The 241,306-nt window shown below is 28.3% G+C and overlaps 16 protein-coding genes across 31 annotated transcripts; 9 read left to right on the top strand and 7 right to left on the bottom strand.

The window, feature by feature from the left end:
- Positions 1 to 1,746: 1,746 nt before the first annotated feature.
- On the top strand, positions 1,747 to 28,037 carry LOC100868384 (uncharacterized). Of its 8 annotated transcripts, none has more exons than XM_086914724.1 (6): positions 1,747 to 3,797; positions 21,843 to 21,938; positions 22,160 to 22,249; positions 26,619 to 26,897; positions 27,348 to 27,700; positions 27,896 to 28,037. In XM_086914724.1, exons 2-6 carry the CDS (start codon positions 21,885 to 21,887, stop codon positions 27,921 to 27,923), a joined length of 804 nt encoding a protein of 267 aa, XP_086770850.1. In that variant the 5' UTR covers positions 1,747 to 3,797; positions 21,843 to 21,884; the 3' UTR covers positions 27,924 to 28,037. The 8 variants fall into 8 exon arrangements, with proteins under 8 accessions (XP_086770850.1, XP_086770847.1, XP_086770848.1 ...); XM_086914721.1 differs by having other exon boundaries at positions 21,818 to 21,938; XM_086914722.1 differs by lacking the exon at positions 1,747 to 3,797 and adding an exon at positions 17,514 to 19,250 and having other exon boundaries at positions 21,818 to 21,938.
- Positions 28,038 to 28,066: 29 nt separating this feature from the next.
- LOC105736577 (facilitated trehalose transporter Tret1-like) lies at positions 28,067 to 36,153 on the bottom strand. The gene is made up of 2 exons (XM_031919059.2): positions 36,021 to 36,153; positions 28,067 to 31,313 (listed from the first exon to the last, which is right to left on the bottom strand). The coding sequence occupies exons 1-2, from the start codon at positions 36,151 to 36,153 to the stop codon at positions 29,896 to 29,898; spliced, it is 1,551 nt and encodes a 516-aa protein (XP_031774919.2). The 3' UTR covers positions 28,067 to 29,895.
- A 13,566-nt stretch (positions 36,154 to 49,719) lies between these two features.
- LOC100868259 (protein gooseberry) lies at positions 49,720 to 66,261 on the top strand. Its single transcript, XM_086914543.1, has 6 exons — positions 49,720 to 49,858; positions 54,171 to 54,484; positions 55,074 to 55,203; positions 59,388 to 59,559; positions 59,746 to 60,030; positions 63,816 to 66,261. Exons 1-6 carry the CDS (start codon positions 49,720 to 49,722, stop codon positions 64,075 to 64,077), a joined length of 1,302 nt encoding a protein of 433 aa, XP_086770669.1. The 3' UTR covers positions 64,078 to 66,261.
- A 23,194-nt stretch (positions 66,262 to 89,455) lies between these two features.
- LOC100863825 (protein gooseberry-neuro) lies at positions 89,456 to 113,764 on the top strand. The gene is made up of 6 exons (XM_086914660.1): positions 89,456 to 89,507; positions 93,993 to 94,306; positions 98,646 to 98,757; positions 112,251 to 112,447; positions 112,688 to 113,108; positions 113,532 to 113,764. Exons 1-6 carry the CDS (start codon positions 89,456 to 89,458, stop codon positions 113,762 to 113,764), a joined length of 1,329 nt encoding a protein of 442 aa, XP_086770786.1.
- Positions 113,765 to 119,011: 5,247 nt separating this feature from the next.
- On the bottom strand, positions 119,012 to 138,046 carry Nplp1 (Neuropeptide-like precursor 1). 2 transcript variants are annotated; one of them, XM_012491862.3, is made up of 5 exons: positions 137,873 to 138,046; positions 123,637 to 124,100; positions 122,598 to 123,379; positions 121,603 to 121,765; positions 119,012 to 119,466 (listed from the first exon to the last, which is right to left on the bottom strand). In XM_012491862.3, the coding sequence occupies exons 1-5, from the start codon at positions 138,044 to 138,046 to the stop codon at positions 119,256 to 119,258; spliced, it is 1,794 nt and encodes a 597-aa protein (XP_012347316.2). In that variant the 3' UTR covers positions 119,012 to 119,255. The 2 variants fall into 2 exon arrangements, with proteins under 2 accessions (XP_012347316.2, XP_086770762.1); XM_086914636.1 differs by lacking the exon at positions 121,603 to 121,765 and having other exon boundaries at positions 119,259 to 119,466; positions 137,873 to 137,985.
- Positions 138,047 to 141,819: 3,773 nt separating this feature from the next.
- LOC100863587 (uncharacterized) lies at positions 141,820 to 158,231 on the bottom strand. 2 transcript variants are annotated; one of them, XM_086914633.1, is made up of 16 exons: positions 157,408 to 158,231; positions 157,004 to 157,324; positions 156,556 to 156,759; positions 156,003 to 156,294; positions 155,591 to 155,949; positions 154,933 to 155,512; positions 154,656 to 154,858; positions 154,355 to 154,498; positions 154,088 to 154,253; positions 153,759 to 153,966; positions 153,472 to 153,695; positions 152,999 to 153,400; positions 150,106 to 152,850; positions 148,477 to 149,945; positions 147,692 to 147,992; positions 141,820 to 145,605 (listed from the first exon to the last, which is right to left on the bottom strand). In XM_086914633.1, the coding sequence occupies exons 2-16, from the start codon at positions 157,099 to 157,101 to the stop codon at positions 144,892 to 144,894; spliced, it is 8,109 nt and encodes a 2,702-aa protein (XP_086770759.1). In that variant the 5' UTR covers positions 157,102 to 157,324; positions 157,408 to 158,231; the 3' UTR covers positions 141,820 to 144,891. The 2 variants fall into 2 exon arrangements, with proteins under 2 accessions (XP_086770759.1, XP_086770760.1); XM_086914634.1 differs by having other exon boundaries at positions 155,591 to 155,937.
- Positions 158,232 to 159,550: 1,319 nt separating this feature from the next.
- WDR79 (Telomerase Cajal body protein 1 homolog) lies at positions 159,551 to 162,146 on the bottom strand. The gene is made up of 5 exons (XM_003697398.4): positions 161,475 to 162,146; positions 160,576 to 161,390; positions 160,261 to 160,493; positions 159,917 to 160,150; positions 159,551 to 159,845 (listed from the first exon to the last, which is right to left on the bottom strand). Exons 1-5 carry the CDS (start codon positions 161,520 to 161,522, stop codon positions 159,637 to 159,639), a joined length of 1,539 nt encoding a protein of 512 aa, XP_003697446.3. The 5' UTR covers positions 161,523 to 162,146; the 3' UTR covers positions 159,551 to 159,636.
- Positions 162,147 to 168,537: 6,391 nt separating this feature from the next.
- wech (tripartite motif containing 71 protein wech) lies at positions 168,538 to 181,495 on the top strand. 2 transcript variants are annotated; one of them, XM_086914657.1, is made up of 8 exons: positions 168,538 to 168,663; positions 175,715 to 175,877; positions 175,957 to 176,241; positions 176,479 to 176,796; positions 176,961 to 177,251; positions 178,436 to 178,477; positions 178,829 to 179,380; positions 179,890 to 181,495. In XM_086914657.1, exons 2-8 carry the CDS (start codon positions 175,782 to 175,784, stop codon positions 180,469 to 180,471), a joined length of 2,166 nt encoding a protein of 721 aa, XP_086770783.1. In that variant the 5' UTR covers positions 168,538 to 168,663; positions 175,715 to 175,781; the 3' UTR covers positions 180,472 to 181,495. The 2 variants fall into 2 exon arrangements, with proteins under 2 accessions (XP_086770783.1, XP_086770784.1); XM_086914658.1 differs by lacking the exon at positions 178,436 to 178,477.
- Positions 181,496 to 186,341: 4,846 nt separating this feature from the next.
- Positions 186,342 to 196,443, top strand: LOC100863467 (uncharacterized). The gene is made up of 19 exons (XM_086914542.1): positions 186,342 to 186,456; positions 188,597 to 188,706; positions 188,895 to 189,063; positions 189,178 to 189,293; positions 189,629 to 189,760; positions 189,947 to 190,181; positions 190,471 to 190,628; positions 190,783 to 190,910; positions 190,998 to 191,152; positions 191,267 to 191,391; positions 191,454 to 191,631; positions 191,806 to 192,210; positions 192,431 to 192,661; positions 193,133 to 193,363; positions 193,623 to 193,782; positions 193,936 to 194,076; positions 194,153 to 194,298; positions 194,492 to 194,689; positions 196,226 to 196,443. The coding sequence occupies exons 1-19, from the start codon at positions 186,342 to 186,344 to the stop codon at positions 196,441 to 196,443; spliced, it is 3,351 nt and encodes a 1,116-aa protein (XP_086770668.1).
- Positions 196,444 to 196,668: 225 nt separating this feature from the next.
- On the top strand, positions 196,669 to 198,697 carry LOC147656543 (uncharacterized). The gene is made up of 3 exons (XM_086914544.1): positions 196,669 to 197,034; positions 197,794 to 197,953; positions 198,128 to 198,697. Exons 1-3 carry the CDS (start codon positions 196,704 to 196,706, stop codon positions 198,444 to 198,446), a joined length of 810 nt encoding a protein of 269 aa, XP_086770670.1. The 5' UTR covers positions 196,669 to 196,703; the 3' UTR covers positions 198,447 to 198,697.
- A 611-nt stretch (positions 198,698 to 199,308) lies between these two features.
- On the top strand, positions 199,309 to 209,583 carry LOC100863351 (uncharacterized). Of its 3 annotated transcripts, none has more exons than XM_003697439.4 (6): positions 199,309 to 200,813; positions 203,108 to 203,249; positions 203,669 to 203,824; positions 205,507 to 205,767; positions 206,273 to 206,442; positions 208,638 to 209,583. In XM_003697439.4, the coding sequence occupies exons 1-6, from the start codon at positions 200,589 to 200,591 to the stop codon at positions 208,848 to 208,850; spliced, it is 1,167 nt and encodes a 388-aa protein (XP_003697487.1). In that variant the 5' UTR covers positions 199,309 to 200,588; the 3' UTR covers positions 208,851 to 209,583. The 3 variants fall into 3 exon arrangements, with proteins under 3 accessions (XP_003697487.1, XP_086770758.1, XP_086770757.1); XM_086914632.1 differs by having other exon boundaries at positions 199,317 to 200,813; positions 203,158 to 203,249; XM_086914631.1 differs by having other exon boundaries at positions 200,767 to 200,813; positions 203,113 to 203,249.
- Positions 207,684 to 219,659, bottom strand: Dpp10 (Dipeptidyl peptidase 10). Of its 2 annotated transcripts, none has more exons than XM_003697395.4 (16): positions 219,339 to 219,659; positions 216,951 to 217,112; positions 215,302 to 215,454; positions 214,972 to 215,099; positions 214,631 to 214,842; positions 214,388 to 214,551; positions 214,064 to 214,167; positions 212,553 to 212,673; positions 212,241 to 212,476; positions 211,828 to 212,123; positions 211,577 to 211,746; positions 211,305 to 211,447; positions 211,012 to 211,206; positions 210,778 to 210,938; positions 210,488 to 210,699; positions 207,684 to 210,303 (listed from the first exon to the last, which is right to left on the bottom strand). In XM_003697395.4, exons 1-16 carry the CDS (start codon positions 219,369 to 219,371, stop codon positions 210,148 to 210,150), a joined length of 2,646 nt encoding a protein of 881 aa, XP_003697443.1. In that variant the 5' UTR covers positions 219,372 to 219,659; the 3' UTR covers positions 207,684 to 210,147. The 2 variants fall into 2 exon arrangements, with proteins under 2 accessions (XP_003697443.1, XP_012347302.1); XM_012491848.3 differs by having other exon boundaries at positions 216,951 to 217,109.
- Positions 219,660 to 222,236: 2,577 nt separating this feature from the next.
- ZC3H3 (zinc finger CCCH domain-containing protein 3) lies at positions 222,237 to 226,904 on the top strand. 2 transcript variants are annotated; one of them, XM_086914627.1, is made up of 7 exons: positions 222,237 to 222,486; positions 223,138 to 223,975; positions 224,058 to 224,146; positions 224,476 to 224,614; positions 224,870 to 225,028; positions 225,096 to 225,291; positions 226,205 to 226,904. In XM_086914627.1, the coding sequence occupies exons 1-7, from the start codon at positions 222,435 to 222,437 to the stop codon at positions 226,652 to 226,654; spliced, it is 1,923 nt and encodes a 640-aa protein (XP_086770753.1). In that variant the 5' UTR covers positions 222,237 to 222,434; the 3' UTR covers positions 226,655 to 226,904. The 2 variants fall into 2 exon arrangements, with proteins under 2 accessions (XP_086770753.1, XP_031774936.1); XM_031919076.2 differs by having other exon boundaries at positions 222,239 to 222,486; positions 226,190 to 226,904.
- On the bottom strand, positions 226,859 to 229,358 carry LOC100863235 (LETM1 domain-containing protein 1). The gene is made up of 3 exons (XM_086914628.1): positions 227,870 to 229,358; positions 227,561 to 227,710; positions 226,859 to 227,437 (listed from the first exon to the last, which is right to left on the bottom strand). The coding sequence occupies exons 1-3, from the start codon at positions 228,584 to 228,586 to the stop codon at positions 227,258 to 227,260; spliced, it is 1,047 nt and encodes a 348-aa protein (XP_086770754.1). The 5' UTR covers positions 228,587 to 229,358; the 3' UTR covers positions 226,859 to 227,257.
- Positions 229,359 to 229,437: 79 nt separating this feature from the next.
- Positions 229,438 to 234,078, bottom strand: oxt (Xylosyltransferase oxt). Its single transcript, XM_003697394.4, has 8 exons — positions 233,865 to 234,078; positions 233,385 to 233,784; positions 232,835 to 233,304; positions 232,544 to 232,686; positions 232,284 to 232,450; positions 231,823 to 232,204; positions 230,797 to 231,746; positions 229,438 to 230,719 (listed from the first exon to the last, which is right to left on the bottom strand). Exons 2-8 carry the CDS (start codon positions 233,553 to 233,555, stop codon positions 230,270 to 230,272), a joined length of 2,733 nt encoding a protein of 910 aa, XP_003697442.1. The 5' UTR covers positions 233,556 to 233,784; positions 233,865 to 234,078; the 3' UTR covers positions 229,438 to 230,269.
- A 100-nt stretch (positions 234,079 to 234,178) lies between these two features.
- Positions 234,179 to 240,230, top strand: Naa60 (N-alpha-acetyltransferase 60). 2 transcript variants are annotated; one of them, XM_086914629.1, is made up of 3 exons: positions 234,179 to 234,423; positions 235,264 to 235,744; positions 237,900 to 240,230. In XM_086914629.1, exons 2-3 carry the CDS (start codon positions 235,498 to 235,500, stop codon positions 238,475 to 238,477), a joined length of 825 nt encoding a protein of 274 aa, XP_086770755.1. In that variant the 5' UTR covers positions 234,179 to 234,423; positions 235,264 to 235,497; the 3' UTR covers positions 238,478 to 240,230. The 2 variants fall into 2 exon arrangements, with proteins under 2 accessions (XP_086770755.1, XP_003697441.1); XM_003697393.4 differs by lacking the exon at positions 234,179 to 234,423 and having other exon boundaries at positions 234,835 to 235,744.
- The last annotated feature ends 1,076 nt before the right edge of the window (positions 240,231 to 241,306 follow it).

Genomic DNA, 241,306 nt, shown 5'->3' with positions numbered 1-241,306 from the left:
AATTAAATATTTTTTAGGAAATTTTTAATTTTTCACAAACTTCCATATAAATTAACATTAATAAATTGTTCTTGAATTCAAGCATGAAATATTTTTAATTCTTTATTTCTAATAGTGCAATTAACATAGTTATTGTATTACCATACAATAATAATAAGGAAAAATTGGAAACGATTATTTCTTTCATAATAATCAATCAAAAAATATGAATTTATAAACAATATTAGAATTCAATTTTCTCTTATTAAAGCAATTTTGTGGCATTCCTCTTTTCATTCCATATCTTCATATCTTTATGTTCAAAATAAACTTGGGTCTTCAATCCCAGTTCGATCACCCCATATTCATTTACGTAAACATTCGCAGGGTTCTTATGACACCCTTCCAGAACATTACTCCTGGGTAATATTACACTATAGCCGGGAACAAGAGTGTTCCAAAGAAGCCGGACGTTGGGTTCGAATCGCAATGGACTTCCCACATACTTTCACGCCGCGTACTCGCTCATAAACCGTCTCTCGTTTTCTCGGGCGGGCCGTTGAATATTGTCACGCACCATATTCCCATGTATGCGGCGCAACCTCTCTGGTGGAGAGCGGCGCGTGCATACGGCACGCGTGCTCCCTGGAAATCGACGGTAAACCGGATGTTCCATCAACTCCTATTAAAGCTATGTAGTTTTATACTCGTTCCCGCGTAAATCGTTCAGTGGAAATCCTGGCAAATCCGTAAATATGATTTCCGATCGTTTCGATCTTTTTTTTTTTCTTTTCCTCTTCTTATCTAATAATCTTTTGAATAATTTAATTTAATTTTTATATTAAGTTTTAAAAAGGAATAATTTTATTATTTCTTATTTTAAAATGCTATTATAACCGTGATTTAATAATATATTTTGATAAAATTTTATCCATTAAGTAATTGCAAATATATTTTAAAATTCATATGTATCTGTAGTATTATATATTATAGAATTGATTGGTTAATATTCATCTAAATTCATTTATTAATCAAAAACGTAAAAAGTTTATTTTTCGATTTTCTTTTGTCTGTTAAATAATAATCCAATAATATTTGTAATAATATAATAAATATAAAATCAAATATTATTTTAATTTCAACATGATTATTCTATTTCATAATTATTCTTATTATTTTTTGCTTGAAATGTATAAAGTGCTCGAATAATTTTAAATGGTATCGTATAATAACAACCCTATACGATTCCATAAAATTTCACAAAGTTGTTTGGGAAATTAAACGCATCCCTACAACCCCGTGCATGCGGTCACACGTTGCCATGAAAGTTGGAAGATTCCTACGGTTTTTCGGTTCCCACGAGCGGGGTGCGTCAGGTGGTTAGCGTGGGGTGCGTGTATCCTCCTTCTTTCTTTACCCCTCGAAATAGATGTAAACCTCATCGTGAAACCCCTGGCGCCGTTCCTCTACTATTTTCAACACGCAGCATCTACGTGTACGTATCCTACATGCTATGATTTACGAACAAGATTACACTCGTTGACCCAATGCAACCCATCACGATATTGGGGGTTGGAGGAATTTGGAGAAGCTTTGATTTTGGAATAAGATAACTCAGAAATTATTATAGTTATAGTGAAAATTTTTATTTAACAATCTTATTAACATTTATCTGAAATTAGTGAATTAAAATTATTTTATTTTAAAAAATTAAAATATGTTATTAATTATTCTAATTAATAACTCTTATTCTAGTTAATAATTCTAGTTAAGAATGCAAAGTAATTGCAAAAGAGTGTGAAACAAAATTTTAAATGACTTTTAATGATAGTAGTGAATATTTTACGTCTTCTTTCGATATTATATATCATTCTGCAAATATAAATCAAAGTTGCCATGAATTAATTATTTAATATTATTATTTTAATAGTTTCTGTATATAACTGGGCAGAGAATTGAGAATTATTTTTATCAACTCGATGTGATTTAAAAAGATACACAGGATGAAAGATTATAATATGATTTAAAGTGGTTCGAGACTATAAATCGATTATGGGGAACGAATTTCTTAGGGCGTGAATTATTTCATTGGAACCAGTCTTCTTGGTCGATATATTAGATACTACTTCATTTTAAAGATTAATTGTAATGAATTATTTATATCTGGTATAAATTGATGGTTTTAACTGGTGTACTGTTACAAATGATAGTTTGAGAAATAATATAATTCATTATTTTGAATAATATATGAGTTGGATTTACAAATCAATCTTAAATTGATGAAGATAATATAATACTTAATAAAAATAAATAAATTAGAATATTTTATTTGAATAAAGATAAAAAATGGATTTTAATTTAATTTTTCTAATAATATATACGAAAATAAATTTAATTGGAAATAAATTAATAAATTTAATAATTATTGTTGATTAAAATGTATTAAACAGTACACCATAGGAGTTCTATTAATTGTGAAAGAGGTTTTATTTCGTCTGTACATTTCGGTTATTCGCAGACACGTTTTTGCCCAAAGAATCGTGTAGCTCCATCGTGGGGGAGCATTCCCACCAGACAACAATTAACATCCAAAGGAACATTTCGACTGAAGTCGTTGTCGGTTCATTCTGCACGCCTTTTTTTTTTCCCCTCCCTCTTTCCTATGACGTCTTTTGACCTACTTTTTCAATCATTAAAAAGATTTAATATTTCAATATGACCATATTATCTTTTAAAGCAGACTAAACAAACATTTTAAAATATTTTTATCAACATGCTTCCATTTTCATTTCATTTCATTATAATTTTTAGTACATGATTTTTCCCCATGCATTCTATTTCCTCTTGCCATGATTAATTCATCATTGCAATATGATGCAATAAATATACATGTATGTATAAAATTGACATTGATTTTTTCTTATGATATATACAATTTTTCACAAAACATACCGAATGTGTGATTTATACATCCAAAGGAAAGAAAAAATAAAACAAGAATTCATAATATGGAATAAAATAAAAAAAAAAAAAAAATAAAGAAACCAGATACCTAACGTTCGATGCAATCAACACTTCCCTCGCAATGCTTAAACATTCCAATACAATCTCCAAACCACTAATTCCGACCAAATGCCACAAATTCCCACTCTCGCTGACAAGAGGAAAAAAAGGAAACAGACGAAGCAATCCTAGCCACGCCATCACCACGTTTCACCCCCGTCGATCAAACCATTCGTTCCCGAAACAGTCTTTCCTTTCTCCACACACGCACACACAAAAAAAAAGAAGATGTGAAAAAAAAGGAATCCGTGATAAAGTTTCCCAAGAGGCCAATGACAACGACACCCAACCCCCTTAAGTAGCCTCGATTCGGTTAAGATTCGACATCGGAGGAAGAGGGGGAGAAAAAAAAGCAGAAGAAGAAGAAGGCCATGGCGAGATATACAGAGAGGAGGAGTATAAAAAAAGAGAGAGAGAGAGAGAGAGAAAGAAGAAAATAGGGGATAAGGTCGGAGGCACGAGATCCTTCCCACGTCGACGAAACGTGCTGAAAGCGTGCTGCTCGCGTGGCCGTTAGAGCGGCACGGTTGGGGAGGAAAGGAGAGGCCATTGGTGCATCGAGCCGGAATCTTTCTCACGGGCGAGGAGGACGTCAGGTGCAGGACCTCCTTCAGGAAGTACAACGGTTCCTTACAAGGATTCGCGACTTCTGCCTTCCCACGCTCCTCCAGTTGTAACGGCCAGATTCGACTCTTCTCCACCACCCTAACCACTGCACCGTAAAGCCTCTTGGCCATGGTAGGGGCATGTAAGAGGTAAGTGTGTTTTTTCGTTCTTGATCTTTGTCATTTTTACTCGTCGTTAATTGGTTAACACGCTGCAAATTGCGGCATGTATTTTATTGCTAACTGTAGTTGCTGCAATTAGGGACAGTTATTTTTGTATCTTTTTCTCTTTTTCCTTTTTTTTTTTTTTATGCTGAATTTAACGTTTTTTTTTTTTTTTTTTTCGTTTATTTCATTCACTTAGCGCAGATATTTTAAGCTAAATAATGACAAAATTTTCATTTCAAATATTCGAAATGGAAAAAGAAAATTTTTTCATGAAAAATTAAATTTAATTGTTATTGCATTTAATGGCTTTTCTTGTTTATTTATTATTTAAAATATATTTTGATGAAAGGAACGCAATTACATATTTTATAGAGATTCTTTGAAGGATTTAGAGACATAGTTCAACCGTAATTATTTGTAGATAGTTCTATCAATTTTATATCTTATGTATTATTATAAATGAGGCAATTGAAAGCTTATTATCATGAGAGTTAAGAGGTTAATTATAAATTTATTTCATTAATCGATGCATCTATAAATAATCGCAACAAGAAGATAGTCATTATTTAAAAAATTTTTATTTCTGCATGAAAATTTTCTTTATAATAGTATTTTCTTCACGTTTTTTCTCGTCTTTTTTTGTTTTCTTCCCCTTTTTTAAAGCGAGGTTGGTTCATCAAAGTATCGTCGATACAATCGACCAAGCGGGGAGAGAAATTAGTATCCTCCTGTTGATGTTTTTCGAGCCAATTTCGCGTACAACCGCCTTGATGGCGGCGCGAACGGTTATTAATGCGCAAAGTCGCTGATTTCGTGGTGAATTTATACGTTTTGGGAAATTATATTCGGATACGAAGCGGCGAGAAACGTTCAATGACAATGTGGAAGGTTTTATTTCGAAAATAAAGTGCACCTTTCTTTATAATTTGCTTCATTACCATGTAATTTATGTCCCATTTAAACTACTTTCTTAAATTACAAGGAGATTGCACGTGGTTTACATTGTGCGTCATTTTAATGAGAAGGATTCGATTTATAATTTTTGTTTTAAAGTGTCAGAACATGTTTTCGCGTACTTTATATTTTTAACTTTAATAGCCTCATAAATATATATTCGATTTTATTAATACTTGCAACTTTAGCAGATAATGTTATAAACATTTATATAGGTTTAATCTATTGAACAGTTATTTATGAAGAATTTTTAATGAACAAAAAGTAATTGTTCATTTATCTTTTTGAAATATTTTAAAAGATTTTTATAAATAATTAATGTTCCTTGAATTTTTCATCAATTGGAATTTTATTTTGTAAAATTTATCGTGTAATCGATTATTCTTGAAATATTTAATATCTTTTTAATTGATAAAAATTGTTCTTATTACTGTTACTTATTTTATTTTATATTTATATTATATGATATATTATATATTATATCAAATATAACTTCATTCAAATGATTTATTCGATGTAAAATTTTTCTCTTTAATTTATTTGTAAAATAATAAATAATTCACATTTTCACGTATACATCGTAAACAAGATATCTAAATAATTCTTTCGTGTATAAAGTAACGGTATCCGAATATTAATGTGAATAACTGTATTTAATAAGTGATCGAACTTCTCAATTATCTTAATAACAGTTTTTAAAATCGCTTTAAACTATATTCAAGTTGACATAACGAAGCTTGAGCATTATTAAAATAAGGCATTTGAGAAATAATCATTAAAATAATATATAAATAATTGTCCTATATAGATCACGTGAACTTATACTTTCCGATGAACTATTTAAAGCAACAAGGAAATTCAAAGGAATTTCAAAAGAAAAATATAGTTAATAAGTTTAATAAATTTATAACGAAATAAAAGTTAATTAATTCAAATAGTCGTAGATAAGTCGTAGATAATCTTATATATAACCTCTTGTGTCAAATTATTTTTTATTTGAATAAATTATCATCTTCTCTATCATCTATATAACTCCAACATTCACAACTTCATTTTTGTCTATTCTGACTCTGTATCACGTCACTCAATACCTACTCAACTCTTCGCAATATGTATGCTCTCGACATCTCGCGTATACGTCAAGCATGGCACACACATGCGCCTAGAGAGAACCTAGCGAACGATGAAAGAAATAGCATAATAGGTCCTCGTGTCCCCCGATATCGAAATAGCGCCAACAATAAGGTCTGCAGCATAATGGAGGGGCAACAGTTGCATCGCGATTCCTTCGTCATGGGAAAAATCTCGTGGTACGTCCGAATTCGAGCACCTGGATTTTCCTCAAATGAAAGGGCCACGCGACTTCGGGCACGCAGATCACGCCTTGAAGAGTCAAGTGGCTGCTCGTTACCGGATCGTGGGAATTTGCCAAGAGCTGGATCTGAAATTCGACTCACGGAGCCACCATGCGGATTTTCAGATTCGTCCCACTTGTTATCCACGCGACCGCCACGCTCGCTGCCGACCGTTTCTGTAACTTACATCCGTTAGCCCTGCATCGAAGGAGTAAACAGATGTGTCCATTAACCGTTTTACAAACCGCAAACCTGAAAATTGAAGAAGGTTGTACGTGCAACGGATAGATATTAGAATCGGACGAGGATATTCGGTAGGTGGAACGTGGGCCAGCGTTTTAAATGGGTGAGAAAGGAGGAGGCGGTCGGTCGTCAATTTTGAGGTTAAGGAAAATGGGGATTGGTAAAAAGCGATTGGGAAAGTTCTGTTGTCTTTTCCATTTTTGCAGAAAAGGAATGAACTGTTGAATGAACTGTTATTATAGATTTTTATAACTTTAAAATATGTGGAATTTATCTTTTTCTTTGATAGAAAATAAGTTTTGATGATATATCTTGTCAATAAAATAAAGTTAAATAGATTCGAAACTTGATGATTATCATTATCAGAAATTCATTTAAAAGTTAAAAGTTCCATATAGACACGTTATATAGGACTTTTTGCAAAATGGCAGATTGTGCAGTGGAGTAATCAAAAGGAGATATCTGGAATGCCGGCACGTACTACCACGTGTCAGCCACGCTTCACGCGAGAGAAACAAGTTTGCTGTGTAATCCACGTGGCGTTTCTGCAGCTCGTACGCTTACTATGTCTCGTTTTCTCGCTTGTGACGTTATCGTTTATTTTCTTCCAACTCGTGATTAATTTTATAATTTTATAAAATAATTAAGAAGCTCAAAGGAAATTTAATATAAACGAAAAATCTTCATCGTATTCTTTGTTATAAATAACACGATGCACTTCCCAAAGCACATATATACATCAGAAAATATTTTTCAACTTAAGTCCTCGGCTTAATCTACATTAAACGTACTTAAACCACCATCGAATTCATCCGTGCTCTTCCATTACACGCGACATACGGAACCTAGCCCATCACCAGTTCATTCACCACGATTCGATCAAACGTCTTCAGATTTATCGAAGAACGAAAGATTCGAGGAAAATCTATATGCGATTCAGGTTTCGTCTACAACTGCTCGTGAAGTACGTGTCTAAAAGCGTCGATTCTTGGAATTTCTTCAAGCAACTACGATGATTAGGAGAGAAATTGATTTATCAATCTACCACTCTTATTCACATCGATGTTTCTACGTCGTCGAAGGAAATAATTGAGGAAGAGATCATGAGAAATCCTAAAAGCTTTGATTCGCATTGGAAGATTTTTTTCTTCTGGAAAAAAATGGAAAATCAATTCAAATCGCTTTTTAATTCGCCTGCTCAATCAAAATTCAACATTTTCCAAATCTCCATTTCTTCCAATATAACTTATATTCATACCAAATTGCTCGAGTCAAACTTGCTGTTCAAACACGTTCAAAAAATTCAAATTTCCGATCTAAGAACGATCTGCATCTCATCCTCGTCCCTCCGCACGCGACCGTCAGCATCCATCTCCTCGCGCGTTGACGCGTGGATATATAAGCGGCGGAGGCTAGGGATCCAGAGTTGCCCTCGTGGGAACGAAGCGGCCGTCCGCGGTGAAGCGTTTCAGGAAGCTCTCTCCTGTTCCGCTCCCGCGGTCACCAGGGCGTCCTTAACAGCTCCTCTTCTCGCTCGAGTCGCCTCGACGACGCCCACGCTCCAATCGGCTTCCTGATCGGCCGACACGGGGAAAATGGGATCTGTCCTCCTCCTTCTCCTCCTCTTCTCGTGTGTGTTGCTAATGGCACTGCGCCTGGACGGTTTCGTACACGACGCACGTTAATTAGCCCGTTGATCGTATCGGCCGCGCTTGCATGCGTCGTATCGAGTTTGAATTGTGGAGAGACATTTTATGGTAGGAGGAATTAGTGGTAAGTGTTGAGAGGATTGAGCAAATTTTATTCGAGATTGAAATGAGTATTTGAAACGTCGTTAATGCCGAGTTAACTACAGGATTGGACGTTTTATGGTGTGCAGGGGAAATTAGTTGTCAGATATATATATATATATATATATATATATATTGGGTGTATGTGTATGTACAATTTGTAAGAGGAATTAGCAGTACAATGTTGAGAAGAAAAATTTTATTTGAAATCAAAATAGAAATGAGTATTTAAAATACTAGTAGTTGCTGGTTAATTGTCGTAGGATTAAATATTTTATAGTAGAAGGAGCAGAAATTTATAGTACAACTTTAGAGACTGTATAGGATCGAATAACTTTGAAATTGAAATAAGAAATAATGGTTTGAGATACAGTAATATTCGGTTAGCTGGCGTAGGATCTAGACCTGAACGCATCAGTTATCCGGGAAGAAAGATGTCTGAGAATTATCGGCGAGATTCTCTTTTTTTCTCGATTTCGCTTGGTTCATCGCTCGTGGAAAAGAAAAAAAAACATTTGCAGAGATGAAGTAATCCATCCAGTAGTTTATTTTTTACCACAGTTACTGTATTATGTATTACATAAAAAAAAAATCTTTAACCTACAATTTTATTTTACAAGAAAACTTTCTTCAATTATTTCATGTTATATATCACGAGATGAAGAAATTTAGTTTCATGAAATAAGTATATTATAATAAATCCAATATTTTTAATACGATATTCAATATATCATTTTAAATCACAACAGATGATTTACACGAAAATCTTTAAAAAGAAGAAGAAATCTTTAATTTCTCAATTTTATTTCGAAAAAAAAAAATAGATTAAAATACAATTAAATCAAGATACAATTTCAAGATAAATCTTTCCTTATCTCTTTTTTTTTATCGAAATATAGCGCGTATATCGCATGCCAAGATGATATCTCAAATAATCAATTTCAATGTAATTTATGTAAATGACAGTCAAGTTTGATGAAAAATTGCTACATTGTATCAACGATATATTCGACAACGATGATTTATATCGACATGGCTCATAACACATTTTTCAGGATATGCAAAATATAAGAATCCAGGAACCAATGAAACGATGCGTGTATAACCATCGTATGTAATCCAAGGTGTGTAAAACTACACGAGAGTATCTTGTTATAATTACCGCGAATACCGATGAACCGTTTAAAATGGTATAATTAAAGATAATCACAAGGTAGTAGCATACTCGTTACGAGGCGAATCGAAAAATTTGTAATTAAAAACGCGACCCTATAATCGGGAAGTTGTAAAGGACGTCTATATTTTCTTTCCCTTATATCATTGAACTGAAATTAAAAAACTGTACAATATTTAAGTAGAAGTATTAAGCTAGAAAATAGAATCGAATCTTTTTTGAGGAAAAGAAAAGTTAATCAAATTTGACAAATAATTTTATCGTGAATATACATCGTAAAAAGTTTTTATTTATTCTTATATTAAGTGCAATTACAGAAATTAAATTGAAATATATATATATATATAAAATATTTATTGAAAAAAATTCGACAATCTACAATACAATTTTGTGTATAAGCATTTATGAATAATTAAACTTCTACTATATTATGCTTAAAAAACTAACACAGGATTCAAGGAATGAGAAGTTTGATGGTACATTGCAGTGCTTATTTTTCATCATATCATTTATCTTGGACCAAAGATCAAAAAAATTTCAAGAAGTCTTCTGGTCGTGGTAGTTTTTCTTTTGGATCTTTATTACTAAATAATCTAAAACATTACTTCGATAGTAGACATACTACACGAAACTGTTCTACTTTTCTCACTCAAGTATCTTAAAAACAACGGTAAGAAATATTAAAAGAATGAAATAGAGACAGAAGTTTTTTCCAACAATGTTTTATATACGTTTAAAAAATTTCTACCTTTTAGACTACATTTTAACTGATATTGCAAAGAGATACACTAATTTAGCAGTATCTAAATCGATTTCATTAGAGTTGACTCTGGAACAGATGAAACTTAAGTTGTATATCAGGCATCAATTGAGATAACAAAAATTCAATTTCCAATCGATCACGTTACACAAACTTTTTCATTTTCAGCTACCTGTTATAATAGATAAAATTTCATAATTCAACCTTTGATCCATCTGATAAGATACAAGTTTCATTCACAACCACAACAACTATCCATTTATCCATAATATCTAAACACAAAAGTGAAAGTTTCTATTATTTCCTTTTCTAGCTTCAAATTCAATCAATTAGTCAAGTTGCAAACGAATAATAAGCTAAAAGCAAATAAAGTATGCATCTCATACGATCCAATTTAACCTTACAATTATACGCGCTCGCAATATTATCCATCTATCCGCATCAAACGTTAATCGTGACAACAACAACCACTCCCATCGCTCAATCGGCGCATTTACGCTCGTGTGCACCGTGACGAAGAAGAAGAAGAAGAAGAAGAAGAAGAAGAGGAGAAGGAGGAAGATGCAACGAGGAGAGGGATCGACATTCGCGCGAAGCCAACTTACGGAGCCTCGAATGTGTACCGGATGCATGGCGTATCGCCAGAAGTTGATGTATGATTCTTTAGCGACGCGCACCTGCCCGTTCGTGCTCTCTGTACATTGACGGAAATCATGGTTGCCTCTTACCATGCCCGAGGATCATCATTCGGCGAGGCATTACGAAGAAAGACGGAGGAGGAGCGGGGAGTGAAATTTATTTCGGCCTCTCGTAACCAGTGGACGTCGTCATCGAGCAATAGATCTTTGTTAAGAAGCGTAACGATCACGGGAGAAAGTCACGAAATTAACCGTGACCGGTAATCACTGAAATTACCCTCCGTTTTTTTCTTTTCCTCTTTCTTTTTCTTTTTCTTTTTTTTTTTTTTTATTATCTCTTTCGTCCGTTTTGACAGCCTCCATTACCAATGTTCGATTTTTATCGTTCGTTTGATGTAAATTAACGGTTTCGAATTCGCCTTGCTCGCTGGTCGTTCACCCGGTTAATCCTTGGATAGAATAGTGAGAACACTTTTGGAGGATAAAGACACTTTTGCAAAAATATAAGTATAAATATAAGTGTTAATGCGCGAAAATGGTTGATCGAGGCTTGGTTATTAAGGAATTAAAGTTTGCATTAGATAGAAATATTTTTATTATCTATTATTTTAGGTACGTTTATAACTCGATAAATAAATTTCAAATATATTTCATATACTGTATAATTTCAATGAAAATATAGAAATAGATATGCAAATTATTTGTTACGATTTTTGGAGATTATTTTCAATTATGAATCAATGGATCGATCGTTTTTTAAATTTATGATTTTTTAATGATCACTTACATTGATTTTAATACAATTGCATTGCCGTATTCTGCAAGCAAATAAAATTTTTTCGGTCCATGGTCGCATTGAAGTCTTTCAAGTTTGACGTGTCTCTTGCACGCTTAAAAATTTACCTTCATTCAAAATTTTCATTCAACAGAAGCATTCGAAAGAAATTTATAATTATTTTTTTATACAGAAACGAAAATAAGTACTGTTGCCGAGGTAATCAAGGATCATTAACTCGAAAGCAATATCATTAACGATTCCCAACAGCGAAAATGTCAATTACTTTTTAATTTCCTTTGCCTTATACAATCACGAAGGGGGCCGAATTTGAAACAAGATTGGAAAATCGCTGCGTAGCCGACAAATTAATCGATTTCAATACAATAGGTTCACGGAGGCGTGATTTTTCGAAAACCGTGTAACAAGTGGCCACCTGTAACCGACTTTCCGCCACGGAATTCCCACGGCAATGGGGGAACGCATGTGGGCCCCCATTCACTACGATTCGTACGATAAACGTTCATGCATATTTATGACGCAACAATGAAATTCGATTTGGCCAGGGGCACATGGCTTACGTATCCTTTTTTCCCCTCTCTCTCTTCCTCGTACGTACACGTTTTTCATTCATGAATCGCCCCTTGTGCGTATAGTGACCCCTCCTCCTTGCATCCCCCTGTCAATTGATCGAGCAACCATCCCTCGATCCATGATAATTTTATTCCTCGTGAATGAAACCGAGGGGTCGGGTAACCAGGAAGAAGTCAAACGCGGAAGGGAAGGAACATTAAACGTCTCTCTCTTCCCTTCTCTCTCGCGGATAACGACGTGATGTTAGTTGGAACGGTTCGATTCTTTTTTCTTTCTTTTTTTTTTTTTTTTTTCAACGAGTGTAACTGACAACCGTAATTATTTAAGAGGGGGAAAATAACAGTTCTTTTTTTCTCTTCTTCTTCCTTAATTTTTTCCTCTTTCTTCCTTTCTCTCTCTCTCTGAAATATATGTGTGCGGTAAAAATGGGAATCGAATACGATTATTTTGATTGATTAGATCTTTTTATGGATTAGAGAATTTTTAATTTCAAGGAGGAAGGAATTATTGAGAAAGAGGGCATTTTTTATAGGTGGATATTGAACGTTCTGGTTTTCATAAGATTTCATTTTATTCGATTAACGTTTTAATGCGATATTTTTTTTATGTTGTAAGTTTGATATTTGTTTAAATGGAATCTAGATTTTGTGAATCTAAATATTACAGATGTTTCGTATTTTTACTTTTAGAAATGAATTTAAATTAGCAATAATTTAAATTATACCATCGCTATATAATATTTAGTCTTTTATTTTTTATGATAAAAATAATTCAATTAAATTGAGAATCGTAATTGATATTAATGATAACTCGTGACTTCAAGTTTTTACTTCCCATTTTTCATAAAAATTCCAATCGAAATTTACATTTGGTTAAATAAAAAAAAGTTCGAGATCCGATTTTTAAAACACCCTGTACATACGCGTCAAAGTATTCCTTTTTCGACAGATGCGCGTAATTACGTTTTTACAACAATGACACACATCGAACGTCCTTTCCAAGTGCACCTTCTGGTTCAGTCCCTGGTCGAATGAATGACAAACGTCGAACAAGAGCACGACGAGCGAAAATTCCTTCATTCATCGAAGCTGAAAAGGACATTCAATTGCACGCCTCGGTCCGTGACCAGGTCGTCTTTTTCGCGACTTGCCGGACCGGAAATTGAAATTTCGCGTGAGAATATGCGCTCCTTTCCTGTCTCTCTCGCAATTCGGGATGGTCGTTCAAGGAAGTGTTTCGAATTCATGATCGCTTAAATCTTCAAAGAGTTGGTACCGTTTACTTGATAATGCGTGGTTAACCAACGCAATAACAATGTGCAGAATGGAATCTTGAAGTGAAGATGAATCGCGAGGATGTGTGTGTGTGTGTGTGTGTGTGTATGCATGTGAAATGAAAGGTTCGTGGCAAAAAAACGATCAAGTCAATTTTTATTTGGTTATTCACTTTTTTTTTTTTTTTAATTATTATTCTGAATTTATAAGAATTATCAAAATATGTTTTAAAATATAAATATAATTTTCAAACGTAATATAATAGAATAAAAGAATATTCTAGTCATAGTTTTTTATTCTATTCTATTACAGGAAATAATTAATACATTTCTAGTATTTTTTCCTGAACTTTTTCAAGTTTAAATTTATTGAAGGAAATCTATTAATTGTACCAACAATTTTATTATAAATCTTAATATTTAATTCGTGTTCTATAGCAATTTTTTTTTCTTTAACTTGTACCAATTTAATATTTTTTTAACTCTAAATTTCTGAGTGATACAAATTTCATGATAAATAACATATATTTCATAGTTAATATAAGTTTTTATGATATTGCACTTGTTAGAGAAAATGAGATAATTTACATATAATAAAAATAAATGTTCATTAGAAATATATCAAAATCTAAAATAGAAAGATTTTTTTTAATAAAATTTAAGCAAGTTTTTGTATTTTTTATATAACCAATTGTAACTCTGTAAAATTCTCCTGTTTTTGAGATTTTCGTGTCTCATTTGCTGAAGAGATCTTGGTCAAACAGAGTCATTATATCGTGGACAATTTCGTTCCATCCTCTAATGACTTCCTTCGCCATTTTGAAAACGAGGACAAAATAAAGGCCGGAAGAATGAAATAAAATGTAAAAAAAACAGGTAGAACATAATAATGATAAGGTGTAAGTACATAATTTAAAAGACGAAAAAAATAATTACAGACTAAGCAAAAGTAAGGAGACCATGACTCATATTTTTTCTTTGGACACATTTAATATGATGAATGTTATGTCGTCGAAAATTTTGGAAAAATATTCGGAAAGGAAGAATAAAAATATCAAATTGTTAAATTATATAACAATTTAATTATATAACAATAAATAAAATAAAAATTCAATAAAACAAATTTTTTTTTTGTCACATATAACAACTAATAGAAACATCGATTATGCAAACGAATTTAAATTATAACGTTTATTCCTGTAATAAATTTTCTTTAGAAAAATTTCGCAAATCAATGATAATTTTGATTATGTAATCATAATAAATATATCCAATAGAAAGAAAATCCATGTTGTCCAAATATCGAAGAACGTATTTATACAATGTTGCACGAGTTGCATTTTGCACCGCAAAAAACAAGCAATATCTGTGCCAATATCGAGTCACTTATCTACGATCGAATCCATAATTAAGTTATAAAATGCCAGCTGAATATAAATATGAATCTCTACGTCGAATTGAATTTCGTTAAAATGTTATCGTCACATCTTTATGTTATTTCACGGTACACGTTTACACCAGAGAGTTTATACAAATATTTATTGCGTGCATTTTTATATACCGATAAATAAGATATGATCTGAAAACTTCAACGATTTGCATATGCATTTGGAAATTTCACCGAGTGTTTATACACTGTTGCATAAAAACATTAAGATATTTGTTATCTGTGAACTTTTCGATATTTCACAAGTTTTATTATGAATGTACAAGAAAATAACACGGCACAAGAAACTGGAAATGGAAAAAATACTTGAGGCTCTTGGCTTACACAAAAGATAATAAGAATCTTTATATTCTGGATATAAGTATAAATTATGGTACATGGTTTATTTTAATTCCATATAAGAAAGTTACTGTATGTGAGGTCTCTAGGATTGAACGTAGACTGAAAAAGAAAAAAAAAAAAATGGAAAAATTGATACGTATGTATACTTATGTTCTACTTGTCCTTGTTTGATGATTTATGAGCTATAATGAATTTTGCGTTTTGCGTTATCTGATTATTTTTTTTTAATGATAAATAACAAAATGACCACTTTGCATTTCAAGGAAAAATTATATATCTACCTCTTGTGAAATTAGAATACCAGAAATGTATTCTTATTAATCTGATAAACATTGATTACCCAGAGGGTAATGGGTATAGAATTTTCATCAATAAATGATCAAAAAAAGAAGGTAAACTTGAAAGAAATTTACAACCAGTGTCGATGTAAAAAATTATACATACACAAGAAATACCAAGAAATTATGGAAATAGTTTAGTAATACGGGTCAAGTAAACGTACTACTTGTTAAAAAATTTCACTTTATTCGAAAACTGTAACGATGACTTGCCGTCAACAAAAAAAAAAAAAAAAAAGAAGAGAAAACAAATATATTCATATTTCCATCCGAAATTTACCATGAAAATCCTCGTTAAGTAAACAAAATTATTTTTCAATATATAATAACTATAACTATACCCTCCTTCTCCAAACTCTTTCCCTGATCTCCAAAAATGAGCAAATGAGCATTCTTCAAAACTTTAGGGAAAATAAGATAAAATTAACGAATAATTTCCTGTCGATAAACCCATCAATCTGTCCCAAAAATGCGGGCCTGAATGGAAAAGCAACGAATGCGGAGCGCTAAATCGCCGCCACCGCCGCCGCCGCCTCCTAGGAGGACGCGTGCTTACCGTGGTAAGCACGCGCTTCCTCACACGCGAGCGATCGAAAGAAGAAAGGAGGAGGGAGAGGAATCGGTTCGCTCGCTCTAGAAGGAGGCATGATCGTGGACATAGAACGAGATGGAGGGGAGAGGAGGGCCCCTGTCGGAGGCTACCGTGAGAACGAGGCAAGGCCTCATGTCCCAGACGGACCCATCGACCGGCACGGGGTCGGACAGAGAGGGAGGCATGCGCACGCGAGGGCAGGAGCGAGACAGAGGGAGGAGGAGAGACAACGACAGGTCGGGCCTCGGCCACAGGGCACCCGTTCGGGGCCCGTGCTCACGACAGAGACAACGACAGGCGCGAGCCTCACACGCGACTCGCACACGTCCAGGGCCCGAGCCGCGAGCGCAAACCGCGCTTTTTTCTTTCCGTTCTTTTTTCTTTTTTTTTCTTTTTTTTTTCTTTTATTCTCTCTCTCTCTCTTTCTTTCTTTTTCGTTTTCCTCTTTTTTTGCAGGACTAGCCTGGCCTCTCTTTCTCGGGCACACGCGACCTCGCCGTGTCTGTTCTCCCTTTCCGCTTCTCTCCTCTTCTTCTCGGTGGAATGATTGATGCCACTTCTTGTGGAACGCCGCGACTCAGGCCGGGGATTAATTGCTATCGCGAGACTGCTCTCTGAGGGGCCTTCGAATTCTTTTCGCGGATTTTAATAGTGCTTTTTCTTTTTTTTTTTTTTTTTTTTTTTGTTTTTCTTTCTCGATGTTGAGTTCAAAAGAGTTTGGAAAAAGTGAGATAGGTTTAATATATTCGAAGTGAATGGAGTAAGAAAAATATCGATGTGCAGTAACAGAATCTTATTTGTCTGAAGTTTAATTTTTAACTTGTTCGAAATGTTTAAGAAAAAGGCTTCGAAAATTTCGTTTTGAACTTGTTTTTTGGAAAAAAGAAAAGATAAGATTAAGAATACTTGGACTGAAGGTGGAGCAAGATGAGAAAGAAAAGAAAATTTATTAATTTTAACTATAAATTGAATATCAGATATAGAATATAGAATAGAATCAGATCTATTCTCGTGCTTCTTTTCGCGCTATGACTTTCGTCTGTCGAACAATAGCAACCCATTTTGCAATTTAAGAAGAACGTTTATTCGTGCTTCAAGATGATTTGCCTACCATGCGTACGTATCTCTCGAGGTAGAAAAGGGCATCCGGATTCGCGTATTATAATGTCTTGCACGAGGTCTTGGCCCCGCAATCAGCTGCAATAAAACATTAAAAAAAAGAAAAAAAAAAAAGAAAAGAAGAAAAGGAAAGATAAAGGAAACCTGGCTACCTCTTTTTACGTGCACGCAAGACTTCGCTCGTAAAATCGTTCCAGAGTTCAGGGAGAAAGAAAACGAGCACCGATTTTTGCTTTTGCGCCCATCCGTAGCCAGAGAGTGAACTTTCGAAAGATTCCGAAAGACCAACTCGAATAATGGTCGTATAGAAAATCTTACCAAGTTTTATTTTTTTTCTTGAATAGAACACGGACTTCTTGTAAGCGAAATCTATACATTATTGAAATACTAGTTGCAGAGAAATCCGTTCTAAAGTTTCACTGATATTTTGGTCCTTTTAACTTCATTCACGATGAAAATGATCCCTTGATCTCTCAATATTGACGTTTTAAGATCTAAACAATCGTAATTTATCGAATTGCACATTAATGGCTTCAGCATAAAGAGATATTTATGATCTTGAAGTAACCTTGAACTTAGAAACAACAACTTGAAAAATTAAAGGAATCGAAAGGAGAAATAAATAAAAAATTAGTAAATATTGCTTACTACAATAGTAATATTACTTTTACACGCGTGTCGTTTCATTCATAATTTTCTACATGGAAATTAACCATCGAAAGTATACATACCTACCGCTCGACTAGAGAACAAAGTAATAAATTAAACGTTTCGTGCGTATAACAACGTTAAATACAAATTTATTACCGATTCTTCAGATTTATATTTCTACAAGAATGTAATTGGAAAGCATCGAGTTAATTGAATTAATGCGATACCGGCAACATTTATTTGCACACGTGCCTCTCCGACCGTGCTTCAGCAATGACGTTGACGCCTTCTGAGCGATTACGAAACGCAAAGGTTTGCACATAACTCCTGTCACAGCGGGGAACAAAATTGACTGTGTAATTTCCATTGGAATTAAAATTCTTTTCTCAGGACATGCACGCAATTTTGTAAGTTATTAAACTGTTCTTTAAACCGATCTCGATATTTAACCGATCCGGTGGATAACTTTTCAATTGAAATGAAAATCTTGATGAATTGGAATGGGGGAAAAATTGTTTTTGGGAATAGAAAGTATCGCTATTTAAACGAAGGATAAATTCTAGATTCGAATGGATATATCCATTAAATATTTGATCATATAGTGAAATTGATAAATAATTGTTAAGAATCGTTATTTGAAATTCCGCGTATTTCACCTCTGAAAGTGAAACTCTATCTTATCAAAGAGACGGGATGGGGTTTCAGATCGATTTATCATAATATAATAATTTTCAAGAATTTAATTCAATTTAACTATAATAAAAATTCGTCACATTTCTAACTTCAAACTACAATATGCAATACAATCTTTGCATTCACTTTCCACAAAGATGTCTCGCCAATATATCTCAACATATATCCAAACTACGAACACATTCTAAAATTTCTTCGTAGAGAAGAGTATTAGTAAGAATCGAAGGAATACGAAAAATATACAAACAGAAATTAAATATTTCCAGGTATTTTCAGCCAGATTTTCTGTATCGATCGAAACAAAACAGCCTCGATCTTCCGTCCGGTCTCACAGTTCTCGCGTGACTTTTCGCGGTACACAACCGAATACCAGGAAGGAAAACAATAATTAATGATGTCACCGGTCGTCAAAAGCCCCGTGCTGTATCGTGGGCGCAGTTATCGCTGCCGTTTATCGTTCGTGCCACCACGCAGACCGTTATCAAAGCGTTCGAAGCGTGCGAATGTTTGCGACCCGTGTCCGATCTTTGATGGCCACGATGCCGTCAATGGAGGCCGCGGTAGTGAGAGAACGTGATCATGTCAGTCACACTCATAAATGGACGTTACGCGTTCGTATTCTATTGATAAGCGCACGTTCGCCGATTAAACGGCGTATACAAAAGAGAGCTTGGCTTACAATTTCGATTTGGCTTACGTAAGTGATTTTAACCCTTCTATTGTGTTTTCCTTATTTTTTTTTTTGTTTTGTTTTTTCTTTTCTTTTCTTTTCTTTTTCTCTCTCTTTTCTGCCAATTACTCATTCGATTGATTAATTTGTGTCAATTTTATTGCGAAGTCGATGTTAATACGTATTTTTAAAAATTATGATTGTTTCTTTCGATGGTGGGATAGTTTTTATAGTTTTCTTAAGTGGAGAGGAATATTTATTTCGTGAAAAAAAATAAAAATTATGTCATGTTATAAATCAGCAAGAATTATTATAATTTTCTTTTCGAAATCATTCATTTCTAGTAAATTAAATCGTTCAGAGGGAATAATCTTTTACGAGACGAATAATTGGAATAAAAGATTATGCTTGTATTCCATTATATTTTGTTTGATAGAAAAATTTCCAATTTTACCAGACTTTCTAAAAATTTAGAAAAAAAAAATAATTGTATAGTTGTTTATTACAACAGTTACGTGCAAAATGAATATATACACGTAAATTTAAAAAAAAAAAATCCAACTCTGTTTTCTGTAATGGCTCCTGTTCTTGTTTTTAACTTTTAACTTTAATTCTATATGTGTGATTGTACAAAATTTTTTCCTTTCCTCTCGTTAAATTGTGAAAATTTTTTCAAATGCTAATTGCGACGCTTTCATCCCCATAACACGGATCCCATTCACTTTTAAATTACTTTTGTTAATACGAAACCTTTCTTATTACTGGATACATATTCGCTCGCATGCATAATGCAAAAGATTGGGTAAAAAAGATTTCAGAATTATATACGTGCTTATTTATACTGATTATCTTTCTCCAGATGTAATTTCACTATATTATTATAACGAGATTTCTAAAATATTATTACACTCCCCTAATGGGAAAATTCTTAAAACGAAAGAATATTTTAATCCTATCCTCTTTTTTTATTCATTTGATATTATTGTTATCTGTTTATTTATATTTCCAATTTACACTTTAATTAACTAAACTTTTCTTAATGAATTTCCCACGAGAAAGACGAAAATAAAAATACATAGATATAAAAATACAATTATCATGAAATTATCGAATTATGCTTATATATATATGCAAAGTTTATTTCTCGTTTAACTCGTTTAAAGTTTATTTCTCGATAAATATATCCTCGATTTGACTGACGAATTAAATATTCTCTATTTATTTATCAGATCAAATTCTTTAGGATTAAACATTTTTTAATTTATAAACTATATAAAAAAAAAAAGGATAAGTCTGTATTCAATTTGTGTCTACATTGAATACATAAAGGGGATGAAAAATTCTAAAACTCTATAATCATTATTTTACCATTACCATCATTAAATATTCGAACGATCGAAGAAACAAAGATTAAAATCCCTATAAAAATAGGGATACTGAGAAGAATCTTAAGCCTTAAAGAATACATGATGAATATATTTAATTAATAAAAATAATTCAATAAAAACCATCTTCGTAAAATTATTACTATTATAAAAATCCTACAGTAATCATCTTAACTTTTCCATTACCTCCACTGAATATTCAAACGAATGAAGAACAAATAACAAAAAAAAAAAAAAAAAACCAAATGGATAAATGGATAAATACCGCATAAAAGTGCGAAGCAAGAGTCGACCTAATAATCAACGATTAAGCCCCGCAAACATCAACGACGATGATCGAATCGGGATCCAAACAAGTTCCAACGAGCGTCGGGACGCCCGTCACGCTTCAAGGTGTAGGTATAACACAATCAAAGCATTTAGACCGACCTTCTGGCTTGAGAAGAGTAGCTTCTGCAGAGGGTTCCAAGTTGGTGAGGGTAGCGGTTACTTGAATGGCGGCGGCGAGTCAGTTTGTCTAGAGACTGCACGCGGTGCGTTAGGTTCTTCTAGGTGTCGGTGAATCTCACTCTGTATTTGTCACAGATATTCGCTCTCACGTTTTTCCTATACGTTCGCGTGTATGGAAAGTGTCGAATGGGGTTTCCGTGATTCGTCCAAGTTTAATACGACGTTTGTACGTGTACAGCCGACGTTTGACGATGTATGCTTCGGTCGTCGGTTTGTGAGGATTGTGGTTCTGAAAGTGGATCGACAATCGAGGGTAAGCGGTTCGATCGTTGAGATATGTATCGATGAAATTTGGATAAATTTGAAGGATTAGTCTTTGTTTTTTGAAGAAGTTTATGCATAACGTTGAGTACGAGAAATAAATAAATGTTTTTTTTTTATATTGATGAATTTTATTGGTGAATTTAATGATTTGATTATAAGGTGTATTATGGTTTAATATAATCTTCCTTTTTTAAAAGTTCATTTGAAAGTTGTTGTTACAATGAATGATACATTTTATTTGTATACTTATAATTTCTGAAAAGACGAAAATATTTTTGTTGTGTTTTGTTATTACAATTTATATGTATTTTGATAGATTAATATGTGTACAGATTGTGATATGTTAAAAAAAAGAAAATGAATACTTCATTTTTCAATTTATAATTATAAAGCCTTTCTTTTTAGATGTTTTGATTTCAATATTTATATTTCAAGATATATCAACTTCTTTGATAATCAGATGTGGATGTTTATCGAATCTTGAAGAGATATAGCTCGTGCAATGATGTCATACGAATTTCCTCATCCAGTTTCAAAGACGTACCGGTATAAAAAAGTAAGTGAAATAGAGAGAAACAGATTGAAAAATATCTAATTTATATCGTGTAATATAATTACATATTTTATATAAGTAAAATTTTTCTTTTTTCATTTTATATAAAAATTTATGAAATTTTCTTTATAAAAATAGTTTGATAATCCATATCTTTTCATCCATTTGTTTATACAATTTATCTTGTAAAACTTCATATGAGTTTGTTATTTTATTTACAACAGATAACGAAGCCATTGTTGGAAAGAAAACGACGTGCGCGCATAAATAAATGTCTCGACGAGTTGAAAAATCTTATGATAGATGCGTTAGAGGTACGTATTTGTTATTATATTATTATATTTTTCATGAATTATTACACAGTTCATGCAAAATATTTCCCTTTTAATATCTAGATTTTTATTCCAATTAATAAGAATTATCCTCTTTCTACATTTATTTTTGATGAATTATATCGTTAATTTCATTTCAAATAATTTTTACTTTAAATTATGAGATCATTCGATTGACAAATTGTTGTTGAATTTCTTCAACTTCAACGATTAGATTAGATTAATAATTAATTGCTACGATGAAATCGAAATAATAAATTTCTGAAATATTTTACAATTACATTTATTGTTCCATATTTTTATTAAAATAAAATCGAGCATGCATCCAGTAAATAAGAAATGTATCTTTTCGAAACGTTCTATTTATATCACTTTGGATCATATTTTGAATATATGGGAATATCGTATTTTTATAAGAAAAACTTTCTCTGAATATTAACCTGAATATTCTATATATATTAACGAGCTATAGAGAAAAGAAACACAATAAATCATCTTTTGACCATTTATTGCCATCGAAACTTTTAAACGTATACCTGATATTTATACCTTTACAGAAATTTCCTTTCGAAGAACTTGAAAAACACCCTATAATATATTCCCAGAATTAATCACGTAGAAGCATGAAATGTCACTAGTAAATCCATAATTTAAATGATAATGATTGAAAACCTAATCGAAACTTTTGCACGCCCCTATCTTATTTTCGCAATACGCAAAGTTTGGAAAAAAAAAAAAAAATCCCATGAAACCGTGAACGAAGAAAAATAATACAGATAAGGTGGCAATACTATAAATGTCACCAGATCCGTGATTTCATCGACGGCTCTGTACGGCGATACATTGGTCGAACGAGCACGTGCTATGCTTTTTTCCCTCCATCGAGAAACCTTTGGAAGGAAGCCACGGTTTCTTGCTCGACTTACCGGCCGCGATACCACGTTTCCCCTCTGTAATTTCACGAGTGGCTCGCAGCAGGAAATGCATTCTCGGTCCGCAGCTACGCGTGCAATCGATTTAGTGCTTAAATATTCCTAGACCGTGGGAAACTCGCTCGCTCGCTATATAGTGACAAGAGAACACGCGACCCAAGCCGGTAATTATGAAAGCCGGTATTTAACGCTTCGACCATGCTCATTACGTTTAATACATGGCGTTAATTGCGATGTCTTTTGACCGAGCAGTTAGCATGGGGGGATCTGACGTCGCTCGATAAGGATTAAAGATAAATTCTCGTATACCTTTGTATACCGCTACTTTGAGATAAACAGCGTGTGAATTGATTAATGAGATTTCCTCCTCTTTTGTCTTTGTTTTGCGGTAAGAAAAAGTTTGAAATTTTTATTCAACCGAGATTTCGTGATTCATTTTCTGATTATTAAAATTGCCTTTTCTAAAGAAGTTATTCGTATGTATGTATAATTTTTAGTTGTGTAAATAATATATAAGTTATTATAATAATTATTGCAAGAAAAAGAGAAAAATTTATTGACAATAGAGAATCGTGGTGGTTGATAGGAATTGATTTGAAGAAGGGAGTTGTTTGAAGAAGAAATTTAATTAATTATAAGTCAGTGTTTCATTTTTAATTTTTTTACTTTATTGTTATGACGTATAATAGTGACGATAAAAGAGAGTTCATAAATTTTTAAGAAAGTCGGATAGAAAAGTATTTGTAACGAACGTGGGTCGGAAAATATTTTCAAAGTTATAAATAATTTTTTATTTCCGTTAAAGAGTGCAAAATACAAAAATTAGAGATAAATACCGCAATTTACTGCAATCCACGCGAGTTTTCTAACGAATCAACATTTCTGTACTTCAACAGAAAATTTATACAAAGATAAAAACCCATTTTACGAAGTGGTAATACCGGTGCAGCAACTTTGCTTGAGTAAGTAAAAGATTGCAATTTCGCAATCGTGCGAAGCTGTTATCGAAATAGTATGAAGACACACATTTTTCAACATTGCTAACTCGATTACATTTTTATCGCGAATGGAATATTGCATTTGCTTTAACGTCGAACAGAATCATGCATGGAATGGCGCATATGATCACGCGAAGATTCAGTGATTTAATGGTAGCTAATTATATGGTCGAGATTTATGTGATAGAGGTATATGTAATATGGTTTCTATGTTAGATGATTATTTTTTGAATTGGAAAAAATATTTATTGCAGCTTTTGTAATTAATTTTTATTATTTCTCAACGGATTCACGAATTAATGTTGCTCTTAATTTAAGGAAATGCTTTATTTTGATGTTTCCTTCCATTTTGAATTTTATTTTGGAAACTCAGAGAGGAGAAAAATCGTAAATTGAAACCTTGTCGTGAGTAATCAAGAATTTTATTGGAGCACAGATTAATTTCATCGAATGCAATTATTCTATATAAGATTTCTAAATAAGATATTTAATTTTATATCGTTTTTTGCAATAAAGAAGTTCGATGTACGATAATGTTGAATTCCAGAAAATAAGAAAAAAATCAACTCAGGTAATATTAAATATAGGTTTTTGGTTTTGCGCCATCTATGAAGAGATCGAGCAACTTTCAAGAAGTTTCTATCTTCTTTATCGTCATATGATAAAGTCACGATATTTCTTGAAAAATTAAGTACCATTTTTTGCTTACCAAAAAACAATTTTATATAAATATTTTGTTTTATCATACGTTCATTCGAAATTAGGGACTCGAATGTTTTAAATGTGATGGGATTAAAATAGCTTTATTCAAATAATTAATGTTGGAAGGTCCATCAGATTCCTTACTGACCATTCCATGGAATCATGAAGCGTAAACTCTTCACGCTTACAGATTATTTACGTACGCCTTTGAAATTCAAATTCGTCTCGGTTCTTCTGTCGGAATGATCGCGTTAAACAAATACATATCTGTTTTTACATTCGATCGTGAGATAGCTTCTCATTTTGATCATGTTTTCGCTAGTCTATCAGAAACTCTTTCGAGCGGTAAAAGTATGGGAAACAGGATATAGAGCACAAGAGTAAATTCATCGAAGCGTTTGAAAAAAATTTTTCTCGTATCTTTGAAACATAATTCGAAATGTTTTATCGTATGCTTCAAAAATGAGGAAAACCAATTAATCAAATTACAATATCGATTAAAAATTTTTCAAAAAAAAATTTGTCAACGTAATAAAATTTTTTTTCTTCAAATTTTTAGATTTTATGAAACATATTTGTGATTTCATACTTTGACCTATTTACGGTCAAAATACTCACTCACATTTCTCTGTGTTAATATCAGTAATTTCGATGAAATTAATATTTCGATATTGTGAAGTTACTTGACTTAATTTGAATATTTAAATTGCATCCAATTTACCACTTCCTTTTAAATACTTATTTTATTTTATTTTTATTTTTTTTTTTTTTTTGCACCGTATCATCAGTGTGTCATTCAAAAAATTGTATATATACACGTCAAAATTTATGAATCGTTCTACATAGGAAACAAGCAACTGTTTGATAATATCAGTATTTTTAGTTAATTTTCATTGGATGATGATAGCAGTTCGCAACGCTGAATGAAAGATTCATGGAAAGGACAGGTGTATCGGATCGTAATAAATGAGAAAGCAAAAATTGTTGCTTCGATTTCATTCATGATACTATTTTTTTCTGTCGTATTAATCCAATATATCAATAATATATTTAGGGAAGGAAGATCGTTTATACCTGCACCTGTAATTATGACTTACACTTATTTCGAAATCGGTAGCAATTTTAAAATGTTTACCATCCCAAATTATGCTTTAAAAATTTTAAAAACAAATTATATCCGGTCCTCATTTTACACAGTATTTTTTTGCACGATTTAATTTTATACAGTTTTTTTTTTTTTTTTTTTTTTTTTTACAAATTCCTGTTTACACATTTGTTTTTACATCTTACACGATACATTTTACGCATATTTTCTTTATTTCAAGAAACTCATGCTAATTATATTCGCAGAAAACTGTTTCGCGATATTTTTGCTAAAAATATAACAATATTTTTCTTACAATGTTTACAACAATTAATTTATGATTTGATCGTATATTTTTTAAGTAACCAAATACCAACCAACCTGTTTCGATTAACACTCGATATACTTAATTATTGTACAAATATTTAGAAATCAATTAATTTCTACTAAATCACATTACTCTTCGTGTTACACGAATTATTCATACCGCTTCTATTATCCTTCCTATATTACGCGAAGAATTAAATCTTTCAAAAAACGAACGTTTAGCCCGGATGTTGTTCCCCAATTCACGAGAAACACATCTCTCTGCCTTACTTCGAATTATCGAACGATGAGAAATTGATTGGTCGCAGACGGAAGGGGAGGACATAAGCAAGCTGGAGAAAGCGGACATTCTGGAGTTGACCGTGCGCCATTTACAAAGGCTGCAGAGCTCACGATCCTCCACCGGGTTGCTGGACACCGCGACGAAGAACGACGAGGTCTCGGCCGAAAATCGGTGGTTATCCGGTTTCGGCCATTGCGCAGCTGAGGCGTACAGATTTCTCTCGGCTGTTCCAGGTGAAGGCGCGGAAAGGTTAGCGAGGCATCTCGCAGCTGGCCTTCAAAAGAGCCGGCAAACGAACTCGACGGTAATTATCTCATCATCATCATCGATCGATCGATCGAAGAGACGAAAGTTATCCTATATTCCGGATACGATTATCCGCGCTTTTTACCCGAGATTGACGTGTGGCGCCCTCTGCACTTGCTTCACTTTCCGTCCTTGGAATTGAACGATGATGAATCGTCACTTTTTGTCTCGTGAAAATTTTTCTTAATCCTTCCTTTTATCAAGATCTTATCTCATCGTTTTCTTTTTTTTTTTTTTTTACTTTAACCAGATCGTGTATTTAATTATCCAGAAATATTGGAATGTTTCTATTTTTTAAAAATAGCTTCGATTTTCTTCCGCAAGATGGTTCTTTAATCTCATACAAAGAATCGATGCCTTTTTAGATAGATGTAGATACAAATTATTTCGCACGTGGAATAAAAGGAAATCGTCAAGTTGATTTGTTCAATGTATTGTTTCCACGCAGCTGAAAACAAACGTGCTGACCCAAACTTTGGCAAGTTTGGATCTTACTGCTGATTTACTGGCCTCGTCGATTCCCATCGATAACGTTCAAGTAGCATCTTCCAATCAAAATGCGGCCACTTATCGTGGAAGAATTTCTGATTCCGCAATTACGTTTAACATTCAATCCGGATGTAACAGCGGGACGACCTTAGAAAATGGGGAAAAGTTAGAAAGAGGTTGCATTTCCGAAATGGCGAAAGACTCGAAGGAGGGGCAAACAGCGGAGAAAGTTAAAACTGAGATCAAAGTTGAGGACGAAGAGGAAATCGATGTGGAACGCGTTGATGAAGTTGATCCTATGTGGCGGCCTTGGTAATTTTTAAAATTCTATTCTTAAACGTTTTATTATGGAGTGGAATATTTCAAAGTAATCCATTTTTGTTTCAAAAATTTTTCTGAAAAATTTTATTGTTGAATCTGTTCGAAAAGAATTTTATTCTTGCTTTTTTGAACTCTTTTTATGGCTATATATTAAAGAAGAGATGTATTTGTGATTCTATAACGAAGCAGAGACAAGTTTTGTGGACAAGTGTAACAAATAATTTAGCTTGATTACGAAGGATATGAAAAATATTTTTGCTCATAAAAGATTAAATGGTCAAAATGTATTATTATTGTAAAGAAAAGAGAAAGAAATTAAGTCTGAAAATAAGAATATTCAATATTCCTCAATTATCCTTTATTATTCCTTTATTATTTATTAAGTATATACTATGTGTATAAATAAATGATAGTACATTGATTCGAAGAATTGTATTTTATTACATAATGGTTGGTTTAAATTTACTATTTTTTATGTTTGTTATTTACATTTATAAACCAATTTTAATTTCTATTATTTCTAATATTAATATATTTTAATTGTTATATTTATAAATCGTAATTTTTCCTATTGTATAACCGATCTCATTATTTATAATGTAATTTTCAATGCACATAATGGTGATTTAAAAATGGAAGAATTTATTTTATTATTATTAAAGATTTTTTTTATAATATATATTATTACATTAAAATTACATTATGTGTAAAGAAAATTTATAACACTTTAATTTATATCACTGTAAAATATTATAAACTTTATAACAATACATATGTCAAACGAAAGTTTTACCTTAAAGAAATATTTAATTACGAAAAGAAAAAAAGGAATGCAAAAACAAAAAAGAGATATTGTTAATTTCATTAATTTATAATACGAAAAATATTCATTTTTTTTCTTTTCAAATTTAATTTTATATAAGATATGTATATTTTAAGAAACATCTACTTGTTTTAGATAAGAATAATTACTAATCATGCGCATTGTGATGCCTAGATAAATATAATTTTTAATTATCTTCATAGGATTTTTTCAATTACAAGAAAATTTAACACAAAAATGTTTATAAAATACATAGATTTATTAAAAAATAGTTATTATAAATGTATTATATATAAAAAAGGGTTAATACATCTATATTTCTATTTCCAGTCTTTTTTAATATCATATATAATATTATCCCTTGTTTTTAATTATTCAACAATTTCAACTGTAAATATATATCAATAAGTGATTTATAGTAATATTGCATTTTGTAAAAAAATGTATATTAATAAATAAGTATTTTGGTAGCTTTTATTTAATTAATATTATATAAGATATATACATGCAAAAGATGTGTCCATGTGTTTTTAATTCTAATTCTCATAACTTTAATAAAGACAGTAAAATGAAATTTTCCTATGAATATCGTGATAAAATTAATATCTCAATTCGTTCTTGAGATATTAAATTTAAAAAAAAATATATATGAAACGTAAGCAATAATGGATGTATATTGCAACTTTGTGCTTTTTTATCTAGTTATTACTAATAAATGCTGATCAATTTATTGTAAAAAATTGACAATATTTATTATATTCATTTTTTTATATTTTTCGATTGCTAACGTTACAATTTAACATTAACAAGCAACGAATTTTTAATGAAAAAAAATATTTTTAAAAATATAGTATGTTAGTATATATAAATACAAAATTTACATTTTCTTGTTCCATGTCAGAAGAAGAGTCACTTTGAAGTCACCTTACTATTTTATTTTATTTTACTATTGTATTTTCTACAATTTTCAATTTATAAAAAAGTTATTTTATAAAAAAGTCGAAAAACTTACAATCATTAAAATTAAAATTTGACTTTAAACAAAACGAATGAAATACAAATAGTAAAAATTTGGTGAAAATAATATAAAACGTTAAAATGTTAAAAATGATCTAAAATAAATAAATCTGATATAGTACATGCGATATCACACATCCATTATCTTATAACTATAACTTTCCATTATTTCAATTCTACTAATTATTATAATTTAAATTGTCCTTCAAACTGACAAGATATAATCACAATTATTATTACACTTTATCACAGATGCAAAATTTTTAATATTCATAATGAAAAGAAAAATTTTGTAACGCAATTCATCCCCTCATCTATGTCAAAAATATATCTTACTCGATTAATCTTACAGTATATTAAGTCCTAAAATATAGATGAAGTCCTCTCTTAAGATCTCTTGCATCAAACGGTTCGTTTTACCTCTCGACTCAGGCATTAAAAAATCAATACACTTGAACAAAAAAATGCACGTCAATCCGAAATAATAATATACCGAGTCGAGTCCGACATTATCGCTAAACCTTAGATATATTTTCGACTGGCCGAAATAAAGGATATCGTCGTAAATCATAACGACGATATAAGCTACGTCTTTCAATTCCGGGCTAAATATTTCGTCGATAATCACGTTAGGTATCATCCCTAGCCCTAATTGAAACGTTATCTGGTACAAAATTGCGAACACTATTATCAGGTTATTGACGCTCACACTGTTGTTAATTCTGTTAACGAACGTAAGATCGAGGGCCCAGATAATTAACACGCACATGCACAGGATCGTAGATTTCATCACACGCCATCGTCTTCTCGCGTTTCTCAACGTGATGCCGAAGTAGAAGGCGAATACAAGCGAGGTGGTCAGAATCAAGATCATCGCTATATTCGCGTCGATCATATTTTTCTCGTATATTATCAGAAAATATTCCATAATGCAGAAATACCCGTTAGAGTGTTGCAACGTGATCAACAGGAACGCAATGTACAGGGCGTATATGTTGTTCGGGAGTAGCACGAGCGACAACTTTTTCAACCAACGTTTTCTATTTCCGTTCGTAATACTTCGTAATTCATCGTTCGAAATTCGACCGCTCTTGAACCTGTATTTTCGTCCGTTGCTCGAATGCGCTCGTATAAGCAACACCAATTCCTTTTTCGCTTCGTCGAGGTTAGGTGTATTCTTGAAAAATGACATCGCCTGGCAAGCTTCGGTCACATAACCTTTCCTCACCAAGAAGAGAGGACTCTCGGGGAAAATTGCCAGCAACGGGATGAACGATATCGACGCGTACAGAAGAATCTTCACGAGCGTTGTTTCACACACGAAAGATCCCACGGTGAAGCTCATCAGCCATCCGAAAAGCACGCTCGTCACCGACAACGTGGTCAACGCTTCTCTCACACTGCCGTCCGCCATTTCCAATATGTACATAGGGTACACCATGTTGGATATACCTACACCTGTGCCGAGGATTATTCGGGCGCCGTACATTGTTGGCAACGTTGCCGCGCTCAATACGAGGAACCAGCCTGAGACGAAAAATTGGCAGGATAACAAAAGGCAATTTTTAGGACCGATGACGTGGACCAAATTGTAAGTTAACAGTCGGCCGATTATAGAACCGATTCCCTTCAAACAGACGATCCACGATATTTCTTCGTTCGTCATTGGGAATGGCAAGTTGTTGTAGGTGCCGTTTTTTAATCGTGGCAGAAAAACCGTTGTCCATCCTTGAACCGTGCCGGTGATCACCATGATAAGGGTTGCTGAAATAGAAGATATGTTTTAGCAAATCGTCGTGTATAACTTGTACGTATTATGCAATTAATATAATTTAATCGTTTGCTATTGAAGGAAAAAAATCATGTACCGTAATATAGGATAAATAGAAATATATAATTAATAATTAAGCAATTAATTATATTTTTTAATAAATTAGAAAAAGAATTGAATGTTGTAAGATTAAGTTATTTATAGAGAAAAAAATTATTTAGTGACAAATATATTTCAATGTTCATTTTTAGTACGACATAAAATACCAACCGGAAATACATGCTATCCACTGGTTCCATTCTCTTTTGTTAAATCTCGATTCGTTTCCCGTAGAGTTTCGCGCGAATAGTTTGCACTGTAAAATAAATGTTTATTATAATATTACTGAGAGAAATGAAGATATATTTGTATTTTCGAAAAAAGAAGGAAATTAACAAATTATTCTTCTTTTCTTCTTTCTTTTTTCTAACTCTTATAATTTAATCGCTATTAATAAGTATTCAATTCAAGAATACTTATAAAATTTTTGAAATTTAATTAATCAAATATCAGAATAATCGATCATGTCTGTTACTATTAATTCAATATCACTGTGAAATATTTTATATTTATTTAAAAAAAATTATTATTATATTGATATTTTATTTATAATTACTTATTTTTAAATAAAATATTTACCATTTTTTGAAAAACGATAGACATGTTTGCAAAAATAAGTTAATTTTTCACTTCACACAATAATATATTAAAGTTTTCAAAATTTTTAAATCACTTTCACAAAAAATTTTCGAAACTTTTAAAAAATTTGTGTCATCATTCTTCGAATGATATATAAACTGAAACGATAAACTTATATGTTTACAAGATGTAACTTATAAGATATAATCGATGATAATATGACGAGTGTTCGAAAAGAACTGAACCGTCAAGATTTTTTCAAGAGATACAAATACTTGTAGGAATTATGCACGCTAATTTTGATTGGTTTTTAGGGAAAATGGGAAATGGAAAACCAGCCAATCACCAATGTACTAATAAGTTATGCAGGAAATAGATGTCCTTGTTTGGACGCAAGGGTCTATGCGCGCTCAGATTTTTCCGCTGGGTCTGATCCTTGACCGGGAGGACCGTTATGTTTTGTTACTAATGACCACTTAGAATTACCGTGTTTATGACACCGTTAGCTATTGAAACACCATAAAATAATCTTTAGCTATTGAAATCACCATAAAATAAAATCTAAAACACGGTTCCGAATACTAAAAGTGATTGTTTCGAACGTTAATATTTCCCTTTAGAAGTAGCTTTATATGCGCGAAAATAACGGCTTTGTAAATCGTTTTGGAAAATTCTTCTGTGTGAGTTAATATGATGAGCAATTTGTGATTACAATTATTATAATTTTAATTTTATTATAATTTTATTGAAATAGTACGCGTAGTAATTTTTTTTTTTTTTTTTTTTCCGTCTTTACGGGTTTTGACACTTTTAATTTAGCACAAAGTAGGACTTCTATTTCGTATCATAGTTATTCTCGATTACTATTACCGGTAATCGCTAATCATTTGTGGCCATTCTATAAGCATTCTTCTCGTAAAATAGCAGTTAAAATATTTTAATACAGCTATAAGTGGAAAATTAATACTGTAGAATAGCAAATCTGATTTTTGTTTGTAAAAGTATCAATTATTTCATTTAATATTATAATAAATCGTTAGATGTTAATAAAATTAATAATATTTAAATTTGAAAATCACTAAAATTATTAATCGTTGCGTTGAAAAAAATATCTTTTTTTCGGTAAAGAAAACGTATGCTTCTTTCTGTGAATTTCGTTTCTTGCAATTTTTTATACGCATAAAGGGATAAGTCATCATTTTCTAGTAAGCTCATAAAGCGATAAATATATTTTTAGAATTTAATCATTTATTATTATTATATAACATTTATCCTAATCAATATTTATATTAAAAAATTTATTTGTTTATTTATTTACTTATTTTTTTTTTTTTTATACATATTAACATTATTGAATTTAGAAGAATCATAAATGAAGGTAATTATTTGGTAAGAATTTATGATAGGTTTTTTTTATAGATAAAAAAGTTTGTTGACAAACAATAATTGGTGACCGTCTTGGATCTTTACAGTTATTACATGTATTTTTAATAAAACATAGTTAAAACATTGATTTAAAATGATTTAAAATCAATGATACATTGAAAATGATCAAAACGTATCAAGTTTTGACAAATACGACAAAAAAAAATTTTCCGGTGAATTTTCAACACTTCGTCCGAAAATCGACATTATATAATTTCAAAATTCTAATATATATTTATTATTTAATTAATTTATTCTCTTATTATTTCACTAATTCAATTATTTATATCAATTATTTATTTATTTATGATATATAAAAAAAGGAATAATAAGATCGATTAGATATCAAAGATATCGTAGAACAAGCAGAGACGTAGACAAGGAGAGTAAATAGTGGAAGGAAGACAGAGATAGAATAAAAATTATGGAATCAGCGCCATCTCCAGAGTGCCGCAAACGAAACACATGTAAACAAGGAAAGCAAATAGTGAGAAAAGGATAGAGATAGGATTAAGAATTAACCGTCAGTGCCATCTTTTGCATGTCGAGAACACTTTTTTAAAGAATCATCTTTCTGAAACAGTCAAGAGATGGCGCTAATCTTCAATTCTTACTTTACTTTATCCTATTTGAAGAAATATTTTTGATACTCAAGAGATGGCGCTAATAGTCAATTTTTACCCTATTTCTATCCTTTTCCTATTGTTTGCTCTCTCTGTTTGTGTGTTTCATGCGGCACTCTAGAGATGGCACTAATGTCACAATTTTTAATCTATCTTTGTCCTTCTCTTATTATATGCTGTCTCTATTTATATTCGCTATATTGCTAGAACTTTATATTGATATTATAAACGAAATTATTGTTAAAATATATATTATAAATGCATATAATTTATATATTGTACAAAGTTCAGATAAAAGTATAGTAAAAAAGGAAGGATTTTTTACTTGATTTTTTATTCTCATCTTTAATATTTTCAGCAATGTTTGAAGTCATTCATATCTCTTTATTTTACTCAATTTCGACAAATTCTATTCTCTTCTTTCACGCATCGAATTAGTAGATGTAATATTTATCGCTAATAGAAAAAAATATCATAATATCATAATATTATTTCAAATTAGAGTGTAGAAATGATTTATTAGAATTAGATTTATTTGAAATATCATTCGTTTCAGGAATGATATGTATATTTTGCATTTCCACACATAATTTATAAATTAGAATAAAAAAAATTAATTCCAAGACTTAGAATTTTTCTTCCATATTTTTATTCCATAACTCATCTATGATAATATTTTATTTAATATTTTATTCCTAAATTAATATTACATATTATAATTTTAAAAAATTATTTACGTTTAATATGTGTATACGTGTGATAATTATAAAATTAATATATTACAAAAAGAAGTATTTAGTGAATATTTATAGATAGTTGAATATTTTTTTTTATTAAAAATTATTGTCTTTTTATTTTATAATATTTATCAATAAATAAATTCTCATGAATTTTTATTAAAATTATAAAACATAAAATTTTATTTCATTCTTTTGAAAATTAATCAAAATAATTACTATCATTCGTTTCTCTTTGACTTAAAATTGTAAAATCAAAGATTCTACATTAAGAGGAGTGCAAGTCAACTTTTATTAACTTTTTTATGAAATTATTATTTCAATTCAATATTAAGTACAAAACTGTATATACTTTCATGCGAAAATATATATCTAATTTACAATTGCATTTAAAAAAAGTCACTAATATTAGATATTAATTAACAAATTATCGAAGACGCTAATATTGTTTTTAAAAATCAAATATCGATAACAATCGATGTGTGTCTTTTACATTGATTTCCATCGAAAATGACCGTAAAATTTTCTTTTCCTGTCGGTCTTAGCAATTTCGTGATTCGTTTCACACACCGATCTTTGACTTTCTACTTTTTTTACCCTCGATATTTTTTCGGACATAAAAAAGAATAAACTATATTACAATTTCCGGTCTTATATTGTGTTACACGTTCATAACATAATTTTATTGTAGGAAAATTCTATTCGGTAGTTAGGTTTAAAATGATTAATAGAGAGCATCGATCGTATGAAAATATTACATTGCATTTAATAAAATAAATAATAATACTTGGATTCAATTAATCAGCGTCTATCCGATAAACATAATGATATGCTTTTTGTGTAGCCATTATAGATAAATTTAAAACATATTTGGAGTATTACATATTTGAAACATTTATAATAATCCAAATTCTCGTATGTAAATAAAATTAATAATAAGAAATTAATGAAATATTGTACTTACGTATTATAATTTCTGTTTCTTTTTAAATCTTCATACACCTCAGTATTATTAAATCGAATTGATTAATTAACTCAAATACTCATTAAAGACAATAAAACAAGTTTTTCGATTTTAGTAGACAAAAAAATCGAACTGCAATGTTAAAATTCACGGGAAAAGAAAAGTACAGCAATTTAGAAGCAATTCGTTCGCGACGATGAATGGAGCAACCGGTGGAGTGTAAACAGGAAAGGTCATCTTCCAGTTTCCTTTCTTTTTATCGTTGACATTTACACCTCGAAGTCGGTATACGGCTCCACTCGAATCGTAGCCGCGACAATAGAAGCGGCGTAGGAGCAAAAGCTTTTGCTGTGACCGCATCACCATCTTTCCGTGGGCATTGCTGGGCCCACAAAAGCGCCGCCATCTTGATTTACTGGCGGCAATTGTCAATAGGCTCGATTGTCGAGAAACGGCGACGTATTCTCGCTGAAAGGTCTCGATAGATTGACCTGAAAAATGCTTCTTCGCTGTTGCTACTTCACTCTTTTTCACCTGCGTGTGGTCCAGCATCCAGAAATACAGTCCGTAAACTGCTTCGCTTACTCTTATCGAACATCATATCTAATAAAATAAACTACCTATCGAGAGTATTAAACCCGAACGATTGAATAGTTTTCAGATTTTCGTCGTTTTTTATAAATCATTTCTTAGGACGAATTAAAAATCACTTCAATTTCAAAACTCGTCTCGAAACGATTCTTCAATTCTTCCAAGCATCGAGCGTTAAGACGAGATACAATACATCGTTTTCCTTCCATCCTTTGCGTATAAAATTAACTAAATTCGTTCGATCCCTAACCTCAAACCCGCCTCGAAACGAAAAATTTCTATCGAAGGCGAAATTTGAAAACGGTTGAAATCTCATCCGGGTGAAGATGCAAAGCGTTGAATAACAGCGTCGCGGTGTGATAGATGGGTCGCATGCCGATCGTTCTTGTTGGGCCCCCATTAAAGAAGCGTGCGGGCCTCCAAGTCCAAGTGTTGGCTCGCTTTTACAACCACGCGAGGTCCAGCGTGGAAAGCGCGAGAGTGCGAGCGAGGAACGGGCTCGAGGAGTGGAAAGAGCGAAGCTCTCCTAAGAGGAGAGAGGCTCGGAGAGAGAGCTTGTGGCCCGCAGTTAATTGCCAGCATTTAATGAGCGCTCTTTGACGCGCCGCGCGAACCGCCGCTGTAACACTCGTAATGGCCGGTGCTTTTCTGACGACTGCCCTCCACGACTCTTCTCCTTTTCTCTCCACCGTGTGGACGACGATGTACCAGTTCTCGAGCTGCCAATGTGCGTTTCTCTCTGCCTTCTACTAACCGTACGCGGTTTGCGTGGCCGGTAAATGAAAATGGCCGCGTATTATCGAGTGCCACGCTCGTGCACGTCGGGTTGCATAGGCGGATGGATGCACCGACGAAAACCACTTAAACGATTGAGATATTAGCTGGCCACGGTGTGCGAGGGAAGAGGATGGAACGAGGATCGCGGAACAAGTCGTGTTTCAACGTGTTCCAACCGGCTCGGATGATAGTTTTGTTGAATCTTTTGCTCTGTCTTTGTATATCGTTCTCTTGATCGTGGTTGAGCGGTTGATATTCATCACACGAGTGAATATATTGATTGGAAACGAAGGATGCATTTTTGACGGGGAACTTCGTTTGCATGAATTTGCCAGGAAATGAATATTAAATTCGTAGAATAGAAATTTATCGGGAATTCGTATATCTAAACGTTCTATTGTATTCTTTACGTAGGATTACATATTAAAGAATACATATGTAGATGTGTTTGTAAATGGTAAAATAATAATTTTTAACGATATAACAGGTAAAATTGGATATAACTTTAATTTTATCTATAGGTAAATGAAAATTTTCTAATTTTATTGAACGATTGATATAATGTAAATTACGAAATGTACGCCCATTGTATTAAATTCTAAAGATTTATTTAAAAACACTTACGCGATTTTTCATACAAAGTGGAAAAAATATTAAGAAAAATATTAAATTATTAATAAAATAAATACACAAACTTTATTATTACTCCTTTAAAGATTTCTAAGTAACTATTACGCAATTTAAGAAAAATATTTAAATGTTAACACGATAATTTCCACCATATCGAAGAAAAACGATACGGATTGATATTTTAACATCTGTTGCTAGTTTGTCGTCGGTATTGTTGCATCTCCCTTGAGAACGAAGTTTTTCATTGAAATATCTCGAGGAATACGTCAGAGATTGTGCTGCTCTCGTGGAAATATTCTCTGAGGACGAAGATCCACCTAATTGTTATCCATTCACCCCTTTTCTCGTGGCTGGGCGCGGCTCGTTCATCCCTTTCTTCTCGCATCGAGTGAAAAGAAACAAAACAGACACTATTACTCATGCATTGACGTATTTTGACAAGTCTCTCGGTGTCGCATAGTAGAGACAGTTTACCCTCCTACTGGCGTGGCCATAGTTCGGAACAATTTGCTCGCGAGAACCTGATGGGCGTGATCTCGACGACGATTAATTTTACGAAGAGCGAAATTTTTTTGAAAAATTTTCGTTTCTGTTAGACCGTGCGTAGTATCGTGTGCCTTTGAAAAGAATTTCGTTTTTTAAAAAGTTTTTCTTAGAAATTTAATTTAATTGATTACTAATCTGGAAATTAGCTCTTTTAACTTACATGTCTACACTTGTCTTGGATATAAATTTTAATCGTTATAACAAATTTTTTACGAAGAACGATAATGAAATTAAAATTTATCTGTGATGCATCGTGGTGTAAATAATGTTTTAAATTTAAGGATATGGTTTCGTAATGGGCATGCTTATTAAATATCATATTACAAATATTTGTAATATATTAATTCTTTACCTGGATTCGCAAAATATAGATCTTGGACATTTTCACGGAAATTTTTAATGAATCATTCCCGATAGACCAATTGATCATACCTGAAAGTCTCGAGACTGTCTTTGAAAATCGCTCTTGGGACCAAAGTTCGAATTGAAAGATCTACGTCCATTGGTGATGGAAGTTGCTCCTGAGACTTCCATTCTGATTTTCGACTAAATTGTGCTTTTGTCTCGATATTCCGTTGGAAGAAGAATTCCAGGATCTTTTATAATAATGTTGTTTAGCTTCGTCGAAAATTCGAATCTTATTTATTATAAAATTATATAATGTTACAATTAATATTATCATTCATTATTAGAAGAAAATTAAAAAAGAAATTTTGAATTTATTTGTAAAGTATTTTATCTAGAAGCTATTCTAAAATTAATAAAGAATACAAATTAATATTCATAATATCGATAATGAAAAATTGCATTTATAATAATAGAAATTATTTCATTATAAAATTCCATATTCCCCTAATAAAAGTCCATTAACAAATAGATTAAAAACAGATAGATACATTTCCTAAAATTCACAGGAAAAATATAAGAATTATTCATTGCCTGTTAGTAACAACGAAAGAAACATGATTGATTTCGTATTTCCTTCTCCCTTTAAAAAATAAATAAACAGCAATTAAATAACTCAAAGTCAAAAATAACAATTTTTAAACACAGCCCATTTCGATCGAGTTCAAACTCTCATTGCATTCTACTTACTCCCGAAGAAAAAAATTGATTCTCATTCCAACCCTCCTCTTGCCAATTTCGAAGGGGTAAAAGAACGAAAAGGTGATACGATATCGAACCAATTAATCCACTGGAGACTGGATTACACCACTGGATTTCACTTTAATCAGGTTGAACGAAGGGCCAGCGTACAGGCATTTTACGTGAAATTTATGTAGACCCCCCCGAAGAAGAAGGGGGAACGAAGCACCACACGAATCGGACACGCTGTTGCACACTGCTGCTCGTCATTAGAGGGATAATGCATATCTTAATGATTACGAAACGAAACACTGACACGATGCCTGGTATACGTAAGCGCGCCGGTGAATGGCGACTGGCCCCAGGTCTGGGGCCCATCCACAATCTTGTAACCGTCCCACGCTCCTGCAATCAGCTACCCATAAACTACAATCACGACACGTGCTATCCTTACTGGTGGATCCTTACTGTGCTCCCTGGTAAACAGGCGATAGACTGTGAAGGATTAAATCTTAAAGGGAGATGGATCTCGGAAAGCGTAGCATAGAGCGATTAACCTGGCGGTGGTTGCATGTTGCACTGTCGTTTAGGTAATTAACAGGGATTTCGATGGGTTTCGAGATGTTATGGTTATGCATGTAATTTTATTCGTGGGGCTGGTGATAATCTTTTCCATGCGATTTTCGATTTTATTTTTCTTCTTTTCTTCTGGAAATCGATTGTAGATTTCAAATTTGAAATTTATGCTAATCTATGTTGGTAAAGTTATCTTGGTCAAAGTTAAGTATTTTAGGATTCGTACATAGGTAAATTATTTTTTCTGATTCTTTTCGGGATAATATGTAACTCTTATAATTTTCGTGATATATTATAAATTATTATAATATATTGGATGATTGATGACGATCCTCTGTGAGATAATTTGTAATTAACATATGTTATTTTGTACCTTTATCCGATATATGATCAATTAGTAATAGAATTAGTAATAGAATGAATAAGTTTTATTCGAGCAAATTATTAATTAAACTGAAATTAAAATTAGATTAAAATTTTCCAAATTAATAGTTTTCCATTTTCTAATAATAAAATATTCTTTTCCGTTAAAAATACCTTCGAATTATTGTTCTTTTCATCTAAACAAGATTCGAAATTTTTAAATGCAATCGAAATATATATCGTGTTTGAGTTTCTATTTCCAGGAAAATGTAAAGAAATATATCGATAAAATTTTTGATCAATTCCCAATTTTATTTCCAATATCGATCAACGCTTTTAAATATGTCGAAATAAAATTCAGATTAATCGTTAATCGAGCAAAATTCCAATTGTAATCCAACACTTTCCTTGTTCGTATTTGTATTGTGTCAAATATTGAAATCTTATAAATACAACAAATCCGAACGTTAATTCTACTTGGATCGATGCAATAACAATATCTATAGTTCATAATTCGTCGCGTCGCGATTATTAATGCGTTATTAACTGCGTAAATATTAATGAAGAATTCAGAGAAAATCAAGTTGTAAATGGCGATGCAAGGGGGTCCGCGTATTAACATGGTTGTAAGGCCCATTGTGCGTTGGATTATGACGCTCCTCCAGATGATTCCACCTTTGCTTTTCGGCTAATCTCCAAGGTGATTACACGCGAATCAGAGAAGATTCCTTTGCCACAGCGGGGAATCATCTCGAAATGTCTAATGCCTCTAAGAAAGGATGAAGATGATTGATCATTGACGAATTAAAACGTGTCACGTGATCTTTTCAAATTTGTATCGTAACCCTTTTGTTGCTGCGCAAAAGCGTTCGAAGAGATAACTGAAAGAAGTTGGTCGTAAGTTGATTTTTCGCTGCAATAAAAAAAAGAATATGATAAATTGTAGGTATTACGTTTATTGATCGTGGAAAAAAAACGATGATAAGATTATAAAAAGAGTCTGTCTTTTTGCAAAATAGAAATTTTAATCGACTCCAAACTTCTTATATATTATCATCATCGCGTTCCTATTTGATTTCGATTATTAAGATTGTCTTTTGCCATCTTTTCGAACAATTTATCGATTGTTGTATAATATTGAAAGTGTTTTTACAAAATTCGTTTTTTTTTTTTAAATGTATCATTGGATACTTTGTTTTCTTCTTTAACAAACAACTTATCCTCTTTCTTTCTACATTTCGTTGATATATTTGCTTATGGAAACATTTACGTTGGCCGATAAAGACCGATAAATTTGGAAAAGTAGAATCGAATCGAAATAAACTAATAGTGAAAAATAAATCTTACAAAGGAAAAGAGAGATTAATGAGATGTCTGTATTAAAAGATAGATATTTTTGATATTTATGTACATAAGAATCTACCTACGTATGATCGTACCCATAATAATAACGTACAGATTAATAACGTACAAATTATAACGTAGAAGAAGATTTCATAAATAATGAATAAACCCACGTTTTTAAAAATATGTGGGTATATAGGCTCAATATATTATTTTGAAATTGTATTGTAAATTATGACAAACTTTCATATATCTTTCGTATAATGTTGAATAGATTATTCTCAAATCAATAATATTGTTTAAATATTATAGGTATGAGGTATGATTCCTCGTTACATTTTGCAATTTAGTTCAATGCTACGTTTGTTTTAATTAAAAATTTAAATATAATTAATACGTGTACAAAAATCTAATCAAAATTAATTTTTATTATTTATAGGAAATTTAAATTATCTTTTTATTGCATAATATTAATATACGAAGATAAAAGTTATAAAAACTTTGCGAAGCAAATTTTTTTTAAAAATAAATAAAATAAATGGGGTGCAAGATTTAGTAGATTTAATAAGGTACTGTTTGAACTTCGGTTGTTTGAACGAAAAATTAAAAATAACGAGAATAATCAATAGGCTCCTATTATATGTGAAATTAACTTGTTGTATGAATTGTTTGTCTTCCGACGGGTTTATATAAATGGAGTTCTATTGTACTTCACTTTGGATATTTCATATCTTTTTGCATACCATGACCATATTCTATAGATAGATTTTGTATTTACGTACTTATACGAACTAGATGCAAGATATTCAATTTTGGAATTTTAATCGTTAAAAAATTTGTATCTTTCATTCTCTACGATATTCGACAAATAATAATTATTCGTCATTTAATCATTAAACAATAATCTTCGGGAAGTGTTTAACTTGGGCATTAAAATAAAATAACATTTTCAAGCATCGATATTTGATTTAAACATCGTATAAAATGATAGACACTTTCAAATCTGTTATTACCATTTGTTTAAAAATATTCTATATTTTAATTCAATATTTTCTCCCAAACTGCTTCAAATTCGAGTCCTACCCTTCTCTTTCTTTTCCCACGTCGTTCGCATCACATTACATTTATTCCTTTATTTTACGGATTTTTCCGTACATTTAAATTTTCCGCAAACATCCGCAATCTACACGTTCATACGCGATCCAATGCATATCGATGCCCGCCTAACATGCGCCCATGCGCCACGCCGTTAAAACGCACAACGACCTCCCTAAACGTCGTCAAACATTTCGTTTAGCTACCGATCTTTCCTCCACCGGCCGGTCAGGCATCGAAAAGGAGGTTGAAGACTCGTGGAGACCAGGCCTGCGCTCGCGTACGAAAGGAGAAGGTCGGGCGGAGTCATGCAAGAGACCACCTCCACCTTCAGAGGGTCACCTTCGAGGTGACCAATGCACCGCTCGACTAGAGCCATCAAGGTGCTTTTGGACCCAGATGTTCCCTCCTCGAGAGGGCCCATGCACGAAGGCGGAGCCTTCTTCGCCCTCGGTCTGTTATACACCTTTCTTTTCCTTTCTTTTTCACTCTCTCAGCCTCCTTTGCCTCCGTTCGAATCGGCACCCGAACAGTTCGAGCCGAGACCCCGAAGCAAACAGGTCTCTCCACGATCGTTCCATCTTGCATCCGGGATAAGATCCGTTTCCGTTTCGTCCATAACAGGGTATTGACAAGTTTCGTGAACACGGTTGTTATATAATTCGTTGCAGGGGGCCAATCTCGAGCTCGTTTCCCCCGCGCATTATCTTGTCGATAAGTTGATTCGTGTGAAGTGGTTCGAGGGAAGAGGATAGATCCTGGTTGCATTTTTTTTTTTTTTTTTTTTTTTTTTTTTTTTTTTAAATATCGGCTTTTCTTAACCACGATTGACGTTTTGTGGTGGCTTGGTGATTGTCCCGGAGAAACCGATTAGCTAGATGGCAGTCAGCACTTTGAACATGGCACCTTATTTCACTGGATACCCTTTTCAAGGTAGGTTGGTTCTGCGTCCAGTGAGATGAATCGATTAATCATGTTTTCTTTTTTTTTTTCTCTCTAAATTTTCGATTTTTAAAATCAATGAGATTTTTTTTTGAGGTCGAATGATTAGTATTGATGGAGTTGATTGGTCAATACTTTGTAACTGATAACGATTTTTACTTGTTTCATAAATTTCTCAACGTTATTGGTTAATATTAATAAATATTATCCGAATATCTTTATGTTTATATCAAATTTTAATAAAATTTCTTTGATATAGAGATTGGAAAAACAACTGGTTCAGAATAGACACCTATATTAGATTTTATTTTTGTTAAAAATTTTATTTTAGAATCAACGATGAATGACATTTTGATTCTGGTTGATTTATCTTTGATTCATCACTGTCTGATATTCAAATCTTTGTTCAGTACATTGTATTTCGTGTCTAACATAAAAGATGTTACGTGTTATTATAAATAAATAAATATCAGTTTTGTTTATCGACTTGAAAGAAATAAATTTTTATGATTACTGTTCTTAATGTCTGTTTCGTGGTATTTTAAGCAATGTTGTTTCTAATGGAATATACCGTCGGATGAACGCCTACGATTGAAGGCTGTCCGACGCAACGTCAGTAGAAAGGCTTTTTACTCGCTAGACACCTATTAACGAATAAATATTTGTTATTTAATTTTATAAAATTCTATTTACTTAACACATGTACAGGAAGAATTAATTTATACATTTCTGTTTTGTTTTTCTTTTATTTTGGAGAAGTTTATTTTTTTTTCCTTAAAATTTATTATCGAAATTATTAATAATATTGATATTCAACATAAATTTATCGTTCAATAATAGAAAATTTATTAACAATATTTCTTAATATATTTTTTTGGAACGATAAGATTGTTCATTAACTTGCAAAAAGTTTCATAATTATAATTATTAAATATTTATAAAAATTACATATAATTTTTTGCATTATACTTTATTTAATGATTATATATATTATAGAAAATATTTATTATATCATATACTCATTTATTCTTGTTATAATAGTTATATTAAGTTGTCTATTTAAATAGATATTATTTTTTTCGAAAAACAAACAAAATAATAAAATAGCGAAGTCTGTGAATCATTAAATATTTATGAAGTGAAGGTAAATTATTGCATTTGATATAAAAACCATGATAATGTATACAAAATCAGAGGTGCGAAAATCGGATGAGAGATCCGTCGCTCATCATTTTATTCATCTTCATTTATCATTTTCAACGTATAATATTTTGTATCGTTCGATGATAAAAAATTATATTTATGCGATAATGTAATAGCAATAACACAAAGAATATCAAAAATACTTAATCGCATGATGTATTTTGTGTAACATCTAAATTTTATATTTATTTCGTAGAATTTATTTTCTATAAATACCATAATTTGACTGATGTAATTTGAAAATAAATAAATAATTCACTATTTTAAAAATATTAAAATAATATTATTAATATATATTAATTATAAAAAATTCTTTCTTACTAATATTTTAAGATTGATTTTTCAACTATATAATATTATACCTATATAATATTAAAGTATAAATTATTAAAATTATAATAAAAATAGAAATGACAAAAAAAAATAACATAAATAATTAAAAATTAGTCAAAGACACAAATTATAGTGATAAAATTAATAAATCATAAAAGGTATTGATATGATGAATTGAAGGGTATGAATATTTATGAAGTTTTAATAAAAGAATAATTAAATCATTATTCATTTTTGAATTTTAATAGATGATAAATAATTTTTTATCTACTTATCTCCATCACGTGAGATTTTTTTTATATTTAGTTATATGCATCCATTCAAATTACATAACGTAGTAATGTATATTCATTATTTATAAGTATTCAAATTAATTCTTAAATAATTTGAATATATAAATCTAATAAGAATATATAAATCTAAAATGTAAAAAGCGATTTTATTTCACTTTTGTCACTTTCATATACAAATATTAGATTAAAATTTATTTTTTTGTAAACGTAAATAGAAATTTGTTTTACTTATCGAGCACTGTATGTTGTTTCTTTACATATTTTTTTCATATTAGTTAAATACCTATATTTTATGTATTCATATTGTACCTATATACAAAAATTCACGATTCAATAAAAACTATACTTCTCTTCTTTAACAATCCTTTAATCTATTTAAAAATGTCTATTAAATATTTAATAATTTATTAAATATTTAATTTTTAATAATTTTTAAAACAATTCATATTACTAAAATTGAAATAAATCGAGTTAATTCAAAAGATAGTCTTAAATAACTATTTATTTGACGAACAAGAATAAATCATTGCACAAACAATGATCAACAATATTATCATTTATATTTTGCGAACATATCGACGTCAGTCTTCTTTTCAAAGAGCAGACAGAATTTTTACAGCCGATGTTAATAGCTTTACGATGCGCTTTGAGTGAATTATCCTCTCGCGCCCGTTTTGTCTTTTTTTCCCTTCCACGCTTTAAGTGATCTTTTTCGAACGCATTTCATCTTCGAGTTACGCAAAACGTTTAATTTGAGTCCGCGAAAGCGTGAATTAATTCGGGCCAGAGTTTCGGCTATTATTTTCCATCGGAAGCGATCAAAGGTTTCGAATAAACGCGCGTGAAGTAGGCGCATGCGCGTTCATCACTTCGATCTCCATTACGAGTTCAATCGTTGTTATTATTATTATGGAAATCGTAAAAGATATTGTTGTTGTTATTTTATTATTATTTTGAATATAGTTCAAACTACAACAAAAAAAATCGTTTAGAGGTAATGATACTTCTTTTTTTTAAGTTTTATCCTTTCTTGATGCAACAAATATTTGAGATTTTATTCCAATTGGCTCTGAGTTAATAAAATATTTTCAAAAACTGTTTGTTATTTGAATTTACAAAAATATTTTTGCATTGATGTAAATATCTACAGTGTAAGTTATTATATATAATTTTAAGTATTGGATGGAAAAATTATAACACGAACAAATATATATATATGTATCTTAAAATCGAAATTAAAATTGATTATTGGGTTAAATTCCACGTAGAATGGCAAACTATTTTTTTTACCATATTAAATGAAAATAATCTTTTTAAATGAAAAAATTGCAAATTAATAATCTCTGATTGATTTTCAAATTTTTGTAATTGCTATAATAGCTGTGAATATCATAGAAAGAAAACTGCATTATTCGTTTCGACAGAGAATGTAGTTATTGAAAGATGTAAATGGTTCCATTTAGCAAATCATGCAGACTTCATTTGAAATATAATGTTGAGTAACTTAATTTAAAAGCAATTCAATGTGATAAATTTCAGCAATTTACGTATCCTGAAGAATAAAATACTGATTATTTACATTCTATTAATAATATATTCTTTGATATATAAGTATGATTTTGATCAAATAATTATTCTAGAAAAAATATAACAATTTTCGAAATATATATATTTTAAATAGATAGATATGTTTATGTTTTAATGATAAAAAATTTAACAATACTCATTAATTTTAGAATTATAAATGAAAAATCTATATCTACGATGAAAACAGTTTTTTTTATCCATATAATCTAATAGGAGAAATAACTTTGATTTCAATAAAAAATATAATAATCTATTTTTATTGATTGTTTTTGTCTATCTAATAATTAAAATGAAATGTTTTATATGTAAAAAATTCAAATCTAATGATTTGAATTATAATTGTAAATGTATATCTACAGTATAAACTCGACAAGTTCAAATTTAAAAATTAGAACGTGACTTATCAAGTTTTTCTCCAGTAGTTATATTTATATTTAATGCCGAATACCTTTCGCAAATTATGTTCGTTTTTTACAAGTTTATCGAGCAATCAGAAACTGAACCTTTAATTAAAAGAAATATCTGAAATATATTACTTTATTTTTTCTTGCAACATACTTTTCATTACTTCCAGCATAATGATACAGAATGAAATATCGAACGCAATAAATCTTTATCTTGCATACCAAGCCTTATACGTGCTCAGAGACATTCTTCAACGCATAACTCACACTTTCTCCAGATCTTATGCAGACTGATTACACTTTTTTTTTTTTCTTTTATTTGATTCATCTTTATGCACAAAATATACAATACTAAAATTTATATATTAGAATTACTTATAAAAAATGAAAAATATTATTTGTATCATTTATTAAATATCTATATTAAATTCTCTTGTAACAAATGATATAATATGTCATGTATATTATGTTATTTAGATTCGAAGTTATATTTTTATCCCTTATTTACCTTATCAATTTTAATATTTTTCAAATGATAATTTTAAATTATTTACGCTATTACGCTATTAAATGATTTAATCAATTTTTAACAAAAATCCAAGACAAGGTATCTCTCGAATTAAATTATCCACAAAGTGACACTATCCTCGATTTAAATTTCGAAAATATCACATTTCTTTAAACGATATCTTACTCCCAACAGAGACTTTCGACAAATTATTACAAATTATCACAATGAAGAATCATAGTCTCGAAAAAAATATCAGAGCATACCTGTATACTTTTGTAAATTATTCACAAAATTATGCTTAATCTTGTAGATCACTCGCATCCCTTTAAATAAGATCCTCGACGGACACCTCTATCCAAAAAATTCGTCTTACCGGATTGTAGCCGCGCGAAGGCCACCTTCGAGGGGTTAAACATCGCGTTTGGGTCCGTTTCCTCGAGACCGGGGCTCTACGTCGTGCCCATGAACGAAAGAAGCGCAGCACCGCTGCCTCGCCAGGCCACGCTCGTGGGCGTCGGAACGTGAAAGAGTTAAAGTACGTAGCCGGAGCCGTGGGTACCTAATGTCTGATATCGGATAGGCCCCGGGCGACGGCACGTTGATTGAAGCCTTTGCAACTCGGAACTCACACCGAACGTTAAGTACATGCATCCCTCTTGGTTACATGCGGATACTCCCACTCAGGTACCAGCGGCCACCTCTTCCTCCTCTCGTGCCGGTATGGAACGTTTCCCCTTTTCATCGAGGCCGACATTACCGATCGGGACACGTCCCTCGTAACCGCGGACCCGATTGTTTGCGCAATTCCTCATTTATCATTCGGTTACGAACGCTATTCGAAACGAACTCGAATTGGTCATTGATTCTCCCGATCGCGAGAGCAGCACACGGTTAACGAGCGGTTTGTTTTGCCATCGAGCAAATGAAAAATCGGCTCGTATCGGCATGCGGTTATAGATTTTTTTTTTTAGGTTAGGTTAAGTGGTTCGTTAGGTTGGTCTTTTTTTTTTTTTTTTTTTTTTTTTGAAGATATAGTTTGATGCGTTCAAAGGGATATTCGTGTAATTTTGATTCGCGCGAGTGAAGGAAATAATGATAATGGTTATTTCTACACAATTAATTATCTTTAAAAATAATTATTTAAACACTAAATTTTCTCCTTCGTTGAATCTTTTGAATATCAAATGAGAGAAGTGAGAAGAAATAATATCGATAAGATTATCATTAATGATCAGGAAACGTTAATAAAGACTCATCTCTTCTCTTAAGCAAAAAAAAAAAAAAAAAAAAAAATCTCTTTCTAATCTTACAACTCTCTTCTAACTTTTAAGCACTCGTTAAAACACATATTAGAAGATCCTATCCTTCTTTTAAGGAAGGCATTACTTAACATTTAACTACATATTAATACATATTAGAAGCTCTCAGAACATAAAAGATTATTATTCTCTATCAAAGAAAAGACATCTTGCATAAAATAGATATAACCTTAAAACGCGTGTATGACAGTGTAATGAATTTGCAAAATAAGTAATACAGGGATAATATAGGGGTAGTAAAATGTCGTTACGATATCACGTAACATGTCGAAGATAAAATTTTATGGCACAATGACGCGTAATAACGTCGAAAAAAAAAAAAAAAGAAAAAAAGAAAGGAAGAGAGGAAAAAAAAAAGGATCTTCGTTATTGATGACAGAAGGTGACGGTAGTTTTTTCTCGAGGCTCGAGTTTGATAAATTAAAGCACTTGATCGCGGCTATTCCTAGTCAAATAGGTGTTGTCCAACAAATACCAGCACATCATTGTCCAACGCAAACGGTGCCCGAAGGTAAATTTTAATCATGCGAGTTGCGTCGAGCGAATTCAAATCGGGGAAGCCCCTATCGCTTCATATCGGCACGATCATGGATATTAGCGTGATCGCCCACAATCAATTACCTGTTATCAATAATTCATGCTGGAAATTATTTTCTCGATCATTCCGCACTCGATCGGCCCTCTTTTATCTTTTCTACAGGGTGGTCTTACCTCCGCGACGAGATATAAAGTTTTCAAGCATGTTAATGAGTCGAAAGTTTTTTTTTTTTTTTATTCTTTTGAATCGCTTTGAAGGAAGTAATGTCATCGTTCCGGGATTTAGAAATAAAACACGTGGAGTTAGCTAGGTCTCTTAATTATATCAATTAGGATGTAAATGAAAATAGTTTTTGAGCGTATTGGATAAGAACAATTTGGAAAGAAGATTTATGGTTTGAATTAATTTTTAATTGTAAAGATTGGACTTCTCTTTTTTTTTTGCGATTAGATTTAAGAAAGAATCGAAGTTGCTGTGATTTTATGTAACGATATAAAAGAGGAGGAATTATCGAGTCATTCGTAGGAAAGGAAATTGAATTAAATTTTTTTTCATAGTTCAAAAAATTGTTACTTTCGTTACTTGGAGTTAAACAACTTGAAATTTATTTGATACAAGTCATAAATCATAAATCTGGAAATAGGAAATAAAATCAGTTGTCAAAAAAAGTATTTTAAAATTACGTTCGAATAATTTTTATAGAAAAAAAAAAATCCAGTAATACTTTGGAAATTAATTATATATTGGTGCAATATTGGATCTTAATGGATTAAAATTGATTGTTTCGAGAAAGAAAAAAATACATTAAAACAAATTCCAAACTGAATAATTAAACATCGTACAATTAATATAAATAATATTTTCATTATAGTAATTCTATTCTGGTATTTGAAAATAATAATTTTAAAGAAAATGAAGATCACGAAGATAAAATGATCGTTTAAGAATGCCTAGAATAATTCGCGAGGGTTTTGCTGGGATTCTGTAATGAACGTTCATCGATATTCACCACGAGAAGGAATGAAAACAGAACTAAAAGACTTGTTCACGCGGTTGATTGTCGAACATTCAGATCCGTGACTCGTGTTAAAGTCCATTAAAGCGTAAATAAAATCATACGAGTTACGAAAGGTTCGTACAATGCTTAGTTATGAAACAAACGAGAATTTTACGTCCATCTTGTTCCCATTATATGTATTTAAATTCAGAGAAGAATCAATCACAAAGTTTATTACATATGGGAATAGGAGTCGTAAAGGTACTTTTATCAGTATTATTGCATTTGAGATTAGGGGTTATATTAGATTAGATTTATTTTATTTTAAGTTGGATCAAGTTTTTATCAAATTAATAAAATTCTTTAAAAGAGATACCGCGCCAATTTTTAATCAAAAATAATCCTTGGATCAAAGTTTCTTGATCCAACTACATTCGTGCAAAACATTATCAGAAAATTGTGCAAAAATATTAATCGTGTATAAACACAAAGTTCAACTCATCTATCATCAACCAATTAATCCATCTTAATCTATCCCCATCCAACTATTCATACTACTAATACCAAATATAATACCAAAAATGAATCAAGAAACATAAGGATCGATCAACACTTTTCCATCGTCACAAATTAAAATTACCAAAATCGTATCAATTTTCCATCAAAAATAATTTTCGAATCGAAAATTTTTCAAATTGCATTAATCAAGCATCGCCAGAAATTTAAAATTAAAAATTCTCTTCGGCACAAACACGAATTTCAACACATCCATCCCACAATTCTACATCTTCATCCCACACACCAAGCCAGATCACCGATTACAAGTTAATCCATCGATTCACGATATACAATATCCACTACGTTTCGTAACAGAGGTCACGGAGGTTGGTTATGCAGAAAATTTCACGTATTGTCGCACGAGTAGGGCCCAAAGGGAAGGAGAGACCCAACCCGTGACCAGGGCTTCGAGCCCGTTTTGGGCCTGAGCTCACGACTCGACGAAGAGGAGAAGCGAGCGAGGAGAAGAGAAAGAGAGGGAGAGAGATCGAGTCGGCGGCGGCGGTCGGCGCCTTTTGATCTTGCCTGTAATCCCGTCGGGCCCCGCGGCCTGACTGACGTCATGAGAGGTGTCCGAGGGCCGGTACGTACGCGACGATACCGCCTAAGTGTGCGGTGTGTGCGTTGCACGCGCTTGTGGATATGTCCTTACGGGCCATACGGGGCCCGAAGGGGTGGGGGATGTAAATCTCGCGGAGTTGATGAATGACGAAACGGGACTACTTTGGCGGCACCACGAAACGGCCGATGGAGGCGCTGGTGGGGTGCTGCCTTTTTGAATTATGCCGTGGTAATTAGCAGAAGTTTTTCGTAGCAGGTGTTACCGATGGTGGACCTCGGTGTAACGACAGGCCCATTACTACGATGATTATCAATTTTTAGCGAGTCGTTAGCCTCGCTCTCTCCACGATTGCCTATTTCTTTTTTTCTTTTTCCACCATTGGAAGAGAGTTCTTTTCTTTTTTTTTTTTTTCTTTTCAGATCGATATTGGTAGATATTGATCCATTACGTCTTCTATTGGTTGTTACGCTGTGATACTTTTGCGTGTTACATGGAATACGTGTCTTCGTTTGATAATTAAGTTAAAATTGGCAAAATTTTTGCCTTATTGGATTATTTATAGTTTGTAGAATAATCTTAAGGTTTGTTCGCTGTACTATTATTGAATTCCAAAAATTGCATAATGTATTCGTCGTATGCATCTCCAAATCATACTTTTGATCGAATTGACTTAATTTTAACTTTTACAAAATACCATTTGTTAATTTTGTGCAATAAAAAACATTATTTGCTGAAAGTTGAAGTTAAATTATTTCGAATTACTAATAAAGAAAATTTAATAAAATCAATTCTGTAAATTAATATTTGCAGTATCTTGAAAAGAAACTTAGGAAAATAGTGATTAGGAAAAAAAGAATTTTGCCAGCACATTTCGTTCCACCCTAGTAACCATGCTATTGTAGGTTTCGAATCGTTAAGTTAATCACTTGCAATATCCATCTTTTCTTATCACAGGATTGGAGAGACGGATAGCGGATAAAATATCCACGGACACGGACATAGAGTTCAACGTTTCGTCTAGGATTACTCTAAGAAATAAGACGTTATAGACGGGAAGACTTACGAGAACTCTTGCACCCCCTCGAGCAATGCGTTTGAAACAATGGTTCTTTATCGCATCCAATTACCGGAGCGCGTCGTAAACTTTATATCGCGATGTAGTAAGTCGTGGCCATTTGCTTGTTGCGGCGACAGTCGTTTTTCGTTTTAATGCAAATTTACGGTGAATATACAAATTGACGAGGACCATGAGGGAAATTAATTAACACATGTTACAGAAACGTACGCCGGATGATTTTCGCATGGCGCTACTTGTACGAGCTCTTTCCATACTCTAATTAATCGGTTCTCATTTTAATTTTCGCTTCTTGAAATGAAATATCGAATTATTAGAACATTAAATTTAATTAATCTCGAATTTTAATTATTATTTTCTTTATTTTCTTTCACACGAGCAAAAAGAATTTTCGCATAAAGTTTTGATTGTGTAAAAACGAAGGAAATTAGCACATCATTTTATTGAATAAGCATTCACTTTTAACGTGCCTCCATTCCATATCAAAATATTTGTTTCTTATTGATTTTTGGAAGTTCGATAAATTTTTCGTTCTTTTCTCTAGATGGAAATAAATTTTTCGTTCTTTTCTTGTAATACTTAAGAGAAGAGGTGCAATAATTTACACGGATAGGTAGGCATGGAGACATTATACGGACATCTTAAACATGTCGTATCACAAATCAGAATATTTCAAATTAGGAGAGACTATCCTATTGACTGTATACTGAAAACGTGTAGCAATATAATTAATAATAATTATACAACACAAAAATAATTACCTATTTGTAAGACATCTTTAAGTCTCTTAACGATGAAGAAAGAAACTCGAAGAAACTTAAGAAACTCGTAACGATGTCTTAATTAAAAATCCTTAAAGTTAAATTATTTTAAATGCTTTTCAACAATCTCCAGAAATCTTGCACGAGACAAATTCCACCGTTCAATTATGCGTTATTAAATAATTTTAACTTAGAATTTAAAAATTTAAGAAAATTTGATCCTGTGTGTATCTAATCCGCACATTAATTCACACAGTTTCCTTTGAAAGTCATAATCGTGGTTAATACACCTTCCATCCACGGATTCTACATTATCTTCCTTCTTGTTCCAGGACAAGGTCGTGTGAATCAACTTGGAGGGGTTTTCATCAATGGGCGTCCACTGCCGAATCACATTCGCTTAAAAATCGTAGAAATGGCGGCAGCCGGGGTTAGACCGTGCGTGATCTCCAGACAATTGAGAGTCTCGCATGGGTGTGTGTCGAAGATCTTGAATCGTTATCAAGAAACAGGATCGATAAGGCCGGGTGTGATAGGTGGTAGCAAACCACGAGTTGCCACGCCGGAAGTCGAGGCGAGAATCGAGGATATGAAGAGACAAAATCCCGGGATATTCAGCTGGGAGATTCGAGAGAAATTGATAAAGGTCTGTTGATAATGTCTGTATGATAGATAGATTGCAAATGTTTGTGCAAATTGATTAAAAATTTGTACGATCGAAGAGAAACGAATTTGCCTTATTTTTTAGATTATTAGATTTTGCGTAAACATCTGCATTGTCTAATAATATAATATGAAACTTTTGGACAGGAGAAATCATAAATAATAACTAATGACATGTAAATATATTGAGCTAGATTAAGCAACTACAAGATAAATCACTTGTGATAAATCAAAAATTAGCATTAATCATATAGATAATATTAGAAGCTAGAAATTTTCAGAAAGGTTTCACTTTTGCTCATACATTGAATTCAATAATATATTGAAGATATATATATATATATATACGTTTCTCATAAAAAATATTTTGAATATACCAAAAAAAAAGAAAAAGGAATAAGAATTTTAAAACAATACAACTAACAAACCTTCAATTTTCCTATAGTTAAATAATATTGAATTGTAAATTATAAATTTTAAAGTGTAAAAATTGAAGATTCAGTGAAAAATAAGAAAATAAAGTTCGATCAATTTTCATTAGTATACTAACTGGTCCAACGTGGTTCTGCCAGCAGGATGGTATCTGTGACAAGGCGTCAGCACCGTCAGTTTCCAGTATCTCGAGGCTTCTTCGTGGTCCTACGAATCAGACCCGTCCCGGGGATGATCCTCGACGAAATCATTCCATCGACGGAATACTCGGTGAGTCTTCCCCTATCGTCTTTTTCTAAAATTATTTTCACACAATTTTATACCATATACAATTTATACTAAGTACAAATTCGTATCGATATTTTTAATTTTTCAACTCAATCCCGAGCTCCATAGAAGAAAAAGATCGATAGATAAAGAAAACTTAACCTTGGCAGGAATCGGAATAGAGATGTTCACGATCGATACCTCGTGTAAAGCTCGTGGTTTTTAGCGCCGCGTAAACCGGTAGATCGACGGTAAATGAAACGTTCGAAGCGATAAGCGTGATTACAGTGCGCGTCTGTATCAATCGAGTTAATGCGACCGCAACGATAAATGACACGCACGGGTATACTTATTGGTAATATTTTCGATTGGTTGAAAAAAAGTAACGCGATTCGTTGTGACTTTTTCCGATGATTAGTGATATACTTCACAGGAGAATGAATTGCGCGACGAAAGCCCCGAAGCTCACGACTTGAATGACTTGAACATCTGAACAATTTTGCGTGTTAAAAAATAATTCGTGCGAACGAATGATATAAAGTATAGTGGCAGAGGGAGAATAACGATCGTATAAATTTTATCGAAACGAAAAATAGCGAAAAACCAAAACTTTGCCCATCCTCTCTATCGCCGGATGGAATCACCGTGATGAATATCATTGGATAAAACTATTCATCGCGAAACTTTTGCTCGTTCGAAGTTTGAATAGTTTCGTGGGAAAGGAGAGGGGAGAGGGAGGCAGGAAGAGATTATTAACAGGAATATAGGTCCGGCCGGCGGACGTAAAGGGAGTTCGTTCCTTTTTTATTTATTGGCGCGGTGAACCTCACGAAGAAATATTAGGCGTCCCGTGGCGCGTAGATGTGTCGAGTTTATTACCTTGTCGGGAAGATTTAGTTTTGATTAGATGTACGCCTGGAATTGCAACCCCGACGCAAGAACCCTTGGATGGCCCCTACCTGTTGATCGGTTCGCGCCATCGCGTAACAAACGAACAAATCTTCATTTTCGCCCCTCAGATTACGTTGTAGAACAAGTAGTCTCGAGTTCGGAATGGAATCTGGAATAAGGTGTCTTCTAAGTGAAATGTTGCATGATTTAGCGAAGTTTGTATTCTCACGATCATATTTTCCTTGGAATAAAATTACAGAGGGGTAATGGGCCGGCTACAATTGCGCTTCCTTTCTTAAGGGATAAATCTTGGTTGGTGTATTCCTCATCAGGCGAATCAATTCTTCTCTCACCGTTCCGCGAAACGGATAATCCACGCCTCCTGGAAATTAATTTGTCCGTGCTAATGATAATTGTGATATTTTCCTTTCAATTCGAATGGTTGATAATGGAATCGATGCAGTTCCTTTTCTTTTTCTTTTTTGATAAAGATAATCGTGTTTGAAACTCGAAAAAAATTCAAAAAGTAATTATGATGTTTCGATTAAACTACCCGAGTAAACTAATAAGTTGTATGTTTTATCGTTTACACTTGGCAAAAACAATCATATCTTTTTTCTCGTTGAAATAAAGATTTATCGATTCAATAATCATTATTAGCAATTATTAGTTATTTCTTTTCCTTAATTAAATCGAATTAACAATATTACGAATAATAATCATTCCTGTTATCAAATGTTATTAAAAATGTATATAATATCTGCCCCTCTCCCAAGTTTCCACGATTCAAATGCCATTATCTTTTAAACGGAATCGTATATGCAAACGCTCGACCCGAGCACTTTTTTTTAACCCGTCGTCCTCGTTAGAAACGAAACGAAACGAACAGTTGATACAAAACGAAAAGGTAAAAAAAAAAAAAAAGAAGAAGAAGAAGGTGGCGAGCGCGCAAAAAACCGCGCCAGAAGAAGAAAAGGTAAAAAGGTAGAAGGTCGGGCGGGAGAGCGGAAGGAGAGGACACGAGGTGGAAGAACGCGTACACACGCGGCGTGTGGTCTCTCGTGCTCCGTATCCGGCTGCCTCTAATCTTACAAACCGCCAACACCGTGCCAAGCCTGCCGTTTTCTTTCGAGGAACAACGGGGTTCGGCCTCTATTGATTTAGACGTTCCGCTGATCTTGGTAGTCGGGCGAAACTGTCAGGGATAATGATAATAACTGTCCATCCCGACCAGTAATTGTTTACATGGTTTTTTGGACGATTCACCCTTTGCGGTTCTCCTGGCTGTGCACATTGTCGACAATCTGTTGTAGATCTCGTAACGATATTTGTTTCGATGGCCGAATTTTGGAACGTGGAGATTCTTTTTCCGTGTGTTTAACAGAAATGAATCCAAAGTAAAGGATAATCGTGGAATTTATAAATTCAATTTTGATCGATCAAACAAATTTGTAATTATGGATTTTGAAAATAAATAATAGATTATTAATTTCTAACCATACGTATCGTGATGAATAATTCTATATCGCGATAAAGGAACATTTTAAAAAATGAATATAATTCGATCATGTTGTTCATATGACGAGAATTTGAATCGGCAAATTCGCAATTAGGTAAAAGAATAGAGAAAAAATGACAGATTGGGTAAACAACGAAGCGCGAACAATCAAGACGTTTTCTGTTATTTGTTGAACGAAACCGCGATATAGGCGAGCGTTGACTGGTCGTGGAAAGCGTGAAGGCTTCGAGAAATGGTTAGATGTTCTGCTCAAACCGTCACGAGAATTTACGGCCGCGGCGAGGTCTTTAATCTCGAAGAAACCGCCGTGCACTTCGCGGCGTTCAACTTCATGAATTCGAGCTGACGTTCGCGCAGGTGCTATTGATTTAGACGTTCGTTCCCGTCGATCGATCGACTTAATTCAGAAATCGACGCATAAATTGCCGATGCGGAGTTCAAAAGGAAAAGCAAAAACGTAAATGATTATTACGCAAAAATGCGCGTATAACTAAAATCAACGATAAATTCGTTCTAAATTCATAATTTAAAGAAATTTGGATTTCGAGTATTTTTATTTTTAAGAAAGAATTATTTTATTAATTTACACATTAATTGACATTTTCTAATCGAGATATTAAATTAATGTCAACTCTTTAAGATAAATACACGCACAGAATATAAATTAAAATAATCAACTCTTCTATTTTTCAAATTTCATTTTTATCATATATTCAATTGACCTTTATATTCAGAATATAATAATAAAAATTCCAAATCTATTTTCATCCAAAACTATATATTCACACACATATATATAACGAAAAAGAAATTATTTCAAGTAAACTAAAGTATTTATAATTCCTTAAACTTTTCTTCCCTTTCTACCAATCACGTATGGCAAAAAGAATATTTATCCCTAAGTTTTCTAACCTGACCTAACCTCCAAACCAAGGAGCACAGAGGGGCGAAGAAATTAACGTGAGAGCAGGCGCGTTCGCAATTACGTTGTCGTAAAACTCAAACTCGATTGGATGGACGAAAGAAGAAGAGATTTCCGGTACGGTGCTCGCGAGCGCTCAAGAGCGAAGAGACAAGGCAACGGATCCCCCGTTGCTGGACGTTGGACAGGCTTTCGTTTAGCTCGGGTGGGACGGGACATGTCAAAGAACTTAATTTCTTCGCGGCGGACCCTAATTTCTCCGGTGTTTTAGTTTAGTATAGGTTCGGCTGGCACGGCTGTAATCAGGAGGGCCTTAATGGCGGGTTGCAGAGTCCGGCGTGTGAACTGTGGGCGTGTACGACTCGCTTCCTATCTTCGGTATCTGACGTGCAGCACGTGCTGGGACTGGGAGACCGTCTTGCCGCTATTAAGAAGCGTGCTCCGCAACATCTATCCACGATATCTCTTCGACCTTACCTTGCTTGTCGATTCCCCTCGCCGATAAGAGACGGAACCGATGCTGGAATTTCCAATTCCTTCTTTCGCGCGGACGAAGGAAACGGTTTCTAATAATTAATTTCGCTTCGAGATCCATGAGATTTGTTTATTACGAAAGATGCAAGGTTAAGCATCTGTCGAGCGCGCTCATTTGAGAAGTTTTCCTTTTTTTCCACGATCAGTCAATCGTTTAAAGTATTCTCAGGTATTGAGGGTTTATTTTGAACAACAATCTTTTCAAGTTTTTACTCTTGGGTAGAAAGTTTCGTTTTATTCTCGATCTGGATTTTTTTGTGCAAATTTTTTTTCGTACACAGGCGTTTTAATATATATTCGTTGTGTATATTGTTTTTACAGGTGGAAGTAGTGGTGACGATTCGGATACAGAGAGCGAACCGGGAATCGCTTTGAAGAGGAAGCAACGTAGAAGCAGGACTACGTTCACCGGTGAACAATTGGAACAACTCGAAGCAGCTTTTCATCGAACGCAATATCCCGATGTGTACACCAGGGAAGAATTGGCTCAAAAGTAATTATATTTTTTGCATTTTAAAGTGTAATATTCAAACGTTTAATTAAAAAAAAAAAAAAAAAAGGGAGGAGGGAAGAGAGAGAAAAGATAAGAACGCAATATTTATATTTGTCTAATTTGTTTCTTTTATTATAATTTAATAAAGTAATTAATCTAGAATTTTCGATCTTATTGTTATTCCAGAACAAATTTGACCGAGGCACGTGTTCAAGTGTGGTTCAGCAACAGGCGAGCCAGGCTTCGCAAACAATTGAACAGTCAACAATTAAACGCTTTCAATACAATGAGCTTGCAATCCTTTCAAACACAGCACTACGGTAGCAGTGCTGAAAGTTATCAGAGCTATGGACAAGCATCGGTGGCTGCGGCCGCAGCAACCACGGCTGGCTATCCTCAGCATTACAACTATAGCGAGAATTACTACGCTGCTCAGCAACAGTGGCCAAGACCGACTGCCGAGAATTATGGGTGAGTTAATATTTATCAAAGATTTTTATCAAAGATCAAAACGAGGCTGAAATCCTGCCAACTTGAATTCTCATTGAATCAATCATTTATGCAATCATTCATCCTGTGATTTAGTATAGTTCGGTCGAAATAATTTCTATATTCAATCAAAATAATCACGCGATTTTTTAGATGGAATGAATCTTAATTTTTTTTTTTTTAAATTAAACGAAACATACGAATTAAAAATTTTTGAATAATCATCGATGACAGGATACAATTTATATATTGTTAAATCTTTCAATTTCAAAAACACCGATTTTTTAACTCGCGAATAACTTCAATGAGAGATTTCGTGAAATTTCGTGTCATTGCTGATTCTCATTTTGCAAAACTTAAAAGCTAAAGAAGAAGAAGGACCCCCCACGAGGTCCACTATCGAAGCAAAGTACACGTTGTCGGGGTAGAGATACATTATCCCGGACGTTTAAAACTGGCGGAGGGGAAAGCGTAGCAGAAAAAAGGAAAGAAATCCGGGAGAAAGAGCGGAGCAGCTTGTGCTCACGGGGTGTTTCGAACAATTAATTCAGCCATTGTGGCGTAATAACAGGTTGGCGAAATGCTCGCCTGCTGCAGCGTGCTGTTACACGCCGAGTGCAGAGGCCAATTCGCTGCAACGCAGACCGCAAACGACGAAAGTCTTAGGAGAAGTAGTGAGAAATTGAAAGTGGAATCTGGGAAGTAGAGAGAAACGAGAGAGGAAAATTGAACTGAGCGATTGCTTTTCAAATTTTTTTTTCTTTTTTTTTTTTTTTGAGTCATTTTAGAGAATCGACAAATTATCTTTTCACATATCGTGATTTAAGTGCATTTTTCTAAAAGAATTAATAAAAAATTTCGAAATCTTTACGAGCATGTGTAGTAATTTATTACGATAGAAACCTTAAGAAAAATTTCCACTGAATATTTATATATATATATATATATAAATTTTCCATTAGATTTTAAGTTAAAATTATCATCATTTAATTTTTATTAAATTAATTTAAAATGAATTGAAACAAATATCAAAATATTATAGTTAATCACTGAATATATATTACCATCCATTTTTTTTCTCTTTATTTTACTTTTCATTAAAGAAATACATATTGTCATATTAATTTTTATAATATATTCGTTATACATAACAACAATTTTCATTGTTCCCCATTTGATCACGAAACGTATTGAAGAAATATCTCTGCAAAAAAATTTCATTTCATTCGAACTATGCGAATATTTCAAGTCTTCTCATCGAATCCCGAAAGAGATGTATCCTGTTCTCCAGAAAAAGCAGGAAAAAGCAGCGAGGATAAAGAGAAAGCTTGAAAAGATGGAACAGGTGAGACGAAAGAGTAAAAAAGAAGAAAGAAAGGAGAAAGAGAGAGAGAGAGCCGTTTGGTCGGCATGGTGAGGCAGTCGAGACCCCACCAACACGTTTTCTGTGTGGTCCTCAATTATGTTGCTTCTTCGGCCCCCGTAATGAAACGCTACCGGCTAATAATCCAACGCGGGTCTTGATCTTCGCCGATGATCCAGCTTTAACCGGGGAGGAGACTTCGTGGCCTTCTCTTTCACCCCGGAAGCGGAATATGACCTCGACCGCCACGATTTTCGGTTGCAACAAATTCTTTCATTACCACGAACGTTTCTCATCCATTTTATCGGCTCCTCTTGATACTTGCACAAGCATGAAAATCTCATTGGACGAGATTGCGCCACGCGATTCGACTCGGACGATATTGCCATCGTTTGAATTTCGCGGCAAGGCGCGGCGCGCTTAACGCGCATGCGTTTTATGGATTCCGCTCGCGTTCTTACTCGCGCAATAATCATCGGCGGGTTTTTTTTTTTTTTTTTTTTTTTTTTACGATAAATTTGGTCGTTGTTGTGTTGCGTCGTGTCGCTGGGATTGAAGGTATAAGTGGGAAATTTTGGTGGTTAATTTACCGATTGGAAAAAGATTGGAAGAGATTTTTATGCGACAATGATGTGGGATGAAATTTCTGGCGAAATTTAAAGGAAATTGGGATGTTTAAAGAGGGAAAGAACGGCCAGGCATGAAATGAATATTAATCGTGTAAGAGGTTTCGGGAAGATTCGGGGAAAAAAAGGAAAAGGAAATGATATGGTCCCTGGTCATCGAATTAGGACCACTTAAAATTTTCGAGATTTCTTATTTTTTATTTATTTATTTTTTTTTTTTAAGGAAAGGTATAAGTGAGTTTCGATAGCGAAGTTATTGATTTGGTAAGATGTTATTAATAATTGAAGTTTCGCTCTTTTATTTAATTTTGTCTGAATAAATTCTGTACAATTTGTAACACGAATTACTCACATTTCTATGATAATTTACACATACCAGAATTTACAATTTGTCAGAGTTATTAATGAGATAAACTTATTACATTGTAATTAATTATTAAGGATCGATTAAATTCAAAGATAAGATAATCACAGATAAACAGTTCCACGTTTATCGTAACACGAATAAATCAATTTGTAAAAATAATCCATTTTTCAAATAAATTTATTTTTTACTTCACTTCTTCAGATATTTATCATTTTTGTTTCACACATTTCGAAAGAGGAATATTCGAGATAATTATTGCTTTCTGATAACCAACTCTGATTCAACTATTATAAATATTCCATATTCCTCCTCAAGATCCAAAAACCTCCCCACCTCGAAGAAACCTCCCTTAATTTCACCGATCGCCGATTATAAATTATTCATTCCCGCTAAGCCTCGTCGGAATTCATTAACACTTCCATAGAAATAAACGTGATTTGTGGGATGATGGTTGGCCAAGGGGAAAATAGATTCGTAGACCGGGGCACGGGGACAGTCGATAAATCCTCCAGCTTCCGCCACACCAAGAAGGAAGGTTTCGAAGAAGGAATTAAGGGAGGACGAGAGAAAGAAAAAAAGTAAAATGGAGAGGGGGTGCACGAGGATAAGGGAGGATGAGGGAAAAGAGAGAGAGAGAAAGAGAGAAAGAGGAGAGGAATTAAATGGTTCCAACATCGGCACGCTTTAGGGGTCCTTAACCGGTGCTGCTGTGCCGAAACGGTCAAAAGGGCCGCTACTCCGTTTTGAAATCGGTTGTTGGCAGCCTCGACACGCCCTAAACGATTCGTACTCCGCGTATACGTGTGCGAGCGTGAAGCTTGTGCCCGCTCGGTATCGGTTTGCAAACGAGCAGCAAGGTTTGATTGCACTGCGAAACGAGGGAGAAGTGGCCGCGGCGGTTACTTTGAAACGTCGCGAGAAACGAAAAGAGAATTTCATCCTGAGGTTATGCGCGGCCAGAACTGCACCGCGTTTTTAATACTTTGATACGGTTGCCCCATGGAACGTGGCCTCGCCTCGTTGTTTTACATTCGGTGTAAAACGCGCTGCTTTCCGCATCGGTGATCTCTCGGTGAACGCCTCGTCTTGGATCCAAACTGATTCGAGATAGTCATCACGGTTCTTTTGATTACGACGATGTATTACAAGGAAAAAGAATCGAAGATGAAACGAAATTAATATAATTAAGGAAGATTTGTTGTTATATTATTAATCGATTATAAAAATATTTTTATTATATTTTTATTTAAACGTAATATTTAAAGTTGATCGATTTTAGCAACTTTTATGTTTCTTCCTTTTTTTCGTAACGGAACCTCGAATAGAATTGGAATTAACTCTACCTCTCTTTCCACCCGTTGAACAAATCCAAGGAAACGTCCATTGCATACCTCCTCTTTTTTTGTTGCAGATTGTTCAACGCATCTCACTACGGTAGCAGCAATCTGGCTTCTAATTTAACTTCCAGCAACTTGAATTTGGGCAGTCTGAGCGGCAGCGTGAGCCCCACGGCGTCGAATATGAGCGCGTGTATGGTTCAGGGCGCGTCCTCGGGGGTTCCTACCCCTGCAGCGATAAACCATCACGTGACGCCTCACAGCCCCAGCGAGGCGAAGAGTGGTTATCCCTATTTGGGCGGTATAGAGTCCCAAGTCTGTGGCAGAGTTCACTGAACCGTGGAGTTCACAGTTGAAAAGATGGCGGAGAGGGAAAGGCGAGAGCGATGTTTAATCTAGCTTAAAGTGTTTTTCAACCTTTTTCGAGTTGCGATATTCTTTTGTCAATATTTATGAGCAATTTGTGACTCTTTTCTCTTATGGTATAAGGTAAGGATAAAAATTTGAAAAATTAACAAAGATTTCGATTAATGTCAATGAAATGACTAACAGCATTATATTGTCTTTGGGTTAACAAAAAATTTATATAGCGAGGGGATGATGAGCTTGACACTTTCTGCGGAATATGACAATGCAAATAATTATATATTCATATGAAGAAGCGCTAAAAATTATTAATTAATTAAGAATCAGAACGGTGATTTTTTTCTGAAAGACAGGTTGGTTGGGAACCAACCTGATATTTACAATTCTTTTTTTATTTATAATTCTACGAAGATTATGATCGTGATCGGATATTTGTAGGATGGATCGCGATATTTATGAGATACTCTCGTTCGAGTATTATTAAAAAAAAAAAATATTAATAGAGATATTTTAGAGAAGTAATTTTTAAAATCAAAATCTTATTTTGAAGAATAAAAAGAGAAAGAGATTGAAAAGACATTATCCACGAGTTTTCTATTGCAGAAACGATGGGCAAATAAAGTACACGGTACTTTATTCAATACTGACATTTATAAATGAAGAAATATGATTTCATCAGATCTCATAAGATCTCACGAGTATTGCAATCCTTTTAAAATTGAAGCAACAAAACATCATGGAAAAAGATATAATAAGTAATGCTTCTTTAGTAAGAAATGACGATATAAAAATTTATCTATTAACGTAGAGTGATATAAATATTATATTTATAAATTGTTTCTGGAGAAATTGAAAAGCTCCTTTTTTTGAAATTTTTTAAGTTATAATTTTAAAGCTGCCATGAGATGCAAATACGTGTATATAGCATGAATATTTCATTGTATATCTATTGTAAGTTTTTATCGTTTCTTTTATTTTTTTTTTTTCTTGTAGAGATGAAGTATATGTATAATTTCTGTTAATTATATTTTAAGGTATCTTAATTTCTTTTAGATCCTTAAAGTTATTGTTTTCTTCGGAAGAAGAATTTTAAAACGTTAATTTTTGGAGGCTTGTATTTATTCATTAATACTCGAATATTACGGATGATAAAAAGTCATTCATATTATTTTTTGGCATTACAAATACTTAAAAAGATTATGCCTTAATATTACATTTTCAAATATATTAACAATTGTGCTTTAAATTGTTTTTTTTTTTTTTTTTTTTGCGAAATCATTGAATCATTATAGTTGTTTAACGAAGAAGTTGGTTATTAAGAAGTCATAAAATTTGTTGATAATTATTATTGTTGTTGAATAAGGTTCACGTATATTCACTATTCTGTACAGTTTAAATCATATTTCATTAATTAACATGTGCATATTTAAGTATCTCTATTATATGATTAATAAATCTATGCCACTAAATGACACTAACAATTATCCTAAAGAGTTATTAACATTTATGTAACCATATTGCTGTCCACGGATTTGAAGAAAGGGGGGGGGGGGGGAGAAAAAATAAAAAGGAAAATTCCTAATGGAAGGAACTTACATTTAAGTCACTTTCCACGCGTTAAGCTATCATTATAAGAAAAATTAAATTATCATACAAATTTTGTTTGACATTTGACAGCATTGATACGAACTATTACCGAACTATTACTTAAATAGTTGTAAATAAACTGCTTATAAAGAATCGAAAAGATTTTCGAAGCTGAGACGATGAGAGAAATTGCGTATATTATGCAATAAAATATTGTTATAATTCCATACATTTCTAAATTTTGTATTTTTAGATTTTATTTTGTATAGTTAGAAATTGTGGTAATTGGTAATTAATCGAGTCACTACGAGGTGCCTTAAAATTGCCTTCTCTCTCTAAAAAAAATTAAGGATGGTCGAAAACTGATTAAATTTGTTTTTTGGTCAAATATCTATCGAAAATTATTATTATTGAAACGACTTTATTACGATTGGATGATTTAATTGGCCAGTTAATTGCGGTTATTATGTACAAAGACGACTTTATTCGATGCACATAATATTCTTGTACTCATTAATTATAATTGCCAATATATAATTCATTGTTGCAGAATAAAAGAACATTTAAAAGGAATTGTTGATTCATTATTTTATTACTTTCACTTTGTCGATACTATTATCCTTATCCTGATTCCTGTAATATTCAATTCTCTAATTACATCCATAATTATTTCAAACTTACGACAAAGAATTTCCATCTATAAAATAAAAATGACTTTTAAATACTTTAAAATAATTTCCAAATTGTAAGTTGTAACCTCATTTTTAATATTTTCCTCTTCTGCAGTGATTCACTTCTAAAAAACAAAGTATTCATAAATATATTTATCTTAATCTATCGCATTTTTACGTAATTGTGAAAAAGGAGAAAGAAGAATCTTTCCAATCCCTACAAAAGTGCATAGAGAAATACAAAAATTTCAAATTTCAAATTTGAATAGCATATCCCTACCAATAAATGTAATAACACAGAAAAAAATGTGGTGTCCTATGTTAACAATTTTTGAGTTATCATTGTCGTTGCAGCAAATTCATTCAAACCAAAAACTTCGAATAAGCAAAATGTTCTATTCTTCTTAACTTCACTCACGATCGCGTGGGCGCAGCCATTAAATTACATTTAATAAAACCGACCTGCCCCGATTGGTCCCGATTCGGTCGTCCAATTGTTGATCAACTCTCGGCTGATACCAGAGACACTAGCTTTCGGCAATGGAATACTTCTCCCCGCAGAAGGAGAGCCGACAATCGAGACTTCCAGCGACAACGAGCAATCAGCCTGCCGTATATCTGTTGCTCCTGTCGCCACGCATTTGTGGCCCATTGTGCAGTCGAAGTAGGTGGTCGGCCTTCCCGCTTTTTGCCTCGTTTGTACAAAGGTAACGTGGCAGAACTATTCGCCCGATTCTTCTTAACTTTCGACCTGGAACGACACGCTTGCGGATCTGTTAATTTTATCGATACGTTTGTCTCTTGGCACCCAATTTTTTTCTATATGACGTCTTTTCGCAGCTATATAAATATATCTTAATTGTTCGAATGCACAAGATACGAATGCAAGAATGTTGGTATTGTAAATTGTACAAGACAAATGAAATTTCTCTTATGCGTTGGAATATTTTATAAAAATTTCGGCCAGAAGTATTTGAAATATAATAAAGATATTTGAGAATTAATAAATCACGTTATAAGAAATTTCCATTTTTGAATTCTCACGCTCGACTTAAAACGAGCCCTCGCCGACGAAGAGAATTTTCCCCCGCCCTTGACCTACCGCATTACACCCGAGATACTAAAGAACTTTGGAGCAACAGATTGGCCAACGGAACATCGGCCACGATTGCCAATGGGGGTGAGAACGCAGAGACACAAAGGGACCGCCGGCTAAGCAACCCTATGGCACACCCAAAGGGGATGGAGTATAGGGCGGGGACCATTCAATAGCGAATCACGATTCGAATGAAAAGCTGTATGTGGGGTCTGAGAAAGCTCAAACTCTAACTCATAAACGTATACGATTCTGTCTACAAGTTTTAATATTTTTAATAAAATTTGTATATTGGTTTATCAATTGATTCTTGGAGAACAATTTTTAGTTTTAAAATAATTGATATTATTTTTTTGTTTTGTTCTATATCGCAATACGTGTATATTTTTATGTATTTAATTCGATTAATTTCGTTGAAAATTGCGAACAAAATTATTAAATTACATCGTTTGATATTTTTCTACGATAATTCAGGAATATTTTCTCGGCATTTTTTATAAAAAGCGTTATTTATTTCCCATGCAGTGAGTTTTTTTGTCGCAGTAACCAAGACAGATGTACCGGTAACGGCAGAGCTGATAGGTGTGACGACCTCCCAGGTTTTAAGCCGCACCCTCACGACGGAAAACTAGGGGCGGTGTCATCGCCAATCCTCTACGATCGCATGCGTTCTACTATTTCGCTTCATCTATCGTGGCGATATTTTTATATTCACGCTTTTAAAAATTCTGAAAAAAAAAAAAAATCTAAGATTACTTATTAAATCTTTTATCTAATATTTAAACTGACCATTGATCATCCTTGATAAAAATTATTACATAACAAAGAAATTTTTTTCTTTTATCGAAAAATGAATCTCTCTCTTCTTCTTCCATTCCAATTTCATCGAAATCGTAACAAAGCAAAGTATCGTTCACAATCTCGTGAACGAACTTTTCTATTATTAATTTCATCAAAAAAAAAAAAATAAATAAATAAAATAAAATAAAACAAACTCTTCCACTCCATCTCCTCCATGCATCTAGGTATCTATTATCCACCATCGATATCGCGAGCGTGGTCGAGCGTTAGGAAGCGGTGTCCCCTGCACGAAGAAGGAGGGGAAAAAAGGTCCGTGCACAAATCATCGTCGGCTTAAGGAGACGTGGAAGCGGGCATAAAACGGGCGCAGCGAAAAACACACAAAACCAGTTCACGCGGACACCATGGCTGCTCCCCTTAATAGCAGCCGCGGCTCCCCCATCCATTGGATCCTCCAATAGGGTGAGCCGCGATACTTCGAACAATGGCACGCTCGAATAGATTAATCAAACTTAACTGAGCCAATGAAAGCCGTGCAAATCTCGCGTGGGGGATGCATAGTTCGCAGTGATGCTGGCGCTCGCCCGTTACAACTCGGAAGAGAAGAGAGAGAGAGAGAAAAAGTTGGTGAATATTTCGAGCATTGGGACCATGGAGGCCATGGGGAGAGAGAGAGAGGGAGAGAGAGAGGCTATGGGAACGCGTGGTGTTGCGAATTTAACGACGTTTAACGATGTCGCATCGGCCATTCGATCATTGGATGTCTAGGATCCTGACAGGGGATGTTTCTTTGGGGAGGGAAAGGATGAAAGAATGAAGGTACACGTTTAACATTTGTTGTTTAGGATAGCTGGCTGTGAAAGTATGGTTTTCTCTAGTTTTGTTGTTACGTGACTCGATATTCTTGATATTCCTTGCGAATCATTAAAAATTTAATCCTGGTCAAAAGGAACATTTATATAAAGTAATAATTATAAATTTAGAAATTTTTTAATGTTCCTGAACGTAAAATATTCAGCGTTTAATATCGACTATTTGTCAAATTTTTTTTAATATCAAAATAATCTTTGCGCTATTCAGATTTATACAATAAATGTAATAAAGAAAATTTCATAGAAATATTACCGCGAGTGAAATTCAACTTGCTCCTTGCAATTATCAAAATTACTTCTAAATTAGTATTACTTTGATATTCGATAATTTATTTAATATACACATTTTAAAATCCTTTGGCATAGATGGATACTTCTTTAATATAGTATAAACAACTTATTTCTTGTTTAATAACAGGTTCCTACGAGAGCAAACTTCTACTAAGAACGAACTCAAACGAACTAAATACTCCGAGCATCTCTTTCTCCCATCGCCCCCCCCGAAGAATAACGCCGAACACCTTCCGTGTCGAAGCAACACTCGACTTCACACACGACCATCCCTTGCACAATTCACGCGTTACACGGGCGTGGAACGTGCCAAACATTCTCAAACCTTCGGCTTATCAACGGTGAACACCGCTCGCGGCCCCCGTCGTTTTCCTCGCACGTTTCAAACGGACGAGGCGGCGGAGCGAGGGAGAGAAGGGAGAAAAAAGGGATTTTTCGGGTGGCGTTGTAACCAGGGTCCTGATGAATGAACCGACCCGCACGGCAGCTGGCCACGCCGCGCTGATTAGACGCGCATCACGCCGCGTTTGTGGATCTTTTGCCAGCGGATCCGCGCATGTAGGTATCCAGCCAGGACCCCCGTAGACCGATCGCTGTTGTTCCGCCTGTTCCTGGACAACCGATCAACCGATCATCGATTTTTCCGGGAATTCGTTCGATTCCTCCTGTTCAGACACTTTTGTCGCGTTTTGTTCTCTTGTGCTTTTTCAACGGTATGCATAGGATAGTTTTCGTCGCTGGGATTGATTAATAAAGTTAAGAGAGTTAAATAGTTTGATAGTTTCGTTTCCTTCTTGATCTCGTCGTTTGTTGAGATTCGTTGAGATTTTTATTATCTATTGATCTGACAGGAACGAAAAGTAATAATGATTTGATTTTGGAATAAGGTAATTCTATTAAATTTACAGTAAAAATTTAATAATGTTCCAGATCATTTCGAAGAAAAATTAAGTAGGAATATCATCCGTGTATCTATCTTATGGATTAATTTGTTTTCGTGAAATGTGATGTGAAAGATGAAATGATAGCATGAATAATCTAATATGCATTCGAATTATCTAACTTTTAATGATAATTATTCAACACAAGTATTTAATCTTTGCATCGTACAGGTACAATATCATTTTTCTGTATCATTTTTAAAATAATAATATGCGTGTAACGATATTGCCCATGGATAAAATGATGGTTCACCATCGTAATTTAATTTCGCGTGAAGATTCGATCGGAGCCACGTAATTGGCCTAATCAAATTCTTCACTGGCGATAATAGAGAGAAAGTGTACGGTCATAAGTAAGCATGTCATCACGCGTTACGAAGTTTAGTTCTGCCCAAAACACTTTTCGGCTCCCTCGTCTTTCCGTGAGAACACGTCGGCCATTTTGCTCGTTTGCCGAAACGAAGCCAAGATTTTCGATTCTTCTGTGATAATTCGACGATTCAATTTATCGTTTAATATGATTCTTTCCTTCTTGTATTCAAATTTTTTTGCTAATTTTGTTATTAATTTAATATTACAAATATGAATATGATATAATATTAGATCAATTCATTTTTGAAGACGAGAAAATTTTTCGAAATTAATTTTACTTTTCTTTTTTTAATCTTTATAACTTTTTTCGATAATATTAGTTTAAAATATTTTTTATATCGCTCTCAAATTTTTGAAATTGATATAGATTTTACGATGATTATTTTTTTATAAAAAAAAAATATTCCATGCCAAGATGAAGAAAAGAAAGGAAACGGTGTTTAAAAGAGTCTTAGTTCACGGTTAAATTTAAACTTGATGCCGCGCAAAATTGTAATATCCTGAATGGGATTTACTGGGAGCCATGAAAAGTTTTATTTGTAACAGATTGGAAACATAATCACGAAACATAATTAAAAAGTGCGATTATGTTCGCCAAAGGATTCACATTATCGAACAATATCCATTAACACTTATGTACTAACTTTATTAGGTACTCACATCCATGAATTTGCAAAATAAAACATTTTTTTATCGTACGCAGTTATGAGAAATTATCAAATTATTAAAATTATCTTTATTTAAAATGAAACTTACTGGCTTGGCGAAGTGATAATTACATTTCATTTTTATCATCTTGTTATTTATAAATTTAAATTATAATAATGATTAAATTAGAAATTAATAGAAATCAATGTAAGATAAGAATAATATCTAACAATGATCGATACTAATCATTGCGGAATGAGTCTGATTAAAAAGCGAACGAAAATATTTATTGCAATTTTTTTCTATTAACAAATATCTTTCAAGTAAATTATAAATAAAGAAAAAATAAAATATTGGACGATCAAATATATAAAATACTTATTATATTATGTATTCTATCCTCAATCCAATCAATTGATATTCAGCTATATGTGTTGAAAACAATATAAAATATATTTCGAATAAGTAACTTACATGCGAATGTATTATTTTACACGAAAAATTTTCAATCCATTTGTAACTTTATCTATTTCCAATTATCAAAAAATCAATTTCACATTACAGATCCTACAAAATTTCTTCCATTTTAACTGAAAGATTATGCTTTCAGATTATCAGAGAAAGAATTAACATGCAAAGATACAGTTGCAACAGTGAAGAAACGTCGAACAGCTTGAAAGCATCATTTTCACGGTGAGTCTTTAAAAGTCACCTGTCCAAGTTTTGCAAACTTTTTCCAGTGGATGCGCAAATCCACTTAAGCCAGATTTCCGAGCGCGCGATCGCCTCGAGGGCGCGCAATGTGAAATCCTCTGGAAAATATTGTCGCATCCGTGGATTTGCCTCCGGCGGTGCGGATTTCCTACGACGGAAGGTCGAAGGAACGGACCGTAAAAATCGAAGGATCGGGCAGGAAAAGTCGTGTAAGCATGTGAAAACATCGAGTGGGCGGGACCCGAGCTTAAGGGGGCCAGTGGGCCAGCGCCCTCAGGATTTTACAACCCTTTTTGAAAGAGAATCCCTCTGTCGCGTCCACGCTTCTTCCGCTGGAGATTCGCAGAGATTATCCGCGATTCCTGTCAAAATTGTGTGCACTCGGGTGACAGAGGTCAAGGCTATCTTACAAAGATAATATCGGTCTCTTTCGGGTTTGCTTTCGGGCCTCTGGATATAGATGAGGATGTTTGAAAGGAGCTGGTTTGAAGGGTAGATTGAGAAGTGGATTGGAAAATGATGATGTATCAATTAAGGAATAAAGAGGATATTTTTGTCTAGTTTGTATATTTGTTATGTGTATTTTGATTGGAATTGTTTGGGGAAAGTTGATTTAAGGTAGATTGAGATCAGATTGAGAAACATCGAGGGAAAAGATGTATATCAATTAATAAGGTATAATTATTTTTTACAGTCATACAATTTTTATAATTATTTTTTAGATATATTATAGAACTCGTTACATAAATTTTTCATTTGTGTAATAGATATGATTTACTTTACTATTAATCATAGATATGATTTATTTTATTATTGAATAAATTAGTTATTATTTTATCGTCTATCCGGAAGAGCAGACTAATAGAATTTAAGAAGTTAAAAATAATAAATCACTTTATAATTAGTATGGTAAATTCAATTGATTTGAGATGTTTTACTGATACATAGTAATAATTTATCTTTCCTCTTCTTGGAATATAAATCCTAATACACAGAATATAACATTTAAAACACCATAAAGAGAATTTATGCTCAACTCTGTACCATGTCTCTCATTAAATATTCTATTGTAACTTTCTCACTCGAATTTGAAATTCTGCCAAAGCGTTTAACATTTCTTTAACCATGGAGCTTCTTTAAGCATGGCCTTAAGCGTAAATGTAAAAGATTCTAAATGGTAAAGACGATCTGGCCTGTCAAGGACATTGACGCCACGAAAAGAATCTGGCTCCTCTAAAACGCTACCATGTTCTACTCAGTGGAATTTGCAATTATTTTGACAGATCAACATTAATAAGTTCTTGAACTTTAAAAATACGTGTCAATGATAACGTATTCTTTGATTTTCTTTAATTTATCTTCAGTTTAGCAACTTTAGTTTTCGTTTTCAAATTTTTTCATATATGTAGATATTGAAGCAAATACTCTTTTCGTTTAAAATTCTTAAATTTAATATTCTCTGAATTTAATTGTTTAAAGTTTAAAGTTCTTCTCTCTTTTCTCCTTTTTAAACCTTGTACGTCTTCATATGATAAATAGGTATTGATAGATTCTCTTTTCGAAGAAAATTATTTTTTCTTCATATGATAATACAAAAACTCAATGTTCTTTATTTTACATCCCAAGACTATATTCTTTTAAATGAAAATATAAATATTTCGAAATTGTATCTTTAATTAATTTGAAGTTACAAATGCAATAATTATAAGCTTATATATAATAGGCAGAAAAATATTATAATAGTCCTATTATTTCATATTTTCAGCAGAATAATAATAATTAGAAAATTTAAATGAAAAATCCTAGCCAATATTCTAAAGAGTCTATAAACAATTCCAATCAAAGAATACTGACGGAGATTTAATATCACAACATCAATCGTTTTCATTACAAACCGACCTACACGCTACTTGAAAAAATCGACTCCTCGACAAAATTGCTCAGTCTCGATCCAAAGCGTCGAACAACGCGTGAAAACGTAACAATCTGTAACGAAACCATGAAAATCTGTCGACAATCCTCGAAGCAACGCTAGCTCCAGGATCTCCAAGGATCCACCACCAGGCTGGTAACACGGTGCAAAGTATAATTTGACCGTGCGGTGCGGGGTTGAGAAACGATTCTGTCGAGTCACGGTCGACTCTTTTCAACCCCTGATGCGAAACCCGGGGTGGTGGAATTCGACAAACGCCAGGATAGATAGACGGATCGTGTGTGCACGGGGACAGGAAAGGAGGCTGCATGGTTGGATACGCGAGGAAAAAATGCGTGGAAGGGTCCGTGGATAAAACGTGGACACGGTTACATCGGTCGTTTGTTGCTTTAGTTAAGCTAGTTAAGACGGGCCGCCGAGATTAGTCTCGTTTGGTTAACGCGATGATATAGACGTGGACACGGGGATTCGACGTTCCTCGTTTCTGTTAGCCAGCCAAATCAATCGGTTTGATTCGCTTGTTTTTACTCCTTTTTTTACGGATCGAACGATACCTCGGCGAGGAGGTACCGTTTATTGACTACGATTTCTCGATCTAAAGCCGTGGAAAAAAAATTCCTCGATGGAAGAAATCGAGTGAGTTTATCACCAACACGATGCAATTTTGTTTAACTTTCTATTTCATTAATGTAACGTGAGAGATTTCCTTTTCGATTACATTTATAATTAATGTAATTATAAAAATCTATAAAAGTAGCTATATTGAGCGAATCATATTAATAATAAAGTCATTTAGCTACTTTTATAACTCAATATTCGAATATTCCCTTCCATTAATTAAAAAACTCAGAAAGAATTAACTTCAGACACATCTTATAACATAACAGCCTACCAATTTCCATTTAATATCCGCCCTCCTCGACTCCAGAATCCCGTTCAAAGCATCATTAACCTATTCACAGTACGCAGCCCTCGATATACACTGCAGCATCCAACAGAGAAAAATCTCGAGATCGGTTTTGACCGAGGGCGGATATTTCTTTCGAGGCGGGAAGGGGTGTCCGTTTACACGGAAAATCAAAGGCGACATCCGAGCTGTGGCGAGAGAGTCGGGCGAAAAAAAGACGTTTGCGGAACAGCGGGCAGATTATACGAGCGACCCGTGGCTACGGCTTAACCACGAAGAAGAGATCATCGAGGAGAGATGGCCAACAGGACCCCCCAGTAAGATAATGCGTTCTCTCGCCTCGAGACTTAGCCTCGTCTTAGCTATTGGATAAGCCGCGAAGCTGACACTAACCCCGTTAAGCGTTAGCTCCGTGGCTGCTGACTTTTTAAATCGTTGTTTATTTGCCATCTAAGCCGCTCTCACATCTTCGATGAACAGGAGGTTGAGAGAAAAATAAGGGTTGCTTCGGAGGATTCGTGGTGATTTCGTTTTGGTTGTTGGGCAGGTTGTTTGTGAGCGGTGGATTTAAAAACAAGTGAATTTATGTATTTTTGATATCGTGGAAATTTTAAGGGATAGCGAAAGAGTAAATTTTTGTGAATATAGTTGAATCTTGTGTTAAAGTATATAATATAAATTCATTTTTTTTTTTTTTTGGAAATTTCGATTTCGATGTTTGTAGCGTTACGTTGCTTTTAGACTTCAGACGGACTATCGAATTGTAAATCCTGTTTCTAAAGTTGTAAATACATTGAAATAAAGTGGTTTTTCGTCGCTGCTGTCACTGGTTTAATAAATAACAAAGTACTGTATTTCCATTTCTTTAACTGACGTAGAATATTGGAAATAAACTTTTCTTTGAAATAGTAGTTACATAAAGAAGTAATATTTTAAATTACACATTTTAAAGAATAAATAATGCCTACTTTATTTCATATAAAGAGTATAATATTATTATCAGTATAAATGGATTAAGTTTGAAAGAAATTTAAAAAAAAATATATATATATATATATGTATAGTTAGTTAATAAAATATTTATTGTTATTTATCTAATTTTATGTGTCGTAACACTTGTTCTAAATCTAAATAATCCTCTGTTATCGTATTGAAAATCGTCGTCCTTCATTGAGTGTTATTTTAGGATGAATTTATATTTTCGTAGTACGTATTCAGTATGCTTATAGAGAAAACAACCAACCCTCGCAAAGGAAGTTATTTCTACTACAGGTGATTTATGTACAGGTGTTTCAAACATCTTAATAACATTAAGAAAGGAAATTTTTTACATTATAATTTTCAAAATTCATTTCACTATTTAAAGAAATATTATTTAACTTACCATTATACGTAAATGCATCGCCTTTATGAAAAATCCGTCTCCAAATCGAAACATTTGGATCGAATCCGGATTAAAAATTATTTACTTCAACAAAAACAGGATTATTTCAATTGTAATTTAAAGAAAAAATATACAATCTTCAATTATCATTCGAAAATTAATTTCAACAATTATCCTCATCACCATCTATCTAACATTCAAAAAAGTTACAATCCCTGAAGCGATCAATCCTCCTCCCAATCCACTTGCACAGATCCATCGAACTCCCCTGGGTCCCCTCGACACAAATTTTTCCATCTCCGACTTCCTCTCTTCGATAAAAACGTCCTCGATCATCCATTCCGGCTCCTCGACTCGGCGCAGAACTCCCAGAAGACGCCGCACTCTTCTAGAATATAGAAGTTCGGGAGCGTTCCCCGATTTTCTCGGTTCTATGAATTCGTAACGGGCATCTTGGACAGCTGGTAGGTGATGGAGAAGAGAAATCACGATGCAGTCGTGGTCTCAGGCGGCCACGGCGAGGCCTGGAAGGTGCACGAGGACAGGAGGACACGGCGAATAATAGGTAAATGGGAGGAAGTCGCGAGCAAGCGACACCGGGCCGAATCCAATCCGCGTTCACGTAGCAAGCGGACTGTGACGAAACACAGCAGACCTCGCCTCGGCATCGAACGATCCTTTTTAGCTTTTTCCACGGTCCGCAATCAAAGAACAAGCGACTTGGCTCGTGTACATAAAGGATCCGTAGCTTGGTACCTAACCGCTTCCTTCGTAGGGAAAAAATATGGGAGGCACGAGCTTCGTGGCGAACGATTTTTTTTTTTTTATTCTATTTTTCTTTCTTTTTTTTTTTTTTTTTCCTCCCTCCCTTTTCTTCGGGAAAGTCAAACCGACAGGATTTATTTAATCCGGCGTGAGTTAATGCGGATGGCGTTGGCGTTTCGATCGAATGAGAGAATGGGAATGTATGATCCGGGTTGCGGTGGATCCAATAAATATTAGGTGGGTAAAAATTGTGACGATACTATTGTGAAAATATATATTATATCTCTATCTGTATGGAAATTAATATTAATTTCATCAAAAAGTATTTGCATCATTATAAAGTTCAGTTTTATAATTTTTTAAATATTCAAATTAAAAAAAAAGAAAAGAAACTCTAATCATTCCATAAAGAAATCCTTTAAACTTTTTCAGTTATCCAATTTTTACTATACACATGAAGAGTTACCAAGGTTCGAGTATACAAACATAAAGATACATGAGTGATCTCGAAGGTGTTAAGAGCGCCATCTTAAAAAGTCACCGCATCGAAAGTTCGCCTGTTTCCAGCTAACGCTTCGAAGGTTAGACGATATCCATTCATGTCTCAGTTCGCACAACTCATCTCTAACGCGTTTCTTCCCGGGACATTAAAGTCACGAACGAACATGGGACGGAACAGAACGGCTAAAGAGGAGAGAGACTCTCGTCTGGATCGCTTTAGCCCTCACCAAAGAGCATCTCGAACGAGATGAAGCAGAGTCGAACGAGATGAACGAGAAGAGAGAGAGAGAGAGAGAGAGAGAGAGAGAGAAGAGCACGACAAAGACAAGAACGATGAGGATGAAGAGGACGAAGAAGAAGAGGAAGGGAGGAAAAGGAGGAAGATGGTAGAAGAAAGTTCTCGACGAGCCCGAGGCCTCGCAATTTTTCAGTGGGATTTATTAGAGCATCATTCTAAGGCTTTACGACCCACCTGGCCCAGAGCCGGGTCGTCCCCTTCCACCTTGCCACTTCCATCGTCCTCCATCTTCCTCGACAACTTCTCGTTTCGCGTTCTCACCAGGCCGATCGAGCGAGATGGAAGAGAGGGAATGGTCCACGTTGAGGAGGGCAGCACCAGCTAATTATTTTATTCTCACGCCGGACCGTCAGAGTGCGCGTGCCTTTCATTAGACTTCCTACGGCCATTCGACGCATACCCTCCTCACAGCCAACGATCGTTTAGTGGATTACTTCGTTTCGGTGCATACGACACCCTTTCGATTGCCTTTCGGACCCGGCTCGATTTCTAGCGAGGAGATCCTTTTGGGCCTTGCCGCTGCCCCTCTCTCGCCAACTCTTCCTCTCTCTCCCTCCCTCCCTCCCCTCACGTGATCGATCGGCCTCTTTTGCTCTCTTCAGATGCTTGATTGTGTTTATTCGTACAAATTGTTATGACTAGACTGGGAATGTTTATGCAAATTCGAATTATATTATGACTAATATAATTAGAGATATGAAATTTAAGTAGAGAATTTAATTCCTTTTTCTTTTTCCATGTTATGCGAATTCTGTAAGAATTTGTGCGTTTGAATTTTTTTTTTTGGAATGGATGTATAATATATTTGTATAATATGATATTATGACCAAAGAGATCGTTTTTTTACACGTCAGAATAATATTATTGGTGATATTTTATTATTATTTGTAATCGCGAATTAAGATTAATCAATTCTTGAAAGAAGTTTAATAGACACGAAACCAGATTCATTACGATGATTAATCCACGTTAATTTTTTCCTTTATTCGTTGTATAAAATTTTTAAATTATTTAGATATTGCGAATTTTAGAAAATTCAGAAGGATCGACAATCTTGATCATCTTATTTAAAGTTATACAATTATAAGAAAGACAAAGTTTATCAATATTATTAATTAGTAGTTCAAAAAAATTAAAATTCTTATATTTCAAAATTGTTTGCGACACGTAAATATCTTGTATATAACCAAAAAGAAATTTGAAATAATTATTATACTAATTTGATCGTTTGTTTCGATCGAAATTTTTTTAACTTGAAAATATTTTATTCGAGCTTTCACTACAATATTGCGCAATCTTCAACCGCAATGTCTATACTGAAGTTCATTTGTCGAGGGAGTAGAAAGAACCGCAAATTGAGTACCAGACGGAAGAAGAAGAAAAATGAAAAGCGTACTACGGTGGTCAAAACGTGTGCAGAACTTCACCACAGCTCAAACATATCGTCATACCAGCGTTTTACATTTATCGTTAGTAAATCTTTGCATGTAATGTTAAATTCTCTTACTTTTCTTTTAAAGAGTGAATAATTCTGTGGTTATCGCTTAATAGCTACCACGCAATTATTACTTAAACTATAAATTATTTTGATTACTAGCTTCTCCTCTTGTACGTTTTATTATTAGATAAGCTTTATGAAATTGTATAAATAATTTCCAATATTTTATAGAATCAAAATTTTAATGAAATCAATTTTTATATATATATATATATATCTATTTGCTCGTAAATTAGTTTCGAAAATGTAATTATGATATCAAAATGAATTCAATTATATATCTCTTATAGTAAGTAATAATCGAATTATAAGAATTAGAAAGGTGCATCTCGTTGAATTTTTACAACAAATTCAGAGAAAAATTATAGAGAGATTACGGACAATCTTGCGGACAATAAATGTATAAAAACAATATTTGATTTACGATACGAGTTCTCTTTAAAAAAAAAAAAAAAAAAAATGCTTTCGAAGAGATTTAAATCTGATTCTATTTTTACTTAAATTTCATCATGTTGGTCAAATTCAATGTAACAAATAATAAAATACACATCTACTCTTTCTCTTAGACAATCAAAATACGTATTATACTTTTCGTAAAAAACAAAATGAGACGTGCTACTTTTCTAGACACATGCCATTGCAACGTAAGCATTTCAAAATAAGAAGAAAATGAAAAATGTCCAAACTCTTTTTAAGACCAATCAACGGCTTTTCCATTAAAAACGACTCGAAGATAGACTTTTCACGGTTAGACGACGTTAAATTGTCATTCCAGTGTTACCAACTACGAAATTCCCCGTTCAATTGGCGGACAACGTATGCGCGTGCGCGTGCAGCGACCAAAGCGGGAGGTGCAAAAGGTTGTAAAAAGAGTTAGAAAAGGAAACGGTAATCCAGCATATCGGCGTACACGCGTGGCTATAAAGGTACCTCGGTAATGGACTCCAGCCGGCCGACAAAGGGTTTTATTTAAATAACTCGCGGCAGGCGAAACGGCCCATTCGAAAATCCGGGGACGCGCCAAGCGATATTGCACCCTCTTATTATTGCTATGTCGTCAGGAGCGTGTCGTGATCGTTCGACGAAGTTGCGTTAATTTGAATATCGACGGAAGCTTTTTGTGCATGAACAAAAGATCTTCCATGCCATAAGTTTTTCTCCGCTAGGTTTTGTCGTCAAAAGTTTAGTTAAAATTTTTTTCAAGTAGTAATATTTATCGTGTTATTCTTCTATAACGATAATTTTTTGATTATCAATCTCGTTTCTAAAATTCTCCCGTGCGAACGACAACAACCGATTTTTAATAATCAACCGGATTGCAAACGCGATTGTAAACTAATAAAATGTAATAATTTTATAATATTAATAAAACGTTACAAATATCATTGTAAAATGTAATAACATAATAATAATAATAATATTATATTTACGAATCGAATAGAAAAACATTAGTTGTAAAATAATGAAAAAATTAATAAGATTAATAAGCAGTTATAAAAATAAATGGTGGGTATAGGTGGGATATTCGTTACTGATGAAATATATTCTCTAATTTAACGCTTAATTTTATTCATGATTTCATAACTTTTTTTTTCGATAACTGTTAAGTACAATTAAAGAGATGTCCATATATTTATGATAAGAAATATTATGGGACTAACAGTTCTAACGCTTATGGATTATGTATGTACATGTATGTACCTACTTTCTAGTACCATTTATTTAGTACAACTTATTTTAAAATACTGTCATAAATTAAACATTCATAGAACCCAGATAAAACTTGTACGCGCTCATATATTACTCACATCTTTCTTCACAAGTTTCCTGATCTGTGCTTACAACACGCGATATCTGCACTCGGTTAATCGTAATGTTAATGCTATAACCCCAATCAGAACGGACTTTACGATCAATAACGATCTTTATATATATATATATATAAGCACGATCCTTCGATTCTGAAAATAACCTTTAACAACGTTATCGAACGTTGGACGTTATTTGTCAACGCATGGAAATAATCGTATAGCTTACCCCTTTAGCGATCAGAGAAGATGTAGAAACGAGAGTGGTTTACGCGACACCTTTTGCAATAATATAAGCGGACATGCGACCGTGGTGGTGAAGGTCGAAACGGTGTTCAAAGTGACTCGTTCCTCTCGCGGTAGCCATGTCCTGAACGTAAATTCGCGGTACTCAATACGTACTGGAGCTCCGTGGAATAAGATATGTGACGACCCTTGGCATCATACGCATTCTCTATTTGCAAGATGGATTCTTCGCTCCTTTCTTCAGGACGAAACCACCCGCGAAACCACCGAGCTGTTTCACGATTAATATCTGCTTACCTTTCCCTTTTGCGATAGAAATATGGGTTATATGTCATATAGGAAAGCGGTTTGATGTTGAATCCGGGAATTCGTACTGTGTTGGAAAGATGAAGGATGGACTTTTGGGTTTCTTCGAAACGTGTCTTTATACTCTGTGATATGTATTTAGCTCAATGTAAATTTTGGAGTTTAAGACTTTTTGCTATTTTTATTAATATTCCGTCATGCAAAAATAAATACGTATATTTAGAATTTAACTAGAGACTTTGAAAGATTGGATTAATATTTAAAGATTATTCGTTACTTTGTTAAATAAATTAAATAATTTCCTATCGTTATTTGAACCATCGATGAAAGCCTTGAGAGGATTAATTTCGGATCTTTGAATCATCCTATCGAAAAATATTTCATAAAATTGTGATTTTAAACATAGAACAAATAACAAAATCTAGATCATTCAATTCTAAACACTCTACCTGGATCTTTTACTACGAAAATTTAACTAAGGATGGAGAAACAATTCATCGCCTACTATTTTTTTTTTTTCTTTAAATTTTTCATATAGTTCAAAGCTATAAAAATCGAGGATGAAATAGAAGAAAGATCCACGTGTGAGGGCCCATTATCGATGCATTCATAGTCGTGAACTATGCAACGTGAAAATGTTGCAGAAGCAAGATGTGCTAGCGACCATAATTCGGATCGTTATACGCAAAGCGAGGTGAAGGCGAGCCTTATGGGCCTGGTGGAGAAGCTTATGGGGCCTTATGGGCCATACGCCCCGCGTACGAGGTCAGAGGGTCCTCTGTTCCAATTTTGTGCCCAATAAGACTAATTCCTTCAAAGGTGCCGGCGCGTCTGGTATACGGCCACCTTGCTAGCGAGAACTTATCGACTAATTTTATGTAAATTATGTGACGTCACGGATTACAGCTTACGACCGTTTCTCCTCTAAAAAACGCCCTTTCGGAATCGGGGATGGTACGATGCGTATACGAGTTTCGTTCCTGGGAATGTCGTGCAAGTCTTTACGCGTGTAATTTTGTTGTTGATGTATTTTTTACATATGCGAGATATTTTTGCCAAAGGAGATGTCAATTAATAAGTGTGTGATAGGAATCATATTGGACGAATCTTTCTTACAATAAAAATCAGAATGTTTTATTATTCTATTTCATTAATAGTATAAGATAGACTCACTTCTCTTGTTAATATATTTCTCTTCTCGTAATTAAATAGAAATGCATTCTTCATAGAGTAAATGATAAAGCAAATGTAATAATTTTGTTTTTAGAGATTAGTAAAATATTAAAAATCTATAATGTAAAATATCGAATATTTATACAATACTTTTCTTTTTTTCAAATTTATAATAACTATGTATTTTATTTATCTATCTCTTTCTCTATTTTTATTTTCCAATATAGATTATCCAAAAAATAAATAGCTTTATTTATAAAAGTACATTGCAGAGATGAAAAGATAATAAAATAATAATAAACTTTTTGAAAAATCTAACACAAAAATTTGCGAAAATTTTAATATTATAAAAATTTTCACCACCTTTTTTATTCCTTACATCCTTTTACATCCGAGTACGCATAAAACTTAAGGATTCCCCTATTTATATTCCTGCCACTGCACGCAATGAACATTCTTTCAAAATACTTCAATCTATCCTCGAATCTCATTCCGATCGTTATCCTGTTCCATACCAAAGATCTTCAAAACATTCTCCCTATGAATCTTCCAACCTCCGTATTCGAGTCGTGAATACCCGTTCGTGGTTACGCGTTTTTAGAAAGACAAGGTAGCAATAATTTACGAGAGCACGGGCACAATGCGTGAAGCACAGCAAACAGAGGATTTTGCATAATTTCCGGCCGCGTACCCGCGTTCGAGAAACATTGAGAAACAGCTCTTTCTCCAGCGTCGGGTAAATACCGGGTGGTCGACTTCTGACGGTGTCCCAGTTCCAAAGTTATGCAAAGAGGACTCATTCATCCGGTCAATAAGGTAATCAGGAAGATATTTCGGCCATTTGGTAGTCTAACGAGGAGCGACCACGGTCTTAAGAAAGAGCTGCGGTCGGAGACTGAAGATGGAACGCTATTCACACTGACAACCCCCTCGTTCGGTTTTCAATTAGGAAACAAGTCCACGCTTTCTCTGTTCATCTAGGATAACGCTTAGAGTTGACAAGATAGCGCTATTTTTTTTTCTCTTCTTTCTCTCTCTTTTTCTTTCTTTCTTTCTTTTTTTTTCTTTTTTTTTTTTTTGACAGAGAATTATGCGGTGAAGTGGATTCTACAAACGTGGAATAGGTAGAAGCGGGTTGGTGTCCTGTTCCGCTCTAAACGTGAGCACGATCAAAGATCGTGAGTAAAGCTACAGACAGAATCAAAGAGGTTTCAATTTTCGGTTTTCGAGAAAATTGTGTAATAAATGTGAAATAAAATCTTTTGGTTTTTTTCAAACTTTTATTCGATGACATTTTCATCCATTAAAATGGAATAAAGTAACTATAAATAGTTGTTAAATGTTTATCTATATAAACGACGAATAAATTTCTCAATAAATTTGATTGATCGATTGAAATGAATGATAAATAAAAAAAAAGGATGGTTTAAAAATAACAAACGAATAATAAAGATTGCAGTTTCTTACGAATAAATTATAATATACTTTTAGAAAAGAATATTGCGAATATTTTAATATCAAATTTCATCGTTCTAATCGACAAAGATATTTCAAAAGGGAAAACAATCTCTTATTAAAAAAAAAAAAGGAGAGAGAGAGAGAGAAAAGAGAGGAAGGAAAATAATATTTTAAAAGTAGCACGTTTACATTATTGGCCCATTAGCTGCTCCTAAAATTGACCAAAACAAAATCTCATTAGCTTATTAAACCGACCATATATACAAGCTTATCTCGTCGAAACCTCGGATCCAAGGCGTTAATCACCGTGTAAGCCCCGCGAAACAAGAAGCATCGTTCCCTAAATGATGCGTCGGCCAATTTTTCACGTGATTCCTCTTCGCGTGATAATCGTTCGTTGAATCAGCTTTTTTCTCGTCATCATTTTGACTTGAAACTTTGGTAAAAAAAAAAAAAAAAAAAAAAGTAAAAAAGGAAAAAAAAGAAAAAGAGAAAAATAGTGAAAAAAGGAAAAAGGAAGGACTGAGACGAGAGAGAGAAAAAAAAGAAAGGAAGGCATCGTGGAAGGGTCGAACCGCTAAGTAGACCCTCTGTAAGGCCGCACGAATTTCTATTAAAAGCGGCAATTAGTCTAAGTCTCGATAAATCTTGATGAGTGATACGCCGACATCAGTCTGCTTGTCAAAGACGCCTGTGGCGAGGGCCACACCGATTTCCAACACCACATTGTTTCCACGGCCGTGCTCGGAGGACGAAAATAGGAGATACGAAGGGATTTCTTCGAGTTCTGTCGAGTCGCGCAACGAAACACGGGGAGAAAGAAGGTGGGTTGGTCGTTGTTATGTTAAAACCAGGTGAGAAACGTGGTAACGCGCCATTAGAATTTTTAATAAGACCATTTAGCGGCTCCCGCTTCGAAATGCCGGCGATTATCATCGACGAGGATGCTTAGAAAATTGTGCATGTTGTGGAAATAACGAAGCGGATCCATTTATAATGTATTTATAATAAGTTTCGGGAAAATTAAAAAAGAAAAAAAAAAAAGACTTTTGTGACGATGAGAAGAAAATATTAATTGAAATTGAATGTAGATATGTTTTTATACAATTGGTTGTTGTTGAGAAGATAGATCTTCTTTGCTTTTTTTGAAGAGATGGAATCTTGAATTTAAAATTGTCAAAAATTGTAAAGAATGATACCTTTTATCAAGATTAAACGGTAAAACGTACAATTTACTGATTTTTTTTATCGCTTTATCAATCAGAATATCACTTTCTAGTAAGAGAAGGATCTATATTTTTATTTGCATGAAACGAGTCAAAATGTGCTTGTTTTCCATCGATATCTAGAATTTTTAATTAGATATCTATATTACTCTTTTAAAATAATCTCGTCACAATACCTATTTTAAATATTACATTTCTATTATTTTTCTTTTTTTATATATATTCTATATTACTATATTATCTTTTATTTTTTTGTTATTATATTATTATAAATTACATTTTTATAATTGTATTAAAGATCCAATAATACCTATAATATATTTGATAATTCATTGCAGAAGTCCATACCGAAGTAGCATACCGAATTATCAGAATTCTCCTTGCGTTAATAACTATATAAGTATATAATTATATGTTAAAGAAAAAAAATATAAAAAAACAAAGATTATAATGAGAAATAAACTTCAGATGATTAGATTAGAGTCAAAAGCGCCTCATGAAAAGAGTTATTATGCTTATTATGAAATCTTAAATACAAGTCGAAGGCTGTACAAGGTTGTAACGACCTTAAGGTTGGTCATTAGAAAGTAATATTTTCAGTGGAGTTAATGGACTTTGTTAATCATCATTAAATTCACGTAGAAAAACTATTAATTTGGTAAAAATATTTATTCAAATAGGATTACCAAATAACTCAGAAATTTGTTTGTTTTATTACAAACTTGTCATTGTTATGTCATTCTTAATTACCTACTTATCATTGCGAATCATAAAATTTGACTAATAATATACAATAAGGTAGATGATACTCAGTTTGAATTACCCTTATCTAGTTCTATCCTTACCTATACTTCATTTCAATTTCTATTCTATATTTTTTCCGACGAACACGATTAACGATATTTATTATATACGCAAAACGTTGAATAGAAATTTAAATACGATCGATCGATTAAAATATCGAGATATACTATATCCAATCTTTTTTCAAAGTAAAATTCATTCTACATTCACGCATAATTTCCATAACCCTCTACTAATATTAATAATACTTTCCCCTCCTCTTTCCAATTGAACAAAACAAAAGTTCCTCCACCTCTGCAACGGATGGTCAGCATCCATCACCCACGATACATCCATCAAAAAGAAGATAAAAATCAGGATCATCCATCGAGAACGCAGGGAACGAGCCGTTTCTCCAGTCATTTGACACCTGCACGCCGTTTAACACGAAAAATCTGCCCCCATTGTGAAATTATCCAAACCGGAGACGGTGCGTCGGATCCGTGGAAGAGGTGTTGCGAACTCTTGTTAGTTCCGTACAGTCGTCTATGCACCGTAGACAAAACGATGTTTCCGCGTCGGGGGTGGATTCGCATTGTCTAGGAACCGGTAAATTCGGCGTGAACTGCGGTCGAGTGCCGGTAGTCCTGGAAGGACCTCTTATTCGCGGCAGGAGGAGAAAGTTCCCAGATCCAGGGCGGCCAAGGTCGCAGGGGCGAAAGAGTGGAGGACCAGGCTACACGCTATAACGCGGAAGAAATTGATTAGCCGATTTCGTTGGATCGATAGGATCCGTTTTTCTTGTATTGCCCCCCTATTGTCGCGGATGACAAGCTCGCTTGCCCCTCGTTGGCTCGGTTGCTTCCTCGTTCACGCTCATTTTCAACGAATCTGTCCAGTCATTTCTGCTCCTTCTTCTGTCTCATCCTTGTTTCTTCTATTTTTCTTCTTCTTCTTCTTCTTCTTTATATATCGTTTTGATTATTATTTTGAAAGAGTTTTGATTGAATTTTTGGAATTTTATTTCATTGAGCAAGCGTTTCCAAAATGGATTTTATTCGAATTTTGATGAAAAAAGGAATTCGAATCTCGGAAGTTTTATTCTTGAATAAATTTCAAATTTTGATCCTGTTCGGTTGGCCGGCGAAAAACTTATTCCAGTTGCTCGAAAACTGGGGAATATTTACTGCCGCCACTGTCTGGAAGTAAAATCATAATGAACGCATGATGGACCGGTATAAATTTTTACGAAGGCCTTTCCACCAGAGAACGGCCGCTGCTCTGCCTGTAAATCTTTCTGCACGGTAGCGAAACAGACAGGCAGCGGGAGGTCCTGCGGAATAAGGGAACGCGCGTAATATCCTCGTCTTTAAGAGCAACTTGAAGGACACTTCTCAACGTGGATGCTGTATGTCGGTCTGTTGGCTCGACGGTGAATTTACGACCTTTATGCAACCTGATGATTTGTAATAATTAGTTTATGGAAATGAATAATGCGCAATTCATTTGTGAATGCATTTGTGTATTGCAAAAACTTCGATATTTTCTGTATCTTTGGAAATGGAATAAAGTTATAGCTTCTTTGATGACGTTAATGAAATTAAGAGTAACATCGTCTGAAGATTCACAAATCTATTTTTAGAATTGTTGAGAAAGAGAAATAGAGTTTCTCAAGAAGAAGATTAGAGTAACGCGAAATTAAATTAGATTAGATAATTTTAGCACGAAAGGCAAGTTTAGCACAAAGGGACAAAATGAATATTTTGGTGGACAATTAAAAAATTATGTTCCATGCGTCATTTCATCATTGATATACTCAAGAAACAATAGACTATTATTTGTTTTAGAACAGGCATTAAAATGTTTAAGGCATCAAGATGGGAAATAATACAAAAAAAAAAAGATTAGGAACCTCTTTATCCAAGAGGTTACACATCAAAAACAGAGTATTAATAAATAAAAATTTTCTATATATTAACAAAATTCTTCAAAATCAAATCCAATCATACTATAAACATATTCGTATATTAAATTCTATTGTTTCGATCACTATTTCTTCCTCTTACAGGTTTCATAATCATCACCAATCAAACATCCCTGTATCCCAAAACACTCCCAGATCTCCATTCGATCAAAAAATCTTGCAAAGCCACATCCAAACGCGCCACAAATACCAAAAACCAAAATTACCAAAAATCATCATCGAATTTCATTACTCATCAACCACCACGTTTTACTTTTATTTCCATTCCCTCGTACACCAAACGGACATCCCTTTACCCTAAAACCAGACTCCCAGACCTCTGTTCAATCGCAAAAACGAAAAGCCCGCCGATCGAACACCCAGTGAACGTCGAACCAAGTCCCGGTGGGCGTGTCCCCAATGTGCAACGCCCACCGTGAAGCGTCGACTTGCCAATGAAGGAGGAAGGGCGTGGCCGGCCGATAGGACCCCACTGGGAGCCCCCGTCAGTCCCAACGAGTCGATAGTCCCCCTTTTTCCGCGGGGGGGAAACAGAAAGAGAAAGAGAGAGCCACCCATTGCTCTCTGGGAGGCAGTTGAAGGGACACGAGGGGACCGGTGGCCCCACAACTGACACGTTATTGCAGCGGTACCTCTTGTAACGAAAGCCACGCGTGCAGCCTGCTTGTTCCTTTTCTTCCTTACTCGTCGAGGATCACCCCCTTTGACTGAGCCAGTTTTTCCATCCATTTTCCACCCTCCCCCTTTCCACCCCAAGCAACACGGTCCGGCGCTAGTGTCGAGCGTCGTTCCCTTTCATCTTGACGCGCGCGTGCCCTGCCCCCATCGCGAGCGGCCGATGTGCCCCGTCTGTCCTCCTCCTCGTCCTCCACCTCCGCCGTTTCGTCCAAGCAGTCGTTTTGCCTCGGGCCAACAACGGTGACGGCCCTCGTGCTTCTGCCTGTCTGGTAGTACGCACGGTTTCGCGGTTAGTGAAAACGGATAGTTTGTGTTTCGTCTCGCGGGTGAGGATCGAAGTGACAAAGAAGTAAGGAAGATAAGTCGACAACGCTGGAGTGTAGAGGATTGTTCGACACGAGGGAAAGATGGACGTTACCAGCGGAATGAGGCCCATTTTCGGTGGATACCCGTTTCAAGGTTGGTACTGTTGATGATTGTCAAATTTGCTTCAGATTTTCAGATTGTTTAAATTGTTTTCAGATTTAAATTGTTTTAATTGTTTGAGAAAAAACATTCGGTTTAAAGTTTCTCTTTAGTTTTTCAAATGTTCATAGATCATTTTGTAAAATTGATTAAATATCCTATGATATATAAATTATGATGATTATCGATTAACTGTAGTAGATTATTTTGTTGTAATTAAAATACAAATAGAATAATCGATTTGACTCGATGATTCTGTATCTGATTCTGTATAAAGAACTGGTTTTTCTTAATGGTTTTTTATTATTAAAATTTTTTATTATTAAAATATATATAAGTAAGATTCACTTCGGTTATTGTTTTAGAAGAATAAAGTTGTGAAAGCTCCGGAAAAATACAGGATCTAGAAGATATTCTCTCTCTGGTGACGGATGCTTCTTTAAATAAATAAAAGAGATAAGAAATATTTTTTGTTATGTTAATTATAAGTTAAAAAATAGAAAAAAAAAAAAGAAAAAAAAAATTTTTGAATAACTTAATCCTAATTAAGAATACAGATTGTCACAGAATAATTTCATATGTAAAAATGAATCAACAGAGAAATAACATTTTTTCATATAAAACTTCGTTTTTTAGAAAATCAAATTTTGTTAATTTTTAATACAAATAAATTATTGGTAAATTGTTATTTATATGAAAATAGGAAAAAATGTAAAATAAAATTTTCCCATAGAAAAAATCATCGAACATAGATAATTATCTTATAATTTCCAATTTTAATTAAAATTTTATTCTACATTCCTCATTTGTATATCATCGAAAATTAGCCAAATTGAATATTGAGATTTACTTAAAAAATTTTCAAATTTTATTTACTGCAAAACCTCAAAACGAAGAAATTTTATTCCTTTCTTTAATTCACCTTGCACGAGAAATCATCTTGAAACATCCTGTACAAAGATGATTTACAAAAAGCATAAAATCGGCTTTCAAAGAGTCAATAAAACCTAATTAGTTTGCTTCCGATTATTAGATAACTAGATAGATATTTATCTAGTTATATTATATATCCAATAAGGAAAAATCTTACCCATAAACATCTTCCTTAATCATTTCTTGCATGGTTTTCAGAGAAAATATTCGTTCCTTAATATAAACATACGCAATCAGGAAAAAATGGGAATACCTGTTTCAACGATGAAAAAAGTGAAAGGAATTTATGTGACATTTGCATGACACGTGCAACAATATAAAGAGTTGCTCCAGTCATGCGTAACTTCTTTTATTCAATCAGACAGAATGCCCACTATAGGTATAAGATACTGATCATTATGCATCGTAATTTTGATAAATTCATTTCCTTGCTCGTTGCACACGGTGCAAGAGCAAGAGTTCGCAAAGTTAATGTACCCACAGTGATTACTTTACCCTCGTCACTTGATAAATATTCAATATTCGATCTCTCTGAATGTTAATTAGCATTTCTATTATATCATTAGAAGAACTCTTCGTGTGGTAGAATTTTAATTAATTGTTTCGTTAGGATTCTTTACTCGTGGATACCGTACAATACAGATGTCAAAAATGTTGTTAAATATGCTGTTTACGTTTGGAAAAATATTTAGTTGTTTCTGTATTTAGAGAGTGATGAAATCTAATAGTTGTTGTCTTGAGTAGTAGTAATTGACGGAAATAAATTATAAATATAGAAATTATTCTTCATAGTAGTTTGTAAAAAAAAAAAAAAAAAAATTACAAAATCTATCTATCTATCTTAGCATCCACTGTTAAAATATCTTATTTAATAATGCGATGCTTGTGAAAATATGAATTTCTTAATTCTTTTGCGACTAAATTTTTTTAGACTGTGTGCAAAAAATTCCCTTTTCAATTATTATTAGTAATGAAAAGATATGTTTTTTGCAATATGTTCGAAAAACAACTTTTTACGTCAATTATTGATAATAGAACCCCTTTTTTTGTGTGTAATATAAAAAAAAGAGTTTAACTTCTAAATTTATCTACCTAATATTCTGAATATCTGAAGATTTTAAATACCTATCTGTATGTAAAGTCTAAGAATAGCGTTTATAAGATTATGCAATTATGTTAAAGAATTTTTTTCATTTTCTATCAATTCTTTCTTAAATTTTAAACCCATATATTTCAAGTAGCTGCAAATCCAACAAAACTATCGATAAAACTTATTATATAAATTTATCGTTGTTATCAATTTGAAAAAATATATCGAAATTGATAAGATTGATATTCTAAACCAGAATTTCTCTATTATCTAATTCAAATTATCCATCAGGATTCAAAATTGCTACCACCTAGGCATCATTTATTCCTCCAATGAACCACATAGCCAACAATCTCGCGATTGACATGCAAGTCCTTTGCTCTAGGAACTGTCCGATTTCCCAACACGGCACAGGCTTCGTAGCAACAATATTTTAGCAGCAGGCTTTTTCACCGCTCGTACGTATGCGAATAGAGTAAACTCGCCAGCGTCGGGTATTAGAAACCCATCATTTGCGCAATCCGTTGCACAACCCTACTAACTTTCATCCTGTGACATAAGAGACACATACTTCCCTATCTTTCAGTTTTTCTCGCATTGCATTTATTGTTACGATATAAAGATTAGTGGAAAATATTATCTTCAAATAAAACATTAAATACCTTCCTATTTTTGATCATCATTTGATAATTAATAATACGTCTGACATTTCGTAATATCATCGACAAATCTAAAGTTTTACATCGCTTTTTTTCTGCTTCGTCCTTCTTAGCCTAAATATATAATTATCGATAAGTACTGCTCTCTCGTTAAAGCGCTTCAAGCTTTTTTAAACACTTGAATGCACAATTGATTCGTTTATTTTAATAAATAAACTATAACGTGAATATGGCTAACGAAAATTCCAAAATAAAAATTTCGAGATTCAATTCATATCTCCTTATCGATTCCTCGTCTCTTTCTCAATCCATTTAGATCCATCCTCTGCTCAACGTAATTGAATATTATTTTACCCCAGAGGAAATCTACGCACGATCTCTATGAGGAATCGGAACGGATTAATTTGTATGTCTATTAATCTTCTCGGCAATAGGATCTCCAGCTATTAGACTCGTTCATCAAACTTTTGTCATTGACGGTTTATGATCGAGCCTTCACTTTTCAATTAATTTTCTCTTTTCATAAGAAAAACTGCTCGATAATGAAATTGAATCTGTGATAAAAACAGAACTTTGAATAATCGATTCGAATGATATTTAGTTACAGATCGATAGCATTCGAATCTCGCTTCCTTATTTTTTTTTTCTTCTCTTTTCTAAGATAAATGAGTGTTCTAAAAAAAGACACTTTGAAATCTTACTTAACTCTTTCGAAACAGATTTTTCTTTTGGAAACGAATAGATGTGTGTGATGATTTTTGTTCGATATCAATACACATTTTTATGAATATGATTATGAACCGAAAGAAACGAAGTTTAAATAAAGATTTACTTTATTCTGCAGATATTTTAATGCATATTATAGTTTTTGTATCTTTTGTAGATTTTTGTATAATCATTTTTTTCAAAGCAAGATAAATCTCATTTCGAATAGAATATCTAGTATATCTCGATAAATCTGTTTCTGTACTATCAAGAAAATTGTAACAAATTTAAAATCTGTATATAAATATCTAATAATGTTACAAATGCATAGATTATAATGTCTTATTAGTCTCAAAAAAAGTTAAGATGTGCTTAATTACTACATACGTAAAGCAAAATTGATTAATTTGATTTGGCATAATACATATTATAATTTAAACCAGGAAATTGTTTGATTAAAAATGATTTTAAACGATTGAAGTTTAATCTGTATGAAAATAATCCTGTTATTTCAGAAAAGTTATTATCCCGCTATTAATGAAAAGTAATTGAAAAAAAAAAATGATTTCATAATAAGAGCCATCTACCATACTATTACCTCGTAATCATCTAATAATGAATTATTAAACATTGAGGGGAAGTAACTTGCACTTATAAATAATACATACAAATTCTATGATATTTTTAAAATAATATCTTATAGCAATTATATTGCATTTAAACATATCAATATCATCAGTATCTTTCGAAAGCAAGAAGCAAACACGTTCCAATGTAAATTTTCCCAAAGATCGATGGATCGTTACAATATTATTGACGCGAAACTTATAATCATATTTCTGTTTTCCAAACGATATATAAATACCTCAAATACTACACAAGAAGTAATAGAAAATGAAACGATACTTTTATTTTGCAAAAATAAAAAAAAAAATAATAAAAATAAAAAATCGAAGTAACCGACGATCGAATGATCGATTATCTACTGTGATATCGAAGCTTGAAACTATGATCCGTATCCCTGTATCCCTGATTGAGACGTTCACGTTCCACGAATCGAATGCATAAAGACTGATGAAATGTTCTCGACAGGACAGGGACGTATGAATCAATTGGGAGGCGTTTTCATCAACGGCCGACCTCTTCCGAATCACATACGGCTGAAAATCGTCGAAATGGCAGCGGCTGGTGTTCGTCCTTGCGTGATCTCGCGGCAGCTTCGCGTTTCTCACGGATGCGTTTCGAAAATTTTGAATCGGTATCAGGAGACCGGTTCCATAAGACCGGGAGTGATTGGTGGTAGCAAGCCGAGGGTAGCAACCCCTGAGATCGAGGCGAGGATAGAGGAGATGAAGAGGGACAATCCCGGAATTTTCTCGTGGGAAATAAGGGAAAAACTGGTGAAGGTAAGAAACTGATGATTTTTCTTGAATTCTTACATAGAATATATAATTTAATATAAGGGAATTAATAGATAGGTACATTTTTAAAATCGATTAACTATTTATCTATCTATATTGATTTCATTTTATTTTAAAGATCATACTAAATATTTTAGGAGTATTTTGCAAAACATCATAATCGTTTAGATATCTCACTAGAGAGATGTAAGATCTTAATATGCCATTATCAGATCGAAATTTATGTCGTAATTCAATCACGAAATTTGATGAAATTGAAAATTGCAACGATTAAAGGAAAAACTTGATTCAACCTCGAAAAATGTCGATATTTTTAGAGCGTGCTCTGTATGTTTTACAAATAAATAAATGCATAAGCATCCAAAACTTATCAATTTTCCACTGCAGAGAAAAACATCATCGTTCAATATCTTGCATTCAATTGCAATCTAACATTGATACTTGAATTTTAAACAAAAATAAAATATTCACTCCAATTCCTTTGAATATTTTACATCTTCTTCCTTGTATCTCATAAGTGTTTTTAATCTACTTATCAAATTCAAAAAATTTTCGTAACATTCTCTCCAACCAGATGAATGAATAAATTTCGAGGGCGCGGTTTTCCACTTGGAGGAAAACATGGAAAGGCGTCGTCGCCCTCTCGATCGGGGGTGGACGTTTCCGCAGGGTCCCCATATCTCTCGAAAGATCGCGAGTGAGTGGGGCTTTTTAATCTTGTGCACGAGGCGTGCACAAGGTGGGCAGGGGTGTACGTGAGCGCCCCGAGGCGACTCGCGTGTCCTTTAATACGTTACTGGCCGCCGCCTACACCCACGCCTCATTGGCGTAACGCTCCCTCGTTCGTGCCGCGATTTTCGAGTATGCAAAACGACTTTTCCAAGAATAGCTTTCTTCCGTGTACGGCCGTTTTATCTCGACACCTTGAAAAATCGTAAGCATCGGCCGGGAACAACCATGGATACGGCTGAAACTCTCGCTCAGGATAATAATTTTCTGAGGATGGATGCTCGATAGGCGATTAGAAAAATCGTGATAATGGAAAGGCGTGAACGAGATGCACGAGCTGTTAATCATTTCTTCCCAAAGGGGAGACAGTGGAGACAGTAATGATCGTGTTGTAATTGGAATTGTTTAAAAGAATTATTTCCTACTTGAAGAATTAAAATTGAGAATTTCTAATTGAACTTTTCTGATTGTTAAAAACCTTTATTTTATTTTTAGAAGTAGATTTTACTAATTTTCTATCGAACGGATTTTATTTTGTCATCAATTTTAATCCGTTTTATAAATCCAATCTAATTTCTTTCAATCAAGATATTTGGATATAATAGCTGCTACGAAACAAATTTTGATATATCTCTTCCACGACGAAGGATCATCATGGATTTCATCTCTTTAAAATCATGATTAATCAGATTTAAGGATAAAAATATTGGAAAAAAGTGAAAAGTCTTATTTACAATGTAGATTACATATTTGATAGAAAGATTCTATGATACTTGGCACCAACATAAAACTTTTGATAAAGTAAAAATAAAAGGCGCATATCCTGCACCAATGGGCAACCTTGTCTTCCTTTCATCGCCTCTCATTCTCCCATTATTTACATACGAAATAAAGCAACAAAATTCGTTCATAGTTCAATCTAACCAATTAATCATACGCGCATCTCGTGAAACCCTATAAATTCTCGAAATTAAAATTTCATATTTTGACTCCGCACCATCCCCACCCTCTTCAAATTTCGCATCATCGATCGGCCACCGATCGGTCCCAACAAAATCAACAGGGACCCAATAAAACGAATAGAATCGATAAAACCGATCCACGATGGAACCGATCCACGTGGTACAACCCCAAAGCCGATCCTCGATAAAGAGATAAATCCTTGGAGCTGGAAGAGGAGAGGAACGGTCCATCTCGAGGCGCGGGAAAGACAAAGAGGGGCGTAGAAGGGCACAAGAGGCCGCGCGTGGAGGCAAGCGGAGAGGCGGAGGACGAAAGAGGAAAAACGGTTTCGTGAACGCGTACGCCGTTGCAGAGAGAGTCGTGGAAGCAAGGCGGTCGTGGCCGGCATTAATACGGCATTTAATGTTGGAAGGGGGCGTTCCTGGGCCCGTAGGACCCGGGGCGGCATCCATCCTCCTCTATCCACCGCACCAGCGCCGTTCTCCTCGCGTTAACCGACAGAGAGGTCCGTCTTTCTCGCTGCTGTCATCGCCCTGGACCCAAAGCCTCGACCGCCACCAACGGGCACAAGGATCGTTATTGTTTCTGAGATCGCCGATCCGAAAGATAGCCATCGACACCGACGACCCCCTTTTTTTTCCACCACTCTTCCACCCCCTCTCAGTCAGTGTACCCCTAGTTGGTCCACTTTTATCTCTCGTCAGGCGTGCCTTCCTTTTTTTTTTTTTTTTCTTTTTCCTTCTGATCCTCGTCGAACGCGTAGAGACACGATTCTTTCGTCTCCGCCCTGGGGGATATTCTACATTTTATTTCTTTTTTTGTTTTTTTTGATTCTTTTGATTTTTCTGATTCATGATAAGTAGCCATCTTACCACCACCGATTTTCTCGATTTTCTCTCGAGAAGTCTCTTTTATCCGGATAAAATTTTAAAATTTATTCGATGATCGTTCGAAGAACGATTGTTCGATGAGATAAGGGGAGAGGGATAAGAGAAGATATAGAGATTGGAGATTTTCACAGATTTTCAGGATGATTTATGTGAAAATAATGGATTGTGAAATTTATCTCATTGGTAAAGAAATGAAGATATTTTTTTTTTTAATTAACAATTGATTAGATTAGATTGTTAACTATAAGTTAAAGCGATTTTTTGGATTTCTTCATTTGCTATTATTAATCGGTTCTATATTTAATTGGTTTCTATTTTATTGTATGTATATTCTTGATTTATTGACGTTTATATAGACCAGTAGCGATGCAATTAGAATATTAATTTGTTTTTACGAATTTTTTTATCTCATTTAATTTTCTCGGTGCTCGTAAAACTTCTATTAGATCTGATTGGATTCCAGTATTGAGTATAATATCGTGGGTTTGTGTTGAGCAATTGACAAAAAAAAAATACTTTTATTTTGTAAATAATTGTACAGTTTCAAGAAATATTATATTAATATTCTTGGAAAGATTTCAAATTCTGAAATCTCGAAACGCAGATATGTAATTATAAATATACATAATTTACAAGAATATTTTAAATTATTTGAGATTAAAATATAAATAATAATTATGAAAAACGAAGAATAAACATATAGAAAATTCCTCATTCGTAATATTTCCCTATTAATTTAAAGTCTATTGTAGTTAACATTCAATGTTTGTTTATAATTTCAAGTAATTGTAAAAATCTTTTACAATTTTTAATTTATTTATTTGTTGTTAATATTTTTTTTGAAAAATTTTTCGATAAAATTCAATACAACTTCAATATTAAAATTTTATCTACATAACTTATCTAAAAATTTTTAAATTTCACAAACGTACCTATGTTCCAAACCTAAATATAATCTTTGCTTCTAAAAATCAACGATTTCTTCATTCAGTGTTAAGCAAAACAACTGCACCCAATAATAGAAAATGCTAATAAAAGGAATTTGTCCAGAAACGAATTCGAGACGCGTATACAATTTCCAAACTATTCATGTTGTCAACTTTTTCGGGCAAATCTATTCAGTTTCTCGCACGCAAAAAAAAAAAAAAAAAAAAAAAAAGGGAAAAAAAGAAATAAATAAAAAGACTTCGCGATCTACCTAACCGTACTATCGAAGAATTCAAGCGTAGTAAATACTTGTGCGCATAACGGTGCACAACACGATGTATAATAAGGCTGAATCTCAGCAGCGCAAAATGTATATTTTACTTTGAAAATGATCGCGCGAAATTGTAGTGCAGTAGGGTGCATTTGCAAATCGCAAATGCCAGGCAAAGTGCAACCTACGATGCGCCGGCAGCGAACTCGTGTTGTCTCCACATATGTTTTTTTTCTTCTCTATTTAAAAGAGATTTAATAGTTTAAAAAAATAACATCTGTTTAAAGGCAAAAGCAGAAAGATTAATGTCAATTATTAATTATTTTATATACTTTTCTAATATCGCTTTTTTAATTTTTCTAATTAATTAATAGCAAGAAAATTTGAACAACGTAGAAAAGTGAAAGATGCATCCTTTGGCTTCTTAAAAATTTATTTTTGACCAGATGTATTTGATCCAACTAAATTTCAATAAACATTAATCCAAAAAATGAGTTTTGAAAGAAAGTTACTTTCTTTTTACATGAATATTTCGTTTGAACAGGAAGGTTTCACGGATCCTCCAAGTGTTAGCTCCATCAGCAGATTACTTCGCGGTGGACGACCTGGTGACGATGGAAAAAAAGATTACACCATCGATGGAATATTAGGCGGGGGTGAGTACAGAATGACAATTTTACGTATTAATATCGAACCACGATTATTCGACAATTAATATCTTCATCAATACAACGAGGAAACTTTTTTTTAATGTTTCTCGACAAATTTAGGATTTATTTTTTAAAACTATCGATTATTGATTTAAATTAATCTTATGTTATAATACAAAAAATAAAAACCCTAACATGGCCTCAAAAATTCGCAACCTCACATATGAACAACTTCCAAACCTCTTAATTCCAAAAATTAGTATCACCATTTTTTATTCTACACTTCAACAATCTGTATAAAAAAGAAACAAAAAACAGTCATCAAAAATTTTAACATCCCTTTCCAAAAGTTTTCAAATTAACTTTTGGAAACGTCTTACTATAACAATAAACGAAAATTTTCTCATCCAACGAAAAATCTTAAAAATTCCACGACGTTTCAAAACATATAACCCAAACGTCATCTTCTCTTCTTCATCTCTTCGACGACGTCGCACGACGTCGCGCGTCATCGAGGCGTTAATTATTCATTCCCACGGGGGTGAAAAACGCGAATGAATAGAAATGAAGGCCAAGAAGCGATCACGAATTGTGGGAAAAGAAAAAGAAAGGCGATATCGCGAGCGAAAAAAGAAAGAAAAGGAAGAGACCCATCGTCGGGGAGGCAAGAGCTTTTAACCTCTCGTATCTGAGAACGAAGTTTGACGTACGCGAGCGTGTGTACGGGACTTTAAGATCCTACGTCGTCGGTTAGGCGAACGTTAGTCCGAATGAGCCGGGAAGCCTTCAGGATTTAATCTTCGGTGGGCGTGAGCAGGATTAGCCAGGTTGCCCACACGTCCGACAAACGGATTACAGGAGTGTCAATATCTTACGGGGCACGCATTATCCCTCTTCTCCTTCTTCTTCTTCGTCTTTTCCTTCTTGTCTTGTTGTTCTCGTTTCCTTAGTCTTCTGGTTTGCCTTTTTCTCATTTCATTCCGCGGGCAGCGTGGATCCTTTTTAGTGACTTCCTTCTTGAATTCTTGCGAAGAATTTATTTATTTTTTTTCTTTCTTTCTTTTGGCGAAATGGAGCAGAGAGTGTTCGATGAATGAGATAATAAGATGATGAGGAATGGACAAGTGAAATATCTGAAGAATTATAATTAGATTTTGGACAATTTTATTATTCAAGTTTATTTATATAGTATCTCGAGAAGAAATTTATGTTATACGTTTGAATTTAAATTAATTGAAAATTATCTAATTTCAAATTACCATGTCCAATTCCGAGGAAAAAATAACAATAGGATAAAATGGCGTTCTCTAAAAGTTAAATTATATAACATCGTGGAGCTATTGATGCTTTTATATGCTGTCATAAAAAATAACCTACATCAAAGAGATTATATAACATCATTTATAAAAAAAATAAGAAATTATCCAAACAAATATTTCCCAATACAATGATAAGGAAAATTCCTTTCTGGATCAGGTATCAAAAAACCAGTCTACATTAAAAAAAAAGCTAATATCAATTGTTAAAGATATTAATGTTATTAAACGATCCAATATCGAATGTTAGATAGATTGAATCTATCATTACTGGGAAGATCAATTGCCAATCATCAAGAAGACTTAGAAACTATCTACTCTAATATTTCCTCAACGATCAACAAAAAATTCTTCATTTTCAAAAAAAGAAATATCTATCACCAACAAACCTGATACACATTCAATATTCGATCGATAAAAATTTCAAGAGTGTCGAAAAAAATCACTATTAATCCTGAAAATCATTGAAATTCATCCAAACAATCCACCATTCCCCATCGATAAAAATTCCTCAACCAACCATCGAACAGCACAATCCCGATTGCTAAGCGACAACGAGTCACTGCCCGTTGACACGAGGCGGGAATTTGTTTTCGTGAGTGATACAGGTAGACAAGGAGGAATTAGCGGTACAGGTGTTCCGAAGTCTTAAAAAGTCTGACCGTTCTGGCGCGTTGCCGCGGTCAAGAAGGGGAGAAGAGAGAGAGAGAGAGAGAGAGAGAGAGAGAGAGAGAGAGAGAGAGAGAGAATTCGACGAGGAGGGGATGAGGGTCTCATAAATAAAAATAGTCTGCGCGAGGGAGGAAACGGGAAGAGGATGAGAGAAACGAAAGGCGGTCAACGAAACCGACTGAGATGGAAATATATTGGTGAGACGCGCGTTTATTTTTAGAGAGGAGGAGGGAGAGAGGGGAAGTGGGCCCAAGAGGGAGGGAGTGGGAGGAGGACGGATAGATCCTTCGATCGTGGATCTTGGGGAATGTGAGGAAAGAGGCGAGGAGGCAAAGGGACCGTGGGCCCTGCAAGGGTCCCGCGGAGATCAAACGGGCCGCCTGCCACACGTCGACAGTGGTGCTCATTTATGGACCCCCCCATTGCATCGTGACACGTTGCATGAGGTCTATTGATGAGTAACTTCAAGGTTTCTTTTTTTTTTTTTTTTTTTTTTTAGTTTTGACGCGAAATGGAAAGACAATGGAATTTTTATCGTCGAATTATCTATTGTGTGGGTGTGAAAGAGGTATTTGGGGAAGGGTGAATATGTGGATTAAAATTAGATGATGGATAAATGGAAAAGTTTTATAGATTTTTTGCGTTATCTATTATGGATGATAATAAACTTGTTGATATGGTAGGTGATGAGTTTAAATAGAAAGTAATTTTACATAATGACTCACGAATGTCTTCAAAGTAGTGAGTTTTCCTATATTTTATGCCAACATGAAAATGTATGTGCTATTCCATCGTGATAATGGTAAGACTCGTAATCCTGGCATTAAGGAATTCGAATGAGATTGTCAGCATAGTATTATTGTTGGAAGCAGGAGAACATCTAAGAATGTAGATTAAATTTTGTACGATAAATTAAATTATACGTTAAATTATATCAATTGAAAGATGGTTGTTGAAAAATAACAGATTTAAAATTTTAATTATCATTGTAAGAAATTATAATTGATCGTAGGTATTTTGAAAAAAATTTGATCGAATATATTCAGATTTATTATTTCTTCATAAGTTTTTAAAATATCAACGTGAGCGAAATGATGCACAGATAATGCTTATCGATTATCTAAATGACACGAATATTTTACAAAACTGTTACAATTAATGCCAAAGTATGATAATTAGATGCAAAAATCGAGATAGCAACAGACGAATATTAATAAAATGCGAAACAGGACAGGTGTAAAGTCGAGGGCTGTTCTTAAAGTATTCCCCAAGTGTTGCCGCCCGTTTTAAAACTGAACCCCTCAATTAGAGATATCCATCGGCATAGACCGTGCTCAAGCATTCATCGACCCCGCATAACGATCGTCGTTAATGCTTAATATCTTTTAATTAAAAGTTAATCCATCAAACATTTTTCACCATGGATCGAGATCTTACAAGAGCACAAGCTTGTAATTATCATAATAATCACTGGGGTTGGAACAATAATTACACGTCCGATATACATCATCTGATTTTAAATAAATATTTGACGAGAATAATTGAATTTATTCAATTTACAGTTTCACAAAGTTTTAATGCAGATGTTAAGTTTGTTTTCTAATATAAGTTTATGAAAAAATTGTGTCTAACAAATTTGGAATAATAAATGAAATTTGGAATAATATTGAAATTTTTTTAAAATATTATTTTTAATCTTTTTAATCTTTAAAAGCTACTATAAGTAAAAACTTCAAGCACTTAGAAGCAAATGTTGTTTTAAGGTGATTTCCTCTGATGATAGCTTTTAAGAAACATGTATCGACAAACTATGGCCCAAGGGTCAACGGGTAAAACCCGTTGCTTTTATATGGTTCACGAGTTGAAAATATTTTTAAAATCTCAAGAAAAATATGCTTATTATTATTCAAATTAAGTGAAATAGGATCATATACCAACCTTAATAAGTTTTCTATTATAGAAAATATTTATATACAATATATAAATATAAGTATCGTCAAAGCAAAAGTAATACAGACAATTAAATTTTTTAATTTATGAAATTTAAGGATAATCTTCTACGTCATTTTTATTTTAACAATCGATCCTCCATCTAAATCTATCTATCACAAATAATTTTGAGCTTCGAATGAAGGAATTACAATTGATCCTTAATTTTTCTTTTTTCCCAATTAATTTCATTTAAACCATCATACAAGAAATCTCAACACAGCATGCTTGACAGGAAGAAAGAAATTTTACTCTCTTTAATTAAAAATTTAATACTTTCCCTCCACAATGAATTCCTTCGATTAGATTATCATCTAAAACTTACTATCTCTACGTCGTAGCAAAGAAACTTAATTTTTCTCAAATTAAAAATTTAATCACCTACAACCACTCTGTCTCAAGATCGAATAAGTATCTCATTCTGCAGAACAGAAAGGACAACGAACGAACGAATTTCAACGGTGGACGTTGAAGAAATACGAGAGAACGATCGTGATAGGGAGCACCTCTGAGCGGATATACTCGTACAGCTCGGCCACGAAGGTGTCGGTCGAGTATAGGTGTCGGCAAGCGAGCAGGAATGACACGTAGCCTGTGGCTTTCTCATTCCTTCTCATTCCTTTGGCCGAGGCCGCCGACGAGGGATTAGCCTAATGGGTCCTGGCCAACGTCTCCTTCTCTCTCTCTCCTTCCCATCTTTCTGTTTCTCTCTTTCTCTTTCTTATTTCGTATGTGTTATATATCCATATATATATCCATTCTGATCCTTTACACCAGCTCCGACCTCCTACGTAATCGGAACCAGCCGACACGACGAGCAACGCCGCTAAGTGATTCACAATCAGGTTTATTGATTGTATCGATGATCGACGCGCCGCTGAGAATCCAAGACATTGATTTAACCGATTTCTATGCTCTTTTACCCGCATATTTAGTGACCACTTGATCTCAATTCGTAGTTCTAGGTTGTTATTTTCTGTGAACATGCTTTTATGTGAAAATATATCTCGAGTGGAAACTATTACATGAATTAAAATAGTAAAATTTTTCCATCTCTTAGTAATCATAGTCGTATCATCGAGTGATATCTGAGTTATCAAAATTTCACACACGTGAACTATTAAATAGGCAATTTAAATTCGCCATTTCTCACAATGTAGATGTAGAAAACCAAAAACACACAATGTTTTTTCGCTTAACGTGTTCATTCTATTCATCCACGAAACGCAATATCGCCTTCCACCCAAATGATAAACACCTTAAACACGATTCTTATTCTTCAATACGATCAAATTCATATTCGCCTTCACGCATGGATTAAAACACGATCGAATAATAGGACGTGACGTGGACGCAGTACAAACGAACAATACGCACTAAACAAACGTATATCTAAATAACGCAAAAATATGAAACGAGCGTCGACGATTCGTTCCACGGTGATCGGAACGAAGTTGATCGAAATGATCATCGAGACGGTTGCACGATTAGCGCAATGAGGCGTCCGGATTGAAAAAGAATGGGAGAAAATGAGAAGGAGGAGTCGAGCGTGTCAAGAAGGAGCAATGTCAAAGAAAAGGAGCAACCTGTCAGACACGATATCAAGCCGTGCATCTAATACGTTACGCTGTTGCACTCCTTGTCACGTGAGCACAAGTAATCCTTTTGATATCGAGAATACACTGGCCCGATCCGTGTAATGGTTCACGTTTGATTGTAATCTGTGAAAACATTAATGCAGCAGGCCGAGATTGAGCCAACCGGATGAAAAGTAGTCGAGATTACGTCAAGGTGTGACACTTGTGTGAGAATTTATGGATTTAATGAAATCTACTTGGCTCGGGTAGAGAGAAACGTCAAATTATAAACGGGTGATCTGTTTGGAAATTTTTGAACAATGTGATTTTTCGTTTCCTTTTGAAATTAAAAAGTGTAAATTATTGAAAATAAGAGTTTCGGTGTGAAAGGTAAAAATTAAATTAAATTTTGAAGAACGTGATCTATATACTTTTGTATTTATTGTATGAGTTTTGTATCTTTTAAAAACTTGATTATTAATATTTATGTAATTTTGAACTATGTAGCATTGAATTAATCTAATATTATTGTCATTTTATCAAATTTACGGATCAGAAGTATAGATACATCAGATATCTACTACTAATAACCAAGTTTTGCCTTAAAATTTCACAATAAACGTTGTTCAGGTATTGCACCACCAGTGAAAGAAAATGATAGTGATAAATCATTACGGTACATAAACCTCGTGCGCCGCTATCTTTGATTAGGAGGCACACTTTCTAGGAATTGGCAATTTGCAAACTGCATAATAATTCGCAAGGATCAATAATTTAGCAAGTTAATGTACTGTAATAACTTACGAATTATTAATTCTATGAGGTATAATGACAAAGGAGAAAATAAAGAATATTTGGTTAAAGCACATTAGATTTAGTACTCTATTATGCCGAAGTATAAAAGTTTTCGTGACATCACAGATTGCACACGAGGCAACATCGGCGAAGTCGAATGACAGTATGAAATGAAGTTTGACAGTTACACTCATCTTCCTTTCCATACTTCTTCTTCTGTCGTCCATTCTGTGTTCAATGTCTTCACTTAACTCGACTTATCCTTTGTTTCGCATTTTCACAGTTCGCTAACTAAACTTCTCTTTCATTAAAACGCCATTTAATTAAAATTTTCAATTCTCTTTGCTTGCTAATATGCTAATAATATGATGAAATTATTGAAACTTTTGAGATATTGATAAAAAACTTGGATGAGCATAAATATAAGTCTCTTAAGTCTGTAATAATAATAACCAGATAATCGGATGATTCTTTCGCTATGAAATGGTTTGATATTTATTTTTTCTGTTCGTAGAAAACAGAATCGTAAATTATTCGTAATATTAAAATCATTATTACGTTTTAATGATTTAACAAATTAATTTTGTGTTTATTAATTAAATACATCTTAATTTGAAATTAATACGTGGGCTTCTTATTTGTAGTAGATATGTTTTAATATTAAAAGAAAAAAAATTTATTCAATCTATTAATTGGCTGTAAAGTTTCTAAAGAGGTGAAAATTTTTATAAATCATTTTTTATTTTTTCAATTGCTGACCAATTATTAAACTGGCACGACTATTTTGATATATCTATATATAATACAAAAGTTCTTCGTTTATTTAAAATCAAATATATAATCGCTATAAAAAAAAATTTATCGTATTATACATATAATAATAATTCGTATATTCAAAATATTTTGAATATTTGATACCGAACGTCAATTATAATTTTTAAGACCTTTCAGAAAAATCTCTGAATTTTTATATAATTTCACAATTTAAGGAATATTAAAAGATACGTTAAAGAAAAAAAAATGAGACAACGTTCGTTTCGTTATATTTTTTTCCTTTTTTTTCTTGGCAAAAGACGGAAACGACCCTGCATAATCCTAAGATCTGAGCTTAAAATTCCTTCCCGTGCGATTTCCACCGTGGACAGACCACCGTGCTCGCAGTTAATGATCCTTGGGCGGTGACTCCTTTACATTTCCGAAGAGTATCTTACGTGCTCTGATTTGTACTTGAAAAAGTAGGAAGCGGTCGGCCAGGTCGATACACGAGAAGAATCATCGTTCGTGTTGACAATTTGGTCCCCATCGACCTCTTCTTTCTTCCTTTGCAAGAACGTTGACAAGATAAATTATAGCGTTCCATGCGATTGTACTGCCATTTAGTATGATTTCGATGCAATTTTAACTCAAAAATATTATTTTTCGTCATTTTTGCAAATATTACTCGAGGTAAAGTGAGATAATTATTTACACACTTTTATTTTATATCAATGATTTCATGATATGAAAATCTTTGAGCGAAGAAAGAATTGATTTATTACGAAATCAATTTTTGCAATTCCTAGGATTCTTTAAATTTTGTGATTTGATAATTTCTCATCCGATACTTATAATTGAATAAATATTAGAAAAATAAGAATAAACGATTTCAAATACCCATGATAAGAAATAGAAAAAGCAAAGATACTTCTGGCCAGAACTGAAAATCCAAAAACTCAACAAACAACCCCCATTTAAAATTTAACCGAGGAGTAATCATCGCGTTCACTGTTAAACAATCATATGTAGAAGGCTGCCATGACAGCCCCTGTTTCCCTCCTCGGCCCCGCAAGAAGGAGAGAGCCGTTGACAGGAAAATAAAATGCGCTCTCGGATGTCAACCGCTTCGCGGCTCATTGTTGGCATTTCGAAGACATTTGTTACCATTTAGGGGACCTCACACACGATACTAAGACCCCCTAGGACCTCACCAAGAGAGAAAGGTGGGATAGGGAGGGACCGGCTAGATTTATAACCTACGAAGGTGCGGCACCTTTTCCACCATTCAGGCCGCGATTCGACACGCGGAAAGCAAAAGGGAGGCGCAGGAAAGCGGCCACTCTCTCCCCTACGACACAACAGGATGCAGAACAGGAACCAGCCTTGTTTGCCCACGATACGTTTTTCCGGGGTGGAAACGATCGAATCCCCCACTCGTCGATTCTGACCGTGGAGGATTCTCACCGTGATTCGTAGTTTACATTCGAGCAAAATTATTATATTTGGGTATTATGATTAAACGTTACACGTTTATTCTTCTTTAGATGCTTCGATTTTAAAAAGAGATCGATTGGGTGGAAATTTTATTCGTTTTATTTCGAGGTAGGTTGGTGAGTAGTCGTAATAGATACACGTAGGTAAGAGTGTATTATTTAAGAAACGACGTTAAAAGGGGATTTCATTCTTGAAAATCAGTAGGTATATTTATTAAATAAAGAGAAACGAAACAAGATTCATTTGATTCTATATTTTAACTTGTTGAGAACAACTAGCAAGTATTAATTCTATTCAACAGAGGATTTTAATAGGTACCTATAATATTTATAATTTCAGATACAATATATGAAATGCATGTGAGCATATGAAGTATTATAGGAAATTATACGACTACTTACTGTTTGTTTTCAATAAATCTTTGCGAATGCTATAAGTTATTTTTACCTCATTCGATCGAAACAATTTTAACTTTTATCATGTACAAATTGAGTAATTAAATTCGTATCTTGAATTTTTTTTAAAAAAATAAAAAATAATAATATCTCATTTGTACAAAATCAACAAACGAAATGACGAAAAATTATTTTATAAGTAATATACATATATATACAAGTAATATATTAAGCGAGAATCCATCCTTATCGTCTGGAACAGAGAAGAGAGAGCGAGGATTAAAGACGAAACAAAATTATCGAAGAGAATCTATGCACAGAGGATCTACGTCTAGGTATCTATTACATTTACAACTGTTCCAAGAGTTCGTATGCACCGACGAGGTTCGTTACATATACAGAGCCTCGTTCATATGTAAACGTACAGAACTTTGCTCAGCGGGGATGCTGACCAGCACATTTCAGGATGACGTTGCTTCGAAAGAGATATTTGCTCTCGACACCGCGGGCCCTCTCTAATTGATTACACGCATCTTTTCACGCGTTCTATTCAACCAATCGCCTCTCTTTTCATCTCGATATTGATTGTGCCTATCAACGAGTAAACCCGACCGACAGCCAATGATCGCCCTCTATGAACCGGGTAATTCACCGGTCAAGGCATTTGTCCTGCGTCAACCAACGTCGTACATCAGCTTCTGATCATGCAACATCGAATATTCCGTTTCTGTTTGCCTTGAAAAGGAAAGAAAAATATACATACACGTATATTGATGAGATATACGTAGATTAATTGAGATAAATTTTACGATACGCGGGAGAAATGTGCGTTGAACGATGAAGGCTCGCGAAGGGGATTGAAAATGGATTTTTAGATTTTGATTGGTATTTTTTTTTTTTTTTTGGGATCGTTGTATTAAATCGTTGATTAAAACGGAATTAAAAAAGAAATACGATTTTTAATAATCAGATATTCATAATGTCGCTGTGAAGAAAACGGTGATAAGTATTTTATTTAATTATTTACATTATTCATGCTTAGAAATTCATGTTAATTACTAAATAGATATAGCATTTCCATATAAATAAACTTATATTTATATTGCTGAATCGCATTTGAATAATTTTTTGATTATTCTATTATTATCCGTTGTATCTCTTTTATCTTATTATACGAAACATATATAGAAGATTTTATTGTATTTGTAATATATTATTATTTCTTTAAGTCAATCTTTATTGAATTATATTATCATTTCGAAAATTACATTATCGTTTAAAAATATTATTATACTTTAACGAGACAATAGAAGAAAATTTTTATACGCGTGTTATTTATTTAATACAATCAAGAAAGAAATTTGAATATTTAATAAAAGGATGAGACAGTCAACGTCAAAAATCACAATTCATCGATACATTAACATCACAATTAGAATATTAAAAGATTGGAAATTGCCCTTCTTTTTTTGGTTCCGGTTCCACCTGAAACAAAATTTAAAAATAGTTAGCAAAGAGTCAAATGCATTTTCGTCTGATTTTCAGGAAATCTTTACGCTTCGATGTTCGCTTTAGTGAAGAAAAGAAGAAACGAAACGAAATTAAAATTTCCAATATCTTTAATATTTAATCAAAATAATTTACATTTTAATTGTGATTGAATCGTAACGATATAAAATGATATGAATGGAACAAACAAATTTTATTTTTCTGAAGAACAAGTTCACCAATCCAAGCACCATACATTAATAATAATTATTATTATTACCATATACACCAATCTCTTCATTAATACAAAAGATTCGAATTTTCTGATCGCGTTTTCTATCCCAACAAACGAACGATATAAATCGATACCTTCTCTTCTAGAAACAAAAACTTTTTTTAACAAAAATTTGAACAACATCGAGAATAGATCGTGAGACGATACGTAATGGCGTTCGACAAGTCTAAGAAGGAAATGCGTGTTCCTCGATTCGATCCTCGAAGGCTACCGGTCGAGTGACGAAAAAAAAAAAAAAAAAGGAAAAAAAAAAAATGTTCTCGCGTTGAACACGAATGACAAGAGGATGACCACGGTGATCCCTTTGGCGGCACCTTTGCCGTACCGTACGCATTTCTCCTATGACAAACGGAAGAATGGAAGAATGCCTCGGAGACAAGTTGCATTTACAATAAAGCCGACGGACACCCGGTTTAAATTCCTGTCACCTCGTCGCGGGTGAACCGCGGACCAGACTTGGACAGGCCACGAAAAATGCTCGTCGATATTTCACGTCGACCCATTAAAGAGCTACCACCACCGATCATCGAAGCCGTGCCACGTCTCGTGCATCACGATGACACCTGGTCAATGACTAGGGACGATAAAAATTACCTTATGAGTTGCTCTCGAAATTTTATAGTGACTTCGTTTCATTCAAATTCTTCGTTGCAGATTCTTCGATAAATTGTTTAAATTAACAAATGTGGAAAGTTTACTCGCTTTTATTCAACGAAGAAATAAACGTTGACAATTGATTTTAATGGGTCGATTTCAAAAAGGTTTTTATTGTAAAAATTGAGAAACGTATCTAATAATCGTCTGATTAATGTCTGAAATAAATTTACAATGTAACTATATATGAAATGAAAAGTTGTTGCGAATCAGAGATTTTAAAACTTGTTGAGGTATCCGAGAGAAGAGGGGATCGAGTTTTGACAAATGTGATGCGGCTCCTAGAAAGTGGAGGCACTTCAAAAGGCCGCCGCTGGGAATACGACAAGCAAATTGCACACTTCTGTCGCATCCTTGGACACAAGTTTCTTTGGCACAAAGTGAAAAACCGCAGGAAAAGAGGGGTATTGTTCATTGCGTGGCAAACGATTCGAGGCAGGTTCTACTGTCGAAAAGGCAAAACATGACTCCGTTCTTGCCATTCTTACAAAAAAAAAAAAAGAAGAATTCCCTCTTTTCTCGATGACACAATGTCGGATACCTTTGTGGTTTTTCCGCGTTTTCATATAAAGATTTATCGGGATAAAGCAAAAGAAGAACATATATCTGATAGAGTTCACGATAAAAATTGTAAATTATAGTAGTAACCTGTGTAATAAAATATTGTCAATTTAATATAAAATATAATATGAAATTAATCTTGCAATTATCAATCATGCGTTTGACAAAATTTGTTTGACTTATCTTTTGTTCTTTTGTAAAAATTTCAAAAAAAAAAAAAACTCGTTTAATCCAAAGAAAATCGTACAAGCTTTATACACGTAAGAATTATATATTTTTTAACGCAATTTGTAACGAAAATGAGGATCATTTATGATACAACTTCTTAAAATATTTTAAAATACAATAACGTTATATTATTATAAAAATGTAACTTTCGATTGTATCAATAAAGTCCGGCTGGAATAAACAACTTATTCAAAAAAATAATCTTACGTTATACATATTTTTCTTAGAAACCACAAAGCCAGCCGGTCCTCGTTAACCATCAATTTCTAATCGCGTAAAAAGTTTCTTTTCTCGAAATTCGCCATCCCCGAAACATCTTCCTTCGAACCAAACAAGAGAGAAAAAAACATTTGTAACAAATGTCCCTCCCCCGTTCAACAACAATTTTTATATCCTCTTATGCCCGCTCATTGTTGTTACATCGCGATTCGCCAAATCATCCCGTTCGTGTTTACTCGTGCGTTTACATCCCGTGCGATCCACGTTGTAAAAGACACAACAATATAACAAACAAGGCTCACAAGGAAATAAGCCAATAAGGGATGACCATCTCGAAATGATCGCTGGAGGAACAGTTTGCCCCTAAGTCGAGTCTCTCCCTCTCCATTGTCCACCGTCGATTGTCCATCATTATCGTCCAATCGAGCGTCCACAAGACGCTATTGTGCCCCGATTTCTGTCAAGAGGTTCGTTCGAACACGTTCGACGAATCCATCGTCGGGACGGAATCGTGGAAATGCAGGCGTTTCATCCATGATCGGATGGTGGCTCGCGTGCTCTTTTCGCCGGCGAGAACAGGGGAAAATGGAAGAAGTCTGTTATGACAGGGAGCTGTTGCTTGCCTCCATTCGATGGAGATTACCATGACTGTTTGCCTACCTGCGGATTTGTCTCGTCGAGCGGAATTAAATGGTTGTGAGAGCTGTGTCCAGTGTTTTGGTGGAAGGAATCAGTCGAAGCGATCGATTTATGAAGAAGATCGAATCTTGTGGAGATCTTGTGGGGAGAGACAGATTTGTTTTTGATAATTCTTTTCATTGACGTACGAAAAAAAGTAAAAAGAAAATACATATTTCTTCGTAATCAAAAAGAATTTTGATAAATTTCAAGAAATCTTCGCTATATAATTCCTTAAATTAACCAGTTATATAAGTTTAGTATTAAAATTCGAGGCAAAAATAAATTAATCATCCGTTTCATCAATTGTCCGACGTTGAAAGTGGAACAAATCGATACAACGCGAGGCGGATATAATGATAATAAATTCCATGATCCACAGGCCGGTGTGGCGATGAGTCCGATACTGAAAGCGAACCAGGTATTCCTTTAAAGCGAAAACAACGCAGAAGCAGGACAACGTTCACCGGGGAACAACTGGAACAATTGGAGACAGCGTTTCAACGTGCTCAGTATCCGGACGTCTACGCCAGGGAGGAATTGGCCCAGAGGACAGGTCTCACGGAAGCAAGGATCCAAGTAAGTTTTCTCCCTTAATCCTTTATCTCTATTTAATGACAATCATAGAGTTTTGACTCCTTTTTTCCTTTTCACCCTGCATAATATCGAAGAGGACTATTGCATTGTACTAAAATTATTAACTGCTCGTTAACTGCAAACAATCAAATGATTAATCAAATGACGAACTCATCTCAAAAAGGCTACGACAATGATTAAACAATTAGCCAACTCATCGATCAAAACCTTTCGTCGTTCCAGGTATGGTTCAGTAATCGCAGAGCACGATTGCGAAAACACGCTGGGAGCATAGCTCACTCAGTGGCAAGCCTACCTCTAACTCCCTGCCAATACGCCAGTCACGAGCTCGCTCAATTACCTCAGGTACCTCAAATACCGTCTGGAATAGCGCAAATACCGACCACGTTGCACCACAGCCCGACCACGTTGCAACAAACGAGCGGCGGTGTCCACCAAGTGCCGGGAAGCAACGCGCAGATGTCGGCCACCACCTCTGCCGCCCAAGTGCCTTCCACGATCAGCAGTGCTCTTCAAGGGCACGCGGTGTCAATCTCTGGCCACCTGAGCTCGTTACAGGGACACGCGATGCAGCTTGGACAGGTACCAACGATCCAACCTCCTGCCGCTCACGGGGCACCCACCACCCTTTCTCACAATCCAGGTGAGTTACGTTTTGTTATGAAAGAACTGGGTTAATTAATTATTTGAAAAAGTCAAATCCGACACGTTTGAATGGATTGTAAATTTGGTTATGAGAATTCTTTTCTTGTCTCTTCACTGTGTTAAGAAATTTATTCCAGGCATCATTTAAAATGTTATATAAACCAACAGTTTTGTATGAACAAAAACTTTTATCTTTTGCCTCGACCCTTCAAATGTAACGATCCTTACAGATACACCATTTTTAGAATAAGATTACAGAAGAATTTATCGAATGCAAACTTGATGAATACGCGTTTATCATTCATCATCTTTCGCTTCGAATCGAAAATATCGACATGACACCATCATCTCTGGATCTTAGTTTTCTCGTTTTCGAAATGCGTTAATGTTAAACGTTGGGCCGAATTCGACCCAATTACAGGGAACACCGATTGGTCCAGGGCGCAGCTCGGTTGGGGCCAGTTCAATCACTTCCAAGGTGAATACACGTCGAGTCATTCGAGTCATCAGCATTCCTCGCACGCGAGTCATGCTGGTACACCGTCTTCTGGTACCGGGAATTCTGCATCGGCGGCGGAATGGTACGATCAGGGCTACGATTATTCCCAACACGCTCAGCTCAACTATCATCGAAGCGTGGGCGGCATATTTTAACGGGGCGATGATTGCACGGGGCATTAGTAAAAGTCAGTCAGGGTATCGATCGATCGCCGTTTCATTCGTTATGAATTCACTTACGGTTCCACCATCCTTGCTCGCCATCCTCGATCTTTCAGTAGGTTAGGCAGGTTCCAATTCTTTCGACTCGGCCAATTAATATCGTCTTTCGATCCGTCTTCTTTTTCTTCGAATAGAGGAAGAGTAGAGTGTGATCGTGGTAACTGGAATGGTGACAAGTGGATCGTGGATGTTTATGCAAATGTGAATTTTTATTCATATATATATATAAAATATATAAAATACGGAATTGGAAAGAAGAAAGAATCAGTTTTTTTTTTTTTATCAACGAAATGTTCCGTAGAATTTTTTTTTCTTTCTTTTTTTTTTTTCCACCATATTTTAATATTTTCCATAAATGCATAAACTTTCGTAGTCTTCGATGGATGTAATTTTCGTGAATTTTTTTAATCGGTGAATCAGTCTAAGGAAAGTACCTAATTCTTGAACGATGGCTACAAGGAGCAATTTTTATTTGCGCAATTATTTTCCGTGGAAAATATTCGATGTGAGGATAATTAAATTTTTTAATGTAAATAATTATAAAATTCGATGCAATACGATTCGAATAACGTCGCATTTTTTAATGTTTTAATGTTTTAGAATCAAAGAGTAATGTATAGGATGTTTATTTATTAAATTATTAATTGTTTTATTCAAGAAATATTGAACGTGGAATTATATTTTTTATATTTTTAGTAATAGATTCGTTGGAGATAAATTTTGGTTGAGAAAATATGAAATGAATGTAGAAACTCTAGAAATTCTCCTCATTGCTCATTAATTAGGTAAAGGAGAAGATTTATGGATCACACGAGTTTTGCCTATTGTAATTATCTATTTTTGTAAATAAATCAATGTACATAAATATATTTTTATATTTTTAATATTATAAATAACATTGATCGATTGTAAGGAATATTTTTTATGAGTAGATATACAAAGAAAATATTTTATTAATTTTTATTGATCTTATTCTTCTCTAAAAACTCACCTCACTCCATTTTATTCCCTTATAAAATTTTCATAAAGAATTTTCTTCAAGAAAGAAGATGAAGTAAGGTGGATTATTTAACAATTATAAATAAGGTAAGTTTTCGTTAAAATATTATATAAATATTGATTTACAGAAAGAATATATTGTTTCTTCATAAATAAAAGAATTTTACAATGAAAAAAAAATTTTATCTGTGCTAAATAAATCTCTGTGATTAATATTCTTGCATAAATTATACTGTATATATGTCTTCATAAAATAAATCCATTTTGTAGAACTCCCTTTACAAAATAAAAGAAAGAAAAAGAAAGAGAGGAAATGTAACTTTATCTTGCTCTATTCTATTATTACATTATCTTTAATCTCCTATTCAGATAGGTCGTGAATCACATGTACGGTAGAAATGGATCATATCGTTTTTCACATGGCATATAATTTAACAATGATTAAATACGGAAGTGACACAATACGAGAATAAGATATAATTTAATAAAAATGATATATATTATTTATTAGATACATTCGCGAATATATAATAAGATAAGTTAATCTTTAAGTTTAATATATAATATAAATATATATAAAATATAATAAGATTATTTAAATATACACTATATCTTTTTTATCAAGAAAGATTTGAAATACTGTGCATTAAATATTAAGCAAATATAGAATATTAAAAGAAAAAAAAAAAATATTAAATAGTTTGATATTAATAAATTATCTAAAACTTCCAATATTTGAAGAATATTTTTTTATTTAAATTCTATAATATAGGTTTTATTAAGATTTTTAATCGATAGATTATTCAAATAAGATAATGAAGTTGATTAAATATCGGTAACATCTCTTAAACTCATCAATTCTGTATAGTATAGTATAGACAAGGAGGGCAAATAATAGAAAAAGGACAGAGATAGGATAAAAATTCGGGAATCAGCGCCATCTTCAGAGTGCCGCAAATGAAACACATATAAACAAAGAGAGAAAATAGTAAGAAAAGGATAGAGATAGAGTAGAAATAGACTGCTGCTGCCATCTCTTAGATGCCAAAGGTACGATAAAGTAGAGTAAGAATTAAGGACTACCGCCATCTCTTGAATATTCCTAGAAACAATTCTTCGAAAAGTTTCGCCGGTTTAACGAGAGATGGCGTTGATTGTCAATTCTTATTATTTCTATTCTTTTCTACTATTTTCTCTCCTTGTTTATACGTGTTTCATTTGCGGCACTCTGAAGATGGCGCTGATTCCAGAATTTTTACCCTATCTCTATCCTTCTCTCACTATTTGCTCTCTTTGTCTATACTTGTTCTTGGCGCGAAACAACAGACGAGGTACAAAATATCAATTGAATAAACTTTTATCGTTCTTCTTTCAAAACTACACTATGTTTTAATCTTTAATGTAACAAATAAAGATATATTTTCGGTTTAAAAATAATTTAGGCAATGATTCTTATAACAAAATATTTATTTTAATTTTTATTTGTAATTTTATATGAAAATTAATTTATATGTAAAATATATATAATAACATTAACATATATATAATAACATAATATCAATTAAAATATTCTTCTTTTTTTTTTTTTAATTCTGAACTATTTCTTTATTTAATTTTAAAAGATTTAGAAATTTAGTGAATTTAATAATATAATATTCTTATATTATTTAGTCTTTCTTACTATAATCGACTCATATAATTGAATCATATAAATATTATTCTCGTAATTAATACCATTTATTGTTAATTTATATTAACTAATAACTAATGAATATTTGTGTAAAATAATTAAACTTTAATTTTAATCATTATCAAAGGTACAATCGTTTTCTACATCGAACCGATAATTTCACATGAAAAATGCATTGGACATTAATGTATGACATATAAAAATATAAAAACATATATAAAATCTCGTACGTAATCCCACTATGCAACGTATAGAAAAAAAATACGTATAAAAAAATATATCTATCTATGTTTACCAATTAAGTTAAGAAAAGAAATCTTAGAAAACCTTCCATTCAATTACAGGAATGTGGAAGAGAATAAAAACCACCATTGAATCGATGATATGACAAACAAGATATTTATTTCATCGTTTATTATTATCGCTTTATTGTCGTCTCGTTTACTCGTTATTGTCTAGACAAAAACATCAATATATCCTCATAAAATCGAAGGCGATCGAACAGACAGTGTACACGCCATCCGTATCATAATGACAAATCGATGATTATCGATCGATTCATAATTATTCGCAATTATTCTTCCCGATCGTTTGTTATTACATTTAATATTACACTTATTACACAATGATCTATCGATAAGTACTGAAACATGTATCATGGACAAAAGAAAGCTGGATTTTTGCGTTTATTACTATCGGAGCCTGCAAGCCCTGAGCACTAAGATTTTACACCAACTACTGCTATACGTCGAAGATCGCTTCACGGCTTCCTCCATCTTGTTTCATCCTTAGAATCGCGGCTATAGAAATATCGAGTGAAAACTTGTCGAAAAATTTTTTTTCATCTTGGGGAACAATCTCGTTCTAATCGAAAGATGAATCCTTAAACTCGAATACAGAAGAAATGATTCAGACTATTTGATTGTTAACGTTGCTTACAATAGAATAATTACATTTACATTTAGAATAAATAGTATATTTGCGTGTTACAGTAGCAAGCATATAAATAGGGAAAATTCTTATACAAAGTTTTTTTTTTGTTTTGAGATATAGCAATATATGTAATTTTAAATTGTGTTAATTAAAATAAATAAATAGAAATTAAAATTTTTAACTTATTTCTCTTTGAAAGATATAAAATTGTTTATATTTTGGATTTTGTATCGTATTATATTTCCATTTTATAATATTAATGAATTGAATTTAAAAATAAGTATTTCCCTGCTTCTATTCTCGCCACTGTATGTTTGAAGAAAAGAATACAATGTAATTAAAAGTAATCAGATAAACAGATACAAAGTTTCAAAATTAATTTAAAAGATTGTTGGAACATTAGTTAGGATTTAAAAGTTTTCTGCATTTAAATTTAAAACACGTGTTAGAATATAAAATAGATATATGAATATATCAGATGTTTGATATTATTAATATAGAATTGTTAGAATTATTATTCTTAATATTATTGTCGCTGATTATTGTCTAATTACATTAATTATGGAGGAAAGTAATTTCTAAAAATGTCTCTTAACATTAATAGAAATCGCTTCAAATTATAAAAATATTTTAATTAAATTTGAAAAATTATAATGTCAAAGTTAAAAAATTTGAGATTGAATAAATATTGTTCGAGCAGCGTACAATTTTGTCCAAAATTTATAATAATCATATTTTGTAATCACATTTTATTTTGTCAATTCAAATGAAAATAAATTAATTTTGTAAAATTGGATTGTAAATGATATTCGTTAAACCAAAAAGAAATTAAATTAATAATAAATTGATATAAATTATAAAATACTAAAATAATTATCGATTTCTAATCTTAAAATTTCATAAAAAATTGAACGTCGCTCAGAATTCGCATTGACTGTTATTTTCCTTAAACATACATTTACAATATTAGGATAGTAAGCACTGAATTAAATACAGTATATGTATAAAGTCGTTAAAATGTATATATATAAAATAGTACGAGTCAAATTGTACATCGATAGAAAGCGTAAATAATTCACCATATAAAATTTTCAGTTAGTGATAAAAATTTAGTAGCATAGATCCGTGAAAATTAACGATAGAATAGTCAATATATTAAATCGAACATTAATAACTGCTAAAATACGAAAATATCATACATTAATTGGAAAATCCATTACATATAACAATTTTTATAAATCTTTCTAAATAGTAAGAAAGAGTTAAGAAAGAGTTTCATAATTTAACCCTTGATTAATTAAGTCATATATATATATTACAAATACCAACCATATATCATTTTTTCAGTTAAATCTCATTTATCTTTTTTTTTAAATTTGTATTCTAATATTATTTAAATAAAAATTATTATTAATAGTAATTCTTATAATAATATATTTTAAATTAAAATATTCTGAAAATTAAATAATTTAATTAATTAAAATTCTAACGAATCATTTAAGAAAAATCCAAAAATACCAATTAAAAATTCGTTTAAAAAAGAGCAATGATAGGCCTCATATAATTCACTAAAATTGTTTTATCCACTACAGATAATATCGAATCAAGAAAAAATAACTTCATATCAGTTATAGATAAATATCAAAAATTCCTAAGTAAATCCCTAAAAAAATCCTTTTAAATTCAAATTTTAAAAACAAAATATTATAAATGCTATTTAATTTCAAAGATACATGAGTTAAAGTTATTAATAAAATGATTATTTTATCGATATTTATCATGTAGCGGATAATTTAAAACGATTTATAACGATTTGGATCGCAATGAGCTAGGAAGTTTTTGATGAAAATAATTATTATCTGTAGCCGGTAATAGAAGAAACCTTTTGAAGCCGTGTCGACAATCCCCGTGCAAGGCTTGAATGTAGCGTGTCCTTGGATTGAGATTAGGCCTTAACGACCTTGTCGACGAGTTGGAGGAGTAGTTGGGCGAGGGCCCATCTGCGGGATTCTCCCTAAAATGTATCATTTAAATTTTTGTCAGATAACGAAATAAAATTTCATCTAATTACATTGCAAATTACTAGTCTATTTAGCACATAGAATTTATATATATGTGTGTATATTGTTTTTTCTACATAGAATCATTATTTTTACGCTTAAACACTGATATCGCTAAGAAAAAAACAAACACTATAATTGTATTCGCAGCTTGTATAGTATAATTGGTCACCGCATAAAAAATTGTACAGATATAAGCGCATAAAGGCATTTATGTTATTTTTTGGTAGAAATGAAGATTCGATGATTTTGAGAATATAGCACATATCTAATATTCAACATTTAATACTACTTAACATTAAAGACAGCACAATGTTTTAGCAATGTTAAAATTTTCAATTATAAAAATAGAAGAGATATTAAATAAAGTGTAACATAGAGAAAATTTTAAATAGATTTTTCTATATAATAATTATAATAAGAACATTTTAAGAACATTTTTTTTTACGAAATTCAAATAAAATATAATACGAATACGAATTCTTTATTTAATAAATAAAACATTGTCTGCCATAGATTAAAAGATAGAAAACAGGGTAATCTATAATATTCAATTTTTCTGGAACAAAAACAAATTTCGACATGACAAATACAAAATTACTTACACTTCACCATTTGAGAAAATGAGAATCTAAAACGATTACAAATAATAAATCAGATATTTTCTTTAACAAATTTGAATAAAAAATTATAAAAATACTTCATGAGAGAAATTATAATTTCTTTCATCTTTCTTCAAAATCGATATTTATCATAGAATGACAAATTAGTATTATGAAAGAAAAGTTAACTATAACAATTTCCCAATTAGATAACCCTGTAAAATGAATCAACGCACAGACACAATAATCTAACAATGAACAGCTCTAGAAGTATAATCTATCTATTAGCTATCGATTGTTCGCGTTAGAATATCTATATTTATACAGGGTGTCCTATAAACTGAAAAATAAATTAAATTCTCATTTGAATAATAATATCCTACATTTTCAAGCTCAAGCATAGAATGTAATTAAATCAAAAAAATATATATATATAGTATTGTTTAAAAAAAACATTAATAATCTTAAAAAACCTTTACAAAAATAATTTTGAAAAATCATTTTACTATAAATATTATAAAATACCATAAATTACATCTAAGCATAATTAAAAATTTTCCAATTATATGCATATGTAATACTCTTTTTCAAAATTCAAGCCTAGAAATTTTGTTCCTTATAATTTTTTTTTTATCATAAATTGCGAGACACCCTGTATATTCCAGCCAGTCAATAAATAAAACATCTATCACATCAATGCTCTAAATCGATGACAGTATTAGATCAACTCCATAACATCGAGAAGTAAGAACACCACATCGAAACACCTACTAGTTTACAATTACTAACTACCGTGAATTGTCCACGTAGAAATAGAAGAAATAAAAGTGGAATATGACATTGATGAAAGTTTGACGTTTTAAATGATGCTTCGACTATGAAAATCTCCCTCTCCGATTGTTCGAATATATTTTCGATGAATCGACAATACTGTTTCCTTTTTTCTTTTTTTTTTTTTTCTACATTTTTAGCATGATGAAAGAGTGACGAACGATATACAAAAAGAAAAAAGAAAGAAAGAGAGGCACAAAGAGAAATATCGTTAGATTAGACGGAAAGTTTTTGCATTTTCTATATAATACTACTATAACGTTTCGTATTGCTATATTTAATTTATTAATAGCTATTCACAACAATTTAATTATTTAATATTAAATATATGTAGCATCGTCTCAAGAAATATACAATATATTGTCTAATGCAACAAAATTTTATTTTATTGAAAAAGAAAATTTAATTAAGAAATTATTCATTTAAAAAATTAACTATGAATTAGAGAAATATATATAATTATCAATGAAAAATTCACGCCATTTTATATGATATACTTCACTCAATGACGAGCCATAAGCATCAAAAAGTTAAATTCGTATAAAACGTATTGAAAAATTATTTATTACACGTATACAAATATATCAATAACAAAAACAGCAACAACTTTCCGTTCAATCGAGCATAGAATGACAGGTGAGAACCTAATGCTCTGACCTGTCAACCAAATACCGAGGTGACCGCGAAAATCTGGCGGTCCTCAAAGATGGAAGCCAACCAAGGCGTGCCAGGGCCCCGATGTGCCTTTTATTCGCTTGAAACGTTTCCGGGTAGCCGAACTGGTCTACCTCCGGCTGCATCTCTGGTGCAGAACCTGTTCCTGACATTCACAGATATACCGCTCGATTTACGCTCGATCTCTGACTTTCGTGTTCAATTACTAGGGCGGTTGACATGTCCATTCCCGCCGACATGAAATACACAAACTCGAACGAGGTCTACTTTTATCGGATCTCGGGTATCGAGGGTGCTTACGAAAGGGTATAGCGTGCCGTATCGCTGTCATTCGGTTGAAAAGTTAATTAATCTCGCCTCGCGTTTCAAGCATGGAAGAGTACCGTTTTGAAAGGCGAAAAGGGATATTTCACGGCTTGGATCTACGTGTGTTTTGCAGTTCTTTGGATTTGCTTTCGAATGTAATCACGTTTACGAAGAACGTTTCGGAAGAACGGAATAGTTTCTAAAGTTCTGTCTCGAACGATTTTTGAATCGTTCTTTTTTTTGAATTATCGCGTGCTTTAATTGTGATATAAATACTAATACATTTTAACTAACAATTGTCAATGTCTTTGAAGAAAAGAAGTATTTATACCATTGCATCTTTCGTTACATTTTATAAAATATAATAAAACACTTATTATTTAAGTATAAATTAATGATTACTCATGTCTTAATTGAAACTTGGAAATTTGTAGATTTCTAATTTAAAATTAGAAATATTACGCTATATGAATTAAAATAATTATATCATTTGAACATCCCTTAAACAAGATTTTGAAAATTTACTTGTAAACATATATATCTATCGTCAATATACTTCAAATAAACTTCTTTCTTCGTTTCTTTGTCATACTACTCTCCCCAAAAAATATCTCTCCAAACTTCCAAACTAACTAACTAATCCCACAAACAAACGAATCAAAGTTACTCACCCATGAACCTCTTCTCAGCATTAGGATACTGTCCACCAAGCGCCTTCATCATCTCTTCGTAATCGAACACATTCGCGTTCTGCATCACAGGAAGCGGATACTCATCGGAGAAAGCAATCTCCCTCTTGGGTCTCCTAATATTCGACTCGACTTTCAACGAATCGTTCACCTTCTCCTCACTCTCGTAATCGTTCTCCTGGCTCTGTCGCAAGTTGCCAAGCGCCTGAAGATCCAACAGATCGTTTCTCGCATTCGTGCCATCGTCGTACGATCTACCTTGGCGGGAAAGTGCTCTGAGGATCACGCTCCCGGGCAGAAAGATTCCTCTCTTTAACGACACAGGCCAAGCCGAATTCTTGGCCAAAGAGGAGACGCTTCTTTGCTCGCGGACAGGAAGATCGCCCGTTCTGGCCAAAGAGGAGACGCTCCTTTGACCACGGATAGGAAGATCGCCTGTTCTCGCCAAGGAGGCGACGTATCGTTTCCCATAAGGCAGCCCATACTCTCTTGCCACGGATCCCACATTCCTTTTTCCACCGTTTTGAGGAAGAGTGTACGTTCTTGCCAAGGACGCGACGTTCCTTTTCCCAGGGAACGACACGCGATTTTCTCTGCCCTGATCGTAATCACGGATCAGGGATGCGATGTTGCGTCTACCAGGTGGTAGCGCGAAATCGCGGGCCAGGGTGCCGACGTTTCGCTTCTCCATCGAGAAATCTCTTAAGACTTGCTCGTCTGATCGGCCGTTGGATGGGAGGTAATCGCGGAGAATTGAATGATCGCTGTTGAAAGGGAGATCGAAGAACTTAGAAAAGGAGAATTTAATTAAGGCGAAAGGAAGATTTTTTAAAAGTATAAAAAGTCTTTTAAATTGATAAAAATAAGATTTGTTCGTTCTTTTAAATTATTAAGATTATTACAAAAAAGTAAATAAGATTTTGAATAAAATGAAACGGATCATTATTCCATTTCGTTAAGATTTAAATTAAAAACCGGAGTAAGAATAATTAATAATATTAATAATATCTTCGTTTCATACCTGGAAATTACTGCCCTCTTTTCCTCGTCATCCTCATTTTCTGCCATTCGATCATGAAGACTAATCGGCAAATCATCGTTCTTGGCCAACGTCGCGATGCTTCTTTTCTGATATTCAAACGGAAACTCCTTCGCATCCATCTCGTCGGTGTCGTCAATCAAACGTCCCAGAAGATCCGGCACCTTCTGCGTTCTTCCGTTGAGAATTGCGCTGAGGTCACCACGTACGACAGGATCCTTTAACAATTGCAAATAAACACGACCAGGAACACAGATCTCGGTGTCGTCGCCCTCCTCGGTCAAAGCCCTCAGATGCGCCATGTCGTTACGACTTTTGGTATCTTGAGTCACCCTTGCCGTTCTAGAGTAGGCGGCCAAGCTCGAGCTCACTTCCGGATGACGTAAGAGGGCCAAGAAGGCTGCTTTTGGCATGCATTGAGTACTGTCTTCGTCTTGACAAGTTACCTGCAACACAATGTAATTTCTTAGGTAAGTGTTGATTGAATTTATTGGAAGGAGAGTGTTTTTATTATATTGATCTTCTTTTGTTTTTCTGATTCACAATTCGTCTAAATTGGTAAATTTATTCTTTTATTTTATTAAGTTTAATAAAGTTTAAAAATTTATTAAAATTATAACCAAATAAGAAAAAAATATACATGATGTTTTATTTATCATCACCTAAATATATTGGAAGAATTTTTCGTAAAGCATTTAAATTCCTATTCTCAATTCTTGGAAATCGATATTTTTAATAGTGAGTATTAGCTTTAATTGGAAAACCATCTTCGATTTTAATTATATCATTTACATTTATACCGGTTCTAAATAGTTGTAATTGTTTCAATACCAATTCGATTCCAAAGTATCGTTTTTTAAACAAATATCATAAAGTGTTAAAGGAATATCACACTTAAATACTTTATTTTAAAGAACTGAAGAATTTTTTTAATAATTAAATATTTTTCAATTAAAAAATTATGTTTGAATTTTCTTATACAGAAATGATAATATAAAAAATTATAGAATAAAAAATTTCATAAAAAGTCAAAGTAACGAAAAAGTAAATTATATTTAAATTTTTTCAAAATATTTTAATACGACTCGTCGACTGAACCGAAAATTAATAATTATTTTAGATGATATTGGAAGTTCATTGTAAGACTGCATAATAAGATACATAATCGATCACTGAAAACTTATTTTACGCTTCGTGTCACATGATTTACCTTGAAAAATATCGTATAATTTCTTATTGGATAACGGATATGCACCATGCATAAAAATTAGGAAAGAAAATTTCATGTTTTATACACTACCGTTCAAAACTTTGAGATTACTTAAGTAAGTAAGAAGAACTGAAACTTCTTAATTAAAAAAATACAAGCAGATATGTTTCAGCCTTCAAAAGGGTTAGATAATATACTGTAATTTTTAATTGATATTAACTTAAAAAATTCCAAAATTCAAAATGTATTGTTTGTATTTTTTAAATAAATTAGAAACTAATAAAATCACTTAAACTTCTCTTAATTTTATATATTTTACATTATATTTAAATTTGAAAAAAATCCTTAACAAATTAAGAAATGATCGATTTAACAACATATTTTAGTTTTTCATAATTTAAAAAATAATGATATTGCAAATAAATATTTCTTATTTAGTTAATTTCAATATTTAATAATTATTCATTTGTGCACATACATTTTTCTTTTTCCTTATAAAAATTAAAAATAACTATCTTTTTCTAATTTTATAAATTTAACTTAAATTGTATAAATCATTCAACTAAATTTTTTACGAAGAAAATATTTTGGTAGTTACAAAATAAATTAATCAGAAACCAATTTGTACACAGTGAAAATACATTGGCGTGTTAAATGTCATATTTCGAGGTTTAATTCAAAATATTTCCGGGGAAGAGACGAGAAATTGAAGAGAAATTTTTCACGATTCAAATTCACGGCCAAAACAGGGAAATTAATCGGCGCGTAATAGTGAAATGGTTGACAGCTGTTTCGTAATTAAACGTATCATTGAAAATTAATTTGGTTTATTCACGATAGAGAAATATTTGAACAAAAATTTTATCGTAAATTATTACGCTGCTGTGATATTAATGATATATCTATGTAATTAGCTTTGATTAATCGTTGTTATATAAGCATAAAATTTAGGACAAATGAATAATTACAGAGGAGTGTTGAAAAATGAATGTAAAAATTCAAATATTTTATATAAATAATAATAAAAAATTATCAACGAAAGAAACATTTTAATAACACAAAAACAGCATAAAATAATATAAGAAAAATAAAATTTTATATTTTTTAACATATCAAAGAATTAATACGTATATGATATTTGTTATGTAACAATTAGACTGCAAATGTTTATGCACTTATACAAAATTTGAATATAGATATAGAAATCTATACAATACACATGACATGCAAAAAAAAATACCAAATGTAAAATTTAATTTTACAAAAAGATTAATGTGATGATAATATATTTACTTAAAAAAATTTTTATTATGAAGTGTATAATAAAATATATTTAATTAGAAAACCAAGAGGTGAAATAAACGCTACGCAGCTTTATATTCTTTTGTGGGTGCGAACATTTTATGATGCTTGGACAAATATCGAGAACGTTAATTGCGTATCGTAAAACTGAACAACAGTTGCGTGCAGATGACTTGCTCAATAAATTATATTAACTTTATTATACGTGAACCCACAACAAAATACGAAAATTTATCGAAATTATGAGATATCGACAAAAAGATGATAATTCATATCACATTTAATTTGGAATAAATTAACACGTTTGTCATTTTTTTATTGATAAAAAATACCATGCATTATGTAAATAACTTTAACAACTCAAAAATTTCGAATCGAAAATTTAGAATAGAAATTCTCGAATACATTTTGAAACGAAGAATTTCAAGATTTCTAAAAATTTCTTCGTAGATTATAGAGATTATAGTAATATTTCTTCAATATAATTTGATTGATAATGTGTTAAGATTGAATAATAAACAAAAAATTAAATCATTTGAAAGTTTATAAATATTTTACAAAGCTTGATAAATAATGCATATCATCGAGTTCAATGCATAGTAACGTAAACGCAGTATATATACGCATGTCACATGATACTATTGAAATGTTGATTTCCTATACGTGACATTTAACATAATTAACTTGAACAGAGTATTGTATTGGTCGCATTTCATAATCAATTTTCATTGGTAAACATGAATTTCGATGCGAGATAACAGATTCATAGATCGTAGATCATTCGAGTTAAAAATTAAATTTTAGATTTTTAAATTCGATTCGAATTAATATATAAAATGATTCAAGTTAAGATTTTATAGATAAGATACAATCTTTAACACATCATTAATACTCTATCATTATTCTATAAGATTTAATTTTTTTGTTGTTATTGTATTTTGTTTTTGTTAAAGACAAATAAAATATTTTTGAATATTTTTTTTTGAAATCTTAAAAAAAATTTAATAGTAAATAAACAATGAGCAAAATATTTTACATAAGCTAAAATAGTTGTTTTTACAAAGTAAAAAATGATTGTATGATTATATTTGGTCAAAAATATAATACAAATATACAAATTATATTATAGATAGTTTTACATTTTCTTTATTTTTTTTTAATATTTTTTATCTATAATTTTTCGTATTATAATTAAAATATTCTTTATACGAATAGAAACAAGAAATATTATATTTTTGTCTTGTTGAAAAAGTTTCCATTAAAATGGGAAAGAAACGAAGAATTTAAAATATTTTTCTGAAAGCAGAAAGCAATTTACATTTTTGTTAATTGTAAAATATTACGTGCATATCATATGCATATCATTTCAATAATTTTAACAGAGATCATTGCTTAGAATATTGTCATCGATAATCAAGGGCTTGTCTCATTAAACCATCCCCAACTCACCCTCTTTTCTTCGTACAGGTTTAACAACGTTGCCCTTGGCCACGTAGATTAAATTGCATTCCTAAAGCGAAATTAGAAGCTAAACGAATATTTCAACGAATTATCTAATCAAGCCACCGTGTAATAAGCTAAGCTCACTTATTCACCTTGTCACTTCATTTTAAGAATAAATAATTGTCTCTATAGACATATTATTCTGCTAATTGAAAGTAACTTCGTTTAATCAAATTTAATTATTTTGATTAAAAATTGTATAAGTTGTAATATTTTTTAATTTTATATTCATTATTATAAATATATATTCATATGATGAATATATATTCATAATAATGAATATAAAATTAATTGAATTATAGAGAAACTAAACTGATCAACTTGTCTGATTATTTGATTTCTTATTTGAAAAGTTTTGATATTAATTTTTATTTCATAATTGATCAACTAAATGACTTACTTATTGTATTTTAGTAATAATTATAATATTATTCTAAAATAATTTTTTCTTAATTTGATATTATATTAATTTGATAATTTGATATATTAATTAAAAAATGAAGATAATTCTTGACTTATAATAAATTCTATATGAAACTCGTCTAATAACTCAAAGCTTTAGTAAGAAATTAAAATTCTTAGGTTTCTTAAAAAAGAATAATTAAAATTATTTCAAGACTTCAATTTGTAAGTATTCTTTTTATAAAATGTTGTGAATATACTTGTTCGATCGAACTTTATCAACCCTCTGCAATGTTAAATGTAAAATAAAAACAATTGAGAACAACATATTATATATAAAAATTAATTTCCAATTAATTTTTTTTCTTATTTTTTATTCTTAAAAAATAAAATATTCCATTTTTATAAAAATTATATACAATCTGTGATCATTCTATGTACAAGTAATCATATATTAATTTCTGAGAAATAAATTTTATGTAAAAATTATTGTTTGTAAAAATTTATTAGTTAAATTGCATAAAAAATTATATAAAATACTCCATAAAAAATCAATTTCAATAATATTACTAATGATCTCGTGTAATTAAAAATTAAAATTAAAAAATTCTGTAATATCTAAATATATTAAATTTTCTATTAGTATATACACACATATAAGAATTTAACTATTATTAAAATGTTAAATATTAAATTTTCCATTTTTCATTTCATAATTTTAATATAAGTTTAATTGTGAAAATATAAACAAAAATTTAATTATTAAGAAAAATAAATATTTATTTTCTTTCTCCATATGTTATATTGCCAATGTAATAAAAAAAATATCAAAAAAAAAACTCATATCCTGTACATACTTGTATATCACAAATATACTTCATACTCATCTTCTCAAAATCTTCTCAAAATGAATAAGATTCTTTACAAGCCTAATATCACGTGTATTTAAAGACGAAAGGAATGTCAATTCATCAAGAGAGATGAGATTCCATACCACGTTCTTTGAATACCAAAATCCTAAAGACGGATGATTTCGTTCCTTTTGATGCTCGTCAGAACCAAGTTGTAATTTCGTGGTTTACCTTGGAGTTACTTCTCTCATCGAGTTTCTTGTTTCGTTATAAATCAAAAACCATCTCAGATGGAAGCTCGAAGAAAATTAATGGAGCGGAAATATCCCTCTCGAAGGAAACAACCAATTTCATCAATCGAATCTTGATATTTCTATTTTTTCTCTTTTTTTTTTTTACTTTTTTCGTAAAAAAATTAAATTCTATTTCACTTCATGTTTATAATTTTTTTACGTATAAAAAAATGATTATATCGAAATATAAGTAATGACAACAAAAAAAAGTAATACATTTATAAATGATACGACCCACGAATAAAGTTGATGAATGCAACAATCAAAAATTCTTATTATATTTAAAATTAGTATTATAAATATTTATTTATCTAAGTTTATTATATTTTTTTTTTAACAAAATAATTCATAAATTTTATCATACAATTTTATAATACATTTAAGTTTTATTGATTAATTATTTTTAAACAATTTTTTTCTTCGTTAAATAATAATGATAAACTATAATAAATAAATAATATATGTAATATTATATAACTGAAATTAATTATCTAATCAACTTTAAAATATAATTTATTTCAAAACAATCGTAAAACATTAAATTATATTATAATCTCCAAGTATATCGTATTATAAGTTCATCCATTCGTAAAATTGATTCAGGATTCGATAAAGACTTCCTCGATATGAAATTTCCACGATTCTACTATACAATATATTGACAAAGGAAATCGCCTAGACAAAGTGTAACGACAAGTGACAAAGCGTTTTCCAATTTGCCGGAACAAGTTTCGATAGCAGTCACTCGAGAGATACAGAGTTTCCACACATTTCGCATTCTACCAACGTATTTTATTTCCTTCGTATACAATTACCCACATTCTCTCGCCTGTAATCTCCTCCTATTTTATAGCCCTTCTTGTACATTGTATAGCGTGGTCCCTTTAAGAAATGATTCGAAAAATACAAATTGATTTAATGCCCTTCTAAATCTGCAACCGGCGCGCATCGATATTTTAGATATAAGATCGACAAAATGAGATTACATCAATATAAAAAAAAAATATCAATATATCGTTAATAAAAAAAAGAAAATTATTTAAGAGTCAATTGATTAATTAACTCAAATTCAATTTCTGTTAGAAAACGAGTATGAATTTCTCTATGTTTGTATATAGCCTTGTATCCTTGGTATTTTCACAGAATATTATCTTATTCAGAATATCTATTGGGGTATAAAGATTCAAAACGTAGGTCACTGATAATTACACGAGGACATGTGTTACCGTTCATTAAGCAATTTTGTCGATATTTTGATCATTAGTACATATGTAGTGGAATTGGTGTAAATGACAAGAATAAATCACGATATATATATAAATTGTAAGCTATGAGTCACATCAAGAAGCAATTAATATATTCTATGACTATGATTAATGTATCTTAAAAATAATTTTAATGTTTAATTAATCCTTTTGTTATAACTTGTAAAAAAATTTTATTTCAGATATATTTAATAACTTAGATACATACAGTATCTACAGAAGAAGAAGAAAAGGAAGATGCAATGCTTTGTGAAAAAGATTAAAATCAAACTATAGTTAAAAAATTTATTATATTACACATCTATTATAATTAATAATTAATTAATTTTTTAAAAAAAATTTCAATCGATGATTAAATATCAAAGAAGCAAAACAAAGCATTAATTATTTTTTTTCAATCTTTTTTTAATTTTCAATCTTTAACTACGAAACAAAGAATAAAAAAATCCATGAAAAATCGCCCAAATCCAATCTTCTGCAATTTTCTCACTAATTTTATTACAAACTAATCCACTACGATCCATTTGTTCTCAAATAATTTTCAAAATCTTTTAACCGTAAATATTAAATGTGATGGAATTAAGCTCAATATATATTTATAAATCCAAATCAAATTCATTATTAGAGATTATTTTATAAATTCGAATAGATATTCAATATCAAAATGATTCAAACTTTTTATATATATTAATCAAATTAAAAGAAAATTTAAAAAATCCGCTTTTAAATTTCTTTTGTATAAAAAAATTTAAAAATTTATAAAAATTATAAATAAATTGCAAATTTTTATGCAAATACATATTATATATATTTTTTACATATTTTATATAAACGATATAATGCTATAAGTATCTAAAACTTTAAGAAATAATTTCAAAATAAATAAAAGAAACCAAAATAAACCAAGATATTTTTCACATTATTTTTAATTATTATCAATTAAAAAATCAACTAAAATACTTCTGAACATGAATAATTATCACGTAATTTATTTCTAAATTTGATTAAAAGCACATTAAAATTAGAAAAACTTTGAACCGTTATAACTCTAAAGATAATAACTTTTGAATAACCAATGAACAACCACTGGAAGCGCGAAATCTTACCCTTTAAAACGTTTTTTCATTTATCCGAATATGACTTCCGGTTCCCGAGATATTTCCATTTAAAGAAAAGAGTAATTTTTTAAATTTACTTTAAACCCGATTAAACTCTATTAAAATCCGGAAAACTTTAAATGGCTATAACTCCAAAAATAATGATTTCCGGTCATCGAATGAACGATCATTAGAAGCGCGGAACCTTGCCCTTTAAAACATTTTTTCATTTATTCCGATACGACATCCGGTTCCCGAGATATCGTCGTGTAAAGAAAAAGATAATTTTTAATCGTTCGCTATCTCCATCCTTGTTACTTATACGAAGTTCTCACTCGCACCTCCTTTAACTGATCTATCGCAAATTCCAGACAAGTGGCAGACACGAAAGAACATAGTACGCGATTCCAAGAAGAGCGTAATACGCATTTCCAAGAAAAAATATAGGTCACTGACTGGCGGACCCATTCATAATCTTCGTAACCATATTAAGTATTATGGAAACTTTGAATCCTTATATCTCGGCAACCAATTGAGATATCGGAATAAATCAAAAAGAGACTTCAACGATATGGTTTCCTCTATTTTCTGAGCGTGTTTTAATAAAATTTTTCCATTTGTAAATCTTTAAAAATAATATTTAATTTACAATATATTTTCATTAAAAAGTATAAAAATATAATATTACTAGCAATTCATTTATAAAACACTTAAATCTATCAATATTCTAACCCATTTCCGATATATTTGATTCCTATTATTATCATATTGTTTCCATACGAATCATATATTTCTTTATATCTATTTATCGCGTGTAAACTGTCAGTAATTTTTCCAAAAGGAGAAAAAGGAACAAAAAAGAGAAGAAAAAGAGAATCGGTTGAAAGGAAGGGATTGATATAGCAAGGATGTGCAGACTTTCAATGGTTGCTCGTTCGTGCGAAAATTTCGCGTACGAAAAGCTCGACGAGTCAGTCTCAAATATAATCTGGGGAAAGACGTGACCTTTGGTTATCATTTGATTTCCGGAAGGATGACACGAATCTACGACGAGAATCTGGACAGCTAAAAACGTTTTGAACGATTGAGAACATCGGGTGGGTTGCTTTGCAGAAAATATTTCTGCTCATTGGAAATTGTAAATCGTTCCTCGAATTGTTCGAGGAATATACATATATTTCGTGATTTTAACGAAATGATTAGTTGTAAATGATTTTGAATTAACGGTAACAGACTTTGCGTGGGTGGAATCAAATCGAGTGATTATTCGAAAATTCTTTTACTCTTTTTGTGAATGTAATATAAATTATTTTAGTTTAAAAAAATTGAAGATCCTTGCAAAAAATATGCGTTTATTTTTGATACTTTTTTATGTATATATATTATGCGAAGAAAAAGAAAGTTTGCATTTTAGTTTGAATTAAAAATTTCATTAAAAAAATAATTTCTAATTAATTTCAATCATTCATAACTTTATAATTTGGTTAAATGAAAATAATTTTTTTTAATTTTGATATAAAAAAATTTTTTAATTTTGATGATAAATAAGATAAATTAAAAAAACTTCGTATAAAAAATTATAATTTTAATTTTAATCTGAAAATTATACAAATACAAATTATATATTATAATTAATATTTTAACATTTTAATTATTTAAAAATTAAAAAATTAACAGAAATTATTATAATTTTGAGCAACTATTGAAAAAATTATAAAATAATTATAAAAATCATAAAGTATTAATTTAATTAATTACTAAATAAGTATTAAGTAATAAGAATGAATTTTTTAATATGATTATATTATTTTGTTAGTTTTTATTAATTTCTTTGACAAACTCTTTAATATTATTTTTAAAAAAATATCGTTTTAATAAATAAGAAAATTTACATATTAATTGAAATAAAAATTATATTTAATTCAATATAACAAAGTATTAAAATATCTTTTCATTCTCAATCATCTCTACTAATTAAATTTTTCTAAATAACATTATATAATATAAATTAATCTCTATTTATATTCTTGCCAATAATTCAACATGTGATTAAGTAGTCATTATATTCAAATATCAAAGAACATACCGTGTATATTACAAGTGTGTTCAAATATGTATTTGACTTTCTTAAATCATGTTCTCATCGTGCTCTCTCGAAACGGAAATTACTGATCAACGATAAAAGCGATAATGTTTCAAAGAAGGTCCTCATTGCAGATCATACTTGAATTCGCACTTTGATAAACTTTGCACGCTTTACTATTTCTTGAGAGAGTTTTGAATTGTGTATTGTTAAATGTCAATCAAATACAATACAAATGTCAATCTCTAATGAGTATGTATGAACTTGAATTTTCAAAATGTTTATTGATATATAAGTAATAGATATTACATTGTCATTGTAAAAATTGAACAAATAACTTTTGTAAATTTTCCTAATTTTATCTAACGTTGATATAATATTGTCAACTATATATAAAAATATAAAAAATATACTTATCTCAACAAACGATTCATTAATAATGATCGAATAATTCATGAATGTGTTGCCTCGATTTATTTTCAAATAGTATTCGAAAATGAAATATAAATGAAGTTTGGCACGTGTCATCCACAGATCGCAGTGAATAAAAGAGACAATACGGAATCATCCTTGAGAACTAATTAAATTTTCTGCAAGGATATCGCGTTTCCTTGATGGAAATTATCCCGTAAAACAATCGAAGCAGTGAAATCACTTTCAGAAATATCCATTTGCATTATCCTTGTTAATTGTCTAATAAATATGCATTATAGAAATTTTTTCTTTCAATTTACTCTACAACATACAAGAAAGAAAGAATGTGAATAGGAAATTTTCGATACGTGAAAAGTTTTAACAAGTTTTAAAAGAAGAAAAGATTGAATCTTTGATATTTCCATTCCGAGAAGAAATGTAACTTGGATTTATTGAATTTATCGACACACATAAAATATAAATATAAAATTTTATATTTATTAAATAATATTAAAATAAAAAATTACGAATAAAATATTGAAAATTTGTTTAATAATTTTTTGTTTTATTATAAAAATATTTTAATTTTTATCATATCTTTTTATCATATATCATATATCATGCTATTGATATAGGCATTCTTTTATGTATTTAATCCTCATTTATCATACAAGAATGCAATTATAAAATTTATTTTAGTTAAAAATTATTATTTTGAAATAGAAAACAATTTTATTAATATTTTAAATTAACGTGATTCACGAAAATAATCTTTTCTGTAATATGATTAATATAAATAATAATAAATATGAGTAATACGAACTTTCAAAAACAATTTTCAAAAAAAGTTCACGAATAAAAGAAAAATACTAATAAACAATATTGTAATGGATGCCGATGACATTATGAAACTTTCTGATGAACCGGTGGGAGTAAACCGTGTTCTGGATAAATTTATAGTGTGAAATTAAAAAACTTATAGCATTTGAAAAGTTGTCGCGATCTTGGTGAAGTTTTGCGACAACAAATAAAACTTAACAATGAATGGAAGTAGGAACTGTTGGTATAAAGAATAATAACGCTAACGTCTTATCAACCACCCTCAGAAAATCGATTGGTTCTTATTTCTTTATTTTGTGATGGCATAAAAAAATATATTTTTTTATGTAATTTCTTCTTAAAGCAAAGATTAAATATTTTTAATAGAATCAAAATATTTGTTTTTTTTTCAAAATAAACTAAATAATTATCATTATTTTTCTCAGTTTTTTAAAACTTAACAAAGTTATTTGTTCCCTCTGATTAAAATTATTCGTATATAAATGAAGGATATTTTTTGATTGTTTGATTTATTTGATTAGATTATAAATATTTTTTTATGAATTATTTTACTCAAGATATTATAAATTTATAAATCAATTTAATTTAGGTATTAATTAAAATAAAATTTTTAAATATTTTTAGTACAAAATACTAAATAAATGAATCATATAAATTGTTAAAAATTTATTTCTTCCATATTAAAAATTTAAATATTCTTAAGTTTAAAAATTTCTAATGTAAATTCTTTAAAAAAAAATAAATTACGATTATAATAATATTTTGATTAATTTTATGTCAGATTACAGTTTCATTTATATGAATAATAATATAAAATAATTAGTTAATAAAAAAACAACGCAGAACTATATATAATAAAAAAATATTTGAATTAAAAAAATAAATAATGAAAAAATACTTTGATTCATTTTTTTTTTTACCAATATAGTAGCATGTGTTTCATTATATCCAAAATATAGATAGATACACTATTCAAACAAAACAATAATATATATATATATATATATATATATGAATAAGCTTTCACAATAACTGATATCCATGTCCTTCATGATTGATCGTTTCAATTATCTGATTTTTATTGTATGCTAGTCATATATCAATAGCTATAATTTACGCCCCAAAGCAGAGAATAATTATTCTTATCGTAATTACAAAAATGTCAACTTTTCGAATGAAACGATATTTTTTCTGTTTTTTTTCGTTCCTTTCAAGTAAAAAATTCTTTCAATTAAATTAATTATTAAGATTGATCTTTTTTTCAAACAATATTTTTATGTTTATTTTAAATATTTCTTAATGAAAATTTTATCGGTTTTAGATTATTACTATTGAAATATATAATTTATATTATGATTCTTAAAATGTGTTTTTTAAGTTATTACTCTGTGCTTGAAGAAAATATTTCGAATTAAATTCTTTGACGAGCAAACATTCTAATCTCTAAAGAAAATCATTATTAAATATTCTATTAACGTATGTGTAATGTAAATTATATTCGTTTTCATCATACATATGTACATATGTACAAAGTATTAATATATTCGTGAAATATTTTCAGAAAGACGATTTTAAAGAACAAACAAATACAAAAATTGATTATACAAATATTATATCTATACAAAAATATTAATTGAAATTCAATTTAATTTTAATAATTTTCTAATAATAAAATCTAGAACTGAACTTATAGTGATTGAAAAAAATATTTTAAAAGAAAAATACAAAAGTTTAAATTCTAAACTAAATACAATCTAAATTTATATTCAATTTTAAATATTTATTAGGATATTGATAATTAAATATCTTAATTTATTATCAAATTGTAGTATTAAATATTATCAAGATACAATTATTTTTATTTAAATAATAATCTAATTTAAAGAATAAATATTTATTTATAATAAATTAAAAATAAAAAATTTTTAAATTAATCTTTTCAAAAAAATTTATTTATTATAAATAAATCATCAATTTTCAATTGTGAAATTTGATTATTGCTAGAACGTACGGTTGTATCGATGTATCTCGAATTTCAAACTCTAATCCATTTGATCAGAGAATTCCCTTTGTTTCGAAACTCGAGTTTGAAATTTTAAGGGCGTTAATTACCGAATGATCAAATTTTAATGATCAAATTCTTTAAAATTTTTAATAAGCACCGTTTCAGAAAGTACGACTATCAATATTAATATTCTTGGATCAGTTATTAAAAACAAATAATAAAATACATACATATTTATACAATGTAATTAGTCAATTAAAGAGCAAATAAAATTTTATAAAAGAATTTTATTATATCAATCGAAAAAATTGTTATAATTTAAAAGAAAAAATAGTTTACAATAATACTTTGTATATTCAATTTTTTGAATTTTATAATTATAGTAGAATTTAAATATTTTATTATTAGAAAAATATAAAATTATTAAAAATAAAAAATTTAATATTTTTAGAAATATTAATAAAATGGATAAAAAAAGTTATGTTTATATTTTATGAATGACAAAAAGAAGTTACATAAATATAAATTAACGAATATCTTATCAAATATAAAAAACGATAAAATTCTTTTATATAATCCCTTCATAGAATATTTCTTTTTATAAATAAAAATTGTATAAAATTTATGTATTCCTATAACGAATGTTGATTGAAAATTAATGAATATTAATTAAATGTCGCTCTGCTAACTTACATTTTAAAATAAAATTCAAAAATCTATTCTATTCATCCGATTTTAACATGATCTATCGAAGAAACTACCAACCCGTCCTATTCGCAACAAAAGTTCTCGCAACAGGAAGACTATCTTAAAATCTACCATTCAAACTTTCCTCACTCCTAAACACATATGAGAAGGGAAATTGCCGCGAAACAGGGTCGGTCGTAGCACGAAACGATTGAATGAAACGCGGCAAGGTGAAAAGAGTCGTAAACTGAGAGAAAACTACTCACCAGAGGTAATCGTATCTCGTTGACTACTGCGACGTAGAGCAAAAGGGTGATGAGATGATTTCCAGTCAGGCCCATTTCGCAAACTAAGTCACTAATGTCCTCCCAATACGGTTCTCCAAATCTGAGTACCGGCTGTGTACGCGTAAGCTTCCTTATATAGGCCATTTCAACCATGCGCAGGCGTTCCAACCCCCATAGAGCACACCTACACCAAATGGTACAAGCTGTACATACACCATCGATGAGGGTTCCTGTTGGTGATAACCACGCAATATGCGGGGAACCCATGCTGCAGAACTCGTCTTCCTCCGATGGACCACTTTGAAAAAGAAGAACAGAGAGAGAGAAAGAAAGAGAGAGGGACAAAAAGGAAGAAGGGCAATAGAGTGACCGAGGTAGATGAAGAGGAAGAGAGACAGGCCATTTTTTAAGCAGGACTCGGTTAATATACCCGTGGATTATTGCGTGTCCATTGGGGAAAACTGGATGACTCGGTTGCTCGTTTTTTATTGGCACTTTTAACTTCCCTTTCTCGTTTCTTTTTTTTTTTTATTTCTGTTTATTTTTATTCCCGCCTCTTTTTTTCTTTTTTGTCCTCCCTCGGAGAAAGATAGCTCATTGATTCTCCCTCCAGTTGAAGAAGCAGAGACATTGTGGGGAGTCGCATTGTCACCGACACTTGATAATTGAATCGAGGACAAAGACCTTCTGTGCGACTTTATTTGAGGCAGCGCGTTGGGGATATATACCACACCGGTGAGGTGTTACCGAGAGACGTGTGCATGCGAATGCTGTCGCGGTAACTTTTCGCGGTTTTATTTTTGAGCTGGATCGAGATTGAAAGTGGCTAAAATTAGCTTGTAATGCTTATTCCAGGGGAAAATGGGAATGGATGGCGAAGGAAAAGGAATTGATTGCGTAATAAGGGAAAATATGAGAAATTAAAATTATGTGATTATTTTGTAACAATGAAGAATACCTATCTATGTTTTTCCGACTTCTATTCTTCTATATTTTGCATACAGATGAGTTCCAAACAAATTTGACATTTTTCATTTTACATTTCCATTTACATTGCATTTTCTATCCATTTTGCATTGACATTTAATATTTTTGAAGTGCTGCAAAGATTCTGAAATTTTAAAATTTTGTTTTTGTTATACTATTAATTATAATTTCTTGTTGCTTATTTTTATATTATAATTTTATTGTATATTATTATATAATATAGATATGGAAAAATAAATAATTTTCAATGATCTAAATTTTATTTAAAAAATTATCATACATCATATAATATGAAACATTATTTCCCAAAAACAATATATTTACTATAAATTTCTGTAAAAATCAGCAAATTAATAAAAATATTAATTTTTATAAGAAATTCGAATTTTAATAATCTAAAGACCATTATAGAAGATAATATTCGTTCACTACAAATAATATACATAAAATACATAAAATAATAGTAATATTTTAATCTTATACTTTATTTCATTCTTCTGCATAATTAGCAAGAATGAAATACAATTTTTTAAGAAAGTTTTGTACTTGTTAAGAATTTTAAAGTACATAATAATAGATTAGAATTATTTGAATGAAAATGTGTAAAAATGTATAAAAATGTAAACAAAATTTTTAATAAAATTTTTTTCAGATATTCATTAATATGTTTATCTTCAGAATAGTATTTTATTAAATATTTAAATATTTTATCATAATATTCTACATATGTATATTTAATTTTAATATTGTATCAATTCATAAAAGCCTAAATTTCGCATCAAAAAATTTTAAAATTTTCTTATTAATATAATTCTTATTAAATACAAAATAATAAGATAAATTAAAATATATAGCACAATATAAAAATATACATTCTGAAAAATTTAGATTAAAAAATCAGAAATAATATTGTTAGAAAAAAAATGAAAAATCATTAAAAAAAGCAATCGTGCTACATCGATGTTGACCTCGGCAAAACTATACGGATCGATGCAGTATCCAAATGTAGTGCCATACTTTTAAAAATAGTTTGAAAATGCTTTTCCTCAAACTTTGAAATTTCACATTTCATGCGAAAAAGATATCTCTTTTTTTTTTTCGTATATTCTTAACTATTTATTCATTTAATAATATTTGAGTGTAAAAAATTGAAAATTGTTTTTTATAAAACAAGTTTTAAAGTATATTCTATTTGTAAAACGATACTGTCTTTTGGAGTATAATACATTACATAATTAAACTTATTGCTTTTCTTATCGTTTAATGATCGTTTGATGAAATAATGACTTAATAATAAAAAATATGCTCGATACAATGGTAATATATTAAAAATACCGAGGTTATCGTGGTCACTTATTCGATATTGGAAATTGAATTTTAAAAATGTCGATAATTTTATGAAAAACGTAATTTTAATTTAAAAAAAATGTGAATATTTTAATAATTAAATATACTAAATTTTCTTAACGAATTCTGTTCTTAGAGTAAATTTTTAATTCTTAGTTAAAAGTTTATATTCGCTATATGTATAAAAATTTTTTTAATCATATTTATTAAATTTATTATTTATTAATAATAAGTTAATTAATTATAATTAATCAAAATTGATATTTATAATAATAATAATATCTATATTTTTATATAAATTAAAATTAAATTTTTTTTTAATAATTTTTAAAATTTACTTTCTTTTTCTCAATCATTTTTGCAAATACAAAATTTAAAAAATTATGTTTCTATATTATAATTTATATTAAAAATTAAATACTTAACTTGATATGTTTAGAAATATGTTAAAATAATCTCTGATATACTATATTGAATGAAATACAATAAATACAATGAAATAAATATCATTAATAATATTCTATGTTTAAATTTTATATTTTTTTGACAAAATTATAATAATACCATTTAAAAATCTAAAGATAGTAGAAAAATTTAAATTGCTAAAATCGTAAAGAAATAATTAACTAAGAAAAAAATATTAAATTATAAATACAATTTATTATACATTTGATTAGACAATTTTTATAATAAATATCAAAATTTTTATTTTTTTTTTCTATTAATTTATTGAAAAATAGAATGTGAATAATAAATACAGAAGTCTTTAGATTTCGTGTATCGATTACACGTGCTGTAAAAACCGGAATATGGTGCGCATCCCTGACGTCGAAAAGCGGGCATCGTATTTTGATACAAGTTTCTTTGGGAATATACAATTTCAAATATAATTGAAAGCATCTCTGATTTCGATCCAATAAGCGTAATATCTCAAATAAGACGAATATGCAATTATTTTTATACGAAAATAAATGAATAACTATATCAAATATAAAAATTCTGCTAAACAAAAATTTGACAAATTATTAGTTCAAAATTAATCAAAATATCTATAAATATAATTTTATATATATATGTATGTATATACATTAATATTAAGAAATAATATTATATATATTATATACATATATTATATTAATACATAGAAAGTAAAATATAATTTCTTCACTATTTATTAAATATTTATATTTATTAAATTATAATTTAAATAATTTGTTTAATAAAACAAAAATAATAAATCTGGAATTCACTATTTAAGAAGTATAATAATTCTAATATATTAATATCTAATATCTAATAATATCTAATATCTAATAATAATAATATATTAATTCTAATAATAATAATATTAATAATAATATTAAATCTAATAATAATAATTTATTAATCTAAATTATTGGTGATTCATCAATTAGTAAAAAAAGTATTATTTGAATTTTTTAAGTGAACTTAATTTTTTCAAACTATTTAATATATTTTTATATTATATAATAAAATATAAAATAAAATAGAATGAAAATAAATTGAAAACTATTTATAAACTATCTATAACTAGAAAAGATTTTAAAAGAAGAGTTAAAATACGCAAAAAATGACTATAAAACTTATTTATTGTATCTTATCAATTTTGTATAAAATATTGATTTATCATTACAGGTCACACAATGGATACGTGTACAAGCTATTGCATAATTTCTTATTACTACGCGTATTATGTTATTTAAGACCCAAGAAAACCTATATACTGTTGTTTAACTAAAATTATTTATATACGTATATGTATATGCATATGTATCTATATGTTAATGAATTAGCAAACGTGTATTCATTATCTCCTTTGAATCAGATTAAATAGAAAAGTACAATTTACGAATAATTTAAATTTAAGATTCACACGAATAAATACGTAGACAGATACTCTTATCACAAATAAGATTTTTAAGATTTTTAAGATTTCTAATCAATATTGTATCAAACAATTTAAAAACAACAAAATTATTAAGTAAATCAAAATTCTTTAGAAAAATAAATGAAGTAAATTTTAACTGAAAAGACCTATATTTCCAAAATATACACAATATTTGACTAATATCTAATTTTTTTTTATATTTTCGTTTAAAAAATTCAAAAGGTTCAAAGAAATTAATTTTAAAACTTAAGTAATAAAAATGAAGAAATATTATTCTTCGTATTAAAAAAACATACTATGCAGAAAGGAGAAAGCTGTTTAAACATTTACTTACAATTAGACAATTAATTTGTAACATATATGGAAAAATGGCGATTAATCATGAACACATAATTTGCTACATTCGCTAATGGAAATTATTATCATTATAGTATTATTATTGTGTTATTGTTATAATTATTATTATTATTATATTTTGTTCTTCATGAAATGAAATTAAATTTGAAACTTCGATAGTCAAAAATGCACAGATATTTGTTCGTTCGAGGCACTCGTACATTTCACATCGATCGTAATATTCATGTATAACGATTGACATGTAGTCACCATATCTCGAGAACATTGTAAAAATGCTTACTTCTAATATTTAAAGCTTATCGTTTCTTATAATTAATAATAAATGTTCCACTTACAATAACCATTTACTATTGTATATTTAATATTCTTTTTTTTTTATTTATTTTTCTTTTTATATATATAATTTTTCTTATATTCTTATAGCGATATGATGAATATTAAATATCATATGTACAAAACTTTTTTTTCAAATTATATAACATCCCAACATTAAAATTTAATCAATGAATAATAAGTACTTGTTCATTATTCAATAGTAAACAAACAAAGTTTCGATAAAAAAGATTTTAAGAAATAAATTTATCATATTCATACAATGAACCGAGTAGAAATAATTGGCAATCAATAATAATATAAAAATGATAATTTTCTTGTTTACATATTACATAATGTTGAGGTGTTATACATATGTATACACAAACTAAATGTCCTAACAAATAATATAATATTTAATGAAAAAACTGGCCCTTATTATAACCAGTGGAAATTTTGATACAATTAATGATGAGAGACATTATAAAATTCAATATATAAAATAATTTTAATATTTATCAATAATAATTCAAGAAATGAATTTAGTATACTTTACAAACAAGGTTTCAATAGAAAGTATAAACTTATTTGACTCTCTATTCATTTTTGAAAATATATTTTAAGGTTTAAATTATTTTAAGGTTTTTCATTTTCAATATAAATGATTGCAAGATATTACTTACAAGATACATTTCTTTACGCAAAAAAATTTTTTTAAATATATAATCTATAAAGTATCAGTTTATGCAAAATACATTATAGTTTGCATAAGAAATTTTTTACATTAAAGTAAAAATTAGTAAACATTAAATTGTAAGTTTTCTTTTTTTAACTTCGTTTTAGCCTTTTTTCCTTTTTATTTAATTCAAAACAAAAGATAGAGCAAGAGTTCTGTAAGAAATAAAAATTTAATTCTGAAAATTATATCTCAATTGAAAAACAATTATCAAATGACAATCATTTATATCCGATCCTCGACTATGATATCTATTCTGAACAAATTAATAATATAGTAATCGATATATAGCAAATGATTATTGATATTTTTTAATAATTATTAATATACATGTGTAATATTTACAATATTGTATGCTAAATGTTATATATATAGTATATTTAAAAAAATTTATATTTGCAGAAATAATATTTTAATTTTTCAATTAATATTAATATATAATAAAATATTTTTTATTTCAAAATGCCAAAAATAAACTAATGATATGATGATTAGTTAAAATAAAAAATATTTTTAATCCATCGGCGAAAGTGTATATATTCTGAGTCATAATAAATTATTTTAATGTATTGAATACAATTTTTTTACTAAGAATTTTTATTCAATAGAATTACTAATTATTAATTCAATTATAAACGTTAAATTGTTTACAATATATCCGTCAAAGGATAAAAGAAAAAACAAATAAAATATTTGTTACACATGTATATATATTTATATGTGTAATTAAGTGCTTTTCTATATAAGTGAACTAATTACATAATTAAGAATAACTATTTTATTTCAGTGGTAAAATTGTAGTCAAAAATCATTAATAAAAAGTGATTGGGACTATTATATATTATATCATTGGATGGAAAATTTTTCAATAATATTTTATAAAATAAAAGTAAGAATGATAGCAAATATAAACATATCTTATATCTTTATATGAAATAAATCATATGCAAATTGATATAAATGAAACTAGATATTTTTTTTGTATAATAAATTTTACATGAGAATATAATAAATAATGAACACAGTTAATTAAGTCGAACATTGACAAAATTCGACATAATTTTAATTAGAATTTAAAAATGTTAAATTATAATGAAAAAAAATAATCGTTTTTTTAATAAATATTTTCTACATTTTAGTATTTGTTAACAAATGTCATATTACTTGTCATTATATTGTAATATAATATCACTAAAAGATTTCTTCATGAAACTTAGTTTAAGAAGAAAAAATAATATATAATACATTTTAATGTCGAGGATCATATTATTGAGAATCAATTTACGTTTATAAACAATATTAATGATAAAAATTATTATACAGAAGGATCTGTAAATGTAAATGTGATCTTTAATCATTTTCCTGCTTTACCATTAATTTAACATTCATAGATTCATAAAATGCTTGAAGAAGATCTTGCTGACTGAGTTTTAAGCTAATTGCTTTGAAAATCTTTAATAAATCCTCTTTAGATTTACATTGATTAATATATTCGACTGCAAATTGGGAAGACCAAAGTTTGTTGAAAACATTTTGAGTAACAACAGAGGACTGAGATTCCAAAGCTTGTATTATATCAGTTGGACTATTATTTTGTAAAGCTATGTCTAAAACGACACGCGACGGTATTAATTCATCATTTGCTACTGTATGGCTAATGATTACATCCATTGGCATTCTTTTCAACATTGCATCTAAACTAGATAACTCTGTCATGGGTTTTCTTATTCCTTCTTGCTCTTCTTCTTTTAATTTTTTGGATAACATTTCAGCAAATTCTGAAGATGTACATTTTTGACAAACAGCGTCCTTAACTTCATTAAAATCAAGAATATCCATACAATCACTAGTCTTTATCTTTTTTTTGTAAGCATTTAATACTTTTACGAAAAATTGTTTGTCAGTACTGAAAATATCAGGAAGTCGAAGTAAAACTTTGTTTATTCCACAAGCGCGACATGCTGCTTTCAATGTTATTTCATTACAATTCTTTCTATTTTCAGCGCCAAGTATTTTGATAGTTTCAGTTTCCAATTCTACCTGCGATACATGTCTCATTTTATCCTGTAAAAAAAACAAAAATTTTATATTTTTATTTAATATAATCTATTAATTCTCGAACTGAACTCTCCACTCAAAACAAATCGAAATGATCAAGTCGAACATTGATCAATATTGATATTTTTTAATTTTTACAGTCAGAATTCTAATAAATAAATAAATTTAAAAAATAATTCTAACTTTTGTATCCTATTTTAAATATCTATTAAGAAATAAATGATATTTTAAAACGTTTATTATTAATCAAAAGAACTGTTAAAATATTTAATGATGAACTTTTATAATAAAGTTAATATATAACAAAATTATAAAAAAGAACTAATTTAAAAATTAAATTCAGGAAATAACTTTTATTTATAAAAGTTAATAATTTTCTTTAATTATTTATATCTTGCAAAAAAAATATAAAAATATGTGAGAATATCGATATTTATGTGTATTTATTTAAATTTTTTCAATTTTATTAAAAAAATAAAAATGAGAAATTAAAATCAATTTTTACTTTAATAATTAACAACAAATAACTTACAATTTATTAATATTCCAATGGCACTTAATTCTTGTTCATTGAATTAACTCAACACTCTAACTCATTAATTTCGAGAGTTTATCCCGATCGATGAGAATTAATATCGAAATATGTTTACTATTCCATTTTATCGCCAAGTATCTTAATTATTTTTTAATATAAAGTAAAGATACAAGACATTAAAAAAGCACTGATACAAATAAAAAAAATTTATATATAGTTGTTGCACAACATAAAAAAAAATATAAATTCAGAAATATAAATTTAATAAAACATTAGTTTTTTGTATCTAAAAACTACTGTTTTGAAGATATTACATTAATTTTATAAATTTTGGATTAGATATATAATTCCAAGATAAAAAAATAGACAAATAAATAAATAAATATCTTTTATGTTTAAAATTTTATATGTTAGAGAGAACTTTTTTTATATCATCTACCAATATTCTATAATATATTTGAAAATAATCTGATTTCAATTTCTATCTTAACTTTTTTATTATAATATTATAATATAATATAATATTATAATATTATAATATTATTTTATTATATATCTTTTTAGAATGAATAATGCATATATTTTTATGATATTATAAAATAAGCATGATATAAAACTTATATAAGTTATATACGCGAACAAACTGTCAATCTATAACATTTATAGAACATGTTATTAAATATATTATTATTAAAAAGAAATTTCATTCACCATTATTCCAATATTTATATTAATTTTTTATTATATTAATACAAAACTGAAAAAATTAAATATATGTACAAACTAATACACAGGTATTTTTTATACGTAAGATATTAACCTATTATCAAATATTTCTACAAATTTTTTATTTTTTCTATATTTACTTTTTTCTATATACTTTTTTCTATATTTTCTATCATTCTTGTCCTATAATATATATATATTTTTTGTATTTTTCTCAAATATCAAAATAGAAAATTATTATATAAATTTGTCATGCATTTTCATGAATAAACATCGAAAATAAAAATGTCTTCATTTGCAATTCCACACATTATTTCAAAATTCATATAATAAATCAATCAAATCTTTATGATAATTTTTTTGAAACCACTATTTTTCCTAATTTGCTGTGTTATCAAATGTAAGTTATGTTATTATTTTTAATCTAAATGATGAAATTATAATATAATTAGTAAAAAATCCAGATGTCTATAACTTATAATGCACTCATAATCTATTTTTTTCATTTTATATTAAATGTTAATATTAAATCTTAATATTAAATATTAATTAAAATATATTATAAAAATTTAAAAATTAATTATGACATATTTCTATTATTAGATAAAGATAAAAATTATAAATTATAAATTAATAAGTAATAATATAATTTGAAAATAAAAAAATTTATTATAAATTTACAGAAAAGAAATATAAAATTTATGTTCTATATTCTGTAATAATTTTATAGTTCATGTGATAAAAAATAAAAAACAAATTTAAATGTAAATCTACATTAGCAGCAATTAAAATTTGAAATATAAATATGTTAAAATGAAATTTTAAAATTACCTTATATTGGATAAGAAGTTTATCTGGAGTGCATCTTCTTGCTGCACTTTCTAGCACTAAGTTAACATCTATTTCATCTAATAAATCTTCCAAAGCCATTTGTGCTGCGACCGATTTTGTTGCTTTATTCACTCCTGTCTTAGATAGATAAATAGAATCACTACTAGTACAAGTTCCAACAGTTTTTGTTGTTTGTATAGATGATATTGCACTTCTAACAAAAGGAGTAGAATTTCCAATAATATTTTCTGATGTAGAAGCAGTAATTATTTTAGGTGACATTGGTACATTTATAATTTGTCTAAAAAAAATAGAATATTATTATACAATATATAAATATTAAATAATATTATTTGTATTTTATATAAATTCTATCTCCACAGAAATATTTCTATGTAAATAAATTTATTTTTACAATTTAATAAATTTATGATATAAATATAAATACATTCTATCAAAAAATAGATTATAGATATTTATTCATTATAAGCTCATTGCTTTAAATCTATTCATGATGAAAAACAAAGAAGGACTGAAAAGTATAAATTCAATATAGTATTTTAGTAGTAGTAACTAAGTCCTTGTGACTTTCAAATATATTTATAACAAAAAATTAAATATATAGCAAATAAAAAATATTGATATTAAAAAAAAATAAATATAAAAATAAAAATAAATAATATAATACAAAATATATTTTGAATAAAAATAATATTAAATTTAAATATAATAATAATATTTTAATATTAAAGTCAAAAAATAAAAGATAATTATTATCAACATACATTATATCTGATGACGTTATATCTGATGATTTTGATACAGTTGTTTCTATGTTCTTGTCGGTTATAACAACGTCACAAATTTTACTAGAACTTGGTTGATTTAATGTTACATTATGATTTACTTTATTATGTATATCATCAATATTTGTTGTAATGTCTTGTAATACTTGTTCTTGAGATACTTTCAGTGTAGATGAAAGTACATTAATATTTACAGAACGTGATATTTCATTGTTTAAAACGTTATCTACATTTTCCATTGTATTATTTAATTCTTTTGAAACATATTTTTTTTCAAAGCATTTTAATACACTTTTTACAAATTCAAGTTTTGAATTACCTTTAACTGGTATTCTATTTATTTCACGTTCAGATAATTGTGCAAGATCACCAATAGATTGAATATTTCTATTTATAAAATATGTAGATAAATGTTGCACCCAAAGAGGATTAGTCAAATGTTCAATGATAGATGTTATAGGTTCCTTACACGATATTAATGTAGGATATATAGGTTGAATTGAATCTAATAATTCTGGATGTGAAATTTCTACATTAAATTCATTTGTACATTGACTATCTTGACTCAAAGGTAAACTACCAAATACTGAATCAGTGACTGGTAAAGTATCTTGTTCATGTAAATTTTCTGTTGATTGTGTACTAGTTCTTATTAATTTTCCACAGAAGATTTCATCTAAATTTGCAGAAGAATTCAATTCAGTAAGATTTGATGCATCTGCTGTATCTTCTAAATTTTCAGAATTTATACATTTTTCTGATGAATGTTCTATTATAGAATCATTTCCAATATTGAATTTAAGCAGATCTAATGTATTATTTTTAATAGATGTATTTTGTATAGCACTTGTATCAATATTAATAGAAGTCTCTGTACTAGTTTCTTTTGCATCTACTCCAAATATATCTGTTTGTGTTGCTGAATCATTATTTTCTAAATTAATACTATTTTTTGATCTTTCTAAAATTTTATCTTCTTTATTTTGATCTATTTTATTCATAGATGTTGATTCTATATGTTGAGTAATTTCAAATTCAACATTTAAATTGTTAATTTTAATATTATTATCTTTATTAACTACTATAGGAACGGTATTTATTGATTCATTTTCTGCAGAATCACATGATGTTTGTACATCACTATCTATTGTGACATTCTCTGAATATTCTAATTCTTCAGCTATTTTTGTTAATAATTCATTTTCTCTTTCACATTGTAAGTCAACTTCAGATACACTTGTCATATCAATTTCTTCACTTTTTTCTAATTTATCTGAATCAACTGATGTTAATTTTTGTTTAATTTGTTTTAATCTTAATGACGAATCCTTACGTGCTAATAATCCACGTGACGTAAATTTATTAATTTTATGAGGTGAATCAGTAGATGTAATCTCATATCCCATTTCTTTCGAAACCGGAGGATCCGCAAAACTTACTCTCTTTCTCTATAATAAAATATAATATATTTTACAATTAACATGTTTGAAGTTAAATTATATTAAAAATTATTTAAATATATAAAAATTAAATATTATAAAAAATATATGAAATAAAGCAATTATTTTACATTTTATCAAACTATTTTAAAATATTTTTAAAAATTACCTTATTAGGAGTTATATCTGAATCAGGTTCTGGAAAATATTGTCGTTGACGTTTTAATATACTTGCACTTGGACTTGCATTTAATGAAGGTGGATTTGCATTTGACCATTCCAAAATTGGTAATTCATCTGCTTCAAGTACAGTTTCTTCTCCTATTTTATCAGTTTGTGTATCATTTTGTACAAGTGCATTATCTATTGATTTGTCTGTTTTTGAGAAAATTTTTTCTCCATCATTTTTCAAATTAGAAAATAATTTTATTGGAGGTGAAGGACAATAATCTGTTGATCTCATATTACTAAAAATTTTTTCTTGTCTGCTACTACATAATGCTGTTATTTTATCAGCCTCTTTCAATACAGATCCTTGTTCTTTCTTTCCAAGCAATATATCATTATCTGTATCTTTGGATTTTATTTTTTTACTTACTAGTTCATCATCTAAATTTATAACACAGGATTCGCTTTCCATTCTAGCTTGTTTTGTTACTAATCCTATCATATGAGCAGCACGTCCTTGTGTTGAATAAGATGAATAGGATTTAAATTTTGCCTGACGTTTCATAGTACTTTTAGGTGAGGAAAACTCGAGTAAAGATTTAGAGACTAATCCGTCATTTATTTTTTGCACATCAACTATAGTATCTTTTTCATTATCACATAAATTATTTTCAATAACAAAAGAAGAAATCTTTGGTTCAATCATATTAATTTCATTGGTTTCTTCAAATTCCTTAATATTATCTTTAGGAACTTCAGTATTGTCATTATCACAATTATTTGAAATAATTTCAGATACTTCTTTATCTTCAATTGTAACTTCATGACATTTCACTGAAGAAGAAATATCTTCAATTCTATTTATTTTTATGAAATATTGCTTTTCATCATATTTTTTCTCTAATTCAGGTAATTCTTGTGAATTCTCTATTATATCTTCCATATCATCATGAATTTGACTTTTTCCTTCAATAGATTCATGATCTTGATTCATAGTTTGTATATTACTATCTGATTTAATATCATCTATATTATTATGGTTATGATTATTATTACTATGATTATTATGATTATTATTGTTGTTGTTATTATTATTGTTGTTGTTATTATTATTATTAACTATTTCAACATTAATTTTAATAGATTTTTTTGTATCAAGTAAATCATATTTATTATCTATATTTTTTGAAATAATTTCTGTCTGTACAATTTCTTTCTGTTTTTTTTCATCTATTTCTTTATCTTCTTTTAATTCATTCTTACTATCCTGTGAATTTTTTTTTATATCTTCAATTTTATTGATTTCAAGTTTTACTTTTAACAATTTATTTCTGCCTAATTTTGATAATCCTTGTGAATCTTCTATTACATCTTCTATATCATCCTGAGTGTTACTTTTACTTTCATTGAATTTAACATCATCATTAGATTCAATAGATTTTTCGATATCAAATGAATCGCATTTATTATCCGTTGTATTTTTGGAAATAACTTCTACATATTTAATTTCTTCTTTTTTCTTTTCTTCCGCTTTTTTTTGCTCTTCCGATTCATTTTTTTTATCCTTTTTTATTAAATATTTTTCATCAGATCTTTTTCTTCCTGGTCTGGCCTTAACTTTTAATTCTTTGTCATTAAGTTTTTGAGCTTTCCTCATGTCACTTACTTTTATGTCTCCAGTCTTTAATTTAGCACCTTTGCTTTCTACTGAATATTTTTTAGCAACGAATTCTTTATTATTATCTTCGTGGCTCTTAGATCGACGACTAGTTGATAAAGGACTGTCAAATACCATATTTATACGTAAACGAGATATCTCATTCCTGGTACGTTGACTCAAATTCGCTTCATCTATCGAAATTTTATCATTTTCTGAAGATTTACAGCTATCAACATCACTAGTCGTATCCATCAATTTCTTCCGTTGACGCAGATTAGTTCCTTCATTTTCGTTATCCAATTTACGTTTAATACCTTTTCTATCCTCTTTGGTCGATTTATTTTCCATGTTTTCCGAAGCTTTTTGTTTATTGGTTGTTTCAGACTTGCTTTGAATTATTTTTGTCCTTAACGTTCTTTGCAAAACTTCAGTTGTACTTGAATATTGTTCTGGTTGATTACTAACAATTTCTTCCGATCTTGGCAAAGTAGATTTTACAGTAATATTGAAACGATTGCGCCGCTTACTATTATCTAATACAGACGGAGATAGTCTTTGGTCATCTTTATTTTTTAACAATTCTTCTTGGATATTAGTATCTAAGTTTTTCGATACAAAATCTGCTGAAGTTTTTGCTTCTGCATTGTCATAAGCATTTTCTACTACTGCCGGTTTTTCTATAAGTAAAATTTCATTATTGTCTACAGTAACTTTTGTCTTTTGTACAGATTCTAATGTTATATTTCGTTCAACATTATCCATTGATTTTGTATCAGTTTCAATAAATGATTTATTAATTGTTTCTAATTCTTGTATTTCAATTTTGTTTTCTTTATTTGCATCGTCATCCAAGATATTTTTTATTGATATATTATCTTTTTTATTATGTTCCTTTTCTGTTTCTTCAAAAATTTTATTTTTTTTATCAAACCATTCTTGCAAATTTTGAGTATCTTGTGAAGAAGATTGCGATAAATCATTATATAATGCTGGTATATCTTCTCTTCTACGTTTTAAAGACTCTTTTTGATGTTCCGTTAAACGATTAACATCAAATTTTAAATCTGTTTTAATAAAGACATAATCCTACAATTGAAAAATATTAAATATTAAATTAGTTATAGATATATAGTTATAAAATATATTTATAATCAAATTGCCTTATATGCTATAAAGAACTATGCGGATAGGGAAAATGTATGTATAAAAAATATAAAATTATATATATGTATACCTGTGAATCAGAATCAATTGATATTTTCTTTTCTGTATTTTTATCCATATTTTTATCTGATTCTTTAACTATCAACTTTGGACTATTAGATCCTTTTAAAAAACTACCAACTATTTTTACTTGGTTTAATTTCTCAATTTGAGCATGTTCCTTTTTTGTAATTTCTAGTATATTTAATACTTCTTTTCCTGTTTCTTTTTCTATCTCTTCCAACAATAATTTAATGCTATCACTGAATACATCTTTTGATTCAAAGAGAGATGCAGTTTGAATTTGAATATCAACATTTGAATGATTTAAAGCTTGAATAATAAGTTTTTTATAAGATGAAAAAAGATCATAATTTATCACTTTACCAAGTTCTTTAAAAATGCTAATTATACTTTCCCATGTATTTGCTATCTATAAGTGAAATATTTAAAATTAATTATGTTTTTGTTATGCAATTAAAATAATATAAAAAGAATACATACTTCTTTGTTTAACATTTCTAATTCAGACTGAAGTATAAGTTCAATTACAGATTTACAAACTTGCAAATATGGTGTTATTTTTTCTGGATTATGTCCATAAATAGTAATAATTGTAGCTGACATTGCTTTAAGAGCAAGTTCACATTCTTTAGCTTCTTTTTCAGATAAAAAATATAATACAAGATCCACAATAAGATGTATAACAGATGGAATTTCTGTATTCACTGAAAATTAAAAATTATCTTACATATTTATTATAATTATTTCTTTGATTAATATTGACATACCCAGTAATAACTTATAGTTGATAGTGCTTAATAAAATATCCAAACAGTGTATAGTAAGATAAGGAGATTCTTTGTTTTTTGTTATAGAATGTTGCATAATACTTGCAATATTTAATAAAATTTCGTTAGATTTTACAGTTGTTATAAGGTCTGTTCGCATTTCAAAATGTTTATATAAATATTTCCAAGCTTTTGCCAATTCTTGAATCTGTTATAAAGATAATAAAAATTAAAATAAAGATATATTTATTATTATTCAAATTTATCATAATTAAAAGATCTATCGTAATATTTAAGAATTGGAAATTATTTAACATAATAAAACTAACTTGTTTTTGATCTTGTAAATGTATATATATAAATGGAAATACTACAATAGATTGAACAGTCTTTAAATTATGTTCTGTAGTATTTCCTTCATTAATTTCTTGAATATCACTCATATATTTTCCTAACACATCTCCTAACATAAGCCATAATTCAAAAATGATAGATCTGAAAAATATAATAAAATTATAATAAAATTAAAAAAAATATAGAATAAAATTAATTTTATAATTGATATTAATTATTATTTTAAACTATTTTAAACTTACTCATTTTTATTTGCTATATTTAATAGTGCATGTAATTTTTCATACATTTCTTTTAAGCAATTAAATGCATGTGAATAATAGATATTTTTCTTTTGAGATTTAATACATTGCCAGAAAAGACATTTTAATGCATTATAATGATCCCTTAAAAAAAATTTTATATTAAGAAAATAAAAAAATTAATTATAAACAAAATAAAATTAAGTTTTTAACAATCTAGATTTATATAACATTTTTTTCTTATTTAAGATCACAGTATATTAGTAATTAAAATCTGAAATATTTTTATATGAATACTTACTTTTTAGCTTCATTTAAAATTGGAATTTGTATAAGTTTAAATACCAACTTTGATAATGTATCATCTTGAAAATTAAAATCTGTACTTAAATCAGCAATTTCAAATAAAATTGTATCAAGAATTAAATTTCTAATCATTGGTTTATTTTTAACATAATTTGTTAATTCTGTAATAACTAGTGTTATATCCTTGTACATAATAGACTGTAAAATAATATTGTTTATCATTTATATATATTAAATAGTGAAGTATTCTTTCAAATAATATTTAAATTAACCTTATCTTCCAATTTTGATTCGCGTATATAATTGACTAAACTTTTCCATAATATTTTACCAACTTGATATCTGTTTTTCATTTCTTCATCTGTAAGTTGACTAAAAACAAGTAGAACTTCTCCTACACTATGAATTATACTTTTATAACATTCTTGAAAAATAGCATCAGATATAGGATATGGAAGTCTTTCTTCCAATACTGGAGCAGTATGATTTTCTTGCTTTGAAACAAGAAATTGATATAAAGCATCTACTGCAACAACTTTTGTTTTAAAGAATCTTTTTCCTGGAGAAGCTACTATGTCAAATTTCGAAGATAATAATGGTGTATCTCCAAGAGGTCCAAAACAAAAGTTTAGGAATTGTGTAATTACAGGATTAACAAATTTAGAAATATCTTTATAAAGTTTAATGATCACATGCCACCAGACCTCCAATTTTGTCAATGCTATTAATTCAGTCTTACTATTTTTAGCATTTAATGGAATACATAACAACTTTATTCTTCTAGCACTAGCAAGTTCATGTGGGTCTAAGGCAAAATTGTCCACCAATAATTTCCATGAAAGGAATGCTTGCCTGAAAAAGTATAAAATATTTTATTATTTTTCATTTTTTTTGTATAGTATCACTTTTTATATAATCATTTATACATACCTGCGTATAATTGTATCAGTAGATTTAAATGCCTTTTCTTCTACACTTAATAAATTATTTATTAAACCAGCACCACGGTGAAGATCCACACCAAGGAACTGGATGCTAACATTCCACTGTGTAGCCCAATCTAATTCACATGCAGATACTAAAAGTAACATACGTTTGCAGTATGTAGACTGTATTGCTTCTATATATCGAGTCCATGCAGATGCTAGTTTGGTACGAACATGTGGTAATATATTTGCAGTTAGAGCTTGTTGTAAAAGTTTTAAAGCAGGACCTCGTTGTCGTTTATGTCCCATATAAGCTAATACCATTACTTTATCTATTAATATTGCATTAAACTGTAAAAATATCTAATTTAATATTTTTAAATTTTTATATTATTACAAATATTATTTTAATATACCCTTTGAACTTTAATATCTGATGTTACTGCAGCCATTTTATATAATCTTCTTAAAAAAGTTATGCAATAATTAACTGTTTCTTCTTCTAATCTTTGGTCATCTGAAAATTTACTTTCAGCATCTATTAATGCTTGAAGATTATCTACACATGCAGTTGGTGCAATCCATGGCATTGTATTTGTTTGTACTGCACACATACAATTATTAAAAAAATTTACAGCATGTGGATCATGTACAAATGTTGATATAGCATTTTCTTCAACTACTTCTAATAATTTTAGAATTTTTAATCTGAAATTACAATAAAAGTATTAATAAAATATGAAAAATATTATAGAAATAATAATGAAAAGTTATTTTAACATTAACAAATAATCTTAAAATAATATATACCTAAATATAATAAACATATTTTAATAAATATTTTAATATCTTCTAATATCTTATAATTTATTTTGATTTTATTTATGAATGAAAAATTAATTTATAAAAAAATTATATCTAATCAATATCAATAATATTGTAATATTTAAATATTTTATATAAACAAACCTATGTTTTCGACTTATCTGTGATATAGCTTCAAATAGATTCAAAGTATGATCTTTAAACTCTTGGATAACTACATTTAATGTTTCATATGCTTCATTTTGAATGTCATTATTTCCATTTGCAAATGCATCTACAATTAGTTTACATAATTCTTTATATTGTTCTTCTTTAATAACTTGTGTAGATTCTAATTTTTTGCTGTTACTAAAAAAACATAATTATTATAAAATTTAAGTAAAATTTTTTCTTATAAAAAAATCAATAATATATTTATCATTAAAGAATAATATTAATGTAATTAAAAAATATTTTGAAAAGTATCCATAATTTAATATAGAAACATCTAGTTTTTATTAAATAATTTATGTACATATATACATATACATACACACACATATATATATATATATATATATCGATTTATAAGCAAAAATATCAACAATAGTACCTGCGAATATAGGTTAAAGCTTCACGTTTTTCCTTGATATTGCTATTTTCCCGCAACATTTTCAGCATTCGCGGGAAAGATTGCATATTAGAAGCCATTCTGCAAGTCTTTGTATTGCAAAGAATTACATCAATAAAATCTCGTTCATCACATCACAAATGTGTCTACAAAGAAAATTTCTGCGAAAATCTTGAATTTACAATAAGGTCTTCAACAACCTTACTATTAATATTTTACATGAACATTAAAATGGAATCGTTTACTGATTCCTTTTGGGAATTGTCTTTTACAGACGTTTTAATATCTTTAAAAATTATCCTCCTACAAACAGCCGAGAAAACAGGTTGTAGTAACAATAATTAAGTATTAGCACGCATTAATACATAGCAAATATTCGTACACACCTTCTACTTTAATTCTTTCTTCATTTCACTGTTTACTTTTACCTTTCTCCTACCTTCTTTTCCCTCTCTCCTTTCTATTGCCGCCAAGATATCACAACGCAAGCAACAAAAGTGAGTTTGTTTTAAAAAGAGATACATACAACTGGAAGTATAATCATATAACAGTTTAACGTTTTACATTCCCGGCGAGTTTGCAAAGTACATATATAACTTCAGATACCGTTTTCAATGAATTTATAAAATTATTAATTAAATAATTATATTAATTATAAAAATAAAAATATTTATTTTCTCATATTTAGTTTATCACATAATTTAATTATAGATATACTTCATTTGTTACATGATATAATTCGAAAAATGTATATTAATATAAACTGTTTATCTTTTAAAACATATACTTCTATTATATATTATTTCAATGCTGAATTGAAGTTTACTACTTGATTGTGACTATACTGTGACTAATGATGTACATTTTAATATATAAAATGAAGAATAAACTATGTATTTATTTATTTGAATTTGTTTAGAAATATAATTTTTTATTCATATAAATGATATTATTAAATAGTTTTTTAAAAATTTAGTTAATTTTTTAAAAATTTAGTTACATTAACTTAGTAAAGATAAATTATGAAATAAAAAATTATTTAAAATTTAATTAACATCGTATTTATAAAAAATACTTTTAGAGTATTAATTTATATTTTTTATCAAAAATGTATTATTATAAAAATAAAAAAGTTTTCTAGTGTATATGTATATTTAAATTATTGTTATTATGTTTATTTTTATATTTTTTCAATATAAATTAATTTTAAAAGTTATACCAAGATATTTTTATTGTAAGTATTTTTCTTCTATGATAGATTTTTCATTTAGATGAATTATATATTATTGTATTAATTAAAAATATTTTTTAAATAATTATAATTATTTATTATTATAATATATATATAAATTAAAAATATTTTTAAAATATTACAAAAAATTTGATTGTTAATAAATTATCTATTAATTAATCTAATAATAATTATGAAATTATAAAACGCGGGAATATCTTTTTGATATGTACTTTATATTACGTATATGTATTATAAATATACATAATTATCCATAATATATTAATAATATCGATAAATTAAGATTAATTAAATTAAATGTCAATAAAAAATTTGAAATAATAAAATTAAATTTAAATATTTATATATATATATATATAAATAAAATATTTATAAAATAATATTATACATTCCAAATTTAATTTATTCTTTAAATAATCAAGAATTATATTGAGTTTATAATAATATTTTAATCATTAATAATATTTTAAATATTTTTTAATCATTTTTTTAATGTGATTAATAATAGATTATTTATAAATATATATTGTTATTTAAAATTTTAATAAATTTCTTATTTTTGTATTAAATTAAATAAATAATATATTAATCTATTCATAAAATAAAAAAACTTATATTATAAAAAAATATAAAATATATAAGATGTAAAAAAATATCATTTTTATTAGAAATATATTTTATATATTAATCATGTTATTGACTTTTTTATTTTTATATAATTCATTAATATATCAAAATGTGTTATATCAAAATATTTATATTATATATATTAAGAAATATGTAAAATATCTTTAAATAATTGATTTTAGAAAAAAATATGCAAAATTTCGAATTTATTTTTCGAAATATAATTAATTTAATTTTGTTTGATTGATATAAATATTACGATATTACTACCATAATATCTAATTTTATATAAGTGAATTTTTCAATGAAATATTTAAAGAGAATATAATAATATTTATACTGTATTAAATGTATAAAGTAAAAAATAAAAAGACATTTTTATAATAATATCTTAATATATAATGATAATATCTTAATATACAATAAATTAAATATAAAAATTTAAAAGTTTTTCATTTTATATATAAAATAAGTCCATTCTTTTTAAAAAAACTTCTGTTTAAAAGAACTTTTATTTCATACAAAATTAAATGACAAACATATAAAATAGATATTTTTGCATATTAAATTTTATTTTGATGTCTATAATCAAAACTTATTTCAAAAGAGCCTTTTAATATTATATATGTATATTGAATTATAAAAAATGATTATTAAAATTATTAATTTATTTATAAATTTCTCTTATAAAATAATAATTAGATTTTTATTTACAATAATTTATTATATGATTCAATTAAAAAAATGACCATAATCGAACACTATTATCTCTATTTTGTATTGTACTATCATATATTCTTTGGCCTGTACTAGTAGCAACTAATGGTAAATTTTTATGTAAATTAATTCCATTTATACAATCACAAGATAATTTTATTTTATATCTTGCATTAAGATTTTCACAATCTGATAATTCCCAAACTATAAGATCTCCATTTGTACTACCTAAACAATTAAAAATAATAAGTAATCATATTTTCAACAATATAGTATATTTAATAATTATTTATACATACCTGAGACTATTTCCTTTCCATTAGATTTAATATCAAATTGAATTCTTTGATTTGTGTCAGACTGACGTCCTTCAAGAGAATAGAGCACAATACCAGGATTACGAAGATCCCAGCATAAAAATTCATTACTACGTCTAACTACTGAAAATAATTTTGTTCCACATGGACTAAATTCAATTTGAGTTACACCATTTCCTGTCTTAAAAGTACATAATGGACCATCTTTATATAAACCTGATAAAATAAACACAATTATTAATATTTTAATATTATCATTATTTTCATAGTTATATATTATTTATTATATATTATTATTTATATTATATTATTTATTATGTACTTACCAATATACTTAGAATAAGTACCAAAAGCAACTAATCTTGGCATAATTGGATTTTCTCGAATACAAGAAACTAATCCTATTACATTTGGAAAATCTTTTTTAAATTGAATAGTATTTATTTGACGACCTGGTTGTTCTACATCAAAAATTCTTAAGGTATTTTTAAAGCCAGCCCATATTTCCTTGGCAGAATCAATAAATTGAATACTAAGTGCAGCTTCTACTTCATCAACTCTATAATAAAATAGAATATAATAATTTATAATATTATAACATACATAATTTAATGTTATTAATATATATTTATATTACTAACTGATTATAAGCACGATATGTTGCTCGTAATTCACCATTAAATGCATCCCATAAGTGTATAGGACTTTCTCTACTTGTACTTAAAAAACAACAAGTTGCAGGTTCCCATGAATTCATAAAAGGATACCAACAAGTATCATATATAAGTCCTCCTTCTTTTACTGTTAATGCTGCTGAAAATTTTTTGGATAACAAATTTAAAGGAAATTTCTCAGAATAAAATTCTCTAGGAAGCTCATAAATTCGAATTCTAAAATCTTCAGAAGGTACTAATAAACATGTTCCATCCGGAGACCACTGACAACCTTTTGTAAAATTTTCACGTGATTCTGTTGACTGATATTCCTCAGTTGCTTCGCATAATAATCTTGGAGAATTATTCCAATTACAATAAAATTGAATTGAGTGTGTCATTTCTTTATCTTTCATCACTTTACTTTCATGTTCTATATTGATTGATTTTACATTGTTTTGAATTTCTGATATTTTTTTTTGTATAGATTCATTTTCTTGTACTATATTTAATAAATTTTCATTGTTTTGTATTTCTAATATTTTTTCTTTTACAGATTCATTTTCCTGTATTACATCTAATAAATTTTCATTATTTTGTACTTCAGTTATTTTTTTTTTTACAACTTTATCTTCATTCATTATGTCTAACAAGTTTTCATTGTAATTCTCATTCACTTCTGATGTCTTTTGTATATTTTCTTTTATTTCATCTGATATAATTTTATCCTTTTCAGAATCCTGTGAAACTTTTATATTTACATCTTGTAAATTTAATGATTCTTCTACTGTCAATGATTCTGTCTAAAATATAATATCATTTTATAATTTTTTTATATAAAAATGAAAATTTATTAATAAATATTAAATATGAGCTTTAAAATTTACCATTTTTAAAATAAATTCTCCAGTTGTTTCCATAATTTTAAAATTCATTCCATGAATAATAATATAGAATATATTTTAGAATATTAATTTTATATTCTTATCTATATATTTTTTAAATATTTATATTTTTTTAAATATATTAAATTGCATAAAATATATTAAAATTATTATTTTATATGTAATTTGTCCAATTATTTATTATTTATCATAAATAATAAATTTACCATAAATTTATCATAAATTTACGTATTTACAAAATATTTTTTTAAAAAATAATATCATTTTAATAACAATAACAATTAAACATTAATGAAAAATTTAAACAAATATTAAGATTCTATTCTAATTCTCTAGTATACTTTATAGTATTATATTATATTATTAAAAACAATATTATTTTTTATATAAAAAAAATAACACATAAGTTAAAAAAAAATATATAATAACATTAAAATTAATTGTTTTTTTATATATCATATATGTTATAATATATATAAAAGTAAATTATTTAATAAATTATTATTATATTATGATTGTAATTAATATAATTAATAATTATTTAATAAATTTTCAATAAACTATTTTAATATACTTTATTTTATTATCATTATTCAATATGTTTTTCATCAAAAACTTGATTTAACTAATCAGAAGATATAAACAATATTCCATATAGGGATATTTTATTTTCACTAACAACTAGTTATGTACTAGATTATTTGAGACAAATCACTAGAAACAAATCTAATCACGTGATAGAAATTATAATAGAACTAATTTTAACTATAGTTCGAATAGTTTAATTATTATTTAATTTTAACTATAATATAAAGTAAATTAATAGATAATGAATTAGTAATATCAAGATTAATTTTTAAAAAATTAAGTATTACTTTTAATTTATTACTATTTTTTAATATTTTTGAATGAAAATAAATAATAATGAAATATAATATTTAAATGATTTATGGTATTTTTGAAAAAAATATGTTTGGAATCATATTTTATTTTTATTTAAAAAAATTTTACAGATTAATTTTGAGCATATCTTTTGTTGAATTTTCAGGAAAATTCTTTTTAGCTACAAAGAGATAAGTATAAAAAGGGAACAAAGATGTACAGATATAAAGAAAGTTTAAATGAAGAATGTCTTAAGAAAAACTCACAACATTCAATTCAAATCATAAAACTAAATAACTTCATAGCATATAATATGTTGCTTAAATCATAGTAAAATCTTTTCAAATAAAATTACATAATTAGATAAATTGATTAGATAATTCTTCATTTAATATTTTTTTTTTAAATAATTTTTTAATACATAATTTAATTTTTTTTGTTTTAATTTTTATATTATAATTATTACATCAATTGTACAAATATATATAAATATATATATATTTATTTATTTATTTAAAATGATTAATTCAGAATGATAAATCGATTGCTATAAATATGTAAATATAATATAATATGTAAATTTTTATTCTTTCTGCATATATTTTTGATAAAAAAAAGATGACATTTTAGTTTTGTTATATTTTTATTTAGATGAAATAATCTTATTAATATTAATAATCTTATTAAAATTGAAATAGAATTTAATAATGTAAATTTTATTAATTAATAATAAATAAAAATATTTATTAATATAATTTTATTTCAAATTCATAATTGAAATTCAATGTATAATTCAAATGTTATTATTTATTATATATACAATTCAACATTTATATTAATATTTATTATTGAAATGTCATAAAATCATAATATTTCTAATTATAAAAATCTTTTTCTTGAAGTTCGACATATTGCATTTACGAAAATAAGAATTTCTAGTCCTACGCCATAGATGCATCCAGCATTAAATACAATAGGTTCCACATCTGCATCTAGTGAAAGTCTTGTTTTTGTAAAAATTCTACCAAAGGTCTTTTTTCTTTAAATAAAATGTTTTTGTATCTATTAATAATAAATTCGCGAGAAATTCGTAAAACTATTTTCTTCTTCTATTAATAGAAAAAAAATTTATTTTATATTAAATATTTATAATTTTTCATTTTTTTTTTTAATTATAATTTAATCATAGTATAATATAATTTAATCATAGTAAAAAATAATTCTTAAATATACAATATATATATAACATATATTATCATATAAAATTCCTTTTTTTTATTTTCATCATATAATGAAATATAACAATTGATATTTTTCTTTTTTTAGTTTTATTATTAATTTATTTAATATTAAATATAAATTAAATCTTTAATTAATATTCAAAATTATTTTTAAATTTTTAAATAATATTATTCAATATCTTTTTTAGAAAAAAATTCGTAATGATTGATTATGAATATTTATGAAAAATATTCATGAAAAAGAAAGAATGATATTTATTTTTTTGTAATATTTAAAAAAAAATTTTGAAATAGTTGTTGGAAACGATATACAGTAAGTAACTAACGTTTCTTAACGGATGAGTTCAGAACTGTTTACGAATATCAGCAAACTCTCTTTGTACCTGTCCCCACCACTTACCGAATTACCATCCACTGTGCCCTTTTTCTTTGTATTGCCAGGCTGACAGTAGATAACCATTAAACAAGCCATCGAGAGAAACTATTCCTTTCCTAGCTGTTACAATGGCGTACACTTATTCCTTAAAATAATTTTTACATAAAATTACTTTTAAACTTATTTTTAAAAAGAAAAATAAATTATTATAAATTTTATATTGTAAATTGTAATAAAATGATAAATTTTTAATTTTGTATTTATATATATATTTTTAATAATATATTTATTTTCAAAATAGTGTTAATTGTACAACATAATAGTTTTAATTGTAATAATAAATATAAATATAAATAGATATATAACAAAATTTATTATATTTAATTTTTATTTATAAAAATTTGTTTAATTTGTATCTTATTTTTTTTAACTTTTATATTTTGCTATATAATTTTATACACTATAGAATTTACAATCTTTTTTATATTCAATTTATAATTTACAATTTATAATTGAATTTCTTTTCATAAAAACAAATATCTTTATTGCAAGATATTAAATATCTCTTTCTTATAGAAAAGTTGTAACTGATTCTAGTTTTTTCAACCATGATATTTAATTAATTCAATTTTTGAAAATGTTATCAAATAGACTTGAAATAATAAATTTGAGAGGAAGAAAAATAATAAAATATTTACATAAATGAAAATAATGAGTTTAACGTAAACTATTGCATTTACGCGCTTGAGTTGCGCACGCGCGTTCTATATTGCGTATAGGAAATACATAGAGAGAGAATGGGGAGGAAAATCGAGAAGAGTGGCAGGAACGTCGATGAACGAACCACCCCCGCACAGTGTGGTCTCTTTTGGCGCGTGGGTGCTTCCAAGGTCATCGGAAGAGCGAAACTGCTACGACGCCTTCGTCGCGACGCCCGCGCATAAAGCGTGGGTGGAGAATATACATATATGTGTATACTTAGCTACCGCTACATGCCGTTTCAATTCACCGAATTACTCCATTCACGAGAACTTTTCGATTTTTCTCGCCTTCAAATTTCATAATGCATTAAATGTCATTGTACGTTTCGTCAACTGAAATTTTTTGAATTTTTCTCGTAAAAAAATCGAAGTATTGAATTTTGTTATGGCTGATCATTAGCAAAAAATTATATTTTTCATTGTATCGAGGTTTAGAATGATATCTATTGATGGAAAGTTCAGTATTTAAAGAAAAATTTGTAATATTGAATTTTATTATGATTCATTTATTGATAAAGAAGTTCACTATATATATATATGTATATGTTGAAATTTATATGGAGATTTTCATTTTTACTTTTTTAATCAATAAATACAATATTTTACGACAATTTTTTAGATAATCTACATTTATAACTTATAACTTATTATTAAGTTATATTATATAGATAATATATATATTTATTATAACTTTGTTATACATATATTATGCATTTTTCAAAATTAAACATTATTTATATATACGATTAGAAATGAACAATATTATTATAGTGTATGTGTGTTTATTCATGTTTAAAGAAATATAATTTATTTCTAATAATATTGAAATATAATAATTTATTAGAAATTAATTATGCTTTATTATATACTTATAATTTGAATCAACCGCGATTCGTTTAAATATATGAACTAATACAATAAGTTTTATATTCTTTTGTTGTGAAATTAAATGTTTGTGAATACATATATTTGTCAAAAAAAATGAGCCAATCCATTTTTCTCTAGCCCGCCCACATTTACACCTACACCCATACTGTACTTACATACATACACCCACGTATTGTTCTGCATCCTTTACTAAAAAATTTGGATCAAATCTTCTTTTGATGCTTGAGATTAATCGAAGAATTATAAAAAAATGAATAAGATTATGGATTATTATGAGAATTAATTAAAATTATTCAATAATTTCTATCTTATAAGGATAATTAATCTGAATAATTATTCTTTATATTTAAAATCAATAATTATAAAATGAATTATAAAATAAATCAATAAATATATAATTTTTCAACTATACAATATATTTTCCTTACTATTGTTAAAGAGAAAAAATTTATAGCAAAAACTTATAATCATTCTTTTTTTTATATAATATTTATTTAATTTAAAATATTTTCATATATTCCATAATATATTAATTAATCTTTAACTATTTTGTAATTATTATTTACATTTATAAGTGTGAGTGTCCTTTGCAACAAGAGACTATAATACGCATCCATTAATGATATTATGCGATGACGACATCCAAGACGTCATCGGTTATTCTACGATATAATATGAATTATATTATATTTAAAAAAAAATAAGGAAGTTTATAAAAATTTAAAATTGATAAATGATACAAAAAATTTTTAATTAGTAAAATTTTAAGTAGTAAATTTTTTTTAATTAAGCCGCTAAATTTTAACGTTCTATTACTTTTTTCTATATCCTAAGCTTTTAAAAATTTAAAAAAAAATTTAAAACTACTTAATAACATTTCAATTATTGAAAATAATGATATTCGTAACTTTGCTTATATTTAAATGGATTTAAAAATGTTATAGATAATTAAAACTAAATAAGATAATATGAATTTAATGTTTTCTACAATTTGATTCAAAAAATATTCTCTTTTAATTCTTCAGAAATTATTTATTATGCAATGACAAATTTTAAGAAATATCATGTTTCATTTACAAGACAACTTTAATATATTTCACATTCCTTGAATCCTGGTTCGACCCAGATCCTATAAATGATACATCCTGTACAGCTTGATCATATCAAAGGAGGGGAGAAAGGAGGGGAGTGTGTGATAAAGCTCAAGGAAGGGAGGGGGCAGGATGTTCTCGATCGTTAAAGCGCCACAGCGCCCCGCCACGTGATCTTCACGCCCAAAGTACTCATTCATAAATCTGAGGCTGCACTAATTCTTCATACGTCAAACAATATATGTACTTATTGTTAATGGCAAGTTTTTAAAAAGCAAAACACGATCAATGAGTAAGTCGATCGTGGCAATAACCTTTTGAAATATTTCTCCACTCATATCACTTTCATATCTATTTTCATTTATTTTTTCATACATTAATACATGTGATGTACAAATTTGAAATCATAAAAGAGTTTTTTTATTTTGAATTAAGATATTATATTAGATAAATGAATTACGATATTTATTATTTTTTTAAATTAATTTAAATTAATTAGAATTATTTTAAATCAATTATAAATTTATTGTGTATGTATTATTAAGCATTATTAATGATAGTTTGTAAATAGTTTTTGTATTGATTATTTGGCTTATTATTATTTTATTTAAATAAATTAATAATTGACATGAGTATTAAAAAAAAATTACTAAATTCAAAATTTATTTATTTGTTTGAACAAGAATAAAATATCAATATTTATTAATTTTTACCTATTATTAATTTGATACTTAACAAGTTCTACAAATATTTTTATTATATATGAACAATGAGAATTATTTTTTTGATTTTTTTAATTTTTCATGAAAAAATTTGTAAATTTAATTATTTAAATTTAATTATTGGTATCTTTATTATACTAGTAATTTATCATTCTGTTAATTTGACATCACTGGACAAATCAAATTAAGAAAATGAAAACATATCGTAAACATTTCATTCATCATTCATTCATTTACTAAATAAATAAAATTTTACGTCTTATAAATAACTATATTAAATAATAGATTGAATTAAATTTTTGATTTCATATTTTCTGATTTATTAATTTAAATATGAATCTTTATATGAATCTGATTTGTAGTACTTTTTTAAAAATATATAATTATAATTATAATTATAATTTTTTTATTATCCTCATTGATCTATATATATATCGAAAATCAATTTACAAAATAATAATCAATTTTTCAACCTTTATAGCAGAATAACTTTTAAATTTCTTTTTTATTATTTAATTTCAAAAACATTTAAAAGATAAAAATATTCAATCTAATATAATATAATATATAACAAAGAAATTATTTTCACCAACCAAATCTTTTTCTCTTAGAATCAATCTTCTCGTAAAAGATAGACTAAGATTTGTATTCCAATAAGAAATTATTTATTATTTACTATCAAATTATTACCTTTATTTTTATCCCAAACATCATTTATACGAGATGTCATTCAAGTATAATCTAAATCTTTGATTCTGTAGTCATCTATCAATCATAGATGAATTATTAATGACAATCATTCTCCATCATTTAATCAGAACAATGATTATCTCAAGATCATCGTGAACGATCGTAGTGACACCTGTTTCTCCGTAGAACGGGGAACCTGATTTGTCTGATCAACCCTACCTTGGCTGAAGGTCGTCGTTGGAGGGATATAAATAAAAGTAGAGTGACTGTGTAGCTGGACTCCTCTCGCATTGAGCGGTGGGTTCCATTCATGATTTCGCGGCGCACGCGCCCTTACACCCCTTAACATGGAAAACTCTGCCCACTATGTAGCTACTGGATTACGGTAGCTGCATGCACACGTACGCTGTGAAGAAAGGTGGCCTACGATCTATCCTCGTTCCTGGAATGCCGGCACGGGGATAAGTTTCATCCCTCGTAAGAGAAAACGCATCAGGGAATAACGGATCTACCAATGTATGTACGTATAATACACGAGTGTGATCGTTATTATAAACCATATGAATAAGTGATCATGCTTTGGTGATAGTGCTCCTAACTTTTCCTTCATATCTCGTTCATACACGAGTACATATATCATTCTCGCGTTAGAATCATCCATAGGGAGGAAACTGGATTTTATTCTTCCTCGTTGTTTGCTCATTCATTTATTCCGCACCTGGTGAATAACACGTTCGACTGGATCTCAATCCTCATTGCATATGGATACATATTGTTGCGCGCTAGTACTTCCGCGTAGTCACGTTGACACCGGAAGGAACCACGACGCCGATCTATTTCTAATTCTAAATGAAATCAATTTACAAATTTTCACAATGTTATTCATCTCGTGGAATTATTAAAATTTGCTTTATCGTAATCAGTGAGTTACCCTATATCATATCTACCTCTACATATTATTCAATATAGAAATTTCGATAAAAATAATTATCACCATAATGATAATTATTCATTCTGTGAACTCGACACATTGTGAATTGTCCTAAAAGTTGCCTGTGTCCACGAATTGTTCAATGCAGAGACGTTCGGGTGAAATCGGGTGAAAGTAGAAAGAAGGGGTGGTAGGGAGAAAGTGTAGGTAGAATGGAGGAAAACTCTTGTGTATCGGTCGTATTCGAACGTGGAAAGTATAGTGCGCGGGGGTGTGAATCACCAATTCGAATCTGGGGGGTAAAAATGCATTCCCTCGATTGGTCGAGGAAAGCTCGCTTGCCTGGCGAAACCCAGCGGCCGGGGGCTGAGCGGGGCGGCAGAGGATGCGATGGAGAGGGGCAAAGGGTGCTTGGGGATTCGAGTTTGAAACGGGATTCAGTTGGATGGTTAAATTTCAAGGGATCAGTAGTTTGACGCGTTCTAAGCAATTTCGTTTACCATCTTGGAGAGCACGTGTGTAGTAGCACGTCCAACTATAATATCTTTAGTGCTTCTACACATCTAATCGAATTCCGATACGTGAATTTGATTGGTATGTAACGAGTGGACAATTTTTCAAAAAATTAATTTATTTTGTCTACGTAACACGTGCTCTCCATTTTTTTTTTTCCCTTTTTGTAAATTCGATACCAGAATCAATTGGTGCTTTCCTGATCAAGTTAACGGCACATCTTGTAGAAAGTTTCATCGTATCAAAGGTATTTATATTTTATATCATATATATATATTTTTCTATTATTATTATATTATAATTTTCTTTCTTTTTCGTTTTGTTTTTATATATATATATTTTTTGGATCATTAAATGAGATAAAATGAATACGATATACACTCTATAGCTGAAAATAAATGAGAAAGCGTACGATCGCAATGAAACGAAAGTGAAAACGATCTCATCGATTTCTTGATTCCCGGTCAGTTTAAACGTATTGTTATAAATATTATGATAGCTAAAATAGAACGACAAAGGACGATAATTAGGCAGATCGTGGGTCGCTTGTCACTCGAAACCATGTATTCGTTTACATTCTTGTATATTTGTGTCGTAAAGTGTTCTTTTCGGACGACATTGAAATTCGAACGAGAGGGAAAGTATCTACGACGGCGTTGCCCGACGAAATTTGGAAAGTTTGTTTATTTCGTCGGTTCATCAAGTACGCCACTCGATTTATGTAGATATTTTCTTTCTAATATTTAACCGTTAATTTTTTTTTTTTTTTGATCGAATATTTCAATTTTATATATATCCAATTTATTTATTTTAAAGTACCTAAACATAATCTATAAATGACTTTCTATAATATTATTTGAAGAAAAGTCGAAGATAAATTGAATTTTTAAAATTATTAAAATTTATTAAATTTTTATTTTTTAGATAAAATAAAATTATATGTTTAAGTATAAACATCAAAATTTTATACAATAAAAAATTCTTGAAAATTTGGTAAATTTTGAAATTGTATAAAATTTTTATTTTAATTGTGTATATATACTCGTACAATATTTCATAAATGCGCATGTCCATAAGTTTTTCTTTATTTAAATATTAAATTTCTTTTTTACTGAATTTTTCGATATATTCGTATTTTATTTTTTATTTTAATTTTTAATGTATATTGAGAATAATATTTTTTATTTAAATAAAAATTTATAAATTGGATTATGTTTAATATATACTTGCTTAAACAAAACCCGAAAATACGGAATTTATGTAGATAAATCTTATCTATATCTATAGTTACTTTTTGCTATATTCTAAGCATTTCTAGAATTTCTATACGATGCGTATAGAAAATTGTAATAAAATAAAAAATAGGAATATAAGTTTAAAATTAAAATTAAAAGTTAAAATTTCACAAAAACAAATTTTTTATATTTTTATATTTTCATTATTAATTATTAAAAATAAATAATACATGTTCATAAGATGGTTTTATTAACAAATAATAAAATTATATTTAGAATTAAAATTGAAAGAAAAAAGTTAATGGCACGAAATAAGAAAAATAAAATATTTTCATAGATATATTTTCCATAAAATAAACACCCTATACATATATTTTTAATAGCCCAAATAGAAAATATTTTGGTAATCTTGTTTCTATTTTCTTTTCTTTATATTGTTTCAAATATCAGTTTAAAATTCAAATCTTACATAAACAAATTTTTCAAATTCTTGGTATAGCGACAAGCAGCTGCTTATCTGCTTTTCCTCAGGATTTTTCTAGACGTTAGACATTATTGGTAGATGACAGATACTTCACTTTCTCTTTCTTTTTGACCCTCGGAAAGAATAGCAGGTCTAACCTTGGTCGCCATGGCGATTTCAAGGATAGCACCCTCTAACTGCTGCAGGCCAGCTGCTGGAAAAACGGAAAAAGGAAAAGTTTGCAGGCCAATGTGTAGCATTTTTGTTCGAAACTGCCTGTAAAGACAGACGCCTCTATCCCATTGTAGGAAACCCAACCGTGATTCTTACTATACTATAGTTACAGTGAACAAGATCCAACCGACATTTGGACGTTGATAAATTTGTGCAGGCTTAGGGTAAATGATTTTACTTTTAATATTATAAATGTTATAACATCATTATTATTTTAAAATAATTTCTTTCTATATTATTTTAATATATTAATTTTTATTTTCATTATTATGTGTATATTTATTTATTATATATTAATTTTTTATAAATATTATTTATTATTTTTACCTTCATATTTTGAATCTCTAATTAAAATTTAAAGTGTAATGAAAAAATTTAACGAAGATATTTGTTTATTCGATATTATTTACAACAGTTCATATTAGTTACAATAGTTTAATGATAGATTCGATTTCAGTATAACTATTTAATTATACAAACATTAGAACATATATAGGTCATATAATATTTTCATTTATTAATAAAAAAAATTTAAATTTAAATTTCTGTATTTAACATTTAGTTTTCATAATATTATATAAATATAAATAATTGAAATTAAAATTTTGTTATTGGATATTGTTATTGGAAGAAAAAAATTTATTTACATAAGAACTTCGTGTATTTAAAATATCTTTCAAATTTAAATATATAAATATTTCATTACAGTTAATAAAAATAATAGTTTCGAATTATTAATTTCAAGAAACTTACATTATTTTTAATATTGCATCAAAATTTCAAATTAATCGTATTATAGTTTAAAAAAAATATCATTTATATATAATATTCAATAATATCATTTATCTTAAATTTATTTTTTTCTATCATTAATGTATTATTTTTATATCTAGTTCATTACTAATTTCTTGTTTTTTATATTTAGATATATATTTTTAAATTTTTGTTCATATAGTATTAGCTAATGTAATAATTAAATATATATTTATATACTGATGTTGATATAACATGTGATTATTTTTAAACTATGCAATTCTTCTCTATTTCTTTCTATTTTTTGAAATTTTTTTATTTTATCTAAAAATATTTTTATTTATGTTATACATGTTATTTTTTTAATTATAATTATAATTATAATTTTTTAATTTTAATTATAATTTATTGATGAGATAAAATAATGATAATCTAAAGATTAATCAATTTAAAACTTTGAAAATTGAATTTCCAAAAATATTTTTTTAATTCATTAACGAGATAAAAATAATTTTTTCTCTTATTCTCTACTTAATTTTAAATATTTATTAATATATTCAGAATAAAAAATTTTTTTATTTTTTTAACCAAACTTTTTATATATACCAAAATAATTTTTATTTATTTTTTGCAATATTCTTTTATTTTTTTTAATGTAAAATAATAAAGATATTTGCATATTAATAACCTTTTCAAATTATTATACATTTTATTGTTTATTCAAATTTTATATAAATTATTGAGTAAGTTATTAATAAATCATTAATATTTAAAAGTGATTGATCTTTTTTCTGCGAAACATTTAATAATTAATAATTTAATTAAAATGAAAAATGAATGAAATGCAATAAAAATTTATTCTGATATTCAACTAAAATATTGATAAAATTTTAATAAATCTAATTTTTTACATATATGATATGTAAATATATTTAATATATAAATACACACGTGCATATATATCTATCCCATTTGCATAGTAATTTACATTTTTGATTAATTAAGTTATTATTATAATTTCAAAATCAAATTATACATTAAAACAAAATATTGACTTTTATATCAAATATTTAATTTTGTTCCAATTGTAGAATAAATATAAATTTTAAATAATTAAAAAGAAAAATCTATCGATGCATTTACATTATGTGAAAAATTTAAAAATATAATTTAAAATAAATATGTATAAATGTACGCAATATGTATTAATAAGTTTTTAAATTATAATTATAATAATAAATGCACATTATATCTAACATATTTTCCAAAATATACTTTGATTATACTTTGATTAAATAATATAATATTATATTATATATATATTTGATGAAAAAATAATGTAACAATTAATGAATCTTATAGGTATATAATAAGAAAACAGATATACAATTGAAAACTAATTAATAAAGTTCTATCAAGCGGTGAAGTTTCATTCACACAGTCAGTATTGAGTTCGTTATATGAGATTTCACATTTATGAAGGCAACACGAGTCATTTCCCTTCCAGATTAATATCGGATTTGAAATGCACGTTAAATTAAAAAACTGGAAACACTCATGTATGTTAAATTCTTAAACGATATTATTACATCTCATTAAAGATTTCTTCTCACTATATAAATTTAAAATAAAAATTAAATAAATTTTTAAATGCAATTTAAATGAATTATATTTTTTATTTTTTATTATAAATTATTTTTTATTATAAATTTTTTTTATTATAAATTACTCTTTATTATAATTATTTCTTTCTAATAATCTTTATTATAAATTAATATTTTAGAATTTAATTATTAGTTTTATGATAATAAAAGTAATTCTTTTACAATATTTTAATAATTATTTATGTTGAATTAAGTTATATATAAAAAAATAGTATATGTTTCAAGAAATTTTAATACTAATTTTTAAAACTGAAACAAGAGTAAATTATATATTTTAATTTTCTTTTAAGTTCGCGGTCTATCCTTGAGTAGGTAAACTATGGGACACGCAAAAATTGTGTAAAATTTCTTTTTTATATCACTTGCTTCACTTCAACGACAATAAAATATTGACTATATATAATCATATATAGAATTATTTTTATATACTTTCCTAAAAGATCGATAAAAATTGCAAGGTTATAAATTTTTATTGAAACAAAATTCTTTCTCTCCTATAGAAGTCTCGATATTCAAGCAACTATTACTCGAACGGATGAAGAATGTTACGATTAGAAGCAGATTGAAACATTCATTTAGAAATATAGTACATGATACGTGTGTATACTTACATCGAATTTCCTACTGTTATTGATTTCTGCGAGGTCCCACCAATGGAAGCGGGACCCCATTTCTCGATCCCTGAACTGAAAAGGGTATCACAGTTCTTCCCTGTTCACGACTTGTATGATGACCTTGAACCAGCTGTGCAGGGGTGTTCCGTCTTTGAAACTGGAACAAGGGGACATCCGTACGATTCAAAATACTTTTCCGTTGACTCTCTTATGAATGGTTTTGATTTAAGTTCGTAATTTATAACATTGTAACGTGTTTAATATTTTTTCTTATACTTATTTATAATTTATAGATTTTATGATTTTTAAAAAATTGAAATTTATATATAATAGCTATATTGTATAATTTTAAGAGGAAAATATTTATAGAAATATTTATAATTTTTATAGGAACAATGTGAAAATCATTGTATGTAATTTGTATATTATTAATGTTAGGATTTTGTAGATTTATTTTTATGATCTTATTGATTTTTTTGAATTATTTGGTGAGTGAGTATAGAAATATATATGTATATGTAAGACAGAGTTCGGTTACCTTTGGGGGATGTATTGAGGGTAACGTACTTTCATAATAGTGATATGAAAGTTTCTTGAAGTAGGATAAAAATGATTAATTATTAGATAGTAATATAATAAATTATAAAATTATGGTTATCAATTTGATAAAAAGTAAATAATAAAAAATAATTTTTTCATAATAAGTTACAAAATTTCTATCTAATTTTTCGTGTTATATAATTTTCAAAAATTGCAAAGTAAACATTTCAGAGAAAAATGAAATAATATAAATTAAAAATTATTTTAAATCATTTAAAATTGATATAATATCAATTATATTAAATTTTTTTTATTGCAAATTAATTTAATAAAATTATACCATAAATAACTATTAATTTATAACTAATAATTTTGTACTCATTCATTTTGTAAAATAAAATAATAAAATAGTGAAAAGTCAATTTATTTTATAGAATAATAATTTTTACGATTTAATATGATTTAATTTTTTTATAAAGCTTTATATCTTTAAAAATAATAAATATTCTTAGTATTATGAATTTTGTAATTAGAATTCTATCTAAAATAGATAGCTAAATTTGAAGAAAATAGAGTTAAATTAAGTAAACTTTATCATATTGATAATTTAAATTTTTGTTTTAGGTGAAAGTATCACAACGAGACATCTCAACATCGAATTTCTGTACGGCTTTTAATTACACACTTTACAATGAATAATAGCCAAAATTATAATCAGGGAATGAATTTCTTTGGAAATTATGCTACGCCAGAAAGGGAACAAGATGCGAACGCAGATCAACAACAGGTACAAATCTTATTTATACTTTATTATTTTTTAAATAATAAGATTTATTAAATTTACATTATAATTTAATTTATTTTAGGCGAACAATCAATATCAGTCGTTCGCTAAATCTGGTTATTCTAATGCAAGTTCACCAGACACTTCCTCCGGAAGCAGTAGTAACTCTCAATGTTGCAGTCAATCTCCAGAAAATTTTAACGTAGACTCATTAATTAATACACTATTACAAGTTGTAAACAGTGATACTTTTAATGTACCAAATTCTTGTAACGCCATTCAATTGTCGCAAAATGGAATGCCAACTAACAATAGATGTAGTGATTGTACTGACACACTTTGTAATTCATGTTCTAATCGAATTTTGGTGAGTATATTTTTATTTATTAATATTTTTATTAATATGTAAAAAATCTGAATAAAACTAACACTTATTTTTAAAATGGTTTAAAATTTTTTTCTGATACTATTTAATTTTTAACTATTTTAAAATAATCCACAATTATTGTTAAATTATATCATTGATCATTAAAAGATATTCAAATTAAATTTATTGTAATTGAATTGTAATTAATTGAATTCAACAATCTTTTTTTTTTAATAGAATCCTCCGGAATTAAATCAAGAAAATGAATATAATTATAATAATACACCGGAAATATCGAGTCCAATAATGAATGTACCAAGTATGATTCCTCCAAGATTACCATTTTACTGCGATCTTCATCGTGATGGCCAAAAATTTTATTGCCAAACTTGTAGCAAACCTTTTTGCGTTGATTGTGAATTTCATTTCCATCATGTACATGTCACTATAAATTTGATGGATGCTATAGAAGGTGCTGGAATTCAAGCGAATCAAGTATTAAAAGAAGCTAGACTTGGAATAACAATACTCAGGGAAGAGTTAGATGCTATTCAAGTAAGTTCCTATTAATTATTATTTTCGTAATATTATTGCTTTGAAAATTTATTTATGATACACGTTATAAAAAAAGATTAGAATGTTTGAGAAATGTTTATTGAATATTACAAAATAATTTCTATATTTGTATCTATAAATTTTGAAATTTTTTACTTTTACAGATAGCTGCAGAAATATTGGAACAAAAAGCAAGACAGGCAGCTGCAGATGTGATGCTATGTGTCAGAAGAGTAGCTTCTGCGTTAGAGGCGAGAGAAAAAGAATTGTTAGGTAGAATTGAAAAAGCTAAACTTATCAAATTTAGCGCGCTAAAAGCAAGAGACGAGGGTATTAGGATTGGAATATCTCGATTGACAAGGGCTGCTGATAAACTTACCGAAGCAATGGAATCGAAAATTTTGGCCAGTAATCCATTGAATTTATTCCTCACTAAAGATATGGCTTCAGCAGAGGTATTTATTAATCAAATCAAATATATTAGTTAATGGTTAATCGATATTCCTATATAAAATAATTTTTCCAATAACAAACATTTTATCAACAACATTTTTTCAATATTGTTCATCAGACTATTTTTGAAAAGAAATGAATTAGTAAAAACCATTAACTTTTTCACTACTAATATTTTATCGATGATTTAAAATTGGTATTCATTAATGTCAATTATAACAATTAAATTAGTGCATATGAAATGTCGTTTTCTCACATCTTGAAATTAATATATGCATATCATGTTTTTTTTGCTCGATTTTTAGGAATATGGAATTTTTTTCTTATTAATTATTAAGACATTATATATATTATAATGGTGATCATTTCTGATTGCTGCTTATCTTTTCAGAACAAGTTGGAATGTTACACAATATGATTCATGATATATTATTTTAGATTCGTAATTAATTATACAATAAATTGATAAATACTTTTTATATTATAATAATTATTTTATATATACGTATGATTAATTACGATTATCTTTACACTCTTAAAAGAAAATTCTTTTCTAATTTTAATAAAATCTTGTGTGTATATATAAGCATATTATGAGAAAAATCTCTTGATGAAATTGAATCTTTATTTTTTCATGCATTTTTTGAATGTAATTTGAAAATATTTTTTTCTTCACAGGATGATAGAGCTTGAACACGGGATTGAAACTTGAATATTTTATCTAAAATTTTACTTTATTCTGCATTATTATCTATTATATACATACTAATCTTTTATATATCCATAAAATTCAATTTCATTCAAAGAGAAAAGTTTCCTTGAAAAGAAAAGAATTTTCATTGATATCAATAACACAACTGCTAATTGAATTCGTGTAAGATATATTTTTCTGATTGATTGATTGTATGTATATTATATTATTTTGCAATCATTTGGGGAAAAAAATAAACAAAACAGATGAATGAATTAATTCAAAAAGATAAATAAAAATAGAAGGAAATAATAGATAATAGAAGTAGTAAAAATTAGAAGAAATTTGTGAAGAATTCTTCTTCAATTTTAAAAATAGTATAGATAATAAATGAAATTATGTATATGTTATTTTAAGTAATCTAAATTTCTAAGTTTCAAATTTTATTTGATAAAGACGACATTTTATTTGTTCTTACATAACTTGTGCTTTTAGAATTTCCATATGGCTGTTGTAGCTGTAGTGAAAGAGTTAGAGGTTAGTACATATTTAGTATAGACAATATATATTAATTAATAGATTATTCTTTTTTAGTTTTTCTATTATAAATTTTCTAAATAATGTAAGATTCTATTTTATTTATTTTATTCAAGTTTATTTAAATTTAAAACTAAATATTTTTTAATTACAGATTAAACTATTATTTAATAGATTAATTAATGAATTTTTTAAATAGTAATACTTAATATTACTAATATTATAAATTTCGTAAATGTAACATAAATTTTGTTTTACTATTCTTTACATTCTTTGATTTAATTCTTAACAATATACATACAGTATTTTATAATTATTTACGGTATACTAATTCATCTTCATCAAATACAGATATTTCGTATTCACCAAAGTCAACAATCGCTACCCTCGCAAGAAGAAAATTGGATCTCGTTCAATGGTTTAGAGGGTACTATAATGAATGCTATCGCAAATCTTGGCGCTGTAGCAGTAAATAATCCAGGCCCCATAGGAGATCGGCGCCCTGTAAGAGGCCGTGGAAATTCGCCTCAATTGTTCCTTAGACAAATAGCCAGCGCTCCAGTACCTAGAGGGAGACCAATTCCTTCGAATAGTTATCCAGTCGTAGTCAGGATGGATCGCAATTCCCAATCGTCCGTGACTCCGCTGAGAATAATTGGGAATGACGGCGATGCCCAAGATAATCTGTGCCGCCCCTGGGGCATTGCGTGTGATAGAGAGGGGCATATTATTGTTGCGGATAGATCGAACAATCGAATACAGATCTATTTCCAAGATGGTTCCTTCTTAAGAAGATTCGGTACACATGGTACCGCACCAGGACAATTTGATCGTCCTGCCGGCGTAGCGGTTGATGCCCGGCGTCGAATAGTCGTGGCAGACAAGGATAACCATCGTATACAGGTAATTGATGAATCACAGCAATAATAATTGTTCAATCCGCAATTATTCTCTTATTTTTTTTCTTTTAAAACTTGACTATCATTATTATAAGTTAGACAAACTTATAAATATATTCGTATCAAAATGTTTTAATTATATTTATGTTTTATTGTTATTTAATACTTTTTTAGTAATTTTTTTAATCATGTTTTTAAAAAAAAATATTTTGTCCGTTTGATTTAAGTACTATTACTTATTATTTTCCAATATGAAAATTGTAACTTATTAATGAAAAAAAAAATCAATTCAGCAACATTAAAGAAATCTCTATTAATTTATATTGGTTTCTTATTTATTGCTACCTCAGTTTCCATCTTGTCAAAACCTTGCCTTCCATCTAGACAACATCTGCTTCTTAATCTTTTTAGATCAAAATTAATTTAAATTTATTTTATTAAATTCTTGTTACCTTCAAAATTTACCTTTCTTGTTATCTTCGAAATTTACACCATTTCCTCGTTACTTTCCAGGTGTTGACGATGGAAGGCCTATTTCTTTTATGTTTCGGCGAAAAAGGCTGTCGTGCCGGCCAATTCAATTATCCTTGGGATGTGGCGGCGAACTCCGAATGCCAGATAGTCGTATCTGACACAAGAAACCATCGCGTCCAATTATTCAGTCCCGAAGGTGTTTTTCTTCGTAAATACGGCTACGAATCCGCCCCGAACATGTGGAAACACTTCGACTCGCCACGCGGAGTGGCGTTCAATCCTGATGGCAACGTCGTCACCACGGATTTTAATAATCATAGACTAGTGATAATTGATTCCGACTTCGTGCATGCTCGGGTATTAGAATGCGAAAGTCCAGGTGCTCCGAAACAGTTCCTAAGACCGCAAGGTCTGGTGATCGATGACGAAGGCAATATAATTGTAGCCGATTCTAGAAACCATCGTATACAAATATTTGATTCGACTGGAACGTTACAATGGCGATTCGGTAATTATGGTAAAGATGACAATGAAATGGACAGACCATCCGGAATAGCTTTATGCCCAGATGGTAGGATCGTTATCGTTGATTTCGGCAATAATCGAGTTCTTCTTATTTAAAATGATCTGTTCATTGGTTGTGGTTGAATGAGTGAGATGACGGAATGATTGGGAGAAAGATTTTATACAAACGTTGAAAAATGTAAAAAAAAAAAAAAAAAAGAAAAAAAAATTTATCCTATATGACAGTAATTGCAAGAAGCGACGTTAATGTTTTTCTCGATTTTAGATGTATAAGCGTATGACGCTTAAAACCCTCGAACAAGTGTTAGATGCAATATTTTCCTACTAATATGTATATAAATATGGAAATCCGTATAAGTTCCTTTCGAAACTTCGGGTTTTCTCTTGAGTGCCAAGAAATCAAGTACAAAGAGGAAAAAAAAAAAAAGAAAAAGAAAGATGTCCTTTTTCGTTTTGAAATCATATCCTTATGAATGTTTCACATTAGCAGAGAAATATTATTTTCATATTATTTGTACGCAATTATTCGTTGTCTATAATTCGTGGTTTGAATGATAAGAAGAGAAAACAGAAAAGTGATGAGTGATGAAGGAAAACGAGAAAGGATTTTTAAGGGTATTTGTTTATCAGTATTCGAATTGTATTTATCACTATTTTTTAAGATTGAGAGGATTATTGGGAAAGATTATAGAATGTAATTTTCCAATGATTCATAAATTATAATCTATCATATGTTATTTTTATTAGTAAAACGACGAAACATGTTTTCTAAATTATTTTTCTGAACAACGATTGCAAATAAAAATGCAAAACGATATTAAAAATATTAACGAATAAATAAATTTATCTACTTCAGTATTCGATCGAAATACTCACTAGGATCGAAAATTCGAGAATAATGCAATAAAAGTGAGAGAAAATTATATTATATATAAAGAAAAATAGTTACTATTTTTTAAAAAAATATGACTATTATCTCTGTTATATCAAACATCTTTGCAGGATAAGATGTCCTCGTAAGATATCTGATGTAACGAAGAAGATATTTCTTTTAAACAGTTAATTTTTGTTTTTTTTTTTTTTTATTATACTTTATTTGAAAAAAAATTTTTTAATATTTCGGAACAGTTAATTATTTTATATGAATCTTTTTTTATATATTAATTATTTTTACAGTCTTACTTTTTTTATATTTTGATTATAATTTTTTTTTATATATATATATATATAAAAATATATGAAAAAAATATCTTGATCGTTGTGTGATTAAACGACATTCTATTACAAAGTAACAGTATACAATACTATTGTGACCAGAGTCGTAAAAATGTTTAACTATTTATATAAATTAACAATATTGTCTCCTGTTATTTAATACATATGGAGACTAAAATGCAATTTTGAATTAAGAGGTACCTACGTGTGCATGATCGTTGCGGTTAAAGAGTTTGTTTTTATGAGTGTATGTAATCAAAAAGAAATGCGAATGACACGAATAAATTGTAAGTGTATCCAGATAAATGCTACAAACCAAAAAAGAGATAACAATTAATACAAAATAACGCAAAAAGAAAAAAATGGAAAGTATTACGTAAAAGTGAGTGAGATCGTATTTTAACGATACAACACATTATCAAACAAATTCAAAATCACATTGTAATCATATTTTTAACATATCATACTTCGAAAACATTCTTTCAATTTTACATTACTATATTTCTGGTGCAAGCATGCGTAATTGAACAAAACTTATTGCCATTATTATTACGTCCATGATAATTATCAATATTATTAACTTCAATATTATTTTTATCATTTCTTTTTTTGTATTAACGATTATGACTAGTATGAACATTGTTATTATTGTCACTGTAATAATAAACTTAGTCATATTTGTTAATACAAAAATTTCATCGATATCAACATTTATAAAAAAAAGAAAACAATACAAAACTTCATCTAACATTTACAATACATAAAATATGAGTTTTACACAATAATATAAAAATCTAATATGTGTTTTCAAGAAAAAAATTACTGTCGCATTCGATTTTAGTTTAATATTAATAGAACTGAAATAAGATATTAGTTACATTTGTACAATATAAGACTGAGCTAAGACTGATTTAACACAATAACAGATTTTGTTCCTCGTTTATTTTTATACCACGACTGAGTTGAATGATTTGTATTTGAATGCCTATTTTAATATTATGTTCACAAGTATAATTGAAAAATTTTATATATTCAGTAATAATTTTATTGGCTTAACATTTATGTAATATGCAAAATTTTTTATTGTTTGACATATTTATTTTCTTTCTTTTAATAAAGTGATATATTAAAAAAAAATATATTTATTAGTTTAATATAATACTTTACACTTTGATAATCAATCAATCAATCAATCAATCAATCAATCAATCAATCAATCACAATATTATAATAAATTGTTTTAAGAACTAGGTAGAAACATCTTCAAAAAATATAATTAAAAACTTAAAAAAAAGGTAGTAAATTTCTTAAAAGAAAACTATTTTGGCTATTATTATGCTAAACATAATAACAACAAATAATAAGTCAGTAAGTTTTAAAACTTGTTGAAGAAGTTTCTACATTTGAGAAGTGATTTATCGAAAAAGTTTTTACAGAAAGTAATTTCATCATATTGCAATGTATAGCATTATGACATGTGGCAATAATGTTAATCGTGTCATAAAACGATTTTATTAATAAAATATGCTTGTATGACACATTTTTATCGTAAAGCTATGTCTATAGACAAAGATTAAGTTAAGTTTTGAACATGTACCTCCCACTCAATTATCATATAAAATATGAATCAAACAGTAGTAAATCATATATGTATTTTTGATTAAATATTTCTCAAAAGAATTTAGCTTATTGTATAAGAGCAGAGCAGATATTTAATAGCTTATATAAAACAGAGCAGACATCAAATGTTTGCATTTCAAAAGCTCGTATAAATTTATTTATTTTTGTGCAAGATATTGAATTGATGCAAAGATTTTGTTATAATTTTTTATATTGCAACTGATTAATGCTATAATGAATTCAATATTGTATGTACTTATATTATCTATTATTCCTATAAATTATATTATGTATAAAATTATATTAGATAAACAGAAAATATAATTTATTATATATACATTATATATATATAAAAACATATTGCAGATACATGTATTAAATCAAAAGTTAAAAGTACAACAAAACTCATATACAAGATAATTTAGAATACTATGTTATATCCAGGAAATAAGAAATGCTGTCATAAAAATGAATTGATTCTTGTTATTTTTTAATGTCTTTGACTTTTTACATTGCTGTCGAAACTTTCAATGTAAATGTTGTCAGCTCTTATGCGATAAGATGAAGTTAACGTGTTTGCGAAGCAAATGCATTTGAGAAATATTATTATATAAACATATTTAAGGAATGAATAATCAAACAAGATAAATTTATTATGAATCAAATTGATCAAAATTTTTTTTATAAAATATATAACAATATATATGTATCATGTGTAAGAAATTTCTCTAAGAAATGTTTCTAAGAGAATAAAAAATGTTTCTAAATAATTTATTTTCACTTTTTATTATATATAATTTAAAAAAAAAGCAAAAAAGTTTTTTGAATAAGTAAATAGTTATTACTTAAAAAGAAACAATACTAACAAAGGTTCCTAATTTATAAAAAATTTCTTATATATATAATATATACACATATATCTTATAATTTTCAAAAAAATCTTAATGATTATTGATGATAAATTTATCTTGTTTTCTTAATTTTGATTATTCATTTTCATTGACTATATGTTATACGTAATTAAATATTATGTATAAATTTTTATTTTCTTTTTAGCATAGCTTTTATGGCTTACAAACTAAAATATATTAATTCTACTATAATTGTAATTTTTCTTCAATATATAGATTATTGTCTTTATATTTATTTATATTACAAATTTGAAATTGAGTAAAATTAAATGAGAAATTTGATTTAATCAAAATATATTCGTACATTATATTTAATTGTTTCTAATATATTAATATATCCAAGAAATGGATTCAAACTTGATACATTTTAATTCATAAATTATGATTATATTGTAATACATAGGAAATTATGCTAGAAAAGAAAATGATTTGATTGAGAGTAGGAAGGTTTGTTAAAAATTATTCTTTTAACAATTAATCTTTCTACCATAGAAATATAATATGCGATCTTAGCTATTTCAAAAATGTATACGTTTTGCATAATATGTATATAAATATTTTTTCTTATATGTCTTATATCTAATATAATGCTAATATTTTATTTCATATTAATAAAAATTGTTTTGTTCTATATAAGTAAGAGAAACAGTTTTGCTATCTGAATGGTATAGCAAAAGTATCTATAATATGGTACAAAGTATTGTTTGAAAACTCTGATAAATATCAATGGAATCAAAGACGCACGTGTGAAACATGTGATTTAAATATTAAGTGAAATATTTTTTTCGAAGTTTTGTAAAGTATTCGTAAACATAAATTTCAAATAGATTAGATTTCTTCATGGACGTGTTAATACGTGATTGTAATCGTATTATTTTACAAAAAATATTATTAAATTTTTGAATTTTAATGAGACTTGTTAAAATTATTTTCTCTCCAATTCAATTATTCAATTACACATTAATATTTTTAAACAATATTTTTTTAAATCTTTCCTAAACATTAATCTAATAATTTTTCTTTATTCAAGATTATTTACGAAATATAAGATATTCGTACGTAAGATATAATTTTAAAGTATGTTTCTAAATTTTTTTAAAGAATATCTGTTTAAATTTTATTAAATTACTGTTAAATTACTAATTTCTTTAAATTACGTTTCTTTTTAATCAAATTTTAGAAATCAGTAATATTCACATGTGTGTTTTGAAATTTCTTCTATCACTACATGTAAATTATATATGTAAACACAATATTCAATTGTTTGTATACTGTTACAATAACCGCAAAAATTAAAAATAAGAAATGTCAATTTAAAAATCTTAGAAATATAAAAAATATATATAAAAATACATCATAGTAAAAAGGTTAAGAATTAAAAAAATAAATTAAATTAAAATAAATTAATTTAATAAATTATATTTAAATAAATAGTAATAAATTAAAAATAATAATAAAAAGTTAAGAATTAAAAATTAAGAAAGTCAATACTTAAAAAAAGTCGATCGATAAAATATATTTAATAAAATAATTTATCATATTGTTTTATCTTCGATGTATAACCTTTTATTTATATTTTATTTTATAGTTTTAACTAAAAATCAAAAAAGTAAGTACAAACATGATACTTTTAATGATCGTAAATATATCTTTATCTTTTATATTTTTCCTTATTATTATTTCTGTATACAAGTAATATCTTTATTTAAAGATTTTCAAAAAGACTGAAAAAAATTATCAATAAATTGCGTGTTATAATTGTAATCGCTAAATTGTACTATATGAATTTTTTTATAACTATTAAATATTGTGAATACATTAAATAGTATAAATGAATTGATATATTTGTTAATTTTCCCTTATAGCACGTAATGCGACTCTAACCGATTTGATGAAATGTAAATTAACACAAAAGGGAATGGAATATAGAGGTTCAATAGCTAAAACCGCTGGTGATATTCGGTGTCAATCTTGGTTTATACAAGATCCGGTACACGAGGTGATTTGATTTATTTTTTAATTTCCTAACTTTGTTCGAATTTTTATTATATATAATTATATTATATATAATTAAAAATAATTATCTTGCATTATTCTTCCTTTTGAGCTCTTCACTTTTGTTAGATTTTATATATATATATATATATTTTTTTTTTAATAAAAAAATGTCAGGTTAGCAAAGATATAACTGATAATGATTTTCCCGAAAAATCAATGAAAATGGCGAAAAATTACTGTAGAAATCCAACGGGAGATAATAGAGGTCCATGGTGTTATACCTTAGAACCTACGCTTATAGACGACGAATGCGATGTGCCTCTTTGTAATTTTGGAGGTAATATACCTAAGTCATAAATTCTCTTTTGTTCTGTCAACACTTGAAAATTTTCGTTGCCCATTTTATCTTGAGAGTCTACGAAAACGAAAGACTAATTTTAAGTCGAAGTATAAAGCAATAATACTATTTGTTACATTAAATTACTGATCAAAAAATTTCTTAGTTACAATTGTTCATTGAATATATTTGAACAATATCTTAAAAGAAAATTCATCTAATCCGAGAATTTTTATTTGAATGAAAGTTTATATGTATATAGAGCAAAATTATGTTTAAAAAAAAAAAAAAAACGAAAAACGCAGAAATACACAAAAAATCGAAAGGAAAGAAGAACTTTAGATTTAAATTTTTAATTTCGGATATTAATAAAAATATAAAAATATTTTAGTACTATACATAAAAACCGATATAAACAGATAGATTTTTTAATATATTGAATACTATCGAAATATCATTAATACAACAATCTTCAGTATCGTAACCGTTGTCAAACGAATATCATTCTCAAGAGATTAAATATATTTGATTTAAGTTAATAACAATGAAAACTACTCAAAGATCTATTATACAAATGTTTTTTATTCTATCCTACTAATATAATTATCCTACTATAATATTATATTTTCTTATTTTATATTATATTTTAATATTATTTTTAAATATATTTTTACATTACGTAGCATTTATGTTATTAAAAAAAGAATTGAGATAGTTTGAAAAATAAACATAAAACGAGTAAATAAAATATAATTTGATGTAACATTACAATAAATTAAAAAAAATTCATTTGTATAATATCTTATTCTGCATTGTAATTCTTCTATTATTTCTTTTTTTCAAATATATAATATAATAATCATGAAAAAGGACGGGCATTTTACCATTTAAAAATTTTTTTAACCAAACAATCATATCTATTATTGTAATTCCATTGAGAGAATAAAAAAAACATATAAAATTTAATAAATATTACCTTATATAAATGATGTATTATTGTGATAATAGACGTAATCAATCTTGTGTAACTGTAATGTAGACAGCTGGAAACAATTCAACTGAATGTTAACAAATTTTAAAAAAAAAATTTAATCCAATATACATTATTATACATTATTTAAGACAAACTTTGTGTTTTATAGACGATATAAACGATCTCTTTGCCACGATACAAGTGCGGTTTCCTATTTTATAGTTGTTGTTTATCGATGGCATCAGACATGCGCGGATATTGATCTCGCATAAATTTGAATTCGCGGCGGTTAATTCTTATTTTCGATAATAAATATAATAATAATAAACAACCTTGATTCCCGCGATATTCTAACCGACCAAAACATAAGTTTAAACTTCGTTTACCTTTGTACGAATTCGATGCATTCACAAGGTATAAAGGGCAGGTAACTACTGAAGGCAGTAACTACTGAGAACATAGCTGAAAATGGAAAGATTTTATTCTTACAATGTGATTGTTGGAAATAGTCTATACTTCAGGACGAACTATAAGACAGTCTATGATTTTCAGTATTCCTCGACGTACAATGTACTCAAATAAATGAAACAACTTCAAAGCGGTATATCTTGGTAAGATGATAAATTAAATTTGATTTTATGAAGAAGAGTATATATATATTATATATTGCAGTTAATAAAAATTGAAAAAAATTATTTTCTTTGATTATTTTCCGTAAATATAGCAAAAACTCATACTTTTTATTCGTTTATTTTTTAACTTAGGTCATTTTTGTGCCTACATTCAGATTTATATGAAAATACATAAGAAATTATTTTATTCTTAAATATCAAAATTTTGTTACGACGTGTTTCGTAGCACTTTTTACATAAAAAAGTTAAATTTATAAAAAAAAAAAAAATAAAAATTTTTTTCTGTATATAAATATTAGCATGTTGTATCAATTTAGAGAAACAATGAAAATTATAAGGTGTCTATAATTTCATTATGGAAAGTAAAGATTTTAAATGAAATGAACCAGACTAGTAATTTTGCTAATTTTCGAAACAATATTATTTTTAATATTATTAGTGTAATTTTAGTTTTAAATCGTATTTTTTTTAAACGTTTCATTTTATATCTAATAAAAGGTTTTTCTTATATATGTATTTATTTATAAACGAACAGAATGTAGACAATCAGGACCAGGAGCTGATTATGGAGGAACCAAAGAAGTCACTAGATCAAGAAGTAAATGTAAAACATGGCATAAACGACTTCAACTTAAAACTGGAGAAGTAAGAGAATTATTAATTTTTTTAATCTGATGAGCATTGAAATTTGGAATTTTGACAAAAATAAAAATTTTTTTCTCGTGAAACATTTTAAAAATTAAATAATAAAATGTTATTTTTAAAAATAATAGCATATACATATAAATATACATATTTAAAAAGATTTTTAACAATTTAATTTTACATTGTAGGTTGTAAAATTCAAAGAAAACAAGTTTCCTGACAGATCAGTTAAAAAGGCTGAAAATTTTTGTAGAAATCCCACAGGGGATGTTGGAGGGCCATGGTGTTACGTTGATGAAGAAAACTTTGAATACGTTGTGAAAGAGTATTGTGATATTTCATTTTGCGATGATAAAGGTTTGATTTTACATTTATTTTATCGTTATCATATTCAATAATCAATTTGAATAAGAATTTTTTGATAAAAATAAAAAAAAATACATTTATTAATAAAAATTCATTGTATATTAGATTGTTTGGCATTTACGAAGAATTCATCTATATATACTATATTGGCAAAATTACACGCACCTAGCGGTAATATTACATTCTGGATTAAATTATGGAATCCTGATGATGAAAAAATAGTATGTACTATGTCAAAATTTTATTTGACATGTTCAGTGTAACACGAACGAACGTATCATAGGGATTTTCTAATTTATGGCGTACAGTCATGAATTTTCTTACAAAAAATCAAACGTATCATTCGATAAATACTGTCATGAGTGTGCATAGCCATCTTGGATTTCTTTTTAAGAAAAAGAAAATAAAGCAAAAGTAAAAGATAAGATAAATATAAAGAAATATCAAAATTTTACGTACTTTGTACAGATAAAAAGTATTATAAAGCTATTTTAAGATATTTTTACTTAAATCCTTAAGATTGTTAAGATTTAACTGGATAAAATAATATTTACAGGCAGAAGCTGCACTAATTTTTACTCTTTTACCAGTACCAACTTCTTCGGAAATCATAGCTGAAGAATGGACTGCAGGAGTTGAAATAATGTTTTCAAATTCTGGCAGTCGTCAAACGTTTCCAAAATATGATGTTAGTAATAATTTTTTAATATTTTTTCGATCGTTTAACTACATGAATGTGTAATTAATATTTTATATTATTATTGATCAGATTTTCAATATTTCTCCAGATAAAAATGAAAATAATTTTTTAAATAATTTAATAAAATAATAATTGAACATATAGCAGTATTTTATTAGGATGTGTTTATATTAGGAAGATGAAATTTTCGAAAGTAGCCCGGAAATATTAATCGGAACAAGATGGACGGGAATATGGATAACGTGGGGAGGTGGTTTTATTTCCGCCGGTATCGAAGGAAAATCGAAACCCATAATTATGCAGGAATATAAGAAAAAACATGGAATTACAAGTTTACATCTAGATACGTTTCTATATTATGGTGTTCGAGGAACGAACGTTTTATGGAATACACCATTTTGTCAAAAACGTATGTTTTCAATATTTTTTAAATTGTTCAATCGATAATTTAAATTTAAAATCTTTTTAAAGTTAAAGATATTAAAAAAAAGATTTCTTTTTATGGAATTTATTTATTTTTTTCAAAATATATAAAATATAAAATAAAAAAAATTATTTAAATGTTATCAAATTAATAAGAAATATAAAAAAATACTAAACGTATAATTAAAAATAACTATAACTAAAAATATATATAATAAATTGATTTAAATATACTTTTTTAAATGAAATTTAATGCGAATGCATATAAATTCCAGATTGCGATTTATATATAACTTTTGGAATTGATTTTTCAAAAATTTGGGCTATGCAAAAACATAACGATACAATTGACGTTCGATTTTTTGCTCGTGCAAGCGAAAATATTCAAATACGTTTATACGAAACACCTATATTGGAATATCCTTATGTACACGTAAGTATCTTTTAACATTTATACTTTATCTTTTTATTTAAATTATCGTCAATTGAATAATTTTATTAAATGAATAAAAAAATATATTAATAATAATTTATTAAGATTTAAAATAAATGGAATAAGTTTACTTTTATATTAAATATATTACTAGATAACGTTAGGCAAAGAAATCTCAACACTTACGTATCAAGCAACGGAGGAAACTTCGAAACTTTATCTAAAAGAGATCACAACCTCAGATGTACTCGATTTTTGGTCATGGAGAGAGTTTACCATCAGGTTTTGTCAAATTGTCGAATTTTGCATATGTTAAATTTCATTTTATTTTTATATTACTATTCTTATAATGAAGCTTTTTTTCTATAGTATTTTTGGAACGCACTTTCATTTATATTCGCATAAACATAGAGGTGCTATCGAATTAATGTACATGAACGAAAATTTTTTTGCCCATTTGAGATGGTTCAGTATCGGAAGCGAAAATACTATTGCACAATGGACGCTATTTTGTTCGCCGGAAGGTAATATTTTCTTGCTTAAATTTTATGATTATTTTAAAATATAAATTAATAATAATATATATATATATAAAGTATGTTTGATATATAAAAAAGATTATAATTATATTTAAATAGAATCAGATGTTGTAGAAGATCCTTGGCCACCAAATTGTCTTTCTGAGTTAAGAGATTACGATTACAAAGGTACACAGTGGACAAGCATTAATGAAATTCCATGTGTTCCATGGATATCAAAAGACGTAAGAAATATAAAGAAGAAGTTGCTTTGAATGTTGCTCTGACATGTTTTATTTTTAATAAGATTCCATCAGAAATTAAGGATGATAAAAAATTCATCGATGGATCGGTTTTGAAGGCTCTTAATAAATGTAGAAATCCCACTCGTGATCCCAAAGGTCCTTATTGTTACGCGTACACCCCTTGGGAAAGCGAAACCATCACGAAACGACATTGTAAGATACGAAAGTGCAGATCGATAGGTAATTAATATTTTGTTATATTACAAACATATAAAAATTTATCATTTTTGTGACATGATTCTAAAAATTTCCATAAAAATGAAATATTGCAAAATGCGTGATAAAACAATAAAATTATAATTATAGAAAATAATAAAATTGTATGTTGCGTTAACTATGCTTCCTAATTTTCAGAATGTCGAATGGCAGGAACCGCGAACGATTACATGGGAAAACTTATAAAAACACGTTCAGGACGTGCTTGTATCTCCTGGCCAATCCCCCCACCGAAGCCTGAAGAGAGTAGGGCCCGTACTATCAGATCTGCCATCCAGGATCCTGAAGAATTAAGATCATACTATCGCTTAATACAGCGCTCTCCGCAGCCGCCAAAACGTCCAGGACTTCCTTTTAGTCCTAAACTCGTTGCAATTGCCGGCCACGAGATCTTCAATGACAGCCGTTATCCGGATGGAAGTGCATTGAACGCTAGCAATTATTGCAGAAATCCATCGCGCAATATAGGTGGCACTTGGTGTTACACCGCTGATCCTTCCGTACCACGGGATCTTTGCAATGTTAGAGACTGTGATAAACCAGGTAAATATTGGATCATTGATAATGGAAAAAGAATTAAGAGAAAAGTTTATTTTTATTGGTTACATTTATCTGTTTACTCAGATCGGTATAACGATTGGTTGCTTCAAAAGTTCTTTTTTGTTTTCTTGCTGTATAGATTTTATTTATCTATTTAGAATTTTCATAGAATAGAGTGATAGACTTAACGATGATTATTACTAACAATAATTATTATTTACAGAAGAGTTTATAGTTCTTGTTAGAGAAGATAGCTTGGGTAGACGTTTATTTATTTTACCCGAATATCGTTCCGAAGGTTTACATTTTTCTCTGAAAGTTTGGGAACCCGATGATCGAGATACCGTTTCCATTATCTTTCTAGCCGAAGATGGACTTAAGTCGCGTTTTATTCTGAAAATAGGAACATTGGATAATGAAAAAGTGCTACTCTATTATCAATCAGAAACATCACGTAACATATATATATATATACATATATATAAATTAGAATCTTTTATATTCGGATTTATGATATCATATTTTTTTTATTTTTTTAATAAATGAACTTCTTCTTAACCGTTTCTTGAAAACACATGGAAATGAAAAAACAAAAAAGAAAGAAAAGATAGATTAATTCATTCTAATCTTTAAATATGCAAATATAATTATATTCAATATAAATACTATAATTAATTACATATAAAAAGAATTATAATTCGAAAAAATCGATATTCTTTCAAGTTAATTTATCCTTTTGAACATGAAATCAGATAAGAAGAAATTCATGTAATTGAAGAAACGAATGCAATTAATTCGATCGACTATCTAAATTGTTTAATTAAAAATGGTTATTCCGTAAATAATATTCGCCTTTTCTATGCTTTTTTAATTTTTTTCTTTTCTTTTTATTATTTTATTCTAAGCAAAATCTATTTAATTACAGATATTGCCTTAGTAAAAAAAAAAACTTTGCCCCATTTACTTTACACGGGAAAATGGAGCAGCTTTGTAATTCAAGTACCACGAGGGAAATTTTTACTATTCTACGAAGATGATCCTACACCTATATTTGAATGGATTAATCCTAATCCCTCTATTGCTTTTTTACCTATGTATTATTATTATGGTACCGAAGTGGGGAACGCTGTTGGTTTCGCTTTCGATCGTGATCTGAGTAAATATGACTCATCCAATTATTATTTTTAATTATCATAATTATTTCCATCTTTATTATTTTATTTTATGAAATGAAGATCTTTCTCAAAGATAGAAATTTTACACGGAAGAACAACTTTTTACATTCAATTTTTGCTTTAACTCGTTAACGATGTTTTTAACTTTAGTAGCCAGATTTATCTTAGAGTTTATTAAATTAGTGTTATTGTATCTCGTATACAATTTGTGTCACGTTTAAAATATTTATAAAATAATAGATTGTCATATAGAAAACACGAAAACTGATCGATACACGAGAATTTTATCGTTATCAACATGGATAGAAAAAGAAGTAATAATTCCTGACCATATAACTTTTCAAATGCGTGGAGAAGGTGGAGTTCTTATACCTTTATATCAGATGCCTGTAATTCCAGGGTAAATTGGCTTTTTGTAAGTTACATGAAAAGATCTAATTTATGTTGTTCAAATTTAACAAACGATGTTAAATTTTCATGATCTGTTTTTTCTTGTTATCACAATATGACAAAACATCTTTCAATACTAATTAAATAATTTGACTTTTAATAGATACTACGTGCTTAAAATTAATAATCCAGAACGTTGGATATGGTTTACGAAAACTACGTTTCCTAATGTGACAGTTTATCATAAACAAAGAGCACAAGTAGCTTTATTTACAAAAAATACATGGACCAATATTACAATAAAGTAAAGGATCAAAGAATTAATAGAATGATCTAATAAATTAATAGTTTTGTGATTCATTAATGAAAAATATTCATAGATGGACTGAATATATCATAGATATTTATTCTAATTCAACAAATGTGTTTCATTATCAACATAAAGATCCTCTTATATTTTATTTCTTTTCTGTCGGAGTTGAACCGCCACATTGGGTCACTTGGACTGCCAATTGTATGCCAATAGGTAAGAATAATTGCATTTTTTTAACTATTAAATAATTATCTATTGAGAATTTTATTTGTTATAAGAGTTTATTTATTTGAAATTAATTATTTATTGTATTCACCGTTATATAAGATAAAAAAAGTTTAAAACTATTGAAGAACATATACAAATTATAGGAAAATAAATTAATAAAGATAAACTTGTTAAAAAGATATAGATGGACCACCAATTGATGGAGGTTGGTCAGAATGGGGACCATGGGCATGCAGCGTAAGTTGCAATGGTGGTACAGGAGTACGAAAACGACGTTGTGACTCTCCAAAACCTAATTTTAGGGGTGAACCATGTGTGGGGCCAAGTAAAATGATTGGACGTTGTAATGAAATAATTTGTGGTGATATAACCGAAGGTATGTTTATATTACATTTTTATTTTATTCGAAAATCATAAAGATGATCGCATGATGCTTGACAATAATTGAATGGAAATAATTCTAATTATTTAAAAATCCTAATTATTAAAAAACTTGAAAATTAATAAACTTGATGAGTTAACGATTAGTGAAAACGATAAAACGTTTTTATTATAAAGTTAGAATCCTTTTTTTGCATTTTCTAGCTTCTGTTTTATATACGGGAAATTTAAATCAAAGTAATCTTTACAAAAAATTATAATTTTGTTTCTAAAATAATCTTTATACATTTCCATGATTTTTCTTTCGATCATTTTAAATACGTAATAAAAATCAATATTTTAAGCAATTTTTTTTACATGTAATGTGATCGATTTTAATTTTCAAGATATTTATAAAAAATTTAACTTTTGAATATTATTACATTAAATTTTGTCTAATACATATATATAAAAAGTATATAAACACTTATGATATATAAAAATATGATTGAATAAATTCTGTAACGATTTTTAATCAATTAATTAATTGATTAAATATTAGTATCGCCTTTTTACATATAGACGTATAGACAAAGAGAGCAAGTAGTGAGAAAAGGACAGAGATAAATTAAAAATTGTGACATCAGCGCCATCTTCAGAGTGCCGCAAATGAAACACAAATAAATAAGGAGAGCAAATAATTGAAAAAGGATAGAGATAGGTAGAATTGACAATTAGCGCCATCTCTTAGATATCAGCAACACTTCTTTGAAAAGTAGATAAAGAAGGATAAGAATTAATTACTAGCACCATCTTGAATACCGAAGTAGGATAAAACAGAGTGAGAATTGAGAACTAGCGCCATCTCTTCGCTATTCCTAAAAACTTTTCTTGAAAAAGTGTTGTTAATATTCGAGAGATGGCGCTGAAAGTCAATTCTACCTATCTCTATCCTTTTTCAATTATTTGCTCTCCTTATTTATTTGTGTTTCATTTGCGGCACTCTGAAGATGGCGCTGATGTCACAACTTTTAATTTATCTCTGTCCTTTTCTCACTATTTGCTCTCTTTGTTTATACTTGTTCTTGGCGCATGATCAGAGACAAAATACGAAATATCAATTAAACACTATTTCATCATTTCTTTTTCAAAATTATAATATGTCTTGTGTTTTAATCTTTAATATAAAAAATATTAATGTTATATTCTTGGCTTTATAATATATCTTTGAAATAATGAATTCGCAAAACATAAAGGATAGAAAGAAATTTTAAAGCATTCTATAAAAAAATAACACAATTTATATATTTTTTTTTCTATATTATACTTTTATTATAGAATATGCGATGCTATTAATCTCTAACTATATTTTACAATAGTTATAATCAATTGATATTATAATTGATGTCGCAATAAACTTTTTTCGTTTATTTTTGAAATATAAAATATTTATTAAAGTAAATATAAAAAATATATAACTTAAAATTAATATTACATCTATAAAAGAATCTATAATGACTTATGTTTTATTTTATTATTTTATTATATACAGATACAATAAATTCAATAAATCGAAGAATTCGAAGGAATTACACATCTCTTACGGTAAAAGAACACCATGCAATCACACTTAAATCCGACGAGGATATTGTTAAATCTATCATTACAGAATCTCCTCGTTCTGAATTACAATGGTCATTAAATGGTATCTTTATAGAAATAGAACCCGATAGATTGGAATTGAAAGATTTTAACATTGGTAAAAATTAATTTGTTCTCGCTTATTGACATATTGTTATAATTCTTTAAATAACTTAGCGTATATTTTCAATTAATTATATTCATTGAAGAGATATATAAATTTCAAATTTGTTGTTATACTTATTTTTCATATTTATTATATATTTAGAAAATTATTAATAGTTATATATATTTATTTAAATATAATATTCAGGAATAATTGATAGATATAATAATATATTTATTTAGAGATAAAAGAAGCTGTTTTAAACGATTCTGGCGTTTATGCAATGACACTGCGTCGAGTTAATGGGAGATATTCGATCATCAAAGTTATAACTTTAGCGGTGATTCCAGAGAAAGAAAATTTAAAAGTGAGGGAAACTCTGGGCACTACCATACAATGTCATTGTGCCGTCTTAGGACATATTTATTCAGAGCTTCAAGTGATCTGGCTAGTACGTAATAAAACGTATAAAGATTATGGTATTACACTTCCCATTGCCGCCGATATCGAACAGCTTACAAAAATTAATAAAACATATAATGGAATGTGGCAATGCGTTGTGAAACAAAATGATTTGAACTTTGAGTGGATAACAAATATGATTTACATTAAAGGTAATTAATTATTACACCATAATTCTATAAAAAATAGTATCATAATAATATTAAAATTAAATATTTTTAATTTTTATTTTATTGCGCGATATATTTCCTATATCATCTTGAGAAAAATTAGAAGTTAAAGTTCCTTCTTCAAGCGAGATGGCACTCTCTTAGCTCTTTATTTAACCCTATGCAGATAAAAGAACATTACATAAAAAATGTATTTCGGCTAAAATTATTATACATAAGATCATATACATTTTTAATATATGCATAATTTATTAAACGGGTCTTGGTAGAAACTTGCAAGAACCGGAAAAACCGGTAATAGTGTGAGTAACATTATATTCGAGACCTTCTAAGGATGTTATTATTTAAAGATTTTCTCTAAATGAATTTCGCACGGTTATTTGCACGTATTCACAATTTTTTACAGAAATGATTTAAAATTTTTTAAACTTAAAATCATGCTGAAATAAAAAATTTTTCTAAAATTTATCTGCTTATGATAATATAGTGAACTACCTTTTTAGTAGATAGTATTAAATATAATAATAAATTTAAGTTTAAAGTTAAGTTTAAAATATATTTATATACATATATACATTTATTATTATATATTAGTACTATATAATTATATGTAAAAATATTATTGCATATAATGTAATAATATATGTTATTTATTATTGTTATACCAATCTTTATTTTTAAAATTATTAAATTTTATATTCTTTTATTTAATTAATTTAACACTATATATATTATTATAAGTTCTAGGACCACCAAATTGGCGTACGTACTTAATGGAAGATCAAGCAACACGTTTCTTTTTTGGTTGGCTACCAAGCGAAGATTATGTTGTTGCCTTTGTAGTGATTCTTTTCTTATTTTTAGTTGGTATTATAATTTTAGGATCTTATTTCTATATAAGGTATATATATATATATATTAAAAACAATAGTTCCATTTATTTAATATACCTTTTTAATATATTATCATTTCATTGATATAATATAATATCTTTAATATGATAATTTAATGATTGAAAATCATCTTTTTAGAATAAATAAATATAATATATAAATATAATTTATCTTTGAATTAGGATTCGAGAAAGTGGAAGAAGGATAATTGATTTAACCGACGTAGTCAGAAGTCCAAGACCCTCGCGATATGAACCATTAAAATTTAAAATTCCTACAGTAATCGTAGAAGAAATAGAAACTCCCGAAGAACTAGAAACTCCCGAAGAAGAACCGACTACCGAAGATCAAGTGACTACCGAAGATCAAGTGACTACTGAAGATCAAGTGACTACCGAAGATCAAACTACTACCGAAGTAACTACTGAAGATCAAACAACTACCGAAGCAACTACAGATCAAGAGCAAACAATAATTACAAGAGCAAATAACCGAAGATAGATCAAAATATTAAGCAATCACTTCTTGAAAATAGAATACAGTGTTTATTATATATAATTGAATTATCATTAGTTATCATATAATTATATATAATTATAATATAATCAATTCAAATTTTACCAATTTTAATTCATTATTCACGAATTAAAATTAACAATATCATCTATATCATTGCACATACATGAGTGCACAACTTTTTCAACTCTGTAAAAAAAAAATATCAATAATAAAAGAGAAACAGTCGCATTAAATATTGAATAACCGGTTTAATTGAGAAAATTGCTTGAGAAAGTAAAAATTTTTGAAACTTATCAAGCTTTCAACGCATAAGTATTAATCGAACGTTTCTCACAACACGATCTTTAAAAGGCCTTAATTGGCGAAAAACCAGATAATGACAAAGAAGTGGGGAGAAGAGGAGGTGGAGAAATATACGAAACTGGGCCCCTGATCGATTTCGTAACTTTATTTCTCGGTGTAGCAGCGTTCGATCGTAACGAATGAATAAGAGGAGAGGTTTTTCAGGTGACGGGTAGAGCGAATGGCGAACGAGAAGAAGAGGAAGGGCGAGAGAAAGAGATCAGAGTGGCGGCTAGCGACGAAGCAAAGTGGACGAAGACGAGCCCGAAGAACGAGGAAGAAGGAAAGAAGTTGGACGGAAAGAAGAATGAGTAAGAGGTAAGAGGAGTAAGAGGTTGAAGCGAGATGGAACGGTGTGGAATCAGGGAGGCAGGCCTCGGTTGGTTGGCAGAAGATCGCCAAGGTGCAGGCCCGAGGAAACGCGACGAAAGAAAGAAATAAGAGAGTCCAGAAGGCTGTTAGGTGGAAGAAATGGCGAGGAGCAGGAGAGCGGCGGATAAAAGGATATGGTAGGGCGTGGAAGCGGGAAGATGGTAGGGAAGTAGAAGAGGATGGACACGAATGGCCGACCAGTGAGAAGAAGAAGGAAAGGGCACAGGGAGCGACAGGTGCCCAATCGCCCACGTGGGTTCTCTCTTTACGGTGCTGCAGCGACGGTAGAAGGGTGAAGAAGACGACGATGACGACGACGAGGACGACGAGCCGGCTTCCTTGTAATGGTGAAGAAGCCGATACTCGTTCTATACACCAAGTGCACTCGCCACAGGATGAACATAGTGGGGCAAAGAGATCCATTGGCGTATACTGTTTGGCTACTTTGTTTCATCGACACGTTTCTTATTTATTCTGCTTCTTTGCGCGAGGAACGAACAGTCGAAACTTGGCCTTCCTTTTGAGAAAACGAAAGGAAAGGAGGGGAAATATAATCGATGTTAAAAATTGGGAGGGGAAGTGTCGTTAAACGATCCTAGAAGAACAGATCGGTAGAGGGAAGGGATTATTAATGAGAACAGAATGCGAAAGAGAGATCTACGCCACTGAAAAAGTCTGCAGCGGGCCATGTACTGTGAGTGGGAAAAGAGGTAAAGAAGGGGAAGGGCTACCCATTCGGTAGCAAATGCTGGTAACCCGTCGCAAGGTCAAGATCAGTCGGTTAATCCTATCCAGTCAGCCGAGGCCCTTGCACCTTGGAGGACGAACGACCCTCACGCTCGCAACTGAAATTTTCACTTTGCGATCATCGCGAGCGGAACTTGATTTGCTCTAATTTTCGAATTTGCTCGATTCTCACCTGAAGGGAATATACATATCGATAAATCGTGTTCCTCATCTAGATCTAAGACGAGAGCGGACACGAAAACAACGTTCGATCGGGAACACAGGGACAGTTTCGAGTGCGCTCTTTATAAGTGTGTCTTTTAATTGCACCAAAAAAATATTCAAGTGTATTTTTTTTTTTTTCGTGGTGGCGTCTTAACGAACATAATTAAGATCGTTGTTATTCTTGTTTCTTTTGTAAACCGATTCAGAAAATTGTTTTTACTACCCTTTGGTAGTCACTCTCGCCAGTTCTCATTTCTTTGGCTGAAGACCAAGTTTTTGGTAAAGATTGTTGAAGAAAAAATTAAAAAAACATCGACGTTTGGCCATTATCAATTAATAAACGTTTGGTAGAAAAGAATCGAGGATTTTGTCGTGTGGCCTGTTCAGAAAAGTGTTTACAACGGTGGAGACAACGATAGCTGTGATATCCCCAAAGCATCCCTTTACGGGGCCTCTGTTATGGAAACCTGCGTTCTGATACCCAAAGAATTTTCATTGGCACTTGCGAACGATCGATCAAACTATAAAGGCCTCTTCAAGAATGATTCAGGAAGTTTAGTTACGGACGTAAGAATATCCGTATGGTCCAACGTGCTTATTCCGGCGGGGACGTTGATCTACCCCTTTCAGGGATCCATCCGATTCGACAAAATCGACCTTTACTCCCTTTTAGATGACAATGATGTAAGTAATGGTTTTATTTTGGATCTTCGTCTAACTTTTACAATTTTTCCATTAATTTTTTCTTCGGAATATATTGATATCTTGAATATTCTTTTAGTTTTAAAAAAACACATTATTCGTTCAACATTATTCGTAACATTTTGTAATTTTATTTTTAATTAATATATAATATTTCAATAATTTTTAATTAAATTGAGATTTGTAACTTCAGGATTGAAAACATGTAAATTCCAATTTTATTTAATTTTAGTTGTAGAAAATATACTGTATCGATTTACAACTTATTTTAACGCTTGAACTGTTTCATAACAAGTTTCGTACATTTTTGATATTATCAATAAACATTTTTGATAAAATAACCGATTAAGGATCAAGTTAAGACGTTTAATTTACAATTTTTTTCCATTCAATCAACATTATTGAAATTTGTACCTTAATATTGTAATTATGAACGGAAATTACTGAGAGCATACAGGTGTATGTGATAAAATTAACTTATTAAGGGTCAACGTTGCGTTAAAGTAACGTTTCATTCGTGATTTTTTTTTTGAATCAATTTACATTATTAAGCATTATTTTTTTAGCATTTTTTTTTATAAGAGGGAACTTTAAAAGATTTACTTATGCCCTTTCATGAATTTAGTATTTAATTTTATTTTATATAACAATGACATTATTATATTAAGAAATAAAAATCAATTTCTTATTTTCATCATATAAAATACAAAATATAATTCAAAATTTTAAAATATTTAATTAAATATTATTATTAAATTTATTATTAAATAAAACATTTTTATATTGATTATATGTATAATCGTCAATTATTAGCGGTATCAATTAAGTATTACGGGAGTGAATAAGATGTGGGATTGAATGAAATATATTATATAATTACATAATTACATAATTACATAAATTAATTTAAAAGAATGACATTATTACAACATATATTGAAAATTTTATTTTTCCTTCTTAATACATTAAATTGAAAATTTATGAGATTTGTACTAATATTTTATTTTCTTATTTAAATCATTTTGTTATATGATAATTTTATTGTTAACAATTATGAGTTTTGAATATATTTGAATCTTAAATATATATCTTTATTATAAATTCTATAACAAATGAAATTTTAAAAGAAATTAATTTATTATAATTCACTATATATCATGCATAAGTACATAACATATATAACTTTTTTATAAACAGAAGCATAAATATCGATTATAAATAAAAAAAATCTAAATCAAATTGTTTTAATTAAGTTTTAAATGCTCTAAAACACAGATATTCATTTTATAACGTTAAGTAACACGTGAGAAAATGCATTTACTATATATTTACTACAAATTATATCAATGTTCAATTACATATTTAAATTACAAGGTATTAATCTTTTGGCATCTAATATTAGAAATATAGAAAGTAAATAGGAATAATGTATTCTTATTTGGATATTATAATTTCCATTAACATTTATGTAAAATTTGTCCAATTATTTTAATATATCTACTATTAAGTAAATCGTTGTATTTTAATAATAATGTAATTTCTTTATTGACTTTAATATTAAAGTATTATGCATTCTATATGTAAATATTTTATACATGAATAATTATTATAATTAAAATAATAGAATGCAAATAAATGAAGGAATATAGATATAATCATATTTCTATTTCAATAAGAGTTAATATTAATCTTACAAAATGCATCTTTATGGTTTTAGTAATGACAAAAGTAAAAAGTGAGTAGAAGATGAATAAAAAGAGAAGAATGATTCATAAATGATTATATCAAATATAAAAATGCGAAATGCATAAATGAACATGAATATTATATATAATATAAATAGTATACATAAACATGAATTATATTCAAAAACTAATATTCATATTTATAACTAATTTATTTTTATTCATTTAATTAATTAATTAATTAGAAAAATACTAAAATTCACTTTATTAATATAATTTTTAAATAGGAAATTATCACATATTTATTCGATAGTAAATATTTTTATAAATTATTAATGTAATTATAATTCTAATTTAAAATGTATATTCTTAAACCATATATATTACTAATTTATTTTTTCTTTTATTTTTATTTCGATTATAATAGTACTATTAAAAATGTTCATAACTTCGTCTTTACATTTAATATAAAAAAAATCAAATATCATGTAGAATATTTTATGCAGACAGTTACAGTTACAGTTACAATAGTTCTAATGGTTATTTTCACAAGTTTTAAAACAAGTTTTTCATAACTGCGATTTATTTCAGATCAGACGCGAATATGGCTGCTACGATGAAGTCTTCTTTTCAAATTACAGCCTTAACAAGCGTCAGTGCAATTGGATAAGATTCCTTCGTATCGTTCAGTCTTATGACGAACAAGTAAACTTAATTGGTACCAAAGTGAAAGGTAAGCTAATACATGTTAAAAAAAAATGGAATAAGTTATGAGAATTAAAATATTGCAGCAAATGATAGTGTACATCCGTTTCAGTCCTGATAAATATTTTTCATACAAATTATTAGCTTCGTAACTTTATTATTTTAAAATGATTCGTCTTAACTTAGTTAATTTTTAATATTTTACATTATTATCACGAATGACAATTTTTCTTTTGAATAAATTTACTACGTTAATTATAATTAAAAATATAATTGTAAAATTTCATTATAATATTAATATCTCTTGATTAAATATTTTATATGCAAAACAATAATTATATTTTATCAAATATTTAATACTAAAATCTAATTTATTTTGTTTCCCTTTATTTTTTATTAATGTAAATTAATAACACTTCTTACCTTTTTTCTGTTCATGCGGTGCAGGAGATCCGATCTTTGAAGTAATAAAAGATGTTCAACCGGATACAGAATTAGTAGCTTGGTTTCTTCCTACAGCAGAACAAGATTTCGTCTTTATACCACACGACATGTGTTCGAGGTCTGCTTTGTACAGATGCACGATTGACTCCATTTTAGATGGTGAGTTGTTTAATATTACCTTAAATAATTATTACGAAAATCGATATAAAATTTTATAAGCGAATAAAATCTTAAACATATACAAAGTTATGCGTAACTGAAAGTTTTTGGCTTAAAGATATCTCGAAGATAATTAGCATTTATTAATTATTTAATTCATATCTTTTTCTTTCTTCTTTAATTTTTATTCCTGCTTTAATATTTTTTTATAAATTTGATACGTTTTACGACATTGCCGAATATTTTAACTGAAACATTCAAGAAAAGTGTTAACTCTAAATAATTAAATTTTTTAAAAATCCAGTCGAAGAAAATTAACATGCATAAGTTGTATACTACAGAATTAAAAGACAACCATATAAAACATCTTCGTGCTACTTAGATTATTGCTTCGATTAAAGACTTTCATCTTGAAGCAAATTACACTAATTGACCTTCTATCTTGAATTTCCCAATGATATAAGTTAGAAAATTCGATCAGCAGTGAACCTATTAAGAAACATTAATTTGCATAACACGTAAAATTGCTTCAATTTATCACTTAAAAAAAAAAAACAAAAAAAAAAACTTATTCGAAAGAGCGTCGAGTCACGTTTCGCGTGTTCAAGAAAAATAAAAAAAAAAAAAAAAAAAAAAACCGTAAAAAGCCGTAGCGGATGGCAAAGCTGCGGAACCGTGCCGATTGAAATCTTGGCCGGGTGCAATCGCGTTAATCGGCGCAATCGCGAGCCAATCGAAAAAGAAAGGAAAGAAAGTTGGCTAACAAATCTGAAATGCAAATATAAGCCGGTATTTTTGTCGGCTGGATCACAAGGTGCTCGTTCGTTCGCTCATGATTCAAATGCGCAGACCCCCGCGCTTACCGGGGGATATAAAAGACAGTACAATGCCGGCGAACCTTCAATTCCGAAGAGGAGGGCTCGCCGACCGAAGAAGAGAATCGCAGAGGATAAAATGGGGGACCGTGTGGGGGATGGTTACAGCCGCGATATTTGCTAGAAGATCTGGCCTTGAAAGAAACCGAGAAAATGGATAATATTATATCGGATAAGATATCGGGTTGGTGGTATACAATGGCGGATAAAGGAAGGTTTAACATTGTCATTTGTATATACGAATGTTCATACGTTTAGTAGAATTTCTAGAATCCGTATTAATAGGAAGACATAAATCAAATGTCAAATATAAGAAATTTAAAATATTATATATGATGTTTCGAAAAAAAGGTAATAAATTAAAATATAAACGGAAAAAGAATAATATTTCTTATAAATTTATTATACGTTAAAAGATTATGTATCTTTTGTAATATTAAGGATAAGATAAAAATCGATATTTTTGAAAAAACAAATTATTAAAAATATAATTTTGTTTTTATATTTATAAAGAATATAAAGTATTTATTCAGTATAAAAAATAAAACAAATTATTTTTTATAGAAATCAATATATTTATATGGAGAATTTTTTAAAATAGATTTTAAATGTTGAAAAAAATACGGACTATCTTTTTAAATTCTTCGTCTCTTACAATTAGAAATAAAACTGATCGACTCGATTTTCTGAAAAATTCTTCATTTTAATATACTTTTCAGAAATTAAATGATGGAGTTGATCAGTTTTGCATGGCTGGTATAATAAAATTTTAAAAATAATATTTAATAACCAGATTTTGTGTTTAAGAATCCCCATTAGACTTATCCATGGCATTGCTCTCTCATCATTCGTCGTCAACTATCTCGCATCCCTATTACGAGGTGGATGAATATGAATCAACATCCGAGGAATCCTCGTCATCGACGTTGTCCTTGACAGGAGATCATTTAGATTGCAGTATTTTAACGACAATTAAAAGAGGAGAGAGGGTTCTTTTGCCATGTGAAGTTTGTGGAAAGTCTTTCGACCGACCTTCTCTTCTGAAACGTCATATGAGAACGCACACAGGTGAGTAAAATATAATCATTTTCAACACTTGCTATTAAAATTCGTTTTTTGCCTTACAATTTCCTTAAAAAAAAAAAAGAAAAGATAATGAAAATTTTGGTAAGCCCTAATTTTAATATTTAAAACTTTAATCTTTAATTGCTATTAAGTATTAAGAAACATAAGTTTGTCTTTATCAAATATATGATTCTAAATAATTCAATAACTTTTAATCAAATTATTTATTATAAAAGTAAATGAAGATTTATATTTTATTTTAAAAAAATTAATTGATTTTGCAATAGCTGGATCTTATTTTGTTTCTTAGCTTTTGCAATATATATATAAATATAATAATATCTAATCTATCAAAATATTTCTCCTACACATACCTATCAGATTAGAAAGAGATTTAATTGATGAATTTAAACAAGTGAACTTTTAAGAAATTTTAAAATATTTCGCACAATTAATTTAAACAGTTGACCATTAGTTCAAGTAATTTAATCTTATTGTTAAATTGAAGGAGAGAAACCGCATGTTTGTATGGTGTGCAACAAGGGTTTCTCAACATCGAGCTCGCTGAATACGCACAAACGAATCCATAGCGGTGAAAAACCTCATCAGTGTCTTGTTTGTGGTAAGAAGTTTACAGCCTCCTCCAATCTCTATTATCATCGTATGACTCATATCAAGGTAAGTTCCAAATAATTCTTTAAAAATGTCTTTTTTACTAATTACCTGAAGAATTCGTTAAAATATTAATGTTGATTGTAAGTGAAATCAAAATGAATTTATCGATCTAATATGATCTTGAAATTATCTTAAACTTACTTAGATACATTGATTTGATCGAACACAGGCAAATTAATTTCTTAAATCTATTTTGACATAAAGTGATATATTGATCCATTTCGTTACCTTTTCTAATATAATAAATTTCTTCTTAAATAGAGTAAAATAGAGTAAAATACGAAATACACATATACTTATATATACTATATTTTTTTCTCCTGTGAAAATAATTTTCTTTTTCAAAAATAGATGATTCTCTTCTTTTAAAATTAATTACTCCTATTTACAATTAATATTTTAATTGTTGAAGAAACTTTCGTATTAAACTATCAATGAATTACTAAACTCTATCATCTGATCACGGAAATATTAACATGTGAAACACTTAACTTAAAATTTATAGAATATAGAAAAGAAGAAAAAGAAAAAAAGGCAAATCGAGAATCGATGCATATCGAATCTCTCGAAGAAGTTTATCTTTATTTTATCCTCGGTTATCCCAGTCGGGTGTAAGATCTGGTAGCGATCGGGAAAATGCAGGAAACCGGTACGCGGAGCGGTAACGCGAGGCGCGAGTGGTAAAAGATCGGTCGAAGTTTTTATTTATCAGAGCGGAAACCCCCATATGAGTTTCTCTAATCCAGCGAAGTAATGATATCTCGGGAGCCATATAGGTTGCTCTTGCCATCAGCTACTGTAATTGGTCCATTACTCGCTACTGCTTGGAATGCAATCCAATTAGGGAGACGGAGAATATACCCAGAGGCAGCAGACTCTTCTGGTTCTCTCTTCGATCTTATGTTAACATCGCTTTCCAACTCTATCTCCCGTCTACCTTTTGCCCACAGTTACTTACACTATCTTCTCTGACATCTTTCTCCTTCGTCTTCCTACTGTCTTCCATTCGCGTCCCTCTTCCATTCTATTCATTCTCGTGTGCCCGCTACAACTTTTACGCTCATCACATTTACCCTTGCTCGCCACCTTTTCATCGTGTTTTCGCGAGACCATGACGCGTTCTTTTATTCCCGTTCGACGAGCCGATCGAACCGGGATAACGAACGTATCGACGATAATTTTGGTGTTCGAATTTTTTTTTTTATTACATGGTATTAGGGGATATAGGTAGAAATAGAATAATCTGATGTCGTGAATTCCTTTATTCTTTCAAAGTTAACAGTTTTTAATTTCAATTTAATACAATAATGAACAGCAATTACTTTTGTATATAAATTTTTCTGCAATCATTGCCGTTTATTATATTTCTATCTATCTATTACAATTATTATTTCATTATTTTTATATCTGTATATAACATTTCGTAAATTTTTACATATTTTCTGTAAGTTGATGAAATAAAAATAACTTTAGAATTTTATTTTTTATTTAATTGTAATTGTAATTTGTACTATAGAAGAAAGTTTCTAATTTTTGTGCTAATATTAAAAATAAATATATTAGTTCGTTTATGAATCCTTTCTTCGAGATATTTTGTAATATCGACAGATATACTTTTTTTTTAAGATTTAAATATAAATATTATTACCAACGAACGCTTGCAAGTGATGAATAAATAGTACATTAATAGTGAAAAATTGGTATGGTACTTTTCTTAGATTTATACTTATATATATAATAAATATAATGGACTGCAATGTTTTTTAATTTTGAAAGCGTATTTTTATATAATAGAAATATTTTTTTTAACAGATTATTTATAATTATTATGCGTAAAATTAACAAAGATTTCAAAAGATAAAATTTTTAAATTTACATCTGAAAAACAATGCAATTTCATTTTATTCACTATTATTTGGATATCAAATTGTTTGCTACTAACAACAGATATTTAATATTAGCATTTACTTAGGCAGTAATTATTGAATATAATAACTTTTTAAAAATAAAATATTTATAATTATACTATATAATAGCCATAACGACAATTGCTTTTAATATGTTAAAAATTATAGTTAAATGAAATAAAAGTTTATTAAAATTTTGAAATTACATCGTTTTATAAAACGTTTTAAAAAATAATGATTTGTTTCAATTTAAAATTCGTAATAAAGAATGCTTTCACTCTTATGTTTCAGGAAAAACCACACAAATGTTCACAATGCTCCAAATCTTTCCCAACACCTGGAGATCTTAAGAGTCATATGTACGTGCATAATGGACTATGGCCATTTAGATGCCATATTTGTAGCCGTGGTTTCAGTAAACCAACCAATCTTAAAAACCACATGTTACTACATCTTGGCAGATGTTCGAACAAGAAGATTGTCAAATCCATTTCAGACTACTGACCAATCGATAATGTCTCCTTAATAATTTAGAAAATCTATCGAGAAATCTAAATTTCGAAAAAATTTACAAAAAATAGAAATTAAAATTAAATCTCCCTATTTATATTGCTGTTTGAAGAAACTCATGTAGAGTTTGACACGCAGTACAATTTGACAATTACACTTTAATCTTGTTATTAACTCTTCAATTGCTCATTACATTCAGGTAAAATAGTATGTACGTATTGTTATTATGCCATATGATTCATGTCCGTTAACTTTATACCTTATTTAGTTCAATTAATTGAATGTTATTTTTATAAAATTTCTTTATTGCTCCTCGAAGTTAATTAATACTGTTTACAAAGTGTTATGTTAATTATTGTAGCGAATGAATCGTTATAAGATAGATCTATGTAGGTATGTAAGAGAAATTACATGAATTTTGAGTGAAATGTTTCTTCTTATAATATAAGAGATTCGAGAAATATACATTGAGGAATAATCTTAAATGCGTCGTTTTGTGTTTCTTGTACGCATATTATTAATTAGGAAGATCTAAATGAAAGTAGGAAAAAGTTACCCTTGTATTGAATGTTTACGGGTTCATGAATTTTCATCGTTCGATTTCGTTTTATATCGATTTGATGAAAAGAAATAATTATTTTTCTTACTTGTCCCGATTATATTTGTTTTGCAATTATGGTAAATGATTCTGTACATCTTTAATAAATTATGTAACGTTTAAAATAAATTTTATCTTTTTGGATTTTATTATAACAGAAGAAAAATCAATATCTAAATGAATAAAATTAGTTTTTCTTTTCACTTATCTTTGGTTCATATTTCATTCCTATTTTTTGTATTACAATTTTATACGAATTTTATATACATTATTAATTATTTGTATTGCAGAAGAGATATAAATAATTTAAATGAAAACTTTATGAATGTATAAAGAAAAATATAATTTTTTAAAACATAAATCATAGTAATCATAATTTTTAATTTTAATTATATCTAGAAAAAATATCAAATATCCCTATTTTATAAAAAAAATCATAACATTTCTAAAATAAAAAATTATATTTATATATTTAATATATTAATATTCTTTTTAACAATGCTAGAATCTATCACTTTCATTCATTTAGATTTGATTTCCAATTTGAAACATACCATTTTCTTATAATATTTAGTCGATATACAAAATAATGCGAAAATATTTTTCTCCTAAGATATCAATAAACGGAACACAATTTGGAGATTCAGGTATAACTTTTATATATGGAATTTCTTCGCAAGTGGATCATTTTCATTATTTACAATTACAAACTACAGATCCACCATTGATAAGACCAGCTTTTGTATCAGTGGATACTTGTTTTTGGAAACAATCATCCAAAAATTGAGCCATTGATAAGTAAAGATGACCTTTAACTCCTGCTAATGAATGACTCACATCTGGATACACCTAAAAGTGAATGATAATTTATATATTCATCTTAATAATAGATATACATCTATTGTAATACATTTCTGCTGAATATATTTTCGTGATGATATGTAAATTGTTTAATTGTGTATGATATGTTAAAATTGTTTAATAAATTACTACAATTATAAATTAATCGTTAATTAATTTATAAATTAATTACCTGTTGTCGAAAAAGAATGCCTTTTTTCGCAAGATGACGCGCAAGTGCCATGGATTGTTGAAATTGGACGTTATCATCTGCAGTGCCATGCACTAAATAAAACATTTTATTTCGTAAATGTTCCACTTTATCGTATACATCTGATTCAGCGTATCCTTTATAATTTGATATAACATCTGGTAAACCCATGTATCTTTCAGCATATGCAGAATCTGTTTCAAAATTAAAATAATTTAATTTTAATAAAATTGTGAAAATTCAAAATAAAATGAAATTGGACTATATTGTACCGTGAAGTTTCCATGAAACAACAGGAGCTACACTTATACCACATTCAAAAACATTTTGCTCAGGATGCGCCAGCGCAAGAGCAGCTACGAAACCTCCATAACTCCAACCCCAAACAGCGACTCGTTGCTTATCCACGAAATGTAACGAATCTCGTAAATATCTAGAAATTTTTAATAATTTTTAGACAATAAATATTAAAAATATTTCTTTACAGTAGAATTTATTATACTCACTCAGTCACTTCAAGTTGATCAGCAACTTCCACAGAGCCAAGTCTGTAATAAACTTCGTGAAGAAATTTATAGCCTTGACCTCCACTACCTCTGCCATCAATTTGTGCAACAATCATATTTTTTCTACTAGCCAAATAAGTATTCCAATCAATCTTGAACATTTCTGTTACTAATTGTGAACCTGGCGCACCATATCTAAAAATACAAATTTCGAAAGTTGTATTTTTTAAATAATACTAATATTGTATCTATAATAAATATTCTATAATAATTATATTTAAAAATATACTTACACTTGTACGATTAAGGGATATCGTGTGATTTCATCTTCTCTTAATCCAGGCGGTAAATATAATTTTACTTGTGCATTATATCCACCACTTATTTGAACAGGAAATGTTTTGACTTGAGGAAGTGCAAGTTTGGCAATTCGCTCCTAAAATAAATCTTTAATTTTATATATACTATTTTTTATACTATAACTTTTAATATTTTATACTATAAAATGTATAATTCAAATGTAAAATTTTATTTTAAATATAACATAAAAACTATTATAACTTACACGTAATAATGTATTATTCTGTAAGACATAGATAAGATGTGGCATTGGAAAATTAGTTTTATATAAAGTAACAGTGGGTATACCAGGTCCATAACATTCCAAAACGAAATAATCAGTACCAATCGGTGGAAAAATCGCATTATGATATTGACAAGGTTGATCAGTAAATTCTGAAAATGAAAGAAATATATGTAAATATCATTGCAATTATGTTAAACAATAACTAATTTTTCTGTAAAAACTGCACTTACTTGGTGCAGTGTATGCTTTTGATTTCTGTTTCTTTGTAACATTTTCTTTTGGTTGTCCCTCAACTTTTATATTTTCTGTTTGTGTTTCATAATGATCACGTATGTAATTATTGTCAGACGAGGAACTATAATGACTAGATGAAGCTGTTCTATGTTCCTTTCGATATCCATCTGATGTTTCCGTGCAAGTAACACAAAAAGCAGGATGTAAAGATGAACCCACATGTGGTAACAATGAACTCACATAATAAAGATGTCTTTGTCCTGGTTGCATAGGTGGAATACCTATAAAATATCTATGTAAAAAAATTAGATTAGATTCCAAGAAAAATATTAAAATATTAAATAATTAATTACACATTTAATCTTATTAAAAAATTAATATTTAATAGATAATAAAATTTGTTACTCACATAGTATTATTAGGTTCATCCCATGCTACTATTTGTGCAACTTCAAATTTTCCATGAGTGAGTGGAACAACTAATTTTCGAGCAACATTCACCCAAACAATATGTTTGTAATAACCAGCTGGACCATCTTTAACTGGGCTTATAGCAATGTAACTACTGCCATTTGCTGAAAAAATAGGTGATTCTGGAGGAGTATCTACCCAGCCACGATCTTCAGCTACTATTCTTTGAATTTCCTACGTAAAATGGTAAAAATTACTTCATATAAATAAAATAATAATTTAAAGAATAATTGAAACAATTGAAATATACCTGACAATGCCATAATGGACTTTTGCAATTAGTCACAACAGAAAGATTTTGTGCACGTGTCAACCATGTTATACAAACTTCTGTTGAAGAAACCCACGAGGCCGTTGTAAAGTAATGTTCTCTGTTAATGAATATAAATAACGATAATGTTTATAGCTAATATTATATGTAACAATATAATAATTAATTTATTTTATATTGAATACTTTTAATTGAAGCAATTTTTATGATATTCAGTAGCAATTAAATCTATAAGAATGCAACTTAATGCTATTACTACTAATAGCAGATTATATCTATGCATAATTATTTTATCTAATAAAATAATGAATTATTTAATCTTAATTATTTTAATGATAAGAAAAAATATATAAAATTATTAATGATTATTTTAATGGCCTAAAATTCCTGTTAATTAATTATTTTTTTAATTATAAAAAAAGCTATGTTGTATTTTTAAAAATAACAAAAAAAAAGAAAGCAAATAAAAGAAAATAAATATCTATAATGCATACTAAAATAATTCGTAAATTAAAATCGCTAAAATTGTTTATGCTAAAATATGAAATAAAATATTTTCTACATTATATTGTTGGAATTAAAATGAGATGATTTCTAAAATTACGTTTTTAAAACCTTTTTAAATTATTAAATATATTAGATGCATAAAATATTTAATATTTGTAAATATTTTATGATAAATGTATAAAAAATTCGTGAATGTGAAAAATAATAAATAACTTTATATTATATATTTTACATATTTACATATTTATATACATATTTTACATATTTAATGAAATTATGATTTGTTAAAAAAAAATTTTAATTTCACTTCAAAGTTTATTTAAAATTAAGCTGCGTGAGTTTAATTTTAATATTCTTTAATTTTAAAAATATTTTCAAGTTTGAAAGAAGCTGAAAGAAATTAATATTAATATCAAATCGATATTTTTCAAAATAACACAACATTTATCATCAATATTATAAATTAAAATTCGCATTTCAAAAAAAATGATCATGAAATTTACTATTTATGAATATTAAATTATTTGTATAAAAATTACGAATTATATTATAAATTATAATATATATTATAAATATTAAAAAAAATTATTTAATAAATACAAGAATTAAATATATTTATACAAAAACTAATATATTACACATATTATTAAAACTTATTTTTAAATTATACAATATTCTTAAAAACCAGCTCATTTTAAACTAAGAAGCTACTCCTTGTGTATATCTTAAAGTATCTTGCTGAAAAATGATATGCTTTCTCTTTTGAAGTACCTTGAGAGTGTCACCATAGAAACATCTAAATGTTTCTTGTAAAAAACAACAAAGTGCAATCTCTATTCAAGATATTTTCAGTTTTGTTCATTCTTAATTTTTTTTTTTTTTTTTTTTTTTGTTAAGACGAATAATTATACCTAATGAGGAAAAATTAATAAGAGAAAATTTGTTCAAGCACTCCATACTCCAAACTTTATAAATAAACTCACACATGCTCGATGATAGGTGGCGGTTTCACTACCTTCGTATGAATATTCTTTGGATCTGCCAAGTCTGCTACATACAGTCTCACTACAGGATTTGGTGTTCCTGGCTATAAAATGAAAATATTATATAATTTTAAATCTATTAATTTTAATACATCATTATAAAAAAAAATATTTAAAATATCATTTGCATATATAAAATGTTAAACATAGAACATAGAATGTTAAACATAGAAATTTTCGACGAATTGATTATTATTGTTATTTGAGTTATAAATATTTTAAAATTATTCAAGATAAATAATAATTAAAAAATATAATTATTACCTTAGGATATCGTAAGGATCGTATATCAGGATACAATGCTTTATTCCCTTCCCCAAACCAAGATATGTGCATTTCCTCAACGAGAGAATCATTGAAAGAAGCATATAACATCATGTGGCCATCTGATGACATCCAAATAGCTTCTGCACGGTGCAAAATTTCTTCTACAAAATTTATAGAAATTTATATATAAAAATTTCGTAAAATATTTGTCAAGAATGTAAATTATTTTAATTATTTTACCTTCATATAGCCAATCCGGCAAACCATTTGATAAAATACCAGGTATTGCTGTATCAGTAACGCGATATCCTGTATTACTTTTAGGACTTGTTATATAATAAATATCATAATCTTGAACCATAACCAGACCATGATCTCGTGGAGTCCATTGTGCCAACAAAAGATAAGGATGAATTTCTTTTTCAGGATGTGGAGTCAATGCTATAGTTTCTCTGTAACAATAAAATAATTTTAATAATAAGTCTAATGGTAAATCTAATAATAATTAATTAATTTTTTTAGTGAAAATACAAAATTATTGTATTAAATTAAAATAATGATTAAAATTGTATTTCACTAACCGTGTTTTTACATCATAAATTGTATATTGTGCTAAATACGAGTATCGGAAGAGTTTCTTCACATTATGCGCAAGGAGCAAATAATTACGATCCGGTGACAATGAGAACTTGGCAGGATTCAGTGTCCTCTGTATGCAAAATACCTCTTAATGTTCTGTTTTGCTAAAAAGCCTAAGTGTAAGTATATAAATATTCTCTAATAAATATAATTTTCTATACCTTTACATAAAAAATTTATACATACCTGTACTTAAAAAATATATATATATTTGTTTATATTATATTATCTACATTATATTAAAAATATTTAAATAATGAACTTGAACTTACAAAAGTTTCATTAGACATTAGACTGTAGGAAGTGATGTTTTTGGAAGAAACGTGCAATAGCGAAATTCCACCCCACATATCTCGATAGCAAATGTGCTGCCTGCTTACCCATGATCCATTGAAGAAAAGGGGTGTTAATTCTCCAGAAAGTACCTGTAAAATAGATATTTATTTTATTAAAGTATTTTTTAAATTTTATTTAGTTTATTTAGTTTATATTTAATTATTGCTATAATAATAATTACAAAGATATTAATTATTTAAGAAAAAATTGATAAATTTAATAACAATGATAGAAATTAAGAAATATTAAGAAATAAAAGAAATTATTAAATCATAGATGATGATATCTGAAAATCAAAAGTAAAGAAAATAGAGTATTAATAAAGATGTCTGAAATTCTAATTTCAAACAATTAAAATATTATATTTATAAATAAAGAAATTAATAAAATATTAAATGAATAATTATATATATACATATAAAATTATAAATAGTATAAACATAATTAAGTGAAGGTTTCAATATAAACAATATAAACATATGAAAACATGAAAAAATATATTTAATATTATTTATTTATAAATTATATATTATAATAATAAATATTATGAATTTTGATAAAGGAAATATTTTTATGATTCGCAACAGAAATATGAGCAAAAATATGAAATAAAATAGTTATCTATTTAGTTATCATTGGAGGAAATGAGTATAACTATAGGTCAAGAGATCTTCAGATTTTTCTTAGTCAGAAAAGTCTATGATCAAATTGATCGCGACAAATGAAGAGTGAACAACAGATGAAAGAAGCACTCATAAAAGCGAGCAGTACATATTTCGACAGAACATAATAAGATATTATAAAAAGAATTGAAAAGCTTCTTATATGACCTTGGATTAGCTAAGTAGGCATAAATAATAAAATTTGTATTTCATTCAATATTAGAATCTTGAATATGGTAATTTCAATTGTTCTCGTTTTCTTTCTTTCTTATTATTCTAGTAATCCTCAATCTTTTGATATAATAATTCTTTTTTTAAATTATATAATATTTATAAAATTAATAAATTAAAAGTTATAAAATTATTATAAATAAATAAATATTATATGAAATTTGATATTTGCATTATAAATACTTGTTAAGAAATTATGAACTAGTCATCCTTGAATTTTAATTAACTATGATGAAAATATTAAATAAATAAAATATTTGATTTTAATTTTATTATTAATATAATTTTATTATTTATAATATATTATAATATATTTATTTTTCAACACATATAAAATAATAATAATAGAACTTTTTATCTTTTAAATATAAAATATATTTATCATAGAATTATATAGATAGAGATACTAAAAAAAACATAAATCAAATGATTAATATCATACAGCAAAAATTTATTTATCTGAATTTCATATATTGAAATAAAATTCATTAATTATTAAAATTCATTCATTGTTTGATTAAATGAATTTTATTTGATTTAATTTTTTTCATTTAAAAAATTAGATTAAAAATTATAGATAGTGAAGGGAATGAATTCCAGATATTTGTTGCCCGAGAAATTAAATGGAGAATTTAATAGAATATAGTAAATAATATAATAGAGATATTATAAAAATAAATTGTATCGTTTACCTCAGAAAGTCTTATTCTAGCACCTCGTACTCTAGGACCCTCATCTGGTGGTGTTAATAACGCAACTGATGTCACAATTAAAGTTAGAACAGCAACGATCACAAGCAGAGCTATCAATATCCCACGCCAATTCCTTTGATTTGGATTCGCTGACATTAGCTCCTATCACAAAGGTACTTACTAACGCCACAGTCAAATAATTATATTTATATAGATATATAAATTTTATAATTATTTCTATTTTATATCTTATTCTTTATCTTATTTTATTTTTTAATATTTCTTTAATTTTTACTCTTATTTAATTTATTTTTTGTTTGATTAAATTCTTTTTAGTATTCCAATAAATGCAAAATTATAATAATTGCAAAAAGAATTAGAAATTTAACAAAAATATTATTATAAATATTTTATGTATATGATAATCATATTTTATAAATTATTATTAAAATATTTTTTTTATATTTTTTATTATCGAAATATTAAAAATTAAAAATTATTTATAATTATTTTAATAAAAAGTAATCTTAAACGTCTTAAAATTTTAAAATTTTTAAAAATTTTCTTATAATGTATTGTTTTATTCTAGAATATTTTTTTTAGAAATTCGAATTATTGATCTTATTGATTTTATATTTTATTATAGATACATTATGTATATTTCTTAAATAGAAGTAATATTATAAAATAAAAAATAAAAAAATTTCTAGCATATATAATATATAATAAAATATTAATATACGATATACAAGTTTTATGTTTGTTATAACAAATTATAACAATATTATATTTGTATAATATAATATTATATTTGTATATGTAAGAACATCATACATGAAAAATTATTTTATATATTATTTTACAAAAAATTAAAATCTAAAATTATAAAAGTTCTAAATAATCTTTATAATATTGTTAAACATGATACAATAAATTTCAAATATAGCTATTAAAAAAAGTTAGTAATTATTGAATAAAATTCATTGATTAATATAATTAATTTTAGATTATGTGTATCAGTAGGTCAATGTTAATCTACTTTCTGACTTTATTATTATAAATTAATTTATATAAAAAGATAGGATAAAATAATATAAAATGAATATTGTTAAATTATTAAATTAACAAAAAAATGTAATAAGATAAGTAATAACAAATAAAATGTAATGAAGCATATTAAATTCAATATTACATCAATAGTATAATATTACATCAATATTTTTTTAAAACAAATTAACAAGAAATCGTTTTTATTATTTGTCTCCTTTATAATAAATCATATTAATGTTATATTATTTACTTTACTATCGCTTTTCATCAGTATATATTACTTTCGCATTTTTCATAAATATTTTTTTAATGAAATTATAATATTTTTAAATATAAATATTATGTTAGAAATATTTCAAACAATATATTAAATATTTAATTGTTACAAGAATGTTTTTTTTTCTAAAACATAAATATAAATAATATTAAATAAAAGTAAATATATTAAATATTAAAAAAAAATTTTAAGTATTAAATTAAATCTTTTTTATTTCAATTGGCCATTAATAAAATGTTACATGTTATATATATTTGTTATAATATTTATTTATATCATTCATGTGATAATAAATAAATATTTCATTATCAAATACATAATTTATTAAAATAAATATTATAAGTTCATATAAATAGATAATAGATTATGGAATTATTTTTTTCAATTATTTTTTTATACGAATAAATATGAAATATAATTGAAATATAATAATTTTAATTTTAATATTTCATACTTTTTTATTATATTCGAAATATAAATAATATTTTTTTTATAATTCTCTATTTAAATAATAAAATAAAAATATATATTTAAAAAATATTTTTTATTTATAATGAATTGCAAATATAATTGAATTGTAATTTTATACAAAAACATTTCAAAATTACGATCAATAAATTCTTGCTCTAATTTTCATTATGCAGTTATTAAAATGTAATTTTTTTTTATAAGAAGCACAGAATTTATTCTTAATTTAATTTTGAAATACGTTTAATAATAATAAGAAAAAATGTGAGTATATATATATATATATATATATATATATATATATATATACACACACACATATGCATAAAAAACTTCACATATATTAAATTAACATTAAAAAATTATCATTTAAGATTTTAATATTTATTTTTCATATCGTATATTTTATGTTATAATTACTCACTTATTTTATATTATTAAACTTTATATTGTTATCACATGTTTCATTTCGGCAATTAAATTTATACAAGCAAAATTTATCAACATCAAAAAGATATTCCATTTTTTCTCAAAACAAAGAAAATAAAATTGAAAATATAACAGGAAATGCAAGAGAATCGATTATTAATTACCTCGTCGTCGTAGATATTATCGTGATCTGCCATCGGTGAAAGAAAATGATGTCTCGATCCTTCTGTTGAATTAGAAAGACAAACAACAGAAGATCGTGCTAAAGTTTATCCCGTCCAAAACTATGACAAATGTTGTAGTCTCTTGTGCAACGTGATACATATGCACGCACTGACATATATGTAAAAAAAAGAAAAACACAAAGCAAGAAACCAGAGAAAATGAAGAATGAAGATAAATACAATATCTACGTAATAATACTGTGACACACTGTAATTCCTTGAGTTCCACCTTGCACTGTGCAAAATTTTCGGTACTGATAGATATGGAGATTGTCTCCGTTGATGCTGGAAGAACGAAGCCTGCGCGATATTGATGTTGCGCGCTTCTATCTTTTTTTTTTTTTTAGTTCTCTATTTTAAATTAATTTCAGTGTGAATGAAATCAAACTTTTGGCATTAATAATTATCCATTTTAATGAAAATATTACATTCAAGCATATTCAATTAAAAGATTTCGTAAAAAATTCATTTTTATATGTATTTCAATATGTTTATTTTTAAGAATGAAATCTTATTAAATATCTGAGAATATATTTTATGATAATTAATATAATATTGTGATTATAATAATATCATAATTAATTAATATGTTAATTTAATTTTAATTATTACCAAATATGATTATAATCTGAATTCTAATAAATTCTTTTTTCATTTATATTTTTAACAAACATTTTAAAATCTTAAATTAAAAATTTTTATTTAAAAATTGATTAGATAACTTATTAATTATGATATTAAATATATAATATATTTATTTTTAAATTTATATATAATATATATTTATTTTTATATTTATATATAAGCATTAATAATTTTGAATTATAAGTAATAATAAATATTTATAATAAACATAATAAACATATAAATATAAAAACATATTTTTATTTCAAGTTTCATATCCGGAAAATTTTTTCAATAATAAATTAAAAACAAATCTTTTACGACTGTATACGAATACATACTTAATATTAGCAAAAATTAAGTAATTAAAAATTATATAATTTATAAATAGCATATATCTCATAATAGTTTAAAATTGCTATAATTAAAAAATTATTAAAATTATTTTGTATACAAATTTAATTTATTAATTTCAAGATATATATATATAACATTTTATATACATACAATATATTTTATATATTAATCTTATTAAGAGAAGGTTTTGAGTAATTCCATGATAATTTCATCATTATTTATTATAATAAATAATAACTTATTACAATATACAAATATATTTATAAAGAAATATTAAAATTTTTATTATTGTAAATAATTTTTATTTAAATTTATTAAATACATTTAACAATAATAATATAGTAATTTGTTAAATATTTTTAAAATATAAAAGTTTGCAGGAATATATATATATATATATAATTACCATTTTTAATATTTTGTTATAATTTTATATTTTCAATATTATATTGTATAAACATTAATTATATAAATTCTTACGAATATTAATAATAAATTTTATTTCATGAAAAATACACATAACAATTATAAAATTTAATTAAATATATGCATAATTTAAAAAATATTAATTGAAAAATATAAAACAAGTTACTAATAATTTCTAAAGCGAATAAAATGAAATTTCATGTAAATTTTTACGAAAATGTAATTAAAATCTCTCTGTACAAAAAACAAGATTAAGTACAATTAAGTACATCACTACTAACCTCTACACACGTAAAATAATCTTTAGTTCTTTCTTCATAAAAAGTATATCTCTTTGAGTACGACAAATGGATATATGTATATAAGTTTAAAGATAAGTTACAGAGCTTTTATATATGACCCAGTATATTCATGGATACAAATCAATATCGTTTGCGTTTGCGTATAAGTTGAAGAAAGCATTATAAAAAAGCGCGAATTATTTAAACTGAAATCATTTGAATTTATTATATTCTTTAATTCTATAATAATAATTTTTAAAAATCAATAATAATTGAAAGATATACATTATACATTATACAAATATATACATTATATAAAATTATAATTAAGATTTGAAGAATGTTTAATTTAAAGTAATTAATTTAAATTAATAAAATCCATATTTAATTGCATTATTATATATTTTTCCATATATACAATGCATTTTTTGTAAAATAATAACAAAATATTTATTTTCATTATTTTATTTTAATATACTAAATCATTAATACTAACTCAAATTTTCCTTTCTTAGTCATTGTTATTCATATAATATTAATAATTAAATAAAATTGTAAATATAAGTACTTAATTATAGTTTTTAAAATAAATAGATATACAAATAATAGTTTATGATAATATTTCGAATATAATATAATTCTATTAGATTAACAAACTTTATTAAATAGTGCAATATATCTATAAATCTTTATTTTCCACCATTTTACTTTGTGATCAGTATTATAGTATAAAAAAAAAATTAAAATATTAATAGTGAATAATTTAAATTGTACATTATATATATATTATACAAATTAAAATTTAAATTATTTTTATTTAAATTAAAAATAATAAAAAAAAAGTAAAAATTGAGAATTTTTAGTTAAAAATTTCTAAATATATAACATTTTTCATATTTTTTATTTATACATTTAACTGTTATATATTTATATCTTTTTACAATTTTAATATCTTTCTATAAATATTCTTTATTAAATCTTTAAAATTCATCTAACCTAATATATATATATAATTCATATTTAAATTTACAGTATATATTATAAAGATTATTGTTATATTATTCTCAGAAAAACTAAAACTATAAATTAAAATATCCCGCTGTTTAATTCTAATAGAAAATAGTTCTTATATTGTTCACAAGTAGTGCTAGTGTTTTTTAAGTAATTTTTCATAAAGCGACATCTGTTTTTAAATAGTTTATTTCCGTGCTATAACAAAACGAATGTCAACGTATTGTGATTTATAAAATATAGTGTTTTATGAAATAATTTTCTTCATTGTGCGAAGTTATTTTTTTTGATTCCTCTTTCTTCATTTATTAAAAAACAGATAACCAAAAAATATTTTATGCTACTAAATATGGATGAAAGTTTAATCAAGGAAATACACTATTTAACGCGTAAGTTTATAATTTTGTGCAATTATTTTAGTATTAAACATATATTTTAACATATTTAAAATATTATAATTAGATATATATATATATATATAAATTAAAAAAAAAAAAACAAAATCATATTCTATTCTTAATCTAAATATTATTTCAATAATTATATTGTTTCTGTATAAATAAATATTAGAATAAAACATTAAAGAATGAAAATAATAAAAAATAATATTTTAAGGTTATTTTTATGATAATAAGTTACGATGTATATTTATAATTTTTTATTTTTTATGTCAATTAATATTCTTACTCCATTTGTTTTTCATTTTTATAACATTTTTTTTAATATTTATAGTATATTTTTCTATTATTAATCCTTTTTATTTTAGCTGCATCGTTAAATAATTATGTTTAATTCTGATCATTTTATTTTTAATTATATATTTTTAATTATAAAATAAAAAGATTATAAAGATTAGAAAAATTAAAAATTTTATATAGAAAATATCTTATAAAATAATATCTTATCAATTTTGATTGCAATAGTATATACATATACATATACATATTTATGAATAATAATTTATAATCTATGATTACTATATTATATAAATTTAATAATGATATATTTAATAATCTCAATTATTTTTATATTTATTTTAGGTTTAATAGAAAATCATAAGAAAAAATCATCAGATAAATTAAATGTGGAAAAATCTGTTACAAATCAGAATTTAAGTTTTACAAAATCTGAGAAATATATAAATTTATTTCATAAGTCTCAATTACCTAAAACATCTAATAATTCGTGCAATGCATTAACAAGTACTAATGTATATATTAATCCAAATTTTAAACCTCAAAGTTCTTCAATTTATATTAATCCAAAATTACATATAAAATCTTTGGTACATGTTAATCCAAAAATGATGAAGAGTGTTATTAATTCTAATGAAAGTGTGCAAAATAATATTGTAAATATAACAAGTACAAATTCCATACAAAAATCAGTTCATGTTAATCCAAAATTAATGAAGAAATTGTCTTCCTCTGTACAATCTAAACCAATAGAACAAAAACAAATAATGATACAAAATATTACTTATCCTGTTTGTTCAAGATTAAAACTTGTTAAAAGTACAAATTCTCCAAAGGTTAATCATAATCAAAAAAAATTAAATAATTCTAATATTGTAGTTTTATCTCAAAGAAAACTTGTTCGTATAAGGCGAGGATCAAGAAAATCTTTTAGTACTCCACAAATTGAACTTTGTAAGATTAAAAAATCTTCAAATTCAATAATAAAAAATATTAAACCTACATCACAAAAAATTATGAAAACAAAAATAATAAATACTTTACAACAGTCAATTAAAAAAAATACTAATTTCATAAAATTACCAGTTATGAAACCTAAAATGAACAAATACAGAATAGATCGAACTGTATCAAAAAGAACAAGTACCAGAGAACAAGCAACTCTTAGTCCAAAAAAAATTGTGTATGTATTTATAATAACATATTTTTGAAATTTTAGATAGGTTTATGATTATATATTAAAAATTAATTTAAATATTCTATAGCAATAATAAAATGGAACTAATTACAATTGGAGGAATTGTTTATAAATCTTCTAAAAATCACTTAGTACGTAACAGTTATGGAGTAAAAAGTAAGTTATAATATAAAACACATCAAATATGAATAATAATATTTTTCATCTTATATTTTTTGTTTTATAATTATTGAAAATATGAAAATGTTTTTAGCAAAATATTATATTTTATTGAAATAGAAATATAATTATATATAAAAAAAATAAAAAATATATATATAAACATATTTTATTTTTTTATGTAATATATTTTATTTTTATGTTATTTAATTATTATCATTTATATGTAAAATAAATATTTAGATACTACAGATAGATAGTTCTAGTATTAATTCTAATTTCAGAAAAACAATTAATAAATTTCAAAATTTCAAAATTTATTACAGCCACTAATGGAAAAAAATTATGTAAAGTAAGATCTATAAAAGAAACATCAGGAAATTCAAGTACAAAAACAATAAATACAACGAATGGAATTAAATTATCTAATTCATCACAAAAAATAAATTATAGGAATACTATAAGGTATGTAATTATATATATTATATTATATTATATTATATTATATAGTATATTATATTAATTATATATTTTTATCATTTTTATATTATATTTTTAGTTTTTATTTTATTTTATTATTAATTATTTAAAATATTATTACATTATCTTTTACATTATATTGAATTTTTATTACTATATTATTCTACAATGTAATATTAAAAATCTTATAAATTTATATATAATTTATATATAATATTAATAATATTTTTTTATTTGCAGCAATAAAGTTAAACAAAAAAGTATACAAATATTACGCAATAAAATGCAAAAAAATAATCAACCATGTTTAATATTTCAAAAATTTGGATATTGTTCAAATCATGAGAAAGGAATTTGTGTAAAACGTCATGATAAAAAACAAATTTTTCTTTGTAAAAAGTAAAATTTTATTTTTTGATATATATATATAAAAGAATATTTGTTTAATTGAGAAAATTTATTTCAGATTTCTTCAAGGAAATTGTTTATTGGATAAATGTCCATTATCTCATGATATAGGTCCAGAAAAAATGCCAACTTGCAAGTATTTCTTGGAAGGTTGCTGTACACGGGATGCTTGTCCTTATCGTCACATCAAAGTTTCTTCCAGTACTCCAATTTGTATAGATTTCTTACAAGGATATTGTATCAAAGGTAGCGAGGTAAGTGCAATATTTTTTATTTTTTTAATTTAAAAATTGTTCTATTATTATTTAAATAAAAACTAACTTATAAATTTAAATATTTATATTTAATATTCTTTTAATATTCTATTACAACTCATTTTTATTATTTGTGTTTATCAAATTTCAATAAGAATACATTATAGTAAATTATATTTTTTCAAAATATATATAAATAATTATGTTGATATATTTAAAATATTATAACGTAAAAAATAGAATATTAAAAATAATACATATATTAAATATAAAAAATATACAAGTAGAGAGAGAGAGAGAGAGAGAGAGAGAGAGAGAGAGAGAGAGAGAGAGAGAGAGAGAGAGAGAGAGAGAGAGAGAGAGAGAGAGAGAGAATATTAATATATTTGTGGAAATTTCTTTGAAAGATTGATTTTAAGGACCAAAACAAATATAAAAAAATACAAAAATATTAGTTGAAGCTTATTTATTAATTTATAAACAATTTAAATGTGCATTAAATAAAAACAAAGCGACGATTTAATGGAAATAAAGTTATTGCTTTTATTTTTTTAAATTACTTATTATTAATAAATAAATCTTCAATCGACATTTTTGTATATCAATTATGTTTGTTTTGATCTTTAGAATTGATTTTCTAAAAGTTCTCCAATATATTAACAAATTGAATTTTAATTAAAATTTTTTTCTTTGATGATAATTAAACTAAAATATAATTTATTAAAAGAAAAAATATATTTGATACTATATAACATATAATTGATACTAAAAAATTTGTTTTATTTTACGAGCGAATGTTTTTAAATATTTATTTTTGAATATTTTTATTTATTAATTTCATTTTATAATATACTAATGATACATAAAAAAAAAGACAATATTTTAAGAAACCTGGTAGTATCTTCTTTTACAGTGTAAGCAACGTCATGAAAATTTATGTCCTGAGTTCGAAAAAACAAAAAAATGCAGTAAAGGTAAGCATTGTCCTTATCCACATAAATCACAATCATCTTCTAAGAAACAAAACCAGTTAAAAAGAAAGTACAATATACATAATAATCAGGCAACAGCACCTATTATAAAAGATACTTCATCCTCTAATAATGAAAACCGACTTAGATATTATGAACAAGCAGATTCATTAAATAAATCTCTTGATAAGAAAAGAGAAAGTATCATGAAAAAAATTAGACTTATGAAAAATATAGAGCTTATATCTCATTCTAATACATTAATTGAAATATCTGATAATAACACAAATTCAGAAACAATAATAGATGATGAATCAGAAACAGTTTCTGATTCAAAAGTACTGAAACGTCCTCCAATTGGTGTTCTGCCTGCTTATATACCTATTGACTAATATAAATAGATTATCTATAAAATTCTTTCGATATTTTTTAAAGTCTGCCTTAGAATCTATTTATTTCAAATGACATATCATATTTGTGTAATTTGATAAAAAAATTTACGTTTTAGCTAGTAATAAAGTTTATACTTATAGCTATTAAAAAAGTTACATTTGTATTATGTTATGTTCAAATATATACAAAAAATAAGATTTATATTTTGTAATGTATACACAAATGAAAAATATATATTTGACAAAATAAGAGTATTTTATCTATACATAAATAATTATTATTATTTTATATACAGTCTTGTTTTTTTTGTTTGATTAAAATAATGGAATCATTAAAAAAAAATAATCAATAAATTATTATTAGATATGTAAAGAAGAAATTATTCTGACAAATTTTACATACATCTACACATATACATATGTATTATTATGTATACATATGCACAACATATATATTCTATAAAAAATAATATATAATAAATAAAAATTAAATAATATCATTTAAAACAATTTATACAAACCATTCAAACATAAATATTTAAGTTTTTTATTATTACAATTTTTATATCTTTTTTATAATAAAAAACAAATTTAATAGCAATTTTAACTATATACAAGAATCCAGTTAGTAGGATGATTGTATGCCAACAATATTGGACAATGTAATAATAATGAAAGTGTGTTTTCATTGACTGTATTTGATATTATAAACCATTGTTCAAGCCAATTTCTCATACTCTCTAAAGACATATTTGCAGGATTTACACCCCTAAATGAAAGTGCCTAAAATATTTTATAATTTGAATATGTATAATAAGTATAATGTAAAATAATATGTAAAGAAATCATTAAATAAATAATTTAAAAAATATTGAAAATATTAGTAAATTGTTATTTTATGCAGACCCAGCGTATTGCATCATTTGACATTGTTGTAGTTCCACCTTCTCTTTGTAGAGCTTGATCCATTCGTTTTATTAACATACTCTGTTCTTTCAATTTCCTTCTTTTAAAAAGTTTCCAAGAAGATATATTATGAATACCAAGTAATTCTTTCTAAAATATAAGTTAAAATTATTTTTAATACATTAAAAAAAAAATAAAATTTATTATTAAATAAACAATATATATATATTTTTTAATTTATTCATTTTAAATTAATTTAATAGTGTAATTGAATAGTATATACAATTAATTTAAATTATATTAACATACTATATGTTTCCTTTTAAGACTATCTAATGAAAATGGTTCATTTGCAAATAATTCAGAACAGGCAATAATATCTTTCACATTAGGATGTGTACCACTGCCAAGACATGCAATAATACCACTCCATTTTAATTTTAATTTGTGATCTTTAATATTATGAAGCTCTGCTTGCATGCACCTGAATAATGGTCTGTTATGTCTTAATCTTTTTTTATGATCCAATAGCATAAATTCAAGTTTTTGTTGTAATGTCCAATAATGAGAAGTTAAAAGATGTCTTGGAAAGTAATATGCTAAAGGAAAGATGATGTAATTTGTAAAAGGAATTGCAGATATTAATAAAACAGGAAATAACTTTACAATATCTTTACGCATTGTATATGATAATTGTAACTCATCAGCAGTTAAAGTATCAATATCATCAATACTTTGTTTTTTCATTATTTGGATAAATTTTTTTGTATCTTGAATAAAATCTTTGGTACCGATACTAAATATACGATATACATGCATTGTTCTTGGAAATCTTTTTTCCAATACTTTTTCATAATTTTTAATATAATTTATATATTTATTAAACCAATATTCTTTGATGTTAGATATTTTATGTTTTTCTATCTTTTTTTCTTGTTGTATTTGATATCGCATAAAAGTATATGTAAAAGGTAAAATCCTTTGATTTTGAAAAATAAATTTTTGATGATGCATTAATCTATACATTATTATGATTTTATTTATGTCACATTACTTATAATTATATTATATCTTATTTCATTTCACTTTAAATTAATATCACTGCAATATTATTTATATTATAAAAATTTTCTTACAAAAAGAAATATATATTTTTATTTATCAATTATTGACTTATGTAATATTCTTTAATTTATATATCGCAATAATATCTATGTTCTTTCATAATATAAAAATAATAAAAATTTTTTAATCTTATAAGATTATTATTTTTAAAATTGTTACAATATGTTATTAAATTATGTAATTATATGGAATAACTTTTTTATTTTTTCCAATATTTATTATATTTATTTGATATATATATATGAATTCACAATTTATTAAAAAAAACTAAATCTAACCACAAATAAAAAATTGGATTTAAATTTATAATAATTTTTAGAGTTATTAATATAACTTTATATTGTTTATTTCTTTTTATGCTGATATTATTGAAAATTTTATAATTTTAGTTATTTTTTTGAAACTTTATTATTCATTTAACTTATTTCAACTTTTCACATTTCCAATTGCATCATATAGGTTTATCACACGATGTATATAATAAATTCATAAAAATCAATGCTTGAATTTCTTTAACTTAAACTTAATTTTTATTTTTAAGAAATAGTTTCGAACGAAAAAATAAATAAAATAAAATATAAAAAAATATTAATTATCGTATTTATATATACTATGATATATTTATAATTTTAGTTTAAAATTTGACATATATGAAAGTTTATACTTTTATATCAAGATGTTTTAATAAAAAAAAATTTAATAGTATTTAATTTTAATTTCAGAATAATAAACAAATTATAATAAAACAATTCTTAATTTGATTTGTTTTCTTTTATTTTTGTTATTTATAAATTATAGTAACATAGATATCTTTATGCGTTATTTTTATATTTATTACAAAATAATTAATATGCAATTATAAGAATAAAATAAAAGATATTAATAAATTTATTTTTAAATGAAAATTTATAACAATAAACAAAATAGTATTTTTAATTTATTTTTTTTTAAACAGTGAACGTTTTTTAAATAATATTTAGCAATATATACGCATAATTGTTATTAAAATCTTAATTTTTTAATCAGTAACAAAATTGAAGGCACATGTATAATATTTATAGGAATGTAATCCAAATATTATAAAAATTATAAATTTTATTTAGAGTGTAAAATATTAGTTTATAAAATGTAAATTATATTATAATAAAAGATTAATTACTCTTTTAAAAAATTTTAAATAAATATTCTATTTTTATACAGTTAAATACAAAAATTTTCAGAACTTTATACAATTTAATTGTATATAAATTTTTCAGAAATAAAAAAATTTTCTAGTTTTATATATTCATATAACTATATCAAGAAAATTTTGTATATATATATAGAAAAAGAAACATTTTATAATAAAAACTTTACTGAAATCTTAATATGCAAAGGAAGTAAAAAATCACCTTACCATTATTTTAAAAATTGTTTAGTTTCAGGATATAAAATACTTTTAAAATAGACCATATGAATATGTATAGCATGTATTTGATATAAAAATATCTAAAAAGATTATTAACCTTTACACGTATTTAATAAGTTAAAATATTGTTTAAAAATATTGAGAATGGCACATATTTAGTAAACTAATTAATAGTTTTAACATAGGTTATTGATATCAGCCTTTGAATCTGGACTCAATGAACTCCAGTAAGTATTAATACAGTTTTGTAATTTTAATTTAGTATTATTAGCATTACATATTTTATCAATTTCATAATGTTCCTGTACTAACTTATCTATCCATTGATCCAAGTTAGAATTAATCTTGTTTTCATTATCTTTTATATATGTAGATTGTTTATAAAAATGTACAGAATTTAATAAATATGACCATTTTTTATTCATTTCTGCACTAATATGATAATTATCACCAAATGCATTATTTACTTCCTTAGCTTTTTCTGCATCAATTTTTTTATTTTTCCAATTTCCTAAAGGGGTCACTAAAAAATTCATTTTTGCTGCTAACAAAGAATCAGCAACTAAAAATAGATGCCAAGTACCCACAACTAGATGTTCATTAAGTTGTGGTCTAATATACCCTGTCTGAAAATAAATAAAATATTAATCTTTCAAAAAAATATCAGATATAAATCAATCAATTAAAGAATTTTTATATTTACTAGTGCTGTTTCTTCAAGCTGTATGTAATTAACATATGCTAATCGACCATAAGGGTCCACCCATAATATTGATACATTTTGTGGTGTTATAATTCCAGTATCAAATTCATATGATAAAATTGGATATGAATATGGTCCTATGCTTCCCATTAAATTTCTAAATGTTTTTTCTTTTTGATCATAATCGGTATTAACAGATAAACTTTGTATTTTTCCCAACCATTCTCTACTAGTAGAAAAATTATGTCTCAAGTAGATCAAAGATTCTACTCTTTCTAAATATTCTTGTGGAACAGTTTGTTGTTGTATTGTAGCTTCAGCAAGAATTAATATTCCAACAAACTGGTTTTGTTTAAAATAGGCAGTTGTTTCCAAAAGACGGACATCTTTGTAATTTATATTTAATTTATGAAAAGTTAATCTTGCTAAAGAATTTGAAATAGTCAATAATGCATCATCTGTTAAAGGACTCAAATCTGCTCTATGATATAAACTTTGCCAATATGCATCATAACCTTTTGCATTAACAGTTTTATTTAAATTCTCAGGATACAACCATTCTTCTACTCTATCTATAATTCTTTGGTCAATAATAGATTCAAACTTTCGAGCAAAAAACAAATTACGATCTACTGTATTTCGAATTCTGCTGAAATCTTCAAGTTTAAAATCATTTGGGCTACAACCACACCAATCAACCACAGCTTTATATTGACATTTGCAACCTAACTTTCTTTTCCAATTAGTAACATGTAAATTATTATCTATGTATGTATTGCAGAATCTTGAGTTGCGTAAAACTGTATGAAAAAAAGATTCGGCAGGCAATAAAGTGTATTTAAACACTTTTAAGAGATCAGTCACTAATGCATCCGGATTTGAATTAGCAACATATTCTACAAATTCTCTGCTTAAGGCTACCCAGTCACTACCACCATCTATTTGTATACCTATATAAAACAATTTTTTGTAATAAATTAAAAATATTATACAATTGATATCAAATATAAATAAAAAAAAATTTACCATCTGGTAATTTACGATCACCTATTCTCCACATACGCGTGTCACATTCTACAAAAGTCTTGTCCAAACCTTGTTTAGTAATGAAACGTTGAACTTCTCTTCCATGAGATTTTACAAAATTCATACCTTTATTCAAACTAAGAAATTGAATTAATTGTGCATTATTTTTAATAGGAAAATCAGATTCTGATAAATTGACAAGAAAATCCCAATGGTGATGATGTGCAAGCATTTGTTGTGCAGATTTCAAGAGAGTTGTTAAAAGACTTGCGCCTCCCCAAATGCTTGCATGTCTTAAATTTTCTCCTCTTGCCACTTTAATATTATTTGTCTTGCAAGATTTTTCCACTTCTAGCATTTCTCGATAAAGATAATCTTGTCGCTAAATATATAGGATATATGAATTACAATAAAATATTTTTTTATCATATTATCAAAAAAGGAAAAACTTGTTTAATTACCGCATCAACATGAATATAAAATAAATGTGAAGGATGATAAAGAATATTGATAAGTCGTCTCACTTGTCGACTGGCTCTGCCATTTACTGTTAACAAATATGCTATTTGAACAGATTTTTCATTTTCACTTTCTATACTTGCATTTCGAGCTTCTTGTGCCTTAAATCCTGTAAAGTAAAAAAAAAATATTATAAATTTGTATTATTTAAATTAAATAATAAATATAATTATATAATATATCAATTTTTTTACTTCCTTACTCTGAATTCCAGTCCAAAATATATTAATTGTTAGGTATCCACCACAAGAATGTTTTGGATTACCAGAACACTTCATATTACAACTAGAATCTGGTAAGCGTTTTAATTGAGATGGTTTTTCCATTCCACAAAAACATTCGATACTAAAATTAAATACTCATTAAATATTCTTAAAATATACTTCAATATTACATATTTCAAATCTTTTTATTAAATTGCAAAATAAAAATAATATTGACATTGCTTATTAAAAATAAAAAATGATATTTAATTTAAAATTTCAGTACTTACGAATATTCAGTACCAGCATACATGTATCCTGATTGAAGACACAAGAAAGCACAGCGTTCTGGAGAATTGTTCCCTTTAAAAACATTATAATAACCAGAAAGTATTCTTAATGTCTTATCATCTTTAAAACATCCTAAACTGACTGGTTTATCTATAAATCCTGGAGAATGAGGGCATAGAGACTGTATTCTCTCTGGATATAATAATCCCTGTTGATTAAGGCACGTCACATTGACAATGCGTTGTTTGCATACTTGACTTTGTGCACGTGTCACAGCACTCACTGCTTCTCTGCCAGTAAATTCACAAGGTGGAGTAAAATTTAATGATTTACGATCTAATTTTATTCTAGTAGTACGGTTTCGCTGAAATTGTAAAATCTTATTTGAATTACTATTTTTGTCAGGTGGAAGCTTCAATTGACGTAAACCTTTTGGTAAACCTTCATCTTCTGTAAGTTGAGATGAATCCTATATTAAAAAAAATTTATATTATAATATCAATAATGTAATTACTAATTAATAGTTATATTATAAATAATGAAACTTACGTCTTCTGAAGACAATCGGTCAAATTTTCGATTTCGAATTTCCAAACCAAAAAATGTATGAGCTAAATAAATTTGTACACATAGTACAGTAATACCAAATACAAATAATATACGATATTTTCGTAAACAACTAGAAGATCGACTTATTGAATGATTTTTTGTTATAACCATTTTTATCGCTTTATTTATATCAATTAATTATATCAATTAAATTGTTCGAATTTTGTTTAATTTTATCTGTCATAACCCAATTTAACAGATAATCTTTTATAAATAAGGAACATATTTTACTCAAACGCTCGATATTATATATAATATTACATGCATTGCGTTACGTCCTTTATACATATATATATATGTATATATATTTATACATATAAATTTAGATATTAATAAATTACTGAAAGACAATAACAAAATATAAAATGTATGTTCAATATAGTACTTCAATTCAAATATTTATTTACATCATTAACATACGTTTAAACCCATTTCTCTCAAATTTTTTAATTAAATGAGAGAATATAGACATAAAAGTTTCAAAAAAGTATTATGCGAGGCAATGTTGTTTCAAATGATATTATTTATTGTTATAAATTAAATATATATACATAAAAATCTATATTCTATTATAAAGATAACTTCATGACAATATACATTTAGTTATCAAATCACAATAATGCCACCATAATTTATTTTCTATAGAAAATTTCTAGTTAAATAATGTATAGGAAATTACTAGGAATTTTTATGTTTCTGTTTCGCTGGCGTATTTCTATTGTTATAGATTTATAAAAATTCAGGGATTAGTGCCTATAGAGCACTGATCTATTCTGTTCATCGAAATGCGCGGGAGATTAAAATAAAACTTTGAATTTTTGTTATTCGATATTTTTATTTATAACACCGTTTCAAAATCTACAGAAGATTTCACGCTTGGTTCAATGCTCAATAATTGTTTTTCTTTCTGTAAAATCTTTCGTTGAATTCTATTTTTTAATTCTCATCCCAGAATTTGACTCTTCCTTCTGGCCCAATGGTAGGTTAAGTTTTGTACGTATTTTGACATAATGTATATATGTAAGAAAAAAATACTCAAAAAAGATAAAGATAATTTTTAAAAATTACGATTTTTTTGAAATGTGAATAAAAATATAAAATAGGACATATGAGAGATTTCGATTATATTATGATATCAATATAAAAATCCTGTGTAATTGAAAACAGTTAATTTAACTCATTTCATAATAAATTAATTTAAAAAATTTTTTAGAATAGAATGTGCTTACTTTTCGAATTTCGATTATCCTTTTATTTAATCACTAACGACGGATATTTGAATAATATTTGAATATTTTATATTCATATTCGTTTAAAAGATTTTAAAAATCCGCTCTCGTTTTTTTATCGATAGTAAGCAGTTCATAGAATTACAACTAAAGACAAATTCATGCAATAGCGTAACATCATAAAATAATTATGGTATTTTCTTTCTATCGATTAAAAAACGCAAATCAAATATATTTTATCATAGTTTTATTGATTTTATTTTTGATTTAATATTACTATAAAAATCATTTAAATATAGTAATAACTAATTTTTTATTATTTTTATAATGATATTTTTTGTTAATAATTGATTGCAAAAATAAAATTATAACTAATAAAAATATTTATAAAATTCAAATTTTTAAATTTTTTCATAATATATAATTATGATAATTTTTCGCTGATCTTTATATCATAATAAATCATTTATTAAATTGGTCTTTAAAATTAATTCTTTTTACATTTTTTGTAAGATAAAATGATTCACATAGTAAATTATTAATTTATATATGCATAATATATTTTAAAAAATTATATTCATATTTTTGAGGTTGTGTTCAATCTCATATATTAGAAATCTAAGGTGAAAGAGAAAGATAGATAGAGAGAAAGAAGAAAAGAAAATAAGTGTACGCGAAAGAGAGATAAATATAAAGCATTATAGAGAAGGGAACAAAATGTCTGCGGATCTTAATATGTTTACTAGCAAACGTTTACATGCAACCTGACATGCTTGACATCGCTCGAGAAATGACTAATGAAGTGGTAGAAAAACTGTGGCGTGATGGCCGTATCTTTTAATCGATATCTTATTTTACCTGAAATCGAAAAAAGTGACTTCAAAGTAACTCAAGAAAATAAACATAAATACACGGATGAAAATACCTCAAGAAATTTATCTAACGAGCAGAAAACCTCCGTGATACCGGCAACTGTACCTTTGTGTGTTCTGGGTGATGTCCAGTTACGTTTTCTGTGTCCAGATGATTTGGAGGAAGTACGAGCACTCTGTCAAGATTGGTTCCCTATTGGTACGAAGTTTCTTATAAATTCTAAATAAAACTTTATATGTAATATCTTACAAAAAATAATTTACAAATATATAATTTGTAAATTATTTTCATATATAATTAATCCTTTTTGGTTTTATATTTAATATTTTTAAATTTACTTAATTAATATATATATATATATTATTTCTATATTATTTTGGTTTCTTGGGTACGATTTAATTTATATTATTCCAATTTATATTAAAAAAGATGTATTTGATTGTAAAAAGAATGATTTTATCAAATTTTTATTAATGTTTTGATTATTCTAAAAATTTTTATTATAATAATTATATAATTTGATAGAAGATATATATTTTTATTTTAGATTTACATTTAGATATATATACTAATCATTCATTATTTGATTATTATGTTTAATTTAAATAAATTATTTATTATTTTATTTTTAACTATAAAGTTTTTCATAATATATATTGAAATATTTTAAATATTTGAAAGTTGTATCATAATTTCTACTTTATATTTTCTATTTCATATTTTTAATAATTATATAAATGCAATATGAATAATAGAAATATATTCTTTATAGAATTTTATTTATTTATTTTTTTAATCCTTAGAAAGATTTTATTTTTAATCATGTATAATATATATAATTTGTTTGTATATAAGATATATTTTTGTAAACACATACATCTATGTTTCAAAATTATATTAATTATTTTAAAATTGCAGTTTTTCTAATTTAATCTTTAAATAAAAATTCTAATTATCTTTATAAGTTTATATTAAAACTTTTTAATTATTATGATATAATTATAGTATTAATCTATTTTAAACAAAAAAAATAAAGATAAAATATAATTATTATTTTTATATACTTATATTATTACTTAATCATATATCACTTTTTAAGATTATAATAAATATCCTTTTAAAAATAGTTAAAAATAGTTACATTTAATGTAAATATAATTTATAAATGTAATGAATTTAAAAAAAATATTATGAAATATTAAAAAAAATATTATAGATAATTATAGGATTTTTTGTCTATTTTTTTTTTAAATTTTGACTTACAGATATATATATATATATATATATTTTTGTTATATTTTATTTTTATATAAATAAATTTTATTATCAAATAATTTTTAATTTGCTCTCTTTTAATTTATTATATCTTATATATATTTTAGCAATTATGTATAATATATGTATAATATTATATATTTCAGCATTATTATAATATAATATATAAATATATATAATATATAGATATATATCTGTATTATTTTGATATTAATGTTTTTTATTTTTCCTTTTTTAAACATAAATGATTATTTTATATCTATATTTTCTATATTTATATACTTATATAAAAGAAGATATAAAAATTGTATTGTATTAATAATAAATATTAATATATTATTGATTATTTATTATTATTTTTCATTGTTTATATTATTATTATCATTTATCACTATCTCTTATTACCATTTTTTAATGTTATCATTTCTTTTTATTAAATAATAAGTACTATTTAATAAAAAAAGTAAGTAAAAAAACAAAAATATAACATTATTAAAAATTATTAAATAAATAATAGAAATTAATAATATTAATTTATTACATTTTCTTCTAATTTGTTTATCTTTTCAAAATATTAAATAATTTTTTAAGATTTTATTATATTTAAATAAATGCATTATAAATATTCAATTATATGAATTATTAAATAATTGTAATATTTTATAAATATATTATTATAGTTTTATTTATTTTTTAATTAAATATATAATATAATTTATAAAAATAAATAATTACATTTGTTAAAACGAAAATATTTTAATTTTTTATTTAGGATAATACACATTAAATTACATTAGAATATATATTAAATTAAATTATAAAAATGATTTGTAAATAATTTAAAAATAAAAATTATATACATATATGTATGTTTATATTTTTGAAAAAATAAGACCATAAAGGATTAATTAGTAAATATATTACAAATTTTTGAATAATAAAAAATTTAAGAATGAAGATTTTTATAATTATTTTGTAATTATGCATGTTATTTTATGCATCATTTTTATAAATTATTTATCTTATATTAAGTATTATATTAATACTTGTATTAAAGTATTAATTTATTTTGTCATAGATTATCCTTATTCATGGTATGAAGATATAACAAGTTCCTCACGGTTTTATGCACTTGCAGCTGTGTATGGTGGAGTAATAATTGGACTCATTGTCGCGGAAATAAAGCCTTATGCTAAATTGAACACAGAAGATCGTGGTATTTTGTGTTCAAGTTTAGGAAATGATTGTTTAGTTGGTTATATTCTTAGCTTAGGTGTCCGTCGCGCATATAGAAGAAATGGGATTGCATCATTATTATTGGAACAATTATTAGCACATGTCACTGCTCCAGAACGTTCTTCCGTAAAAGCAGTCTTCCTGCATGTATTATCTAGCAATGCACCAGCTATTTTATTTTATCAAAGATGTCACTTTCGATTACATAGTTTTCTACCTTATTATTATGTAATTCATGGCAAATGTAAAGATGGTTTTACTTATGTTCTCTACGTCAATGGAGGACATGCACCACGCGGTATTCGGGATTGGTTGCGTCATATAGCCAGTGCAATGGCTAGTCTTGGACCATGCAGAATACCCCGTTGGATTTGGCAACGACTTCTTTGGGTTACTACCATACTTTCATATCATAGATGATACTTTATGACGAATACCAATGTTAAACCAAATATTTTTTTTCTTATTTTTAAAGAAATACATATTGCATAGAGTATGCTAATTTGGGTATTATACCTACTTAAGCAATAAAATTATTAGCTTTATAATTGTCTTCACAATTTTATGAAAATTTTGTGAAAAATAATTTATTACTAAAATGACAATACTTAAATCAACAAATATCAATTTTTATTCAGTTGAGAATAATATAATAGAACAAAATTTTATTGTATCTATTTTGTCAGAATCAAATTTTGTAATTCTTTCACCGTGGATTATATTATTAAATAATTTGATAATTTAAGATTTAAGATAAATAACATAAATATTAAGAATAAAGCCTTTAACTGCCAGAGCATTTGATCGGTTCAAAATATTTATATTTAAAAATCTTTTTGAATACAATATTTGCATGTTGAAAAGATTTGTATTTTGTTGAATATAACATATTCATAAAACATCAAAAATACAATTTATTGCAAAGTAAAGTAAAATATTGGTGACGGGGTAAATGTTTGAAAAATTTTGAAATCATTTCTTACTTATATTGTTATAAATTAAAGCATAATCTATAATTCTTAAATTTATAAGCAATAGTTTAATTATTTATAGACGGTTATTATTGCTTTTACTTTATCAATTTTTATGCTTATGATTTTAAGTGTAAATCTTAGCCATTTTAAATAGTTTTTCCTAGTATACTAGTCATTTTTTTTGAAAGAATACTTTCAAAATATATTTTTCTTAATTTTGTCAAAAATAAGTATTCATTTCTTTAATTTATTATTTTGATATAATGAATTATTTTCTATATTATTTTGTTTTTCATTTATCTTGTTTTTTATTTAAGATTTTTTTTGTAAATATCTATTTTATTTTTGATGTCACTCTTCTATTTATTCAATTTTGGAATTAGTAAAAATATTTTTTTTAATTCTAATCTTAAGCTTCTTTTATTTGTAATGTATCAAACTATCACTAAGTTATTTTTCTTCTTAATTTTTAAATAATTTGTTTATTTTTTCTATATTATTAAAAAAATATTTTTTTCTAATTGTATAAGAAGTACAGACTTCTGGGGCCATGTTACCCGTCACCAGTTTAAATATAATCAGAGACTTGTTCAAGCTCCTTAAATTCATTATCATAACTGATCATAACTGAGAGTGCAATACTGATTATTATAATAGTTAATAAATAATGCTGAGACTGATGACATACAACCTCAGCTTTTTTATTATATATAAAAAAAAAATCAATTTTTCAATGCTTCAATAAAGTAATTATTTTCCATGTAAATATTTTTTAATATAAAAATGCAATTGTAGGATTTCTTTCTGATATCTTTTATTCTTTATAAAAAATTATTTATTAATTATTCAAATATATTAGGATTGATCAGTTTTTATTGTTCTAAAAGTTATTAATTTATTGAAAAAATAAAACAAGAATTCCTACAATAAAAGAAATAAATAAATTTCAATTGCAATTCTTATAAAAATTAAATTATTATAGTTGAAAATACATATTTTTACAGATAGTTCATAATATCAAAATAAGGCAGATAAGTTATATGATGCATTTAATTAATTTTTCTTTAATTTAAAAACATTTAATTTTTCAATTTAATTAAACAATTATATTAATTTGTATTGTTCACAATATAAGAAGATATTAAATTATAATATGTAATCTTGTAATATTTTTTAATAAAATAATAATTTTCATTTTAGTTATGTTAGTTTTGTTTTCTTATTATTGAGTTATTCAATTAATATTATTTACTATTAAATTATACTATATTTTAATATATGAATCAATTATATCTGCCTTCATAAATTAATCATTTTACATTTAATCATGCAAAACATGTCTATTTGAAACTATAATTCAATTTAATTCCTTTATATTTTTAACAAAACTTTTACATTTAAATTATTACAAATTATTACTATTATTACAAATTAAAACATGTATAATAATATATAAAGAGAAACAAATTTATAGTATTATTTGTAAACTAAAAAAAAAAATTTATAAAATTAATTTTATTATATGTTAAATATTATATGCTTTTATTTAGTTTAACTAAATTAAATCACAATTTTTCAAAAATAAAATATAAAAATTTTTTAGCAAAATTGCAATTTTTAAAATATATTTTATCTTTATGTATTCTATATTCCATCTTTAAAAGAAAAGAAAAATGTATTAATAAATAAATTGAAAAAAATTGTAACATAAATAGTTTAATAATAAAATATAAAACTAAATAGATCCAATTCAAAAGAATGATTAATAAGTATATAATAAAATTGAATTTATATAATTACATTTTATGCGGAATATTAAAAAAATGTTACTAGATATTAAGTAATGTTGGATAACATATATTACAATTTTATATTATACTAAATTATAATTTGTAAATCTACTACACTCAAGTAAATTGAAATATGCAAGATATGCATATATTTCTATGTAACATTAAAATATTATTTTTATGTAACTTGAAACTAAAAATTTACATGGAAAATTTAGACCAAAACTTTTATAACTTAAGATTCTAGAGGAGATTTAGTTCCAGCAATTATTATATAACAAATACAGTATTTTCCATGGTGATAGAATACATTGAATTGCTTGTTGTTTTAGGCTGTGCATGTATTCTTTAATTGCAAATAATCTAACATCTTGTTTATATCTTCTTATATTTTATTGTTATCAGTTAATTAAAAATGACAACATTTACATATTCAAACAAAGAAAAGCTTTTATATTAACATATATGAATGTGAGTTATGAATG

Source organism: Apis florea, unplaced genomic scaffold (genome assembly GCF_048593485.1).
Source record: "Apis florea isolate Af1SG1 unplaced genomic scaffold, ASM4859348v1 contig_3696_pilon, whole genome shotgun sequence".
NCBI classification, from domain to species: Eukaryota; Metazoa; Arthropoda; class Insecta; order Hymenoptera; family Apidae; genus Apis; species Apis florea.
The sequence above is the reverse complement of the archived record's forward strand: the minus strand, read 5'-3'. Positions and strand labels throughout refer to the sequence as shown.

Coding starts and splice junctions, on each gene's coding strand:
- LOC100868384 (XM_086914724.1), top strand. CDS start 21,885: ATGATGTCATACGAATTTCCTCATCCAGTTTCAAAGACGTACCGGTAT. Junction 26,898..27,347: donor GCCGGCAAACGAACTCGACG/GTAATTATCTCA, acceptor GTTTCCACGCAG/CTGAAAACAAACGTGCTGAC. Junction 27,701..27,895: donor GATCCTATGTGGCGGCCTTG/GTAATTTTTAAA, acceptor TCTATAACGAAG/CAGAGACAAGTTTTGTGGAC.
- LOC105736577 (XM_031919059.2), bottom strand. CDS start 36,153: ATGGCGGCGCTTTTGTGGGCCCAGCAATGCCCACGGAAAGATGGTGAT. Junction 31,314..36,020: donor CCGTATACCGACTTCGAGGT/GTAAATGTCAAC, acceptor CTTCTATTTCAG/CAACCCTTATCATGGTGATC.
- LOC100868259 (XM_086914543.1), top strand. CDS start 49,720: ATGACAGAAGGTGACGGTAGTTTTTTCTCGAGGCTCGAGTTTGATAAA. Junction 49,859..54,170: donor AACGCAAACGGTGCCCGAAG/GTAAATTTTAAT, acceptor TTCTTGTTCCAG/GACAAGGTCGTGTGAATCAA. Junction 54,485..55,073: donor TTCGAGAGAAATTGATAAAG/GTCTGTTGATAA, acceptor TGGTTCTGCCAG/CAGGATGGTATCTGTGACAA.
- LOC100863825 (XM_086914660.1), top strand. CDS start 89,456: ATGGACGTTACCAGCGGAATGAGGCCCATTTTCGGTGGATACCCGTTT. Junction 94,307..98,645: donor TAAGGGAAAAACTGGTGAAG/GTAAGAAACTGA, acceptor TCGTTTGAACAG/GAAGGTTTCACGGATCCTCC. Junction 112,448..112,687: donor TCACGGAAGCAAGGATCCAA/GTAAGTTTTCTC, acceptor TCGTCGTTCCAG/GTATGGTTCAGTAATCGCAG.
- Nplp1 (XM_012491862.3), bottom strand. CDS start 138,046: ATGGTTGAAATGGCCTATATAAGGAAGCTTACGCGTACACAGCCGGTA. Junction 123,380..123,636: donor AAGAGGGCAGTAATTTCCAG/GTATGAAACGAA, acceptor CCCTTTCAACAG/CGATCATTCAATTCTCCGCG. Junction 119,467..121,602: donor CCTCGGTATTTGGTTGACAG/GTCAGAGCATTA, acceptor GATACATTTTAG/GGAGAATCCCGCAGATGGGC.
- LOC100863587 (XM_086914633.1), bottom strand. CDS start 157,101: ATGGCTTCTAATATGCAATCTTTCCCGCGAATGCTGAAAATGTTGCGG. Junction 156,760..157,003: donor GCTTTAACCTATATTCGCAG/GTACTATTGTTG, acceptor ATGTTTTTTTAG/TAACAGCAAAAAATTAGAAT. Junction 154,859..154,932: donor AATCAAAATTGGAAGATAAG/GTTAATTTAAAT, acceptor ATTATTTTACAG/TCTATTATGTACAAGGATAT.
- WDR79 (XM_003697398.4), bottom strand. CDS start 161,522: ATGAATTTTAAAATTATGGAAACAACTGGAGAATTTATTTTAAAAATG. Junction 161,391..161,474: donor GAGAATTTATTTTAAAAATG/GTAAATTTTAAA, acceptor ATTATATTTTAG/ACAGAATCATTGACAGTAGA. Junction 160,494..160,575: donor ACATATCGTGCTTATAATCA/GTTAGTAATATA, acceptor ATTTTATTATAG/AGTTGATGAAGTAGAAGCTG.
- wech (XM_086914657.1), top strand. CDS start 175,782: ATGAATAATAGCCAAAATTATAATCAGGGAATGAATTTCTTTGGAAAT. Junction 176,797..176,960: donor AAGAGTTAGATGCTATTCAA/GTAAGTTCCTAT, acceptor TTACTTTTACAG/ATAGCTGCAGAAATATTGGA. Junction 177,252..178,435: donor AAGATATGGCTTCAGCAGAG/GTATTTATTAAT, acceptor TTGTGCTTTTAG/AATTTCCATATGGCTGTTGT.
- LOC100863467 (XM_086914542.1), top strand. CDS start 186,342: ATGGCGAAAAATTACTGTAGAAATCCAACGGGAGATAATAGAGGTCCA. Junction 189,294..189,628: donor ATCCTGATGATGAAAAAATA/GTATGTACTATG, acceptor TAATATTTACAG/GCAGAAGCTGCACTAATTTT. Junction 191,632..191,805: donor ACGAAAGTGCAGATCGATAG/GTAATTAATATT, acceptor CCTAATTTTCAG/AATGTCGAATGGCAGGAACC.
- LOC147656543 (XM_086914544.1), top strand. CDS start 196,704: ATGACACTGCGTCGAGTTAATGGGAGATATTCGATCATCAAAGTTATA. Junction 197,035..197,793: donor AAATATGATTTACATTAAAG/GTAATTAATTAT, acceptor TATTATTATAAG/TTCTAGGACCACCAAATTGG. Junction 197,954..198,127: donor GGATCTTATTTCTATATAAG/GTATATATATAT, acceptor TCTTTGAATTAG/GATTCGAGAAAGTGGAAGAA.
- LOC100863351 (XM_003697439.4), top strand. CDS start 200,589: ATGGAAACCTGCGTTCTGATACCCAAAGAATTTTCATTGGCACTTGCG. Junction 203,250..203,668: donor AATTGGTACCAAAGTGAAAG/GTAAGCTAATAC, acceptor CATGCGGTGCAG/GAGATCCGATCTTTGAAGTA. Junction 205,768..206,272: donor TCATATGAGAACGCACACAG/GTGAGTAAAATA, acceptor GTTAAATTGAAG/GAGAGAAACCGCATGTTTGT.
- Dpp10 (XM_003697395.4), bottom strand. CDS start 219,371: ATGGCAGATCACGATAATATCTACGACGACGAG. Junction 214,552..214,630: donor GCCGGATTGGCTATATGAAG/GTAAAATAATTA, acceptor TAAATTTTGTAG/AAGAAATTTTGCACCGTGCA. Junction 211,747..211,827: donor AAAAGCATACACTGCACCAA/GTAAGTGCAGTT, acceptor TTTCATTTTCAG/AATTTACTGATCAACCTTGT.
- ZC3H3 (XM_031919076.2), top strand. CDS start 222,435: ATGCTACTAAATATGGATGAAAGTTTAATCAAGGAAATACACTATTTA. Junction 224,147..224,475: donor TAACAGTTATGGAGTAAAAA/GTAAGTTATAAT, acceptor AATTTATTACAG/CCACTAATGGAAAAAAATTA. Junction 224,615..224,869: donor AATTATAGGAATACTATAAG/GTATGTAATTAT, acceptor TTTTATTTGCAG/CAATAAAGTTAAACAAAAAA.
- LOC100863235 (XM_086914628.1), bottom strand. CDS start 228,586: ATGTATAGATTAATGCATCATCAAAAATTTATTTTTCAAAATCAAAGG. Junction 227,711..227,869: donor GTCTTAAAAGGAAACATATA/GTATGTTAATAT, acceptor CTTATATTTTAG/AAAGAATTACTTGGTATTCA. Junction 227,438..227,560: donor CAAATGATGCAATACGCTGG/GTCTGCATAAAA, acceptor AAAATATTTTAG/GCACTTTCATTTAGGGGTGT.
- oxt (XM_003697394.4), bottom strand. CDS start 233,555: ATGGTTATAACAAAAAATCATTCAATAAGTCGATCTTCTAGTTGTTTA. Junction 233,305..233,384: donor ACCGATTGTCTTCAGAAGAC/GTAAGTTTCATT, acceptor TTTTTAATATAG/GATTCATCTCAACTTACAGA. Junction 232,451..232,543: donor ATTTTGGACTGGAATTCAGA/GTAAGGAAGTAA, acceptor TTTACTTTACAG/GATTTAAGGCACAAGAAGCT.
- Naa60 (XM_086914629.1), top strand. CDS start 235,498: ATGGCCGTATCTTTTAATCGATATCTTATTTTACCTGAAATCGAAAAA. Junction 235,745..237,899: donor TCAAGATTGGTTCCCTATTG/GTACGAAGTTTC, acceptor ATTTTGTCATAG/ATTATCCTTATTCATGGTAT.